This window comes from Artibeus jamaicensis, unplaced genomic scaffold, assembly GCF_021234435.1.
Source record: "Artibeus jamaicensis isolate MK-2021 breed Jamaican fruit bat unplaced genomic scaffold, CSHL_Jam_final contig_908, whole genome shotgun sequence".
In the NCBI taxonomy this organism is placed as follows: Eukaryota; Metazoa; Chordata; class Mammalia; order Chiroptera; family Phyllostomidae; genus Artibeus; species Artibeus jamaicensis.
In genome coordinates, this window is record NW_026522009.1 from 2527488 (window position 1) to 2815845 (window position 288358).

Consider the following 288358-nt stretch of genomic DNA (forward strand, 5'->3'; position numbering starts at 1 on the left):
TTCAGTTGTCACAATAAATTATGTTTTACTATATGCAGTGCATAAATGCTGTTGAAGTATTTATGAGCTTCCATCAAAAAGATATTTATAAATTGTAATTGTGACCTTGAAACAAGGTCACAAAATGTAACCTCACTATGGTTCAACTGTGCAGAGTTTCTTTATGTAGTCTGTAGTCAACCTGGTCTGGTCTTTCATCAAAGCACCTAACTATTGCTAAGGTGGGAAAACTTATATGCCTGTCTAATTTGGTTTAAAGATAAACCAACATGATAATTGTAGGAATCCCTTCAAGTAGTACTCGGTATTTCTTAGAATTCTATTCTTGTGCATGTAAAATCCATTGCTTTTAAATTTCAATATTTTGTGCCATTCTCAATTTTTGGTTTAAAAGTTCATTTAACCACTAATTTTAATAGATTATTTAAAAATATTAACTAATTGTTTTGGTTCTTGATGCATAACTTTGAAATAGAATATCTAATTGCTATTAAACTTTTTAAATTTGTCTAAATATTTTACATTTTAACTTAAATTCCAGATCATTGTACACTGTGTTTTAGGCTTTTATTTATTTAAAATATTTATTTTAATTAAAGTAGTATGCATCTATACTAATGAGTTCTTCTAATAAACTGTCAGACAAGGTCTTCATATACCACATAAATATGTATGATTTTTGCTCTTCAAAATGATAATATAGCAGATGTCACATCCTCATTTAAAAGCTAGCTGAAAAAATTTTTTTAAAAAATGTGATAGTCTCTAATATGTTAGTTATAAACCCAAACTTGATATTCATTTTCAATTTTTGACTCTAATTAATATTGACCTTCTAAATACCATCACTTCGTCACAGTGTATAAGCAATCATGATCAGGCAGATCACCCAGATGAATTATTTGTTAAAGGAGTCTGGAGTTCAAAATTTCCTTTATAGGTTATATTTTTTTTCAACTGGGTTTAAGGTGTGTTTCTTGACTGAATGATATCTTTATAAAAGAATTGAAATAATCTCTTAAATAAAAGGTCAGCACACTGTGGTCTATGGGCCATATGTGGCCCACCACCTTTTTTATTAAGTTTTATTGGAACACAGTCATACCCATTAATGTATGTATTGTCAAAGACTGCTTTGTGCTTTTATGGCAGTATTGAGTGGTTGCAACAGAGACCCCAGGATTTTCAAAGCTGAAAATACCTACCATTTGGCCAAATGGTCCTTGTAAAGTTTTACAAGAAAAAGTTTGCCAACTTATATCAAAAATTAAAGATATATTGATAGTGTTTAAAAGTACATCACAAATGAATCAAGTAAAAAAAGAACCCAAATAAATAAAATCATAAAAAAAGAGAGAAGTTACATCAACACCACAGAAATACAAAGAACCATTAAAAATACTATGAACAATTTTATGTTGACATTTCACAATCTAAAAGAAAGGATAAAGTTTGAGAGGTATAAAAGACTGAACCAGGAAGAAGTACAAAATCTAAACAAATCAATTACTAGTAATGCAATTGAAACAGTAATCAAAACACTTCTTATGGATGAGAATGCAGGACCAAATGGCTTCACGGGTAAATTCTAGCAATATTTGAAGAAGAATTAACATCTATCCTACTTAAACTAATTTAAAAAATTGAGTGGGAAATAATGCTTCCAAATTCATTTTCTGAAGCCAGCATTACTCTGATATAAAAACTAGATATAGACATTAAAAAACACAAGAAAATCACAGGCCTATAACTTTGATGAACATACATAAACACTTTTCAACAAAGTATTACCAAACCAGAAATAACAATACAATGAAAGAATTATACACCATGACCAAGTGGGATTCATTCCAGGGATGCAAGTATAGTTCAATACTCATAAATGAATCATGCAGTATATCACATTAACAAAATAAATGAAAAACAACAAAAAAACCACAACCATCTCAATAGATACAGAAAAAGTATTTGACATAATTAAGTATCCTTTTACAATAGAAATTCTCAACAAAATGTGTACAGAAGAAACATACCTCAAACAAACCCATACAGGACAAACCCACAGCTAATGTCATGCCCAGTGGTGGAAAGCTGAGAGCCTTTCTTGTAAGATAAGGAACAAGAAAAGGATGCTACCTCTTACTACTTCCATTTCATATAGCATTGAATTCTTGCCATAGCAAACAAACAAGACAAAAAAAATGAAAGGCATGCAAATTGAAAAAAAAAAGTAAAACTCTGTTATATGCAGATGATGTGATAATATATAGAGAAAACCCTACAGACTCAAAAACCAAAACTATTCAAACTAATAACTTCAGTGAAGTTTCAGTATACAGAAATCTGTTTTGTTTCTATACACCAATAACAAAGATCAAAAGAAATTAAGAAAACAATCCCATTTACAATTGTATCAAAAATGCAAATACCTAGGAATAAATTTAGTCAAAGAAATGAAAGACTTGTACTCTAAAAACTATAACAAGAAAATAATGTAATAAGATACAAATAAATGGAAAGATACACCTTGCTCATAAATTGGAAGGACTAATATTGTTAAAATGTTCTTCCTACTTAAAATAATACAGTCAAACCTCAGTTTCCAACCATCTTTGTTTTTGAATGACTCTGTTGTCAAACAAGTAGTTCATGCAAAAAAATGTCTCGATCATCAAACTTCAAGTCTTGATTCTCTACCTGACACCCCTCTTATATTGATACCTATATGAGCAGTCACGCATCTCTCAGGCAACAAAAAATGGAGATTGTTTTCAAATAAATTACTTCTTGAACAGTTTTCCAGAACTAATTAAGGTCAGGAACCAAGGTTCCCCTATATACAGATTCAATGTAATCCCTATTAAAGTACCAATGACATTATTTTCAGAATTACAACTATTTTTAAAATTAGTATAGAATCACAAAAGACCCCAGATAGCCAAAGAAATCTTGAGAAATAACAAAAGGGGAGGTATGCTCCCTGATTTCAAACTATACTATAAAACTACAATAATCAAAACAGCATGGTACTGGCATGAAGACAGATATATAGATCCCTGGAATAGATTAGAGAGCCCAGAAATAAATCCTCACTTAAATGGTCAATTAATCTATCACAAAGAAGGGAAGGATATACAATCAGGTAATGACAGTCTCTTCAATAAGAGGTGATAGAAAGACCAGACTGATACATGACAAAAATGAGAACACTATTACATCATGTACAAAAATAAACTCAAAATAATTTAAAGACTTAAATGCTAGACCTGAAATTATAAAACTGTTAGAATAAAACATAGGCAATGAACTATTTGACACCACTCTTAGCAATATTTTTTGTCTTTCATTGAAAAAGGAACAAACCAAAAAAGAAACACATGAGACTATGACTGACTAAAAAGTTCTTGCATGGTGAAGTAAAAAAAAAGATTTTTCTTTTGTTGAAGTAAACCATCAACGAAATTAAAAGATAATGTACTGAATGGGAGAAGATGTTCACAAATGATACATCTGCTAAGGGATTAACATTCAAAAATATATAAAGAACTCATACTACTTAACACCAATATATAATCCAATTTAAAAAATAAGTAGAGGGCCTGTATAGACATTTTTCACAAGATGACATATATAGATGGTCAGCAGACACATGAAAAGAGGCTCAGCATCAGTAATCATCAGGGAGATGCAAATTAAAACCACAAGGAGATGTCACCTCACACTTGTCAGAAAACCTATCATCAATAAATCAACAAACAACAAGTGCTGCTGAGGATGTGGAAAACGGGGATCCTCATGTGCTGTTGGTGGGATTCCACATTACTGCAGCCACTATGGAAAACAGTATGGAGATTCCCCCAAAATTAAAAATAGAGCTTCCATACAATCCAATAATTTCACTTCTCGGTATTGATCTGAAGGGAAAAAAACTGTAATTCAAAAAAAAAAATGAGCACCCCCATGTTCCCTGCAGCATTACTAGTTATAGCCAAGGTATGGAAGCAAACTGGATATTCATCAACAGATGAATGAATGAAGAAAATGTGATACACACAGAATATGGAATATATTATTCAAATTAAAATTAAATTTTGTCATTTATGATAACATTAATGGACATAAAGGGTTTTGTGCTAAATGAAATAAGTCAGAGAAAGACAAATACAGTATGATCTCACTTTTATGTATAATCTAAAAAGTAAATAAATGAATAAACAAGACAAAACAAAAACAGACCCATAGATATGGAAAACAAGTTCATGGTTACCAAAGGAGAGAGGGTGGGAAGGTGGGTATAAAATGGTTTTAAAAGATGTATTCACAGGACCCTGGCTGGTGTAGCTCAGTGGATCGAGCAGGGGCCTGCGAACCAAAGGATTGCTGTTCGATTCCCAGACAGGGCACATACGTGGGTTGCAGGCCAGTTCCCAGGAGGGGACCCACCAGAGGCAACCATACATTGATATTTCTCCTCCTCTCTCCTTCCCTTCCCCTCTAAAGATAAATAAATAAAGTCTTTAAATATATATATTCATAAGAGATAAAAGTTTATGTTAGAAGTAGGGCATTAAATGTTTCTGCATTTTGGGGGGGCAACTGTATTCTAATATTAAATTTACCCCATTTTAAAGTATTTCAATGATCATATAAAAATGAAAAGGTAAAGATTTCAAGCCCAGAAGTCATGTACCAGAAGTATACTATACCATTACTTACATATCAAATATTATGCTCAATATAAATGCTCTATAAAAGGAAAACAAATAGAATTTTTAAAAAGAAAACAAATTTGAAAATTAAATAAGTGACCTTATATTATAATAATAATACTTATATGGCATTTACCACATAACACACCATTCTGAATAATTCGGGTGTATTGACTCTTTAAATAATTACAATAACTCTATGAGTTACAATCAGTGGCAAAATCGAGATTCAACCCCCCAAAAATCTGACTTCAGAATCTTTGCTCTTAACCAGCAATCTGTACCAACTCCTGTATATAATAAGTTTCTCATCACCAGAAGTATCTAATTTTCTTAATAAAAACTTGCCAGAATTCTCAGAAGAATACTCTAAAGTGATTTCCCATAGTAAATTTCCCTGATTTTGTCATATCCAGATCAACAGAGAATAAAAATTGAACTTCTTTAATTTAAAGAAGATCTATTGTTGAATAGTTTTATGACAAAATAAAATTTAGATGCTTCTGAAATTAGAAGATATATTAAGCATCACAAAAGGCACGTATTTGAGCTTTTAACCTCATGAAAAAGAAAAAGGGAAAAATGGTACTAATAAAGAGCTGGAGCATGAAAAGTATTTTTTCACAATTCACTTGGACTGTGATGTATTAAAATATTTACAATGTTAAATGGAATTTTCCAACTTAATAAAAAGTCATTTTCCCATAAAAAATTAATGTATAAACACAAAGCCATTAAAACAATAAAATGAATCACTGGCATCTGCCATTGTTAGGGAAAAACAGGTATCTAAAAGATATTAGCAGTACGCAAGATATTTTATGGTTCACATACATTTAAGATGCATCTGTGTCTATGAAGATCACCTTACTCTGTTTTCCCAATCAAACAGCCAAGTTTCATGAGACAACCATCAGATGACTAGCCAAGCATCATAAAACAATGGTTCACCTCAGTCACCACCCTCCTCAAGTCACTGTCAGAGAAGACATCTCAGAACCTTGTATCCCAAGAGGATTCATTCCCCCTAGCTCCCTGTGTTTCTCAAGACAGGAGACCTGGAATGGAAAGACAGAATTCTTCCCTCTCCCACCATCTCCCAGAATCCTCTCTGTTCATCCCAGTCCTTACCCTTCTGCTCCATCCCTTGATCTCACATGAAGATCTGACTCTCCCTGGAGCTGTTGAAAGAAAATAAGACCTGGAATTAGAAGTCCAGATGCCAGATTATGATTCTGAAGGATCAGTATGTATTTGTTAGTGGCTCACTGCTCTTCACTTACTTTCATGTTCCCCATTAGAAACAGAGCACAATAATAATAAACTTTATAGGACTTGGAAAAGATAAACACAAAAGGATGTTTTTAAACACTCCCTCGAGATAACTATCATGCATTAGTAGGTATTCAGTGTATATCTGTTCAATCTGAAACTGATCAGTGTTTTTCTTCTTACTAAACCTCAGGCACGAAAATATTCTAAGTCATGGTTCTATCCATTATTCTTGTCTTTCTCACTTATTGTATGGTTTAAATTTTCGGTAACAAAATTATGTATCTTCTAGGACAAATTGTGATGAGAATTAGAATGCTAAAAATGTTACACATAAAATCGCTTCATAACTTAAAAAGTTATTCTGATTCTACTGCAGTACATAAATGTAGTTCCTAACATTTAATATTTTTTCAATAGATTTTGGATGACACTAAACTTCTCACTTGTGTGCATATTTGCCTGGACTTATATATGCATGAAATTATTTTCCATTGCATATAACTTTCCCAATGCCATATGATTTTCTCAAATATGTTTAACAACAGCTACTGTAAGTCATGAAGTATAGTTGTGGAATGCTTCAGAAACAAACAGTAAGATCAGAAATATTCAATCCTGTGTGAAAAGCAATGACAGTTTTAAGGGAATGTGTACATTAGCAGAGGCTAGAATCCAAATGTGGCAAAAGCTATAAACAATGTAATCAGAAGACCTTCACAGTGTTGGCTTTTACTCAGAATTTGGCCTTTTTAGACTTATCTTTCTTCAAAGACAAGGATAAACCATTACCATATGCTTTCAAATTTTCAAAAAAATTATTTCCAGTTCACTTCTTCTTCCACCCATGGGCAAGATTTAGCTATCCTGAATTAAACAGTGTTTCAGCTGTATCATCTGCTTTTGATGCTACATAAGTCACTAATGGATTAAAGGGAATGGTAAATATGCCTTATTTTCAACATTACTCTCCTTTTATTCATCATAAGAAATAGTACGGGAATAATCCGAAGTACCTTTGCTTTGAAACAACTCAAAAACTATTATATAATGAGGCCCCTAATGAAATGTAGACTTTGCTGGCAGAGTGGAAGTTATTACTTACAAAAGGAAGTCAAAGACTGGTAGATATGATAGATTCTATACATTTTCAATACTTTATTATTCAAAAATGATAATGTATGAATATGAACTTTTAGCATCAAAGCTGTAATTTCTGAAGAATTCACACAAAAGAAAAATTAACTCCCATGAACATAAGCTTAGACAAACTAAGTAAAAACTATGAAAACTTGGAATGCGTACTCCGCTTTGAAATTATGTTCATCCTAAGAATAAAAAAAATAATATATCTGCCTATTTAAATGGGGTCTGTACAGGAGCAAGAGATTTTTATATCATTGTTAATTCAATTATATACAGTATTTATTAGTGCTTATTATTAATTCTGACACTCCATGCATCAATTCAGCTGTCATAGTATTATCAGAAATTTATCAATTTTTAAAGCATGATGAATTTGCATTCATTTCTGTGATGCATTCATTAAAGCATTAGATTAGCCCATAAATTAAACTATGAAATTATTTGATAAATCCTATGTTCAGAAGTACCCATTCAATATTCCCTTAAAAATTCCTAGAGATGGTTATAGATTGTATTTCTTAGCTCCCTTTTGGATTATATTGATCCACAACCCCAACTTTGAAAAGGGTGTATTGCCTGTAGTCCAAAACAAGGTATAGCTAATGATGAAGATATGTTACTTGGAACGCAGAAAAATTGGAACACAATTTACCATTTGAAGAGTTTCTGTCATTGGGCTATAGTAGAAGCTTCCTGACTAGAAGATGCTATAAACAAGTAGAATCATATGTCAGAGGATTCTATAATGAGGTCTTCTAGTAAGATATAAATAGAAACTAGCCAAATATACTCAAAGAAAGCCCTTCTCCTTTGGTTTCTCCTGGTTATGTTTACTTGGATTTACAGAAATCTTCCAACTGCAAGTTCAGCACTGTTTCTGTTTGAAGAGGGAAATATATCAGCAGCCTCAGTCTCACGATCTTTAAGCCTACAATTTAGTCACATTTCCAGGCCTGGTATTTCATAGGCAATGACTGTCCACTTCTTTATAATTCTCACTGCTACAGCCTGCTATTCCCATGGACTTTATTTAAATTATATTTTATTTATTATGCTATTACAATTGTCCCAATTTTTCCTTCTTTGCCCCATCCACCAAGCACCTGCTACTCCCTCAGACAATCCCCACACTTTTGTTCATGTCCATGGATCTTATATTTAAGTTCTTTGGCTACTCTATTTCCTATACTGTGCTTTACACACCCGTGGCTATTCTGCGTGTAACTACCTATTTGTACTTCTTAATCTCCTCTCCTTTTCACCCATTCCCCCACATGCCCTTCCCATCTGGCAACCATCAAACTGTTCTTCATATCCATGATTCTGTCTCTGTTTTTCTTGTTTGCATAGTTTGATTTTTAGATTCAATGTTGACAGATATGTATATTTGCCTTTTTATTGTTCATAGTTTTGATCTTCTTTTTCTTATATAGGTCCCTTTAACATTTAATATGATAATGGTTTGGTGAGGATGAACTCCTTTAGTTTTTTTCTTGTCTGGGAAGCTCTTTATCTGCCCCTTGATTCTAAATGATAGCTTTGCTGGGTAGAGCAATCTTGGCTGTAAGTCTTCACTTTTCATAACTTTGAATATTTCTTATCATTCCCTTTTTACCTACAAAGTTCCTTTTGAGAAATCAGCTGACAATTGTATAGGAATTCCCTTATAGGTAACTAACTGCTTTGCTCTTGCTGCTTTTAAGATTTTCTTGTTCTATTTAACCTTTGTCATTTTAATTATGTGTCTTGGACTGGACCTCTTTGTATCCGTCTTGTTTGGGACTCTGTGCTTCATGAACTTGCATGTCTCTTTGCTCCTCCAAATTAGGGAAGTTTTCTTTAACTGTTTATTCAAATTAATTTTCAAATTCTTGCTCATTCTCTTCTCCTTCTGGCACCCCTATGATGCTAATGTTGGACCTCTTGAATTTGTCTCAGAGGCTACTTACACTATCCTTATTTTGGGGGATTCTTTTTTCTTCTTCGTGTTCTGATTGGCTGTTTTTTGCTTCCTTATGTTTTCCATTCATTGGTTTGCTTACTGGTTTCATCCACTCTACCGTTCTTTCCCTGTAAATTGTTCTTTATTTCAGTTAGTGCACCCTTCATTTTTAACTGGATGGTTTTTATGTAGTTGAGGTGCTCACAAAATTCTTTGAACATCCTTATAACCAGTGTTTTGAACTTTGCATTTGATAGATTGCTTACCACCATTTAGTTTAGTTTTTTTTTTTTTCCAGAGTTTTGGTTGATTATTTCATTTGGGCCATGTTTCTTTGTCTCCTCACTTTGGCAACCTCCTTTTGTTTGTTTCTATGTATTAAGGAGAACTATTGTGACTCCCTGTCTTGGTAGCATCACCTAATGTAGTAGGTGTCCTGTAGAAGCCAGTGGCATAGTCTTCCCAACCACCCAAATTAGGGTACTTGAGTTGCCCCCTTCATGTGGGATGAGTACACCCTCTGCTGGTAGTTGAGCCTTGGTTGCTGTTGGCAGATCAATGAGAGGGATTTACAGGCCAGTCAGCTGTAAACACTGTCTGTGACTACTGACTATCAAACTCCAAATTCTATGGAGGATCAGCTGTGCAGGGGCAGGGTGGCGGTGCTTAGACATGCTCTGTAACTGTCCACTGGGTATGCAGGGTTTCCTGGGTTGCAGACAAAGATTACCTTACCTGTGTTTTGCCCGGGGCTACCCTGCCTGAACTATAAAGCAATCTGAGATGGCTGCTACTTGGAACATCTGGGCTTGGAGATTTCCAGGCAAAGCCAAGCTGTGAATCTAGGTTGGCTGCTGCCAGTTCCATGCCTGGGGCCACTTAGCAAGAGGTACAGGGGGCTAAGGTCTTGCTGAGGCCAGCTGTTACTTGTTTGAGAGAATTTAGGAAGTTGTGAAACATAATTCAAAAACAGCCATTCATATGAAAAAAAGCCACTGTTAACAGCTTGGGTGAACCTGTAAGTTGCATGAGCTGGAGTTTCAGGTTATCTCCAGGGCAGGGCAAATAGTTTTAGCCAGGTTGATGGAGTCTCGGATATGGTACCTGCCTGCCATATCTGAGAAGGGGTTCTGTGAAGGGGACAGTTCAGAAAAAGGGACAATGGCCTTTGCTTGCCTGTCCTTCTTGGAGAAAGCTGTCCCTCAGCTCTTGCCTTGATTCCAGAGACTTCAGTTCCTCCCTGTGTGGCACTGGTGCCTTTCAAGCTGCTACCCCACTGCTGGGGTTTAGAGGGAGTGAGTCTAAGTGAGTGTGTGGGTTCTTTAAGAGAACTTCTTGAAACTCCATCTGTTTGTTTCTTCCATTGACTCATCCCCACTTGTATTTGCAGCCAGAAGTTATAGGGACTTATCTTCCTGGCACTAGAACCTGGGCTGGGGCACCTGGTATGTGCTGGTACTCCTCATTTTCAAGATATCACTCTCAAATTTTTCTGCCACATGTGGATGTGGGACCAGCCCATTCTATGTCTCCACCTCTCCTACCAGTCTGGATGAATGGTTTTTAGTTTTATAATTGTCAGGCTTCCAATCAAATTGATTATTGATGCCTCTGAGTGATGGCCGTTCTATAGCTTTGTTCTAATTTTTATGTGGTTGTATGAGAGAGTGAGCTATGTTTACCAATACCTCCATCTTGACCAGAAGTTCCCATGGACATTTGTTCCAATAGTAAGGTTGTGGCTGAAACCCAAACATTCCACACCGTGCTTCCTCCATAGTATAACCTAATTGTTCTCAGTGTGAGAGTTTTGACACACATACATCAGAGACATCAATGTTTACTTGGTAAAAATACAGTTCCCTGGATATGGGATATACAAGAACTCTATGTACTACCTTCACAATTTTTCCATAAGTCTAAAACTGCTCTAAAATTAAAATCATATTTTAAGAGATTTTATTTATTTATTTTTGGAGATAGGGGAAAGGAGAGAGAAGGAGAGGGAGAGAAACATTATTTGTCAGAGATACATCAACCAGTTGCCTCTCACACACCCTCAACCAGGGACCTGGCCTGCAACACAAGCATGTGTCCTGACTGGGAATAGAACCAGCAACCTTTTGGGTTCATAGGCTGGTGCTCAATCCACTGAGCCACACCAGCCATGGCTAAAATATTTTTTACATGCAGTTCCCTGGGACCCAAACTATATATACTAAATCATAATTTCTAGAAGGGGTATGAGGGACAGTACACTGAAACAAACTCTTCAGCCGATTCTTACGTACACACTGGAATTTTTCATTTCTAAGAATAGGCTTATGCTCTTTGAACTCTCTTTGGTATTGTCCAATTAGCTAACTAACTTTCCTTCAATGAGAATTTGGGACATTCAATACTATTACCACTCTTTGTCCATGATGATGTTCTTAGATTTATCTATTGAGGATAATAGCTTACTAGGCGAAGAAATTACATCTTCACCTTAAAGCAACCTACCAATGATCTCCTAAAACTTGTAACTACCATAAACATCAAGTATCCCACATGAGGTCCAACCTCAAGTAGTGGGCTAATGGACCCTTCCCTGTTAACCTTTTACCTGGATAATGAAATGCCTCATTCCACCACACCTCTGAGTTAAGATAGAGGCTAAAAACAGGATGGGAAATGCTATTTTGAAAGAAAAAATTGCCCTGTCATCACACACTGTATAAAATAAACAAATGTGTATTAAAAAAGACATGTTTTTTAAGACTTTCTAAAATCATAAATTTAATTATTATTACTTATATTATTTATTTACATTTTTATTTAAAGTAAATTTCTTAGTAAGTAACCACAAAATATAAGTTACTAACTAGTTACTTGACTACAGTGGTTGGAATTATATTATATTGTGCCTAACATGAGAAAAGGCTGAAATATTAAAATAACATGCAGAAACCTGACTCGCATTATCTAGCACTGGGGAGCCTGGGTGGGCATCCGGGACCCCTGTGCTGCCCTTGGTCAGCGGGGACCATGCCAGAAACAACTAGTCATTGTGAAGAATTGTTTAAAAATGAATGTGTTGAAGATTTTCTGATTCACATTCATTATCCACTGACCTGCTCTCAATGGATTTCACAAAAAGATGCAAAACTAATTATTTCAGGTTGGGCTGTCTGGAAATAATGGCCCAGTGATTTAGAGAAAAGCATTCATGCTGTAGCAGCCTTTCCAAATAGGGTGCATTTGTAAAATTAAGTATCACACTTTTTTTCATTGTCATGAAAATTTATTCTTTACAAATTTACACTAAAAAATCTCATATTTACTTAAAAACCAAATTAACTTAATGACTACTTTTTTCTTATTAAATAATTTTTATTGTTATTCTATTCTCATCATCCTAATTTTTCCTGCCTTGCCCTCTTCTGCCCAATCTACCCCACCCCTGCCCCCACAGAGAATTCCCACACTCTTGTCCTTGTTCATGGGTCCTTCATATATATTCTTTGACTAGTCCCTTCCCCTTCTTTCCACCATTTCCCTCCTCTCCCTGCCCTTTTATCACTTTCAGTTTGTTCCATATCTCCATGCTTGTGGTTCTATTTTCTTCGTTAGTTTATTTCATTCATCAGATTCCTCTTATAGGTGAGAGCATATGGTATTTGTGTTTCACTGACTGGGTTATTTCACTTAGCATAATTCTCTCCAGTTCCATCTATGCTCATGCAAAATGTAGGAGTTCCTTCTTTTTATTGCTGTGTAGTATTCCATTCTGTAAATGTTCCATGGTTTTCTGATCTACTCCTTTACTGATGGGCACTTAGGCTGTTTCCAGCATTTGGCCATTGTAAATTGCACCACTATGAACATAGGGGTGTATAAGTCCTTTCAAAATGTTGATTCAGGATTCTTAGGATATATTCCCAGTGGCTGAATCACCAGGTCAAAAGGTAGTTCCATTTTTAGTTTTTTTAAGGAAATTCCATACTGTTTTCCACTTGGCTGTACCATTCTGTGTTCACACCCACCAACAGTACACTAGGGTTCCCTTTTCTCCACATCCTCACCAGCACTTGTTGTTTGTTGATTTATTAATGAGTACCAGTCCAGCTCTTGCAACACCATTTATCGGAAAGACTATCTTTACTCCATTGTATGCTCATGCCCCCTCTGTCAAATATTACTTGACCATAGAGACTTGGGTTTATTTCCAGGCTCTCTATCATGTTCTATTAATCTACTAGTATGTGTTTTTTCTTATGCCAGTACTAGGCTATTTTGATTACAGTGCCCTTGTAGTATAGTTTGATATTGGGTATCATGATCCCTCCTGCTTTGTTCTTCTTTCTCAGGATTGCTGAGGCTATTTGGGGTTGTTTATGGCTCCACATAAATTTTTCAAATATATGTTCCAGATCTGTAGAATATGCCATTGGTATTTTAATAGGCATTGCTTAATGATATATCAGACAAGGGTTTTATCTCCAAAATATACAAAGAATTGAAACAACTTAACACCAGGAAAACTAACAATCCAATTAAAAAATGGGCAAGCGGCCTGAACAGACACTTCTCCAAGGAAGTCATACACAGGGCCCATAGACCTATGAAAAGATACTCAACATCACTATCTATGAGAGAGATGCAAAATAAAACTGCAATGAGATGCCACCTCATACCTGTAAGTATCATACTTTTTTAAGGCTAAAACTTTTGCATTTGAACTAGTGCACCATCATCTTTTTCTTTTAATTAGTACTATACAATGAACACCTTCTGAGCTAAATATAATATCAATAACATCACTTTACTTCATGTTAAGTGATCCTAACATACTTGAATAAAAGCTTGCAAAATATAGCAGATTATATGTGTGGAGAGGGAGCTTTAGAAATGAAAAAAGAAAATATTAGCATAAGTTATTTATTACTTCTATTTATTATCTCTCTGCTTAATTTACCTCAAAAATAATTTCGTTGTTTTTTAAGAAAAGCAGTATGGATAAAGAGAATGTGTTTTAATGAAGTCTGTCTTGTTACAAGGGTTTACTCATCTTATTGATATGCAGGGAAATTCTGCAAATCTATTTACAGCTTAGTGTAGTAAAGCTAGTAGAGACGACATAGCAATGTATTGTTTTGGAGGAGGGCATGCTATCAGTGTTTGGATAGTAGAAATATAATGTGTGAAGTGGGTGTATTCAAATAATGCTAGAGGTCATAAGATCTTAAAGAAACATAGCCAAAGTAAAAAAAAGGGGGAAACTGTAAAATGATTATACTCTAATTGCCAGAGAAGTGAGGCAAATCAAGAATATAGTTGGAGTATAATGAAATACTGGATCAAACACTTACTCCCAGAAGCCCTAATTATGGTGTCTTTTCCTACTATAGAAAAATAATATGCAATTAGTAAAGAAGAGTTATAGGTAAACCAGCTGACTCCACTTTGGATAAAGTCTGGAAGGGTTTGGAAGATAATTATAATGTATTCAAAAGCTGAGGCCAAGAGGCAAACATTGGTTTATATACAAAATGGTAGTGTAAATCCTCTCCCTGGAAGAACTAGGTTAGATCCATGCAATTTGTTTCTCCTACTGAGCAGCTATAAAGTTCCTTCGAGTAGCAAATCACATAATTAATATCTACATTGTTTCACAGTTAGTGCCTGAAGAGAACTTTGGACTGGCAAAGAGCAGAAAACTATTTCCCTCTTTTCTCTATAGAATAAAGGAAAATAGAGGACTGCTACTCCTGTCCACTCTGGCTGGCTCATTTTCACATAGAAGAGGACTATGGGATTATGATTGGAAGTCAACTGGTCCCTTCATCAGTCTATTTCCCTCCCACAATTTTTTATTAAAAAATTTAAATGTTTTTATTTATTTATTTTTAGAGAGAGGAAAGGAGGGAGAAAGAGAGGGAGAGAAACATCAATGTGTGGTTGCCTCTCGAGCACCCACCATTGGAGACCTGGCCTGCAACCCAGACATGTGCCCTGACTGGGAATCTAACTGGTGACCTTTTGGTTTGCAGGCTGGTGCTCAGTCCACTGAGCCATACAAGCTTTCTATAGAAGAAAGCAGATGGAAACTTCTTTAATTAATAAAGAGAAGATATCACAGTACCATTCATCATTTTAATTTGTAGGCAATACCTGTTAATTCCAAGAAGCATAAGAAAAGCAAACTTATTTTTGAGCTCAGAAAGAATAAATGAGAAAATTTTTAAAATAGTATTTTCTGGAATGTGCAAGTAAATGTTTAATCTTTGATTACTCATAATTGGCACAAATAGAACTGTCCTGTTTTCTTTAATGGTAAGAGCAAACACTCATGTAATTAACATTCAGATACAATATATTACATATTTTATATTAAATATGTAAATTTATTTTATAATATATACTTGGTTGTACAGACAACATAGAAGATAATTGATACCTGTTCCAAAAGAATGGAATTTTATTACAGTTGTACTTAAAATTATGTCAACTTCTTTAACATTCTGTCAAATTGGTTATCATAATCTATTTTTGTTTCTTAAAAATGCTCATAAAAATGATTTTATAATTTGACAAACTGTTGCCCACAATACTTGTTTAGAAGTTTTCTTGATGTCGTACTCCAGACTCCAGTTCCTACTATATCTACTACCTTATAACATTGTGTTAATGTCTCTATTACTAAAATCATCACACAACATTATAATTATAGATATGCCCTCAATACACTTTTTGTAGTTGAATTCAGAATAGTTGAATGTTAAAGTCATTATTTGGGGGGAACCAACTAATAGCATTATAGAAAGAACTTACAGGACTTGAGGAAAAATCTGAAACATTTCCCAGAAAGGTAATTATGGTTACAGCTTCACAAAATAAGAATGCTATCAGTTTAACATTCAGTTGGCAAACAATTCTTCCACTCATTTCCAAGTGTGCTTGGTGGGTGGGTATGTAAATGTTTTCAGGTAATTCTGTAAATGTAGGCTACACTGATGGTAACATTGTCACTAAATTTGAAGATTTTTCATCATTAATGTAAAGATTTATCTCTTTTTAATTCCTATAATTGCATCAAACCAATCCCTCAAATTGAAGTTGTTTGCACTGCTTAAAGAAGATTATGTACATTTTTAGATGACTGTAATAATATTTCATCAGGAATATTTTTGTTTAGCTATTTTTTAGTTACCTGGCTCAGATAAAAATTGTTTATTTTAATATCACAATATATTAATATTTGCCCTCAGGTTTTTCATCAGTTTCATCACCTTTGAGCTCTCAGTGTCCTCCTCAGACAATTATTTCAGGTACTTTTTCTCCTCTCCTATAAACCCCTGTACCTCTGTAACACATCAGCAGCACATCTTTCCTATTACAGTTACAAAAAAATCTGCAATAACTAAAAATATATATTTGTAATAATTAGTAAAAGTGTTCTTGGAGGACAATAAAACTATTCTCCTGGGGTGTTTCTTAAAGAGTCACCACAAGTTGTGACTAACCAATTAGATCCCACAGATATAAATATTCACTGTGGCCCTGCTACAAAAGATCTCTCTAGTTCTAGTCTTTTGTCTCAGCACAGGAATAGACAATAGGACTGAGCCATAACTCATAGTTTAGGCAGGAGCACAAAACTGTGAACACACTGCTTCTCCCAGTTCAGTGCTATGTGTACAGCATGCATGTTATCTTTGTGCTCAGTATTATAATCACATATTCAAATTAAAAAAGTATCAATATTGGCTCTAGATATAGCAATGGAGAAGTTTAATTGACTTCAATATAACAAATCTCCAAATTCCCACCTGTATCTCAGCTTCCCGCTGTGCACACTAACTTCAGCAGTATCTATGCAGTGAAACACTGGGGGCCTCCTTTAGCAGACACAACATAAATATTTCAGTGATCAAGTCACATCAATTTGGTTATTTCTTCAAGTGCTTCTAACAGATAAACTATGTTCTCTACAAGCAAGCTGTTCTGAAATCTAGTATTGTTATGGGCAGAGTACAGTGGTAAATCTTTCTTTAATTCAGTCTTCTTACAAATGTAATGGTTTCTCTTCCATCTTGTTTGAACATCTGATATGGAACAGGAACACAGCAGTTCCATCAACTCTTTTTTTGTCACGTAGATTTTTCTTTTGGATTAAGTAATTGATAACATAGCTGACTATTTTCCTGCACTAGGCAGTAATTCTGTTACATCTTCTGTGTTATAATTACTTTTCTAACATAAACTGAAAGGTTAAAAAAATCATCATCTCCTTATTTACATGCCACTCCTAGCCCTTGCCACATTTGTTTCATTGTCAGTTGCAAGTATATGACATTTGCTTCTATGATTTCCCATTTCATAAATAGTTCATCAGTCACGTCCAATCACTTGTTAGCTATGTGAGACCTAGAAACTTCTCAACAAGTAGAATAATTAAATTCTTCATTAACTAATTATAGTAAAACTCGAAATATATATGTGATTATATCTTTATAGCTAAATGTGTGATTATAAAAATAAGATAAATACTGATTCAGTAATATTTTGTTGGCATAGTAAAACTTTAAAAATGATGGTTGTATCTTTATGTCTAAATGTATGATTAAATAATTAAGAAAAACACAGATTTAATAACATTCTAACTTTTTTGTTGGTATGCCTGGCATATTTAAATTGAGAATATTGTTTCAGTAAGATGACTTATGATGAAATTTTGTTACTTAGAATTTATAGCTTCAGTTAAAATAAAAATTACTTAATATTCATCCACAGAAAATGTCTGACACTCTATTGAAATCATTTCAATAAGACTTTCTCAAATGTATTGCCTGTATAAGCTTAAAATCTTCAAGAAGTCTATTCCTAAATCACTTGTGAAAATTCTGTTTTGAAGTTTGATAAATGAAAATATGTTTTTAGTACATCATTTTTCTCTAACTTCTAAAATTGTATGCTTATAAGTTTTATTATAAAAACTTAAGGGAATCTATTATAGATATTCATAGATATTTTGGAGTTTTTTTCCATCATGAAATTTTGTAGTGGCATTTCGCTCTTAATTTATTTTCTCAACTTGTCAGGAATTCCCAAAAAGGGAGTACTAAGGCCAAAGCCAAATTTCCATGCAGCCCAAATAATGTGTTTATGTAAATATTCTCTCCACTAGACAATGAAATCATAAGAAAAGGCACTTCATTTTATTTCTCTCTTTTAGTATCAAGAGTAGATCAAGACAGATTGTAGGCAGTCAATCTTGTTGACTGAAAGAATACATGTTTAAAATGATACAGCATGATGTAATAGAAAAGTGTTGCATTCTTTTTAAAAACAATATATATTTTTTTCATTTGCTAGCATTGCGATATTGAGCAGTTTAACTAACATCTCTGAACATAAATTTTCTCATCCAGAGCATACTCCTGAAACTCTTTGAGTTGTTGTGATATTTATGTGTATTTTTAAAAAGCAGCACAATGCTTGCCATCTAGTAGGTGCTCAATATAGTAAAAAAAAAAAAAAGAAGAAGAAGAAGAAGAAGAAGAATGAGGTACCTAATGTTTGTATTGATTAAAGAACTGTCTGATGCACAATTATAAGTACATGTTTAAAGATCCAAATACTGGATGGAATTTTTTGAACTGAAAAACTAGCATTCCTTCATTAAAATTACAACTTGTGTCCTCATCATAGAGCTCTGGGATAAATCTCGAACGTCGGATATTTTCTGAGTAGTCTGCTGAAGTTTATCCATTTAACTCCTCAGTATCAAAAATGAACAAATCTCATTTGTTTAATGCTTGTGAATGAGTGTTTCTGCATTTGGGTCATGTTTCTACCAAATTATAAAAAAAGACCACAAATTATTCTATTATCTCCTCACAGTCTCCCTTATGCCTGATAATTGGTAAATCTATTTCTTGGCTTGCAACAGCAAAGTCAAAGGAATCTCTCTATTTATGTGAGTTCTTCAAGCTTCCAGATTTATATGAGAAATGACCTCAATTCCTTATATACTTCACTCTTTCCAATTCCTTTAAGTATTGCAAAAGTATATTAACCAGCACGATGTTCCAAATGTTAACATTCCTATCAGTTATTTCAATTTTCTCAGTTTTGCTCACTGAGACCAATCACATATTGTATAAATGCTGTTTAGATTCAGGCACAAAATGAGCAAATATTTTCAAGATAATAAGAACCTGTCATATTGAGGCTCTAGTAAATATTTTCCAATTTATATTTTGGTGGCTGATTTCCCCACCATCTATAGAGCTCATTTCCAGAACATGTTATGTGACTAAAACCTACCAACTACTCTTTAAAATTAGGATCTTTTATTTATTTGTTTGTTTGTTTACTTGTTTTATGTTGCAGGGATGGTGCTGACCAAGCTCTACTGCTATTGTACATCTGTCATTCTGTATTTTAAGTGTTTTAACTTTACATACTTTTATATATCATTTAGCACTTGAACATGTTATATCTTCAATACTGACAGTTCCATTTATTGTTGTCAAATAACTCTCTTTATATTGTGTGTTTCTTTCCTTCTCTAATACTTTGTCAGATAGTAGTGTTGAGCCTGCTGTTTGAGGCACGGATGTCTGCCTTCTTACTGACTGTGATCCCTTCTGTTTTCTTTGTTCATTCGTCTTATGTGTCCCTCATTTCTAACACAACCCACTGTCACGTTAAACATGCATTTACTGTCCTATCCACAGCCTCAGAACAGAACAAAACATTGCCCTGAAGTCAGGCCTCAGAAAGATGCCCGTTTTGCCTATTAGGCCATTTTGTATATTAAGGACGAAATTTCAGAGGATTCTAGGTTTTGTGCATCTCACAAAGCATAAATTGCTTCTTTCATTTTCTTTTGATTGTACTCCGCATTCTTGGTATTGTGAGGAGTTGTAAAACTTTCATTGTATTTTCCAAGTTCTTGTTTAATTTGTTGATACTATTTTCAATCCCAATTTATTTTCAGTGATGTGATGAGATGGCAGTAAAAATGAGAAAACCCAAACAGGGTTTTGGGAGATACACAGAATTTTGTATTCAAGAAGTGTAAGACACAGATTAAAAATTATAAGCAATTTGTTATTTCTGTGTTATAAAGGGTGAGGAACACCACGATGTCTGGCAAGATGGGCTGGGGTTTCCTGGAGAGATTTGTCTACCATATCGAGTAGCATGGACTTGACCCTTGACCCCATTATTCCCTCAAAAACAGAACTTTAAATGATGGATTTTTAGATTAAAAGCCTTGAAATTACTAACCTCTTAACAAACTATAGGAAATCAGAACAAATTAGCTACTTCTTTAAAAGAATATATTTTATACTAAAAATTAGTTTAGAACTGTCCAAAATGAATCATAACTATTGCAAATAGTGTCATTCCATATCCAATTTAATCTTCATTTTTTAAAAAAATGTTGGATTGAAAAAAATCAGGTACTGAATAAAAATCATCTCTAGCTCCTTTGTGAAGTATTTCAACGGTCAATAATTAATTACTGTGGATTAATACATAAAATTAGTTTTAAAGTCCTTAAAATCTTCCAGTTTCATCATTTTAAGTTTAATTAGAAATAATCTGTTTTTACTTTCCGTGAATCTGTCAAAATTTTGGATGTGGTTTAATCAGCATGATAACTGTCAACCAAATCTGCTAATATAAATCAAGAAGTTAAAGTTGGCTGCCTGAAGAAAAGATTCTAGACTTTCTTCTATCTGCCTCTGTATCTCCACGAATTTAAGTTGTTCTGACAAGAAGCACGTAATTTCTTCGGAATGGATAACTCCTCTATAAAGAAATAACAGTAAAGAATATAAAAATAGTTGACCACAATAACCAGATTTTTACACAATCCATTCTGATTTTTCTGCTTTAATATTGCTGCTAAGCCTCAGTACACATGGTTTTCCAGAGTATAAAGCATTTACCTTTCTCATGGTATTGATACATTGGACCACTGCTCACTTACTGTGTGAAGAAACTTAAGTCATTATGTCACAAGGTGAAATAATAGTAAACATCAATTTCCCCTTGTGCAGGTTATACTTAATGAAAATACTTTAGTATTATTTCTTTGGTTTGGTTGGCTGTCATCCACACTTAAAAAAAGAAGAAATTGCAAAATGAATGGCATTATCCAACATTAAAAATTTTTCTTCTGGTATATTTATTAGCATAAATAGTCAATTCTCTAAACAAGAGAAAAAGTTAAAACAATTTGGTTGTTTTTCTGCTGTCCTCAGAAGAGTTTTCCTCCTCATTTTGGACCAGTACTACCTATTGCAGCTGGCTGCAGTTGTCATTGAGTTTGAGTTCTTGGTTCATGTTCAAACATATAGTCCCTTCATATTGTAGGTGTTATTTTCATTTCTGTTGCCATTTGGTAGTTTTAAACATTATGTTAACTTGTATTGTCTCTCTGTACTCCATTAACACCTCATTCCATGAAAGTTTTATTAGCTTTTCTGGACCCAACTGGTAATGTAATATGAAATAGTAGAGTTTTGTTGTTACAAGATGATCTCAGGTTGACCTTACAAAATGCTCCAACCCTTCTCCCAGGCATTCTGGAAATGACCTGAAGTGAAGGGGATGGCAAAAGTTTCACAGTGTGTGTATGTACCAAAAAGAACCTGTGAAGAGAGCTGGGTCTCTTCCCCAGGAATCAGAAGCTCATGAGGCTGAACAAGCATATGACAGAAATCGTTAGAAGATGGAACTGAAGAAATAAGCTTGAACCATGGCTTGCAAGGTCTAATACGGCATATTAAAGACTTTGGTCTTATTCTCAGAAGACCAGAAAGCCACCAAAGAAGATTTTGAGTTGAGGGACACATGATATCATTTAAGCTTTAGGGATGTTTTTTGGCTGGTGTGTAATAAGACAAGCATAGATATAAAACAAGAATAGTCAACATGAATGAATAGTAAATGCGGTCAGAATTGGACCATTTTAGTCACCAAGGTAAACTTGTTCCATGCCCATCGAAATCATCCTACAGAGTGAATCCTGAATCTACAGTTAAGATAGCATTTTTGACCATAAAGTGTTTATCAGAAATTAATTTACAAATATCCTGAGAAAGGATATAAGTTGCTGTTTAGTGGATATAGCTTCAGTTTTGCAAAAGGAACAGTTTTGATTGGCTGCACAACAACGGGACTATAATTAACACCACAAAATGGGTGAAGTCATAAGTTTTGTGCTATGTGTATTTTACCACAATTAAAACATTTATGAAAATTTTATAGATTTTATTTGTTTATTTTTAGAGAGAGGAGAAGGGAAGGAGAAAGAAAGACACAGAAATATCAATGTGTGGTTGCCTCCCATGTGCCCCCAACTAGGGAAAAGGCCTGCAACCCAGGCATGTGCCCTGTCTGGGAATTGAACTGGAAACCTTTTGGTTCATAGCTCGTACTCAATACACTGAGCTACACCAGCCAGGGCACAACTAAAATAGTTTTAAAGTTAAAAAAAAAAGGCAGATGTACTATTTGTGAGTCATATAACTGTATAAAACACTTCTATATTTTATTTTTAAAATTTGATCTATGTCAAGATGGCAATATATGTCTTATTAGCAGATTAAGATACTAAAACTCGGACCAGTTAAATTAATTGCCTGAAGTTAATAGATTTGTAAATGGAAAAGTTTAGTTTGAAGTCAAGACCTTTCACATATACCTCCATATTCTTACTACCACCAAAAAGTTCTGGAAACTAATTTTGGTACTAGACAAAGGTGAGCAAAGTTCCATCATTGCATAAAGGAAGGTATATACTAGATGTTAGGTATGAACAATGTTATAAAGGGTCTCAGAGCCTTAAAAATGAAATCACTTACATCAAGTCATATTTTCACCTGTGCATCTCCCTGTGTAGCATAATATCTCATTTTCCAAAAAATACCCGATACTAAACAAATACATCACTCACCCCATTATAAGCAAGAATTTTGAATACTAATGTTAGGAAAAGAAACCAGTCACAGGAGTACAAGTAAAATAAAATGCAAATAAATGAGAAACACTCAAATGAGAACAAGTAGACACCATCCAGAGCTTACTGTCCAAGGGGTCAGCTGCCAGCAGTCACTTTTGGCAGAGACTCCAAGTGGACAACAGTAGAACTAAGGTGTGCTCTTCCTGGGGATGCTGACATGGAGAAGTTGCATGTAGACTACCCAGAAGGAGGGCATCTTATGTGATGAGTTGGAAAAGTCTATGGGGCATGTTTAGTGACTTGAGATTAGGAATAAAGGAGGGGAAATAAATATGTTGGAAGTTTTTCATGCAGTGACAGAAGTTTCAGTAGACTCAAAGTTCAAGGTGACCTCACAAGCAAAACGGGATGCCTGTAAAACCTAGAATGTTTACAATATTTAAATGGTGTTTATTTAAACCCATGTACATAGTCTGGGTCCAATAAAAAAAAAAGTGCAGAAAAATATGTTTTTTAATAATTTCTCCATAATTTACCATAAACATGAGTTTCAGCTTCTCTGTTAAATATCTGTCAAATTCTCAATCTTGCCTCCTAAAATCCCCATTATTTATTTAAGGGAAAAAGCATTCCACATACACAATTTACAAAAGGGACTAGGCAAATATTTAAGTTGAAATAGATTCGATTTATTTTCAATAGAGCCACTTTTTCAAAATGCAGTTATTCAGTTGTCTTAAATCTACTTAGCTACATTTTTTAATGTAAAACGACTCAATCTAGGTAAAAATAAAGGTAGTTAAGATAACTTTTAAAGTTGTTATAAGGCTGTCATATTAAAAACATCCTAACTTAAGAATTAATCCAAGTGAAATGAGTTTCCTTTATTTTCTTCATCCTTCCTCCTTCCTTGTCCCCTCTGTTCCCTCTCCTGTTCCTTCTTTTTCTTTCTCTATTCATTCATCCCATTTTATTTCCTTCTCCTTTGTTTTCTCTCTTTCTTTCTTTCCTTCTTTCATTCTATCATAGGAGAGACTAACATTCCCAGAGCTAGTCAATCTCTAGAGATATTGACAAGTGTGTGTTTCACGTGCAAATCAATAAATGCAAAGCTTATACCCTACCAGGGGTGACCAACCCACGCCCACCAGCCTCATGCGGCCCAGGATGGGCTGTGGATGCAGCCCAACACAAAATCATAAGTTTACTAAAATCTTCTCTTCTCATCAGTTTTCTTTAGTGTTTGTGTAGCTAATACATGTCCCAAGAAAACTCTTCTTCTTCCAGTGTGGCCCTGAGATGCCAACGGGTTGGACACCCCAAAGCCGTTCATCTGGCTCTCAGGCCACTATTTTATCTTCCTAATCAGTCCGGCCCCAGGGAGCAGACAAGTAGAAACAGCCCCTACCCCAGGACTGCCTGAAATTATTCGAACTTGCCAGTCATAAACCTGGTCCCCTGCCTTGTCCTTCTTGAGAAAACCACAGAGAAGGCTCTTGTCACATCTTCTTGCCATTGCTGCCTCCTGCCTGACCCTGGAGCTTCCCCACGTGGCCCTGCATTGCATGGCACGACGGCACACGTCCCTCCTCTTGGAAACTATGAGTAACAAACCATCTCTCAGATGGCAACTGCCTCTGATCTGTAGGCTGGACCAAACCTGAACAACAGAATCTACATCTTAAAATAACGATATCTGCTGGAGAAGGTGGCGGTGGATTGCTGAGCACAGGGGAAAAAGTCAGCTTACAATTTTTTTTTACAGACTTCGAGTTCAAACAACTGATTGGTTTTCTGATGAATTCTCGAGCTATGCATGTATATAGTCCTTAATGAGTGCTAATGCCCTGACCTTGTATGAGAAAAACATTCTGAATTAAATTTATGGTAGATGGAAAATTATACTTAAAGCATCTGGAGCACTTTTAATTTTCTTATCCTAAGAAAAATAAGAGAATTATCAGGCTTACCCCTACAACTAGCTGTACATTTCTTTAGGGACAAAAAAAAACCCCAAAACAATAGTCTCATTCTTCAAAATAACCAACCCATAGAAGCACCCACATAATTAAATCTCCTTCTTCAAAATGAAGGATTAAAAGATGATATTTTACTAGAGACACACATGCAAGAAAAGCATTTCAATTACCAAGGATAGACTGCATGTTAATAGAGAACATAAAGCTGGTTGGTGTCTAAAACAATTGCTTTCCAAACATTTCTAATGGCCAAATGCTCAGCACAAAATTTTGAGCACATTCCTTAATACAGAAACTTATTTCAAAGTAGAAGTGCCGGTACATCTGTCAACCAACAAATTAAACAATAATGAAGCACAATTTATTTCCTGATTTCTAGACTGATACAAAGAAATATAATTTATTATTTTCATACCTCAAGCATCATTTACGACAGTGCCTCTGATTCAGAGTTCTCTTAAAGAACTTCAGATAAGTTATATTGTAGCTTGTATCTAGTTCAGAGATTGAAACAGCCAGCTCACCTTTGTCCCATATTCCCCAGCCTCCCCCCGCTGCCATTATCATTCTTCACACAGCAGCCACTGTGATATTTTTAAAACATTAGTTAACTTGGTCCTTCTCTTTAGATTTCTCCAAAATCTTCCAACTGTCAGATTTTGAGTTTCCCAGATGTAGACTGAGATTACGTTTGGTATGCAAATGGTTTTATGTGGCAACATTCCCAGGGAACTGGGAGAGCAGACAGACAGGAAGAGATCTGGCCGAGGGTGTGATCCCAGAGTCCCAAAGGGTTCATTTCCACCTTATTCCAAAGAAGAACTCTGGAGAGATGGCTGTTCTTCAGTGTTTTCTCAACTAGAGGCTGCACCCACTAATTACCTAAGGATTGGCTGTGGAGGTCATGGACATAAATTTTCAGATATTTCTCTGCAGTGTGAACCATGAGGGCTCTAGCCACTCAGGAACGTTCCTCTAAACAAGCCCCTGGCACTAGCTCTTCAAAGGAAAGCATGTAGAAGCTGACCTACGCACAGAAAGGGCACAGAGGTCTCAGGGAGTCTGGGCACCAGCATTAGCCATTACACCACTTCACTTTGTAAAGAATCTATATCGCTTACCATGTTTAGCCCTGACTATTTCTTCAAGTTCATCTTGTATCAGTCTCCCACCACAAATCCTCATCATACCCAAACATACATTTTCTTGCTTTAAATAATTTTAATTCACATGGCTTTATTCCCTTTGCCTGAATTATCTGACCCCCTTGTCATGTGATTGATTCCATTGTATAATTCAAATTTTATTTAAAATGGCTTCTTCTCACTGAGTCCTTCCCTCATCATCTGCTCCAAATAAATTTTTCATGCTCCACAGTCTCCAGGTCACACAAATTTAACTTCGTCATAGTACTTATTGCAACCTGAAGTTATTTATTGTTTTATGGTCTCTATTTCCCCTCATGGGCATGTAAGCTTCACGCATCTATTGTTTATCTTTTACCCCCACTACACAGTAGTGTCTGACATATAGTAGACAACAGCAGTTACTTAATAAGTAAATAAATAAAGGGCCAGCATGTCCTACTTATATCTTGTTGTCTATTCCACCTCTTCAGATTCCTGCCCTCTAATAATAGGGCTGTTCCCAGCAAATGGAGGGCATCTCATCAAAAATAAATTAAGGAAAGAATTTAAGAAGAAATTTCCTCTGCATAAAATGAAGCAGCTATAGAAGCTATCAGAGTGTACTGCCATGTTGTTCTAATTGCCTTTTTGTCAATTACTATTAATAAATCTTTGTGTGTGTTTTTAAAGAGCACTTCTTTTTTTAAATATTTTATTTATTTATCTTTAGAGAGGAAGGGAAGGAGAAAGGGAGAGATATATCAATGTATGGTTGTCTCTCATGCGTCCCCTGCTGCGAACTGGCCTGCAACCCTGGCATGTGCCCTGACTGGGAATTGAACCGTGATCTTTTGGTTCACAGTCCAGCACTCAATCCACTGAGCTACACCAGCCAGGGCTATTAATAAATCTTTGACTTATCTCACTGCGGTCCCTTGTCTTGAACTTTGCAGCTTGGACTTTTATAAGAAGCTATTTCTGTTTATAAAAGCTGTATTCTAGAAGGCAGCAATATACCTGAACACAACAGGAAAAGTATACACCCTGAGATAGCTGACTTATAAAATGGCATATGTGGGTGCCGAAATTTAAGCCATAATATTCACATATACTGAGAGAAATATGACTAATTTAGTTTGCCTCTCACCAAGGACTGTTACTCCCCAAGTTTCCATTCATGGGTAGAGAAAAAACTTTCACTTTGGATACTCCTTTAGATGAAAACTAAATCCAATTCAATAATTTAAAGAGTTTATTTAATAGTTTAAATAATTTAAATCCAAACCCAGACTCCATTTAGATAATGATCAGTGGTATTAGGAAATGGCTCAGTCACGTAAACATCCCAGGCATCTGCCTCTTTCCCTAGATCCTCCCTGCGGTCAGATACAAATGTGTGGAGGAAGGATGTACCTGTGTACATGTCTGGCCATCAGAAAGACTCAGGGTCTTCTGCAATCATGTCTTCTGGCTCTACCCCAGGACCGTAACCCTAGTCTGTGCCTTAGCTACTTCCCGATCAGCAAAGCATGCAGCAGGCATAACTCAAAATCTTGTTTTGTTTTATTTTTTTAAAAAAGATCTTTTTGTTTTATTTTTAGAGGGGAAAGGAAGGAGAGAGAGAGAGAAACATCAATGTGTGTTACTGTGTTACCTTTTGTGCACCTGTTACTGGGGACCTGGCCCACAACCCATGCATGTGCTCTGACTGGGAATTGAACCAGCAACTCTTTACTTCTCAGGCCAGCACTCAATCCACTGAGCCACACCAGCCAGGGCAAAATCTGGTTTCTTCAACCTCCCTTTCTGTTCCAAGATGTTCTCTTATTATAGGTAGAAGATATAAGTATAAAAGATAATTTTATATAATTTCACAGTATATCTCAATATTCATGTATGAAAATTGATAATTATTATTAAATTTATGTTCTGTATGTTTCTCAATCTAATGTGCATAATGAATCAAAATTATTTCATTTATAACACTATATAAAATTTTTCTCTTGTACTTTGTCACACTCAGAATTTTAATATTGCACAATTTAAAAGATTCTTTCTTGGAAATCAATAAATTAAATTCTTCATTTAAAAAATGGAAAACCTAAGATACATAATATGGTATGAGACATTTTAGTCAAGTCTCAGAAATATGGAAGTTTTACATGTGGAATCTAACCCCTGATTCCCAATGTATGTATTTTCTTCTATTCTATATAGTGTATCATCAGATTCTATACATTTCTAAAATTGATCTTAAAATATGGAAGACATTTGTAAAGTTATTCTTCTCTGATTTCTCCTTGCTATCTGCCAGCCTTAACAAAGCAGCCCTTGGTTTTAGGCTAAATTTTACTTAATCTACCAGTATTCGATTTTTTTACTGATTTCTGCCTTTCCTCATTCTGAAATTTAAATAGAAGAGCATCTACTTCTTCTCAGAGTTGTTTCCTACTTTCTAATATCTCTTCTTTCTCGGGATTCTGTCATTGGTTCTATCTTCTCAGTAGTTACCACTATGTAGATGATTCACAATTCACCTAAAAAAAAGTCTTTCAACTTCCTTCTGTCATTTTCTACCCACACAAACCGAATTCCTGTCCAGGTAATCACATTCTTGTCAGGAGAGAACAATCTTCTCACTATTTTAGGTTTTTGGTCTACCCTAGTCACTAGCTTAACCATGCATTCAGGATTAAAATTAATATCTCCACATATCACCCATACTTGAATATATGTGTGTGTATATGTATATATATATATATATATATATTTTTTTTTTTTTCCTTTTGGTTCAAAAGAAGAGGACATGTCTGAAGCAGATGGGGTGGGGCATCACAACAGTGAGGCTCCAGTGACTCTTACATGCTAACCGTGCTGAAAGCAGACCACTTTCATTTCTACTGCATCTAAAGAGGCCTCTCTGTATTTAAAGGGACTTTACATTAGAAAACTCCACTCTCCCCTGCCACAGATATATAATTAATAATATGGAGCTCAAAACTCTAAATTATGAATCACCAACTTCTTAGAAAAATTAGCAAATAATTTCTATTTCACCCATGGAGAGGTTGGTCTGGCCTAGTCATTAAGGTTGTCATACTACACAGCCACTTAAATATGTTTCCAGATAATTTTTTAATGTTGGGTAATATTTAATCAACAATATTATGAGAATAACATCTATGAAAATGTCTGAATGGAAAAATATTTCAACATTTATGTAGAGTTTCCTTTCGTAAGCATGTAGAGGAGTAGGTTGGTTACAGTTTTATGTTCTGATTCTCAACACTTTTATTCACTTTCAATTAAAAGCACTTATTACTTTTATAATTAAAAAATAAAATAAAAATTAGACATAAATGGTTACAATATGTTTTATTTACTTAAGACTTTTTAAAGGATATTCCATTAATCTCACACCATTGTTCGTTAACCTCTATTGTGAGTTCAACAATTGTCCTCTGGTTTTACTTATTTATTTATATCATTTTATCATAACGGCTCACAAATATTCTAAAGCATATTTCCTTATTCTAAGTATGATTATTTCATGTGTGTTTGTATTAATGTCTATGCAGAATGCTGAGCTATAGAAGTAAATCAATTTGTACCTGTTTCACTCAGCAATTTGCTTTGAATATCTAGCCAGTTACATTGCACGAACCCCATTCTCCAGTAAGCTGTACAGTTTCCTGGGACCCAGCATCCTACCAGCACTTTTTCAGAGTTCACTCACTCTGTTTTAGACCCTTACTCACTTATAAAAATTTAAAATAAGTTCTTTCAACTTCTCAAATAAAACCAGGATTTTACAATTACATACTTATGAATTAACTTTTGTAAGTAACTAAGATTAATTTGTGATAGTGTTATTTTTTCCTATTAACTTAAATCTTTAGGTCTTTTAGTTGATTTTCAATATTTTTCCATGGATGTTAGATATTATTAGTTAATCTCAACAATACTTTTTATGAGTTTATATTAGTGGTGTCTCATTTATTAAAATGTCTTGTTAGTTATTATCTCTGGATGGAAATGCAGTTGTTTTTTGTAAGTGAACCTTGTACATTGCAACTATGAACTGTTTTTTCTAATTGTCTGACAGAATTAGACATTTTTCTTCCCTTTTGTAAACATTTTCTGCAGTAAATCTATTATTTTGTAATTTGAAATAAAAAGCATATTTTAAAGTATTTGTAAATGTTACCATATTCTACACATACTTGAATTCTGCTGTCCACCCTCCTGACTCACAGCTGCAGGACTGAAGAAAAACTCAGTTAATGAACACTCGTGTGCCATGATTCTTCTTGTCATTAGTTTCTGGTGAAGCAATCGCTCTGCATCGGTTTCAGAATAACACTGAGACATTTAATATTCTGGCACACTGCTTTCTCCCTGCCTTCCATGTCCCCCTTATTCAGAGGACACCACACTGGGCCTAGGACTAAGCCTTAGGAAAGTACACACTAGTTTCTCTCCTAAAGTTTCTTTCACATAAAAGAAGATTTCATTAGAGAAATTCACCTAGTCTCCCTCCACCTGTTTACTCATTTTATCTGCTTATCTGGCTTAGCAGAATGAGATAGACCTATTATGTCTAGTTTCACTGTACCTGGGATGTGCCTGGCAACAGAAGTCCTACCCCTCTGTCCTTGGTCTCATGGTTATTAAGTCAGATTAAATATATAAGCTCTGGCCATGGCTTAAGTTTCCCAGTCGTCAAGTGGAGCTTCATTCACAAATGAGTACAGCTTTTACCTAATAAACAAATAATAAAGGAGACCCATGAGAGTATCCCATCTTTTTGTTTTTAAACAGAGTAGCAGTTCAGTGAAATGGTAGGAAACCCAGAGGTTGAGGAGGTTCTTACAAAACCTGGGCTTGGCAGTTCTGGCTTTAACAATAGTATTTGCTCAGAAAATCAAATAGAAACTAAGATGATTAGAAAGAAGTGGTTCAATTCTTTCAGATAAGGAACAGCAAAATAATGGAAACAGAAGAAATTTGGAATATTCAGGGAAAAGAGAGAAATTTCCTCAAGGGAAAAGTTGAATCTTAGAAGCTAATACATTAAACAGATACAAACTGGAAAAAGATCTACAAGCCCAGGATAAAGAGATACGAAGGGAATGCAGCTGCTCATCAAGGGAGTTTTGGAAAAGATAAGGTTGTTCTAGGTATCACCAATCAGCCAAATTATTTTGGCACCAACATTTCAATATCCAGAAGACCAGAATGCCCTCACAGGGAAGATTCAGGATCCAGGGAAATACTGAGAATTGGTCTCTGGTACACGCAGCTGGAGCGCCTCAGGTTGGAATAATTAAAAATCCGCCCCTAAGGATGGCTCTAGGTACATAAAGTGGTTACAGAAAACTTGGAACAGATTTAGAGAAAATGAGAACGATCTCTGTAAAATACTGAAAGAACGACTGAGTTGATTCCAAAGTGATTTCTTAACTAGTGGTTGGAGTACAGGATTACATGTTTCCTGAACACACATGTCTGAAAAGCATATTGGATTACAATGCCAATAAAACGTAGAGAAAAATAAACAGTACTGTAGCTATCCCACAAAGCTAAATTGCGCAGGTTGAAATATAAGTCGTTCTGTGCTTTGGGTAGACCCGCTGTCACCTAGGAGCACTCAGCGCTGCGATGAGGACGGGGTTAAATACCTCTTTTCTCAGTTCGCGACCTAAAAACCCAATGTAATAGCTCTGAAATTAACCATACCAAAAGGAAATCAGGAGGAACTGCAGTAAATGGAGTAAGTGTGAGTTTGATGGTAAAACGGCTCCTAGGTGGTATTATTCAACTCAGGGTGAGGTATAGGTGCAATGTTTTTTGAACACTGGATATATTTGGCAAGCCTATATTTCTCACTAAGGGGAACCCCTCAGAAAAATATCTAAAACAGCATGTTAAAATAAAACATTGTATAGTGGAGAAAATGCAGAAATTATAGAGCAAAAGTAGGAACTCCATTTCATCAAATACTATCCCAGGATGTGTTAGGAAATGAAAAGGATAAACCAAAGGAGCACGTTAAAATATTAAGAAGGAGTATTTGATCCTCCCTACAGGAATAGGGAAGTGGTTCTCAACACCATCTGCACATACTCATGCATCTGGAGTACTTTAAAAAGTAATTAAAGCCCCATTTTCTAGCTCAAATCTATTTAATAAAATAAAGGGGGGACTTTTTTTAAAGAACTCCCCTAGCGTTTCCCAAATGCAGCCTGAGTTCAGAAGCGCTGCTCCTGAGGCGGACTGGACTGCTGCAGAGTGACGTAGATCTGAATACTGCCACTCAAGTACGCCTTCCCAGACACTAGGAAAGACAGTGGCCTGAGACTGACTCGGTGGTAAAGCTGTTGTTCATGTCTGGGGCCCTAGGAGAACGCCTTTGGATAGAGTAAGAGTTCATTTGAATTAGGACTCTTCTGGGGATAATTCCACAGCTTTAACTATTGTGGAGAGAAGGGGCAAGGTTTCCCTGGGAGGCAAGTTTTACAGGCATAAGCAATTCCATAGCAAGAGGCAACAACAACATTAGCTAATGGGCAGAGGACAGAAAATGCTTTAACAGGAGGCAATGGAAAACCTCTATCACTAGGCAGAGCTCACACAGTGTTGGGCTGGATAGACATAGACATGGAGATTCAGGGGCAAAGGTTTAGGCATATTTTGGATTTAGAACTGAGGACTGGAGGCACCGACCTTGCAAGTTTCTGACTGCCAGAGAGCAAGAATAATTCAAATCCACTCTCTGAGAAAGAATCAAGTAGCGATTAATTTAAATATTTCAAACCAACCGCACTATTCTTGAAACTGAACAACATTGCCTAACACTACAGAACAAAAACGGCAAAAGCTCCCGTTTTTCCTGTTGACGATGCCTCCACATTGCAGTGCTTCTGCATTGCCTATGAAATACACCAGTAGGATGGGTTCCACTCACCCACACGGCCTTTCGTACCCGCTTTCAGTTTCTGCCCGCTCTGTGCATGCCGGCTCCAGAAACTTAAAATGCCTAGGCCAGGATTCCATCCTCCCTTCTGTGAACCCAATCTTCTTCCCTGTTCACCAACCAACCACTTTCCGCGTTGGTGAGTCAGCCGATTCAAATTATCTTCCATATGTCTTCTTTCCCTGGGCTGTAATTTTCTGCTCTTATTTGAAAACGCAATAAAGGCTTAATGTGAGATGTGGGGTTGAAACATTCCATTGCAGAAAATGCTGGGTCATGTTGTTGTGAGGTTAAAGAAATGACTAGCGCAAGCCTGTGCAGCTGGGAGGTCCGGGATCTGAGCCCCTCACATCCAAATCCAGCCAAGCCCTGCCTGCAATTTGGTGCCACCTGGTGGCAGTTGTCCACTCCAACGTCATAAATGGGGATAACTGGGTCCTGTGACAGGATGGAACTTCTGGGACAGAAGCAGCGATTCCAGGCGTCTGACCAGGAATGGACCCATTTGTTGACCCAATCTGGAAGGATTGGGCCAGGAGAATAATAAGAATACGAGGACCCGCTTTCTCAAGATGCAGTTGTTGGCTGTTTTCCTACTCGCCCTGGCTTTCCCTTCAGACGGAAAAGCTGTTAGTCCCATTTGAGAATATAGGTTAGGCACCAGGTGTGGCCTAATCCCATTATTTCCAAACGTGGGTTATCTCAGGGTGAACTATAGCAGAGTTTTGCCGTATTATTTTTCTGACTCATGCCTTTTCTAATTTTACCTTTCAGCTTCTTTTTCAAGACACTGGTCATACATTTCTAAATGATCATAGCAGCCTCTCAGCCTATTTCCTTGAGTCTTCAAGATTTTGCACAATATAATATTTTCCTAAATGCTTCCCAGGCTTTTCTCCCTGTATTGCTCTCATGCCCTTTTTCTTTGCCTCCTTAATATCCTGTGTAAACATTTTTGTAGGGCGCATCTGTCTCTCGTAATTTATTCCTTAGCTACCTTCCCTCTCAAACTCGAGTTGCTTTAGGGTAATGGCCTTTAGTCATTTTATTCCCAGCATTTACCATGGTGCCTGGAAAACTGGAGATGCTTATCTAAGTCTTAATTTACACAGCCCTCTCATTTTACAATTGATAACATTACAGACTGTTTCTTCATTGGCTCTCTAGTCCTTTAAAAAATATTTTACTCAGCAACAGAATCCCAGATTCCTTGAGCTTACATTGAAAGAATCTCTGTCAAAAACTTTAACACTTGTTGATTTAATATGGAAGCTAAATATTGACTGCAAGATATTAATGTTAACATTACCACTGTCCATATAAAGTTATATTATACTTTACCTTTTCTTTTTTTTTTTTCTCCTTATTCTTCACCACTGTCAGGCAGCTATTTTGTGTGTGTGTACCTGCTATGAGCAAGACTTAGTGCTGGGCAATGTAGGGATTAAAAACTACAGCCCTGGCTGGTGTGGCTCAGTGGATAGAGTGACGGCTTGTGATGCAAAGGTCGCTGGTTCAGTACCTGGTCAGGGCACATGCCGGGGTTGCAGGCCAAGTCCCCAGTGGGGGGCGAGTATACAAGAGGCAACTAACTGATCAATGTATCTCTCACACATGGATGTTTCTTTCCCTCTCTTTCTCCCCCCATTCTCCTCTCTCTAAAAATAAATAAAATCTATAAATAAAAACATACCATAAGAGCTTGCCCTTGTTCTCTTGGAATTAAAATGTAGTTAGAGAAATCATTTTGAGAATGATGATTTAAAAACTGTCATCTTTTAAAAAAACAGTTCATGCAGACTGTACTATGCCGATAATTTTACAACAACCTGCAAAGGCAGATAAACATCACATGTCCCATGGGTAATGTGAGGGAGATCTGAGGACAGCAAACGCCTGCCCTGAGGCACAGAGCAAGTAAAAGTACAGCTGGCAGTGGAACCTGGCTCCTCAGGGTGATGGCTCATGATCCTAACCACAAAAAAAGGAAAGAGGGGGACACACCGGGGGCATGGGAAATATCGATGTGGAAGATGAAAAGGACAGCGTTACTCTCAGGTGGACTATTCAGGAAAGGTTGCAAAGGATACTTTGAACAGGACCTTGGGATCTATGGAGAAAAAAATAGTGGTGGAGAAATGCAAGTGAATTTGTCTGAAAAGAGGAAACTGGATATCAAGCTTCAGATTGGAGAATTTTAAATGATTCTTTCCTTTTAAAAAATAAATAAAGCTCTCATATTTCCCTCATAATATGGTATTGAAATTAATGTATTGTAGTGGCAGAGATTTTCAGTTCATAGGGATTCATCTTTTAACTACTTTACCTGGAGCCTTTGAGGAAAAAAATAAGCTACAAAACAATTATTCTAGATTAGGTCTAGTCTAGACCTAATTAAAGGTAATTAAAGGACAGGGCAACGTAACTACAGAGATCAAAAGTAAGCATCATTTTACCTGGCAGGCTTTTACTATTCACTAATAAACAGTACACAAAAATGTCCCTATTTCTGCACATTATTTTACTTTTAAGATCATATAGTTTAAGAGGTAATGTATTTCATATTTTCTGTTAGGAAAATAATAGTAACTTTTCATGATCCTGACTATAATGACTAGAGAAGTGTTATTGCTGCCTCATAATGGTGCTAATAGGTCAATGAGAACAACAGAATGAGCCAAATTTCAGAAGTCCGTGGTAATTGCAAGCTCACTGGAGAAGTAGTACAGGAATGGGTATTAGAGTCATTAAATTTTTTACACATTAGTGAAATAGTTGGTTGCTGATAAAATATGTTTTATTGGGAGGGCATTGAAGGGAATAGATATGTTCCCTTAATAAACACTTTCGCTAAGATATAATGATCAAGATTTTAGTTTTTGAGATTTATTGGAGCAGGGGAGTAGTTCAAAAATGTAATCTCCAATTAGTAGTAATGACAGAAAAAATATTCTGGTAGAAACTATACATTTACTTATTTTCTGCTATAATCTGCTTTGTCAGAGTTAGGTGTTATCTGCCAGCCAATTTTTTTTTTTTACCTCTGGAAGGACAAGGTGACCATGACCTTTGAGCAAAGTGAACAAACCCCTTTCTGCTTCCTTTGTAGTTTGTCTATCCAAAGTCTGCTAGCAGTCTGAAGTATGTGGCTGGATCAAAGGTGCTGTTTCTTTGTCCACAAATCATTTTTCAAATGAGGTAACAAATATGAAAATTCTCAAACTAAACTGTGATTGTGAAGTATATGGTACTGTTGTTCCTTTAACTTTATATTATATTTTTACTATATGTACAAAGGTTTCCCCAGGGTATCCAGTATCAAAAGTGGGTGGGCCTCATCCAGTTAATTGAAGTGGGTGGGCCTCACCCATCCTTTCTCAAAAAAAAAAAAAAAGGATGTAGCTCAGGAGAATTCTCTCATTGGAAGCTCCATTTTGCTTGGTTTGCTTAGAAACTTTTGTATCTAGAAAAATAACATCCTGCCATATCATTTTGACCCCAAATGTGTCTCTCACACATACACAAGACCAAAGTATGTGTGAAACCATTGGTAGGTCAAAGTTTCACCATACCAACAAAAGTTTTAAATTACCGTTTTCCTGGTAATTTCTCTTCTTTCAATATGTTTCTTAAAATGTGTCCACTGGAACACTGATTTCTTGAAATAGCAACAGATACTGCACAACAAAAGTTTTAAAAAGATTCAAGTAGTCATGTAAGTGTAGTAATACTAGTTTAATGTTTATAATTTATTCAGTAGTTTCTAGTAAAAATAGCATATGACTTACTTTAGAGGCATTTTCTCCATCTTCCCATTTATAAGTGAAGAATCAGAAATTTATTTAAAACCTTGAAGTGAATGTTAAGAGTCACACAGTAGTAGTAGAGCCAAGACCTAAATCAAGGCATTTCTACTCATTTTGAAAATTCTTTTACATTAAAAAGATAAACAGTTCTTATTTTATACTCTGGACAATCTTTGAGATGCTGTAGTAGACAGAGTTCTACAGAGAAATAGATTAAATAGGATACCCTTCCTATCTATCTATCTATCATCTATCTATCCATTCCAGATGGATAGGCAGATTTCTTTTCTATAAGGAATTTGTTTGCATGATTATGAAGGCTGAGAAGACCCAAGATCTGCAGTTGGCCATCTGAAGACCCAGGACAGCTGAAGATACAGTTTTAATAATGTCAAAGTCCTGAGAACTAGGTGAGCCAATGTTTTAAGTTCTGGTCCAAAAGCCAGCAGCCTTAAAACCCCTAAAAAGACAATTTTTCAGGTTGAGTCCAAAGGCAGGAAAAAGACCAACATTCTAGCTCAAATAGTCAGGCAGCAGGAGTTTCCTCTTATTTAGGCTTTTTTGTTCTATTCAGGTCTTCAATTAACTGGATGAGGCCCACCCACTATAAGAAAGACAATATGCTTTAAACAGTTTACTAATTCCAATGTTAATCTCACTGCAAAACCCTCACAGACATACCCAGAATAAAAACAAGTAAAAATAAAAATTAACCATCATACACGCTAAGATGGACTTTTAGGACTGAAGTGAGGCAAGAAAAGGAGTATTTTCTAAATATTTTTAATGACAAGTTTTATTCTTTTCAAGAGAAAATTTCAGAACCGTTGTTCCACAGAATAACTTTGGGATTTGTTGCTCAAAAAAATGGAAAAACAAACAATAAATAATTAACTATGAAACTGAAAAAAAATTAAAGACTTTATAGACTATCACTTATCTATATCACATTCTCTCCATAACCTTTTAAAAGGCTTTGCTTTTTCATTTCTTTTTTTAATTAATGTGCCCTCAGAAAGCAATAATCCTAAAAAGACTGTTAAAGTGTAGGGCTTTCTCTTTATAGTAACTGTGGTAGATGCTGCACCCATGGTCTCCAATTTGACATTGCTCTCTGTTCCGATACCCTGGGCACTCCCCGCACACACTGACACTAGACTTGACCACAGCACTTTCTCTAACCAATGAAGCAACAGCAAGGAGACAGAAGCAAAGGCTTCACAAGTAAATGGAACATAGGGATTTTCCTTATTTTACTGATTTCGGAATCTTGTTGGATGAGAAGACTATGGCCCAATCTTTCTCTTCACCTCAGCTGGGAGCCAGCCAGCCCTCAGAGTTGCGGCACTTAAGATGACCAGCAGTTGAATTTGGATCCTTGAGTGAGCCTGGCCATGACCAACAAAATAACCACCAAGCTGAATCCAGACCAAATTGCAGACCTACAGAATCAACCATGATGTTTTACACCAGTAAGTCTCTAGGAGATTCAAAGTTTGGAATTAAAAGACCTGGCTCAAACAAGTTCTGGCTGTGTGACCCACCCCGGAAAAGTTTCAGCTCCTCTTCTTTAAAGTTAGGAAAGTAATATGCTAAATAATATTACTTTAACAGTTAAAACAAATAAGGATTTTGGGAAATATTTGGTAAGTTATAAACATTAGACACATCAGTTACAATTATTTTTTACATAAGATATTATTATTAGTAGTAGTAGTAGTAGTCATAGTAGTAGTTATCCCAAGGCTAGCTATCATTTGTTTTATTTGTATAATGTTATTTCTACTCAGTCAACATAGTCCTCAACAGTTATACAGATTACTTGCTCCCTTGGCCAGACCTATGTGGATCTGGTCCTTGGGCTCAGGCAAAAATAAAGGTTCAGAATGGGCATATAACCAGCATCCGGTTTGCCTTGTTCACACGAGCCATTTATATTATTTGCATCAATCTTTGTTGGACATCTTCGGCAAGTCCAGTACATGCAGAAATTCTTGCACAAAACAAGGAACAGTGAGGTCAGGCCCTGCTAGGCTCTCTGTGCACAGGAGAAAGGAGAGGCCAGTGTGAGCCATCTCGGGTTGCACAGAGTACCAAAGCTTCCTTGCATATGTTACTTGATGTACCTGTTTCAGTTTCTTCATCTACTAAAGTAGAAAAATAGAACATAATATCACTGTAAGAAATAAATGAGTGAATACTTAGAAAGTAATCTGAACCATACCTGGAAAACTGTAAGTACTCAATAATATATATTGTAAATATTTAAGAAAGTGATAGCTATTATTACTCTTACTATTATTGTTAAATAGTAGTACTATTACACTGTGACTAACATTATTTTATCACATTACTTTGATTTAGACTTTTCAATCAACAGGTCTGCTTGTTCTTTTATTCTTTGGGGCACATGCAACAATCATAAATGTACAAATATTCTAAATTGATGATCTGGATGATTTTTGCCAGCGGTTATAACATTTCCGTAAGACGACTCCTTGATGATTAGATTCATTTCATTGATGCTTGAGGTTTAAGGAATCCTTGTATCCTCGTATGTCTTCATGCTATTGTGCTGGCCAAAAAGTCCATTTGTTGTTTTTCCATAAGATGGTTCTAGTAGTGCTTAGTTGTCTTTAACTTCATTCAAAATAATTTTGCTAGATTGTATTTTGACAGCTGTCATATCAGTGTGCATTTTTTTAAAAGTACCAAAACTGGTAAATTGTTCTGTAGATATTTTGGTATTAAAGATGAAAAAGAATACACCATGTTTTGGGCATATCGGGACTTATTGTTTCAAGAAAGGTAAACACACAATTGAAATGCAAAAAAAATGTGTGCAGTTTATGGAGAAAGTTCTGTGAATAACTGAACATGTCAAAAGTGGTTTGGGAAGTTGATGCTAGAGAGTTCTTGCTGGATGATGCTCCATGGTTGGGTAGACCAATTAAAGCTGATAGTGATAAAATCAAAACATTAACTGAGAACAATGAATTTATACTACAAAAACGATAGCCAATATATTTAAAATATCTTATCAGTAAAGTTATTGGTGAAAATGAAAAATGTGTCTTTTATTTTAGGAAATAAAACAGAATAATGCATGCCCTCTACTAATATCACATTGCAATTTAGAGAACATAAATAACCAAGTTAAAAGTGTTATTCAGCCCTGGCTGGTGTGGCTCAGTTCATTGGAGCATCTTCATGTGAACCAAAAGGCCATGGATTCCATTTCTGGTCAGGGCACATGCCTAGGCTGCAGGTTTCATCCAAGGTCAGGGTGTACAGGAGGCAGCCAATTGATGTTTCTCTCTCACATCAATTTTTCTATCCCTCTTCTCCCTCCCTTCTCCTCTTTCTAAAATCAACAAGCATGGCCTTAGCTAAGGATTAAAAAATGTTTTTCAAATAGTATGACTGCTAAATAAATAAAACACAGGTATTCATATTTATTGTAATGATATAAGAAAATGATACAACTGGCATATTTATTCTTTTTTTTAAAAGATTTTATTTATTTATAGAGGGGAAGGAGAGAGGGAGAGAAACATCAGTGTATGGTTGCCTTTCATGTGTCCCCTGCTGGGAACTGGCCTGCAGGGAAGCAGTGTGCAACGCAGGCATGTGCCCTGACTGGGAATCGAACCTCAATCCTTTGATTCGCAGGCCCGTGCTCTATCCACTGAGCTACACCAGCCAGGGCTTGGCATATTTATTCTTTGTCAACATTAAATATGTCTGAGCAAAGTTTTCATATAAAATTAAATATCTGATGAAGATAATAACATCAATAAAATAATGATGCATAAAACTAATTCTTTTCTACGTTCCAACCTCCGATTCCTCCTCAGAATTCTGATTTGAAAAATATTTTTTATTATATTGCACATTGGACATTTTATCTTGGAGAAAAAATAATTAAGTCAATTTAAATGTTACTTTATTGGTTATAATTGTTGGCACATCCATCTCAGAAGTCATCTACTGCCTTAGCTTTTTAAAGGTGCTAAGACTTGCTCTCCAAAACAGATACTTGAACACTAAACTTTGCTGTCAGGATACTTTGTTGAGTAGTAACGGAATGTCAAAGGATGTAAATAGAAGATTCTCAATGTAGGGTTCTTCTACAAACTTATTTTCTTTTATATTACCTGACATCAAATGAAAAACATATATATACTGATTTTCTTGGTCAACAATTAATTCAATTATTTTATTGTCAGTCAATTTGCATATAAAAGAACAAAGGGCTGGAACCTGGAAAAGCAGTTTAAATAAAAGCCATTGTAGTAACAATTTAAATAGAAATTCAAAGCAGAGTTTGGGAAAGAAAATGTACCTATTGTACATTTAAAATGGTTCTTTACAGATGGAAATGAATTTCTCTCTTCCTTTAAAAGGTATATAAGGACTATCAGCATTCTTGCTTATTGGCTTTATTTAAAAATCGGAGGGAGCCCTGGCCAAGCATCTCAGTCGGTTGGAGTGTCGTCCCTACACCAACACGTTGCGGGTTTGATTCCTGGTCAGGGCATGTTTCTAGGTTGCAGGTTTGATCCCAGGTTGGAGCACATACGGGAGGCAACTGACTGAAGTTTCTCTCTCACATCAGTCTTTCTGTTTTATTTCCCCTCTCTCTAAAATTAATAAAAATATACTTGGGTGAGAATTAAAAAATGGTGAGAGTATTTTTAACTAAATTAACTTTTTTTCATGTAAAGAGTCAGGAATTTCTTTTTCTGCTGTTGTTAGTTGAGTTGATGAGTACTGTCTATTGTTTTATTCATATTTCCCTCTAAGTTCACGGCTTTTATTATGTTGAGAAAATGTTATTTATGATAGAGTTATGTGGGAACATAGCAGTCACAAACAGCCACAGAAATCACACAAAGAAACTCAACCTATCATTACAGAAGGTACTGTAACTGCCAATCTTAAACTGTACCCACCAGACCAGAAAAGGGATCAAAGGGAATGGTTCAAAGAGAATGGATAGTGAAACATAAAAACAGCATGAGCAAAAGACTTTTTTATACCAAATATACCTAGTTAATCACAGGATATTCATGTAAGAGAGAAGCAAAAGAAAGAAAGAGGTTAAAGCAAGTGAAACCCAAAGAATTTCCCCCAAAGTCTGAGGGAGGTCATGACACTGGGGATCCCAGAGATAAAGGGTTAGAAAGAGGCAGAAGGTGCAGGAAGAGAGAAAATTCTTTATTTTAAGCAACAAGCTGGTAAGGAAGGATTTAGATTACGCTTTACTGAGGAGTTGGTAGGGTGGCAATTTGCAACAAATGAAGCGATTATAGTCAAGGAATTTGACTTTGAATGGGGAAGGGAAAAGGGATGGTGGCTGAAGGAGACCACAATTCCAAGAGATGCCTTTTGCGGAGTTTGAGGAGGCCTAAGCAAGGAGGGAAATAACCATAAGAAAAATACCTTAAGGAATACATTCAGGAAAAAAAAGAATTTAAAAGTAAGTGATATGCTAATTGTACTAAATGGTAAGGTAGATATTTGGCCCTGTTTCTGTATGTTTAAACATTAAGAACTATTTTGTCAATGTCCAGAAAATGGCTGGACCCTGAGCTGACACCCTGGCACTCCCGCCTCCAGAAATTTGAAAAATTAATTTCTGTTTTTCATCAGCCACCCAGTCTGTAGTATTCTGTTATAGCAGCCTGCAATACACCTAAGCATGTTACCTTTGGATAAATCAAGTCAATATATTTTTATTTTTATGTAAGTTTTATAATTATAGGTATAAAAATAGGACTTATTTTTACTGCTTCTAAATTCCACTAAGGCTAATGTTAAAATTTTTTTCAATACTTTTACATTTTGTTTTATCTGCTTTGGTACTTGTTTTCTCTTGCTGTGTGATAAATTCTCACAAACATAGAGGTATAAAATTAACACACATTCACTACCAATGGCTCAAAGGCAGGTATCAGAGCCTCACTGGGTGATATCAAACTGTCAATGTCATTGCATTTTTGGTAAAACTCAGCATTCTCTCCCAACCTTACTAGTTGGTGGCAGATTTCAGTTTCTTTCAATGATGGCACTGAAATCTCCTTTTTTTTTCTGGAAGTTGTTGATCAGAGGCAACTCTCAGTCTGAAAGACCACCTTCCATCCTTTAACTTACTGCCATGCAGCTCCTATACAGGCAATTCAAATTATGCATTTTACTTCTTTAATGTCAGGGGAAAAAAAACCCTTCTGATTAAAATCTTTCTGACCCTTTTAAAAGGCTAACATAATTAAATTAGGGTACATTAGGATAATTTCTCTTTTGAGTAACTAAAACCACTGATTAGGAACCTTAATTACATCTTCAAAATCCCTCTGCCAGATAATGTAACATAATTGCAGAAGCAATATCGTATTACAAGTGTCTCCCAATGGGAGATGTTATACAGGGTATGTACACCAGCCTGGTGGGACTCATGGGGCATAATTTAAAATTCTGTCTACCATATCTGCATATTTCTGTCATCTGCATGTTTTGAAATATTAACTTGAAAGTTTAGGATAGCTGTTACACCACATAAACTTTCAAAGACTCACAAGCAAAAATTCAGTTTTGAACATGACCTCAGAAGCTGCCATTGATAAGGACCACACACAACTGAACTGATTGTAGCAATCAAAGATGGCTATTTGGTCTCTGAATACATAAATAAAATTATTAGCATTTTGTTGTGTTGTCTAAATAGCTACAGATGTTTTTATATTGAGAGTCTGGGTAAACATCTGGCCACATAAAACTTTTAAAGAAAAATATGAGACTGCAGATTTCAGCTCTGATATATAAATAGATTAGAAGTTGTCACTTTCATTCTTATAAGAAAAATCTGAATACACTAAAAAATCAGTGATTTATTTTACCCATCAGAGAACTGAGGGATCAGGGCAAGTTACTACCCCAAAAGTTGAACCAAAAAATAAAGTCACAGGTAAGACCTGCTTAACCAGGACAGAACTGCTGGAGCCACACACTGCTAGAAGACTTCAGTGATAATTTTGTGAACTTCTGGAGGCTGAGCATAGACTAGCACGAGCCTGAGAAGCTCCTGGAAGCTGAAGACTTAGTGAGCTCCCCACACCTTCGTAGTATTTCTTTACCCTCAGGCTTTATGCCAGGATCTTATGGTGAAGAACTAAGAACACATTTCTTGGGGTGGGGGGGCGGGGAGGAGGAAAAGAGTAATTAGGGAATATGCCTGCAGTATACTCCATAACAAAGACCCACTACTACTGTGCAGGGGACAAAGTTTACCAAAACCTTCCCCCAGCTGGGTGAGAACTCTTCACCCCCACTTCCCAGTTAGCTTGCCTATGTCACCTAAAAGCGGGGTTGGGGCAGGAGAAGGACTCTACCATGGAGAAACTCACAGACACACAGACCCAATCGATAACTGAAGTTTAATCAGAAGACTATAGAACATCTTCCTTCCCCAATACCACCCCACCACACCAACAGGGTTTATTGTAATAGCAGACAATCACCACTGACTTGGCGTGAAGACACAGCCCCCTCTCTGAGGAGAAATACTTAAGGAAACCTAACGTCAAGAGTAGAGACAAAAAGAAGAGATATGAATCCTCTGGCAACTACACCTACAGTAAACATCAAACACAACCCAACTCCTAGTCACATAAACCACATGCTGTAGAGGCCTATTTGCTCAGTTTTATTTACTTAACATGACATGTTTGGCCCTTAAAAAATGTTACACTCACCAAGATAAACTATACTCTGGATCATAAATTTTAAAAATCAGAACAACTGTAATAGAGTAAACAATAAAACAAAAAAGAATAGGAATTGTACAATGTATGTTCTCAGATCATAATGGAATTAAACTAGATATAAAAAAAATACCTGGAAAATGCCAAAACATTTGGAGATCAAAGAAAACATAGATCAAAGAAGTAATCTCAAGGAAAGTTCAAAAAGTATTTTAACTAAATGACAATGAAACTTGTATAATGCAGTGAAAGTCATTCTTGGAGGAAAACATACAACATTAAACACACATATTAAAAAATAAGAAGGATCTAAAATCAGTAACCTAAGATTCTTCTACCTTAGAAAAGGAGAGAAGCTTAAAGCAAGTTGAACAAGAATATTTCAAATGTCAGCAGATAAAAGTGAAATTAAAAATATAAACAATAGAGAAACATCAACAAAACGAAAAGCTTTTTTTTAAATAAATAGATAATCCTCTTACCTGGTTAATCAAAATGGAAGGGAGGGACAAGGGAGACCATGCAACCAGGCAATAAATATTATTCAGCAACAAATATGAATAAGCTATCAAGCCACTAAAAAACAAGGATGAGTTATAAATGCATAATACCAAGTGAAAAAAATCCAGTCTGAAACCCTAACTATTAGATGATGCCAATTACATGAATTCTGGAAATGACAAAACTAAAGAGGTAGCAAACAGATCAGTGGTTGATGCTGTCTGAACAGACCAAAAACATTGGGTTATTTTTTAGAAGAATAAAACTAGTATACTATCTGGTACTGGGATAGATTTGTGACACTATGATTTGCCAAAACTCATCAAATTTTACAGCACAAAGAATAAAACTAAATGTATATATATTTTTTTAAAAGGTCATTTAGGAGACTGGAGGACCTCAGGATAGAATGCAGAATCTGAAAAAACAATTTAATTACATTATAAATGTAGGAAAACCCCACACAGCAAGTGGTGGGAAGAAAAGTTGCTAGCCTAAGTAATTTTGAAAATCAGTAGAATTTGCAAGCAAAGTACTGTGCTGTATTTGATAAAGTTGTTTGCTACAGAGGGTATAGGTTAACAACTGTGATACCTCTATACATGTATACTGGAATGTAATCATTAAGTTTATGGGTAACAGAGAGTCAGAGCGAGGTTTCTCACCATCGGAATGAGAGGTGATAAATAAGCAAGGGGAGGGGACTACAGATATTCGTGTGGCAATTCACTGGAGTGGAGACGGCAATATGAACTTCTTTAACATCTATCAATGTACAACTACAGATACTTGCATATGTGTATTATATACACAAACATGTTGCCTTGTATAACTGGGCAGCATGGGGCCTGGCTTCTGGTCACCTTGTATACACATACCACAGAGATTTGAGAGTAAGGAAATAGGTTTTTATTAAGAGCAGTCCCAATTTGAGAGGTCTGGGAGCACTACTGCTCTGTGCTGACTGAGCTCATCTCTCCCACAAAGCATAGAAAACCAGCCACCGCCAGGAAGACTGAAGTCCAAAGTCAGGTCCATAAGTTCCCCACTACTGCTTATCTCTAGCCTAAGGCTGCTGCTGAAATGGGTCTCTGCCTCTCCAGCTCCAGGCTCTCTCTCTCTGGTGCCTGAGTCACCATCACCTCGCAGCAGCTCTTGTCTCTGAGTGTTGCTCTGTCATTGTGCACTGCTCTCAGCATGAGAGAGTGGAAGCGGTCCAGGACCCATGTGCGGGGCTGCTCTAGGTCATAGTGTCCCAACATCTGGCACCCTGCGAGGCACGCATCCCAGCATAGGACCCTACCTCTCTGAGCTGGCATCCGACCTTGTGGAGGCCAAGGGCTATCTCAGCAATGCCACTTCTGCCCGTGCAGGGCAAAGCAAGACAGCTGCTTCTGCCCATCTTTGGTTTAAAAGTCCTCTTCCAGAATCCCAGGTCCTGGTGTCCTTTTCCACCCTCTTCTGCTCGCCATTTTCCACAAAGGGGCATAAGTCTTGGACCACGATTGCTCTGTACAAGCTCTCTTCTGCTGAGTCACAAGATGCTTGTCTGCCCCGCCCAATGTTCCCCTTCCCAGGCCCCCTCCCTTTACAGGGAGTGTAAGCTGCTTCTAATCTTCAATTCTGTTCTGGGGATTTTTCTCTCCACCCCTGCCTTCTCCAGTGATTTGTCCCGATCTCTCTGTTACACTTGCTCTATAGCTGAAGAGGGCCTAGGAGCAACCACACCAGGGATTAATGAATGTGCCTGACACCCAGATCTTGGTGTCTATTACCTTTCTCAAATAAAAGAAACCGGGGCTGATTCTATGATTCTAGGGCTGGAGCAGGAAATTTACAAGAAAATCCTGAAACATCTTGTAGAGCCAGGAAATTAAAAAAAAAAAAAAAAAAAAAAAACACCTCAAACAAATGAAAAAAAAAAAAAGAATAATTGTGTTAGTGAACAGCAAGGGGAGTACAGCTACCAACCACTACCATCTAGGCAGAATTCCGGAGGCAAGGTTTTGGTGATAAAGGAAAGGAGTCTTTACTCAAAAGCTACACAATTTTGGAATAACAGCTTTCCACATGCATTAGTCACTTAAGGCTGTCAGTTAAAGCTAAACTCTTTTTAACACTTGAGTTCTCCCATCATTCCTCCTGTTAGTTTTTCATTATCTTATTTCCATAGTGTTAGTTTACAAACTAAATCCACATAAAATACAAAATCTACACAATTTTGGAGGAATGGCAGGCTCCTGCCTCAGAGCTCATCCCCTCTAAAATACCCAGAGAAGAATAAACCTGCCACCCTCTGCCAGGCCAGCCCAGTCCTAGGCCACACCTGGATGTAGTTCCAGCTGTAGTTCCTGGGATGAGTTCCTTCCCATCCAAAATACCATCTGCTGGGCAACTCAGGCAGCTGCAGCCCCATCACCCAGGCATCCTCCAGGAAGAGAGCCCAAGAGCCAGCCTCTGCCCACCTTTTTATTTTAAATCTTGTGGCCCATAGTTCCATATGCTCTTGAAGCATTCAGCTTCTCAGCCAGCCCTGTTCTAGACTGTTTAGTATCACCTTAGGTGACCTCTCCATGTCCCCCCTCTATTCCTCCCCAGTGATCTGGTCAGATCTCTCTGTATCAATTGGAGTATATAAAAGAGAAAAAGAGCTGAAGTGAAAGAGCTTCCAATGGCCAAAGCTATGGTAATGTGTGCAAGAAAATAAAGTTGTATTACATTACAACTCAAAGCATAAAATAATTCCCATGAGTATAAACTTTTGTGTACTATAAAACAATGGGGGCAGTTCTATGGAAAGTAATCTCACAGGGTGATCTCACTGATTATAAATTCCTAACTGGGCAGATCCTGGTGGGTTGTCACACCACAGGCATAACTTTTTAGTAAAAAGGTTTATTTTTGCTTAAGTAAGCTCTACACATTGTTTCTGTGCATCCAGGTTAACCCACCTTTGAAATAAGATAACCACCCTCAAGGGAGCACATAATCTTGTTAACTACCCTGTAATTCAATCCCACTTTGCTTTCTTGCATTTCCCTATAATATTCCTTATACCCCCTTCTTAATCTCAAATGCATAAAAGGTACTGCAAAAAACTGTTCTCTGGAGCATCGGAGATCTTGCTCCCCAGCATATGTTAACAGTTTGGCTCAAATAAACTCATAAAAATTCTCTACAGGTCTGAACATTGATTATGTAGACACATGTAGATGATTAAATGCATAAATAGATGTAGAAGAAACAAATTTTCAGTGCAGCAGAATTCTAAGTAATTTACATAGATATTCTTCCCCCAAGAAGGTGCAATGTACCTCCTGACTCCTTACGTGTTGTCAGTAAATAGTTATTCTTCACAGAGAATGCAGTATGAAGAGGCCAACAAAAAGAAGAACTTCAGAGTGGACCCGCATTGAGTCAACAAGCACTCCCTCACCTCAGTGTCAATGTTAATACCAACAGTGATGTAGCATTTAAAACCATTTAAAATTAGAAGTTTATTTTTTAAATATTAAATAATCTATTATGAACTCATTGTATCTCCTCCCTCCCCATCAAATTTGTATGTTGAAGCTCCTAACCCTGGTGGCTGTATTTGGAGATGGAGTCTTTATGGAGGTAATTAAGGTTAAAAGAGACTGTAAGTGTGTAGCCCTAATTCAACAGGACTAGTGAGAGGCCCCAGAGAGCTCTTCGTCTCTGTCTCCTGCTCTCCCTCTCTACAAAGGGTAAAGGCTTTGTGAGGACACGGCAAGAAGGTGGCCATCCACAAACCAGGAAGAGAGGTCTCACCCCAAAATGGACCCACCGGTCCCTTGACCTGGGTCTGTTCACACCTCCAAAATGGTGAGAAAGTAAGTTTCTGTTGTTTAAGCCATCCAGCCTGTGACAGCTTGTTTTGGCAGCCCAAGTAGAGTAATACACAGTCATTAACAGGGATACCGACTTGAGTACAAGGAATATGGAGATGCCAAAGCAAACTTAGAGACCAAATTAAGTGTAAATATGCTCTGAGGATATTAGTGGATATGCTGTTTGATGTACAACTGAAGTAAGAATAGAATGTATCCACATGTTGTTGGGGAGAACTGATTTTGAACAATAAACAATCTTACTATTTAGAGAGAAAAATTGTTCTTAAGCAGCAGTTGAAACTGTAAATCACCCATGGTTTAAAATTTGTTGTGTGATTCATCATTTCCATAGTGCCTCCAACCCTCTAGGTTGCATTTGACATACTGCTTCATTCAAACAAAGTATGTTATTTTTAAAAATATGATTAATGTTAGTAATAGAGTGAGCTAATCTTCATTAACCTCTGTAATATGTTTAATTTGGGAATCAAATAATTACCCCACTTGTGATTTAACTATTTCTACCAAGTACAAAATATTTCCATGTGTCTTATACTTTGGATAAGTTTCCTCTCACTCCTGATAGGAGTGGTTTGGATTAATACAACTTTGAGATAGTATTTAAGTTGTAAATAAAGTAAATATAATGTCAAGACTACCACCATTATACACTTGACTCACATTCATCATTTATGAAAAGTTACACCCTAACCAGAACAATAACTTATAAATTGTAAATTTATATTAAATTAACAAAGTAATAGTTTTTGCATGGGAACAGATTCAAATAACGATGTTTGGAAGCATGGTGCCTGTTTTTATTCTCATCAAAAAAATTAAATGTCTACCTTTCTTTTTTACTTAATTCAGTAAACATTGAAGTAATTTTCCATTTTACTTTAGAGAATCAATTTCAGGAAGCATTTCCACCCACTCCAAAATCAACATTATTTGGAGGGTTTGTAAATTGGAGTTTTAATTACAGCTCTTTGCAAAGAATAATGAAATTACATAAAAATTTATTTTGCTAGGAACAATAGAAAGCTATTAACTCATTGGACTCTGTTCACTGAAGGCATGATTCTCAATAACCTTAGTTAAATATTGGGGCATTATTTCATTAACTATAATAGCCAATAATTGAGGCTTGGAGCACTAAAATTTTTCATTAAAAATGTACATTTCTGAAAAAGTAGAAAAGAGTTCACATTTTAGGTTCTGGCTGATGCTTTCATGAACTAGAACATAGTTCTTTGGTGGCAGAAATCTTTGCTGTATTCATTCTTGTGCACCCACCACTGGAAGAGCATTGACATACAATGCATAACCGAGAAATAGTTATTGAGTGAATGCCTGTGATCATTAAGACTTCCGCAAACATTATGAACTCAAAAATGATCATTGTTTTTATCTCAATAGACATTTTTTCAAGGAAGACATGTAAATGGCCAACAGGTCCCTGAAAAGATGTTCAACATTACTAATTATTAGGGAAATACAAATATAAATCCCAACTAGATCATTAAGATGCACAACTAACATCAGACCTGTTAGAGTGACTATTACCAAAAAGATTAATAAGTGTTGACAAGGCTGTGAAGAAAAGAAAACCCTGTTGCACTGTGAATGGAAAAGTAAATCAGTGCAGGCACTATGGAAAAAAGTATGGAAGTTCCTCAGAGAATTAAATATAGAACTACCATGTGATTCAAAAGCCTCACTTCTGGGTGTTTATACCAAAACAAAGCAAACAACGAACACACACACAAAGACACTAATTCTAAAAGGTATATGCACCCCATGGTCATTGCAGGATTCATAATAGCCAAGAAACTAAAATAACCTAGATTTTGGATCAACATATAAATTCAAGTATATTTATATTTTAATATATTTAATAGTTAACAAAAATAAAATAAGATTCATTCATAATAAGGAAGGAAATTCTGCCATTTGTGACAACATAAATGGACTTGAAGGTGTTAATGCTAACTAAAATAAATCAGGCAAGAGGAGAAAAGACTCATACCATATGATCTCACTTATATGTGGAATCTTAAAATAATAAAACTCATAGAAAAAGAACAGATTGGTGGTTGCCAGAAGCAGAGGGTGGTGGGTGGGAAAAATGGCTGAAGGTGGTATAAAATGTTTTTCTTTTTTTCATTTTTTCCTTTAAGATTACTGTGGAACTTATGACCCTTGAAGAACCTATGTAAAGTGTCTCTTGACAAGGTTTGAAAAAGATGAAATCTATCATGTAGATATTATAGATCCATATTGGTATGTGGCTACTCTAAAAATATTAACAAAATTGTAGGATGAATCACAAACTGAAAACCACTTTTATATAAAATACAAAACCAAAGGTAGACAAACAATACAGTGAGCAATGTAGAAATCCTACCATATGAAGATTTATCTACATTTAAAATATTGAAGGATTGTCATATATAATATGAAATAATATTTGTTTCATATATGAAATGAATATGACTTACTCTTTGTTGCTCCATAGGGTGCTATTTATTTTGGACCCTGGTTTAAAATCAGTATAAGGAATATTTAACCGCTATAGCTATGGGGTTATTACAGAGTACCAACTGGTAAAGGAGACTCCCTAGTACTGGATGTATTGAAGGGATGTTTGACAAAGATGCTTGACAGTTAGAGACTTGAACAAATATTCATGAAGATTATACACAGTCCACAAGACTATATTTCTCCCCCATATATTTACAACAACCATCTATTTTGCTACTTTGGAGTCAGAAAAGCACTAGCCTTGCTAGAGATATTTTTAGTTGGAGTACTGACTTGGCATACTAATTTTGAAAAATTATACTATATTGCAAGTGTTAATACATTCTTTGGGGATAGACAGTGAGGATCAAATAACATTTATTAAGTCTCAAATATGATATAAGTCATGCATCTATTAAACCACTTATTAAGTGCCCATATTCAATTTTTACTTATTTCCCAAATATTAATCAAGTATGTCTACTGTTTTCCACACAATAAACTAGTCTTGAGAAAGGCAGAAATGGACAGCGCAGAGCAACCCTCATCAGTCTAACAGGTGGTTTTATGTCCCTCTTGATTTAGTCATTCTAGATGCCCAAACTTGATCAGTTTACAGAAAATAAAGGTTCAGACAACCTACCCTGGCATGGACGACTCACTGTCTGGTGGCACAGCCAGATTAGAACCAGGTCTGTGTAATTGCTAACCCCTGGGTATACAACCATTCCTCCAAAATATCCAGAGATATCCTTGCACACTTTCATTATTTATTTTCATAGGTAGTTGTTTCAATCACTACCTCTGTTAAAAATATAGTGAATTTTAATTTCTTGGAAGTTACTTTTTCATTATTACTACTAGTGTGTTTGCATGATAAATACATAGAAGAACGTTTTCTTTGAGAGTTCTACAGTCCTATCATCAAGTTTGGGAGCATAATTGTCAACTTTAATGAAACAAAGACTTGTAAGTCTGTCATACGCTCAGCCTGGCTCTTGAATTTTCTCTAATTTTGGGGTGGATTTTGAGGGGAGCAGAGAGGGAATCTCAGTCTTTAATAGCAGCAGGACCTCTCGCCCAGGCCCAGTGCTAGGGCTTAGGTTTTGTTAAAAGCATCAATGTCCCCTTCATTTGCATATATATATATATATATATATATACACACATATATATACATATATACACACACATATACACTATATTATACTATATATAATGAAGGTACACATATGTAATTAGTATCTAACAAAATATATATACAGTTAGGATATATGTGAAGTTAAGTAATCAAATATAACATTTATAAACAATTATGTATATAATTATATTGAACTATAAGAAATGGCCATTGTTACCTTCAAAAATAGCAGTTTTATATAGTTGAACCTAATTTTTCAAATGGGCCAAAGTTATTATACCTGTTTAAAAATAAAGTTTATTTTGTGTCCTCTTTCAAAAAAAAACAAAACCAAACAAACAAAAAAGCAGCAATGTCAATACTCTTCACATTCTTCTTGAACTTGTTCAGTTCTCTTCTAGCAGGTCAGTCTTGAACTTGTCATCCTCCACCAATGGATCTGCAACTCACAGATGCCAAAGCCGATGGGTACCAGCGTGGAGCCACCACAGATCAGCCCGTCCAATTGGATGGAATACACCAGGCCTCTAGCCGGGCCGTTCACATCTCATTATCCCAGGGCTTGACATCCAGGAGGCTGGAGAACTGGGCCACCAGCACAGGCTTCTTGGCCTTCTTCTCTGCATACTCTTGCAGCCACTCCTCCCACAGCCAGACAGCCTCTTTGTCACCCTCCTGTCACTGCCAGACAGGGCAATGCCATAGTCCTCATCATCTTCCATGGCAGTGGCCATCTTCTTGGTGAGGGGCTCCATTCGGTACGTGAAAGACATGTGCTGGGTCTACAGGGCTGTGGCCAGGCGGGCAGGCGAGCTCTTCTCCAGCACAGGCAATTATTGTAAGCAATTAATTTGATGAGTTGAACTCAATAGGACATAGTCATATATATAACTTAATATACAAAATTTATTAAATGTATATGTTTTTATTTTTATGGAAATATAACATGCATATAGAAAAGTAGATGTTTCATATGTGTACAACTCAACCAATTTTCAAATTGTAAGGGCTGTTTACACAGTCCTTACATGGGTAAAGAAAAAACTAACATTACCAGTACTAAAAAGTACACCTCACATTCCCTTCTAGTCACAATACCTCTGCTCCTAAGGGTAACTGCTATTCTCAGAAAACAACAGAGTTGCTTTATTTAGCTTTTTATATTATATAGCTGAAGCCATGTCGTGTGTACTGCTTTGCATTTGGCTTGTTTGGTTCAACGTTGTAAAAAATTCATTCCACTGTGATGCCACAATTTATTTTTTCGATTCTACTATTTGTGAGTATGGATAGTTTGCCAGTTTCTCATTTGTGTTCATAATGGATAGTTCTAATACGAACAGTGTAATGCACGCTTTCTGTTGAAAAGATCTATGCATTTATATTGTGTCTAAGCCTCACAGCAGAATTTCTGATTCTTAGAGTACGCTTATGTTCAATATCGCCAGATAATTTTCTAATGTAGTTATACTGTATCTACTCTGACTAGCAAAACAAGAGTTTAACAACTCTAATTCTCTGCAAACACTTGGTATTTTTCCATCTTTTTCATTTTAGGAAGTCTGATGGGTATGGGTTAGTATCACATTCAATGTGTATATCCATGTTGACTGAGGAAGAAGAACATGTTTTCATATATTTATTGGCCATTTATAAAATGTTCATTGTGAGCCAAATATTCAAGTTTTTGTCTATTTCCCTATTGGATTTTTATCATGTAGAGTCATGTAGAGTATTTTTAATCTTGGAAATCTTAATATATGATACTTGAAATCTCTAAAGTATAAATTCTACAAGACAAGTGATATTAATATTTTCTATTTTCCACAATAGTATATACTCAGCTCCTAGACCAGTACTTTAATTACTTAATTTTTAGTAAATATTAAATTAATATAAAAACCTTAATTAAACCACATGTATTAAATTACTACATAGAACAGAGCTATATAGCAAACTAGGATTTAAATGTAGAAATCTATCTTAAAGTTTTACTTCTTTAAATAGTTGGCTTTTGTTAAAGTCAATTGATCATCCAGAAGATGGAACTGGTTTGTGGTGAGTGTATTATTTAATTGTTTCCTACTCACATAGCAAACCTCTAGGGCTCCATTTTATTTCCCATCATGAAGCCTGAGTCTACATTTCTTTTCCTTTATAGAAAATCTCTTTGTCTTCAACTTGTACATAATTGTCATAATCAATCACAGTATTAATCTCAACAGTATTCTCCCTCTAGCTCTAACTGCCTTTTCAGCACAAGAGGTAGAAAAGAAAACACTGCTTCTTTCAGTTCAACACATTAGAGAAAGCTAGAAATCCAATTTCCTGATTCCCAGGTCAGTTTTCTGTCTGCTGCAAACACAATGTCACTGAGTGAATGAACTTTAGCCACTATACCTATAGAAAGTTCTAACGTTCATAGTCACAAATTGACATGTGTACGGTCTTCTTCCAATTCAGAAGGTATAGACAAAAGGAACTTAGGGAAAAACAAAACAGGTTGAATTACCAACTTTCAGTTCAGCTTACTCTTGAACTACACACACCCTGTTTTTGTGGTATTGACCCTCGAGGTTCCTAGGGTGTTTGAGTCAGACTAGAATAAACAGAACAGAGGACTGCTGGTTAGGAATAAGAGAATAGGCACAGTAATAAATAAAGGCAGTGACTGGGGCAAAGGATTATAATTGTGGATTCCCACACAAAGCCACACGTACAAATATCCAGACACCATGTGAAATAAAGACAATACCTTTTGAAGAACATCATTAATAGATTACAAATGAAGCTGTCCACTGGCAAACTTTTTTATCTGATGTTCACATTAGAAATGCTAAGTCATCCAGCCTCATAAAATATTACTGTATTATAAAGATGTTGCACTGAATAATATCAAAATTATAGAGAATGCTAAACAGTATACAAATATAACTGGCACTACTCACATAAATATTACAACATAAAATGACACGCTAAGAATAGAGAGAGGCATTTTCATAAAAGAAATTTCTTTTAAGTTGCTAGGCAGTGCCATCATTGCTTTTTTTTGTGGACCACAGTATGAACTAAAAGCAGGACTACTAACAGAAAACCGGGGAAGTTCTTGGTAATAGCACATTCTAAATTTTCTCTCCCATCACAACATCAAACACTATAAAGAATGTTCAATAAGCCCTGGCTAGTGTAGCTCAGTGGATTGAGCACAGGCCTGTGAACCAAATAACTGCAGTTTGATTCTCAGTCAGGGTACATGCCTGGGTTGCAGGCCAGTTCTCAGCAGGGGACAAATGAAAGGCAACCATACAATGATATTTCTCTCCCTCTCTCCTTCCCTTCCCCTCTAAAGATAAATAAATAAAATCTTTTAAAAATATTCAGTAATGAATATCAGGATAGAACGCTTCTTTTGTAGTGCCCTTTAAAATAATTACATTTAAAATGTAGAAGTATGAAAGTGATAGGAGCAATGGTCTATGCAATTATTTTTTCTAACTTTTATATTATATGTGAGCTTGGAAAATAAGAACAATCTCAAAAGTAAGGTATGTTAAGACTATTTCTTATTTTTAAATTAACAAAATAATAAGTTTATGACATTTTCACACTTAATTAAATCATCTATAAGCCAATTCACATTCTTTGAAGCAGAATTTATATAACTTGACCACATTTACAGTATTAATTGTATTGATGATAAAAGATCATTTGTTTTCTGGGATGTCAGATCAATACATAGGGAAAATGTTATCAAATTCTGTATTGATGCCTTTCAAGATTCAAAGTAAAAGTAAACCAGATAAAAACACAGCTAATGAAAAAGATAGTCCCTTTCTATAGTAACATTCAAGAAGATAAATAACTGGTTTGTAGATCATAGGAAAATAAAATTTGGAAAGAGTTTATTCTCACTCATAAGTACCAACCACAAGGCCCTTTTTGACTTAACTCTGACATTTTTGGTTGTATAATTTGCCATGCTTTATTAATCTAAATTATACATCTAATTTATATTATTACATGTATATTATACATCTAATCTAAATTATTAATCTAATTTATAATCCAAGGTATAAATTAATCTAAATTAAACAGGTTTCATGTACAAATACTATTTTTTAGAATTCTAAATTATTTTATATATTATATGTATATGTTATTTTTATAACTAAGTTTGCATTGAACAGACTTGAATTAAAAGAGTCAGTATAAAGAATATTCGAGCACAGTTGTACTGTGGATCAACACTAACTTTTCAGTGAGATCATGATAAAGATCATGACAGTCAATTAACTGCATTTCACCAGATTCAGAAGACAGAAATTACACTGAAGTCCTCTTCCCAGTGTTCCTTCTGATTATCAGCAATGTCACAGCCACATGAGGGCTAACAGACAGTTTTGGTGGTCACATTCTGTGTGCTGGCCACTGAAAGCTTCATAGGGATCAGAGACAGTTATGGACGAGGTAGCACCAGTTTCCTGATCTCTGGGTTGTGTTCAAGGGAGTGTTCTTGTAATCGGGTTGCATCCTGAGTCTCCCTCCTCCAGCCCCACAAACCATGTTCGGAGTAAGTAATTTTCTATATAGAATTCATAAGAATTAAAATGTGTAAGGGGGCATATTCTTTCTGCACTGTGTACTAACTGATAGGAAAGAACAATATCTTAAATATTGACCAAAAAACCTAAATACATTATAAATATATACATATACATGTTATATATGTATATATTTATAATGTATACATATTATATATGTATATATTTATAATGTATTTATATATGTAATGCAAAAATGTATTTGCATATGTAATGCAAATATACTACAGAAGACATAAATAAATAGAGATACACATCCTGTTTTAGGAAAGTATAACGTATTTTCTTAATATATAGGGTTAAAGATGTTCCAATCACAGAACTAAGGGAATTTGTATAAAGCTTTTAAAACATGATTCTAAAGTTTATCTGTATACATAAATAGTTAAGGACAAAAAAATTCATAGATGTAGATAAAAAAGATAAAAGATGTAGATATTGTACTAGATATTAAAACATTTCTAGACATTAATACAGCATAGCAGTGAAGAAAAAGCTATAAAAACGATTTAAAAAACAGAAGTAATGGTAGAGACAATTTTTATTATATCTAATCATACATGGAACAAATTATCAAAATCAGTAGGAAAATATAAATTAAACATTAAATGATTTAGGAAGAAAAAATATTTACATTTAAAAAGTTTTGTCTTACACCATAATTCAAAATTAGTTTCAAATTGACTAACAAACTAAACTTAGTTGTTGGTATCATATATATTAAAAGGTTAATTGAAACTGTATTTAAGCCCTGGCTGGTGTAGCTCAGTGGATTGAGCATGCACCTGCGAATAAAAGGATCACTGTTCAATTCCCAGTCAGGGCACATGCCTGGGTTGCAGGCTAGTTCCTGGCGGGGGGCACACCAGAGGCAACCACACATTGATATTTCTCTCTTTCTCCCTCCTTCCCTTCCCCTCTAAAGATAAATAAATAAAATCTTTTAATTTTTTAAAAAAATAAAGTGTATTTAAACAATATGTAAATAATTTAAGAGTGTCCGTGGGCTTTCTTAAACAAAATGGCACTGCAACAAATCACAAAGAAAAAGAATAAAAGTTTGTCGGTATGCAAACCTTTTCATGCCAACAGACTCTTATATCAGTTTGAAAATAAAATGAAATTAGAGAAATATTGGCAATGAATAGGAGAGACAAAGGGTTAATTATACAGACAATACAAAGTGAAAAAGAAAGCATGTTACTGGGAAAAAAATGAGAAAAGAACCTCAAAAGAAAATTTACTTATGTTAAGTAATAAACTAAAAACTGAATTTAGATAAACATATTCTTCCTTACATTTTAAAAATAAGCTTCCAGAAATTTTCATTATTAAATAATTAGAGATGCAGATAAATAGCATGGCATAAGAAAAATATATAGTATTGTTTAAAATGATAAAAAATCAGAAACAACCTAAATTGGCATACTAAGGGAACTTCGAATAAACTATGCTATGTCTATACAATAGAATAACAAGGAGCCATTAAAATCTTATTTTCTTATATTTAAGAGAGAAAACGCACAAAACATAGGAGTAGTTGATGAAAATAAGCATCTATTACTTTAAACAAAAAACTAGTCATCAAAAATATTTTAATTAAAAATATAGCTAGCTAGGTATTTAGTTAAATACATTCTAGAAGAAAATGCACTAGAATATCAGTTGATTGTAGCACAATGGGTGATTTTTATTCACTTTATACTTTGCTGTATTTGCTGCAATTGCATGTACTATAAATTGCATAATCTAACAAAAAACAATAATTTAATCCATAGATTAGATATTATTATTTCCATATTGAAAACAGATATAATATCATACACAAAAACACATAGTTTAAATTATAAGCTCCAAATTGTATTTTTCATTTAAATATACTTCTCTAAGACATCATACTTCCTACTCAAATAATATGACTGCTGTGCAAGAAGAATTATTCAAACATTTAATATCTGAGAGTGCATAGTGCAATTAATAATTAAGACAAAAAACCGTGTTGATGGTAAATTATAAGTTACATCTTTGGTCAATATAAAGCGGATGTATTGCCTATGAAAAGAAACTGCATCAACTCATGTTGTCTTTCCTGATTTGTATTCCAAGACTCAGGCATTAGAAATACAAAATGACATTTATACTTACTTGTACCCAATTCTTAATTTTTTTCAACCATAAAAATGTAGATTATAATGCAATCCCTATATTTTTTCCACAAGGTTTAAAACAGACTTAAATACAAGGCAGGGAAAAATTGAGGAATTTAAAATAAGAAAAATTGTCCAAGTTATACAAAATAGCTCATTTTTATAGTGTAAATTAGTTTAAGTCTGAGGATTTATTGGATGCCTTTGAATACAAGTGACAAATTTAACCTAAACTAAATGAAGAAAGAAATGTACTGGCTTGTGAAATAGAATTTTTCATGCCAGTATGATTTTCTTTAGGCAGCTGGATCCTAGGACACTAATAATGTCAACAAAACCTCAGATTTCTCAGCTCCAATCCATCTGTATTAACTCCATTCTCAGGGAGACTCTTGCATTTCATTGTCCAGAAATTTTGTCAGTTTTGTTCATTTCTGTTCCCCAAGTTCCTGTGTTAGACACATGGTAGGTGCTGCACAAATATTTGATTAAATAGGTTAATGGATTAATGAAAGAGAGATAACCGTAGTAACTCCAACTTCCCACTATCCCAGCTTCAATCAGCAGAAAAGGTTTGTCCATCCATATTAGTAGCCCCAGTTAACATCTCATTTTGGAACCAAATAATATGATCCTCTGTATAGAAATGGGCAAAGGCCAACCTCAAAAAGATAACTGACCTACCTTGTTCAAGGACTGAGGAATAGGTAGTAATCCAAATAAAAATATAAATATTGTTACCATAAGAATGTGGCATAGTTGCTAGAAATTCAAAAGATGGCAGTCACTATTGTATATCTGTGTTAATAGAAACAGCCATACATAAACTCAATCCTAATATTTAAATTATGCCTATGAAGCACTAAGTACACCTCCTTCAATTAATGAGACTTAAGGAACATCCCATAAAATCTTTCAGGGCTAATGCTTTGCAAATGTTTTGGATTTGGTTGAATGAGCCAAGAGATTCCAAGCTTGCAGTTGGTGGCTCAAAGTGAAATCAATAAATGCTTTTCTTCAGGGAGGGATTTTACAGCATAGAGCATAAATCTAAAGTGAAATAAAAAAAATGACGACCTGTTAAGACAGATGGGTTACCTTTGTTATTAAAAAGTAAAAACAAAGTACAAAAATGGATGACCCCACGCACTGAAGGCTTTTCCATTTACCTTCAGTAGTCTTCAATGGATTGGTAAAAGCACTTTTTTGAACTGGTGTCAAGGCACAAATCCATCGATTTACTCAAAGGCTCAGCTATCAATACAGAGTCTCCAGGATGTCTGGCACACCAGGCACCTACAGACAATGTTTTAATGAAGAGTAGAAAAACTACCTTTATATTTATTACAGACTTTCATCTATTGATGAGAAATTATACTAAATAATGAAATATAAAAATTGCCTATTGCCTCCTAATATTTCCATAAGGTAATGATGAAGCTCACTATGATACTAAGAACCATTTCATGATAGCTTTAAAATTGCTTTGTAAACATTTTGCAGGTAGACTGCTAAAACTTATCTCGTGGATAGTGCAAATAAACCATTCCCCATTCTGTATGTATGGAAGTGGGAATGTGAATGAATGCTCATGCTTGATCTTTGAGTCCTAGAGTGGTTTAGTTACTTGAAATGCGTTCGTTGTATTCATTCAATGAACATTTAGTGATTTACACTCCTAAAGGTAGTATGGCATGTGGACTCTGGAATCAAACCCTTGGTATACTACATACTAGCTATATAACCTTGGTAAAATTTTTAGAACTTCCTATTTCAACATCTCCTACTATAAGAGATATGAGATGCTCTATATTTGTGATGCCTTGTAAATAACTTAATACATGATGATAACAAAGGAAAAACTGTCTAACAAATGCTTTATAAATATTGGCTAGTATTATTCTATGTAAGGTGTTGTAATAACCCTACATGGCAGAGATGGGTATATGAACACCTAAATTATCTGGACAAATATATGACTCATTTCTTATTTAGCATAGCCATGTGGGGTGTGCTTGTCCTATAAAATGGTCTTTCCACTTAATGTCCATTATCCTTTCTTGCTTGTTAGATGCTAATGACAGTATAGCCTTGGATGGTACTTGGTAAAAATGACATAGTCTCTGACAGCCTGGGTTCCTGAATGTGTAGATGACATCTGGACAATTAACCTGTCCACTTGTCTAAAATTTTTCTGTATGCAGCCCTGGCTGGTATAGCTCAGTGGATTGAGTGCGGGCCTGGGAACCAGACAATCACAGTTCTATTCCCAGTCAGGGGCACATGCCTGGGTTGCAGGCCAATTCCCAGCAGGGGACACATGAGAGGCAACTACACATTAATATTTCTCTCCTTCTCTCCTTCCCTTCCCCTCTAAAGATAAATAAATAAAATCTTTTAAAAATACTTGAAAAAGAAACTACAAAGTATAAACCAAAATTTTAAAAAAATTTTTTTCTGTACACAGATATAGAAAAAACATTTCAAAAATTTATATGGAACCATAAATGACCCCAATAGCCTCAGCAATTTTAAAAAGAAGAAAAAAGTAGGAGAGATCACAATACCTGGCATCAAACTATATTGCAAGTCCACTGTAATAAAAACAGTCTGGTATTTGCCTAAGAACAGACACATAAATCAATGGAACAAAATAGAGAGCCCAGAAACATACCCAAGTCTCTGTGGTCAATTAATATTTGAAAAAGAACAAGAAAATAAAATGGAGTAAAAAATAGCCTTTTCAACAAATGGTGTTGGGAGATCTGGAAAGCTACATGCAAAAAAAAAAAAAGAAATTCTACTACCAACTTCCACCATACATGAAAATAAACTCAAAATGGATAAGAGACTTAAATATAAGTCACAACACCATAAAAGTCCAGGAGGAGAACATAGGCAGGAAAATTTCAGATATTCCTTTCAGCATTATTTTCACTGATATGTCCCCTAAAGCAGGGGACATTAAAAAAAAATATAAACAATTAGGACTTCATCAAAATAAAGAGTTTCTACATAGTTAAAGAAAACATCATAAAAATGAAAAGGGAACCAACTGTATGGTAAAATGTATTTGCAAAAGATACCTCAGACAAGGGTTAGATCTCCAGAATACATAAAGAACTCACACAACTCCACACCAGAAAGACAAAATATGGGCAAATGACCTGAACAGACACTTCTCCAGGGAGGACATACAAAGGGCTCAGAGACATATGAAAGGATGCTCAGCATCACTAGCCATCAGAGACATGCAAATTAAAACCATATTAAGATACCGCTTTATACCGGTGAAAATGGCTATCACAAACAATCAACAAACAAGGGCTGGCAAGGATGTGGAGAAAAGGGATCCCCAGTACACTGTTGGCGAGAATGCAGACTGAGGCAGCCACTGTGGAAAACAGTATGGATTTCTTCAAAAAACTAAAATTGGAACTGCCTTTTGACTCAGCAATTCCAGTGCTAGAACTATACCCTAAAAATCCTGAGATGCCAGCTCAAAAGAACCTATTCACCCCAATGTTCATAGAAGCACAATTTACAATAACCAAGGTGCTGGAAGTAACATAGGTGCCCATCAGTAAATGAATGGATCAAAAAACTGTGATGTATTTACACAATGGAATGCTATGCAGCAGAAAGAAGGAATCCTACCCTTTGCGACAGCATGGATGGAACAGGAGAGCACTATGCTAAGTGAAATAAGCCAGGAGGTGAAAGACAAACATCATATGATCTCACCTATAAGTGGAACCTAATGAACAAAACAAATAAACAAGCAAAATATAACCAGAGACATGGAAATAAAGGACAAACTGACAGTAACCAGAGGGGAGGGAGGGAATAATGTGGCAAAGAAGGGGAAGGATTATCAAGGAACATGTGTGAAGGATCCATGGACTAAGGCAATGCAGTAGGGAGGACTGAATATGGGAGGTAGGGTTGGGTAGGGTGAGGGGAGAGTAATGGCAGAAAAAGGGGACAACTGTAATTGTACAACAATAAAACAAAAAGAAAGAAATATCTATTGAGCAGAGCCATTACTTTGGGGGATATTTATTTACTATATCCTTTGTTCTATTTAATACAAGTAGCAAGAAATAAAAATCCCTAAGTCACATTTTTGGTTTAAGGAACTTATGAAGATAACTTTATAAATACCCACAAATTAAAAGCTCAATGTTGTGAAGTTTCTAGGGAAAAATTATATTGAAATACAGGAACTCAGGGGTTTTCAGGAAGACCAGAGAGAACACTGGCTTATGAGATCTCTGAATGTTTTATGCAATTGTGCCTTTTGAACTGTGGCTTCAGAGAAGAGTGAAATCATGACAAACATATGTAGCTTCTCAGGCACCAGGAACAGCCTGAATAATGAAGCAAGGTGAGAAAATGCCAAGTACTTTAAGCAGAATGGCAGAGGCTAAATTTGCCTGTAGTGAAAGGATGAGTTGCTAAGGTTGGAAAGGTGGGCTAGTATCAGGATTTTTTAAACTTCATTTTCATCTATAACTATTTAAGATAGATTTGGTACGGAATTGAGAATACCTGAAGATATAGTGGTTATAGTTATAATTAAGGAAAGTTTTAACCTGTTCATGATGTGACTTTTGATTTCTTTTCTGTTATGGACTTCATAAATCAGCAATATCAAACCACTAGAGCATCCCCAACTTTCACTATTTCATATTTCTATACCTGTGCATACACTGCTTTAGTTATAGTACCACCCAGCTTAGATGTCATCTTATTCAAGAAAACTCACCTAACTTTCTCCACTTTAAATATTTTATATTTTAGGGAAACTGCCCTACATATCTAAGTTTGGTACCTAATATGTGCCCAATAACTATATGTTTAATGAACATATTTCTGTAGAGTGCCCCACACTCTGTATCAATATGTATTACAACAAAATTAACTCATGAAATACTCTTACAGTGTATCACTCTGCTTTGTATAACCAGCATTTAGCACATTTTCTGGTACATAGTATACCATTAATAATGTTTATTGAACTACTCAATGTATGGTATGGATAAATGCACTGAGAAAATAGAAGTAGGAAGGCTCTTCAGAAATATATCTAATTCTCATCCTTAAATAAGTACCATAAGGTTTCTTTCAAGTTCATTGTTCATGAAGAGCATCCACGAAAAAAGCAGCACATTACTGAATTAGTAGCTAATACAATATAAATGAGTTTGGGATGCCACAGGCCATTTTTAAAAGCATTGTGTTCTTAGAATTGATGCTTTTAAATAGTAATGAGACTAAAGCTTATGTTCTCTCGGAAAACTAAGTGGCCTCACAGCAACATAGATAGAGATATCCAAAGTTCTATATTGTAGATAATCATACACTAACTCTAAGGTAAATGTAATTTTTAAATATAATATTAATATTGATTAGGACTTCCACCAAGATGGAGGCATATGTGGAGACGCTGTGCTTCCTCACACAACCAAGTTTAGAGACAACTAAATATTAGCAACAGAAAACACAGCCAGAACACATAAAATTGAACTTTTCGGAAGTCTGATACCAACAAATTCTTCAGCCTGACCTGTAAGAGGGGCGAAACCAGCAGCTGGCAGAGCAGGGTAGCACAAGAAAACTCGGTCGGACGGACTCAGGTGCGTGGAATCCAGGTGCAGGGTTGGACCTGGTGGGCAACTCAGCGAGCGACCGCGGGGAAACAGCGAGGGAGCAGGGCTGCGGGTTGACTGTGGTCTCACATTCGTGTGTGGATAGACAAGGGAGGCAGTGGGCAATTGGACGAGAGCCAGCAGCCCCAGCGGCGAGCGGAGGGTGCCGCCATTTCCCCGCTCTAACCCTGCCTCCACATACAGCGTCATAACCCAGCGACCTGGGAGTCCAAGGCTCCGCTCCTCATACTTAACGTGAGTGAACAGACCAAAAACGGCTCAAGAAGATCTCAAATCCCCAGAGCCTATAAATCTAAGCGATGAAGAAATAGCAAAACTCTCAGATGCACAGTTTAAAACACCGGTGATCAGGATCCTCACAGAACTGGTTGATTATAGTCACAAATTAGACAAACATAAGAAGGTGAAACTAATTGAAATGAATAGAATTGCATAGGAAACCAATAGCGATGAAAAGGAAACTGGGACTCAAATCAATGGAGTGGACCAGAAGAAAGCAAATAATGGCCAAACAGAAAAGAGTGAAGAAGCAAGAATTCAAAAAAAATGAGGAAAGTCTTAGGAACCTCCAGGACATCTTTAAACGCTCCAACATCCAACGTATAGAAGTACCAGATGGGGGAAAGGAACAGCCACAAGTGGAAAACTTATTTGAACAAATAATAAAGGAGAATTTCCCCAATCTGGCAAAGGAAATAGACTTCCAGGAAGTCCAGGAAGCTCAGAGAGTCCCAAAGAAGTTGGACTCAAGAAGAAACACACCAAGGCACATCATGATTACATTAGCCAAGATTAAAATGAAGGAGAGAATCCTAGAAGCAGCAAGAGCTAAGGGGACAGTCACCTATAAAGGAGTCCCCATCAGACTGTCAGCGGATTTCTCAAAAGAGACCTTACAGGCAAGAAGGGGCTGGAAAGAGGTATTCCAAGTCATGAAATCTAAAAACCTACAACCAAGATTGCTCTATCCAGCAAAACTTTCATTTAGAATGGAAGGACAGATAAAGTGCTTCTCAGATAAGATCAAATTCAAGGAGTTCATCATCACCAAGCCCTTATTATATGAAATGTTAAAGGGACTTACCTAAGAAAAAGAAGTTAAAAAAAACATGAACAGTGAAAGGACAGCAAACTCACAGTTATTAACAACCACACCTAAAACAAAAGCAAACTAAAAGGACAGCTAGATCAGGAGTGGACACATAGAAATGAAGATCTCAAGGAGGGTTAGCAACAGGGGAGTGGGAGAAGGAGAAGGTACAGAAAATAAGTAGCATAGATGGTAGGTAGAAAATAGATGGGGGGGCAAGAATAGTATGGGAAATACAGAATCTAAAGAATTTGAGACACATGGTCATAAACTAAAGGGGGGGTAATGATAGGGATGGGGGGTAGGGTAGAGGGGAATGAAGGGGGGAATAAAACAACTACAATGGCATAATCAATAAAAAAATAAATTAAAAAAAGAAAAAAATATTGATTAAATATGACTTAAGGTACTCTGCTACTTAATATTTTGAAGACCTACTTGACAGATTTAAAGGACATTTTGTGAGGTCTAGAACCTACTGACCAGCTGCCTCTGGCCACTGGAATTTGAGCTCTATGTGTCAGTTTGGTCAGTTTGTTTTTTCAACAGTATTATGTGTTTTTTAATTGATGAGTTGAAATTAAGATAATCCTTATGATTCAGTTGTATAATAATAAATTTTAATATAAGTTGATGAGTTAGTAGAGACTACAAAATATACATGATATAAAATTCTTTGTTCTTAGGTGTTAGTAAAATGCACATGCATGAGCCATTAAGGCACTGTCAAATTTTTCTCTTGACATTTTGTGTAACTTTTATTGATCATATTTTAATAGAAATTACATGCACATTACAGAGACATCTCAATCTACATAATTACAGAAGACCCAGACCTTAAAGTACTAAAACTTCATTGTGTGCACTTATATAACTCTAACAATTTATGATACTATTGATCCTGCAGAGATTTCCTTAAATACCATGGTTGCATGTGATTGCCTGGGAATGGCTTCTATGATGGGATCAAAGGGAATTTATAGATTTTTCTCAACTCTGTTTTTAAAAGATTTTTCATTTTAATTTTTATTTTTAGAGAGAGGAAAAGGAGAGAAGAAAGAGTGGGAGGGAAACATCAGTGCGTGGTTGCCTCTCACATGCCCCCTACTGGGTGATCTGGCTCACAACCCAGGCATGTGCCCTGACTGGGAATGGAACAGGCGACCCTTGGTTCACAGGCAGGTGCTCAAACCACTGAGCTACACCAGCCAGGATCTGCTCAGCTCTTGGTGAGAGTAAAACTGCTTCCATACAGTGAGCACATCTAGATGTTTCTTCCATTTTTAAAGGTTATGTCATACATGATTATGTCCTGTGTTGAACTATTAATTATTTCCTCACATATCATTAAATAAAACTAAATAAAGGCGTGCACTTACTGTCTTACTTTGTTCTGTTATTACATTTTTTTTGTTTTATATCCTTTTAATTTGGTTCACATAATGAAAAATAGAGTATAGGCAAAAGTAGGTTCACAGTTGTGCATATGGAAAAACACATGCAGGTTACAATTATTGAAATAGCTTTGTTAACTCAAAAGATTGCCACCCATATATGTAAACATACCTTGGCCCACCCCCGTACAATAAAATAAAATAACTGATATTGATGCACACATAGACTCTGTAGCTATTTCATATTGAGGAGCGGGGGAAGAGCACCAGCTCTCAGCCAGCAGAACTGGTTGTAATCTCAGTTGTGTTACATGAACTTGACCCAGTTACTAATCATCTATTACTAAATTTCTTCCAGACAGAGTGAAAAAATAATAGTACTGGCTTTCTATGATTGCCATAAGAATTAAATGAATGAATGACATACAAAACTCTTAGAAGGCAATTACCATAAAAGCAGCTGCTCTTGGAATATGCAGTGGCTTGTGCTTAGTGTGAGACTATATTAGAATGAATGGAAAGTTCAAATTAGAGAATATTTTCAAGTAATATCATACATATCATATATCTTTACTAAAAAAAGGCATGTAATTATTTAAATCATGGAGTCAAAAATCACTTCAAACGTAATTTTATTTGGTTCTTTAATAACTCCCTAAGAAATTTTCCTTCAGGTGTCTCTCTATTTATTGTCCTTAGTAAATATTGCTGAAGTTTCACCTGTCTTCTCAAAACTCCATATTACTTATACCTCAGTCTTAACCTACTTACTGAGCAAATCAAGGACATCAACCAAGAATTATTTCAGTTCTCTTTCAGGCCCAAAACAAAGCTGTAATGACCCACTTTGCCTTTTCTTCTTCATCTTTCAATGAGAGAAGATTCACCAGTTGTCTCCTTGTTTAATCATCACTCACCTTAATGGAAACCCTGATCTAGCAGTCAAACCCTCTGTACTGGAATAAATCTCCTTAGAGGTCTATAAATACCTGAAGCTCAGCATGTCCAAAGTTAAATTTGATTATTAATCCTAGTGATACAGATTAATGATCTGGCCCTCCCAGATTTCAGGGCCAAATGAGGGGGGACCCCAAAGTAGTGAGGGAGAGGCTGCATCCCCTGTACTAAGGGAGGGGTGACAGAAAACACCCGTAGCAGCATGGCAGTGTGGCTTTGCCACTGGCAAAGAAGTCAGCGCAGTGCATGATGATGGATTCCCCGCCCTGGGGGAGACACAGCAGGAGGAAGCCTTGCACAGAGTCTGCGCAAGGGTTGAATATGGTGAACAAAGGGAAAACCCTCCTACCCGCTTCTGGTTCCTGATTTAAAGGGGAAACAAGAGGTCACAGAAGCCCAGGTATCCAAAGGTTAACATGGCAGCAGGGGGAAGTGTTGACCTGCCAGTCTAACCTGGAAAGGGATGGAACTGGCTGGGAAGCCACATGTCCAGAGCTGGACAGAAGGAATTTGGGGCCAGGAGATTTAAATGGAGAGAGAACTGCATTTAAAGGCTGGCTGCACCTCTTCCTCGGGGATCCCCACACAAATTTGTGGGCCAAAGTGCCTGATGGCCCCAGGGGCTGAGGCAGCCTTGAGCCCTGCAGAAATAGTGACTGGCTGCATGACTGGCTGCAGCAGTTGACAGCAGCCCCAGGACCCTAGAGTGGGAAGCTGCAGCATGGCGATGGTGGCTATGGTGGCAATGGTGGCGCCGGTCGCACATGCACAGACTCCAGGGAGAGAGACTGAAGCCAGAGAGCCATCTGCTTAGCAGCCTCGGTCTACAGATAAGGATGGAACAAGATTTCTGGACACCGTTTCTGGTCCCGGGGGTGGGAGGGCAGCTGGGTTTCATCTGTGTGGGATTGGCCTGGAGTCAGGGAGTACTCCCTTCCCCTAAGTTGTGCAGCATCTTGATAAAGAACTTTACCTTCCCCACCAGCATTTCTCTTATGCCTGTGTTTGATGATCAGTAGCTGAACTCCACTTTTGCTCAGTAACAGTAGTAAGCCATTTTTCCCCTCTCTTCCACTCTCAATGAATAGGACTACCATCCATCCAGATACCCAAACTTGACCCTGCAGTCATCCTTGAATCCTAATACTCCCATCACATTTGAAAACATCAAAAACCAAGTTATTTTTTTGCTTTAGATCCATTTCCCCACTCTCCCTAAAATTATATTAGCTTATGTACTATCATCAATATTCTCATGTTTAAATAACTGCAACAGTCTTCTACCAGGATGTCTTACTTCTAGATAATGTATTAAAACAAACAAACAGCCTGGCTGGTGTGGCTTGGTGGATTGAGTGCTGGCCTTCAAACCAAAGTATTGCTGGTTTGATTCTCAGTCAGATCACATGCCTAGGTTGCAGGCCAGGTCCCCAGAAGCTGGAAGGTGATAGGCAACCACAAACTGATGTTTCCCTCTCTTTCTCTGTCCCTTTACTTCTAAATAAATGAAATCTTTAAAAAAATAAAGATAAATTAAACAAACAAACAAAGAACAATGACACAAGTAATAGACCCCTCTCTGGACAAGTGGTATGTTGGAGATGGAACCTCCCAGTTCATGAAAGCCAATGGTTAGATATTCAGGGATTTTTAAAATAAATTATTCAATCATCAGTAGCTTGAAACTGGTCATGGAGCAAGTATTTGTACTATAGAAATTAACAAGCACTTCAGTGGATTTACAAGCACACAACAGGTTTCCACTAGGAAGTAAGACTGACACTTTTAAAGCATAATTCTGATGTCATTATCATGCTTAAAATTGATTAGTGCCCTTGTTCCTCTCCTGATCAACTCTGGTGATTGCAGTGGAGCAACAGGACTTGTCACCCAGTGCATCGTTGCTGTTTCTGTACTTGGCAGACCCTGTATCCCTGTCAGCAGATGTATCACCTTTGTGCTTGTCCAAGCTCAATAGATTTACCAGGTTCAAAATCTTAGGAAGGTCTGTCATCTGTATCTCTCCTGCTTATACACACATACACTCATGCACAAATCCCTCTACTCCAGCTACTTCTCATGCCACATTGTGAGTAATATTGCCTTATGACTTTGATCCCAGACATCCTTTGTAATCTGAGCTATCTTCCATCTCATCCCCAACCCTTCCCTTCCTTCCTGTATGGCTGGGGTCCCACCTGCTCTAGGGTTAGTTCAAAAGCCTGGCATCATATGTCTAGCTTAGCTCAATCACTGGGGACAAAGGAAGCAATGGGTCATCACCTGTCATCAGAAACTAGGAAATAAAAATGCGCCTCACACTGTGATCAAATGCAGTTTTTATTTTGCTTTTCACAGAGCCATAAGACAGCATTGGACTATCTGGAGTGTTTGGGTGTGTAGGGGAAAATAAAGTCACAAAACAAATGGGTCTGGCAGCAGAATTTGGCTCATTTTACCATTCTCACCATTACTACCAATAATAAAAATGATCAACTTATACAAAATTATAGAATTAGATTTTTAAAAAGGGCCTACACAGTATGACCTAAACAAATCTTTAAAAAAATCCTCAGTAGGGTCTTCCCATTTCCCATCAATGTGCTGAATAGAGATCTAATGGTAGAAGTAAGAATCATTGTCCAGAGCCTACCATCGAGTCATCAGTGACCTGGAACCATACATGTCACCAGACAACCTGATAATCACCTTCAGCACTTGACTGTCAATATTAGAATCTTTGTGACAATGACAAATGCTCCCTGACTCTAACCCATTGTTATTGTATACATGGTGACATCAACAAAGAGGATGGTAAGTATGGCCTGTCTTTCCAGATTACTAGTTCCTGTGCACAAGCTAAAATAAAACTCTCATGACACCTGAGGTCAAACAACTTTTGGCCACGTTTGATGTACAGCCCGTAAAGTGAACCGTGACAGTTCGTATTGTCCTTTAAATAATCACAGTTGAATAAATATCATATGCCATGACAAAGAATTGAAACATGGTCTACAACTGTTATTTCTATATAAAACAAAACTCTAAGCTCTGTGAGGACAGAAGCATTGTCTGTTTTGGGTAACTACTGCATCCTCACCACCAAGAACAGTGCTTGGCATGTTCTAGAGGCTCCGTGTCAAAGGACACGCTTCTTGTCTGGATGAGGTCCTAAAACACTAAGTAAGATCTTGGTTCTGTCTTTCTCTGAACATGCAGTGTAGAATTTAAGTGTCTATGTTTATGATCAATGATTTAACTGAAAAAAAGTTCTAATTGTATCCAGAGTCTTTGTTTGAAATAGGAACAGATAGCCCAGGTATTCTAGAATGTATTATAACTGAAAGAAATATATCCTGGCTATTTGAAGGACCCAGGCATTGGGTGACTGTATCTTTAAGCCATAGACCAGGACTCTGAATTTGATGATGAAGTTCAGCATGGGTCTCACTGCAAGAAGGCAGAGAGTGAAACCACACTCTTGTGATATATGATTCAGGGTTGTTTGCTGCCCATGCAAACATAATTAGGAACTTAAAGGCCATATTGCCCTTTACAATTCTAACAGAATAGTGGTTGGAAGGAGGTGAAGAGCAATGTGGAAATAAAACATAATTACCTAAAACTTCATGGGAACCTCACACAGCCTATATAGAACCACCCTATGATCATGCCGAAAAACTAACCCATTTTCCTGGTGATAACCTATTCTTTGAACCTGGGACTGTGAGCTTCAGCTAGGGTTGATGAGGCTTCTGAACACTGACCCCCTTCATTAATTACTATGACTTACAGAGTCTCCCCTTTAAAGTCCCCTGAAATCATTTCACCTCTGCTATTTCTCCTGCCGTTCACTGGGCACTCAACCCTCATTAACTGGATTACAGTCATATCCTTCTAATTCCATGAACTTCCATCTATTGTTACCACAGTGATCCTCCAAAACTGTAAATTTAATTAGTTTTATGCTTTTTATATCCTTTAATATCATTGGGGTATCTTTTAGGATAAATTTTAGACTCTAAGGTAGTCCTTCTAATATGTATTTGTATTATGAATATACAGCTTTACAAAGAATCTACTGCCCCCAAAAGAGTTTAAAAATACTCCAAAAATTTTGTTATATGAGGCATGTACTATATGTAAAATATTAGATATCATGAATTATTTACTAAAAATAAAGTGTTGTGGAATTTTCTCATAATTCTAACATTACCAGCAGTTCATCACCTACTAGAACTATTCATAACATCCATAAAATTTTCATACATATTTTTGTCACTCTTCTTTTTGTTGTGTGCTGAATTTGACATTTCTAGATATCCAGCCTTTTTGGCCAAGATAACTTGGCATTCCATGCAACACTTTAAGTCTTAGATACTGAGAAAGAGTTAATAATTCCTAGTATATTTCCCCCAAGAATATTGTTTCTTTTCTTTTACAAATTTTCAAAGTTTCCCTTCCTCATTAAGTGTTTAAATGGCAGGAACAGTTGGTATTATTGCCTTGTTTGTTCTGTATTTTACCTGCTCATATCTCTTCATTGCATGCTCTCTGGGACAGTAGCCTGTTATTTGTCTAGGATTTGTCCGTCATGTACATTTCCTGTCTGGAACAGTAAATAATAATAACCGCCTGGTAGCTGTAATGTAAAAAAAGCAGCAGGCACAGAGCTACAAGGCAATTATGATTCAGAATGTCACAGTCATCTTGGGCGCTCACATTTGCATTAAAGTGGTAGCAAGTCCACTTGCTCTGTCGCCCCCGTCTACAAGTCACAGCATGTATTTATTTCTTTATGCTGTGCCATTTAGTTTCACTTGTTTATTTTTTCCCTTGTACATACTAAAACCCCATCTTCTGTAGGGTAAAGTTACAGTTTTCTTGGGCCTATTTTATTCCTGCCAGTATATTTTCTGACAGTAATTTTAAGTTTGTTTCTATCAGCTTTCATTTATTGGTTTTATGTGATGAGGCTCTAGTTTGGACATAATATATTTAACTTCTGCCTGTTTGCCTCCATATTCCAGGTGTTTTTTAATGTGATTAAAATTTACTATTGAGTGTTCTTGTTTTCAATTCACTCAAAGACTAAATTTTTCTTTTTATATCATATTTTATTCTTATGCTTTGTCTTGCACAGTAAAGATTAGAACAGAGGGATACTTCCTACAATTATAAACAAATGCCCTGTAAAATAGTGTTATATTTAGATCTCACATGATTATCCATAGAAACAAAATAGTGCTGATTTTTACAAGTAATTTTATAAGTAATTCTATAAAAGAAGAACTTTCCATTGTGTGTAACCATATACTGTGAAATTTTAAAAAGTGGCCACAAATTCCTCCCTTGCCCTGGGCCTGCATCTTCACAATGTGAGTTGCTATCAAGGGGTGAGCTCTTTCTCTTTCACCTGCATGCAGCCATGTGATTTGCTTTAACTAAATTGCACACTAACAAGTGGGTATAGAAGAGGCCTGAAAAATCACATTTACATTGTGGCTTGCTCCCTCCTGCTACTGGGAACATTTCATCACCATCTGAAGAAGCCCAGACGAGCTTAATGGAACACGAGGAACCACACAGAGCAGAAACAAGCTGTATCAGTTTATACTCCCTAGACTTGCCAACTGCCAATGTGAAAGTTAAAAATATACTGGGCTGTCCACCTCCAGCAAAGGCACCACAGGCATCAACTATGATAACCCCAACAAAAGGAATCACCTAGAAGTTGACACAGAGAATTGTGAATAAATGAAGTGGTGGATGTTTTAAGTTTTGGGCTACTTTGTTATGCAACAATACATTGATAAAATACATAAAATTGTGCTCTTTATGTTACAGACAGCTAGAAAATATTATGGTACGATGCATATCTTCAAGTTAACAGATTATTATCTTGTTTCTTGCCACCAAGAGGCACTTCTTCTACCTTACTTTACTCTTCGCTATGCTTTTTGTCTCAACCAACATGGTAAATACTATTCAAAATCCAAAACCACCCAAGAAAGCCCAGTGATGCATGTGAAAACAAAGATCAGACACTGGAAAAGAGGGTTGAAATTTGCACATTTTAATTGCTATCATTGCCATTGATTTACTACTAAATCTGATAATATGCCTATATGTTTCTAGAAACTCAGAAAGCAAACATGGTTTATAGAATCAGTGTAATTAATGAAAGGTGTTTTCTAATATGATTTTCAGAAAGATACAGAATCATCCTTCAAAAGATCATGTCTTTAATAAGCCTTAGTACATGAACCCCAGGGCATGAAACTAAATGGTAGCACAAAAAGACCTTTGTATAAGAAATGAAAATAGTATCATGAACATATTATAATTTATTGTACTCTAAATTAATATAAGCTATGCATATAGATAAATGTTTTCTGAAGAAGAAGGCAGAGTTGACCTGTTCCATAGACTCTCTCTTTCAGATATCACATGTCTGCTCAAAGATTTCGGCAAGTGCTGAGTCACATATAAGTCAAAGTTCAGTTTTCTATTTCTCTATAATTTTACTTTATGAAATGATCATAGTAGCCATATCTTATATCTTATAGTCTAAATATTTCAAAACACTTTATTTTACATCATCTACTATTTTCTGCCTCTTTATTTTTTAATCTATTTTATTTTTTTAAGTTGTACTGTTTCTATTATCATTTATCCATCCTATGCCCTCTTCCACCCTCCACCCTATAATCACCACACTGCAGTCCATGCCCATAAGTTGTTTTTTGGGGGGGCTTGATCCCTTGACCTCCCAACTCTTCCCAGAGCAGTCAACCTGCTCTCCATCTATGAGTCTGTCTCTATGTCACTTGTTATTTCAGTTTGTTCATTTGATTCCACATATGAGTGAATATGTGGTACTTGTCATATGGTACTTGTCTTTTTCTGATTGGCTTATTTCACTTAGCATAATGTTATCCAGGTACACCCGTGGTGTTGCAAAAAGTAAAATTGTCCTTTTTTGTGGCCAAATACTATTCCATTGTATAACTGTACCATTGCTGTTTAATCCATTCATCTACTGATGGACACCTGGGCTGCTTCCAAATCTTGGCTACTGTAAGTAATGCTACAAAGAACATAGGGATGCATAAATTCTCACAAATTAATGTTTCAATTTTCCTTGAATAAATTCCCAGAAATTGAATTACTTAATCCTAAAGCAGCTCAGTTTTTAATTTTTTGAGGTAAGTCCATACTGTTTTCCACAGTGGCTGCACCAATCTGCATTCCCAACAAGACAGAAAATTTCCTCTTTTGTCCACATCCTTGCAGCATTTCTTGTTTGTTGATGTCTTGATGAAAGCCACTCTGACAGGTCGAGGTTCAATTTGCATTCCTCTGATCATTAGTGACATCAAACATCTTTTCACATGCCTATTGGCCATCTCTATGTCCTCTTTGGAGAAGTGCATATTCGAGTCCTTTGGTCATTTTTTTTTAAAGATTTTTATTTATTTATCTTTAGAGGGGAAGGGAAGGAGAGAGGGAGAGAAACATCAATGTATGGTTGCCTTTCATGCATCCCCTGCTGGGAACTGGCCTGCAGGGAACTGGCCTGCAACCCGGGTATGTGCCCTGACTGGGAATCGAACAGCGTTTGTCTGGTTCGCAGGCCCGCGCTCAATCCACTGAGCTACACCAGCCAGGGCTGGTCATTTTTTAATTGGATATTTTTTGGTGCTCAGATTTATACATTATTTAAAATTTTGGATTTGAATTGCTTATCAGATGTATCAGCCAATGTTCTCCCATTTAGTGAGCTGTCTTTATATTCTGTTGTTTCCTTTGCTGTGCAAAAACTTTGTAGTTTGATATAGTTCCATTTGTTTATTGTTTTCTTTCCCATGCCCAAAGAGATATATTAGAAAACAATATTATTACAAGAAGTGTCCAAGATTTTACTGCTTATGTTTTCTTCTAGGACTTTTATAATTTCAAGTCTATCATTTAAGTTTTTAATCCACTTTGAATTTACTCTTTTGTGTAGCATAAGAAAGTGTTCTGGTTTCATTTTTTTGCACCTATCTTCGATTTTTCCAACACTATTTATTGAGTGAACAATTTTTAGTTCATTGTACATTTAAGCCTCGTTTGCCAAATATTAATTGACTATAAAGGTGTGGGTTTACTTCTGGGATCTATGCTGTTTCATAGACCTGTATTTCTGTATGTACAGATGTACATCTGTTTTTATGCCATTATTATGCTCTTTTGATTACTGTGGACTTATAGTTTAGTTTCATATTAGGTACAAGATTCTTCTAGTTTGTTCTTTTCTAGATTACTATTCTTATAAGGGGCCATTTATGGTTCTATATAAATTTTTGGAATATTTGTTCTAGTTCTGGAAAGTATGTCATTGGTATCTTGATAGGAATTGCACTGAATATGTAAAATGCTTTGGTAATATGGATATTTTAATAAAGTTTATTCTTTCTACCCATGAACACAGTATATGCTTCCACTAATTAGTATCTTCTTTAAATTCTTTCTTCAATATCCTATATTTTCTTGGAAAGGTCATTTACATTCTTGGTTAAATTTATTCCTAGGTATTTTATTCTTCTTACAGCAATATTGAATGAGACTGTTTTCTTAGTTTCCCTTCCTGATAAGTTTACTATTGGTATATAAAAGTGCAACTGATTTCTGGATATAAGTTTTTATCCTGCTACTTTCCTGAATTTATCAGTTCTAGTAGGTTTTTCATTTTGGTTTGGTTTTTTGGTGGGCTCTTTAGTATTGTCTATAATACTGAATTATTTCATCTACAAATAATAATGATTTTAATTCTCCCTTTCCAGTTTGGATGCCTTTATTTCTTCTTCTTTTCTGATTGCTGTGGCTAGGACATCCAGTACTATGTTGAATAAGAGCGGTGAAAGTGAACATCCCTATCTTGGTCTTGATCTTAAGGGAAATGCTTTCAGTTTTTGCTCATTGAATATAATGTTAGCTCTGGTTTTGTCATATGTGGCCTTTATTACATTGAGATATGTTTCCTCTAGTCTCACTTTGTGAGTTTTTATCATAAATGGGTGCTTGATTTTTTCAAATGCTTTTTCTGCATCTACTATATGGTCATGTGGTTTTTATTCTTTATATTGTTTGTGTGGTATGTATCACATTTATTAATTGGCAGATATTGTATCAAAGTTGCCCCAGAATTAATCATACTTGATTATGGTGTACAGTCTTTTTAATGTATTGCTGTTCACTTCAGTTCACTAATACTTTGTTGAGGATTTTAGTGTCTATGATTATCAGGAATATTGGACTGTAACTTTTTTCCTTTTGGTGTCTTTATCTGGTTTTGGAATTAAGTTAATGCTCATTTCACAAAATGAGCTTGGGGTTCTTCCTCCTCTTGAATTTTTGGAATAGTTTGAGGAGGAGATGTGTTAGGTCTTCTGTGAATGTTTGAATATTCACCTATAAAGTCCTATGGTACAGGCCCTTTGCTTTGGGGGAGCTTTTTATTAGTTCTTCAGTTTTACTGATTGTAATCTGTCTATTCAAATTCTCTGATTCCTCCTGATTTAGATTTGGAAGATTGTATGTTTCTAAGAATTTATTCATTTTGTCCAGGTTGTCAAATTTATTGTCATATAGTTCTTTCTTACAATGCTTTGTAGATTTTGTTTTACAATCCTTTGTATTCTTTGGTGTCAATTGTTCCTCTTCCTCTTTCATTTATTATTTTATTTGAGTCTTTTCTATTTTTTTCTTGATGAATCAGGTTAAAGGGGTTTGCCAATCTTGTTTACTTTTTCAAAAAGTCATGTCTTACAATCATTGATCTTTTGTATCTTTTTAGACTCTATTTTGTTCATTTCTGCTCTGATCCTTATTATTTTCTTCTTTCTAGCCACTGTTGCATTTTTTGCATTCCTTTTAAAGTTTCTTCAAGTGTAAAGTTACACTATTTATGTGGGATTTTCCTTGTTTATTAAGATATGCCTGTAGTGTTATTAATTTCTCTCTTAGGATTGCATTCCCTGTGTTCCATGGACTGGGTTGTTGTGTTGTCAATTTTATTTGTGTTAAGGTATCTTTTGATTTATTCCTCGATCTTGTTTTGACCCACTCATTGTTAACATGCTATTTACCTTCCATGTCTTTGTGTGTATTTCAGTTTTCTTCTTGTGATTCATTTCTAGTTTCACAGCCTTATGGTCAGATAACATACTCGATATGATTTCAATTTTCTTATATTTACTGAAACTTGTATTGTTTCCTAATGTGTGATCTATCCTAAAAAATGTTCCATGTACAGTTAAAAAGAATGTATATTCTCCTGCTTTGGGTTGAAATGGTCTGAAGATACCAACTTAATCCATTTGATCTAGTGTGCCATTTAAAACCATTTTCTCCTAGTTGATTTTCTTTCTTGAAAATCTATCTGTTGTCAATGGAGTGTCAAAATCCTCTACTGTGATTGTATTTCTCTCAATTTCTCCCCCTATGTCCATCAAAATTTGCTTTCCATATTGTAGAGCTCTTATTTTGTGTGCAGGAATGTTTACTAGGGTAGTATCTTCTTGTTGGATTGTTCCTTTTATCATTGAGTACAGCCCTTCTTTGTGTCTTACTTTAGACTTGGTTTTAAAGTCTATTTTATCAGATATAAGTTTTGCTACCCCATTTTTAAAATTTTCCATTTGAATGAAATATATTTTTCATCCTTTGCTTTTAGCCTATCTGTATCTTTTGTTCTCAAGTGGGTTTCATAGAAACAGCATACCTATGGGTCTTGTTTTCTTATCCATTCAGCTATGCTGTGTCTTTTTATTGGAGCATGTAAGTCATTTACATTCAAAGTGATTATTGATAGTTATATATTCATTGCCATTTTAATTTTTCTAACTATTTTTCTTTCTTGAATCAAGCCCTTTAACATTTGTCATAACACAGTTTGGTGGCAACAAATTTCTTTAGCTTTTTCTTGTCTGGAAGGCTTTATGTTTCTCCTTTAATTTTAAGTGGTAGCCTTCCTGCATAGAGTAACCTTGATTATAGGTCCTTGCTTCTCATCACTTTGAATATGCCAATTCCTTCTGGCTTGAAATGTTTTTGTTGAGATATCAGCTGACAGTCTTATGTAAGCTCCCTTGCAGGTAACTAACTGTCTTTCCCTTGCAGCTTTTAAGATTTTCTCCTATTTAACTTTTGCCATTTTTAATTATGATGTGTCTTGGTGCAGGCCTTTTTGGCCTGCCATCTTGTTTGGTACTCTACTCTTCCTGGACTGTGTGTTTTTTTCCTTAATCAGGTTAGGAAAGTTTCAATAATTATTTCTTCAAATAAATTCTTGTTCTTTTGCTCTCTCCCTTCTCCTCCTAAAACTCCTATGATGCAGATGTTGTTATGCTTCTTATTATCTCAAAGGTCCCTTAAACTATCCTCATTTTTTTCAGTCTTTTTTTTTTTTTGCTGCTATGATTGGGTGCTTTATTGTTTTTTTTTTTACCTTGTCTTCCTAATCACTAATTCAGTCCTCTGCTTCATCTAACTTACTGTTTATTCCTTGTAGTACATTTTTTTATTTCAGATATTGCATTCTTCATTTCTGATTGGTTCTTTTTTGCAGCTTCTATGTTCTTTTTCATGCTGCTGAGCATCCTTATAGTCTTTACTTTCAACTTTATATTTGATAAATTGTTTGCCTCTATTTCATTTAGTTTTTCTTCTGGAGAATCCTCTTGTTCTTTCTATTGAGGCTTGTTTCTTTGTCTTCCTATTTTGGCTGCCTCTTTGTGTTTCTATGTATTAGGTAGATCTGCTATGACTCCTGGTCTTGCCACAGTAGCCATATGTAGTAGGTGTCTTTCCATAATCAATGGCACACTCTCCCGGATCACCTGAGCTGAGTGCTCTAGGAATGTCCCTTGTGCATGTTATGTGGGAAGTGCTATTGTACTTGATTCTTGATTGCCATTGGCTTCTTTGTGCAAGGGATCAACCCTTGGGCTGGCTGACTGTAGGGGTCAACCTCCAATACAGTGTGCAATTGCTCTACAGATTCTTTTTACAAGAAACCAAATTTGCTTCAGCACGGTTTGGTGCCTGCCAAGATCTCCCTGTGGATATACTATTTGTGAAGCTTACTGATCTGCTCTTTTGTTCTCTGAAGCTGGTACTGGGTGTGTTGGTTCTGGGTTTCTTCAGAAAGACTCTGTTGGAGACTTTTGATTGTCCCTGGGAAACCTGTTTGCAGCTATCAACAACCCACTGCTTGTGTCTCCCTCTGCTGGGCCTGGGCATATGTGGAAAGAACCAAGCGATGCACCACAGCTGATTAATATTACCACTGGGACTGAAGTGGGTCAGCAAAAGTATCAAGATACCCAGGGGTCTGCTTCCACCTGCAGGTTGCCTGTTAAGCTTAGTCACTGAATGAGCCTCCAGCTATACTTCTTAGCAGCATTTAATACTCACAAGGTGGGATGAAAAAAACTTCTGTGGGTGGGGATATTGCTTCCCCACAGGTGATGCCACATGGAGGGAACTGTTTTTCCCAAGAAAGATAGGTTTTGCAGTATGGGGAAATGACTCAACATAGGGACCCTGGTGGCTGAAACTTCAGCTCTCTCCTCAAAACCAAGAACCTCTGACATGGCTCATATAGCCCTAGTCTGCTCTGCCTTCCCTACAACAAAGCCCAGAGTGAGTGGCTATGAACAAAATTTTGTGCATTGTCCCTTCAAGAGGGTGCCTGTGTCTATAGCCCTCTCTGGTGGAGAGAAACCCTGCTGCTTTTCACAGCTGGGTGTTATGTGCTCACCCTTCCAGGTTCTGGTGCTCTAGGCTGGGGAGGCAGGCTTGGGGGTTATAGCTGACACTTCTCAGGAGAAAACTTCCCACAGCTGAGATATTCCTCCAGAACGTTAGATACCACCCAGTAGAGCCCAACCAGCACTCTTGCACCTCCATACTTCCTGAGAGTCTCGATCTGGCTTCTTCTCTAAGTCCTTGGTTATAAGGCTCCTCTCCAGCTAGTGTTCAGTTGGTTATTCAGGATGATTTTTCCATAATTTAGTTGTAATTCCTGTTTGGTCCTGAGAGGAGGTTAGTATAGCTTCCACCTAATCTGCCACCATCTTGGATCTCTTTGTCATCTCATCTATCTTACCCACCTTCAGTTAGGCATCTTTATTTTCAACAGAGCTCAAGGTGAGTGGCTATGAACAAATCCACCTTGAACTGGGCATCTTAAATTAGGCATCTTTGTTTTCTATTTCATAGACAAAGAAACAGAGGACCTTAAAAAAAGTAGGTTGCCTAAGACCTATTTATTTGTTCAATTGACATTATATATTCACTGTCCTTTTATTTTTTTTTTCATTCTAGGAACTGCATTGGTAGTAGGGATACACTGATAAGTGATGTTAAGACACATGTTGTCTTTCAGCTGGGCCTTCCACACAAATCTCTCTCCTCAATCAGGGTATGTGAATTCCATCTGCAAAACCCAGCACAACCTTTATCTCTAGGTCACACACAGATTTTTACAGAGACACCTGAAGTATAGCTCCAAGGAACATTTACTAGAAGTTTCTCTCTAATTTTTATCCAATCTAATAAGCTTTTTTTAAACCTAATTTCTTTATATGATTGATAATAAAAAAAGCCAAATCTCTAGAGGTAGATTCCTATGTTGAAGTCTGAAGTCAGCCACATTTACCAGCTTTCCAAAGTATGAGAATATTACTTTAGGTACCCAAAAATCAATATCCTCAACTGGAAAAAGTGAATAGTAATGATCGCCATCTGAAAAGATTTTCATAAGCTTCAGATCTAATACATTTAAGACACTTAAAACCTTAGGCACATAATACATGCTCATTAAAACTAAGTGCTTAGTATCGTATCAGTCTTGACGGCACCACAGCAGCATGTGTGAGACTCATCTCTCATTAGCACTTAATTCCCTCAACTCAGCTTAATTACCTACTCCAAATCTGTCTGCTCAGATGGCTACCCACTTAACCTCAGTTCTCACCCTTGGTCAGGCTGTGCTAGAGGTCTGGAGCCATCTGTAGTCACAAGCTTTTCATTAAGGAGTCTGGGCACCTGATGTCCTCTGTCATCTGGCAGATCTGTTAACTGCTTTTATCTTTTGAGTTACCTGTGCGGCAGCCCCAGACTCTATACTGAGGTATCCCATGTCACCACCCCTCTCTTGGGCTTTTTGCTAATCTGTTTCAGGACCCACATATTTCCATGTGATCTTCCTTCTATTTTCCCACTGTCCACAGTAATTTTTTTCCTGACAAGAAAAATATTATTTTCCTCTCATCACACTAGTTACATTTGCTTTCCATATTGGGGTTTAATTTTTTTAGAGAAAGAGAAAAGCCCCTGAAACTGTCATCTTTCTCTCCCCCATCCATCTCTAAATAAATGAAAGGTGGAAACATATTATAATGCTTCAAAATATTATTTGATCTCAAAATTCTTGTCCTTCAAAGTCTGAGACTTGGTGGCCAAGTGTGCCACAGCCTGTAGAGAGATTTCTGCAATGCCTGTTTATGCTTTCCCTCCATATACAAAGGACATTTATTCCCAATTATCCGCCATATCACTCTTCCCGTCTCTGGCAGAAACATTGTGTGTGCTACTCTTACCTCTGAGAAGGCTGGTTTCAAGGCAAAAGTCTGTGTAGCATTTTTCAGGCCTGAAGACAGACAACACAAAGTCATTGGCTACAGTCCTGTGCAGAAAGCAGCTCTCCACTCAGAGACTGGGGCACAGCCTGCTCACTGCAGTCTCTGGAACTGCAGTCAGGGTCCGAGGTACTCCTCTCTGCCACGCTCTTCCGCATGGCTGTGTTAGCCCATGCGCTTCATTCAGAAGCCTTTTATAGGCCACCTTCAACTGTGGTCTCCCAGGTGTCCCTGCTGAAACCTTCTTAAGGGGAAACCAGCACTACCCCCTCTTGCTTAGATTCTCACAGTAACTGATTAAACGTGTGACTGTTGCATTCATTTTGCCTTAATCAAGGATTCTGACACCTGGCAGCTTAGCTCTCTCCAGTTCAACCATAATCTTGACAAAAATCCCATAATTAGAACAGTCCTGGAATGCTGTCTGTTGCTTAGTCCTTCAAGAACTACATTTTTTCTATCTCATGCAAGTTTTTTACATCTGCTACTGTGTCCATGGCCTCTTCTTTACTCCCTGCATACAAACCTGACTCAGGTTCCAGGCTGGCCTGCCCAGCTCTCCTGCAGGTGACGGGGACCTCACCAGTGCTGCCAGAGACTACATACAGCATGTGATAGGATAACCATTTCTCTCCCAACCCCACCAACTGTCTTCTGTACATATGCTCTAGGTACCATAAAGTTTATTTTATGCTTTAGAAACTTGGAAACCAAAATTTAGGGGCCTATTATCTGCCACTAATAACAGTTGTTTTTTTTCTAAGAAACTTCTCACATAGTTTGTTGTGCTGAATTTGAAGAATAATTATATATTTAGCCCAGGCTATAAAGCTTGACCCAAAGACAGACCCAATACATGGAATTCATAAGATGTCAACAGAAGTTTTAAACAATCTCATCACCGCTATCACTGAGGCCAGGCCAAGGACAGTCATCATCTTTAGACAGAATTCCACCTAAAAATTCACTTGCAATGAATAACAACTTAATAAACTTGTTAAAAATAACCTGTTAAGAAAACTATTTTGATGAATATATCTTAAATTATTCTAGAATTTAATGTTATGCGTCATACCACCTTTTTGTAGTCAACCTCACACCAGGTCGGGCCATCAGCTGTAGGGAGAAAATGGGCTTCCTAAAATTTCCATAATCACTGATCTCTGGATTATTTCTCCTTCTCATCTTATTTTTGCAGCAATAGCCACAGTCGGACCTCCTGTAATTATTGAAACCTACATAAAACTACATTTCTCCGCTTTTGTTTCTCAAACACTTTCAACACTTTTACCAGTGATTTCTTGCAACAAACTATTCTCTGTGTGAAAGGTACAGTAGTTTCTGTCTTTGGACGATGAGGGATGCACTGTGGTCGTCCGTGGGTGAGAGCTACCCTCATGTCTTCTCTGTCTACTGCAAGGCAATTCGACTCCAAGAAGTGAAGAATGCTTGTCAGTGAGAAATTAAATGAACTTAATCTTATTTGTTTACCAGGTAATTTTCCCAACATCATTCTACTTGAATCTTATAATGCTTGAAGGATAGGGTAGTAAGTAATATTTACAAATATGTAAATTTATATGTATGAGCCTAAAGATATTAATTGATCTTCTTAGGGTCATAAAGCTAATTCACTTATGGAATAGCTTATGATATCAAACAAGGTCTTTAGCTGTGATCAAATAAAACTAACTCTGCATATTTTAAGCATAAAAATAGTATATTAAAAAAATAGGAGGTAACTCATAGAATGACTGGAAGGCCCTGGTACCAGGCCTGGAAGATGAGCAGGAGCAAAGGGATGACTGAGCACTCGGGTAGCAGAGCCCTGCCTCCTGGGTTTGAGTCTCAGCTTTGCCTCTTCATATCTGCATGGTTTCAGCTAAATTGCTTGTATTTTCCACTTTCTATTACTTCATCTGTGGAATGGGAATAAAAATGGTGCCTACCTCAGATCATTTATATAAAGAATACATGAGTTTAATCAATAAAAATTGTCTGTAACAGTGTTGGGGCCACAGTGAGATCCAACAAATATTCAGATGAATGAATGAAAATCTTGCCAAATGGCAGGTAACAAGCACGCTCTCTCTTCTGTATTGGTTTCCACACTTCCCATCACCAGACACTGGAGGCTGCCCCTGGCACCACAGCACATGTGCAGCTGGGAACATGTGGCCTTCCCCTCCCATGTCCCCATTACCAAGCCCTGATTGCTGGTCACAAGTCACCTATATATGCTTTAGCTGCCATAAAGCTTAAAAAACCTTGTGCAGGTTCTGCAGTTGCAGGAAGGCCCTTCCCAAACAAGGCCAAGAGAGTAGAAAATTCTCTAAACATAAGAAGAGAGTTTATATGATGGGCAGAACCCCCACCCACCCAATAAAACAGAAACAGGGAGAATGAGGAAGGGAAGGAGGGAGGGAAAACTGTCCTCTGATGTTCTCTATCGATTCTCGGTACCAAAGGCTGTTTTTGTTGTTGTCGTTGTTGTTTATTTTTTGTTTTTAATTTAAGGATGAAAAGATAGGTAATCCATTATTACTACATATTAATAGCAAGCACTGACTCATCTTTTATACTACAGAAAAATGTAATCCTAGGACTAGCCCATAGTTAGGGATTCATATCCAAGTTCTGTTATTCTGCATGTTAGTAAATTTTGGAAAGATTAAACTTCATTTTCCTCTTCCTTTCATCTTAGCATCTCACTACTCAGTTTTCCCCAGGTTTTTGAACAAAAACAAAAGAGCTGACAGTCATAGTGAGTCAAAACAGAGAACTTTATGTTTTTGTTATGTGATAACCAACAAATTCAGTGCACCAGGTATAATTGTTGGGTGACATATTATTCTTGGCTAGAAGATAATTTCTTCACTTCGAAGTTTCCAGCCCAGCTGAGTTTTATTGCACAAAACAGGGCTTAACACCTTTTTCTAACTTCACTCTCACTTTTTACCTGTTCTCTCAATATATGAAATGGATGAGCAATATATTGCATTCATAGCACATGTACGCAAAATGTGACTCTGTAATGATAAGTGTGATTTATTCAGAAACGCAGTGGGATTTAAATACACAGACAAGCACTCTTTAACAGTGTCCCCTTTAAAGTCTGTGTGCTCTTTGAATTCTATCACACCTGGGATGCCTCTTTCAAAAACTGCTGACTCAATCATGTTAGAGCCTACAAAAAATTCTCTTCTCTTTAAATTTTATTTGCATTAATCCTATAATGGTAATCCTAACAATATAACTTTTTATTATGTTATTTATTAGACTTAGTTGTGAATAACTTTAGCAAAAAATGTAATCCATATTTTAAAAGTGATTTTTCTGCTTAAAATGATTTTTCTTTTTTTTCTTCTCTTTTCTTTAAAAAATAATTTTTTATTAGCCTTTCCTTTGTAAATAATTTCTAAGTAGATATTTTGCTGTATGGCTTATTGAAACCAGCTTCATTTGATTATACCACATCTTGTGGTTATATTATTCATAATATATAAAATGAATCTTATTACCTTAACACACAAAAAATCTGCAACAGATTGCATCCTGTCTAATCAATTGATCCTAGTTTCTTGTTATCTAACAATGCATACTTACCAACAAGAGGAAAATATAATATATAGAAAGAGAAAAAAGAAAGTAGAATAGAGAAAACAAATGATATAATTTTACGGCTACGTAGGCAGCTATTTAACCCCAGAACCTTCACGCCTCCTGGCTGGATTTCTCTGAGACAACATCTTGAAAACTAATTCCATTTCCTTTAGAACTCTCTAAAAGCTTCAATTAAATTGTGTACATACACAGAAGCTTGAACCAAAGGTCACCCACACAAGCAAACAGGGAAAACACATAATTGTAAAACATTCAATAAATGTGCTTTAAACAACTGCATGGAATGTGCCAGGTTAACTTCCAAACTATATAGCGGAGTAAGGAGCCAGCCCAAATAACTGGCACATGGTTGTTACTTCTCCTTCAACCTCTCTGTTTCTAATAGAGCCTATAACATTTCTTAATCATTAAGAAAATCCCATTATTATTGAACGTGCTTCTTTAAATTTCAATGTGTCGTGTCCATTAGCTGCATCTATAAGAAACATTAATAAATATATTCTAACTTTAGTTGGCTTTGGACTTCCTAAACAAACAAACAAAACAAAACGTTAAACGAATCTTTAAGTACCTGGTGATGTATATTGTGCTTCAGTCACTGAAATATGTACCATTTTATAATCAAACAAAAACCCACTTCAAAAAATTCAAGGGGGAAAAATAAATGAATAGGTAGAAAAAAGAACAATACTTTTTCACAGCAGTTGTTTCTACAATGCTTGGAAGACCAGTGCTGGCACTTTCTCCAACTTTATTTGCAATATTTCTGTAGCCAAGGCTAATTTGTCTACTTTATTTGTTGGTGAAATATTTGTTTTTGTAAGGAATGACAAAAAAGACAAATAAGGTATAGCTATAATGCATCACTTCATGGGCCTACTAATTTATCATCTCACAAGTGTGACAACAGAAATAGAGCTTATGTTTTAGAAAGTTAATCAATTTTTCAAGGTACATAAGTATGGGCAGTTTTACAAGAAAATATTGCATAGTTATTGTCCCATGATTAGAAAAAAGAGTATGACATAAAATGTTTTGGGAGGATGGTTTATTTAAATTTAAAAAATAAAAACAATGTTTAAAGTTGTGAAAATGAAAGAGCACTTTGTAATGAATTGACATTTTCACTTTCAGGTGTATTCTCTGAAGATTTTTGAAGGCCTGGAGAAATCCTATATGTTGAGTAAAGAATCACACAAAAGAATAAACTTTCATAAACTATCTGTTTTCTTTTATGAAATCCCGAAAAGCCACAGAAGGCAGAAAAAGACTTGAGCTTGAACAAAGGATTAAACTTTACAGCAACAGCGATAGAAACTCAGCACTCACAGAAATGATGAACCAGTGGGGAAACAGGCCACTAGCTTCAAGGATGTGTGCTAGAGGCAAGGAGGATGGGGTCTGTGTGCCACCATGGGTAAGGACACAGACAGATGGCAGGAGGAGGTTGAAAATAATCCGTTCTTCCTTCTTCCCAGCACAGACTTCAGCAAATTACAATAGGCCCTCTAGTGTAGTTGCCTCACTGGAGCAATCAACAACAGCAGTCCATGTGTAAGCTCAGAAGTCCATGGGAAAATTACCAGGAGAGCACAAGCCTTGCCCCCTACTAAGAAGAAGAGCTGTAGGCACAGGAGAGCATAGACCAGAAAACCATGGTAATTCATTTCCCTTCAAATACACACAATGGCTGGATAACAATCTGGAGACAGCGACTCCCACAAAGCTACTTCTTTCTAAGGATTTATAACTATACCAAGGTAATTATTGGCATGTTGTGGTTATGGAGTTATCCATCTTGGCACTCGCTGTTTGCTTCCCCATAAACTCCATGAGACCAATGCAGACTAATGAGACCCATACACAATCTAGCCAATGTAGCTGAGAGTCTACCCTAGAAGGACATAAAGTCACAGGTCTAAGTAAGTGGATACCTGAGGTATACAACTACCTTAAATAAAAATTAACTTACTGGGAAACATTCAAAATAGAGTAACTCAAATGAATACACATAATTTTAAATAATAACAATATATACTTTATACTTAGGTGATAAGATAAACAAAATTAAATCATAAGAAAATTATAATAATGAATCAAAAAAAGAAAATAAGGTAAAACGAAACAGTATATTGGATAGGTAGAAAGGTGGAACCTGCTGAAGGATGAATTTTAGTGAATTAGAAGATCGGATGCATGTACTGTCCCAAAGGTAACAGGAAGAGGTAAAGAGATATAGGATATATAGAGTCATCCTGGTATCAGTAACATAAAATAACAATCATTAAAAAACCAGATAAATGAAAAGTGAAATATCTCAACTTTAAGTGATCTATACATTGACAGAAGAAATAGATAAGATGAAATGTAAAAGCAAAGACAAAAGAAATTTTATAAGCCTACAGAAAGAGATCACCTACAAAAATACAAGGATCAAAGAAAGTCAGATATCAATGGACACAAAAAGAAAGTATAGTATTCCTAAAATACTAAAGAAAAAGAATATTGAGACAATCATTTGATATTCAGCTTAATTATACTTTAAATGATGGAATAATAACAGTAAAAAATCTCAAACAAGACCCTAAAAATGTACCACACAGAGACTGGAATTAGAAATATATTTTAATAGTATAGAGAGCCCAGAAACAAACCCACACCTTTAGAGTCAACTAATATTTAACAGAGTAGGCAAAAACATACAATGGGCTTAAAATAGTTTTTTCAATAAATGGTGTTGGGAAAACAGAACACATACATGCAAAAAAATGAAATTAGACCACTTCATTATTCCACACACAAGAAAAAATTCAAAATGAATTAAAGATTTAAATGTTAGACTCAAAACCATAATCATCCTAGAAAAAAAACATAGTCAATAAAATCTCAGATACTACTAGTAACATTTTTTCAATATTCTCATCAGGCTAGGGAAACAATAGAAAAAAGAAATAAATGGAAATATATCAAACTAAAATGTTTTTTCACAGCAAAGTAAACCATCAACAAAATACAAAGATAACCTACTGAATGAAAGACCATATTCACTGATACCTCTGGTAAGGGTTTAATATCCAAAATTAATAAAGGACTTGTAAAACTCAACACCAAAAAATAAACAATTCAATTAAAAATGGGCAAAAAACGGGAATGGGCAATTCTTCAAAGAGGGCATACAGATGGCCAATAAATGTAAGAAGTGAAGCTCAATGTCACTAATCATTAGAGAAATGCAATCACAATGATGTACCACTTTACACCTGTCAGAGTGGCCGTCATCAGTAAATCAACAAACAAGTGCTGGTGAGGATGTGGACAAAAGGGGACATTCCCTGCCTTGTTGGTGAGAATGCAGTTTAATCAGCCACTGTGGCAAGTTGTACTGATTTGCCTCGAAAAATTAAAAATGGAGCTGCCTTACGACCCAGTGATTCGATTATGCTAAGTGAAATAAGCCAGTAAGAGAAAGACAAGTACCATATCATTTCACTCATATGTGAAATCTAAGGAGAAAACTGAACTTACAAGCAAAGAGGGTAGTTTATTTGGGGGGGGGGAAGAGAAGTAGACGGATTGAAAAAAAGAAAAGAACTCATGGACTTGGACAACAGTGTGGTGATTGCAGAGGTGGGCGTGGGGGGAGGTGGAAGAAGGTATCAGAGTAATAAATGGTAATGGAAAAATACAATAAAAATAAACTATAAAAATGGATTGGAGATCAATGATGTTGTTCACCAATTAAATAATAAACAAAAGAACTACCCAGGGGAGGGAATAGAGAAAGACTTTTGTAATATAGACTCAACTAATAAGGAAACTTGGAAAACTTAAATATTTGAGCTGGTATTTGAACTTCAATCAACCTGCTTATAAAGTCCTGTTCTTTTCACTTTACCATATTGATTGTAAATTAACAGCAATATTATTTATATTTAATGTCTTTATTTTTAAAAATATGGTATAGAAACAAAATTTATGACAGCAGTTTTATGCTCTTAATAGGAGTTACATGGGATTATTTAAAATTCAGTCTAGTAAATTATGTAATTTCTTTACATATTAATCAAAACACCTTTCACTATGTTTATATAATTATAACTTTATGATCCCTGTATAAATAAATATGTCTGCGAATGAGTGTAAATCCCCAAAATAATTAGGTGGAGCTAATTTTCCAATTGACTGTAGCATTTGTGTAGCCCTTATCATGTATAAGACATTGTGGTAGTATATAATGTGAATGAGGAAAGTGATAGTGATAATAGCATACTGATAAAAAAGTTAGTCATTTGAACTATCATCTTCCTGCCCACCTAAGTAAATATATTTGTTCATCATGAAAATATATCCTAAATCTAACTGCTTTTCACAATGCCACTGACCCCATCTTGTTCCCTTATCACTGTTTCTGCAATAGTCTTCTCTCTTTCCTACACCTAGATTTTTCCTCTTTCTATATATTGGGTTGGCCCAAAGCCCATTTAGTTTTTCCACAAAATAAAAGACACATTTTTTATTCTCACCCAAAACTTTATTGATTTGGATATTTTGAGTATGTTGGCATCTCCCACATGGTAGAACATTGATTGTTCTCAATTAATGTCTCGATTTGATCACTGTCAACTTCAACTGATCTACCCAACCATGGAGCATCATCCAATGAGAAATCTCCAGCACAAAGCTTCTCAAACCACTTTTGACACATTTGATCAGTCACAGCATCTTTTCCCTGCACTACATAATTCTTTTTCTTTTATTTGCACTTCAGTTGCATATTATCTTTCTTGAAATGATGAAACATAACATACCAAAAATGCTGTCTATTTTCTTCCATCTTCAATATTAAAATGGTACATAAAATTCCCCAGTTTTGAGAATTATTTTTAAAATGCATGCTGATATGACAGCTGTCACAATGCCATGTAACAAAATTGTTTCCCATGAAGTTAGAGACAAGAACTAAGTGCTACTAGAGCTATCTTGTGAAAAAAAAACAAAACAACCACACTTTTTGGCCAACCCAATATTTTCTCAGCATCAGCTAGAGTGATGGTCTTAACGCTGGTGAGATGACAGTGTTCTTCCCCTCAGACTTCTCCAGTGGCTTCCCAGACATTAAAACGAGCACTTTCCCTCTGCTGCTGCAATAACTTCAGAGCTAGTAAAATGCCTGACAGGAGGCACTGAATAGATGCTTTTAAGTGAACAGTGAAATTAATTGAACCAAGTACACCAATTCCTAATTTCTTAAATACAGCTAAAAGAATAGGCTCCAAAGCCATTTCTATTTCTTACATTAAATCCTTAAATTTTCAACATTTACATTATTTTTTAACTGCAGTAAATTCATTTAACATCAGTGAAATAAACTAACAAGTAACTTATGTAGTACCTTGCCTAACATGATCTAAAATGTATCCTAAATTTCCACTAAAGAATGCAAATATGTATATATTAAGCATTAAAGTCTGATTCAAATTAAAATATGCCACTTGACTGCAAAATAATGTAATGGAAAAATTTGCATACATTTAGTTTGGGTTTTGTGAATTTGAGTGACATGTTGGCTTTGTTCCTCTTCTGAACCTATTTTTTGTTTTGCTTCATACTGAGGCTACCTTATTCACTCCAGCCAAGATCTGAAAGATGCTGGGAGTTTTTGCTCATTGTTGCCCATTTGCTCAGCCGCATACCCACTTGCATGCATACATCCACGGAGACACACAGCTAGAATTTGGGAGATGCCAGTAAATTGCACAGCCCCTGCCTAGTAAATAAGAGGCCACATACCTGCCACTCACTACTTCCCTCTCTGCCTTGGTTCTCAGAGTTGCATATGTGAAAGCAAGGACAACCAGTTTGTGTTGTCAAAAGTCAAATGCCGTCAAGCAGTTGTCCTGGCTCAGTTCCTAGCTCCCAGCAGATGGATGAATATTTTCCCAGCCCTCCTTTACAGATCAGAACCTGCCCAACAGAGCCAACAAATTCTGGACCCAAATTCCAGAAACTGCAGTATGAGAGGCTCATGGAATTGAATGAAACCAAAATAAGGTTCCCAGTGAGATGTTCTAAGCCTTATCAAGCTTAACCGGGCCCATTCCGGATAGAAATATCACTAACAACTGCCAGGGGCCACAGTGGCAAAAGGAGAATAAAAGGGCCTCTCACAGTTCATTCAGAAAACCCTAATAACATCCAGATGACTTCCATTTGCCAAAACACGAGCATGGTGAATAAATGTGATGCATTACACACATTAAGACAAGCAAAATTTCTAAATGTGAGACTAAACAAAACATAGAAAATAGTTTTGCATGGCAAGATTTTAATATTTTTTTCATAATAGGTTGTTTAAAGTTGCGATCCCCTAAGACCCCCAGATGGAAGACATTTGATTTAATTCAGGCCTGCATGTTTTCTTTCTTTCCTCAATTTGGATCTTGAACATGCACACGGCCAGACCTCCACCAGCATCATCATCCACGTACTTCAGATTCCCCGTGGGACCTCTCAGTGAAGTCTTCTGAACGGATCCATACCTAACCTGTAGTAGCAGCCAGGCTTTTAACATTTGCTCTTTCCAACTACTACTGTTTAGATGTGGTACTCACCACAATTCCATAGTTTTCACCAGCTTCTCAAAGACTGCAGCCATGAAGTATAGGGAGTGGGTCCAGACCTCCTCTAGCAAAAACAAAGCAAGTGACCTTTTATGAAGCACTGAGAATGCATCGGCCTCATTCTAAGCAATTTACTGGCATTAAATAATTGATCCTCTGGATGATCACCTAATATAGTTGTCATTATTGGCTTTCTTTTTCAAATGGGAACCTGAGTCCCAGACAGTTTAAACTCACTTCCTAGCATCACAACAGGCAGTGGTGTTTCAGGATTCCAATCCAGGTGGTCTCACTTCAGAGCCTAGTTTCTTAACTACTACTACACTGTGCAACCTCTCACTAACAACGATAGCTAACATTATTTAAGCACTTTCTAAATCTTTTCTAAATGCCTTGTAGAAATGAGGTCATGAGCAGACACTTCTTTTCCAGGTCTCATGAGACTGGGAAAGAACCTTTCTGGAATTCAAGTACACTTAAAATGGTGTAACCTCGTGTAATCATCAGTCCATTTTTCCACACTGGGCTTTAGGAATGAAAAGGCAGAAATATGGCATAGCTGTATAAAAGGAGTGTCTTTGGTTCACATCCCTGAAGCCTTTGGTTAACTATGCTTTTCACAAAGCTAAGGAAACTAGTACAAGGCTGGTATTGCAATTCTTTATGATTTACTAATTTGATAGTTGTTTTACACCAATTGGCAATTCCTTCTTGTATGCCTAGTTTAATATTTAAATATGAGAAGCAATTACTTTGGGCCATCTGAAGGGAAATTCAATCTGAATGCAATGTGGTTTTTATACTGAGATTATTCAATGATGATTTAAATCATTGAGTTCAGAATTTTGATTCAAATTATAATTGAAATGAGGAAACGAATAAGAAATCTGTATAGATAGGAAAAAAGAGGTAAGTATATAGCTAGGGATGTAGCAGGATCAAATAATGCTTTTAAGGAAAGCAAGTGGTTTTCATTGCTTTTAGGATATTAAACACTTTGTAGAAAATTGCTGAGTCCACAACATTGAAAGAGTTGAGAGTCTCGGAGTCTTTTTGAGGGTGAGCAAGAGGTAAGACACAGAAGATGAAATTTCTCTACCTGAGAAATGTGAAGGCTTAAAATTTGGTTGCCCAGTGGAAAGAGAAAAACGTTATCAGGTAGAGAAAGAGGCTCAAGGAGATGGTGATAAGCTGAGGTTTATACGAAGCAGTGTAGCCAGCAAGAAATTCCCTTTGGCATGGAAGAAATAATAAATTTTTAGGACCATGGTTTCTATTTAAACCTATTTTTTTCTTCCTCAGGCTCTAATTACCTTTTGCTACCCTTCAGTAAATGTCCATAATATGCAATAACCTTATGTGAGTGGTGATTTAGGAAATTGAGGAAAGGATCTGCTGCCTGGGTCTGGCTTGATAGCAGTTGCAGGAGTTTAGAGAGATGAAAAAGAGCTTAAAATGGTGAAGGTGGATGCAGCATCTTCTTGCAAGAGGGTTGTAAGCCCCCTGAAAGTGATGTGACCTTAGAAAGTTAGATCATAGGGAGACTTATACCTCTAAAACAAGACAGAAGGAGGGAGAAGGAAGAAGGGAGGGCAAAGGGGAGGGACAGAGAGAGAGAGAGAAAGAAAATTGTTTTATTTAGAGAATTTTAATTATTTTAACTAAGTTGCTACACAGGATGATGCTCACCCTCTCTCCTTGTTCCTACCCCCACAAATAACTATAAAAAGAGCTTGCATTTGCACCTGCAGACCCAGTGATCCCTGTAGTAGTCACTGCACCAAAACAGAGGTCCAGATCCCAAACTAGAAGTATGATTGTCACATTGTCATCATATCTCTAATACACACAATGGCCTCAAACCAGTGGTTTCACTCAAAACAGACTGGGGAAAAATAATGCATTAGGCTTGTAATTGTCTATCTTTGTCTGCCAACAACAAATAGTATCATGTACATGAAAGAAAGTAAACAGATATTAAATAGAGTTGACACTTTTAAAGTCTGGCTATGTGTCAGCTTTCATTTAGTGATCAGGATGCCCCATGAGCACATGCATAAATGGAATAAAAATGCATTTTTTGTATCTATATGAGAAGATGGATATCAACTGAACCTATTGTAGTATCATTTCACAGCATATATAAATCAACCATCTTACTCTACGCCTTAAACTTACACTGTGATATGTCAATTATTTCTCAATAAAACTGGAACAGTATATTTTTTAGCTGATGGTGGGAACTTTTAGGCATATTAAAAAACTAATCATACACAACAGTTTTTATCTAGGAGGTAAGAGGAAGGGAGAAGTACACAGTGCTATTCAGGGTAGGGCTAAAGTATGTCTAGTTATTCAAATGGAAAATAATACAATTCTCAGTACATAAACAAGAATAAACTCTGTGTTTGTAATATTCACAACTTTAAACCTACTTTTGCCCCACCCTGTATTAAAAGGTCATAAAAACTAGGCAATAAAAACTAGGCCCTGTGACCCAAAGGGCCATCAGTTCGAGTCCCAGTCAGGGCACATGCCTGGGTTGCAGGTCAGGTCCCCACAGGGGAACATGCAAGAGGCAACCACACATTGATATTTCTGTCCTTCTTTCTCCCTGCTTTCCCTTCTCTGGAAATAAATAAAATCTTAAAAATAAAAACTAGGAGATATAGATGAAAATCTAACTTAGATATAGATGAACACCTAGCTTTCTGTATTGACTAGTCATAGCAAACTTCCTGAACTCTGTGTTTGTATTAGAATTTATTAGCTTAGACTAAACCCGCACCCTGGATTGAAGGGATCTTTGTCTGGGCTGCTGTAACACAATACCATTGACTTAGCAGAAACGATAGACATTTATCTCACATTTCTTGAGGCGAGGAGGTCCAAGATTAAGGCACCATAGATTATATCTGGAGAGGGACCACTTCCTGTTTCATAGATTGCTGTCTACCGATTGGCAGAAGGTGACAATGAGCTCCCTGGGGCCTTTTCTAAGGGCACTAAACTCATTTGTGGGAACCTCTCCAAAGCCCTGTCTCCTAGCATGGGTGTCAGGAATTCAACACATAAAGTTTGGAAGTGCACAAACATGCAGAGCATAGCAGATAGTGACATATACTGACATGAAATTATCATTCAGTTTCCAGTGAAGGAAAGAGCAGGTGAGTCAAAGGCTGACCCAACAGGCATAGCAGGACGCTGACAGCATGGAGACCAAACAGATTATTGACTGTAATTTAATCAGAAATGAGGCCCTTCTAACTCAGGGAGGTTGCAACTCAGTAACTATAACTTTTCTTGGTATTTTATATAACTTAAAAATGACAAGTTGTCTACAGTCCAGTGTCCTGGCCCTTCCTTTGTTCTAGTGAGTGTTACTGAGCATTTCGGTTTTCGAATCTGAGAGAGTGCTGAGTATTCATTCCATCAGGAAAATATATGCCCACTTTCTCTTCTGGGTGGCAAATATCATGTGCCAGCGATTTTGTATTCATCGACCCTGGAAGGAACTGGTGTAACTTCTCAGTACGTAAGACCTATTCACCCTTGTCTTTCTACACATGGTAACCTAAAAATAAAGACTTAGTTAATAATGATTTCAACTTTATTTTACAAGTTTATAAACCCAAATGCTAAAGCTGCAGACTTTGCTTCTGCCTGTTATATTTAGTACTGGTTATGTACAACCATTTTGAAGGAAGGTTTGGTAGTTTTTTATAAAGTTAAACATACACCTACCCTACAACACAGAAATTCTATTTCTAGGTACTTTTCCAAAAGAGAAAAAAATCCAGTAGTCCCCAAAGACTTGTCACAATGACTATAATAGATTTATCCAAAGTTTCCAGCAAATGTAAACAATTCAATGTCCATGTGATATTTTCATATATTTTATTTTATAAAATACCATGTGGTATTTTAGAGTATTACTAAACAATATAAAGGGTCAATTAAAAAAAACGACATATATAAATCTCACACACATTATGCAGAACCAGAAAAGCCATACCTTAAATGACTACCTATTGCATGGATCCTGGAACCTGGAACTGTTGAACTGACAATCCAGTGGACCAAGCATCTTACAAGAATTATGATACACACTTGGAGCAGAGCTCTCTCTCTTGCTCTTCCATTGGACATGAACAAAGGAACATTACCTTGGGTATTTCTAGCAGCCGTTTGAAAAAAATATGATGGGAAACAGTACCAGAGTGAAGTCTACTGTTAGGATAGTGGAACAGAGAACTAGAAAAAACATGGGTTGTTGGGCACCTTAACTGAGCCAGCTCTGGAGGGAGATCACTCTGCATGAACAACCAAAAACACCCGCCCCCCCCCCCCCCGAGGGGGCCACGCGCCCCCCCAACCCCCCCCCCCCCCCCCCCCCCCCCCCCCCCCCTTTCCCCCCAACACAACCCCCCCCCCTCCCCTCCCCCCCCCCCCCCAAACCCCCCACCACCCCCTCCCCCCCCCCCCCTCTTACCCTAGCCTCCCAACCTTCCTTTTTTTTTTTTTTTTTTTTTTTTTCCCCTACTTACACATGGGAACTTACACATTTTCTTAAATGTATAGCAGTCTTAGATATACTGCTGCAGACAGCCAAAGCATACTAAGTGAAATGGCTCCATTCTCCTTTTAAGATTCCTGTTAAATTATTTCACTAAAAATATTCTGGCATAGGGCTTTGCTCTTTTCTCCTGCCCTGCACAGTATTTCCTGAACTTTAAGAAACTTTATATACCCCACACCTTTAGATTATGTCCTGCCTCAACCAATCTCTAGACAAGAATGGTGGGACATTTAACCTCTGTGACCCCAAACCAGGCTGCCTTGCAATTTTCTTTATCTATGTGAATAGAGTCTCCAGTTATTCTTGCCAAAATCTTTGAGAACATCTTTGACTTCTCCTCTGAAATCTCCCAGACACTCCATCGGGAAATCCTATCAGTTTTGCCTTGAAAATATTTTTGTATTATTGCTAGGTAGGCTCCTAAGGCTCCCCTTAGGAGTTGCACACTGAAGTATTTAGGAATAACATGTCACAATTCTTCCATGAGTTGGGAAAAGACTTGGATGTGTGTCTATGCATACATACATATTTACGTGCATAGTAAGGGAGTGATATAAAGCAAGTATAGCAAAATAATAGTTGATGAACTTAGATGAAAGGTACATGGTTGTTTATTTTGCCATTATTTAAGCATTCTGTAGGTTTAAAATGTTAAAATATCAAGTATGGGGGAAATGCTAATTCTAAAAATATACAGTATATTCCAGAGTCTGACTACTTCTTACCACTTTCAACAAACTCATCCTCTTGTTCTTAGTAACTGTTTCCTCCTGCCTGGTCTACTAAGCCCTTGTAACTCCTCTCCCTGCTTCTGCCCATGTGCCTCCATCATAAATTAGTTGCAGCCAGAGTAACTCACTTCAAAATTATATCACTTTCCTTCTTTGCTTAAAAATGTTCCAATAGCTTCTTACTTCATCCAAACTAAAAACCAAGATTTTGACCATAACTTAAAAAGCTCTAGAATATGCCCAGGTCACCTCTGGCTTTTGCTCCTCCAACTCTCCCTCTGCCTGGTGCATGCCCACTACCCTGATTTTCTTGCTATTGCCCCAAAAGAACACCACCATTTGCCCGCTTCAGATCTTTAGATTTGCTATTCTCTCTGCATAAGAGTGCTTCAAATAAAGAGCTACATGTTTCACTCTATCATTTTCTTCATGTTTTTGCTTAAAGGTAACCTCTCAGTCTGAAATAAACTTGTTCCCATGTAGCGAAGAGAGCTAGCTCTCCACCAAAGGCTGTTTTCCTGTACTGTGATGTAGCTGTTGCTGGCAAGTGGCTGCCCAGATGTGGACTACATTTCCCAAGTCCCCTTGCATCTAAAGAAACCATGGGATTACGTAATACTCATTGGAATGAAGGAAGGGGTAAAGTTCATCATGTCTGTGCCTGCTCCATAAAATTTCCCGTGATATTTCTACATTTTCTTCTCTAAACAGCCATCTGGGTATAAATGTTCAAGGTAACATTAGGAACCATGCTTTAAGATAACAGAGTCCCCATTAGTCTAGGTTTCTGAATAACTTCAAAGAGCATTGTACCTCACTGTCACCAGAAATGCAACCATTTGCACTTATAAATGAACAAGAAATTTCATTATGGAAAAAGCACTGACATTTCAACATTTATCTGTTATGAGAGCTATTGTGTACTACAAATGATATGCCATCCTATGTGCAATAGAAAACCCCTGATTGCCATTTAATAGAGTAAACATTTATTTGTTGTCTATTTTCCTTAGCAAGTCATAAACTGAATGATATTGGACACTTATTTTGCTTTTGTTTGTTCTTACTTGGCGCACTTTTTTGCATCCACCCCACCCTCTACAGTGCAACCCACCTTACTAAATGGCAATTCCTTTCTTTTGGTCACTTGGAGTCATCCTTCTCACATTTTTCTCAAACCCTAATTTCTACTCCACATCAAATCTATTCATTCAATCTTAAAAATATATCGAGAATGTCACTACTTCTCACTGGTCCCACTGCTACCACTACCACCCCCTGCTGGATTACTGCAAGAACTTCCTAACTGAGGGTTATACAATTGCCTTGCCCCATTTCATTCGGTTCTTACCAAGTCACCTGAGAGGTACAATTAAAGGCCAAATTCAATCATATTAATTCTCTATTTTAAACTGTACCGTCTCAGAGGAACATAATTCAGGCTTACAATGATCTCCAAAGCCCTACAAGACTCAAATCCAGTTTTTCTTCCTACCTGACCTTTTAATATGCTTTCCTCAATCACTGCTCTGGCTGCAGTGGCTTGCTCTATGATCCTGCATCAAGTCTCTTAGGCTCCCAGCTGAGAACCTTTTTGTTTACTATTACCTCCTCAAGAGCTCCTCTGTCAGATCACTGCAGTTTGTTCTACCACATTCTTTGAGTCTTAACTCAAATATCATTTTTTAAGAAGGCTGACCTGGCCACTTGACATTTCCTATCCCCCTTCTTTATGTTATTTTTTCCATGGCATTTACCACTAACAAAAACATAATCTACTTTATTTTCAACCTTTTATAGTGTCTATTTCTGATTTAAATTTAAGGCCTACAAGGACAGGGGTTTCTGCATGTTTTTATATGCTCTACCCCTGTGTTTAGATAATTATCTGATACGTATGTGTTCAATAAACATATCGTAAATAAAATAATTATTAAAATCTATGAATAAATACAAATTAGCCAAACCAACAGAATGACAGACAGTGGTATCTTCGATAGGATGGTCAAGGAAGGCCTCTCTAAACAGGTGACAAATACTCGGACTTGAATCAAATAATGGGCTAAGCCATTCAGAAATCTATGGGATGGAAGTTCAGGGAAAGAGAATAAAAATGAAAAATAATGAGGCAGGTGTGTGCTTGGTGTTTCTAGGAATAACAAGGAGGAGAGTATGACTATAGTTTCTAAGTGGAAGGAAATAGTAGGAAACACAGTAAAAATTTTTTGTCAAGTAAGACCATATTAGAAATCGTACAAGGCCATGATAAGAAATTTGTATTTTAATTCTATGAATGGACTATGTAGTTCCAGAAGCTCTGGTAGAAAATGGAAATATGATAGTGGCCAAACTTTCTCAATCCTTATCTGTTGACAATCTGATAAGGGAAACACAGGTTAATGAACAAATTACATGAGTACATGTAAACTTCAGCTGTGTTAAGACTTTCTCATAGTACATCCCATTTTCTCTGATGATTACCACTGCCAATAGAGTATTTCAGAGTGAGGGAGATACAAAGCTCTACTTTAGGTCTTCTAATTAATTGACATCTTGACTGTGAAAGAATTACTTTTTTCTTGTTCCTGTTTCTTTCTAGAAGTTTCAGGATAATATTTTCGGAGTGAGAGAATATGTAATAAAATAATAAAATTATTTCTAGAAATTTAAAAGAAAACCTAAATTAAGGGTTATTTTCATACCATGCCATATATGTGAAATAAAAAGTGCTTTAGCTTTTCTGTGAACTTCTACAAACTCCTTTTTCCTTCCACTGTCTCTCTCCTAATGACCCAATTTCTTTCTTTATTTTTCTCCTTCTTTATTCTCATTGCTTCTTGTAATCCCGATATCTCCTGGAAACAAGCCCTTCCCATTTCAGAAGGACAATATGCTCTACATTATTGTCTTTCCAAAAAGTTGGGAAAGAATGGTTCATTCATTTATACTTTTTAAAAACATTCTAATTATATGTATGTTTTATTTTTATATAAACATATAAGAATACTATGTAAGTTTACTAGTACTAAATATTGAGTGAAAATACTACATTATATGAGGAAAATAAACATACATATATTAGGCATGATTGCTTTAAAATAAACATTAAAAAATCAGTAAATTCAGTTATACAACTTATAGTTGTATAAGCAATTTAATGAGTAAGAAGACCACTTTTACACCTGTGAGCACAAACAAACCATCTATCCTGTTTTTTTCTCCCATTTGGAATATGCTTTTAACATTATGATCTTATTTTTTACTTCTGACTTCACTCTGATTACTTCTTTTTTGGAAAAGAATAAAGAAACTTTATTTTTTTATTAATAGGAGAATGTGAGGTAGAGTATCAATCATCAACATCAGAGTCACTTCTTTATTAGTCATGTCTAACTGTCATAGTTTAAATGGTTGTTAAAACAGGCAATTTTTATTGTGATAGAGATATTATGCAGTGAGAGACATGAACAATAAACAATAATACAGAGAGAGAGACAAATAGAAACTGTGATAAGGAAGAATGAAATATAACTTCATGTGCTAGTGTAGCATTAATAATTCAAATTAATTATCAAATAGTATGTAGGCTTGGGAAACATTTGTCTTAACTGTTATGAACACATCAGGAAATCAGAATGTACACGTAAAGAAACTTAGTCATAGTAACTAATCAATTTTACTGTTAAATATATAAGGTCAAATTTTTTTGTTTCTCCCCAAAATTTTCTTTTTTTATTGTTGTTGCTCAATTATAGTTGTCCCAATCCCCACCACCACCGCTGTTGCTCTCTCACCCTGCCCCTCTCAGTCAGCCCCCGCCCTGTTGTCCATGACCATGGGTCCTTTATACGTGTTCCTTGACTAGACCCTTCCCCTTCTCCCTCTGTTATTCCTCTCTCCCTCCCCTCATAATTATCACTGGAAATTCCCTTCTTAAATAATAACAGTAATAATCACATCACTTTTCACATCAAACCTTTCAAACAAGCCCAAAATCTAGTTACTTCTATTTTTATCTTACAAATGAAGAAACTAGATTAAGAAAATCAAGATTAAGTAGCTGTAATAGGGAGTGTTTGTATCCTTTTTTTTACTATTATTATTCTACCCTCAGTTTTCAACTAAGTGCCAGCTATACAACAGGTCACCAATGAATATTTGTTGACTAAATGGCAATGCTTTGGTTTAAATCCCATGTCTTAGACAACAAAAAATTCCATGATTTCTTGTAGTACATGCTAAGATATATGTGTTTTATTTTGCAAAAATAAGGAATCATCTTAGATAAAGTTGAAGTGGGGTGGGAGTAGTGTTTAGTCATTATATGACTAGATGCAGTATCTAAATAATGTGGTAGGCGGTCAGAAAATGTATTAATAATGATGCTGTCTTAAATAGTAACCATTTGTTCAGCTAATATCTGCATTTTATATTCATACATGCAATGCAATTTTATCCCTTCTCACATTTCTTAGAGATAAGTATTATTTAGTAAATTCTTCAGGATCCAGCAGATGTTAAATACTTGTGCCAAGATTTATGACCTGGTGTGTCTGACTTTGAAGCTATTATGCCAAACACTTGAGAGTGCTTTCCTTAGGCTAGGAAGAGCCTAAGTATTAAAGTAACAGAAATGTGTATGGAAATGAGAGAATTAATTAAACTGGTAAATTGGTGATATCATTGGCAAATGTTGAAGAATAATTAGATATGGAAATAAAAGATACATTAATGTTAAAGATGACCTTGTTTTTAACCAGCACATATATCATATCATCGGTAGAGATTACAAGAGAGGCAGGATTAAGAGGACGGAGGTGAGGTAGACAATGATTTAAAACACGTTTCTCAAAACATTCATTTCTGACCAAGTGGAATGTAAATTATAGTACGGCAGTTGGAGACAAAAGGCAAAATTGAAGAAATGGAAGCTAATAGCTCTAGATACATTAATGGGTTATATAAAGACAAAAGAGATATAAAATGTAAAATTGCTCAGATAATGTGTTTGTGCTTATGTGAAGAGAAAACTCATAAATCCTTCCTCTGAAAGATAGTTTATAAGATGTACTACCTGACAAGCAGCATGAATGGAGTAAATGATCTATATGATATTTGTGGTTGATAATAATAATTTTTTGGAAGAAATATCTATATCCAATATTTTCTTCTAAAAACATCCTGGGAACAAAGCTTTATGTATTTCTCTCCTCCAATAAGCCCTGAATTCTACCCTTAATTTCCTGGGAAAATAACTCATTAATGTTTAGACTCAAGTGTTTTGTATTTACCAAGCTTATTCATTGCTCAGCTAGAGTGGTAGGTCATATCCCCTCAGCCATAGGGAGCAAGATTTTACACCAAATGTTATTTCCACATACTGGTGTCAATGTGCCCTTCTTAGTCAAATACAACATACATTCTGGCTCTTGATCTTGTTGCCCAGGTCCATCTGCTATGATGGCAGTGTGCCATTCACAAGATGCTCTCCCAGGTGTAGCTGGACAAAGGTACAAAGAGAGGCTGGAAAGAGAGGCTGCTAAAATGCAAATGGATGTAATAAGGTAAGTAAGTAATGTACTTGGTCCTTGAAGACGCCACACCTGAACTGTGAACACCAAAAATTTTTAGACCATTTGATCTACTTTGTTCTTCAATGTGACAATTACAGGTCTCTTTCATTAAACCACAGGAACTAACTGATGACTCTTTGGCACATCACTTTAGACTTTTAAAAGCAGTAAGTCCTTGTAAAAATATATAATAAAAGTCAATCTGTAAAAGCAGTAGCATCATTGAAAAAGTACAGAAAAATCAATAATTACAGTCTTTTGACAGGAGCTAAATAATAATGTACAAACACTTGGCCATTCTACATTCTTCAACTTGTTCATTTTGCTCTTTATAATTATATTAGTTCCTCATCTTGTTTTTCTATCATGTGAGATCACAGGAATTCCACACTATTGATGTTACAAAACTTCAATGAAAGTATAACATTCACTTGAGTTATGTTTTACTTGAGACTCTAGTCATCTAAGAAATAATCCATCCCCTTTTTTAAAATAAATTATGTTCTTTACATTTGGATAGAATAATTATGTAGGTAGGCAGTTACCAGAAATGTCATTATTGCTGGTTTTGCTAAGTCATCAGAATTACATTTCATTGACTAAATAGACATCAATTTCTGCCAAACTATACATTTTACTTATTTGACCATGTTTACTTAACTATCTATTATTTTATAAGTGATTATAAAATTCACCAGAATTCTTTGTGTGCAAATGCATTTTCACCTTCAGACCTGCAAACATGCACTTCCCACACTCTTCTGAGCTGCCTCTCTCCATCCTTCTGAGAACTGATTTTGATCTAAATAGGTTTCTTTTCTTATGTCACTATATTTCACTGATTTTATTCATAGCACTTACTATTATTTGAGAAAATATTTAGTTGTTGATTGACTTGTGAATTATGTCCCCTCTAATATATTTTAACTTCCATACTTAGTGTTAAGTCTGTTTTGATACACCAGTTTATGTGTAGTTTCTAACCCAATGTTTTATGCTCAATGATTATTTTGAGTGGATATATATATATATATATATGAATAAAGATTATTGTATTAAGAAACTATAATGAGGCTCCTTTTTTTCATTTTTTAAGACAGCTCTATTACCTCAGGATTCTTAGTTGTAGATAGTAGAGTCCAATCTGGTTGGTTTAAGCAGAAGAGCCCTTAGTAACTAACTGACAGAATTTCTGAGAAGTCCAAGGAACTATACTTGATGTTCAACAGCCCAAGTGCCCCAACCATAAGATACCCCCAATGTCAACACCAGAAATGTTACTGATATTATCACTGCTATTGCACAGTTATGAAAAGCAAAGATTCATACATTCCTATATCTGACACTGTAGGCATAAAAGGCTTCCCAGACTATATTTATGAAAGGGAACATAGTTCCCCAGTGTTGATTTTTGCCTTCCTAGCCTGGTTTATGTGTGTCTATTTGCTGGAAGAGTGTCTCCCTGGAATCCTAATGCACTGAAATCAAAGAAATGCAGTCTTTAGCTTTTTAGTCTCTGGTTTAAAGGAAAGTATATGCTACTAGAGAGATAACTGTGATTGAATGAAGTAATCTACAATACTTTCAACAATCTCTGTGGCTGAAGAGAGTGTAATGCAGCCAAAGAATGGGAAGAAAACCAATGTAGCTGAAGCACAATGAGGGTGGATGTGTACTTGTGTACACCTCCTCATTCGGTTCTGACCACAATCATCTCAGTCAGGCAGGCAACTACTTAAATTTGTTTATCTGTGCACAGAATTGAATACTAATAACTTACCTGTGTTGATTTTACTATTTTTACCAAATATTAAATGGCATAAACATTTAGCAATTATTTTCATATTATACAGGGATGGCAAAAGTAGGTTTATAGTCGTAAGTACACCAAAGACAGATACAGTATTCTTGTATCAATGCTTATACTTGTATTATATATTTTTTCTATATTGCCAACTGTAAACCTACTTTTACCCACCCCTGTATACAATATAGAGGTCTTAATAACTTACAAATTCCCATAATGTTAAGACTCATTTCTTTTCTCCTAGTTGCCCTTTATTTTAGGATCTAAATTTAAAAATCCCCATTATGCTCATTTGTAAAGCCCTAAGTAGTCCCACATGATTTTAGAAAATGAGCTGTCGGGGTTACTTGTCTTGTGGGAACTGGTCCAAAAGTATGCTGTTGGTCTACTTAAACTCAGTCATGCATAATTTACTGGATAATCACTAGTGTCCTAATCAATATCTCTATCTACCTACTTATTAATCCACTTCAAGAAACTGTGTGATTTACATGCAATAGACTCATGACTAGCCCTTGGCAAAATTGAAATCAGTTGCTGGTATCTTCACTTCTGTTTACCAACTAACATTCCACAAAGTCAGACTGTTTTCTCATTAAATTTAAACCAGAAATGACTTTAGAGGGTTTTAGTTTTCCATGTCCCCTCTCTCAATGTGAAGAAATTAAGAGTTATAAACTATAAATGACTGATCAAAAATCATTAAATTAAACAATGACAAGGTCAAAGCTAACAACCTATATCTAGGATACGCTGATTCCACAGCCCATAAAACTGCACATGGTCCTTCTCTAACATGTTTTTTAGGACTTTCTGTCAGTCTTGGTCAATTTTATAACCTAGGTCTCTAGTTTAAAAGAGGAAAATTTTTTTAAAAAGCCTTCCAGAGTGTTTCCATTTGGTTCCAGCTAAAAAAAATACACATTTGCCTCAAAGCAGTACTGAATATTAAAAAAGAAAAGAAAAAACTTACTGGGTGTCTAGTCTAGCTCAAGTACTAACTGGTTCTTTTCGTAGGTCTTGGGCAAATAATTTCATGTCCCTGAGCCTTAAAAATAAATTATTTATAAAACAAAGAATAGAAATTGATGGCCTCTGAATTCCTTTCCAGCTTAAGAAATTCATTAAGCAATAGTACTGCTGTCATACCCATGAAAAGAATGACCTCCGGTCAATGGGCAAAGTCACATTTCATGTATGATAGCCACCTGTCCCAGTGTGACCAGGACAGTGCGAGTTTATGCCTGTTGTACTCATGCAAAGAAACACGTTCACTCTCAAAGACAATTAAGGTTAAATTGTAAAAATCAACTTGTACATGTAGTAGGGGTTAATCCTGGGTTAAGCTGATCTGTTTTTAAGGCAAGTAGAGTACTGATGCTAACAACAATTTTTACACTTACAAGGGCAAATACAATGTGCTTAGACATGTTTTTTTCTATTATGCCTTTCCAGAAATGCTGTGTTGATGCTAAGTGGATGATCTCTTGAGTCAGATTGCTGTATTCAAACTTACCCGTGCATCTCATCAAATTTTCAGAAACAAAATGTGTTTATGGTTCAAGCATTATTATATCAGAACATTACTGCATTCAAGATGTTCTTGTGCCATCTCTGGTCACATGTCCCCCACAATGGCAACCACTATCTTGTCTCCTATTATTTAGTATAGCGTTACCTGGTTTTCAACACTCTATAAATGATCATACTGGATAAATTCTTTTGTGTCTGGTCTTCTTTGTCTAACATTATGTTTGTGAGGTTGATCAGCATTATTTCACTCTTTGGATACGATTTCAAAAATGGATAATCACTAATGCCCACAAGTACAAATAATTCTTGTTATTTGCACTGTTTTTGTTTTATAAAGTTGAGGGAAAAACAGAATTCATAAATATTGAATCATTATCTCTACAGGAAAAACAGAGTTCAGTTCCTGTGTACCTCAAATCACGTGTTCATTACCCAATCAATACATAAGATTGTTGTATTTCTCTTTCAGTTTAAAGAAACCTTATTTAATATATATTGTTGATTTAATAACATTGAACTCAACAGCAGCAGCATTATAATTCATATGTGAATGAATACATATCTAATACATGTATTTTCTCATAAGACACACCATTGCTATCTTCCATTCAGAAACAATAGATGGCATTTCAACACTACAACTAGGAAGTATTTCACAAAACAAAATCACCAAAAAAGCACAAAAATATGGTACTAAAAGACACGTAATAGATATTTTTAACACAAGGAGGACTGAAACAAAAAGACAAAGTGTCTCCTTGTTTGACTTCAGCTTATAATATTCACATTGGGCAACTCACTTTTTTGTTGCTGTGCACATGTACGTGTCCTCAAATGACTGTGAAAGAACCATGAATATTCATTGCTGGGTTACAAATACATTTTAAGGATTGGGCAAATCTACAAACACAAAATCCACAAATGAGGATTCACAGTGCCTCTTTAAAAATCTCTACACCTTCATCACATGAGAAGGCAGTTGTCTATGAACCCAAAAGTAAGCTATTATGAGGCATTGATTCTGCCAGTGCCTGGGTTTTGGACTTCCCAGCCTGCAGAATTGTGAGAAATAAATTGTTGTTTAAGCCACCCATTCTAGAGTCTTTTTGTTATAACAGCCCAAACGAACAAAGACAGCCAACATTCAGGTTTCCCACAGGTACCTCCAGCTCAATGTATCTCCTCCAAACTCATCTCTTCCTTTACATCTAATACTACCCATGACAGAAATTTGGGAGTTTCTGAGTATCTTCCTTTCCTTCAAGTTAGTTTTATCTGTAACCTAGTGCTATTGATATATAAGTGTTTTTATTTTCTAGTCCTCCTTTTCCTCCTCTAAACTTTCACTACTAGCTCAGTTTCCAACATTTCTCACCTGAATTCCTGCCAATGTCTCTTCATTGCTTCCTCATTTCCCAGGAATTGCTATTTATTTTCTATTTTCTGTTCCCCAAGTTTCAGATGTCATACTTAAGACCCTTAAACTCTCTTGCTTGGAAATAAGATTGGCTAGCATCTTTCTTGTGCCAACCTCCCCCCTCAGCATATTCTTTTAGATTCTCATATAATTAACTATGGAAGTTATTGTTCTATGTTTCAGTTTGTCCTTTGAAAATACAATAGAATCTATTGGGGGCCAACCTATTTAATTCAGAACACATTTATCACTGTATTTTCTACATTATATCATGTGTCCTGGAGTATGTTAAATCCTTTTCTTTCTTTTTTTTTTCCTTTTAAGAAAAACCTGTCTGGTTTTTCTATTATTATACAATTTTGTTAAAGATAAAAAAAAGTCTTTTAATTTTTACTTCTGTGACCTAATTGATTATCATTAAAAATACATAAAACAATAAATTGACAATGAAGAAAATTGCCTGTTTTGTGAGTACCATTTTCATTCTTAATTGCTTCCACACACCAAAATATAAACCAAAAGTAAAACTCAACTTCTAGGACATCTTGTACATATATTTTTTCTTTACTCAAAACTCCTAGAATTTTCACATTTATATAATTTTACTTGCCCAGTGTAGTTACATATTAAACAAGACAGATAAAATTTAACAGTTTTAGGGAGATAACTCTGTATTATTAGCTCAATTGCCAATGTACTAATTATTTCTGAGAGACTTTATACAATGTAGTAAACCTTTGTTTTTCAGAAACGTGTTTTAATTCATTAAGTCTAAGTTTCTACTTACCTGCTTTTCTCATTATTTCACATTGTTTTAATCTCTTATTGTCTCTGTTTTTAAATTAAAACTTTATAATGAACCACTAGGTTTAAACTCTCCAGTTAGCATTTTCTTACCTCAGGAAATTGATTTAAATTAGTAGAAATCAGCAATGTTCCAGACAAGGTAAATGATTAGGGACAATTGCCAGTTCTCTCATATAAGGTAAAAAAAAAAAGAGTAAAATTGCAGAGGAAGATACTTAAGTAAAATAACAGGAAGAATTATTACTGACAGTTATATGACAAATAGACTTTATAAGCAATTAATGTAGCCTGGATTCAAAATTCTGGAGATATTTAGAGCATTGGGAGATTGAGCTCTATTCATCCTGGTAATTCATTCCCTGGAAAGTTCCATCTCCTCAAAAGTCTTGGACGATTTTTGTTGCCTCCATTTTCTCACCTCTCCCAAAGGAATTTTAAACTCTTTTCATTTAAATTCTTATGTAATAATCTGGTAATGGTCACCACTGATTTCTCCCTACTTTCATATTACATGAAATTTTTGCTATATCTGGCATTTCTATTCTCCCTTCCTTCAGGAACTCTCCTTTCTTAGTTGCTCGTGACACCAACTTCTGCCCTTTCTGATTATCTTTTTAATTACTTGATTGCGGGTATGTTCATGTTCATACTTATTACTCAGACTTCCTTGCTTTTCTCTCCACGTCCATAAATACTTGCATTCTCTAATGTACTGTCCTCAATTCCTCTTCTTCTTCATTATAAATTTTCTCACTGTGAAATTTCATCTACTTCTGCATATTCAAGCATATCAAGATATGCTTGAGGCTCTTCTTTCACAAAACACACAGCTATATTTAAACCGTCTCCAGATTCTCAGCCGAATGACTCACAGGCATCTCCAGTTCAACATATCCAAAAATGATTGTTCTGTCTTTTCTTTTGGGAGGCATTAGAGTGTGGGGATTGATTAAAAGCAAGTGGTAGGAAGCTACGCTCTGTCCACGCTGCTCCAGCAGCACCGGCTTATTTTCACCTTGAGCAATTTTTTTTTTACCTTTCTAGGCCTCAGTTACCGTATTTGCCAAGTGCAGGAAGAATAGTACTAACATCATAAATTAGATATGATGTTTCATTAGGTTAATACATATAAATTGCTGAGCACAGGGCATATTGAGCAACTGATAAAAAGTGAGCCATTTTCAATTTTACTGTTTATATTGTTAATTCTCCTCCTCAGTGAAGACCATCAATATTGGTGCATATATCCAAGTTGAGACCTTGAAGTAATTCTACCAAATACTTCATTGCCCAGATATTCTGTCACTTACTAAATATTTACGTCCTCTTCTATTTTCAAACATCTCTTGGTGGCTGTTGTCTTCTCTCCATCCTATTGTTAATGGTGTAATTTGATCACTTACTTCCAAAACATTTTTTTTAAACTGAATACTGGCCCAGCCACTGTGGAACATAGCATGGAATTTCTTCAAAAAACTAAAGGTGGAACTGACTTTTGATCCAGTGATCCCACTGCTGGGATTATACCTAAGAATCCTGAAACACTAATTCAAAATAACTTGTGCATCCCAATGTTCATAGTAGCACAATTTATAATAGCCAAGTGCTGGAAGCAGCCTAAGTGCCCATCAATAAATTAAAGGATCAAAACAACCATGGTACATTTACACAGTGAAATATTACTCAGCAGAAACAAAGAAGGAGCTCCTATTTTTCACAACAGCATGGATGGAACTAGAGAACATTATGCTGAGTAAAATAAGCCAGGCAGTGAAAGACAAATGCCATATGATCTCACCTATAAGTAGACCTAGTGAACAAAAGAAACAAATGAGCAAAATAGAACCAGAGACATGGAAATAAAGAACAAACTAACAGTGACCAGAGGGGAGGTGAATAACAGGGTAAAGAAGGGAAAGGGGCAACAGAGGAACATGAATAGAGGGCTCACAGGCACAGACAATGTGGAGGGACTAACTAGGAGTGGGGAGGACGAGGTAAGGGTGAGCAATGGGGAAACCATAAGCTGGGACAACCATAACTAAACAACAATAAAAAAAAACCTGTGCAATCATGGATGTTCTCTGTATCCAGTCTCTCCTTTTCCATAGGAGAGACTCTTGCTTTTTCTCAAAAACAAGTTAATTCTGTTGACTTTTTAAAGCTGTGTCTATTGATTACTATAGAATAAACTCCAAATTTCACAGCATGATATAAAGGTCACAATTTGATTCTTTCCTAGCCATGAGCCCTTACTGCAATCTTCCAATCCTGTTCACTTAAATCCTTGTAAGTCCTTCACGCCTAACAGCTATCTAAAGGGCCTTGTGTGCCTGGCAAAGTCCTACTCATTCCTTAGGCTACATTCCAAAAACACCTGCTCTCCTGTGTAGCTCTCTGCCTCTCTTGACCACCCACCCACTCTCAGAAAAGTTACTCTCCTATCTGCATTTTCACCCTATTATGATGACTTTTGCATTATATCACCACTTTTTCTATTTATTTTACTCTAAGACTTTGGTCTCCTTACAGGACAGAAAGAATGCCTTCTTCAATATAATTTAATAATCAGTAGGTCATTCAATTTTATTATATTAGTAAGTAGTTGGTGATTTGGGTTAATTATAACAAACAGCCCCAAATTTAAATAATGGCTCAAGCACCATAAAAGTTTGTTTCTTGGTCAGGAAAATTTCCATGTCATTAGGGAGTCTCTGCTGCACACATTGATTTAGAAACATGAACTTATATTGTCTGGAATCCTCAAGTTGTGTCTATAACGTTGGTCATGAAAAAAAGCATCCAACCAACAAAAAGGAAAGAGAATGGAAAACCTTAAAAATATATCTTTTTTGTTAAAATCATAGATCACTTTTGCTCATACTATGCTAGATAGAACTCAGCCACATGACTACACCTAATGTAAAGGAGGCTGAGAAGTGCAATAGTCTGTCAAGTACAATAATTCTGATGTGCAGGTACCACGATGTATTGCTACAGACGTATGGTAGGCACAGTCACAAACAAAAAGTGAGTTAATTGAATGGCAAACTAGTGTTTTAAATCAGAATTTCCCTGTGGAGCTGTTTTTAGAATATAAATGCCTAATCTACTGTTTGAAACCTTCTATACCTAAATATCCAGGTATAAAGTTAAGGAATCTGTATTTTATAATTCTTTCCAGTTGTGCAGGTCATTTTGCTGTATAGACAGAGTAATAATTCTATAGGTACTACCTAACTGGTCTATCGAATAGCTATTATAACACACCTAAAGTCATTACAGCACAGACTAAATCAGGTTTTTAAAAATAGGTTAATTTCTAAATAGCACACTTTAGTTGATCTATCTCATTAAAAACTCAATAAAATGAACATTAGATTCAACACAGCAGAAACTCTACATTGTTTTGTACATTTTCTTAAATGTTCTACTAAAATAAGTACATACTACACATAATCAAATAAAGAATAAGCTCTCTAAAGGGGCATTATTTTTTATTTATTTTCTCCTCCAAGAGCACCTCTAACAATAATTGGTAGCTACTTAGGATTAATAAATATCAGAGGATATAGTTCTATCCTTTTCCTCCTTTGCTTTGCAATAGGTTTGACTAACAGAAATTAGTGAATGACTTGGAAAAAAAGATAAGTGGCTTTACTTAACTGATAATAATATCCACTTTGGTTACATTATCCATATGTAAATAAGCCTCCTTATTTGTTTCAGCTTTAATCTGTGTTCCTCAATCACTTAAGGGCCACCTAATTAGTTTATAACCTGTAATCAATTTTGCCTTTCATTACCCAATGTGAAAATGTTTATTCACAAGTGGTAATAATTAGTAAAGTCATACAGAATACCACACCAGTCTATTCTGTGTTCACTAAGTTCTCAGGCCTTCTGTCATTTGGCAGGAATAAACTTCAAATTTATACAAGTATGAGCACATAAGAATGCAATTTTTGAAATAATAACTAATTAAGCATAAGATAAGTTATTATGTACAATTCAAATAATATTGTTTACTATACAGAAAACTATGAATTAGTACCTGGTTTATTTGCAATTGCAAAAGTGAGGTATTCAAATTTCCAAAATGATTGTTTTACTTTTGATTATGAGCTTATTTCAGAGCCTTCAACAGCATTTCCTGAAATGGGAACATTTTACTCACATCTCTACTGGTATTTGGATTGGTCCCAAACTTACACAGAGATAGGATAGACCAGGTCCTTTGTGAAAACATTGTTAAGATGTACTTGTTTCATAGAGATGTGATATCGATTTGCCATTGAAGCTTGGAGCCTTACCTGGCAATGGAATCCTACTTTTTAGTCTAGGTGGTACTAAAAGTGTGACTATAGAGACATTTTTTGTAAGAGTCTAGATGTTAACAATAATGAAAAGGCTAAAGGAAATTGTAAAAAGATTACTGTAAGAGAAGAGAATCACATTTATAGTACATCTATGTAGCAGGCTTTAGGATAGTACTTTGTTTTTTATTGTTTTGTTTTTAAAAAAAACAATTGTAACTATAAGCAAATGAGCAAAAAATAATATCTAGGAAGACTAAATAATGCTCTGTTGAAATCTGAGGAAGTAGAAAGACTTTGGCCAGTTTCCTCATTTAAAGATCCAGTCAATCCTCACTTGGCAGTTCCAGAAATTTGGGACCAAAGAATTGAGCAAGTCCACAGAAACAATTCATGAAATATAAGTGCAGATGGTAGGTAAATGAATAAAAGAATCAAACAGTATTTTTTTCCAGTGGCTACAGGTGCAGGAATATATATAAGACAACAGGGGATTAAAATATTTTCCAGAATATCACATAGAATGTATATACACATAATTCTTTACATATTATTTGTGCAACTACTTATAAAAACTGTCGCTGCATTGTAAAACTGATCATATATATATATATATATATATATATATGTATATATATATATATTTAAGCTATCGGAAGTTTCACCTTTAGCTATATGTACCCAACAATAATGTACAAATGTAAGCAATAACAACAAAATGTATGACAATGCTAGGAGCAGCACTGTATACAAGAGTCAAAAAGTGAAAACAATCCAAATGCCCATCAACTCCAGATTTGATAAGTTGCAATTTATTCATAAGTAGAATATTAAATAGAAACCATACAAGCAAGCAATTTGCTATATGAAACACCATGGATAAGTTCATAAACATTTGGTGAACCAAACTGAGACATGAGAGAGTACATATTGCTCGATTCCATTATGCAAATTTAACCAAAGGCAAAATTTATGCATGATATTAAGAGTAAGGATAGAGATTTCTTTGAGAACATGAGGGGGCTTCTGGGCAGCTGATAATATTTAACTTCTTGACTGGGATTCTTAATATGCATACATACAATGGAACATACAGGGAAAAGTTTTCACTCCATGAAAATGTATTGAGCTACATATTTATGATTTGTAGATTCCTCTGTAAACATAAACAAAATGCTTTAAAATTTTTCACAACTTGGGAATATGCAGATGTAGGAAGGGATACAGATAAAACAAAATCAACCATGAGTCAATTACTATTAATAAGAGTGATGAGTACATGGCAGATCATCATACCCCATTCCTTTCTTTTGTCTATGTTTTAATATTCATAATATTTAAAAAACTTGTAGCCCTGACCTGTGTGGCTGAGCTGACTGAAGTGTTGTCCTGTAAACCAATAGGCTGTGGGCTCAATTCCCAGTCAGGGCACATTCCTGGGTTGCAGGTTCAGTCTCTGGTTGAAGTACATACAAGGGGCAATGTTTTCCCTCACATCAATGTTTCTCTCCCCCTCTCTTTCCATCCCTGATCTTCTTTCTAAAATTAATAAGCATGTCCTTGGGTGAGGATAAAAAAATAATAAGTAAATAAATATCAAGAAAAAAATTGTTAGGCATTTATCTAAGCTATGTACTGTATCAAAATAACAATTTGCTAAAATAATAAATTATACTTTATAAAATTAAACATTTCTGCACTTTGAAAGATTCTATTAGGAAAAAAAAAGAAAAGTCACCATGAGAAGAAAGTGACATATTTCATATAGGACACTTACCCACAATGTATAAATAACTCTCAAAACTGAGTAATAAGACTGTAGACAACCCAACTTAAGAAAGGCAAAAATGTGAATGGATATTTCAGCAAAGATGACAGAAGGATATCAAATAAGCTCAGGAAAAGATGCTCAACACCATTAGATTTTAGGGAAATGCAAATCAAAACCACGAGATGCCACTACACACCTACTGCCGTATAAAATTGAAAATACTGAACATATCAAATGTTGGTGAGTATGTGAACGAATGGAATTCTCCTACACTGTTGTTGAGAATGTAAAATGTTATTACCACTTTGGCAAATATTTGGAAAGTACAGTACAATTATGTATATACATAAGCCTTTTGACTGATTATTTTCACTCCTAGGCATCTTTTTTTAAGTGAAAGCATGTGAATACACATAGGCTTGTATATAAACCTTTATAATGGCTTTATTTGTAACAGTCAAAAGCTGGAAACAGCACAAATATTAATCAACAGACAAATGGATAGAAACATTGTGGTAAATTTGCAGCATAGAATATTACTCCACTGTAAAAAAAAACTAATGAAGCGCCTATATGTGCAACACAGATAATCTCAATTATAAAAGCCAAGAAAAAGTAGTAAATTCTGTATGATTCTCTTCATGTAAAAGTCTATGAAATACAAACTAATTGACAGCAACAGAAAGCGAAGGCGTGTTCGAACACTGGGGAGAGATGGAAGGAGCAGAAGAAAGGAATTGCAAATGAGCCTGGGGAGACCTTAGTGGGGTGACAGAGATATGAATTTTCTTGGTTTTAGTGATGGTTTCATGAGTATACACGTATGTCCAAACTTGCCAAATTATACACTGTAATCAGTTTTTATTATGTCAATTATACTTCACCATGGCTGTTAAGAGAATGAAATACCTGTCCAGTTTGTTTCTTGTAATTCTAATGTGATCTTAATATTCATTTTCTTTATTTATAATAAATTAAAATAATCTTGATCCCTAGCTGGTGTAACTCAGTGGATTGAGCAGGGGCCTGCAAAACAAACAATCGTGGTTCGATTCCCTGTCAGGGCACATGCCTGGGTTGCAGGCCATTTCCCAGCAAGGGACGCACGAGAAGCAACCATACATTGATACTTCTCTCCCTCTCTCCTTCCCTTCCCCTCTGAAGATAAATAAATAAAATTTAAAAACAAAACAAAAAATAATCTTGAAAAACATTTTATTTAGGTTACAATGATGTCTAGATATCTATCTCTCCATCTCAACAATATACACATTCTCAATGGTCAGAATCTTCAAATCCATTTTCATAGACTAAACTGAAAAAAGGAGGCTAAATTCTTATTTTAATAGTTCTAATTAATCATTCTGTGGATGATTTCCCTCATGTCAACTTTTTTTTCCTTTTTAAACAAAAGCTATAATCTAGAGAGTCTACAGCTAGATTTGAATTTGAATCTTCTGGTATGCTTCATAAAATTACTATCATGCAGTCATTTTTTCTCTGATAATCTTATTTCTGAATTGTCTATAATTTTGTTCTCACAACATAGTTTATCCTCACTTTTGAGGAATAGTACATCATGCCTTTATGCTCTTTCAAAATATGTATAAACTTTACAAACTCTCAAGCAGTTGATATAACAAGCTTTTGCTGATGAGATACTCAAATTGAAAGAGTTAAAGTGACTTGCCTAAAATTGAACCCTATTAAGTTAGGACAGAAACCCAGACATGACTTATCATATTACATCACTTTCCAAAGCAATGGCACTTCTTTTTTTTAAATAATTTTATTTAGTTATTTTTCAAGTGCAGTTTTCCATCCATTTCTCCCATCCCAGCCCCCCCCCAATGAAGGAAAAAGTTCCCATAAGACTATCAGCTGATTTCTCAGAAGAAACCATGCAGGCAAGAAGGGGCTGGAAAGAAGTATTCAATGTCAAGGAAAGACCTACATTCAAGATTACTCAATCTAGCAAAGTTACCATTTAGAACAAAAGAGCAGATAAAAGTGCTCCCCAGGTAAGGTAGAATTAAAGGACTTCATCATCACCAAGCCATTTTTATATGAAATGTTAAAGGGACTTATTTAAGAAAAAGAAGATCAAAACTATGAACAGTAAAATGACAACAAACTCACAACTATCAACAATTAAATCTAAAAGCAAAGACAAAAAAATAAACAAATCAAACAACTAGAACAAGACAGAATCACAGAAATGGAGATCACTTGGAGAGTTATCAGTGGGGAGGGGAAAAGGGAGAATGGGGGGAAAAGGTACAGAGAATAAAAAGCATAAATGGTAGATACGAAATAGTCAGGGGGAGGTTAAGTATCATAGAGGAAATGGAGAAGCCAAAGAACTTATGTGTTTGACCCATGGCCATGAGCTAAGTGGAGGATGCTGGAGGGAACAGGGGTACTGGATGGAGGGGGAGAAAGGGGAGAAAAATGGAACAACTTTAATAACGTAATCAATAAAATATACTTTAAGCAGATTCCATAAAAATAAAATAAAAAGTTTATATTTTTAAACTATTCCTTCTTTTCCATAATTTCTCTCAGAATAGAAATGATTTAAAATGATCTAAATCTAAGGACATTTGTATACTACTACATAATCTTCTGCGATGTGAAATTCAGTCATTAATAAAGGTGGTAGCTTATAAAAAGAAAAAATGATATTTTTCACATTAGACATACAGCAGTTCAAATCTAGATTCAGTCAACAACAATATGAGTGAGTTTAGGAAATCTACTTTAACCCCCTGGATTTTTATTTCCACATTCAAAAAAAATGAGAATAATACCTACATTTCTGACTACTTTCAAGTTTCAAGGTATTGTATACACACAGCAGCACGAAAGTGCTCAATAAATGGCTGCTCCAAAAAAATAGAAAACGGAATTGGTGAGTGAAGAGTGTATTTTGGAGAGCAGTCTTTACATATTGCTACCATTTTATGACAATTATCTGCATTTTCAAAAACACATTTCTACATATATATTGCAAAAACATATGAAAAGGATTAAAAATTCTGAGTTCTGTGTGTGACATATATATGTAAATATACATGTAAATATACATGTAAATATATATAATTCTTTACAGTAAACAAAAACATGTTTTGCAAAAAAATTATTTGGAGATTTAGAAGACTCACAGATGTGAATCACCATACCCCATTTATTCTACATGCATACAGTATTAGGTAAGAAGTGAAATAGATTGACTACATGAAAATCATGTTTCCAGAACCTCTCTGCCAGCTACAGTAGCATTATGTGGCTTTGGGCAATTTACAGCCAAGTTTCCACGTATTAAAATCTGAGATGGTAGAACTAGATGTTCCCTAAGTTATATTAAAACTCAAAAAATTCTTTCCTGACTATATTACTTTTTCTAATTAAATAATATAAAATTAGCAAAACTTGAGTACTCATTTTATCCCATGAAATTAGCACTCTGTAGGATGACAAATTAATCTATGCCAACTATATTCACAGTGCCTACTGTTGTACAAATGTAGTGAATCACATTGGCTGGCTTTCTGGGTTAGTTGTTACAGGATTAATACTGTGCTGGGCAATTTTGAGTTTTGTTTTATATTTGCAATGTAGAGGCTCAAAATTATCAGTTCAGCCAAGGGAAAACAAATCCCTGGGATTAGATGTACTCTATAAAATTTAAACTGTAATGATTCTTTCTTTTCTCCAGCAGCAATTCCTCTCATGAGAACATTGCTGATGGCATGCAAAGAACCTTGAATAAAATAAACCCTCCCTGGACCCCATGTCTTCCTATAACCACTGCCCCATTTCCCCTCATTGGTCCTCATGTCACTTCTCTGTCTTTCTATTATTTGACCACTCAGTAATATTTGACACTGCTGGCCATCCTTTCTTTTTTGTAATTTCTTTTTTTTCCATGAGTCCAAAATACCTCTTTCCTAGCTCTCCTCTTCCTTTACCGGTTACTCCTTCTCAATCTGGGCTGGCTTCACTTCTGTTAGGCATCTCACTCTTTATGGATATGGTCCATCTTTTTCTCCATATCTTTCTTGACAACCTCATTTACCTCGTGGCTTTAAACACAATGGTATATCTTTGACTTCCAAATAAACACACTTAGTCTTAAGGACTTACCTGAAACTGCAGGCTTATATACCTCACTGTCTGTTTGATGCATCCATTTGGGTTTCTAAAAGAACTGTTTTCCTCCTCCTCCCACCCCACTCTTCAGCAATTCTGATGAGCTTAACCTGTCATCCTCTTTGTACTTCTCACCCAAGCCATCATTTTTCATCCAGATTATTATGAGAGACTTCTAATCTCTTTGCTTCTACTCTTGTCCCCTCCAATCAATTCTCAGCAGAGTAACCAGACTTTTTAAACTATAAACCAGACCATATGGTTCCTTTGATCAAAACCAACAAAGACCTTTCCTTTACACTTAAAATAGAACATGTGAACATACAGGAGACTTTGAGATTCCATTCCTGGTGAACTTCTGCTCACATCCACTACCACTCTGCTCCTTGCTCAGCAAACCCTAACCATAGTAACATTCTTTCTGTTCTTCAAATATTTCGATATCATTCAAACCTTAAGACCTTGTTCTGGGATAGTTGAATGTCTGATTCCTCAGAATTCTGGAATTAGTTTAAAATGTTATCTCTTCCAGGAGGAAAGACCTTTTGCTCTCTCCTTATCTCTAGCACATTATCCTCTTTTATATTTAATACATTATATTTATTATTTTATATTTATCAATTTGTTATTTTTTTGTTTCCCTTACTAAATATAAAGTTGAGGCAGAACCTTGTCTATCCTAGTCAATCTTTTATACCTAATGCTTAAAACAGTGTTTCTCTCATAAGAGACTTTGAATATATGCTGCAGGAATTAAGCATCAATATATGTAGGGGTAGCTATCCACAATAGGCATGAAAATGTCATCAGATAGTTGAGCAGAGTTTAGATACTCTTTTAGGAAATTAATGAAATAAAAGCTTGTCTTATGCTAAGAGGAGAGATACATAATTTGTTAATAAACAGAACTTGGTTTTTTTTGTAGTGCCTGTAAACAGCATAGGACTTCTTTGGTTTTCACAATTTTTATTGTTGTTTAAATACAATTGCCTCCATTTTCCCCCTAACATCCCCCCACTCCAGCCATCCCTGCTTCCCACCCTTGATCTTACCCCGCTTTGCTTTTGTCCATGTGTCTTTTATACAAGTTCTTGACAATTTATGCCTTTAGGACTTGTATATATTTTTGACCAGTATGTCCTCCCCACACCGAAGTGGCTATAGCAGGAAAGCAGCCACTGAGACAGTAGGCACCAGGGAAAAGCAGTGTCTGGAGGTCAGTACTGTTGGCCTGTTAAATGTAGACACATAACTGTGACTTCTTAGTCAGTTAAGTCTGTGACTCTAATTTAATTTGAACAGGGAGAACTGAATAAGTCGAGCCAGTACTCCCATTTCTACACAGACTGCACTGACAAGCTCAGTTTTGGAAAGCTCCGGGCAGAGGCCTGACAGTTCCATTATTTCAGAGGTCATTGTGTGTGAAACCAACACAAATCTGGAGATTTGGAATTAGGCGATGTTTCCTAGGCCAATAGTTAATTCTTCTATTGTTTTTGAAATATCCAGAAATGACTCAAATGATTTATATCATTGCAGACATATATTTAAGCATTATTGATATTATAAGACACTGTTTCCTTAGAAATATTCTGAAAAGTTACCATGGTTAGCCTTAGGTATTAGAAACCATATGAGATCAACCCAGAGTGTCAATAAGCACAGATAAACTCCTTCCCTTCCGTGTAATTCATAGCCACACTTTGCAAAGGAAAACACAGGCGGAGAATGGTTAATCTTTAATGACCGATATCTTCCAGGTACTTACTTGAATGACAGTCATCAGACAGAAGCTGCAGCCCTGAAGTTTTCAGGACATTTGCCTACTTGTAGATAATCATCCCTGTGGATGGCTCATTGTTAGGCCATCATTTTCACTACGTGTAACAGGGCATGGGCACCCATCTTTTATTTGCACAGAGAAATTCTCTTTCTCTTTATTCTTTTTCTCATCTGCAAAATGAACCTGCTAATGACACAGTTCTTTAATAAGTCTACCCTCATTTATCATTGCATGTGATTTCATTTCATTTCTTTAATTATTCTCCATTTTGCTAATTGCAATTATCCAAACTATCACAATTTATCATATTTCTCTACCTCTTAAAAGACTCATTTACAGTTCTTTTATGGATTATTATTGACATTTTTAATTGCAGCTGCTGTAGAGGAATGCTCATGCTTCCCTCTTCTCAAAGCATATTGGTATTTATCTTTAATATCCCTAATCATTTTTTCTAATGTATGCTATTTTATGTTGCCTTTGTAAGTGTATTTTCTTAATCTAGGCCCTTCTACAAAAGAAATTTAAGTCTGTCATTGATTTTTCTCTTAAGAGAGTAATGGCATGAACATCACCATGTAGGAAAGTTAAAGCAGATAACTTAAATGTTTTATTTAGTAACTAATAAAATGAACTGGACTCAATTCAATGGACTGACTTAAAAATAGGACCCAAATAAATAACTAACAGCTACATTCTGCAAAAGAAACATATTTTGCAGAACTTGGAATGCAATGTTTCTAACTTATCATTTCTTGATTTTCACCCATACCCATATTCAAGAAACATATGTTATTCACTAATGAGATTTAGAATGAGATTTATTTTAAGTGGAGATAAAAGCCAAGGATGAGTTCCTATATTGAACATGTAGCATCTTATAGATAAAATAAAGTATGTAGAGTAATAATTCAATGTGCCTTAAGAACTCAACAGAAGTTTCTTTGAACTAGGAAAATCATGGAATACCTTGGAAAAGAGGTAATATTTGAATTGGACCTTCAATAAGATTTGAAACGTTTGACATATTTGAGAAGAATATGATTGTCTGCATAACAAGAAAACTAATCTTATAGGAAAAACAAGTATAAGCCTATACTGTGTTCTTACTTACAACACTCTTACCACTTTTTCAAGTAGTAGGTTCTTTCTCAGAAACTCAATTTAACTATTATTTATTGATATATCATTGCCTTTTAAAAGCTTCTATTGACACAAAATGTCATCAAAATTTTAAATACAAAAAGACTATAACAGTAGACTAAGTTAAGCTTGAACTAAGGTGGCAGGAGGAAAAGTGGAAGCAAGCTTGATTTAATGTTAACTTTAGGAGAGTAAATACATTGGTAATTATTGAAACAAAAATAAGGCTGAAACCTAATCAAGTTCAAGATTCTGCAGCCAAGTAACTAACAACAATAAAATGATAATTAATAACAAACACTTATGGACAAGTTGCTTAATTTTTAGTGCCCCAAATGTATTGATTTATTTAAATCTCAGACCATTCTTATGCAGATAAGAAAATAGTAGGCCACTAATACAATTTAGAAAGTATGATGGGAGAAATACATTTTGGAGTGAAATATAATGAACTCTGTTTTAATTTTGTGTTTTAGATATAGTTTTAGTCCAAGTAGGGTAAGTCATGTTGCAAAAAGTCATATCTTAAAAATAAAACAAAATAAAGGTTTATTTTTTGTGCTTATTAAGTGTCCCACACAAATTGTGGATTCTGGTTATTTCATCTCAAGCTGATGAAGATTCTGCCCTCTTTTAACCCATATTTGAAACACAGAAGCAGAAAGTAGGAATGGAGTAGGCACATACATTTTACTGCTTCAGCCAAGATGAACTAAAATTTCCACTCACATTCTTTGAACAGAACTAACCTCATGATTTTAACATAATTGCAAAGAAAATGAAGGGGGACATGTGTACTTCTTGGTCAACACTGCCCTCCTGCCCTCACTACTTGGTGAGCCACAAGCACCAACTGTTTCTTTAGGAGCATAGTAGTGTAATAAAAATGGCGTCCAGACAAAATATGGGGTCCAAGCTGATTTTTCCAAGTATGCTAACTTATTTATACCCCTCAGATCTCACTATTTTTCTTAATCATACTTTTCTTCTATCATGTGATTCCATTTGCTGAAAATTCCTTCCCTTCCTTGTCTACACAGTTAATTCCTAATCATGCTTCAAAATACAATTCAGTATATTCAAAAACAGTGCTGTGGTAATTGGTTATCTATATTAAAGGGAAAACACCTATCTGAAATAAAAATATATTCTCAGTAAAATAAGAGTAAACATCAATTCAAAAAGATAGGAAACACTAAGAAAAAACATGATGTTTTGAGTATAGGTATAGAAAAAATCACAAAAAAAGATCAGTTGATCAAACTGGATGTATTTCCAGATATAAAATATATTAAAAGATAAATATGAACAAGAAAACCATTTCCAAAAAAATAAACATTAAAAATATTTCATCACCCTAAAAGAAAAATTATAAAGAACAAGGCAACTCATTAAATAAATATAAAACACACAAGAAATCTTTAAAAATGAAAAGTTGCTGGTTATTAAAGAAATGATAAAATGCACATAACAATAAAATTTACTTTTATTCTTCTAAAATTGGTACTTAGAATTCTGGTGTATGTTCCTAGAAGGTATTTACTAAGTTAATTAATTCTTTCCACAAATATTTACATACTTTACTTTGTACCTAACATGGTTGTACATACATCAATTAAAATAATATTTAATAAGAAAGAAAAACTGTGTGCCTTTATGAAACTTACACTTTCAGTGATATCTTAGTTTGGGTTCCATCAGAAAGATATCCTGAATAAGGTATTCGGACACAAATAATTTATTTAGAAATGGATGGTTTATTTAGTGGACAAAACACATGCATTGGGCAAGTGAAATAGAAAGGCAACCAACCAAAGATGAATTGTTATGTCAGTTATCATGATGAGAGATTGCCACTTAGTCATGTGCAAAAGTTCTGGGAAAGAATGCAAAGCCAGCCTTGTGAATTATCCACAAGAGGACCAAGAAAGCCAGCACATTTATAGACTAACTTGCGTAAGTTATTTGAGATCTGATTTGGGGGGGGGTGTTAATTTTTCTGCACACTCAGTCTGTCACATGCAGCACAGCCATCCACAGATTCAAATGGAAGCCACGAAGCCCAGAGATGCAGTCACTAGCACTTGGGTAGGAGCAGGAATAACTGGTCTACTAAATATAGGTAGGACACTGACAAATAGGCTATACCAAGACAGCCAACAAGCATTATAAAAAAGTAAACTGCACATTTATTTGAAAGTTACAAATGGTGTTGGTATAAAGAGAAGTAGAGTTAGGTAAGGGGGATGGGTGGTTCCAGGCAGGGGAACAGCCTGTTTCTGGTATTAAACAGGGTGATCAGGGTAGACTCCACGGGGAGCATGGGACAAGACTTGAAGAAGAGAAGTCAGCCAGGCAGATATCTCTGTGGGATTACTGTAGGCAGAAAAGACATTTGATAAAAGGCCTGTTGGATTTTGTCTGGAAAATTTGAGGAAGGGCAATGAGGCTATGTAACTAGAATATTGGCAACAGGAGGAGGATGGTAATGAGCTGGCCCAGGGGGGGGACGGTAAGTGAACGTGTAGGACCTACGATGACTTGTAAGACTTTCTTGCTGTACTAGAAATGGTGATCCACAGCAGGGTTTTGAACAGAGGGAGACATAAAAAGTTTTCTCTTACAAAATGATTGTTCAGCACTTTCCTTTCTGATCATGGGAGAGAAACTGGTGTCAGACTTACCCTCCTGGAATAAACAAATACAACATTAGGCAAAACAGATGAGGTCATTGTTTTCCTACTTTGGAGACTAGGCATCTTAAAACCAAGAAACTTAAGAAAAGGAAATTTATAAACAGACATAAACAAAAACCACTTAGGAATAAATTTAATGAATGTCAAGTACACCGAAAACTACAAAACACTGTTATGAGAAATTAAAGAAGACCTAAATAAGTGAAAATATATACCTTGCTCATAGATTGTAAGACTTAGTATCATTAATTTATCAGTTTCCATAAATTAATTTGTATATTTTAATATAGTCCCAATCTGAAGCCAAATAAAATTTTTGCTAGTGATTCAGAAGTGAATTTAAAGTTTATATAGAAGTGCACATGTATGGCATAAAAAAAAAACTATTTGTTCCCATCTTTATTGAGATATAACTAACATATAACGTGTAATTTTAAGGAATATAACATGATTATTTGATATATTTATATATTATCTAGATATTACATTTATCTATATTATATAGAAATATATATAGCAAAACAATTGCCATAATAACATTAATTAACATATCCATTACCTCACATAGTTATAATTTATGTGCTGAGAAATTTTAAATCTTTTACTGATTTTCAAATATACATACAGTATTGTTAACTACAATCATTATGCTGCACATTATATCTCTAGCACTCATTCATGTTAATAGTAGAACATATATGCATTATATATAAATATATAATTATATATAATTATATTATGTATAATTATATATATATATAAAATTTTACTGGCATGAAAGGTATTGCTGAAAGGTATTGTAGTCAACCAATGTAGTATTGGCATAAGGAGAGAAAAATAATTGATTAGACCCAAATAGAGGGTTGAAACTTGCAGAAATGTGGTTTCCATCAAATGCAGTACAATTCAGTGGGGTAAGGGAAATCAACAAATGACACTGGAACAACTGGATAATAAGACAAACTGCAAAAGCTACCTCATACTATGTACAAAAGGTAATCTGAAATTTATCACAGACCCAACCATAAAAGTTAAAAATACAAACTTTGGTAGGAACCCACATGAGAATGTCTTCATAACAGTGGAGTACACAAAGATTTTCTAGAGAGTTCATTGAAAACTATAACCACTTTAAAAAAGGGTAAATTGAGCTCCATCAAAATTAAACACTCAAATTTGTGTTCAGATATAAAGTGGCACTACTTTGGAAAACTATTTTATCACCTACCCTGTGCCTGAAGACATCTATACATAAAAGGAGTTGTGCAAAATAGGTTTATAGATGCTTTATTCATAACAGTCACATACTAGAAACTACTGAAATGTCCAACAAATGAATGAACAATTAGGTGGCACATGCAAACATTATAATACTAGTAAGAAGTTTAAAAATAAGCGTCTGATTCAGTCAACAATATGGAACAATCTCTAAAATATTATGTTCAATTACACACAAGAATGAAATCTAATATCATTTCAACTGAATAATGTATGTAATAAGAAATCACAAATGTCTGTCTGTGGCCCAAGTTCCCTTTAATTATAATTACACCAAGAGGCAAAAGACGGCTATGGAGTATTTTACAATTTTCTTTCAGAGCAGATTATTCCTAGTACAGCATTTCTCATCTCTGCATTTATGATGTCGTAGAAAGTACTGGGACTGCCGAAGAGTGGAGTTATATGTAGTTTAGCTGTCTTCTGTCAGCATGACACTACTGGCAAGCATCTTCAGTTTCTAAAACCATCTTCGACCGGGGGGGAGAGGGGAGGGAATTTCAGGGGAAAAAAGGGAAGGGTTTACAGGAACCAGTATAAAGGACACATGGACAAGAACTAAGGGGGGTGGAAATGGGAGGGAGGTGGGGAGCACTGGGTGGGGGAGCTAGGATGGGAGTAAAAGACAGAAAACTGTACTTAAACAATAATTAAATAAAAAAAAAAGAATTTTAGTAAATCAAGCAAAAATAAATAAATAAATAAAACCATCTTTGCCTTTTAAATATCATTTAGGGGATGACCCAAAGAGTACCTCTGTCATTCTGAAGTTTTGCCATTGTGTGTGTGTGTGTGTGTGTGTTTAGTGGAAGGTAAAAGAAAATATAATCTGCTCATGAGCCTGTAATTCTTTCAAAGTTCTTATCCCAAAGCTGAATTCCAGAAGGACAAGGCAGGATTTTTATTAAAAAGAAATGGTTGTTGCAGTTGAAAATGAAAGTCTCTAGTAAAATCTTATTTATAGTGCTAAGACCTTTGTTAACCATACATTCGTGCTAAAAGGGGAAGATTTGTTAGAAGTTAAAACTTCCTTTATATCCACTTGTTCAACCCCTGACCAGAATTAAGTGGAGTTGTAGCTGAAATGATTCTGAACCCCAGGGACAAATACTAACAACAAGGCTATTTGGACTCTCCTACAGGTCCTGAGTATATGCTTCACTAGAAGCAAAAATTCTCCTTCTATTCTTCCTGGTTTAAATGATTAAGCTTTGGAACGTAAATGGATAATGTTTCCAGTATATTCTGTGGCTCTTCCCTCTGAGGTCAGATGTCTCAAACTGAGGGCCTCAGTTACTTTTAATTACAGAAACTTCAGTCTGTCCACCATCCCCAATATCTCCCAATGAAAAACCTTTATTATGTAAAGTTTCCAGAGGAAGATCATATGACCCTAACATTTAGGCAAATAGGAGTCAGTTCTCTGAAACTTTAAATTCTTAAAGGAAAAAGTAACTTTCATGGAAAGAAATTTGAAAGCAACGCTGCAGCTGTCTCTGAAATATGTTAAGTGGGTGTCCTAACAGAAGTTAGATAGAAGCACAAACTGTGAACACTACAGGATTTGCTTTTGATTTCCACGTAGCTTTGGCTATTGCTATTTTTAGGCCCACCGGTACATACACAGGTGTTTCATCAAGGAGCAGCTGAACCAGAAGGGGTCCAGGGCTTACTGGAGTTTGCCAGTAAGGATCAGAGCTCCATAAACAGAAGGGGACATTTCAAGGGTTTATGACTGTCGTTGCTGAAGATTCCAGAAGCAAGCTGTTGATCCTCTGATGCTTCTCTTCCTGCTGTTCCGTGTTCCTTTTATTTTAGGGTTGCAAGGCCAATGTCCTTGGTGAACAACATTCAAGGTGATTTATTACTTTTCTGTTGATATTTAGACTTGGGTGCTGTGTATTATTGTCAAAAGCACAGATTTCTATATGTTCTGGTGTATTCTGATGCTCAAAATGACCTGAACCAGAAAGAAAGAAGTGGACAAAAATGTCTAGTGGGCTGTAAAAAGCAATTGTAACCCTATGGTAAGGTGCTGCAAGGTTCTTCAAGATGATCCTCTTTTCTTAAAATATAACTTACTCTAAAATTGAATTTCTCACCTCATAGAAGATTCTAAGGACTTTTAATAATCAGAAATGTTATATATAATCTCTTGTCAGTCTCAAAGTGGCCATCCCCGGGAAGCACTAATTAAATTTCTACTTTGCTCTCTCCTCCTGCTGTCCCTCTCTGATAAAAGTGTGTTACAAGTGTTCATTATTATTCTTTCTCTCTGTCTCTGTCTCTCTCACCCTCAAACATACACACATGCACAATTCTACTCAAGAAGCTTATAATATTTTTTTGGTCTTGAATATTGCCACTACAATAGCAGTAGCTCTAAGAACACTGTTCTTTAAAAAGTACATCTGGGAATATATATATACATATACATATATATATATGTATATATATGTAAACATATCTGAATAATTTTCCTTCACTACAAAAACACAGTTTTTCCCCCAGTCCTTGCATGTGCAGCATCAAACTCTCGGTGGCACTGCTCTGGTTTTCTTCAAACGATGGTGGTAAATGCAATACTATCATCCCTTCTATGAACTGCTCGATATTGTGCTAGGCTAAGACATACTACATGAGTGTGGGGATGGGTAATGGTGCCTGATCTTAGCCAGTGTGGATCCCATTACAGGGGATTAGGTTGACACTAACGGGGTTGATTCTGCAGCCTGTTCATCCTCTGTCTGCCAATAGTTAGAGTGAGCAGCCAGAGAATAGAATATCTGGGTGTTCGTGCCAAGACAACTGCAATAACAGGGGCTTGTTGCTGTCGGTGCCTCTTCGGAATGGAGGCAGAAGGTAACACAGCCGGGAGAATGGCAACAGTAGAGTTTTCAGGTTGTCAGGAAGGGGCAGAGAATGTCAGGTGTCTTGTTATGTGGTAAATGCCTCTTGCTCGGAAAATATTAATCCTCACCCAAGCACGCCCATCAGGCTACTAAGGTTGACATGAGGAAAAGCCCAGGATTATCGCAAATTCAATAAATAGTATTTTCTGCTGAGCTTATGAGGACTTTTCCCTGTAGTTGGTGTGCTATAGATAATATTGCAATCAGATTTGGTTTTGTTTAATTTTTCTGGCACAAAATCTGGCAAAGGTACAGAATGTGTGCCCCAAATGGAAAGTTTTTACATATTTCCACTAGAGCCTCCTGCGGCTGCATTCGGTGCAGCCACAGCTGGTTTGCCCTGCAGATACCAAGGGCCACCTCTCAGAAACAGGACGGAGATAAAATAACGTACAAAGGCTCTTCTAAATGCTTAGTCTCTCAAACTCTCAGGATGTCGCAGAAGCATTTGACAGCCTATACTCTTTGATCTTTTCTAAGAGAAAAAGAGGCTTTGTCTCAAGACAAACAAGGTAATTGTGTCTTGATGGGACAATTGACATTTTAGGTTCAGGTCCTTAGATGTTCCTATATTGTCCCACTTGCCCAGACTTGATGAGAGAGTTAAAACCGCCACACCATCACACTAGTATTTCGCCAAAAATGAACAAATGTTAATAGTATTAGAAACTAATATTTTAACATTTTTTAAGATTTTATTTATTTATTTTTAGAGAGAGGGGAAGAGAGAGAAAGAGAGGGAGAGAAACATCAATGTGTGGTTGCCTCTTGCACGCCCCCAACTGAAGAGCCAGCCGGCAACCCAGGCATATGCACTGACTAAGAATTGAACCCGTGACCTTTTGGTTCACAGGCCAAACTCATTCCACCGAGCCACACCAGCCAGAGCTTATTATTTTTAAATGTTTATTAGGCCAATTACCTTACAAAGTACTTCAATTTTATTATTTTTGTATTTGATTTTGGATCTAAACATACACATATCATTTCAGTCTTTTCCTGGAAGTTGCTGTACAATTTCTGACCCCTCCTCAGTTTTTGGTGTGTATCAGTAATCATGACCATGACAAAACAGTTTTTTCCTCTATGATATGGAGTGTATTGTTCAAAGAATTTTAATAAGAAAGTGAGATAAAGTTAGTTACTTCCAGAGACTGCCACTTCAAATAGTAATTCATTCTGTACAAATGCCTTTAGGCATTTTGATAGGAAGAGATGCTAAATAAGACTGCTTTTGTAGTTCTTGAGTTTGAGGTGAGAAGAGATTAAACAGTCAACAAAAGGTCAATACTGTGCATAGACCTGTCCTTATATACAATTTAAATTCTTTTTTTAAAAATTCATTAATTTTTAGTGTAACAATTTGTATTTCTCAAAATGTTTTTAGTTAGATGGTTTCTTATTCTGTAAAAAATGCATCATGTAAGTAGGGCAAAAATACCTATTTTAATGTTTAAAAAGAAGAAGAAACAAATAGAAATTAAACCTACTTGTATGAGTTCGGGAATAGCCCACACAACTGATTCCTTTTTTTTAATGCTATAATCTCTTCATGTTTTCTTCTGTACTGCACCCTATCACAACATATGCCACTCATTAATCTACCTGGTCTTCAACAAAGGAGCTCACCAGACAATTCCAGAATATGTGAATGTGATGCTAGAATGAGATCACTGTAATGAAAAATGATTTTTTTTGCTTATTTATTTGTTTTTACCAAAGAATTGAAATTAAGGCCACTTAACCTTTTCCTGCCATAGCCCTAAGGGTTCCATCAGAAACTGAACTATAGCCTTTTGTGTACCTTGGACATTTTAACTAGCCCATACCAAAGGTTCTGTCCTATTTTTTAAGTCAGAATCCAGTTAGATAGAGACCACACCTATTATGTTAACAGAGAGAATTTAATGTGGATAATTGTTAAGCAGTATGAGAGAACTGAAAGGAAAATACAGACACTGAACTATCATGAACTAGTAACTGCAGAAGCAGATGCTAACCCAGCACTGGGAGAACAAAAGGACAAAGTTGGAAGGATTAAGGTGTAGAATCTTGGAAAAAGGACCCCATGGAACCGGGACTCAGACCCTCTGATACGGGGACAGTGCTTGGATATTATTGGAGCCTCAGGATGTCAGATGATAAACCATAAGGAGTTGGGATTTAGAATTGGAAGAGAATGTCTCTACTGAGTCTGGTTCTCTGATTGCTGGGAACACAATAAGCTGGAATATAAGGTTTCAACTGTGGCAAACTGCTGCCATTAGGTGAAGAAGTGTTGCATAGCAGATGCTAACAGGAATAGAAAAAGGTCTTCTGCCTCCAAGCCTCCCATACTCCTGTGGGACAATCCCTCCCAACCACTGGAAGAACCTGACAGGAACCAGCTGGCAAAGGAGAAAACATGTTTTGTAATATCTCAGTCTTAGCATTGCAAGGCAGAGTATGAAAGAGTAAGTTTGAAGCTGAGAGACAATAGCTTAATAATTGTCACACATAAAAAAATGGAATGAAATTATGAAGATCTTCTGATAAGTTATTTTATCAGTACTTATTCTCCCAATTTCATAGAAGGAGGCTTAGTTCTGAAGCTGCATGTATAAGCAGACAAAATACTTATTAATGAATTTCAGTGGTTTTCAACCCTGACTAGAGATCATTAACCCCTGAAGTTCTCTTTAAAAAATACAAGAGCCCACTTTCAAAAAAATTAAATCGGAATTTTTAGAAATGTGACTAAGATATTATTGTGCTTTTTTAACCTACAAAGTTATTTTCATGTTCAATCAAAATTAAAAACACCTCAAAAATAATATATTATTCAACCTCAATAGTAACAAAAAACCAAAATGTACAAGATATTTTTACCCAATAAGTTGACAGTATTTCTTCTTAATCTAATTCCTTTTATTTGATGTGTGTTTTTAAAAAGATACTCTCATTCATTGAATTAAAAGTTAAAATAGTATTTATGAAGGACATGTAGCCATCATTTTACAAAAGAAAACATAAACTTATACTATCTGAACCAGGAATTTCACTCACAGACATTTATTCTAAGAATATTGATGCATTTTCTTACCAAATATTATTAAAAGCTACCACATGACTGATGGTGTGAGAAGAACTGGGAACATGGCAGGGAAAACAAAGATAATATGACTGGTAATATGGAATTTGCATTTTAGAGGGCAGAAATAGAAAATGCATAAAAAGCATAATCAGATAATAGAGTATTTTAACGAAAATCAATTCAAACAATGGGTACAGAATGAAGTTACTTTAGATAGGATAGTCAGGGATGGTCTCTGAAGAGCTGCTATTTACAGAGTGAAATCCAAAGAAATTTGTTACAGTTGAAGAAAAGGAAGAAGTATAAGGAGGCCAAACTGAACAAAGGGCAAAAGAAGTAGGAAAGGAAGAGAGTTATTCAGGAACCAGCTTAAGTAGAGCCTGAAAAGCCACCATAAGGAGTTTGAACATTATTCTAAATCCAAAGAGAAATAATCTGTAGAGTTTTTAAGAGGAAAATGACAATCTCATTTTGGTTTTTAAATGTCACTCTGGCTGCTGTGGCGGGAAGGAAAGGGGTGGCAAGTGTCGGTCGAGTGAGGGGAACTAATGAGAACAGTTCAGAGCTCTCCTGGTGAGAGATGAGAAGTGGCTGAAACTAAAATAGTAGCTGCAGAAGTGAAAAAAGTCGATACGTACAGAACATGTATTTGAGGAAGTGGATTAGATAATGAATGAATAAAAAAGGAAAAATAGTTATGGTTTAAATAATTACATAGCATTTCTGTTTACTGTGATGGGATTTTAAAGCAAAAAAATATTTGAACGAGAAATTAAGGATTTTTTACTGTAGATTTTATGATTTAGAGCACATGCCAATATGATGGCTAGGTAAGAGTCTGTCAATGCAGAGTGCAGAGTTAAAAGTATTATTTTGGGGTCCTCAGCGAAGATAATCAAAGATTCTGACAAATGTCTTTGCCAAACATTGACTGTAACATTTGCATGTCATGGAAACCTTTGAAAACAATATACAGTAAAGAGTAGTAAAGGATAGATTGTTAGCAGAAGAAGAATCAGGATGACTTCTGTCACCACATTCTACTCAATCAGACAATGTTAGTACATAAGAAGTGTGCAATAATAACCACCGTTACATGGCTCTGGAGCCACAGTTATGATTGTGACTGAGAAAAAATCAATGTGGCTTATAAATGGTTCATTTTTGCTCATATAAAGTCTATTTACAGAATAAATTAGTCCAATAAAATGTAAAATAACTTATAAAATGTAAAATATTAAAAGAAATGTAAGAGTTATCTACAGAAAAAAAATTAGAGGCATCCACAATTCACAGGAAGTTTTCTGTGAATAGAAAACTGTACCCCATATACTGATGGGTCAGGATTAGGAAGACCCAGCACATCTTGATTTTAAGGTTTTGATTCAATGACAGTTGTTGTCATATAATTTTAAGCTGTAAGTATAAAATATGAGCCTTCATTCGTATTTAGATCTAATTATTCAATTCTGTCTTCATCTATTGTCTTGTGCACTTTTATTTGGGATTATTCCCCAACAATGAGTTTCAGAGATGCAAGAAATTAACTGTGTACATACCAGTTTATAGTATTGAACCACCACATTAGGAAATGGAATCCATACAAATGTTTTATTGTTGTCGTGACTATTGCTTTGTTTTTTCAGCAGCTTCAAGTAAGCAAATTTTATTGTGTCACCTCTTTTTAAGTCAGGAGTCTTGGCTGGCTTGACTGGTTTCTCTGCTCCAGGTTTCATGAGAATTAAATTAATGTATTGGGTCAATGGGACTCATTGAAAAGCTCTGGGAAGAATCTCCTGGTCTGAGCTCATTAAGGTTGTTGCTAGATTTTCTTTATGACTATTTCTTCACTGGCTGTTTGCTGAGAGTGACTCTGCTCCTACAGACCCTCATATTTCTTCAGATGCTTTCTACGTGGTCTCCCTCCAACCACGGAATGAGTTCCTCTTCTCCTTCAGATCTCTCTGCCGTCCCTTTCCGAGGGGCAGGACTGACTCTCCTACCTTTCTTTTTCACTTTTTACTGCTTATGTGGTTACATCAGTCCCTCTAAGATAATTCTGCTTAATTTTATTTTATTCAGGTCAGCTTTGTTTGTTTCTCTTAATAATGTATTCACCTCCCCCCCACCCCCAATTCCCATACCTGGCCTCAAAAGTAATTACTTACCAATTTGAAACAAATCTAGTTGAATTAAATTCAGTGACTTCTGTATTACATATTTTTAATGATTTTCTTTCAACACATTTTGATAGAATATGTCAGACATGATTCACTGACATCCTGATACTCATTTCTGCTTTTATTTCATTAAGTCATTCAAATGAAATTATTATCATTTAATTATTTTTTGTATGGATGTGTTGCAACACACATATATTTTTAAAATTCCAACATGGACCTTTCATCAATGAGGACTGTTACAGCTACAAGTCTTTTAGTTTATATTCTGGATATGACTAGAAAAAATGTTCTGCTAATGTTTAGTAGTCACGGAAGTAAAAATGTTTGCATAGCTTTCCAACATTAACTAAAAACCATTTTTTAGTAAAAAAAAACTTTGTATTAGCCTTTTTTTGCAATCTCAAGCAATACTACCTATTCCTTGATTAAAATATTGACATAGACTTCAAGATTCTTTTCCAGTTTTTTCTATCTCTTTTCTCTATACCTGTGATTTTCAACCTTTTTCATACCATGGCACATATGAACTAATCACTAAAATTCTGCAGCACACCAAAAATATGTTGTATTTTTCCAATCTGACAAAAATAGGTATGATTTGATTCATTCATATCAGATAGCCATTGTTGTATTTGCTGTTGCATTTTTTTCTTTGACCATCTAAGGGAAAAGAGGTCAGTACCTCTGGCTAAACAATCAGGTATTGAGTGTTTTAAAACTTCTTGTAGCACACAAATTGAAAATCACTGCTTTAAAGTATAAGACTTCTAAAGGAAACAAGTGAAAGAAATAACCTCTTGTATATAAGGAGCTATCAAAAACCAATGATATATAAATTACCAGTTACTTATAAAAAACTAGTAAATGAATAAACTATGCCCTGGTTGATGTGGTTCAGATGGTTGGAGTGTCATCCTAAAGACTGAAAGGCACAATTCCCAGACAGGGCACATGCCTCGTTGCAGGTTCAGTCCCAGTTGGAGTGTGCGTGAGAGGCAACAGACCAGTGTTTCTCTCTCACATCAATGTTTCTCTCCCTCTCTCTTTCCCTCACTCTAAAATTCATAAGCATGTCCTAGGGTGATAATTACAACATTATCCTAGGGTGATAATTATAAAAATAATAAATTAAAAAATAAATAATCTAAACATGATACACTGGAATAAATTCAGAGTTAACAAGCAAACAATTCATTTTTGATAGTCTTTCATGCCCTATTCTCTATAAGCTGTCTAAATCAATCTTTTCCTCACAGAAGACAAAGAGAAAACAAGAAAACAGAGCAGAAAAGAGATAATGAAGAAGAGAAAGTTTCTTATTTGTTTGTTATATATTAGCACAAAAGCAAGAAAGAGAAAAATTATCCTCTTTAAAAATTATTCTTCCTATTTCTAACATGGGATTTAAAAAACACAACAATAGCTTCATTAATTAATCTCAGGGATCATGAACTTTACTTTAGGTACTGTATGTCCTCTAACTTACAAAGTATCTTTCTAAATAATTAAGGTACTTGTTACTATAAGTAAAAAATAATTAAAGTACATTTACTCATTTTTAATTTTTTGAGGTATCTCCATACTGCTTTCCATAGTGGTTACACCAGTCTGCATTCCCACCAACAGTGCAAAAAGGTTCCTCTTTCTCCTCATCCTCACAAGCACTTGTTGTTTGTTGATTTATTGATGATAGCCACTCAGAGAGGTGTGAGGTGATTATTTCGTTGTGGTTTTAATTTTCATTTCTCTGATGATTAGTGACATTGAGCATCTTTTCATATGTTTATTAGCTATCCGTATGTCCTCTTTGGAGAAGCATCTATCTGAGTCCTTTACCCATGTTTTAATTGGACTGTTTGCTTTTTTGATGTTGAATTTCATAAGTTTTTTATAAATTTTGGTTACTAACCCCTTATCAGATGTATCAGCAAATATGTCCTCCCATTCCATGGGTTTTCTTTTTTGTTGTTGATGCTTTCTTTTGCTGTGCAAAAACACTTTAGTTTGATGTAGTTCCATTGATTTATTATTGATTGATTGATTGATTGATTGACTTCATTTGCCTTGCCTGGGAGATATATCAGATAAAACATTGCTATAAACAATATCTGAGATTTTACTTCTTAAGTTTTCCTCTAGGATTTTTATGGATTCAGGTCTAATATTTAAGTGTTTAATCCATTTTGAATTTATTCTTGCCTGCCTTTTGACCCAACTTCTGGGAATGTATCAGAAGAAACCCAAAACACTAATTTGAAAGAACATAAGCCCCTCTGTGTTCACTTCAGCATTATTTACAATCGCCAAGATATGAAGCAGCCCAAGTGTCCATCAGCAGAGGAGTGGATAAAACAAACAACTATGGGACATTTACACAATGAAATACCACTAGGCCTTAAAAAAGGAAATATTTACCTTTTGTGACAGTTTGCATGGACCTAGAGAATGTTATGTTAAGTGAAATAAGCTAGTCAGAGAAAGACAAGTACCATAAAATTTCACTCATATGTGGAATCAAATAAACAAACTGAACTGACAAGCAAAGTAGAAACAGACTCGTAGAGAGCAGGATGACAGCTATGATGGGGGTGGGTAGGGGGTGGAAGGATTGAGACAAAAGGAAGAAGGACTCATGGGCATGGACAACAGTTGGTGATCTGTGGGCAGAGGAGGGCATAAGGGGCTAAATGGTAATGCAAAAATACAATAAAAGTTAAAAAATAAACTAAATGTATTCATATTCAGTGGCCTCACTTTGTAAATCGAACTAACTCTTTAATTAGCCTTGCTTCTCTTTCACATATCAGGCATATGAATTTTTCTAGAGATTTTTTCATATTGTTCTATATACTGAAATGAAAAGAATACAAATTCTTTATAAATTGGTTCAGAAAGAGAACGTGATAATATCTTCTTTACATCACAAATAATGAGAGTTTATTTTTTATGTATGTGTAAACACTATGCACAATAAATCCCTGAGCAATAACTCAGCCCTACCATTCTGTAATAGTTAGTAATTCTCATCAATTATTACATAGATCCTTAAAAATTTTGAATTCACCCCTGGGTTATGAAAACACTGTCATAGTTCTCTTAATGTAGTGTTAAATGGGGCTCAACACCTAAAAACCTCATGGAGTGTGGAGGAAACTGCTCATGATATTTCAGAGCTAATTTCACCAACTCACCAATGGGATAAAGCAGAATGGGATAAAAGGGAACTGAAAAACAATGGTTCCTTGACTCAAGTCAATCTTTTGAAATTAAAAAAAGACAGAACAATTTAAATAAAACTTCTAATAAAAATTAAATACTCATTTTATTCATTCACTTGTTGAATGAATATATTAGTGACTACTGAGCTTCTTTTCTGTGCACAATGTTGTAAAAAACAGTAAGAAGTCTTAATTCATCTTATTCTTAAGAAGTTTATGGATCAACTGAAAGCAAATAACTGATATGATACAAAAACACATAAATGTGATAAATGTGTATGAATTATAAGGCAAAGGTTGGTTATTGCTGATTGAAATTCAAAATAAGGTGATTTTTGCAGAGACAAATATAAGATTTATTCCTTCATAAAACCTACCTCATTAAGGACATTTTGGTAGGTTGTAGAATTTTCGCTAATCCTAGATAATACTAAAGTGAATAGAAAGCAAAATCTACCCTATACATGTAAGTTCTTTAGCCATTTTTACTATACCCTGTATTTGACTATGATCCAGAAGTTAGAGAAGTTTAGGGGAAAAACTACTCAGTCATGTCAAGAGATAGCAGAGAAGGTATCACATAAAAAGTCAGTTGAGCCACTGTGAATAATAAATATTAGACTCTGAAACAGAAGAATCCCCAAGTCAACAAATAGGCATAAACTATCGGTCATTCCCTATGGTTGTCCCCTGGGAGAAATGTACATATGTATTCCAAATGCTGCAAAGATAAGTAAGACCACCTTGCATTTGATATTAAGAATTTTTAAATGTCTCATATGAGCTTTGTGGAATCACTGAAAAATTTTAACACTGGATTGGTTGGATTTGCAATTTAAAATATCAGGCTGGTGGCTTTGCAGAAAATGTGCTAGATGAGGTTTAAAGGGGATAAGAGAAAGTATTTTAGACATCTAGGACACAACACTTCAGTTCCTGTTAGGCTTGGCTACCTGTCTCTGCATGGCTCTGTCTGACCTCAGTTGTTCATAATCTGGCAGCACTTTCTCACAAAGCCTTGTCTGGTCACATGCCTTGTGCTTCTAGTCCTGAGACTTTCATGTTGACTTTTACAGTCCCACTAGATACCTACTTTTATGTAACCCAAATGTGTGATGCTATAAAGCCCCTGGACCAGTTTTTGACCAACAGAATATGGGATCAAGTTGATAAATTCTTCCATCATTTTCTTAACCTGTCCCTTTCCCAGTCCTTAACTCCGGGGGGGGGGGGGGGCGTTATAGGACTTCTCAGAGAACAGATTCTCAAGGTTTAGCACTCACACTTATCAGCTAGGTACTGTGTCCACTGACTGGTTCTCTTTCCTTCTCTGCTTTACTCCTCCTCAATCCCCCTCCTTATATTCCGTTATTTTTTAACAGAGAGTTTATTTTATCAATAGCAGTGAAGGAAGGAAGATAATGAATTTAAGAATTATTAAAGAAGAGTGACTCAGAAAGGCCTGGTTAGGGACTGGATGTGGAAAATGAATAGTGAACAGTAGGCTAAAGATACATCAAAGATGGCTGATTTGTTGGCGATTAGTGCCATTAAACAAAACAATAAACACAAAAAGAGAGGCAGGTTTGGAATGTAGAAATGTTCAATGTTAGATATAAGATAGCATTTATTATTGAGAAGAAACAATCAAAAAGACTACCGAAAATATGAGCATTGAGCTCAGAAAGAATGTTTAGTCTAAGCACTGCAATTTGGGAGTCACTAACTTTAGACAACCAGGCGAATTTTAAGAAAAAAGAAAATGGAGGATGAAACTTTTCAGTATTCTATGATTAAAGAACATAAGAGAAGAAAAGTCAGAAAGAGTCTTATAAGGAGTTATAAATGAAAAGTAAAGGGACTTAGAAATAATACAGGTTTAAAAGCCAAGGAAGAGCCCTGGCTGGTGTAGCTCAGTGGATTGATCGTGGACCTGCGAACCAGAGTACTGCGGTTCGATTCCCAGTCAGGGCGCATGCCTGGGTTGCAGACCAGTTCCCAGCAGGGGACACACAAGAGACAACCATACATTGATATTTCTCTCCCTCTCTCCTTCCCTTCCCCTCTAAAGATAAATAAATAAAGTCTTTTTAAAAAACCAAGGAAGAAAGGGATTTCAAGAAGAGGGGGATTAACTGTGTTAAAGGTGGTAGAAATTAAATAGAATGGAAGTGTGAACTACATTGAACAATGATGTCATTGTTGACCTAGCAAGAGCATTTTCAGAAGTAGAATACAGTGAGGTGAAAAAAATCCATAGAATAAAAATAATCACTGGAAAAATTAAATTAGGCAGGGAAATTGTACAATAACAAGTAGGCAAATATGTATGTAGCAGGCACTTCCCAGCCCTTCTCTCTCTTGTTCTGTTAGGACTTCTTCCACCAGTAACTCGCAAATACTTTAAAGGAAAGAGAGAGGCCAAGCTAGGAAAACCCCACTTCCCAAAATGGACTTAACCCTTCAATTGTTCTCCCGGAGATTCACTACTGCTATTATTGGCCTTTTTTTTTACCTTCTGGTTTCCACGGGTTTCCTTGTTTTAATCCCTTTATTTGAATGGTGAAATCGGGAAGACTTATCTATTGTTACACTTTGCAGGAGTAAATCATATTTCCATTGAGACATTTTTTCAGGGCATTTATTTATCTATTTATGCATAGGGAACTTTTTTTCAGAACACTGGGAGACTTTTAGCCCACACAGTAGAGCAGAACCATTTCTCACAACTGCACTGGGGATATGTATACTGAGGGTTTGCAAGATACTCATAAAGCAACCAAAACTCTGCCACCAATTCCCATCTTCACCCTCGACCTCTAGTCCCTTGACAAGTGCGGCATATTTCTCTTCTTTCTCTTCTTCTTTTCCATGATATATTTTGCTGTCACAGTTCTAGCTCAAGCACTCCTATCCCATTTGGGATGTTAGTACCTAAGCAAGTAATTAAAGTACAAAATAAAACATAATTATAGATTAACAGACTTGAAATAGGTTTGATTGTTTTTAATTTATTTTAATTGTTCAAGTACAGTTTTCCTTTACTCCCATCCAAGCCACCCCCTCCAGTGCTCCCCACCTCCCTCCCATTTCCACCCCCCTTAGTTTTTGTCCATGTGTCCTTTATACTAGTTCCTACAAACCCTTCCCCTTTCCCCATCAAGTTTCCTCCCCTCTCCCTTTTGGTCACTGTCAGCCTGTTCTCTATTTCAGTGTCTTTGGTTATATTTTGCTTGCTTGTTTGTTTTGTTGTTTAGGTTCCTGTTAAACGTGAGGTCATATGGTATTTGTCTTTTACCTCCTGGCTTATTTCACTCAGCATAATGCTTTCCAGTTCTATCCATGCTGTTGCAAAGGGTAGGAGATCCTTCTTTCTTCCTGCTGCATAGAATTACATTGTGTAAATGTACCACAGTTTTTGGATTCATTCATTTATTGATGGGCATCTAGGTTGCTTCCATGACTTGGCTATTGTAAATTGTGCTGGTATTAACATTGGGGTGCATAGGTTCTTTTGGATTGGTGTTTCAGAGTTCTTAGGATATAATCCTAGCAGCGGAATTACTGGGTCAAAAGGTAGATCCATTTTTAGTTTTCTTAGAAAATTCCATCTGTTTTCCACAGTGGTTGTATCAGTCTGCAATCCCACCAACAGTGAACTAGGGACCCCTTTTCTCCACAGCCTCTTCAACACTTGTTCTTTGTTGCTTTGTTTATGATGGCCATTCTGACCAGTGTGAACTGGTATCTCACTGTGGTTTTAATTTGCATCTCTCTGATAGCTAGCGATATTGAGCATCTTTTCATGTGTCTCTGGATCCTCTATATGTCTTCCTTTGGGAAGTGTCTGTTCAAGTCCTTTGCCCATGTTTTAATTGGGTTGCTTGTCTTCTTAGAGTGGAATCATGTAAATTCTTTGTATATTTTGGAGATTAAACCCTCGTCTGAGGTATCATTGGCAAATATGTTTTTCCATGCAGTTGGTTCTCTTTTTATTTTAATACTGTTTTCTTTAGCCTTGAAGAAGCTTTTTATTTTGATGAGATCCATTTGTTTATTCTCTTCTTTATGTCCCTTGCTCTAGGGGACATATCTATCAGTAAAAATGTTGCTTCATGAAATATCTGAGATTTTGCTGCTTATGTTCTCGTCTAGGACTTTAATAGTTTCACAGCTTATATTTAAATCTTTTATCCACCTTAAATTTATTTTGGTGTATGGTGTAAGCTGGTGCTCGAGTTTCATTTTTTTGCATGTAGCTGTCCAGTTCTCCCAAAACCATTTGTTGAAGAGGCCATTTTTAGTCCATTTTATGTTGCTACCCCCTTTGTCGAATATTAATTGACCATAGAGACTTGGGTTTATTTCTGGGCTCTCTCTTCTGTTCCATTGGTCCATGTGTCTGTTTTTATGCCAGTACCAGGCTGTTTTTATTACAGTGGCCTTGTAACACAGTTTGGCATCAGGTGTTGTGATCCCTCCTACTTTGCTCTTCTTTCTCAAAATTGCAGCAGCTATTTGGGGTGGAGGTTTGTTCTTTAATAAGCAAGGACAAGATTTCTTATTGAAACAGAGGGACTTCTGGTACTGTAACATGATTCAGAAGAATTAAAAAATACCTTTATACAAAGTAAATATAATAAAAAGGATTTTTAATTTTGTATTCTTTCAATGCAATTAAAGAGGGTTTTCTTCTGTCAGTGAACACAGTGGACTAGTTTGGAACATCACTGTAGGTAAATAATGCAGAAGAACATTAAAGAATTCCTGTACAATTTCTTTTCCCTAGAAAAGCAAACATGAACACACCAGTATGTTACAAACTATGTATAGGGCATGCAGGATCAAGTTCAGTGATTTGTAATGAGTGAAATAATATTGCTTGGTTATGCCAGCAAAAATAAGATAGGCTGATCTATAAAAATATATTCTAACATGTTCTGATGCTCTGACAAAAATTAGAAAGAAAATCTAAAGTAAAGATAAAATGGCAAGAGAGAAATACTGGATAAACATGATAACGATGTTTGACCTGCTCAGGAATGAAGAAGAAAACTAAATCCCAATGGTTCTAAACTATGCTAAAATACTAGAAGTCTGTCTGGTTCAATAAGAAATGTAGTTCTTGCTAAATAAAGAATCAGCATGATTCAAATTTGTGATATTTTACATATATATATATCCCAGCCTTGCTCATTAAAATAAGACTAAAAATATTGGAGAGTTCTTTAAAAAATGCCAGTGTTGAGAAGCTACTTATAGAAGGGTTAATTAAGGGCCTCCTAAAATATCTCTTGTGAAAATGGTTGCAAAATATTCAACAAAACACTAGGCAACTTTATTACAGTAACATAAAAAGCATTATCCATCATAGCCAAGTAGGATTTATCCCAGCATTGCAAGGTTTGTTCAAAATACAAAATGAATCATTGTAAGATACTATATAACTATATAACTATATATACATATTTTTTGTGGGTACCATGACTGAACTTATATGGAAAAGGATAAGGATCAAAGTGAATGTTAAAACAAAAATAATTGTGTTGTAGTAGTGGAATGATAAATAAATATTTTTTAGCATTTATATCTTTTTCCCCTTAAGATAATAAATAAACTTGATTTAAGAAGGCAGTATCTCAAAGTAATTATGTAGTAAGAAATACCACATTTGACTGTAAGGAAATGAACTACTTCTACCTTTTTTTAAAAAGTTACTTATGAGCTTCCAAAAAAGTTAACAATTGGCCTATTTTTTTTAAATTTTGATTACAGGAGTCTGGGGTACTAATATTAGTACCAATGCTCATACATATATGCATGCTATTGGTGTTTATGTAAAAAACTTGCCACCCTTCACAGAGATATTATATCATCATGGCAAATTTTTCTTCTATTTTTAATGGTGAAAGTGTTTACATGTCAAAGCTTTATTATCGGTTTTGCTGTGGTTGTTTACACAGGAAAGAACTTGGGCCTCCCAAAGGGCCCTACCTGTCATGCCAGGTGATGGTTTGCAAGAACAGGCTAATTAACCCATCATTGCTCCAGCATGATTCCTAATACCCTCTGTTTTGAGAATCATCATAGCTGAACCTTCCAACCTACATACTGTGGTCACTAAACCTTCTTTAATGGGCCACATTACATTTATCTGACAGCCACCCTGTGGCATTCACAGACTAGTTCTGAGTAAAACTGTGAAAACTGTAAGGATCAATTTCTCCCATAAAGGCGCCTTTCCCACTTAATGACCTTTTTTTACTCCCAATCTCTTTTTTATTTTTATTCTTTATTACATTTTATTACAAAATCAGACACATTTATTATCACAAGTAAAACAATGCAAAATATATAAATTTTAAAATTCACTTATCCATCCCTCTCCACCACCACACCAGGCAAAACAGAACCTCATGAGAAGTGTGTATAGCCCAGAGTGTATCCTTTCATTATTTCCTTAATGTTCGCAAAAGCATGTTTAGCACCTTTGTTTTTCAAAGACTTCTAAGGTTCCCATAATCATTCCATAAGCTCCCTACTAAAAACAAGTCCTCAATTTTATTATTTTACAGTTAAGGTATTGTGTTGGTTAAAATTTTCATTTTTGTTTGTTTGTTTGTTTTGTTTTGTTTCCATAAGATGGCTCTAATAGTGCTTATTTATCTTTAACTTCATTTGAAACAATTTTGTTAGATTGTACTGTGACAGCTGTCATATCAGTGCACATCAAAGAAAATTTTTTAAAATTGGTGAATTTTTGTATAGCCATTTCAAAATTGAAGATGGAAAAATACACAATATTTTTGGCAGATTATGTTTTATTTTTTCAAGAAAAGTTAAGAGCACAACTGGGATGCAAAAAAGATTAGTGCAGGGGGTGGAGTCAGTGGTATGACTGATTAAACATATCAAAAGTGGTTTGTTGAAAGTGATAGCGATCAAATTGAGACATCAATTGAGAACAACCAATGCTGTACCACACAGGAGATAGTGGACATAATCAAAATAACAAAATGTATAAAGTTATTGGTGAAAATGAAAAATATGTCTTCTATTTTATGGAAAACACAAACTTTTTGGCCAACCAAATATTACTCTTCTGATAGTAATGTATTGTTAACAAGCCAAAAAGCTTTAAATTAGAAATTAAATTATAGCAGCAGAATGTCTAGCATTGGATAAAAAAAGCAGACAGTTGGGGCAGGGGGCAGGTCAGTACCATATGGCCTTCCAGAACCTCAGAGATATCTTTGATTTCTTGTCCTTTCTTATACCTAAGGCAGTCTTTGAGCAATTCTGATTCAGTAAGTGTACATGATCTGGAAGATTTCAGCTTATTGAAAGATTTTGGCATAACCTCACACTCACATACATACCTAAGTATGTACTGGGTTGCTCTTTCATCCACTTGCAGGATATACTAGTCCCTGCATGTTACTGAAAAGCTGTACATATTCATCAATAAAAAGTGTCTTTGTTGTTTATGTACTGACCTTTTATATGAGGACAAACTAGGTGGAAAATAACATGTAATGTATTAACAATAAAGATCATTATGAATTAATAGAAAATAATGAGGGAAGAATGAGGTAACACAACAGCAATGTTTAGGCAACTCCTCTGACCCCATCTGCCCCAGGTCATATGTGGGAGAAAGGAATGCCAGGAATATCTAAGGTTTGCTTTTTCTGTATCTTTGAAGTTCGCACCTGTTTATTATACCACTATACACTTAACCGTATAGCTTAGTTGATGCAATTACTTTGGGATTAGAGAAAAATAAACCTTTATAACACTACATACAAAACATTAGTAGTTTTCATTGTAGTAAAATCAAAATTCCAAAATACTATGACTCTGGAAGCAGTAATAGTGACAGTTTAAGCATTGAAATAAAAATATCAACAAATGTCATTGTTTAGAGCCTATCAAGATACGTAATCTTTGAAAAGAAATGCAAACACTTCATACATTCCTCTAGGAATATTTATGCTTATATTCCTCTGGAAAAGGCACTGAAACCACTTCATAAAATAACCAACTAATTCATTGTGCCAACATAAAATCAATATAAATCTTTGACATAGGGAGCTGAGTTCAATTGCTCAAACATGTTTATGTTCTAAATATCACATGTACTACAACAGTGAGAGTCCATGATTTAATTTTCTATATTATTTCTCTAAAAATGTTGCTGATTATTTTGATCTTGCATTTATTTTCCCATCTTTCTTGCCTAACACAGACCTACTTTGGTTCAAATAACTGGTAAAAGTCATAGCCAAGGAGGGAAGCCAAAGATGTAGACAAGAGACACATCATAGACGAAAACCTAAGTTTAGGAAATAAAGTAAGATCCATGACACTAATGATGTTAGTGGCTAGAGATTTTGGAAACAGGTTGAGATATAGAGCACAAGATAGCATAGGGTTATAGTCGATACTTGGGACTGGATAGATTACAAAAGAGGCAGAGGATATGTTTTAATATCTGGCAGCTAACAGCCCTGGTGTACCTTCAAGGTTAGCATAGCTATAAAACTGGATTTCTATGTTAAATTAAGGCACTATTTGTGAATATCCACTATTAAGCTTACTTGACCTAATATTTTAGTCATTAGCATATTAAAAATTGATTTATTAGGCAGTCTTTGGAAATGAGACACAAAATAAGTGGTAGAGGTAAAGGTTAGGGCCAGAAGATAAATCACACTTAGAGTGAGGCATCGACAATATGGTGCCTGGGAAGACCTGGGGCAACACAAGACAATTTGTACCTCAAAAGGCAAAATGTCAGTGTGATTACAATCCTCTTTTCCTGCACAAAAACTAGATACTTCATTCAATGGTCTCATAATAATAAAATGTCTTGAATATTTTTAGAACTAAAATGGGCTTCATAAAAATCTTATTAGATTACAAAAAATCGGAAAATTGTATTTAAAAAAATTAACAAATTTTTAAATATGGGTTTTTTAAAAGATCAAGTGTCAGACTTAAATATACCCTCAAAATTTTGACACGAAACATTGCAAAGGTTTTAAATGCTTTTAAAAATTGTTCTCCAATCAAAACAAACCACAAATATGCACAATATCTAGTATAATTCTAACTGAAATTAGTGAGGCCATGAATGAAAGGAAGTATATAATTTAACTAGAATTTACCTGTTCACAGTCTTCATGCGCAAAGATGTGTTAGTGTTACATTTCACAGAATTTTTCTTTCCTGATGAAATGGATGTAATCATCTACATTTTAATTTACTCCATGAGATCAGAACAAACACCCAGAGGCCACTAAAGAATTGCAGCAATTAGAAACATTTAAGCTTTGGCATAGTTATTAGATTTTTAGACATTAATAAATGGATCACTAGGATAACAAATATGACTTGTTTAATCTCTGAAGCAAAATAGATATTAATTATACAGATCAATTTTTAATTGAAATATTTCCAATTTTGATTAGATAAAAAGGTTAGTCTAAACACTTGAACTTAACGTTTCTTAGGTTTAAAATGCTATTGAAAGAAATTAAGTTGTATAACTTTTAAGAAAAATGAACTTAAAATAAGTTAAGAATTGCAGTTTATTAAGTTTTTTAAAATGTATTTATTATACAAAAGAATGATCCAATCATTCTTAGGATCTGATTGTAATAGAATTACCTAAAGTTCTTAAAAGTAATGGGTGTTTAATGGGAATATAAGCATATTCACTGATATAGCCTCAGGCTATTTGCTTAAGAATAAGCAGGGTACAGAAGGTCACCAGGGCAAAAAAACTACAGGTGCCTAGCAACTGGCAAAATTGGGAATACAAGTATTGTAGGGTGGGACCTCATCCCCAGGGGGACCTCTCCTCCCCTCGCATATGGCTAGTCAAGTGGTTTAGACACTCCCCTCAACTTTCCTACCCTGGCATGTTGCTATTAATATGGTAGATGCCCTTTAGAGAAGGGACAAGAGGGCCAGAAAAATATCCTCCTCATAGGACTCATACAAACACTTGCATGACCATCCTCTTAAGCACTAAGTCCTAGAGATAACACCTCAACTTCAACTGTGTTTCAGCTCCAGACCCAGAAAAGCAGCAAGGCCAGGCAGGGCACTGCTATGGCTGACATCAGGACCAAGTGCATGACTAGTAAACCTGTGACCTGGTGCCAGCCAATCAGTAGAAACCAAAACCCTGAAAGGACACACCTGGAAAGTTGATGAATATTCTATTGAGTTCCTCCCCCTAGACTTCCCTTAAAATCCCCAGCCTTTGGAAAACAGCTAAAAGCCCTGAAGACAAAGGACCCAGCCACTCATAAGCATTTACACATGTTCTCTCTCTCTCTGGCACACCCACAACTTTCTCCACCCCACTTTCTTCCCTCCAGGTGTGTATCTTCCCTTGTTTTCTTCTAAGCTCCAAGGCCGTTCTCTCGCCACCGTAACTCACTTCCTGAGTCCATGCCTAGCATGGATGGCTTACTTCTTCCACAGCTCACTTCTTCTATCTCTGTGACTTTTTAGATAAGCTTCTGCTTGTGTTTTAAAAAAAAAAGAAAGTGAAAAAGAAAACTTGTCCTCACACTTTGTACTAGGTAAACCCTAATTTAACCATTGTTGCATTATTACAAACAGAAAAACTTAATGCAACAATTGAAACTAAGTTATAATATAACCCTTTTCCCATTATTACAATTAAGAAGCTTGATATAGTGAAAAGAAAACAAAGACAGGGGCACTGAAAGAAAATGTGGGAGAAACAATTAGTTTCAAGGCTTTGCTTATTGTTAGTCTGCCCTAATACTTTGGTCTCATCACCTAATCTCTGACTCTGTTTTGATTTATGCAGTGAGTGAGTTCAATAAGAGAATCCATCAGGATTCTTCCAGCTGAACTGATAAAGTACTAATTGATGGAAAATTATTGTAATAAACTACTACTTGTTTTAATGGTCTATTATACATGCATGATTTAATAAACCAACTAAGAAAGTTGGTATTAATACAATGTAGTATGACTATGCTTAAATTTTGATAATTGCTTGGTATATGTTTCTACATACTTCACTGTCAGCTCTTGTTAGTATTATAGAACTGTAAGCTTTTAAAAAATTATTTAAGTTAGAGGTTAAAAACCAGCAGTCTGTAAGTTAAATGTCTTCAACAGTCAATGATTAGTGCTCACTGCGTTTAAAAGAAAAATATATAAACTTTTCAAATTAGGAAACCTAACTTTAAAAACATAAATTTGTAACTTCTCTAGGAATAAAAATGGAAGATTTGAAATACAAGTACACTCATTAATAGAGAGGAACAATTAGCTGGTAATGAGGAGCGAGACCCTTAGACAGAGCAGGAGTTCATACTTGTGTCCACCCAGTCATACTTTCTCAGTTAGTTTGCAGACTTGGGTTTGTAAATCTTCCCTCTCTATTTCAGTGATTCATCAATTACTCTAAGTTGAGAGAATAAAATACCACGAGACTTGGCCCTAGAGCATTTCCTTGGAACGAGCTATGCCTTCAGAAATTGTAGCAGAAGATTTGAAATCAGCAATTTGACTATTACCTTTTTCTATTTGCCACTTAGAAACATATCATCCTAGTAATATGTCATCAACATTTCTTCCCCCAAGTATGTGCAGACAAAAGGGCAATATCATACTTTTATATCTGTTGGATAGAATATACAGAGACTGAGCTGTACGTAGTTTTGAATTGTAGCAGTAAAAAATTAGCTGTGTGAACAGGAACCAAGAGACAGTCTGTGCACTATATTTCCTGCTCATATGTTGTCTCAGCTGTTTTGCACTTTATAGTTTCAGCTGAAGAATGTCCATTTATCACGTAATGCTAATCAGTTATCATTCTACTCTACATTTTGTATAAAACATTGCTGGGAAGTCTGTTCTGGATTTGATGGATAGCCAGAATGGGACGGCACATAACCAAAAAAGACATAAATACTCACAGATGTCTGGTTATACAGATGAGTTAAAATCAAAGAAAATTAGAGCTGAATAAGACAGACGTGATCATAGAACACATCAGGGGAGCGTAAACTTGCTTGTTCTTCACCTTTCTCATCCAAATGGATTTTCCTCTCATTAAAATAAATACTCAAACCAGAGGGTCTTTCATTTGTTTCCTTAAACTAGTAGGGTTTCCCCACCAATGTAAACCCCACATCATGAAGACAAAAAGCAGAAATCCTGTTTATTATAAAGACATCCAAAAAGCTGTCCAAATCCAAATTAGAACATATGGTGCAAATCCCCCCCATACCCCCCAACATTCCCCACATCACCCGAGCATCCCTCTATTGTTCTGGTTTGAGAAATCTGAACATGTCCGTATTGAAGAACCACTGAACAAATCATTTTTGCTTTACCACAAATAATTCTCCAGCAGTAAATAATTGTAAAGCAGTACTTTTGCTATTTTTTATTCCATCAGTGATTGTGTAATTTTGTCAAGCAATTTCTAATTGTTGTAAATGTTTCTCATATATTATTTTTTATTGTTGAATATGATTCTTTTCATATACCATGATCTGTCTATGAGTTCTGTGATTCTTCAATTTATTGGTATCTTTTTCCCATTCCCAAGCAGCCATTATTCTTCTAGCTACCTATTAGACAGTTCATCTGAACTAGACTCAGCCTAAGCTCATTTCCATAGATTTAATATTTTATCTGTAAATTTAATAAATTTTTGATGTTTTCTCTTATAACCCTTTAATTAATGAGAATTTAAAATTAAAGAATACTAGTAGTTTTCTTCCTGGAAATTGTCTTTTCTCATTGCAATACTTTGAAAAACAAAGTAATATATCACAAGGTCTGTCTAGAAAGTATCCATCCATGTAATAAAAACAGACATTTATTGAAAAAGATACAAGATACAAGAAACATTGTATATAGGACAATGATACCTCAGTGCCCTACAAAATAGGCACATTGGACATCACACAATTCTCCCAGTGTCTCTTCCACTGTTCAAAACACTCTGCAGAATCCTTTGTTGGAATTGCCATCAGCAGCCTCATTGTATTTTCCTGAATTTCAGTGACAGTCTGATATTTCTTCCCTTTCAAAGGTGATTTTGCTTTCCAGAGAAGCCAGAAGTCACAGGGCACCAAATCTGGGCTGTAGGGGGACTGAGTCACCTGTGGGATTTGATATTTAGCCAACAAACTCTGCATAAGATGTGATACGTGAGCAGATACATTGCCACGATGAAGTTACCAGTCACCAGTAGCCCGCAGCGGCAGCTGTTTTCATCATATTGCATCTTTCGTCTGATGAAGAACATTGAGGTAGTGCTCCTAATTAATTGTTCAGCCTAGAGGGGTGTACTCATGGTAGACAGTATCTTCCCAATCAAAAAACACATTTAACATGATCTTGATCTTGATGTGATGTTGCTGTGCCACACATGGAGAATCAGGCAACTTCCATGGGAACAACTAGGACTTCCTTTCTGGATCATAATCATAGACCTGAAATTCATCTCCAGTTATCACCTTCTTGAGGAAATCTGGTTTATTGGTAGCAGTTTAAAACAAGTCATTAACAACTGCAACACAATGTTCCCCCTGATGTGATAGCAGAATCTGTGGAATGAATTTTGCCACAGTGCATTTCACGCCAAGATTCTCTGTCAAAATCTCGGATAAAGTAGTTTTAGGAATCCCCAGATCAGCTTCTAGTTCTCACACTGTTAGTCACTGATCATTGTTGATTGAAGCCCATATACTTTCAACATATTCAAATGTTCTGCTTGTTGCAGGCCTTCCAGAATATGGATCACTTTCAATAGATTCTCCACCATCTTTGAAGCATTTGTGCCTCATGTTTATTTGTGCTGCACTTATTGCATTGTCCCTGAAAGCTTTCTGAATCATGTGAATAGTTTTTGTAGGGGAATGCTAATGCATCATGTAAAATTTTATGCAGATTTATTGCTATACCCACTCAGTTATTTTGAATGTGATGGCCACATGGTACATATGTTCACACAATGGCATCTACTGCTACCATTGACAAGTACAGTGAAGTCATCACTGTTCACTCATGCACATTCCAGTCTACTCTCCTTGGCTGCCATGTTACATTTTTTAATGTCACACAAACTGTTCTCATTGTAATAACAATGGCTGAGCTTTTTCCAAACAGGCCTTATATCTTATTTTATATTCAGTCATATGATTAGTTTTCAATTCACCCATAAATTTAAATTCAGCCTTCTCAAAGTTGTATTGATTTTTAAATTTCTTGATGGATATTTGTATAATAATAATAATATTTAACTGTATAAAAGGTAACTTTAAAATATTGGAAATTTGTGCAACAAATGCCAAAAATGCCAAGATTTCAAATCAACAAGTAAGGGCAATCCAAGAGAGTTGAAGATGAGGAAAGTTTTATACATTTGTACTCCCAACACTGGATTTTTAAAGGGCAGTCTAATGAGTTCAGCAGACTTATAAAAACCAAAGTAAGCATTAGGACAGAGAAGATCAGTAATCATGCACTTCAAATTTATGTTTTCTGAAGTCATTTTCAGTATAGATTTTGGGCTATAAATTTCACTGTATTTTATTTTGAGTTGGAATTGATACCAAGAAATTGACTTTAATTTATATATGACTATTCTCCTTTCAAGGAAACACAATGCTGCCCTGACTAGTGTGGCTCAGTGGGTTGAGTGTCATCTTATAAACCAAAGGCTATGGGCTTGATTCGTGATCAAAGCATACGCCTGGGTTGCAGGCCAGGCCCCCAAGCTGGGGATATGTAAGAGACCTTCGATCATTATTTCTCTCTCATATCAATGTTTTCCTCCCTTTCTTCCTCCCTTTGTCTCTCTCTAAAAAATAAATAAATAAAATCTTTTGAAAAAGAAAAATAAAGAAAAAAACCATGCCATCCCATTACTGAAGTGTCCTTTTTCAAATCCTCCAGCCTCTTTCTTACATACATAATCACTACTTCTATTTTCATTCTTTAAAAGAATTGTACAATTCTTGCCTATACTCTTAAATGATTTAGCAACTAAAGACTAGCTCTTAATCAAGTTCAAATAGCTCCAAAAAGATAAAGAAAATTGTCTATCATTAAACATAGATTTTATATTCTATGTGATAGAGAGCAAATAAGAAAAATAGGGAATAAAAAGTGTATATAAACCTAAAATAAGAAAAAATTATGAATTTGAGACTCATCTTTTTAAAATTTAAGATAATCTTTTGATGATCTGTTCATAAAACTAAGACAGGTTCCACTTAATTCATTTATTTATTTTTTTATATTTTTTACTCTATACACAATTAGGAGTAATTTCTATGTGTAAGACACTCCACTAACATGTGAAAACATGTTATTAGAACATTAGGCTTCTAGAGTCAAGGCAAATTAATTTCAGCTTGATTTGAAGGTACAGAGAATATGTTTTATTTCACTTTGTTTGAAAAAGGATAGGTTTGGGGTAACCAACGATATATATTTAAGATTATTGTTAAGTCACTAGTTCTGTGCCATCAATAAAAACTAGCAATACAATTTCCTATTTGCAGAGTAGAGCAATTCATTTCATTTATCACAAAATTGAAGAAAACATAGATGGCCTTGATGTTTCATAATAATCTTTTTTATTATTTTCAAACATCTCGAATTTATTAATTCATCATTAATTTGTTTTATAAATGTTATGGAGCACCTATTATGTGTCATTTTTCTCTCCTGGCTATGTTGCATAAGTATAAAGATCCCAACAGGAGAAGAAAACAGGCAATTTCGACATAAGGGAAAAGGGAGCGGAGAGGCCATGCTTAGGGGTTTCAGAGTTCACCCTGAAAATTACACAAAGACACTGAGTGTGCATAAACCGGAAAGTAACTTTATATGTTTTATACATTAGTAAGATCATTCTGACCGAAAGTTCAAAAAATGCAAACATGTAATAGAAAAATAAGACTAGAATCAGAGAGACAAGAGGATGGTTTTTTTTAGGAAATAAGATGAAAAAGAATAGTGTCTGCAACTAAGGCCATTATTATTCTAAAGACAGAAAAAAGTAAATTGATGTGAAGTGAATCAAAAGAGATAGGAAAAATATATTACGATTGATTTGATGTGGAGTTTGGCTAAAAGAATATTATAGTTGGCTCTGAGAAATCTACATGGCGACTCAAATTCACTATTATCCAGCTCAGTCATTAACATGAATTTATCCTTTCTGTATATAAAATTGCTTTACTAATTTAAAATACATGTTATTCCATCTCCAAAATTTAGATATTGATCCATGCTTCATTCATGCATTCATTTAGTCATGAATTTGTCAAGTACTTGAGAATATTCTAGTGTCACACTCACTGGTACACACAGGATCTTACTAGTGGAAAAAAGATAGATGAAGAGAAGGAATACTATGTGCAAATGTGAGGAGAGGAAGCCAGCACCTACCTAAAAGAAGGTAGAAAACTGGAACTGCAATGCAAAGGAAATGTGATGCAAGAAGGAGCTGCTGGGGAGACTACCCCCAGTCTTATATTCAACACAGTCCTTACCATTAATCTAAGAAAAACTGGCAAACTTCAAACAATTTTAAACAGAAGAGGAAAAGTAGTACCATTAACATATTTGTGTTTCATAAAGCCTATTCTTTTAGAACTGTGAAGAAAAGGGGGTTGTTAAGGAAACGAGTACAAGAGTGATTTACATGAGACATATTTATTGGTAATTAGCAGTAGGAAAGTGAAGCAAATATGGAGACAAATAGATAAAGATATTTAGATGATAAAATCAATAGAGCTTAGGTGGCAAGTATAGAAAGAGGGGAGAAGAAGGGGAATATTGATATTTCTGGTTTATTATATTGTACTATATGAATAGAACCACCACTCACTGAAAAAGGTAACATTGGAAGGAGAAGAGATTCATGTAGGGAAAGATCATATTGTTGAGGCTCTACTGAAATCTACAACAAGAAAGATCTCATAGGAAGTTGGATACAATGTGGTCCAAATAGATTTGTATACCAGATCTGTCTGGGAAAAGTCCAGCCATTGTTTTTTAGGGTGTTTTTTTGTTTGTTTGTTTTTGGTGGTGTTGAAAAGGAAAGGCATTATTTATTCAAAGGTTGTACAGACTTAGAGTAATGACTTAATGTCTTCATTAAAATCCCAAAGTCCCTTAAAACACACACACACACACACACACACACACACAGTCCTTCCTTCTCCTAGCCATTGTTAATATAATGAGAACACTTTGCAAGACATTGATGTAATCTGATAACCAAGAAGAGTGGACTGGAATGCACATACATGAGCAATGATGACTTCACTGTACTAGTCAGTGGGGGCTGTAGATACCATTGAGTGATCATATGTACTGTGTGGCCACCACATTCAAAATTACCGAACAAGTAGAGCAACAAATTTGCATCAAATTTATGTTAAACTTGAACATTCCCCCAGTTGAAAATCTGGATGATTCATAAGGCCACAGCCATGGGCAACTGGTGATTGGCAGCTTCATCACAACAACCCACCCACTCATGCATCACATTGTTACCAAACAAGAGGTCCGAGGGGGAGGCAATATTTGGCCCACCTAGGGATGCCAAAAACTGCTACAGAACAGGGGTCGTTCCCAAGGACAGAATACTAATATCTACTGGGCTCTTCTGTCCGCCGCCAATTGGAAAGACATCTCTCAATGCCAGAGATTTGTGAAAAGGAAACAAAATGTTTATTTAACGCTATTCAGGCCTAACGCCTCCACTAAAATATCAAAGTCCTTTAGGGTATACACCTACACCCACACAGCGCTCCCTTCTCCCACTGTCCCAACTCCGGGTACCGTAAATCAGGAAAGGAGCACACATTTGTGTTTCAGGCCGCTGGTATCATCAGCTGTGTCACCATGCGGGAACTCTCTCTAATCCAAAGTACTGTGGTACCCTCTCATGGTCCACTGGCAAGAGTTCTTTGTACCCAGTTCCAGTCAAAGTCTCTCCTGCTTTCCAGGCCACGCGGCCAAAAGGGGCACCCCAAAGCCATATGGGCCTCTTCTACCAAAGCGGCAGGGGTCCGCACTCCACCAAAAGCATGTAGCTTTCTTCTTCACCTGGCTGCAGGGATCTCCATTCTGGCAAAGCTGAGTGGTTTTCCCTTTCAACTGGGAAAGAAGGGGTCCACACTCTGCCAAAACCACGTGGCTCCCTCTTTCACCTCACCAAGAGGGGGTCCTCACTCTGCTGAAACTGCCTGGCTCTCTCCTACATGACTGCAGGGGTCCTCACTCTGCCCCAAACCAAGTGGCTCTCTCCTCACCTGGGCAGTTCTCCCCTCATGTCCCGGAGCCCATCTTCTCCAAGCTGTACCACAGACTCGCTCACTCAGAGATGCAGCCCCTAGTTACATCCTGGGTCGAAGCCACTCCCTTCTCCCTCACTCAAAGCATGGCCACAGCTATTTAACATATCTATGAAACCAGTTAAGGGTTATAGATATGTTAAATAATCATTCTAGAGGTTAGCTGCAAAACTGTTGCTATGCAAAACAGCTCTCAATGGCCCTGCTCCATTTGTCCCTTCCCCCTGGGGGGCGGTGAGGACATCTTATATGTCTCTCCAATATTCCTATACACTTTGAATTCTGGACACAATTCCAAATCTTTTTTGTGCCTCCCGCCCCTTGGCTACACTCTGTATCAATATCACATGCAGAAATTTTGGGTGAAACATCAAATCATCCAGGTGACTCAGGCCCACTGCAGCCCAGATTTTGTGTCCTGTGACTTCTGGCTTTTCCCAAAACTAAAATCACCTTTGCAAGGAAAGAGACTTCAGACCATTAATGAGATTCAGGAAAATACAACTGGGCAGCTAATGGTGACTGGAAGAACTGTGTGAGGTTCCAAGTTTCCTAAATTAAAAGAGACTGAAGGAACATAGTCTTATGTACAATGTTTCTGTATCTTGTATTTTCTTTAATAAAGGTCTGTATTTATCATATTACGGGGCTGGAGACCTTCTGGACAGACCTCATATTTGGCCTCAAAAAAATGAGTGCTCCTATATTCTCTGTGATGTGGAAGATAAGGTCAGAGATGGAGCAGGAAATAAACTAACTTGAATTATATGAAGAATTGTTTTTTAAGTTTTCTATAGTTGAACACATGAGCTGCCCAGAGATATATAGTAAGGTGGACAAGCAATGAAGATGTAAATATCTTGCATTTACAGTAGAACTTGCACTCACTGAACTTTCTCATGCAGGGCTGAGATATAGAAAAGCTATAACTGAGTTCATCCACGGCTCAGGGTTTGCTGTACAAGTAAGGTGAAAAAAAGAGAGAAATGGGACATTTGATCAATTTCTGTAAAAATACAACTAAAATTATTATCTATGAAATTTATTCTTGATAAGAAGAAAAGTGGATGAAGAAATGTGAAATATTGGTAAAAATTAGAGTTCAAATGTTTTCTCATGATGGTGATGAGGAATTAAAATTACAGTCATAGAATAAGCAAGTGGAATAAAAAACAGGGACATTTAATTTAGAGATTTTTGGATATAGCAGTTATGGGTGATGATAGGATTCAAAGGGTGATTGTGGAAGAGAGGAGTGAAGGAATTTGAAGAACTGCCTAAAACAGATTATTGAAAGTTGGGATATTGATATGGCTCTGAACTTATTCAAGATGAGGGCTAGATTTGTAAATAAGGTGCTTAAATTTTCGATAAGTATATGAGAATAATCAGGTCAGCGATTATCAATAACCAAGAGAGAAATAGGGCAGTAGAAGCTCTTTTTCAAAGGTACAGGAACGAGTAGGAGGGTGTTCTGGGCTGACCGGCTTCCCACCCTGCAATTCATATGTTAAAATTCTCACCCTCAGTATCAAGGTCTTTCAAGAGGCACTTAAGGTTAAATGGAGTCAGCAAGGTAAACCCTAATCTAGTTGACTTATGTGCCTTTGGGCAATAGGTTACAGACAGCCATAGAGGGAAGATGATGTGAAGACCCAGTGAGAAGACAGCCATCCATACACAAAGAAAAACCTCTGCCTACACCTTGATCTGAGACTTCTAGCCTCCAGAATTATGAGAAAATAAATTTCTGTTGTTTACATCACTCAATTTGTGGTACTTTGTTATGGCAGCAAACTAATACAAGGGAATTATCACCTGGAAGCAGCAATAGAGAATTACCACCCCCTTTTCTTGGTCCCGAGGTTCATGGAACATAGTAAGAGAGGCAACACCCATTTAAACTTGCTATAGGGGAAATTAGTACTTGGGGTTTCAATTATGGCAAGGAGGCAGAATAGTACCCAGTAAACTGTTTGAAGTTTTAGAAGGTAATATTGATAAATTTCTATTTTCAATCATTTGAATTCAATTCTAAGGAAGAAAGCAATCAAAATAGATCAAACTCTCCCAGCATCTTAGGTCAAGATATAAGACAATGGGCATTAAAACTTTCAATAGGCATGCCTAAGTACAAACTAAATAGTTTAATTAAGTGCATTTTTAGATCAATCCAATGTTAACTAACCAATTCAGATCGCAGCCGGTCAGGTATAGGACAGAGAAAGCCAGCAATCTCCTGTCTTTCACATTTCTTCTGTTTTCATACTGACTAAAATATGAAACACTTCAGAAAAAAAGATTTATCATACATTTTCAATAAGAAAAATGGGAAAAAGTAAGAAAAGTGAAGGCAGGCACACTAAGTGACCTATGGAAGGACAAAAATTTTCTTAGGTATAAGTTAGAGATCTTAGAGGCCAAGCTAGAGAGATAGGAAAAAGAAACAATGATATATCCACTACAATCATTTCTAAAGAAGAGTATATAAAATAAAGATATCCAAATTTTTTTCTTAAGAAATGTGCCTAAGACTCATTCATGTTGATTTAATAGAATGGTAAGATTTCATAAAGAAAGCTTGAATTGACTTACCAAGAGAGAGACAGATGAAGAAACATTTGAGGCTGTCTCTTTGAAAGCATAGAAAATAGCTTATAATTGGAACAACTGGGAACTTATTTTTTTCATAATGAATCAACTTGGTTAAATGTAAATGCATTTGAAAAGCAAAAGCTAGAAACCATGGGGAAGAATTCTTCTGAAACCACTTGGTAGTTTCAAAAGGATCTAGTGATCGTAGCTGGAGAAACACGTGTGCCCTGTGTCAGGGAAAGTGGAAAGAAGATACAAGAAAGACCAAATCCACTAAAAAAAAGGCCAGATGAATCAATATGTCAAAGCCTGTTGTAAAAGTCTATTTCCTGTGTGAAAAATGCTACAATTGGGAAGAGGATAATGGGGAGGTATTTGTTTAATTTTGTTTTGTTTGCTTTACATAACAGATGCTTTGGAGAGACCTGCTAATCCTTGGCTCTTGTAGAAACTGACAAAGCGGAATATAGAAGAGTGTGTGCAGAGAATACATGTCTAAGCCCAAAACAAAGAAAAAAGAAACATTTTAAATTCTACCAGTAATATGCTATTCTTTCTGTCAAAAAAAAAAAAAGAAAAGAAATACGTGCAATTGAAAAGTAGATTGGACTTTTTCAAACATAAACTTTTGTCAGGATTGGGGTAAATCCTGGAAAAATAGAAGCCTTGAGAAATGGAACCATTGTGTTAGAAGTAAAGAGAGTAGAAAGTATTTTTCTTATGACTCTGAAAAAGCTAATAAAAGATACCATGGTTTGGAAAATTAATGTTCAGAAAGGAAGCACAACTTTGTGGAGCAGCAACAATCTAATTGTTTTCATTGTCTGTGTTGCTGAACATATTGTAAATTTAGAAATGTCAATAAAAACACACTAATTTGTTGATAATGGCCCTCTATTAGCTCAGTGAGGAATACCAGAAGAAACCTTCCTTAGAAGGTAGCAGCGGTAGGTGCTGTAACCCGGGGTAAAAAATGGAGTATACCATTTGTATTGAAAAATATATAAACAAGAGTAAATCATGTGTGGGATCAGGACAATTAATGTCACTCAAAAAATGACTCCTACAACAGCGAAATATGCTACTCGCAAGAGAAGGTAGACATTGGGGAAGAAAGCTTTCCTCCTCACATAGCCTGACAGACAAGCCTGGCAGAATGAATGAAAAATATAGTTAACAATTCCTAATTTCACAAGTTATCAATTTTTTTTACCTTGAGTGTTACTTTAGTCACCTTCTTAGATTTTTCAACTTCAAAATAAGATCAGTAGGTGTCTGCTTCAAATGATTATTATGAGAATTAAATGAAGATATAAACTACGTGATAAGGACTTAATTTTAAATATAGTTAAAATTATTTTCTCCTGTCAAATTAAACATACCTTCTGTCAACCAATACCAAATTCTTTTTCATCTGCTCTATTCTCATATCCTCCTTTAAAGAAAAAGTATAGCAAAATGGTGATAAGCATCAGCTCTGAAACGAGACCATCTAGGTTCAAATGCCAACTCATAGTGTGATTTGGGGGCAGATACCATCACTGGATCTCAGTTTTCTTCTGCACACCTACCTAGCAGAGTTGTTATGACAATTATAAATGAGTTGCTCTATGTGAGGTGCCTAGAAGACTGCATGCATAACAGTATGAATGTTTTAGAGTGCGTAATATATACTACGTCAGCATTACTTTCTTAAAATTTAAATTATTTTATTATTGTTCAATTACAGTTGTCTGTATTTTCATGTGTCTCTGGGCCCTCTGTATGTCCTCCTTGGAGAAGTATCTGTTTAAGTCTTTTGCCAATTTTTAAAAATTTTTTTGTCTTCCTGTAGTGGAGTCACATGAGTTCTTTATATATTTTGGAGCTCAAGCCCTTGTCCGAGGTGTCATTGGCAGATATGTTTTCCCATACAGTTAGCTCTCTTTTCATTTTAATGCTGTTTCCTTTAGCCAGGCAGAAGCTTTTTAATTTGATGAGGTCCCATTTGTTGATTCTTTTTTTATGTCCCTTGCTTAGGGGACATATCTGTGAAGATATCACTGTGTGGAATGTCTGAGATTTTCCTGCCAATGTTTTTCTCTAGAACTTTTTTTTATGGTGTTAGGACTTATAGTTAAGTCTTTTATCCAACTTGAATTTATTTTTGTGTATGGTGTAAGTTAGTGATCGAGTTACATTTTTTTGCATGTAGCTGTCCAGATCTCCCAACACCATTTGTTGAAGAGGTTATTTTTACTCCATTTTATGCTTCTTCCCTCTTTCTGAAATATTAATTGACTGTAGACACTTGAGTTTATTTCTGGGCTCTCTCTCTGTTCTGTTCCATTGGTCTATGTGCCTGTTTTTATGCCAGTACCAGGCTGTTTTGATTACGGTGGGTTTGTAATACAGTTTGATATCAGGTATTGCGATCTCCAGCTTTGTTCTTCTTTCTCAAAATTGCTGCAGATATTCAGGGTTGTTTATGGTTCCACACAAATTTCTGAAAAGTAGTTCAGCATTACTTTTATCAGTATGACTGAAGAGAACCTGGGCATTCTGTGGATCTTATTTTACCATTGTGCCTTACAAAGCAGGGTCCCTGCCTCACCTTCCCTCTCAAACTTTGTACTTGCCCTGGCAGCTGAGGAGGAGTACATGCTTCCCTCCTGGGGCAGCCCTGACCCAGTTGCTCTCTGGGCCTACTGTGCCCTCTGAAATTTTAATAGCAGCAGGAGTATTCAAAGTCAGAGATCCCACTTAGAACCCCAGGCCTATGCCAAAGCTCTGGCTCAGCCTCCCCCCACCAATAATCTGCATTAAAGAATTGGGAAATTACACAGCTATTGACTAGACAATTCCAAAGAAGTAAATTAATTCATTGAACAGCTTCCATGGGAACGTCATGGAGTTGAGGGAGAGGCCTTTGGCAGGATTCATGACTCAGGCATTTGTGAGTTCCTAGGAATAACAATAGCACAACACTAAAATCGCATCCTTAACTTTAACTATCACAGAATCTCTGATATTGAGCATATTTTTAATATTTGTGAAATTACAAAATTCCACAAAGAGAAAAAAATTGTAGAAAATGGCATATAAATTTTAAAACCATTACTAAAACAAACTTTCAGCTTTTATCATTTATTTAAAAAAAAACAGAATATAAGTGTCCTATGTCAGTGGTTCCAACCTTTTGGAGGCCTGGTTCCTAACAGGCAGGTGAAGACCAGACTGTGGCTCCAGGGGCAGGAATCCCTGTCCTTATGTAACAAGATTTCATTAGTTTTCTTGAAGGAAAGGATATAACTTGCTGGTCATAAAATGTTCTTCCATTCTTTTTAATGGAATCACAATATTTAGTACTAATATATTCCTAAGTAATATAGTCCAGTCAAAAGAGCTATTTATTCACCAACTCATAACATTGAAACACATTCTGGATTTCAGCTCTTGGTGTCAACCTAATATACTCTGGGAACAAGATTCCCCCAAATGATGCTGTCTTTCAGTGTACATATTTTACACTTGAGCCAGGAAAATTCATTCAATAGTCAAAGAACATATTAAACACTTGCCATACTGACAAGTTCCACGTTTGGCTTTCTCTGCTGATTTTCACCCTCAAAACCATGGACCTTTTAGTAGTTAGCAATGTGTAAAGCCAAAAAGATCAGTTGACCTCTCAAAGCATTGCTCCTTTGAAGATTCTTGTCTGGGAGACACTGCCTTCTCATGGCAAACCTCCCTGCACATGTACCAAGTAGACCAGAGAAGTTGAAAGGGCACAGATGTTTTGTTCACTGTATAAAATGCTTGTACTAATTGGTCTCAAATATCTAACAGAGTTCTAAAAATGTCTTCTTCCAAATAACCCCTGAAAAATATTTTGCACATAGAAGTGTAAACAAGGAGAAAATTTCTGGAGGGAAAATTGATCATAAGTAAAAAAAATTAACATTATATACTTCCTTGACTCAGTAATTTAAATTGTGTTTAACTAAGTAAGCATTCAGAGACGTTTATGAAGAGATCTATGGTCACAATAGTGGTTTTGTTGGTTTCATGGCTGTTGTTAGCTGACAACATAAGAAGAAACTAAACACTTATTCGTGGAAAATTGGTTCATTAAATATAATGCCTTTATACACCAAAATGTAGCATAATAGTTAAAAAGAACTTAAAGGATGTCTATCTATTAAAGTAATTCAAAATGGATTAATTGAAAAGAGATACAGAGAATATATATAGCTTTATTTCATTTCTATTTCTGCATATAGAAAATTTCTTAAAGGGGAAATATTACATTGTTCACAGATGCTATCACTCAGAAATGGAACAAGGTAAAGACTTCCACTTTGTGCACCTTTCCTCTTCAGCATCTTACAGTTACGTGGCTTTATATACATACATATCCCAACAGAGAAAACAATCAGGGAAAAGGACGGGCCTCTGGGGATGAGCTCCTCCAGTGGTCCCACATTCACTGGCATTCCAACACAGATCATGTAAAATTAACTGGACAACTACTAAAGTACTTTTACAATTGCAGGAAGATGAAGGAATGTATGTAGAACAAGTCAATTTGCAGAAGGTCAGGAAAGCAAACTATTAGGTAGTCGTTGGTGAAGAAAGAAGGAGAGATGTGTGGTGGTGGTAAAAGAAGCTTTGAAAATAGTTTGCCAGCATCCCAATTTTTACTGGTAGCTAGGCCTACTATTTAAATTTTGGGTTGCCATACAACATTTAAAGTAACCTCTGACAAGCCAGAGTTAAGAGGATGGACTCTTGGCCCTGGCTGGTGTGGCTCAGTGGACTGAGCACCAGACTGTGAACCAAAGGGTTGCTGGTTAAATTCCCAGTCAGGACACATGCCTGGGTTGCAGGCCAGGTACCCAGTGTGGGGGTGTGCAAGAGGCAACCACACATTGATGTCTCTCTCCCCCTCTGTCTAAAAATAAATAAAATCTTTAAAAAGAAAAACAGGATGGACTCTTCACATAAAAAATATAAGCTGGTGAAGCTCTCTCCTATTTATCCCCCACTAGTCTTAAAATTATGTATACAAATATCTTGCATTTTACCTGTTAGTAGAAGAAAGCATCCAGTTCTTTGCATTTTTTTCCCAGTCTCCAGAGTTAGGAAATGTCATTTCTGCAGGTTGTTTCAACAATAAAATGACATCAAGCAGTGTAACTGTGGCTTGAAAAAGCCAAAAGATACAAGACAAGAATCTCACATGCAAAAAAGCAAATCAAGGAATGAGAAACAACTCCCCTATCCAACCCCCAGCTTCTTCTCACAAATCATTTATGTTCCCCTTCCCTGCTGTTATCCTGCCATCCAGAGTTCTATATCTGAAACTCAAAGAACCTTAAATTAAACTATATACAGGTGACTAAACGCAAGCCTTTCACTTACCATGACTTCCATAGTTTATGAGTTTTCCTTTTTAACAAATGATTCTTATACACACTATGGAAAATTGAGTTCTCATTAATCACTTCTGGGGTGTGTGTGTGTGTGTGTGTGTGTGTGTGTGTGTGTAATTTATTACATAGAGTAACACTGGGCATGAAAGAAAAAATGTTCTGTTGGTCATTAAAAGCCACTGGTTTTAGAGAAAATAATTAATACTTTTGCTTACATGGCAAATAAACTTTGGCTAGCATTATAGATCTTTTAAAGATCTACTCATGAACCAGTCTTTAAATGTGCTTTCCCATTGCAAACCATACAGATATGCAAAGGGTTTCTTATTTGGAAAAATGGAGTACATTACTGGGTAATATTAAGCTGCCTATGATCTAGCCAAAAAATACAAATAGTTCCATTTACTGAGGCCTCTCCAGAGGATTTTAAAGACCACAATTTGCTGCCTTCTAATTCTGAATTTCTGGCATAAAAGTAAGACATCTTTGGAATGGGGTACGTTTATAATCTACCAATCAGGCTATTGCCAGAAAATAAAGCATATTTCATTTCATTTAACATTCAGAGTGGCAATGCTGTATGAGAAATTGAGTCCTACTGAAATTACATGGCAATATTTTGGTGAGTTTGAATCCTGTAGGAAGAGCTCATTCCACTGTGCATTCATCTAATTGAATATTTTCCACTGACAGTCAAACTAAAACTGTATTATTTGGCCAAGGGCCAGATGTAAACTTTTGAAGTACTGTGTCACGTCAGAGCACTCCAAGACTGCAATAAATTTATGAAGTCTTGCAAGACTAACATGGGTTCAGGAAATCCATTGTTGCCCTTAATGATCTGCTGTAACTTATACTCTGTTCTCAAGATATAAGCTACATGGCTCTAGACAAAGCTTTTTGCTATATCAGGTGATTATCATTAGAGGTACATTCCAATAATTAAAGGCGAGTCTGCATTTTTTTCCCAGAAGCGTATTTCTGAACCACAAAAAAACATACTCATTATACACACACATCACACATCCGTACCCATATACTCATGATTGATGAAGCATTACATGTGATGATGTCAAAATATGTTTATATAGTGTGTGTGTGAGTCATCATATTTTTAAAGATATACATTACATACTCCCTTATATAAGCCTATATATGCATAGGTAATTTTAGAACAACAAACTAGAAATCATTCCATAGAAAATACTCTGGGAAATATGACTAGGCAGTTGGAATTTAGGAGAGAAATTTATTTCACCATATGATTCTTTGAACTGTTCATTTTATTTTTAATAATATTCACAATTTTATAATTAAAAAAATTAGTTATAAATATTCATGTTTGGATTAAAGAACATCATTAATGTTGATTTCACACAGGGTGAGGAAAAAGTAAGTTTATAGCAGTTTATATGCAAAACCAAGTTTATTCTTGCTTATTATTTATTATTATATTATTTTCCCTACAAAAAAACTATAACCCTACTTTTGCCCCACCTTGTATAAAAATGAAATTAATTTTCTATAAAAATAAAAAATTCTTAGAACTTTTTGTCATATCTACAGATCTAAACACACTGAACAAAAAAATTCAGTCTGATTTTCTTATGTTGTAAATACAGCCTTAACACAACCTTAACTTTTATATAAAACATTTAACTTTCATAGGTGTCTTAACCCAGCAGTACTGGCTGACTCACTTTTAGTGAAATCGATGACGGCATTCTCCTATCCTCAGCTCATTTAGCCATATTTTCAAGCAGCAAAATGGATACACTTGATCAACCATGGAAACTTCATCCCCTTGCAGAGGACTCACAAATGAATTAATGAGAACCAGCAATGTCTTCAGGATAAGATATTTGAAGTAATTTGAGGACTGTGACCATAAGAAGGTGGCACAACAAGGGAGTAGACATGGTCCGAATTGGGCCACAGTCACCACATTTAAGGTCTTTCAAATACTTTAATAAAACTTCCTTAAGGGTAGAGTGTACAGGGAGTCAGAGAGGAGTGCCTCAATTTCATGGAATATGCTCTTTGCTTGAAGAGATCAGTGAGGGACATAAAAATGATTTGCCCTCCAATAATCTGTGACGAGAGAATCCAGATTGCAGTAACAAAAAGCTGAAAGAGAGTCATATTCCATAAAGACAAGAAACCGAGCTCTATTATGATCCTTTGCAGCAAGATTATATGCCACTGAAACTCAACCTGGAAACTCTCTCCTTTGGCAGAGTCCAGAATCCCTGTGTCAGTCCAGGGGTCAACTCTGCAATTATGACATCACTTCCAACAAGAGCCACATCTATGCACTTTTTCTTTTTCAGAAAATTCCCATATGTCCCTTTCTCACTATTCACAGACAGTTTTCCCTCTTGTTAACAACATACATTAGGGTAGTACATTTGTTACAACTGATGAACCAGTATGGATCCATTATTATTAGCTAAAGTCCACAGTTTACACTAAAATTCACTCTTGTGTTGTATTATAGTTCTATGAGTTATGACAAATGCATGTTATTTATCCACAATTTCTGTATCATACAGAACAGTTTCACTGCCCTAAAAATCTACCTATCAACTCTTACCTTCTCTCTTCCTTTCCCAAACATCTGGCAATCACTGATCTTTTTACTGTCCCCATAGTTCTGCTTTTTCCAGAATGTCAGATAGTTGGAATAATAGTATGTAGCTTTTTCAGATTAGCTTCTTCCCTTACACATGTATGCATTTAAATACCACCAGCATAAAGAGATGCTTCCTGAATAAAGATATGCCCCCTAGACAAAGAGATGTATCTTCTGAATAAAGAGATGCCCCCTGGGTATACTTGGACCTCTACTTGCTCCTGAGTAAAGAGTTGCCCCCTGGGTATACTTGGACCTCTACTTGCTCCACAGACCCCGTCCCTGCATCCTAACACTTTACAATCTGTGCATGAAATAGACGTACATCTGCTCTTAAAAATACTCATGGAAAGAGATATGAGAACTTCTAATATCTCTTGGGTTTACAGATTAAAATCCATTCATCTATGCTCACTGTAACCATAAAGGTACTTGGCCTGGGACATCTTAAATCAAGAGTGTAGAGTTTGAATCAAAAAAAAAAATTCTAGGAGGGGAAATAAAAATAAATAGCATAAACTTCAAGTCTCTCATAAATGTTTTAAAGGAAAAGAATTTGAGGCTTATAACCCTTGAAAGAAATTGGCCTGATGACAACTTTTATTTACTTAATAAATATGTATGACACAATAACATGTTTTAGCATAAGCCAAGATTTTCAGTAGATGAGATTCCTATTGAAGATACAGATCATGTTAGTATAATTCTTAATAGAATAGTATAAAATTAATAGTACTGTGCAAATAATCTATTAAATTATTCTGTAAATGTTTTCAGTAATCATATATTATATACTATATGTTATATGTTATATAATGCATATTATATTTATTACATATTATATAATGTGTATCATATATTTCAGTATTTATATTTTAATAATAATGTCTTGATTATTATTAACATATTTTTGTATATATTCTCTCTTGAAAATTTTTGTCACACATTGATTTGAGAGAGTTAATTCAATAAATATTGATGACATATTTATTCTTTAGATCCTGCATTTAAAATCTGCTAAACAAGTAATGGCTGCCTATATTTGGGAATCAAAAATGTCCAAACATCAAGAAACAGGAAGAATATTAATCTGTTTTATATCTTATATTCTTATAATATGGCACATTTCAATATAAGCAAATACCAAAATACCCTACAAATTTGGAAAAGGGATATGGTAGGTAAATATGCCCTCCCACCCCCTTCCCTGCCCAAAGTGTTAAAAAGTTATAATTTCTTGAACCTATGAATCTATTAGCTTACATGGCAAAAAAACATTATTGAAGTTAAGCATTTTGGAATGTAGAGAGTATCCTGGATTATCCGGATGGGCCCAGTGAAATCATGTGAGTCCTCATAAAAGGGAGGCAAGAAAGTCCGAGTTCTAAGAGGGACGTTGTGAGGATGAAACCGGAGGTCAGAGTGGTGCAATCACGAGACAAGGAATGTAGATGGCTTCTAGGAGCTGGAAAAGGCAAGGTGCATGTTCTCCTCTTAAACCTCCAGGAGAACTGAGCTCTGTGATCACCTTGAGGTTAGCCCTGTGAGACCCATTTCAGACTCTAACAGCCAGAACTATAAGATAATAAATATATGTGATCTTAAGCCACTAAGTGTATGGTAATTTGTTAGAGAGACAATAAGAAACTAGTCAAGGAATAGCACCATCTATCATTGATATGCCTGTTTCCTCTTAGAGCCATTTTAGGCTCTACTCTCTTTTCAGGTCTTTTTTCCTCAAGTTTCTAGGGAAATGTAGCTAACTCAAGTGTGGACAGGTGACCGCAAGTGGGAGGGAGGGAGGATCCAAAGAACTGCCCTCTCCAGTTCAGGACAGTTTCCTCAGTGTGCCTCTATGATGTCAGCTCCTGCTAGGTATTCTTTCCTGTCTACTCAAAACTGGACACAATCTTTCATATATTCCAGATGTATTAACATTTTGAGAGCATATATTTTAAGACATTCATACAGTTTTTAGTAATAGTTTATCAGCTATAATTGCATGTTGCAATGAAAGCAAATTGTTAAAACCTGCTCACTTTGTTCAAAATGTTCTCTCAAATGTATCCCAGGCTCCAGCAATCTGCTACCCATACTAGATAATCCTCTTTCCAAACTCAAATTCTTGTACTACTTAATGCTGGACGTTTAGAACTTGTTAGTATTTGTCAGCTTGTATTGGTTTGAAATTTCCAACAACTGCCTTTCCTAGTTGGATCTGAGCTTTCATAATCCAGCCATCTGATCTCCTCTGTTGGTTAATGTCATCTTTTAGCAGTCTGGATGTACTAAAGGGTTGCTATGAATCTGACTTGGCAACCCTTTCAGGAAACCAGTCCACCTACCCTTACCTCCACCCTTCATCCTGCGTGCTCCCCCAAGGCACTTGGCCTTACAAGCTACAATACATATTTTTTTAATAGAAAGGTATTTTTATATTATAATATCAGCTGATAATGAAGTCTAGAGCAAAACACCCATTGATCTCATAAAGTTATGATAAAGCGATGAAAATGTAGCATTAAATATTTCTTGAAATTTTGTAGATAGCTATTAAATAGGTATCTTCATAGACATGTTAATAAAAAATTAGAATAACAACAAAAATAAGAGGATAATAAATCTGCAGATGTCAATTATTTGTCCAGGTCCTACATTTTAAAGAACAGTTGATTTGCCTTGTTTTCTTTTCAAATAAATAACTTTAAAATTTTCTTAAAGATATTAATTATTTTTAGGTCACTTTTTCAGAAATCTTTAAAAATGAAATATTTTATCAATATAAATGAAGCATTTCTACCCTATTTTTCTATTATAAGAAAGTGTATAAAAGTAGGTGATTATTTTATTTTTTTACTCACAAATGACTATTAGCTTTCCCAGATCTAAATTAAAATTTTATATCTTTATATCAAAGACTGCGTTACTCAGACCAAGTATATCAACAACACCATCCACTTCCTCTCAACGTGAGCTGGGATTTCACAGTAATAAACTCTCTAAAATTATATTTTTCTTCATAAGTCTATACAAATGTATTAGTTGCAGACAAAAAGAAACATAACATTAAGTTGTATTCAAGTCCAGTTTGAAAAAAACCCAAACAGACACCGTAGCACAATTTCCATAGTACTTTTGGAAAAGCAGTAGGATGTGCAAGTATGATTAAGATTGGTCCCTAAATCACAAAATTACATCAACTCCAGGAGTTATGGTTACTTTCATCAGAAAGGTGAAAGTTGCCTGCTCAGTCAGATTACTTTCAGCAATATGCCAGCACTTGTTGGCCATATGTTTCAAGTTGTAAGATGTCCTGATAGAGTTATGGATGCAGTTCTACAGTCAGGAAAATGACAGATTTCTCTCCCTTGAAGACATTAACTTTATTCCACTTTGTTGTAACACTGTGTGCAGACAATGAGAATGATATAGTAGTCCCCCGTTTTCTCAATGAATATAATTCAAGAAGAGCCTGTTACATCCTCATGTGGTTCCTCTCTGACCCTATGAATTCCAACTTATTCTGAACGTTGTCTTCTACCAATGTTGTCTCACTTGTGACAGTCTCTTATTCATTACTTGTTTATGCAGTAGGAATGAATTATTTATCCAAGAATAAAACATTATTTATTAGTATCAAATGCCAGAGAAAAATGTGAATCAGTTCAACTAGTCATACTAGACTTACTGCAAAAGCTAATATAAAGCATAAAATTAAATAGATGACCCATATTACAATTAATGACCATTTTCATATAGAACACTTCACAGTGATAATGAAATTTCAAAATATACAGGTATTTCAATACCATAACTTGCATTATATATTAATATATGAGAAGACACGTTCTTTCCATTCTAAATGCTGTAGTGCTTTGTTTGACCCACCTGTGATAACAGTTTAGCTTACATTAGATCTTCCTTATTATTCATTTTCAAACAGACATGCATTTAAGTATTTCTTCACCTCAGGATCATGCCAGCTCTCCTATATTTCTATTCTACCCTAACGTACTTTTTGCAATGTGCTGCAAATTTTGCTTCTTCAGTGCATGCCAATTACCACAGAAATTTTTGTTGATTTTTACTATCTTCTAATACAAAGATCTACCTCATTTTTCCCCCACCCCTGCAATCTTTACTGAGGTATAATTGACAAATAAAAATTATATTTTTAAATTGTACAACTTGATGTTTTGTTATGTGAATACTCTATTTCCCTTTTTTAATAATTTCTTTGTATTTGTCAGTACTTGTTTTATCCATTTAAAACCATAAACAGCTAAAGAGCATGCCTATGCATCAATTTTCTCTTTGGAGTCTGTATTTCAGCAGATACTTAATAAATGAGGTGTGATTGTGGTAAAATGCAGCCTTTGGAAGGGATTCTGAATCATCATGAAGTTTCATTTATTCAACAAGTAACGTGCACCTATTATGTGTCAGACACTGTTAGAAGTTTGGCACATATAGCAGAGATGCCCTCCCCAAAGGGAGCTTACATTCTTACATTCGAGTTGTGGAAGACTATGAACAATGAATCACATAGAATTGTGATACAAAAAAATAGTTTGCATAATAATACACTTTGAAAAATATAAAACAAGATTTTGTGATGGAAAGTAAATGGGGGTGGGAAACTACCTTAGTCTGAAGATGAAAGATGTCATTGAACTGAAAATCTGAATGCTAAGAAGATGCTAGCTCTGCAGAGATCTTTCAGATGAGCATTCAGATATCAGGAAAGAACCTAAGGCAGAATTAGTAGTACTTCTTAAAACAGCAACTAGATACAAAATCAACATAAAAAATGGTTCCTGTTTGTGTTTATATATACTAATAAACCATGAGAAAACAATACAATTTACAGTTACATTAAAAAGATTTAAAAAAACAGGAAAGAGCTTAACTAATAAGTGAAAGATCTATAAACTGAAAATTGTAAGATTAATTTTTAAAAAGTTGAAAAATATACAAATAAATGCAAAAAAACATTCTGTGCTCATGAACTGAAAAAATTAACATTGTTAAAATCTTTATACTACCCAAATAAATTTACAAATTCAATGCAATCCCTATCAAAATTCCAATGATATTCTTCACAGAAGAAAAACAATCCTAAATTTTGTGTAGAACCACAAAGAACCCAAACAGCCAAAACAATGTTGATAAAAGGAAAAAACAAAAAAACAGAAAGCAAGAGGCACCATACTCCTTGGTTTCAAATCCTATTACAAAAGCATAGTAATAAAAACAGTATAGCAAAAGTATGAAGAAAGACACATAGATCAGGGTAACGGAATAGAAAACCCAGAAATAAATCCATGCGTACATGGTCAAATAACTTATGACAAAGGAGTCAAGGATATACAATAGGGAAAAGACAGCCTTAATTACTATTATTGGGGAAACTGAACAGTCATTTGCAAAAGAATAAAACTAGATCACTATCTTATACTGTACACAAAAATTAACTTAAAATGTATTAAAGACTTGAACATAAGAACGAAATGATAAAACTCTTAGAAGAAAACTTAGGCAATGAACTTCTTGGTATCAGTCTTCATGCTGATTTTTTGGATTTGACACCAAAGCAAAGGCAACAAAAGCAAAAATCAGTAAGTGGGACTATATCGAACTAAAAACTTCTGTACAGGAAAGGAGACCATCAACAAATTTAAAATGCAGCCTACTTAATGAGAGAAAATATTTGCAAATCATGTATTTGATAAGAGATTAATACCCAAAATATACAAAGAACTTATTCAACTTAATAGCAAAAAATCAATTTAAAAAATAGATGGGGGCTCTGAATCAACATTTTCCCGAGAAGATGGACAGGTAGCCAGCCAACGGGTACATGAAAAGGTGCTCGATATCACTCATCATCAGGGAAATGCAAAGCAAAATCACACCCCGTACCTATTCGAATGGCTATTGTCAAATAAACAAGAAGTAAGTAGTCAGAATGTGGAGAAATGAGAACCCTTGTGCACTCCTGGTGGGAAATGAAATTAGTGCAGCCACTATAAGAGACATTCCCCCAAAAGCTAAAATCAGAACTAACATGTGTTTTAGCAGTTCCATTTCTGAGTATGTATCTAAAGAAAATGAAAACATTTACTTGAGAAAATATATGCAACATCTATCAATGAGTGAATTAAAAAATGTGATATATATGTGTGCATATATATATATGTATATGAGAATTATATGAGAAGAGAACCTGAAGGCATTATAATATGTGAAATAAGTCAACAGACAGAGAACAAATACCATATGATCTCACTTATATGCAGAATTAACAAAAACTAGCTCATAAGCTCATAAATACAAATAACACACCAGATTGATGATTGCCAGGGTTGAGAAAAAGTAAGTGGAGGGGGTCAAAGACACAAGCTTCTAATTATAAAATAAATAATTTATTGGTCTGTATTGAACAATATAACTATAGTTAATAATACTGTATTGTATATTTGAAAGTTGCTAAGAGAATAGACCTAAAACTTCTCAACACAAAGAAAAAAATCTGTAATTATGTATAGTGATGGATGTTAAATGGGCTTATTGTGGTGATTGGCTTCCAATGTATACAAATAATGAATCATAGTTAGTATACTTGAAAATATTATAATGCTATATATCGGTGCACCTCAATGAACTTATCAAGCTACCAGATAGCTATTCCTGCAATATATGAAGCAGGAGAAGAGAGACACAACAATAAGACTGAAAGGATAAGTAGTACAACTCCTTACAGGGTTGCAGCCCACAATAAATGTGTTAAGATTTATTCTACATGTGATAAATGAGATGAGATGATTTAATTGCTCTGGAGAATGAGAGATGTGCTGGCAAGATAGAAACAAGAAGGTCAATGAGGAGGTTACTATAATAACTAAAAACTTCAGCTGCAGCTGAGATTGAGAAAATAAGGGAGTGTGAAATATAGTTCACTGTAACACTTTTGCAAAGTCTTTAAATCCTCAGCACTGGACTAGATGGCTCTCTACCTTGGAAGAGTTTCGTTGATTCACCTACCACTAAATCTTTCAAATCTCAAATGAAAAAATTCCATTGATTTATATATTTATTGCTGTTGTTGTCATTACTGTTTTAATAAAGCATGTCATAAAATAAATGTGTCATATTTATCCCGTTTTAAAACTGAAATGTCCTACTTTCCTCTGATGCAAGTATCTTGCCTTTGTATAGTTATATGGAATCAGTTGAATGACATCAAATCACAAGGTACCACTGAAAAGAGAATATGCTACAAGGTGTCAGCTGCCAATTGTGAAACTTCTACCATATCCATTCACATTTTAGATCTATGTCCAAGACCCAATTTTGTCTATTTTTATCTGTACATTTATGTATTTTATAGACAAACTGTAAGAATACTGACTCTGGACTTCCGCCAAGATGGAGGCATAGGTGGAGACGCTGTGCTTTCTCTCACAACCAAGTTTAGAGACAATTAAATATTAGCAATAGAAAACATAGTCAGAACACAGAAAATTGAACTTTTTGGAAATCTGATAACAACAAATTCTTCAGCCTGACCTGTAAGAGACGCGAAACCAGCAGCTGTCGGAGCAGGGTTGCACAGAAAAACTCGGTCAGATGAAGTCAGGCGCACGGAACCCAGGAGCAGGGTCGGACCTAGTAAGTGACTCAGTGAGCGACCGCAGGGAAACAGCGAAGGAGCAGGGAGGGAGCAGGGCTGTGGGTTGACTGTGGTCACGCATTCATGAGCAGATAGACAAGCGAGGGAGTGGGCGATTGGACGGGACCCAACAGGTCCACGCTGCAAGTGGCAGCGGAGGCCGCCGCCATTTCCGCTGACCCCATCTCCACATACAGCATCATAACCCAGCAACTCTGAGTGGCGCGGCCCAGGTGAACCACCTAAGACTCCGCTCCCCACCCAGCGGCGAGAAACAGCAGAGGGAGTCACCATTTCCCTGCTCTGACTACGCCCCCACATATAGCGTCACATCCAAGCGACCTGAGAGTCCAAGGCTTAAAGGGAGAGAACAGACCAAAAATGGCTCAAGAAGATCTCAAAGCCCCAGAGCCTATAAATCTAAGTGATGAAGAAATAGCAAAACTCTCAGACGCACAGTTTAAAACACTGGTGATCAGGATCCTCACAGAACTGGTTGATTATAGCCACAAATTAGACAAACATATGAAGATGAAACTAATTGAAATGAATGGAATTGCACAGGAAACCAACAGCGATGAAAAGGAAACTGGGACTCAAATCAATGGAGTGGATCAGAAGAAAGCAAATAATGGCCAAAGAGAAAAGAGTGAAGAAGCAAGAATTCAAAAAAATGAGGAGAGTCTTAGGAACCTCCAGGACATCTTTAAACGCTCCAACAGCCGAATTATAGGGGTACCAGAAGGGGGAAAGGCACAGCCACCAGTGGAAAACTTATTTGAACAAATAATAAAGGAGAATCTCCCCAATCTGGCAAAGGAAATAGACTTCCAGGAAATCCAGGAAGCTCAGAGAGTCCCAAAGAAGTTGGACCCAAGAAGAAACACACCAAGGCACATCACAATTACATTAGCCAAGATTAAAATGAAGGAGAGAATCCTAGAAGCAGCAAGAGCTAAGAGGACAGTCACCTACAAAGGAGTCCCCATCAGACTGTCAGCAGATTTCTCAAAAGAGACCTTACAGGCAAGAAGGGGCTGGAAAGAGATATTCCAAGTCATGAAATCCAAAGACCTACAACCAAGATTGCTCTATCCAGCAAAACTTGCATTTAAAATGGAAGGACAGATAAAGTGCTTCTCAGATAAGATCAAATTCAAGAAGTTCATCATCACCAAGCCCTTATTATATGAAATGTTAAAGGGACTTACCTAAGAAAAAGAAGTTAAAAAAACATGAACAGTGAAAGGACAACAAACTCACAGTTATTAAGAACCACACCTAAAACAAAAGCAAACTAAAAGGACAGCTAGATCAGGAGTGGAAACATAGGAATGAAGATCTCAAGGAGGGTTAGCAACAGGGAAGAGGGAGGAGGAGAAGGGGGGAGAAGGTACAGAAAATAAGTAGCATAGACAGTAGGTAGAAAATTGATGGGGGGGGGCAAGAATAGTATGGGAAATATAGAATCTAAAGAACTTGAGACACATGGTCATAAACTAAAGGGGGGGTAATGGTGGGGACGGGGGTAGGGTGGAGGGGAATGAAGGGGGGAATAGAACAACTGTAATGGCATAATCAATAAAAAAATTTTTTATAAAGAATACTGACTCTGCCTGTTAAGCTAAGGTATTTATAATTGAACTTTTTTTTAATACAGAAAATATTTTTCTTACAAATTTGTGTTCTTGGAAAGAAATGGATCTGTAAGCAAGACGGGGAAAAGTTTTTGTTTTGTTTTAAATCTAGTACACAAACTCAAGATAATTGTATGCCTTAATGTGACGATGTTATGTCCTTCAAACATGGAATTATTAATTTATAATGTTGAGGAAAAGTAATAATTCATATATAAACACTACTCATAAACTTGTTCTCAACTAACAATTTAACTTTTTTTGAGGTCAGTTTTTTCTTTTATTTTCTTAAGGCAGTTTGATTAATCAAGTATTTGTTCTTGAAACTCATGTGAAGTTTCCAACTTCCATTCAAATTTCCCAATGTCATCTGACAAGATTTGAGAGTGAGGCAAGCTTTGCACAAGGCATTAAGCCAGACCCTCCCTGACATTTATAGTAATGACTAAAGCAGAGTAAATTCCACATTCCTGTTAGAGGAATGAAACTGAGCAGAGTGGTATATTTGGGAATTAGGGCCAAACTAAGAGGAAGGGCCTTTGTAGTGAAGGAAAATGTAACTGGATTTAGTTACAAAGCTATAAAGAGGGCCAGGAGTCTAGGTGAAGGTCACTTCTAAGGAGCAGTAATAAGTTATAGCACAAGATTTCCATTGCCCTCTCTATGCTGCTGTAAAAAAAAAGAATTTGTTGCAGCTAAAATTCAAACAACATGGAAGTGTATTTTGGCCTTTTTTGAGACCCGTCATCACTCTGTTTTACCTGACAGGTATTCAGAACCCAGGTTCTCCCATCCAGCCCACCTAGAGCATTGACAGATGAGGAGAAGAAACATTCCCCATTCTTAAGTTCAACAGCAGATGCAGATCTGAAGGGGAAAAAAAGAGAGAGAAAGCAGTAACTACCCAGAACTACTTTCCAATGTAACAAACACATCAAGTTAAGAGCTGTCAGGTGCTTTTGTCTCAGCCCAGAATTTTAATGACCACAACTAAGGGGTTTGTTCATCACCATGTTTGATATTTCATGCTAATGCTTTTGAAAGAAAATAAGAAAGAAGAAAACTTACAGGAATAGGTTAGTTTTATTGTCAGCCTGCTTTATTTAGAAGGGATTAAGGGTTATGCCAGTGATTTCATTCTGCCTTTAATTCATTCTTGAGGTAGGAATAGGAGAAACAAATGTTTCAACTATTTTTTTTATTTTTCTCTGGTTGATGTTGATGGGAAAGGAGCCTTATAAGGTCCTACTGAAAATTAGTTGCTTACACAGTGGTGACTAAAGTTAGTCTTGTTTTGTAGTAACAAAAATTCATAAAATTATAAAACCAATGCTCATTCATGGTAAGATACAGTACAAAGATGTATGTAAAGTTATGTAAACATGATCTTCCCTATTCTCTTCATATGATCTGTAGTCATATACCTAAATGTAACCATTAACATTTCCTTGTGTGACCTTACAGAGATTTGTCATGTTCAATACTCAGAGTTATTATTCTTTATTGAAAGAATTAAAAACAATACTATAAACTTGCATTTTTATCAATAACACATACATAAATGCTTCTATGTTTCTATTAAGCTAAATTACAAAATAAAAAGCTGCATTTTTTGTGGCTGGAATCAATTAGAAAGCAATGTTAGAAACTCACAAATTTAATTGAATGAAGGCATTTTTAATATTTAAGACTATCTATGATTTCTTTAAAGCTAGAAAATAAACTTAAAGAAAAATAAAGGGGAAAAATTGAACGTTTGGCCCATAAAATACCAAAGAGGAAAACATAAAAAATCAAATCCCTCACCCATATGTCAAATGTGGAAATAAGTATCAATTGTGGATTTTTTTTAAATAATACTATCTTTACTGGGGTTTACAATAGTTATATAGAGATACTGGGTAAATGAAATAAAGAAAAGCTAATGATTCCATTGGTTAGATTCTCTTAGTCTGTAAGTTACTCCCCAGAAATTTAAGTGTTTTGACAGAAGCATAAACTCAGCATCTTGCAGCTGGAACATGGTCCCGAGAGCAAAATTTACACACAGAATTTCTGGCTCACCATCAAGAAAACTTTTATCCAAATAAATTTTTAAAAATTATAGTGCTAGAGGAACAATAAAATTCCCAAAAGAGATAGAGACATTCCATACCTTCCAAAAGCATTTACCTTCTTTGCTTTCCCAAATCACCAGTGTCAATAATTCTCCAATGTCTTTGTGTGATGATGCAGTTCATAACCTCACACACTTATGACTAAAATCACACAATTTTCTGGAAGTCTAATTGCAAGTTATTTCAGTTATAATTTAGTCGATTCCTCCTCTGTCGTTAATGAAAGAGAATTGAACACAACCTCACAGTTCATTTAGTCTAAGAAGATTATTAGCATGTGTCAGTCTGTAATATTCTCTAGAGAAATATTCTTTCCCAGTTTACCATAATGTAGCTAAAAGTTTTAGCCATAGCATTATAAAAGCATCAGCTTTATTTGCATGCATTGTATGCCCTGGGTAAAGACACGGTTTTGAGCACTGCTCTAATATCTGTTACATGGAAGGAAGTAGGAGAGAGTATATAAAATGTGGGATCTCATCCATGCCTGAGATCTGTTTATTCTGTGTTAAGAAAGAGGTAAAAGTCATTTTGCAATGTTTGCTGCAGCCACAGAAGAAATAGGCTTGAAATACAATAAAACTCCGGAAGAGCTTTCATTCTGGATGGAATCTGAATCTGTTAGTCCCAAACAAAATTTCTGCACAAGGTCCTTTAAGAGGAACCAAACAAACTCCAAGAGGAAAAAGGCACAGTGGGGTAGATACGTGTTCTGCTAAAGGAAATACATTGAAAAACAGAATTGTAAGTGGAGTAGAGCTGAGGAGCAAACATAAAGTATTCACGGGTTGATTTCAGGGAATTCGAAAGAATAAACTTTTATGTGAAGTTGTAAATGAGCCTTATGAAGGACCAGGGAAATGGAGAAAATGATCAAAGACCAAGAAAAAAAAGGTGCATAGGATATTAACCTTGCAGAAACAGCCTGTTTGATTTAAAGAACACACGGAAATGATCCAAAAGTAAAGGTAGAAAATGAAATGGGGAACACAAAGGGCAATGAGATAGAGGATAAAAGGTTTTTCAGATAAATCAAGCAACGATGAACTTATGAGAGCCACTGTTGCCTCTTGGGAAACCAAAAGGCAACTGGGTAATGGAAAAGGAAGAGAGGATGGATGTGCTACCCCATTTTCTCCATTAGAAAGCAGAAGAAAACATGCTGAACACAGATTCATTTCCTCCAAAGGAAACGAGACACTGAGAAAAAATAATGAAAATTGAAAGTAGCTCAAAATATATTTAAAAAACAATTATTAAACCAACTAAAAGTAGAAATCTGAAAGAACTGCTAGTGACAGAAGAAATAAATATTTGCATGCACTGACTAGTACAGGCAAATAAAATGTACAGTTCAAGTACATTTTCATATGGGCTAACAATTCTCCTCTTACCATTAAACAGTAATATTTCGGGTACAGTATGAGATGGTTGCTTAATCAAACAAAATAAAATTTTCTTTTTATTTGAAAGAAATGAATATAAAGAAATGATTGGTGAAATATGTTATAGATGCACCGTTTTTAAGTTTCCTCATATCATTTTACTTCACGTTTACTATACCTCTACATTCTTGTACCTATAGAATGGTATGATCTTGTAACAATTTAAACAATTTTTCAAGGTAAACATTGCAGAGATATGATGCAGACACTCTTAGCAAATATCTTTGTTAACTGCTTGCTAAATATTATTTTTATTACAATAAATTTTCAGAACTTTTCTATAACTTGTTAATATTCTCTGTTCCTTAACATTCCACTTTAAATTCATTACAAATGAAAGTAAGTGTAGTCAACATTGTATATCAGTATGGCGAGGCATAAAGAAACATGCTCACTTTGTTTATTGTGCTCATTTCAGTCAAATTCAGAAAGAAGTTATGCAGTTAAACCTGAGTAGCAATGGAACAAGTCCAAATACGTTGTTTATATGCATGTTCCCTAGTCCACATCTCCATATCCCACGATCTTCTGTTTCTGATAGCATCACATTGCCCTCCCTGTTTGAGAGGAATCCATTGTCTGCATAGCATCCAGTGTCATCCACAACCTTTATTTGGTCCAGGTCACTGAACCCAGGCATGTAAGGTTGTCTTCATGACTCTTTTTCACCACAAACAAGAAAGAGATGGAAGTCTACAAATTTTAAAATCCTCACCACTTTTTCATAGTGAAACTAGTGTATTACCTCATTATTACAAGTCCAAGACGAATTTATTACATGGGATTCTGATACTTTAAATGTGTAACATCAATAGCATTCTCTTCATGACAGCCTGAGAACATTACAGATGCATACTAAAGTTACCAGAAAACATGGGAAAATGACTCTAATGTATTCCTCAGAGAGTCTCTTCAAGTATCTGTAGAACATTATTTATCTGAAGCACTGGCTCTTTTTTAGATGATAAATTTTACAAGCTCTATAGAAAATGCTTTCAATTGCAGCATAATTGTAATAGAAATGCAGGTATCAGGATATCTGTCCTTTCATCTCTCAGCCATGAATAATTTCACTAATGCTTAGAAGTGTTGCGCTCAAAGAGAGGACCTCTGTTGACCATTCAATCTTAAATCATTTCCCATTGGTAAGTGGTCTATTAAGGTAATCTGATTTATGCAATCTACACTGCAGCACAGTGTTGATTTAAAATTGATTCAACTGTAGAATGCATACATTACAATCAAAGCAAATATCCCTGAATGAATAGGATAGACTGATATAATGCACTACTCTGTTGATACAATTAACACTATAAACAATTTACCCTGCATGACTGGCCATGCAGCTGGTGGATTCTAAAGTTATAAACTGATCATCTTCCATAATGAACAATGAACATCTAATTTTGTCAAATATAAGATTAATTACTATACCTAAATGGCACATAGTGACAATTCTTTAGTAAGCTTTATTTATCAATGAGCTGACTATCCGGAATATAAACTGTTAAAAAAAAAGTTGTCTTTCTTGCTGTGGATGGTGTCATTCACATTTCTCTGATTTTACTTTCCTTTTTACCTAACAAGTTTAACTCCAGCTTATAAATCACCAATTCTAGCCTCAATCAATTTAATATGATATCAACTTAATATCAAGTTATAATGAGGATAGCTTTGTTAAATTGCTTAAAATTCAGGGAAACAATTTTTTTAAATGGAGTGTTTCTAATAAAAGTAGATTTTCTTGATAAAGCAAAAATGTTTAATATCATGATAAAAGAGAACACACAATCATGGCTCTTACTAAACTATTAAAAATTAAGCACATCAGAAATAATGCTATTAGCTGGGGAAAGAGGCAATAGAAATTATCTTATTTTGTATCGAATTTTATCCTCTTTCTCTAATATCTAGATTACCCTTAGTTTCTAAAGATAGACATTTAACTAAAAATATTACTAATTTTATATCACTACCTTTGGACTGATACACTCCCAAGTAAGCAAAACAAAAACATTTAATATAGTAATCTTTTAAAACCCAATCATCCTTAACATGTGAAGAAAATCTAGGGTCCAAAATATTACAGAATCTGTCCCCCTGGTGCGTTTGCTCTGTGTGGCATGAGCCAGGTTCCCCATGCACTCCATGAAGAGGCCCAAGCAATATGGGCTGAACAGAAGCATATATTTTAATTCATCAGACCAAATTTTTTTTAAATCCTGCGCTATTTCCAAAATTAAAATTGTTATTGAATGGGAACACCCTCTACTGCCTTTGACATTCAAAAGGTTAAGTTCAATAGTTTGTATACTGTTCTCAGTATATAAAATTGATAAATAGAAAATATCAGATCGATCGGCTCTTAATACCAGAGGGACTGTTATCTGGGAAACTATGGTTAGATACACAGATGAGGATAAGATAAGAGTAGAGACACGCATAAGCAGTTCAAAAAAAAATAAATATTGAACAAATACCTAGCATACACAATTTATTTTAAGCTAAATCCATAGAAAGTATCTGGCAATGCTAATTTTTTCCCCAAGCTTTGTGGTTAAAATTATTCATTTAACATAAGTCTAACTTTCAAATGCAAACACTGAGAGTGACATTGCTTCCAGATGTAGTTTTAGCAGATCACGTCTTGAGTAATTGAAGCAGCATAAAATACAATTTATTGCCAAACAATTCCAGACACTAGGAAGAAAGTAGAATTAAAGTACTCCAAACATCACATTCCATGTTCTTGGAAGCTGCCTTTATGCCTTGAAGTAACAACATTCGTTTTGTTTTAATACCCAGACACACACATACATATACCATAAATAAATAATAGTTGGTTTACTTGAAAAGATAGAGTAAGTTCCTGGGAATATATCATCTCCTCCTGGGCGTCCATTGTTTAGTTCTGCCTCGCTTTGTTTTGCTGTACATGTATACATGATGTTATTTAGTGTAGTAATTGTACATGTAATGAAAACTCTTTAGATGTTCACTTTATCCCACTCAGTACAAAGGACAGACAGTTTGACTCCAAATGTGAACATCAGCTCTTAGCTCTCAGCTCTGATGTGCTTAAAATAGTTTATGCCCACATATAAAATGAACCATCAGAAATGGGACCTCAATCCATTACAATGTCAGAAGATCAAGTTTGCAGTGAGGCAATAGCTACAACTCCAAGCCCAGAGCCTACATCATTGTCAGAGTCTCAGGATTATTTAGGTGAGCTGATTTACTAACATGGCAGCTAACAAAATTTGTGTTCCTGGAGGGTGATTTACAAATTTAATTCATTGTATTCCACAAACTGTAAATAACATCTACTTAGGAACAAAATTTCAAAAATGCTGATTTTAAATATAAAAAAAACTATACAGAAGTCCCCAATTATATTATTTCATTAGAGGGTATATATAAAGGCTATAGGCGAGATCTGGTTAAACACATTCTCACTGGAAAGACTAAAATGATGAAAATAGATTGTTCTGTTTTTTAGAACCTTCACTTCCCATTTTGAAGTGAGAACTGCCCATAATAGAAAACAATCACAAGAAAGATATCTTAAAAATACAACTGACCACAATGGAGGGAAACGATCATAAGAAAGATATTTTTCTTCCACTTTATTGTGCTCTTAATTGTTCCTACAATTTTTAGACTTAAATATTAGCATCTAGAAGCTTCCTGGAAATCTAGCTTATTCAATGTATCATTGCTACTTATATAAGTCTAGAGAAGTCAGAATTTTTATCCCATCATGGAAGTCAAGCAGATCCAACAGGACAGGAGGAAAATAGAACCTTGATAAGGTTGTCTGAGCACCTGGATCCAAACATCTCAAAATCAAACCCCGAGATCGTCTCATTATATTGAACAATAAATTTTCATTTTTTTGCTAATTAAACTTGGTTTGATTTTGTTTGTAACTGAGGGGGTTTTGACTTATACTATTATTAGATTATGTGACAGGTAGATATTACAGCTACAATTTAATTGGACAGTCCAAAAGTCCATTGTACTTACAGCTCTGCTGTTTCATAAATCCATTGGGGGCTTCTTTGGTGAGTTTTTTTGGATAACACACCACAAGACAGAAGGAATTCAGTAATGTATTCATTCCATAACAATTATTAATAACTATAAGACAAAGGAACTACATCAACATGATCTCCACTCTCAAATAGTTTACATAACAGAAAGACAAGAACAAAACAGGTGAGCAAAAAATGATAATTTTGTGTTTTATAAAGGAAACAAGCAAAGTGTGTGTGTGTGCTTAATCAAAAGAAGATCAGCGAAGATTTCTATGATCTCTTAAGACTGAACTGGGGCCCTTAAGATGAAAGAGAAATCATCATTTGAAGACAGAGGAGAAAGAATTTTGTAAGAAGAAGGAATAATGTATGCAAATACACTAAGGCAGAATAAAGCATAGCTTGTTACAGGAACAGAGAGAAGTCACAGCATGACTGGACACGAGCAGCAAGGGATGGTGTTGGAAAAGGAAAGAAGGTTTACAAATCTAACAGAATTTTGTAGACCATTCATCATTACCATTTTGGAGTATTTTTTCTTAGGGTAGTGCATGATCACTGGAGACTTTTAAGCATGGAAAACATGATTATGTTTAGATGTAATAGAATCACCCTTGATATTGTGCAGCTGAATTTTAGTGAGTAAGTGTAGAGGTAAATGAAGCAAGCTGGAAAACTGTTTCATAATCCAGGGGAGAGGTGATAGTTTCCTAGACTGAGTAAATAACAATGCTCTACAGAAACTATCTTCAAGATAAAATTAATGGGGCTTGATAATGGACTGGGAGTAGAAGAGAGATAAATTAAGGACCAAAACTGCTACTAATTTAATGGTGAGGTCTCAGGTACTCAAAAAGGGAATAAATACTCAGAGAGCAAAGGATTTGGTGGACAGGAAAGCATGGGAGGGAAATGCAATCAATGTTGAGCATGTTACCTTCTGAAGTGTCTGTAATGCTTAGTATGAACCATGTAAGCTCAGTGTTTATATTACAGTGAGGAAAACAAAAACAAGCACATGAAAAATTAAATAACCATACTTTGTATGTTTTATGAAGAAAATAAAAATGTATGAGGCTGACAAATAGAGAGATACGGCCTGAAGATGTCAATTTAAGGGTCAATTTGAGAGATTTGTCCTGAAGATATAAATCTGAACATACACACATGATTATGTTTGAAGTGGTGGCACTGGATGAGATCGTGGTATAGGGATGTGGCCGTGGAGCAGAAGAAAAGCATAGAAAGAAATGGAGAGATACTGAAAGAAAAAATTGGTATATCATACTCTGGTTATAGGTTTGCAATCACATATTTTTCCTGCCTGTTATTCTGTTTTGATAATTCAGGAAATGCCAGTCAAAAAGTGAACACTCTTGATAGATATGTAGTCATATTTCATTATATTTATTAGACTCTTTCATCTTTGGCCAATTAAAAGATTTTTCAAGTACATTATTTTATTATTTACATTTCTTTGACAAGCCAGGCCCATATGAATCAGAAAGGAATCATAACTTGTCTAAGGACTCCCAGTTCAAGAACCGAAACTAGAACTCTGACGACTCACTCTGATGTATCCATTGCCTAGGTCACATGTGCTTCTCAGGACCTTGTTTTGCCTCCATTAGAAAGACCCACATTTAATGTATGTAATCAAAGTTGACTAAGCCCTTTGTGAGAGTATGGGTTACTTTGTACATTTACATATAATTATTCTTAATTATAGATGGATAATTTAACAGGTCAATGGATTTGTTTCTAAGTGTATACTAATAATTAGAGCATTTTTGAAAATATGCCTAATTACTAAGAAACAATATATATTTATTGCTAGTGTCAATTCATAATTAAAAAGCTGTGTCCTTCACTTCTAACCAAGAAAACGAAGGCAGTGAGGCTTTGCAGACAGGTTTGATCATAGGGTCACATATGTGGTAAGAAATATATTTAATTTTACAATCTGTCAGTGTTTAAAATATATTTTATTCTAACACCAAGTTTGAGCTTAAGCTATTTTATATATAAAATATATAATAGGTAATGACTAAAGATTATAGCTTGTATTTTTTAAAAGATAAAACATTTTTTCTTCCATGATATTTCTGTATTTAGAAAGTCATTGCCGGATCCACTTTAGAGTCTATAAATAAATAGTAATAAATTGGGGCTAAAATACATTAGTTTGTCTCACTATAGAATTATGCTACAAAAGCTTGATAGTAACATTTAAACTATATCACACATATTATAATTAATTTCATTCTCATTATCGATAAATCTGTAAAACTGAAGCTGAATTAAATTATGTTTTCAGAGAATGCAAAGGATGTTTTTAGGCTCACATGATGTTGGGTGAGACTTTATCATAAGCTGGTCTCCATTTTAAAGTGTTCAAAATAATCAGAATAATATTAAAAAATTTTAATGCACCTTCCACTAAAAATGAAACTAGCTAATGGTAGCTCGTGCTGGGCTACTTTTAAGTGTACCACTCGAAACTGATGAATAAGTAAATAATGATTACTTTTACAGAAAGACCCATAGAGAGCTACGATTCACTTAGGAAAGTATTACATGTCATCGCTAGTTTACTTTTATTGTAGTTTAAATTCTCAGAAAGTCAGCTGAAATATCTCAATCAAGATTTCAGCAATAACTGTTGCATGCCAACGTGTCTATATTTTTGCTCTTTGTAATTAAAATTCATGATTGTTTAATTCCTCTTACACAACACCTGAAAACTACATCATAGTTTAGATCTGATTAAAACATGACAATTGAGGGTACTGAGATGTGACATCTATTCCTGAGCCTCATTCTGATAGACTAGAGGACGAAAAGTTACTTTGACGTGCATCCTGAGTACAAGACAATATCAAAATAAATTTCTATTGCAGATTAGATGTTGCCATGAACACCAATATAAAATCCATAGTGCTTAAAAACATTATAACAGTATACTGTATATTGTTTTTCATTTCATGCTCCTTAAACACTTGGCTCATTTTCTTAGTCAATCTTCTTTACTCCCGTATATGCCTTTGGCAGATAATTGTTTTCCTTCACGCTACTTACAAGTTGAATTTCCTTGCTTTTCTTTGAGATTCTTAGCTTTCTGTTTCATTTTCTTTCTTTTTTTTATTTTTTGCGGGGCAAGGGTTCATTAGTCTTTTTTTATTAAGAAAAAATGTTGACTCCAGGTATATTTAACCTTAGGTAAAGAAATGTCTTATTATCTTGTTTATAAATAAATTGACACCTAAAATAATACATGCATGTATTTTAATTTGTGGGCACATCAATAAGCTACATATTTAGGCATTTATTCTATATAGTGTACAAGGACATACTTCTACACATCTTGCCTAATTCATCTTTTTCATTACACTCACTGTCAATGCTTACTTTTAATCTCTTGTGCAAAATCTATTTTCTCATTTCATTCTCATCAAACTAAGCATTAATTATTTAAGCCATGTTAGTAATTCTAAACCTTACTTATGCTTGTTGTTCCGTAGCAGCATCACCCCTGCAAACCTTGGCTAACAGCACTAGGATCACAGGGAGACGCTGAATGCCGCAATCTGAGAGAAGCTTGTGGTGATTGTCACTTCAAAGACGAGATGAGACGGAGAGATTTACCCAGAGTACAGGCTCAGCAACATATTGTTATTATTTGTTATGTCACCCACATTTTCTGTTTTATAATACCATAACATTTATAGTATGTTCCCCCCAAAAAAGAAATCCTTGTTGTTTTACATATTTGTAGGTAACTTTCTGAAATGTAGATGCATATATATTCTGTCTAGATTTTCTATTTCCCCTATTCATTCCCCCTGAGTGTAGGGTCAATATTATAGCTAAAATCTTACCTATATCACTAACCACATGATCAGTTATGAGGTAGTTGAAAAATCAAGTAAATTAATTGAATTGCGGATACCAACACACAGAAAAATAGAAATTTTGTTCAAGGTCATATTGTTTTTCAAAAAAGTGAGGAAGCCAGAAGTTAATTCCAGAAACGCAGATACCCAGCACTTCTCTCCCCTAGAACACAGAATCCAGCACAAATAATGCCCCTTTTTATTATAAAATCTTTTATTACGGTATCATCAACCATGTAATTCTGTAACATTCAAGCACACCATACGATATTTTAGGTGAAATGTTCAAATTAAAACAAAATTATTACACCTATATAATTACTCTACCAACCACACACAAGCAGAACTTACTTCTGCCAGACCCTGCATATTTACCTCTGGACTGGGAATTGGGGAAGTTGGGAGAGTTCAATGCTTAGCATCTGGAAAAATAAATTATCTCATGTCAAAATCAAAACAAAGTAAAGGACTGTCGTCAAACTATAAAGTCCAAAGTAAAAAGCCTTTTTGCCCATTGTGTATCTCTTGCTGAATTAGGGGTACATTACCAAGAAAACAACTTGCAGCTTTAGGGATTTGTTTTCAGTTGATCAATCAGTCCCCAGATCCTGGTTGACTGTGGATTTGCCTCTAATTGTAAACCATTCCAGCAGTCTTTAACTCTTAAACAGGCTAAATGTCTGTGGCTGTATTTACATTCCCATTACGGTCTGTGCTGACTCCTCTCATTGCCCATCCTGGGATTGTTAAATTGATTAGAAAGTTGATACACTAAAGACTTACTCTTCCCATCACTTTTTAAAGACACAGCTGTCATTGGGACATCAGAGAATATACTACTCTAAAACTTGTTTATTTCTTCCCCATTCTTATTGTGATTCTTATTCACAGAAAATAAAACAGTTTACTCTTTTTTGATAAAATTATACCTTCAACTATTATTGATGAAAAGATAAAATCAAAGTTTTTAAAGATCAAACATATAATCCATCTACTATATTTACCTAATGACCGGTAATTGAATAGTAAGATTCACTTCATAGGCATCACACAGTAATTGTTAGGAGTGTCGAGTCTGAAATTAGACTGTCTGGTTCAAATACTGAGTGTCCTACTTATCTAGCTCCTTAACCACTGTGAATTTCAGTAGATTGCTTAATAGATGTTTTATCGGTTTCTTCTGCTTTAAAATGAATATAAGAATCGTCCTTACTTTGCAGGATTATTTTAGTATCAAATGTGTTAAAATTTATAAAGCACTTAGAAGAATGCCTGGACTAAAGGTATTTCTTAAATTTAAAAATATACATGTAGAGAAGTATATAAAATAATATGTATAATATCATTCATTTCCAGAGGTATTAATCCCATTTTATATATACAGTAATCGATTACTCAACCATGAATTAATCCATTCATTCATCAAATTTATACTGAAATTTTACATTCTGGATACCATGGTTACTTAAAAGTTTTTACAAGCTAGTAGAGCAGTTAGGATCTGTGTTTTTAAAAAATAAATAAACACACAAATTTAGTTTATGAAGAACATGAGAAAGAAGCACACAAAAAAGATACAGTCTGAAGAGCAATTCAGAGGAGGTGTATTTTTCCATGACAAGCACTGTGATCCATGACCTTTCTATTTTTACTCAATTGCCAGAAATCTACTTATCTATATTTAATACCATCTAAGTGGTCATTAAACAATGCCTAAATGTAAAAAAAGAAAAGAAAAGAAAAACATTGCGCCTCCTGGAAAAGGCTGTTTGGTAAACTCCATCAGTGCACTAGGGCAGGACCAATGATTAAGGGAAGGAGGGTGAGGGCCAAAGTGTGCTGCCGCCCTTGTACTTTTCTATCGGTTTTGTTTTCTGCAGAGAAAGTAATGAATTTGAGATCTTCTGGGAAGAAAAAAGATACGAAAGCTAAACCATCAGTGGCACTCTATGACATTGTTTAAAAGCAGCAGTTCTAGGCTTGACTACCTGGGTTCGGGACCTTATTTTGCCATTCTCCTGCTCTGTGGCTTTGAGCAAATACATTTACTTTCCCATGTACTTGCTTCCCCCCAACTGTTAAAGATAATAATAACAGCAATAACAACAGCATTCTTTTCTTTATTCGCAAAATGGTATAATGCTGGATATAAAAGAAGTGTTTGATGAATGATAAACAGCAAGTTTAGTTACTAGAGCACAGCCTCTGAAATGACTGCTTAAATTTGAATCCTGGACTCAGCAGTTGCAAAATGTGAAAAGCTCACAAGTATAAATTAAACACCCTATAACTAACAATCAAAAAGAAATTTAAAAAAACTACACATTTACAAATGTAAGAAATGAGGAGAATTTTTATGTAATTCACATAGAAATAATCAGTCAGTTCTAGTTCACTAAACTATAAGGATGATTCCATATTTAGCAGTTTAAACAACAACAGGCTAGGTTCTGGGAGACCATGTGGGATTGGAAATGTTGCTGAGACCATTTCCGGAAACTATAATCTATCACAGTCTACCTCTGCTCATAGCAGCTTATACCCCTCTTGTGCAAAATACCATCATTCCTTCCCAAAGATCTCTGAGAGTCTTATCTATTATGGCATTAATTTTAGGATGGAGTCCTAAAGTCCCAAAGTACTCTTTTTCATTGCGTACTAACTACCTTTGTCTTTTAGTCTAAGCTGAAGTGTTTCCACCAATATTATTCTCTTAAAGAGTCAATGAATTTCTTATAAATCTTACTGTAGTTTACTCCATTAAATAAAATACATGCTCATTCATCTCCTTGAAAGAAGACTTTCAGTATCATGATTTTCTATAAGAGTATTTTAGGGCAATGTTCCTTCGAGTCTTAGAAGACTTATTTTTCAACAGAGAGAATCTCTGAGATACAAAAAAGGAATTTCTGTCAGGTCAGTACTACCTTAAATCCTTCTGGTTAATGAGGATTACACAGTACGTCTTTATCGATAGATCATGTGTTTTATGACAGCACACTGATACAGTCTTTCTTAATTTCTTGAATTTTGTACTGTTTGCATCTGGAGAGGCTGGAAAAAAGCAAGAAGTTTATTTTCAAACTACCAAATATTTCTCCATTTGTATTTACTAATTCCTTCTCAGCTTATCTTTTTCTGTTAAAATTTTCATTAGGCAGTGAAAAAAAGACAAGAAAAACCTTCATCACTCTGCCAGAAATCTCCTTAGCTACATCGTCAGTTCATAGTTATGTTTTCTGTTTCCGCATTACTGCAGGCAACTGCTGTAAAACTTTCTACAACTACACACACTTTCCCAGGTCTCCAGGTTCCAATAACATGTAAGTTTACCTCTTTAAGCTGTCATCAACAGCCAGCTCAAATGCCATTGGGCCTTTTGCCTTTCGTTCTTCCATTTTTGGCCTGCTCCACAATCCCAGATCAACACAGCTAAATTTGAGGATCCCTTACAGCAACACTTCTGGAAAAATTATACATGTATAAATTAGAACAAATTATACATAAATTATCTATAAAATTATATATATGTATATTTATAATTATGACATGTATTTATTTCTGGTTGTCTAGTGCTACTCTATTAACCATGAGTATTTATTTTTCTGTATTTTTATACTTTGATATCCAGGCCTTGCTTTTCTTTCTTTTTTTTCTCTCTTGTTTTTTACATTTGTTGTCAAGTACAATTGTCTGCATTTCCCCCCACCACTGCCACCCGCTCCAGCCATCCTTCCTCCCCACTCAATCTTCTCTGCCTTTCCTGGAGGATCTGCACTTCCCAGTGCCAGCCAATTCCTAGAGATAGTAAATAACTCCCTTTTGAGTGTTCCTTTCAAAATTAAGCAATCCAATCCAAAGCCCACACTTCCAAACAGAGCCACCGTTCCTCTGCTCTAATCACCCCAGGGCCAGGGCCCAGACAACTAAGGATGACACTCTGCCTCAGAGCCCTCTGCATTTTTCAAGTTAACCAATCTTACACCTGCTCACCTGCCCACTCTTTCCTGAAGAACCACCATCATGTGTCTTGAACACACTTTTCTTCCTTCTGCCTCCTCTCAGACCCTGGTGCTTTTCCTTGTGTCCTTCTGTGGCAGGGAAGGTCCCTCCGCTTTCCAGTGTCAGTCCTTTCCTGATTTTTTGCCTCACCAAAATAGTAATAAAAGCTATATTTTTAAAACTGTAATATAAAAAGCCATACCAAGGTGGTAACTTGAAATAACACATAAATGAGCTTGCTGAGTTTGGCAGAACCCACTAAATTGGGTAATAAATTAGTAGAAGCAGCATGGTTCTAGAAGAGTATATGGTGCTAGAATAGTGAGGAAGGCATTTCTTAGAAGTAATATCACCCACAAGGGTCACAGTTTCATTTTTTAAAGAGATAAACTAAAAGCTATACTAAATTTGCCTCCTTATTCTGGTAACTTGATAAATTCAATGTTTGATATTCACTATCCAGAGCAATAACATTCCTGAAAGTCAGATACCTATAAAATCATTCCATTTAAGTTAGGATAATTATGGTTCTTGAGACTCTCCTCCTGCAACCATCACATATAATTAATGTTTCAATTCTGGGAGTTTTAATCCATTACTTTCCTCCTGGACAAATACATTACATCCTTTGTATGGACTGAGAAAACTGTCCCATAGCAGCTCCCCATAACAAGAGCTAGAAGTGACGTTGCACATTTCTTATTTAATCCTTCTAACTACCAAGTTATTTTTGCCCTTTATAGTGTATACCATCCTTATGAATTAACAAATACCATTACCCAATTTTGTTCAAAAATTGGATTCAGTACAATAGCATCTTCCTCATATATATTTAAAATTCTCATCTCAAGTGCCTTACACTTATTTATTCAACAGTAGAGATTAAACAGTATGTAAATAATTTTTTCTTACAATTTGGTATTATACAAATTATAATGATAATTTGTAAATTATTTTAAATTCTGAATTTACATTTATCTTTTAAAAGTGTGAGATTTACAGATGTTTGATTTTTGAAAGCAATACTATATATTTTAATTCATTATTCCTAAAAAAATTGTGGGAATTTTATCCCAACTTTTGAAATAATCAAACATCTCCTGAGGTTAACATAATAATAATCAACCATTTATGGAACTAGTGTTGCTATAAAATTTTAATTTCTGTCACTTCCTCTCTTTAGAAGTTGCTGGTATGCTCATCAGAATTACCCAGAAGATTCCAAGATTTTTATTTTTTCATATTTTCAAAAAGAAATATCAGGGATAAAGCAGTGCTCTGATTAGGCCAAAGACACAAACTTTTTCTGAGAATTTTACAGTTATAAATTGTTTACTTTTAATAATGAATGTTAGAATATTTCTTCAATTCAAAAGTTTAGCTTGTACTTTAGTAAAAATGAAATAAAATCAAAAAGAAGTCTTTTGTAGTTTCCCTGCTCATCTGAAAAGATAGCAATGCAAAACAAATGTTGAATTCTTATTTTGACTGAATAAAAACACTTAAAATGTCTTGAAATCATTATGAGAACTCCTATTTAAGGCTATATTCATACAATTTCTTTAATATGATAAAATCAGTTGTTGTTGACTTGTTACTAGGATTTCCTAGTGGTAGATGGAGGGTCGAATTGCTATTATTTTGAAGTACATAATACAGGGGTGAAAATGGTTTTATAAAAAATTGAAATCATTTATTTAAAGGGAAGAAGAAGAATATAAGCAGAACAGAGAATACTTAACTTTTACCTGTGAAGAGTAAACTGAAGCAGAACAAATGGAAAACTATCAGTAACATTCAGAAAATCAACACCATGTGAGCTCATGTAGGATAATGAGCGTAAACCATGATGATGGCTGTGCAAGAATGTCAGCATCCATGTCAACAAAAGAATATTTGTTTCTTTTATGCTGGTTCAGTTGTTGGTGGTGGTAGTGGCGGTCAATTCAGGGCAGATCAATTGATAAGTCAGTTTGTATTCAGGCGCTGCTCTGAGACAAGTATTTACATTTTTATTTCAGATATTTCTCCAATATAGCTCAGATAGTTTCAAAGAAAAATCTAATTTCTGGGAACTGAGGGAATAACAGTTTCCTGATTATTTAGAAATGTCTAGAACAATAACAATATTTTGAAATACAAAATAAACATAATAAAAACTGTTTTGTCTTAAAACCTTCCTTTTTCTTGGCTTTCTTGGAACTACACTCCCCTCTTAGGGGATCTGTGGTAGCAAAGTCCTATTCTCACTTTGCTGCCTTGTTTTTCTAGGCTGACTCTCCAAGTTCACTTATTTTCAAACCCTCAAATGGAGAATATTCTTGTTTTATGTTGACATGAATGAGAAGGAGAGTAGTCAGGGAGTTACAAAGAAGCTATATATAATCAGAAATTGCATTTGAAGCAAGCTACAGAGAAAATCAAATGATATTAAATTTAGCAAAACAGTCACAAAATGAAACTACCTTACTGAATCTCATGATTATGCCAAACCACTCTTCAGACCCCAAATTAACATCAATCTGGAACTTAACTCACTTTATATCATAGACCCATAGAATAAATACTGTTCAGAATAAAGGAGAAACTCTTTCCTTAATTATTTGTGAGGTCTACAAAAAACAAAAACACAGATATCACACTGAGGATATTCAACTCAAATGTAATCTTGTTACTAACCTACAGCTGCAAGAACTGGAAAGAAACCAAAATCTTACACAAGAGGTTGAATGGCTTTAAAAGAATGTGAAATGAAAGATATTCTACTGGAATAAACCAATTTATTCCAACAGATAATCTAAGAAAATAACCATTGAGAATGATGTCTCTACCAGAACTAGCAACAAGCACCAACTTATTTAAGCCAACTAGTCCAGATGTCCACCCATGGGCACAGAGCCACAAAATCAGATGGTATGACCTGGGTGCCAAAGAAAAACCTTAAAAAGCACCATGCACAGAAAAATAGGGCAGTTGATCTTAATGCCATACAACAGATGGCAATAGAATGTAGAAACATTATTTTTTACACCTTGTGCCAAGGTTGGAGGAAAAAGGAATCAATAAACATTCCCATTTGTGGTAAGAATATATACTGTTGTATCAAATCTAGAATATTCTGCCATCCTTTTCAAAATCAAGTAAAACATTGAGAAGCAAATCTTTATTTTAAACCAATTATACACTTTAATTAAAGAGAGTTACATCTATTGAGGCCATATTTCTTTACCTACAACCAATGCATGTACAGGGTTTGATGCTGCTTAGAAAATCATCCCTTAAATGTAACAAGTAACCTGTGAGAGGAAAAATGAATGGGACTTATTCTGATGATAAGACAAATTTTGATTTAAGAATTAACTTCTTTACTTCATATTTTTTATAATTTATTTAGTACCCATTGTGTCCAGAGCTGAGCACAAAACTTATGTTTGTTTTTTTTAAACCACTCACTGAAGGAAGGCAATACCTTACTTACCACAGATGCAGATGATGCAAGATGACAGTGGACCAGTTTCACACCATCTTTGCAGCACTTGGTAATATGCATTGACAGGAATGTATAATTTATTCTTAACAACCCAGATATGAAGTGCCCTTGGAATCATTTAATAATGGCCACTAATACTTTGGCACTCAGGACACAACCTTCTCTCATCTGTTGGCACGTAGTCAAGGAAAGCAAATTAATGGTGATATTACTCAAAGTAAAATGCTGATAGAAAAATATATATGTAGAACACCTAGACAAACACATAATATACCAACACTGAAGCGCACAGCCTTTTGATTTTTCTGCTGCTTTGATTATGTGCCCTTGTTTTCCAGTGTGTTTTCTAATTAGTGTAAAGTAATAACAGACAGTACAGGAAACACTCCCTAAGTGTCACACACATCTCACATATCGTCTTTATGCTCATAACCATTTCCTTCAGGAAGAGTAAATGAATGCTTATTGAGGGCACATAAAATGACCAAGTCAACACAACCAATAAGCTACATGCCAGATATCCAAAATTATGCATATACCTTATTAATCTAAGGAAATCTCAAGAACCGTCTACATATTCAACTCTGAAATAATGAGTAAAAGCTGTTGTGTTTATTTTATCTGTGGCAGCATGCTGTTGGAAATCATTAAGACATCCAGTGGGGATCATTAAAATTCTCCCCAAATATCTTATCAGGTAATAATATCAATGATTTCTCAGGATATGCATGGGTTTGAAATTGAGTTTTATCCTTGAAGACCTAAATAGGCCAGATGGTTGGTTCAAGTAGACTGAATTTCTAAGCTGTAAAGCAACTAATATTTGTATTATCAAATGTATCTCCAGGGAAAGGTAAACTAATATTGATGCTCCATAAGTTATAGGCTATAGGAACCTTTGTATGTAAACAAATTGCTTATGAGGGATTTCATGCTGAAATATTTTGATTTTTAAATATCTTTTTTTTATATTTTAACATCTTAGATAGCTTTGTAGGTTTGGAAAATTAAAATGCTTTTTATTTCTAGGCAGGAAATATTAATACACAAATAGGCCAATATTTTTAAATAATGTGTGATGAATATGTGTATCAAGCCTAAATAATAATATTTGAGGTATTTTTACCATTATTCTTAACTAACAATGCCCAGGTAATAATATAATATATTTATATACAACACAAATTATACATCCCCTAGGTATTAAACTCATTTTGTAGATACAATAATAAAAAGTTGACCATAAATTAATCTACTCATTCCAAATACCATTGTTCTTGAACACCAGAAAGATACAGAAAGGTACAGAAAGATAACACTGAGTGAAGCAAAGATCCCACAAATAATTTAAAGGTATGGATATTTTATGTAAATGTCATTGATTATCACATGAGATTTAAGACATTATGCTTTTCTTGTATCCCCATATATGGTATAATGCCTTGAGCATCTTTAGTCCCCAATATGCCTAATAATATATTTAAACATATAATTGGTCAGCTACCATGGTTCTATGTGGAGGGTCAATATCAAGCTCAGGTGGGTCTTTATAATTTACTACTAATAAAGTGATATCAGTAGGATATATTCTCTAAAATATAATTTGTTCAAATACTTCAATGGCAATAATTCTGTTATAGCATTGGCCAGAATATATCATAAGATAGTGAATAAAAAAATTCTGAAAGCTAAGGAGGGAGAGAATATGACAAATGGGCTTTGTCCCACTAGGTGCTATTTAACTGAGTGTCCTAACACGTGAAGAATTCAATGCCGAATAGGCAATGTAAAGCTGGAAGACGATGCTCTCCCTGCTGACAGCTCTAACCAGTCATTGAAGCCTGCTGCATTCTGTACCATCTGCAGACTCCATGTGGTCCTAGAACATAGAAAGCAGAATTGGACCCTTAAGCATGGATTAATCAATCCTCCTCCATGGTCTGTCATAATTTACTGCAGGCACACATGTGATGGAGAAAAACTGGTACTAAAATTTATTTTTTAAATTAAACACTATGAAAAGCAGTAATTTAAAAGCAGGCCTGCAACTTCTAAGCATATCTAATCTCTAAATTACTGGAGTATTTTTTCTGATGTGTTGATTTTCTGTGTCTCTACCGTAACATTTATTTTTGGTTTTTTCCCCATTCCTCTTGTGTTTTACCTCAGCTCAGATGCCAGTCAATGCAATCAAGTTTGTTTATTTTACTATTTTTTTTCTAATTGCTGATACCAAAACAAGCTGTGTTACAAAGGGAACTAGAAAAGGTGACTGAGGAGTTTGGTTGTTAATCCCCTCTTTGGGAAAGTTCTCAACCACACCTTCATCTTTTCTTATAAGAACAATCAAATTCTCTGCTAAAGCCCAGCATTTGTAACTCGGTGTGTACCCAGAATGGAGCAGCTCATAACTACAGAATTTTACTTGGGAATTTGTGAGAAACAACTTCTCCCACTTGAGCTATTCAGAGAGACTGCAATTGTTAGTCAGCTTATTGGACTCCAGAAGTTGCAATACTAAAGAACATTCCACAACAACTTGGAAAGGAAAAATATCCTGGGGACTGATTTGCTCCCTCTCCTTTTGAGCCCCTTGGGGATTTTTGGTCAAACACCCATTCCCACCTACAAACAATCACTGGATAATTGCATTTCCACTCTGAAACATGCAAAGGGAAAACAACCAAAAATAACACAGAGCAACTCACAGTCAGTAAAAGAAACATTCTGGTTTTCAGTTTTATATTTACCCTCATAATTCTAAAGAACTTGGATCTTGAGATAAACTACACCAACAAATCATGTTTTGCCTTTATTGTCACTAGTGGGTATATGTTTCTGTCGGCCAGGTATTGAGTATGATACATTCCAGTAGGTAGACTAAAAGAGAAAAAATGAAACTTTTTTACCCTTGAAGTCTTGGCTGGATAATCATGAAGCAAGAACATTAACCCCTTCTCCAAAGACGCATAAGTAACCACAGACCTGATGAGGACGAAGTATACAAGCCTCCCCTTCACAGGCTGCATTCCTCTCCAGCAAGGTCTAGTGATTTTTTTTTAATTCCAGGTGCAAGCTATTACCCTGTTTGTGACAACAAAACATGTGATCTTAGCCTGAATATTTACAAATGAGTACAGGTGGCATTACAAAATAGGCTTTGGAATACATATTAGCAAGCAGAAAAACAGCAGTTTTGCTGTCAAAGAGTTTTGCTTCAAAATTGTTTTATTACAACCTTTTGTTATTTAAACACCAGACTTGCTGCCTGAAACCATTATCATTATTGTCCACATAATCATTACATATTATTATTTATCTTATCATTATGAAAGTATTCACCAAAGCCATCATCAATTGTTTTCGCTCTCTTTATAGGACCAAGAAAAAGTGGCAATGTAATAAAATTTGAAATTTAGGCAGATTTTAATGATTAGCTCTTTTTCAAGGTTCTTAACCATGGATAGAGCTTTGTTTCTACAGAAATGTTTTGGGGATAGTAACATAAAAATGAGAAAATAATTATCAGAAAAATTATTTTTAAATGGAGATCAATCAATGACCCCCAACCCCTATGTATATCGTTTTCCTTCTCATTCCTCATCCATCAAACCACATCATAAATGTCTCATATAAAAAACTGCCTGTCACAGTCTCTGGCAAATAGTTGTTACACTACAGATATTAGTTCTTTGACTTCATGTCATTTTGCCCCAGGAAGAGTATTATTCACACATATATACTTTTAGTTTGTTCCTTAAAAAAATCAAATGTTCCTCTTTAAAAAAAATTATGAAAGATGATTGAAAAAAAAGACAAAACATATGTCTTCGTGTTTCAGAGAATTGAGTGAAGAGTGTCTGGACTGAAGGTGTGTTGTCCAACTCTGACCTATAAGTAAGTATTCTTAATGTACTGTATAAAATGGCTGTTGGTTTTTTAAAGTCACAGTCATTTATAGTTATTTACAGATACAGCTTTTAAGTAAACATGCTAGAATGCTTTGTCCTTGAGCATCTAAATCCGCAGATTATCCTACTCAAATTTTTTCATATCTAATAGTTTATAAAACTATGTATAAAATAAATAAAAATACAAGTTACTCCCAGGTTTATAAACTTAGTTTTAAATTATGTTAAATTTCTAAGATACCACATTATTTTAAGACCACCACACAACCTTGCTTTTCAAAATACTTTGCCTTAAAAAAGTTGCATTTGAGCAACCTTTGGAAAAATTATGATTTTCTTCAAACATTAAAAAAATGGACAAAATTCTGTTTTATAAAATATTAAATTAGTGCTTAGAGCCTCATAACAAGAATCATTAAACATAAATTTCCAAATAAAATTACATCAAATACCGACTTTATCTGAGGTTGAACTCCTAAATAAATAAATGTTTTAAAAGATTGACAGTGTCATTTAACCTTTAAATTGCTAGAAAGACATATTCAATTTTTCACTAATTATAGTATTTCTGTTTTCATAAAAAATATCATTTAGAATCTTAATATTTCTCCAAATGGTATGGAAAAAAACCTTTCAAGATGCAAAGCCACTCAAAGTTTTGAAGACCTGCTAAATAACTTAAAGTAATAATGTGTTAACATGTCTCCCTTATGATTTTAAAACATAAATATGAAATATACGACTTGCTAAATAAATTAAAATTGAACCCAAATCAGAAGGTAAGGCGTTTTAGTCAACTTGACTAATCAGAATGACGTTTTTCTTTATGTTGCCTCTTTTATATATATACATGGAACATATGTAACATTAGAAATTATCTGAAATGACTATGATAACAAAGACATTGCATAAAAAACTAAAATCAGAGACTATCTCAGTTATTTTATATCAAACTATAATTAGTTCACCTATCAATAAAGCAAATAGATCTTACTGGTATTTTCTATGATGAGGAAGGACAAGACTTCTACTTGGATTTGTTCTTTCTTTATTACCTGATGCACATGCACATCCACACTTATAGACAAATCACCAACACCGTTCAACATCCTCAGTTCTTTCACACCACTATTATTTTCAAGGTATTTTAGGAGGGTGTAATCTTACTAAAATTTCAACAAAAATAACATCAATTGAAAATATCCACATTGTCCATCATTATTCTAGGATAATGCAAACAAGAGCTTGCTTATATTACATTTGCATTCATAACAGAAACAAAGAAGGAATACAACCCAGCGATTTCACCCCTGCATACTTATCCGAAGAAAACAAAAATGCTAATTTGAAAAGAATATATGCACCCGTGTGTTCATTGCTGCGTTATTTACAATAGCCAAGACATGGAAGCAGCACACACACACACACACACACACACACACACACACACACAATGAACATTACTCAGCAATGCAAAACAAATGAAAATTTGCCACTTGTAAGGACAGGAATCGACAGAGAGGGTTTTATGCTAACTGACGTAAGTCAGGGGAAGACAAATATCATGTGATATCATTTACCTGTAGAATCTAAAAAAATAACAATGAAACTGAAACAGTCTCATATATACAGAAAACAAACTAATGGTTGCCAGAGGGGAGAAGGAAAATGACGAGTAAAAAAAGTGAAGGGAACAAGAGGTACAAACTTTTGGTTGCAAAACAAGCCACTAGAATGTAATGTGCATCACAGGGAATATCATCAATATCATAATCATTTTGTGCAGTGACAGATGTTCACTGGACTTACCAAGATGATCACATTATAAGGTGTATAAATGTTAAATCATTATGCTGTACACCTGAAACTCTTATGACATTGTTTGCCAACTATATAGTAATAGAAAAAAATTTAATTCTATTAACTGCAGCACATTTAACAAGAAAATTAACATTACTAACTAAATGTATATAGCTATATTATAAAGATCAATGAGCAAATACACAAATTATAACAAACACTGGTTAAAATAAAACAAAATCAACTACCCACATATAATTTTAGATTACTTATCTCCAATAGATATTTTTTATGAAGCTATAACCTTCAAATATTTGGTAAGGTCACATATTTCTCTGTTTCAAATTTTATACCTTCTGCTGTAAGCTACTATTGTAATAATATTGATGAATTTAAAACAGGTTTCATAAAAATTAATGGCTGATTGTGAGAATTTATTATGTTACGTATTTAACATATTATAATTCATCTTTCAATATTTTGGCTCTTTTCAGATTTTGTTTTCTCAAAAATAAATATTTTTTCTAATATACAAAATTTTGGAATGGAATTAAATAAATTTTAAAATAAACCACAGTAATAATTTGGCATATGCTTGCATTTTTTTAAAAAATGCTCACACAAAATTTTTAATTTTACTTTTAAATTAATGACTACAAGTAAGAGAGTATATAAACAGGTAAACTATTCCTTGATCTCATAAACTAGAAATATAAACCAATGGCTGTGTTTTTTCCAGAATTATTGAATAGCACATAATATGTGCTCAGCTACAGTTTTGAGTATATTTTGTCCCTGTTATATGAGGAAAACTCCTCCCTGAAGGGAGAAAATAGTGGCAATTCCAGAAAGAAGCAATGTTTTCTCCACATTAACTTTAATTCAAAGGGAAAGAAAAGAGCTCAAATACCTATTTGCTAAATTCTAAAATTATAATCCTCACTACAAAAAGTAAAAGTATTTCAATAAGGATGATGTACAAAACCTAGCTACAAAAGTAAAATTATCTAGTGATTCATATATGTATTACCTTCTACAGGAGTAGAGTAATTATCAGTTAGCTTTTGACACAAAACAACCCTTCCAGGAACTTGGTGGCTCATAACATCTATTGTTAGTTCACTTACCTGTGGGTCAGCTAGGTCTGAACAGAACCGGGCTGTTCTCCAGATTTCAGCTGGGCTCATTCACATGCCTGCAGACAATGAGAATGCTGTACTCTGCAGGGTTGCACACTGTCACATGTGTGGGGTTGGACAAGGTGTAGGCTGAGCCATGTCATTCTCATCCTCTAGTAGAATTTTCCTCAGCTCTGTGTTTCGTGGTAGCCGGACAGGCTTTCCAGAGAGGCTCTTGGGTGTAAGTCCTTTGGAGTCCTATGCTAGGAGTTGGCATAATATTTCTCCTGTCACATTATCTTATTCAAGGCAAGTTACAATGGCAACTCAGATTTAAGGAATGGAGAATAGACTCCAACATATGGTAGAGCTACAAAGTCATATTGCAACAGGAGTGGATACAACTACAGAAAATTGGCCAATTCTTTTTCAAATTACTATGGTACAGTACATACATTAACCATCACATAAATACTTGTTGATTGAATGAATGAATGTATGAATAGATAAATGTGCAGTGGTGAAAAGAAGAAGTAATACAGTTCTCCTCAGTAATTCACTGGAAATGTAATAGATGTCAAAGTCATTGACGATATTTTGTAGTCACTATGCACATAGACTGAGGTAACTAAATTGGGCATTTGGGGTTTTAAATATTATTTAAATACCATTCTCTGAGTTCAATACACTGTTAATTCAGTTATTACTAAAGAATATAGTTGTTCAGAATAAAATTTTCAAACTTTTGTTTTATAGTTTAATTTACCTCACTGAATTAATTCTGGCTTTTAAGTTAAACTTTAGTCTAATATTATCAAGTCGAAAATTATAAGGAATTAGAACCATTATGTATGTATTAATCCAAACTAATTGCTATCAACTGTAAGAAACCTTATGTTCAAAACCTTATTTTCCAACAAGTTTTCTCTGTATTTTTAATATCTAGTCTTCCTTCTACCACAAAACAAAAAGAATTATTTGAATAGATTTTTTTGATCCAATGGCATCCTTGTTTCTACTGGTATAGTTTTACAAAATGAAGAGCACAGTCATAAAGAGCTTATTATAAAACCAACTGGAAACTATCCCAAATTAAACATCTGCCCACATGCAACACATTTCAAAGAAAAGGCACAGCTCTGTGAGGGCAGAAAAAAGTACAAAGATAATTCAATACGTAAGCAATTCTCATATGAGTCTCTGAAATTTTGCTATACTAGAATAACACAATGTAGACCTCAAAAGTATGATGGTAAATACTTATTCAAATGCAAATGTGAAATGCATTAGTTTAGAATGCATCCAGACATGAACTTCATTTTGGCTGGCATTCTACTTGGGTAGGTCTGCATGCTAAATTACGTTCAATCTCATAATTGCACGTGCAGTTAGCATAGCAGTGCAGAAAGATCAATGCTAGGTTATGGTTCCAGCACAGACAAGGTACAGGGTTTATTTCCCTTAGCTTGCTTCACTGTGTGACACTATTAAAATTTCCATGGAGCACAGCATTATACAGAGCTCAGTCAGACAAAGGGTAATATCCCTTTGAGGGAGTTAGTTCATTTTCTTTTTATTGGTTGTAATGTGTGTGGTGCCAAGCCAGTGGTTTTGTCTCCATTGCTTTAAAGAGAGAAGCTTGTATAAATTAACAGATAAACCAAAAATCAACTACATCTTCTAAGTTCTTTTTCTTTTCACCTACAAAAACATTAGTTTTGTGGGAAAATAATCTTCTATTTGTTTTATTCTTTGTAATGGTGTCTCACAGCTGCCTCCAATGCCCTAGAAAACAAAATTTGAGATCAGAATATTAAAATTCTCTGTCAATGAATCTATTTGAATTTAATAAAAAATAGGAATAAAAATTATTTATAAGAAATTTTAAGGGCAACTATATACTAATTTGTTTAACAATAACATCAGTTTATTAATATCACTCTGAAGTCTTCTCTAGGTAGTATAGGCAATTGTGTGTGTGTATACAGATGATACTAACTGTACATGCAAATTGGTGTTTATACACAGCATGTGATCATTGCTTTGTTCTTCTACTATTGTTACAGACCTATGTCTTCATTATTGAAAATGAAACTCCTCCTTCCAATTAAAGCTATAATATACGTTATTATATATATGCAAATTATTATATTTCTACTTGATAATCCCATTGGGGGAATTAATGAGTTTAAATGAGTGAAGGAAAATAGTTTTGCTATTCAATGGGACTATCTGAAAATACACAGAAAAGTCAATATGTGAGAAATAATGGTGTATAGAATTGTTATTTTTTTAAGAACTTGGGAAAATAGGCATTTAATAGTCTTTATGTACATTGTTTTTATACTCAGACACGTGATTCTTCAAACCATTCAAGAATAAAGAATCAAAATTTCCTCTCTCTGATGCAAATTAAAACCACAATGAGATACCACTTTACGCCGATCAGAATGACCATCATAAACAAATCAACAAACAAGTGTTGGAGAGGATGTGGAGAAAAGGGAACCCTACTGCACTGTTGGTGGAATTGCAGAGTGGTGCAGACACTGTGGAAAACATTATGGAATTTCATCAGAAAACTAAAAATAGAACTGCCTTTTGACCCAGTGATTCCACTGCTAAGATTATATCCTAAGAACCCTGAAACACCAATCCAAAAGAACCTGTGCACCTCAATGTTCATAGCATCACAATTTACAACAGCCAAGTGCTGGAAGCAACCTAACTGCCTACCAGTAAATGAGTGGATCAAACAACCATGGTACATTTACACAATGGAATTCTATGCAGCAGAAAGAAAGAAGGAGTTCCTATCCTTTGTGACAGCATGGATGGATCTGGAGAGTATTATGCTAAGTGAAATAAGCCAGGTGGTGAGGGACAAATACCATATGATGTCATCTTCAACTGGAACATAAACAACAAAAGACAAAAGCAAGCAAAATATAACCAGAGACATTGAAATTAAGAACAATCTAGCAATAGCCAGAGGAGAGTGAGGAGGGGACAGTTGGAAGAAGGGCTCTCAGGAACTACTACAAAGGACACATGGACAAAACCAAGGTGGGAAGTGGAAGCAAGAGAGGCAGGTGGGTTTGACTGGGGTGTGGGGAGTGGTGAGGCCTAAATGCAGACAAGTGTAATTGAACAGCATAAAGTAATTTTTAGAAAAATTTTCCACTCTCTTTGTGAACTAAACTCTTCACTCAGCCTCATTGCAACCATCTGAAGCGTTACTTTACCAACGTCATCTACGCTTTACTGTGACCTAGGCTACAAATTCTTCATAACAACGTGACTTAACCTAAAATATCAACTTAATGGCTTTTTAATGACAAAAAGAGTATATTTTGTCACAATATGTATTATTTTGGTTTCTATAAATTATGAAACTATAGATTTTATTGTATTTATTTCCCCAGCTTTACTGATGTATAACTGAAACATAGAATATAACTTACATTATAAATATATATTGTCCCAAGCCAAAAATCTTTTTCTGGAACATTGGGAAACACAGAATCTTCAACATTGAAATTGACTACATAAATTATCTTCTTGACTGTCCCATTCATCTTAGGATTTCCTTATATATAATTCCTAATTTCTGCTTTTAAAAATCATCTGGGAACAGGAGTCCATTATTTCTTTAGGAAGACCATGATTCTTTGTTTTAAAGGTCTTACATAGAATTAATCTTAATCACTTTATAGCCATTAAGTTCTGCCCTATGAAATTAGTAGAATTGTTGATTTATTTCCATATGAACTTCTGTCCTAATATTTAATAACAATTGTGCTAACAATAATAATAACTGAAATTTACTGAATATTTTATTCCAGGAAAAATCTCATGTGCTTTTGCACATATCTTTTAATGCTTACAATAATCCTACAAAGGAGATTCAGTTATTAATGCTGTTTTGCAGATGTGGGATAATGAAGGAAGGATATTGTATTAATTTACCAAAGGTTAAACAACTTCCTCAGTGTCACTGGCTCATACCCAAATCCTAGTTCTATAGCTCTTAAAGCTAACTACTGAATATTTGGTTGTAGTAATACAGCTCATATATAATCTTTAAATCTTCCCTTCTCAACTAAGGGCATTTTATTCAACTACATTTCATGTAACAATAATTGGAGTGTATCACAAGAAAAAATTATAGCTATGTGTGGTGAAAGATAACCAGATTTACTGTGGTATTCATTTCAGAATATATACAAATATTGAACATTATCTCATATGCCTGAAACTAATATAATGGTGTATGTCAGTTATACTGCAAAAAAAATTGCAGTGTTTTCAATATTCTTTGCATTTTCCTATATAAACTCTAACTTTTACAGTTAAATGCAATAGATCAGATATGATTTACCTGTGGCACAGATCCTTGAGTACTGATTTTCCCACTCCATGTAAAAACCATACTAGTACTAATGTAGTTTAAGCTGGCATGTGCCTAGGTTGCTAATATTAGTAATATTGTTGCTGTAACAGAATCAAAGAACAATGGAAAAATTCAACTTATTCAAACAAACTTTTGTCAATCAGATCTCCTTAAATCTTTATAATGTTAGACCTATGTACAATGCTATATGAAGTTGGTCCAGATGTCTCTCTACTTTTGCATGTAATATGCAAAGTAGAGACATTTATTGTAGATGATACAAGATACAAGAAACATTGTATGTAGGACAATGATGCCTCAGTCCCCTTCAAAATAGGCACTGACAAGTTTCCCACTTGTCATCTGCTGCTTTATCATATTTTCCTGAATCTCATCAATGGTCCAAAATCTCTCCCCTTTCAAAGGTGATTTTAGTTTAAGGAAAAGCCAGAAGGCTCAAGGCACCAAAACTGGGCTGTTAGGGGGACTGAGTCACCTGGGTAATTTGACACTTTGGCAAAAACTCCACAAGAGACATGATGTGTGAGCAAGTGTATTGTGATGAAGCTGCAAATCACCAGTTTCCCATAGTTGCAGTCTTCTGAATCATCTGGTTAGTTTCCATGGAGCTTAACATACAATTTGATGCATATCCATTGCTCTACTCAGCCATTTTGAATTCGATGGCCACACAGTATACACACTCACTGAACAGTGACTACCGCCCCCACTGACTAGTATCTTGAAGTCACCAGCGTTCACACATGCACATTCCAGTCCATTCTCCTTGGCTGCCAGGTTATATCAGTGTTACACAAGCTGTATTCATCATATTAACAATAGCTGGACATTTTCTGGACAGACCTTGCATATATTATATATGTTTAATTTTATCCCATTCACTTTCATCTGTCAAAAGCCTTTGAATTTTATTCTTTCATCCTACATATTAGTTATCTATTTTAGCATTGTATGGCTCACTGTATTGTCATTATCATCAAATAATTTTTGCTCATAAATATTTTATTCTTGAGCCAAAACAATATTTTCAATCTAATGGTCAGCCTACAGTTACCCAAATATCTTATGTTTTATTCTCCCAAAAGTAGTCAGACAAAGCTTATTAAAATTTTTTTGAAAAATAATTTGCCTCTCATTCACTTTCCATTAAAGCTGCAAGGAAATAGCTTACTTGGTAAGAACCCACTTTCTGACTTATTTATATATTCTCTTCCAATTCATTAGATTCCTAGATGAAGAGCATACTTCTAGCAGGGAATAATGTGGTTTCACCTAGAAGTAGGAAACTCTTCTCACATGTGCTGTAACAGAAACCAACATTAAAGAGAATAAAGTCACCGCAATTGAGACATTTGCTGGCTTTGTTGTTACAAACTCTGCATAACCCCCATTGCTGTGTTTCTTTAAGTCACTTGGTACTTCAATCATCTCTATGGGTGCCTTCTGAGGTTATTTTAAAATTCATATGAGAAACTAAAAAAAAGTATGAAAAAAACAATTTGAAGTAATTTAGTATCTTTATTCAGTTAACATTCCATTTCTGAAGTCTTTTGACGATACTTTGAGAAAACACATGATCTTGTTCCAATGCTAATTCTTGGTATTCACCAATGAGAGAAAGACAGTAGTCATATATACAACCAGAAAATACAGAATGGTGCCGGAGGACCATATTTTCATTTTTTGTGATCCTGGCACATAATTTCTCATCTGATATAAGGTCTGAAAATATAAGTTTTCAAGTAATGTATACCAAGAGCAATCTTATTTTTTTTGGTAGAAACTAACCTTGTGTAAACCCTTTAATAATATGATTAAGAATTCGACAATGCCTCTGTATGTAATTCACAGTTCCAAATGTCTACAGCTCTGATTCTGACCTTTCAAAACCCCATTAAGCTATGTAAATACAGTACAAAGAAATGTGTACTGTGCATAAACAGTATTCTAATGTCAACTAGACAAGGACACATCGCCTCACTCTGGTTTGCAATACTTATTAGGGCACTATAGAGGCATTAATACATTTTTGCTATTGATTTGTATGTGACAGATCTACAATGGGACTCATGCTGCAGCCTTTCTGTTCAATATGTGGTTACGGGTAAACCCTACTCATACTACCCTGATATATTAGCCAGAATGTTCTGATTAATTTTGTGTGTCAACATGACTGGGCTAAGGAATGCCCAGATATCTGGTAAAATATTATTTCTGGGTATGTCTGTAAAGATGTTTCCAGAAAAGGTTAGCATTTGATTCTAGTAGACTAAGTAAAAAGATCACCTCTCACAGACATGGGTGGACATCATTCAGTCCATTGAGGGTCAAATACAATGAAAAAGATGAAGAAAGGGCAACTTTTCTTTCTGTTTTCTTAACTGTCAGGTATATATTTTCTTGTCCTAGAACACTGAAACTCTTGGATATAGATGCTTCTGAATGCAGAACCCATGGCTTCCACCTCGTAATTCTCAGACCATTGGACTCAGATAAAATTGCACGAGTAGCTTTCCTGGTTCTCCAGCTGTCAGACAGAGAAGTGTGGGGATTCTGGCCTCTATAACTGTGTGGTCTGATTCCTAGAATAGATCTTCATATATATCCTGTTTCTCTAGAGAATTCTAATACACAGGTATTACAAATATATAGTAGTTCAATGAAAACAAAAACAGTGAAATGTTTGGGAAAGAAAAAGAGGTCCAGGACCTCACATTATATTTCATACAATTCTGGAAGGACGGTGTTTGGGACTTTCAATGGTTGGTGGAATCTAGGTGATTTATATTTTTGAATTTTCTACAGTAAATATTATTTGTGTAATTGTCACTAACCTTTGGGTATTTAACTTGTGAAGTGTTATCTGTGCATGTAGTATTCATACACATATATGCCCATGATCATATAAACACATATGTAGAATAAAAATAAATCAACTATTAGGTATGTTTAGAACTTTCTTTTAAATTAATAATGTACTGGGAACATATTTTATGTCAAAAATATACTTCCAAAATACCATTTTGATGAATAATCAATATTACATTTTGTGTGTATCCCAGAAAAAAACTTCCTTCTTCTCCTAATTCAGGCTTACCACATTATGTGATGAATTCAAAAGAAGCAAAGTGAGAATTTGGCGGAGAATGTAAAAAATATACCATTTATTCAACTGCATTAGTTTTTCTATCTCTGTGTAATAGATTACTATATATGTAACAACTTAAAACAACACTAAACCTATCTCATGGTTTCTATAAGTCAGGACGTATAAGTCAGGACTATGAGTTAGCTGGGTCCTTTACTCAGGGTCTCAAAACTGAAATCCAGTTGTCAGCCATGTTACAGTCTCATCTAGAAAGCTTGTCTCAGAAAGATTCTGCTTCCAAGTTCACTGGGGTTTTGGCAGAATTGTCTACATGATCCAGAGAATGGAAGTCCTTGCTTTCTTATTGGCTGTCCTGTGGGTTGTTCTGCAGTCCTAGAGGCCATACATGGCTCCTTGATACATGATCCTCAAAGACCGTTCAAAACCAGGCAACTTGTGTTCTCAAGGTCAGGAGGAATTTACCTTCTGACTTCCTTGTCTGCCAACTGCCAGAGAAAGTCCTCTGATTTAAACACAAGAAAAAAAGACCAAAATAACCCCTTACTTGGTTAGGTAAGGCTTAATCTGCACTATTTTCTTTTTGCTCTACAACATGAATAATCATGAAAGTGATATCTCATTAAATTCAAAGATTTTACCCACATTCACGGTCAAGATATTGTACAGGGATGAGGGTTATTGGGGACAATCTTAGAATTATTCTTACTACAGTATTTGCTAAATTACTTACAAATAAAATCATATACATATATAATAAACAAGTGAATATATAATGTAATTTTAACTAAAACAAAAAAATTATATATTTTTATATGATTTTGATATGGAATCACATTATGTTTCTTCACAAATTATGCACATATCAAGTTTTGAATGCTTTACAATGAAGGAAAGATTAGCCCACAACTTAGTAAATTTGTAATTTCTTTTATAAATTTATTTATTTAATTGTTGTTTAAGTACAGTTTTCTGTATTTTACTCCCATCCCAGCCCAGCCCCTCCAGTGCCCCCCACCTCCCTCCCTTTTCCACACCACTTAGCTGTTGTCCCTGTGTCCATTATAGTTGTTCCTGTAAATCCTTCCCCTTTTCCCCTGAAATTCCCTCCCCTCTCCCCTCTGGTCACTGCCCCCCTGTTCTCTATTTCTTTTTAACCCAGTAGATCTTTATTTGTCTTTTATTTCAAAATTAACTCATATATAACTGTATGATATAAAACATGACCTGTACAATTTGAATTTTTATAATTTATTGGGACATTCTTTGAGGCCTGAGTAGAAAAAATCTTCATAAATATTGTACAGATGTTTGGAAAGAAAATATAATTTAGGAGTTACAATAAATAAAACTGAGTTAATTTCTAAAATAGTGATTTCAATTACATGTTTTTTGTACATATCATAGCATTATATCCACTGTCATAAATTAAAATAAATATCTCTCCCATCTGGCCAAGCACCTTCAACAGTCTTCATCGCATTTACTTGTCCTTTGTTCTTCATTTTCTACTGTCTTTTCTCCTCTATCCCTTCTCCTCTGGGACAGCAGGTGAATGATTTTTAGGTGTGTAATCTCTTTGTTATCTTTTCATAGTTTGATCAGTTGTAAAACAAACAAACAAACAAACAAACAAACAAAGAGCTTTCCTCCTGTTTGATATTCTAGCAGTACCTGATCCTCCTAGGAAACTACCACTAAGTCTGACGTGGCTACAAATATTTGAGCTTAGTCAATATCAAATGACTAATTTCTTTTTTTCTCTTTATTTTTTGGAGAACCATCTCCCCAGCCATATACTATGTACAAAATTCTCTAAAGTAAAAAATATATATATATTTTTGAAAATTTTCTCAGAGACCCATCTAGCTATATTAATGCTAATAGGACTGGCATTGTATTGCAACAGTTTGGGAATTCTGAAAATGAATGGCAATGAAGTCTGAAAGAATTTCACATTTTTACATAGCATTCAAAGAGAATGGGTGACCGCATGTTCTGCAGTGTACAATAGTGCATTCACAGGACTCAAGTCCTGTGTATTATAATGTTATAGGTAAAATGAGACTTTGAAATGCTATGGCTTTTGAATCCTCTGAATGTAAGGGATATTACTTAATAAATTTTGAATGAAATACAAAGCATAAAAGTGTGTTAGTCTTTGAATTGCAATAATGAAATTTCAGCCTTAGTTGCTGTGGCTCAGTTAGTCAGAATACCATCCCACAGACTGAAAGACCCTGGGTTTGATTCCCAGTCAGGGCATATGCCTAGGTCGTGGTTTGCCCCGGGTCAGTGTGCATGAAGGAGGTAGCCACTCAGTGTTTCTCTCTCACGTTGATGTGTCTCTTCCTCTCTGTCTTTCCTGTCCCCTCTTTCTGAAGTCAGTGAACATGTACCTGAGTGAGAATTTTAATAAAGAAATTTTGGAAAACGGGGAAGGGTTTACAGCAACAAGTATAAAGAACATGTGGACAAAAACTAACAGGGGTGGAAATGGAAGGGAGGTGGGGAGCACTGGGGTGGGCTGGGGTGGGAGTAAAAGACAGAAAACTGTACTTGAACGACAGTTAAAATAAATAAATTTAAATTAAAGAAAAACTAAATTAAAAAAAAGAAATTTTGAAACTATTATATTTTCCATCAAACTAAAATTGAAGCAAGAGACATACTTTACCTGTGATTTTAAGGCTAAATATCTTTATGCTAAGTACTCCAAAACAGCCTTTGATTTGAGAATTTACGTGCAAGTCATTTATAAGAAAAATCTTTTGGGGAAACCATGGAAGCAGTAGAGGAAGCTGGCCACTCAAGCCCATGTCCCAGAATGGAAGTTTCAGTCTTACCCCACAGAAATATTCTGGAGTATAAATTATGCTTTTGAGTTGACCTGAGTTAAGGCAAGGGGCTTGGGACTGGCTAGTCCAGCCCCCACGAATCATTAGTTCAGGAGCATCATTCAGATAGGCAGAGGCCTCAAAATGCAAAGACGGTCCTCCTTAAATGCCTCAAACAATTGAAAGCACGAGCAAAATAAAAAGTGTCTTCCATAAAGACAAACATGATAAAGAGGAATTTGAGGAGATATGAGTGAAGTATGCAAAATTACTCTTATTTGCATTCTGAGATCTAAATTTGGCCAATTATGACATTTTACATGACTAAAATTAGGCAGATAGAATATAAAAACATTGCTGAAAACCCTCCCCCCCTCCCCCCATCCCCCCTAAAATAAATAAAGAAAATCTTTAAAAAAAAAAATAAAAATAAAAAAAAATAAATAATTTTCCAGTAGCTATTTGTCAGAGTTGAAATATACATGTATATAGGGAGTTTTATTCTTTCACTCTTTTTTTAAACAACTAGCAAGCTTGTATATCTACCAGAGACTCCAAAAGAAAACATACGATCAAAGTGTGATTAAGCTGTATCAGAAACACTAATCAGTAATGCTCTCATGAAAAGAACTATTAAATCATGGAATTGTTCGCTGTAGCCTAGGGTTAAAACATTCCAATGATGATTTTTATTTTGAAACTGGAGTTGCCAGTTAAGGCACAGCAAGACAAGAGCAGAAGTTTTAGTCTCAATATTGGCCAGCGCATCATGAGTTTGACTTGCGTGCTTATGTTTCAATTTTAAAATTAGCATGATTCATGTTATTGGTGACAACAGGGTCCTTATATCAGGCTGCTCACAGGCACTTTCCCAGTAATTTATGTTACACTCTCAGCCCTACATGAACCAGATGGAGACAGGAACACTCTGGCTCATCTTGATTTCCACAGAAAATGTGAAAGGGATGTGTGTTTGTGAAGGCATATTTACAATAAGAAGGAATCTACTGAGCATAGGAATGGCCAATTTACTTCCGTTGTGTGAAAAGTCCTATCCAATTAAGTAATTTTTAGAAGCTATTTTAGGATTTATTTTTCACTTTCTTTCCTCTCTCCCTTTGGTTACTCCAGCTTGCCATTCTGTCACATTGGCCATTCTGTATTCTTTGCCTCAGAGAATAGCTATAATTGCAGATAGCAGAGACTAAGTGTGTCTCTTTCCCTCTTTTATGTTTCCAAAGTGTATGTTTTAAGAAACCAGAAAACAACACTTGACTGCAAAAAAAAATAATGACCATGCAGGTAATATCATATATAAAATGTTGAATAAATGAATAGAAGATATATATTTAATTGCTTTCAAATATAAAACTTCATTAATTAAAGTATAGTACCTAATTAAGCCCAGGAATCTAATACCATTTTTGTTGGTTTGAATTCTGAAGCTCTTAACCACTATAAATTCTATATAAAAATGACTCAAAGATATTTATTTGCTAAAATGACTACCTCGCTTTAAACTCATATGTTCATATACATAAACACACATACACACATCCATGTATATTTAAACTTTGTACCCAACATTTGGAGAATACATGTTATTTTCAAACCCACATGAGATATTATAAATTGGCCAAAAATATATTCTTGACAAATTTCAAAGACTTGTCATAAAGATCACATTCTATTGAATAACTGTTATGAAATAAGGGTAGTTTAATGATTAATTTTATATAGTGTCACCTTTATATAGTGTCACCTTGATTGGACCATAGGGTACCCAACCAACTGGTCAAACACTATTCTGGGTATGTCTGAGAGGATATTTTTGAAAAGATTAAAATTTGAATGGGTAGACTCTGTAAAACACAATGCCCACCTGAATGTGGGTGGGTTCATCCAATAGAAGGAAAGGGCTGAAATTCCCCTTAGTAAAGTTGGAGTCTGCCCTCCTGATTGCTTTCAAGCTGGGACATGGACTTTTCCTGCCTTCCAGCTCAACTGAGATATGGGCTCTCTTGAGTCTCTGGCTTGCTGACTCACCCTGCAGATCTTGGAACTTGTTAGCCTCCCAAATCACGTGAGCTTTAAATACATCCTTCTGGTTCTGTTTATGTGGAGAACCCTAACACAATTAGATATTAATAAGAATAAAATAAATTTTTAAATCCTTATACATTTACAAATAAGAAATACATGAAAAAATAATTCTTAAGTCAGAGAACAAATCATAGTGGAAATTAAAATACAAAATACTTAGCTCTAATGATACAGTTGATATCCTATAGCAAAACTTATGAGTTACCTGTGAAAGATTTCTCATTTCCCCTGGCCATCAAAATGCATCAAGGTGCAAAAGCAGCAATTTTGGTTTCCATTTTAGTGACCACATTTGAGGCATTTCAAAATATCTCCTCAATAATTACATATTTGGTTCTATTTCCATTTTTTTGCTTTAAATAGTCAAAAGAACATAAGCACCCCTATGTTTGTTGCAGCATTATTTACAATCACCAAAATATGGAAACAGCCCAAATGTCCATCAGTAGATGAGTGGATAAAACAACTATGAGACATTTACACAATGGAATTCTACCAGGCCATAAAAAAGAAGAAAATTTCACCTCTTGCAATAGTATGGATGGACCTGGAGGACATTATGTTGAGGGAAATAAGCCAGTCAGAGAAAAACGAATATATGATTTCACTCATATGTGGAATCTATCAAACAAACTGAACTAACAAGCTAAATAGAGACAGACTCACAGATGGAGAGCAGATGACAGCTAGTGGGGGTGAGGTTAGGGGTCCGAGGGTTGAGCAAAAAGAAAGAAGGACTCATGGACATGGACAACGGGGTGGTGATTGCTGGGGTAAAGGTGGTATAAGGTGACTAAATGGTGATGGAAAAAATATAATAGAGATTATATATTTTTAAAAGATATTTAACTGTGTTCCCATGCTACATTTTATTTCTTGTGTTGTAGTGCATATGCTACCAGACTTTAAACTATCTGGTTAATGCATTTGTTTCTCACCAGAATATGAGTTTGATTGGCTTGGAATTAGGATTATGAATTATTCAACTTCTTTATCATAGAACCTAACACAAAGCAGAAACTAAAATTAACTTACTTAACTGGTTATAACTATTTTTAAATAGTTAAAACATTATTCAGTATTTTTGGAGAGTTGAGGGCAGAGTAGACTTGTGAGATGATAAAATCAGTAGCAATGTACATTCTTACATTGCTGTGTTCCAAAACAAAATTATAGAAAATAAATGAAATATATCTAATAGAAGACATCTAAAAAAGAAAAGATTTTTTTTTATTGGAATGAAGAAATTGTTTTTTTAATATGACGTCTCCCCCCCCCAAAAAGCTATAAACTTGACTACTTATATGAAATTCAGTTTTTGAAAAATAAGCTATAAAGTGGATGATACTTGTAATACACATCACTGACAAAGATTTTACTATCCAGAATAAAGAACACTTACATATCAAAAGAACAAGACAAACAGATTCCATTTTATATCTATTCGCTTTGCAAAATTTAAGAAGTCTATATTTGGAAAGTAAGTGGTTGAGTGGAAACACTTGTATGTTGCTCATGAAATGCAGTGTGTGGCATTTTCTGAAAAAAACATGCATTCACATATCCTACTGCCCAACAATTTGACTCCAAGGTGCCTTCCAAGAAACTCATATACAATAAGGATTACAAACATGTACGAAATATGGGTACAGTGTAAATATCTATAAACAAAAGAGTAGATTAAAAATTATAACATGGTCATGTGGCAGATTATAGAACACTGAAAAGAAAAATACTACAGCTATATTCAACAGCATAGATGAATAATTTAGATTTTAAAAATACATTTTAGAAAACTAAAACTACATACAAGTATTATAAATTTCTATGAAGTTAAAAAAATAGCAAAACAAAATAGTACCTTAATCAAAGACTACTGATTTAAATGTTTGTTCCATCCAACAAATTGCCTTCATCAAAATATCTAGAATGAAATAGCCTATGTACCATGGCCTGGTCAAGTTGACCACAAATTAACCACCACTGTTAGCATTACCAATATTGGTTTGTATATGTCACAAATTATATGCAAAAGCAAATACTAAGGGAAAACGTGTTGGAGATTCGGGTGACAGAATGGGCTCTGGTTAAAAGGAAAGTGGGAAGGGAGAAAGGGGTGCTTCCTACTGGGCAGAGAACTTAGAATGAGATACATCTCTCTCAGCTACAAAATCTATGTTGTTTTGGGGGAATATTGAGTTTAACTCATGAATGTTAAAAGGCTGATATTTCCAACCAGCCACTCAAACTGAGTTACTGTGCACAAATTACTTCAGCTCACAGTGCCTTCTTTTCCCAGGCAACAAATGAGACTAATAACAGTATTTATCAATTAAGATTATTTTCATAATTAAACAAGGTAATATATGTAAAGCCCAAAGAACAGTGCCTGGAATATAGTAAACGTGAAGTTAGCGTTCTCATTGGTAAGGTTAGTATTTATAATTGTACCTATACTTATTGAATATTCTTATTGTTTTTGTTATTATTAAATAGATATATTATGATAGTCATACTTTCTTCATGAGTGCTACTTTAAATCTGAGACTGAAAGAGAAGATACAAAGCTCCTTTTGCCTTCCTTCCCAATCCGGTAGAACCCCTCCACCCTGAGAGCATCCATATAGTACAGCAGGTGCTAAAGGGCAAGGGGAGTGTCATACCAACATCCTTCATCTTTGTCTGCTCTGTGTGAGCATCTCACCTCTGTTCATTTTCATATTATTTGCTACATAATTCAAGAGGTTATAGCTGGTGTGTGGGTGGTCCCTTTCTATCATTTCATAGCCCATCAGAAATATACTACATATGTAAAACATTGATTTTTAAAATAGTTGATGTAGTTCCAGACTTTGTAAAGAAGAAGCACATTTTAAATTCATGGCAAAATAACCTAAGCAAATATCTCTGTATTACTTGAAATCCTGCATTCACTAGGTGGAGATAGTTTCTCCATAGGTTGGTTCACTAGATGGAGATAGTTGCAAATATGTATTTATATAAAACTTCACAGACAAAGAACTCATGTTTATGATCTCCATGGCCCTTGAAAAGAATATTTATCATTTACAGTAAAATTACTCATAAAGTAGAATATATTTTGCCAAATCACAACTTCTTGTGAGAAACTACCAGCCTCAGAAGGAGTAACTTATCTATTATAAGAATGTTTTAAAAAGCTGTTCCCTCTTTCCCCAATACACTGATATAAAAATAACTTTGCTACATTAAGAGTAAGCCAGTCCAGTTGTCTATATTAGTAAATACTGCTGCCTGTGTGATCCTCTGGCTTTTAGAAATTGTTCTGAAACTCCCAATGTCCCTTCAGTGGCCCACTTGATATTTTCTCTCTTACAATAACACTGGGAATAATTAAACTGTTAAGAAGAGAAGATTCATAATGAAGCAACAAAATGCAAAACAATTAAGGCAAATATTTTATGCTCATTTTATTTGCCTTCATTAGTATTTAAAGGTCAGAAAAACATTTATAATTTGAAAAAAAGAATAAAACAGATGCTAATTTCCTCATTTCCACTTTAAAATATATTAACATTGTTCTTTTTTAATTTTATTTAGCTATTTTTCCAGTACAGTTTTCTATTTCTCCCATCCCAGCCCACCCCGCCCCCTGCTCCCCACCTCCCTCCCATTTCCACCCCCCTTAGTTCTCGTCCTTGTGTCCTTCATACTTGTTCCTCCAAATCCCTCCCCTTTTTTCCCCTTAAATTCCCGCCCCTCTCCCCTCTGGCCACTTTAAAATATATTAACATTGTTCTGAAACATAAACCCAAAAGCAGTTAAAAAGAAATAATAATCTTTAGGGTTAATGTATGATGTATCATTCATGATACATGTGCAATTTTTGAAATCATAGAACAGAGTAGCTAAATTCTAAATTAAGAGAAGGTAGATTTTAACCCTTATTTTTAAATAATCAAACAACTTTTAAGTATTATTTAGAAGTGAAGTATACAACTTGTTACATGGCTGATAGAATTTATATTAATATGCTAACCTTTTATTACCTTCCTCAGATAAAGTATGTACAATGTAGGATGAAGAACTAAAAAGCTCTCGTCAAGGTGGGAGTTCTTGGTTTAGTCAGGAAACCCAAAATTCTATTACTGACTTTGAAGTTTATTTTATGAAATCCATTTCATGATGGATTTATCATCTGCCATAAATAATTCATTTCACTTGGGGGAAATTTATCAAAGATCTATTTCAATTAATACAGCTCAACATTAAATAAGGTCAATTTAAAAAGGCTAGTTCACTTTCATTTTCAAGTTAAAATGTATTTCTATATGTAAGAATAAAATTCTCAACAAATTTTCAAAAATCACATTACATGCTGCTATTTTCTAATTTATTTTTCAACAGCAAAGACTATTTGTGCTATCTAATATAAATATCTCATATCCAAAAGAAAATTATTTGATGAAAAGCAAGCCACACAATTCTGCTGTGAGAAAAAATATGCATTACAAAGATTAACATAAACACGATAAATTTTATTAATGTACAGCCCTCCAAATTTTTAATAATTCAGAAGGAATTTGAAATGAATCCTACCTTAGTTTATCTATCCAAACCTTTTCAGATTTTGTAAATGTGTGGTATAGAAATAGCTAAGAGTTTGCTTTACAAAGGCAATAAGTCAAAGACTGATTTTTGAGAGTTTCTCAAGCAATTCATGTATAGAAATATATTATTACAATATTTTCTAGTTATTCATTTAAAAAGTTCTGACATAGTCTGCACTCAGAAAAAACATTCTAGGCTAGTCAATTTTTTCAGCTACTCCTCTTTGGGTAAGTGCATGCCTCTAAAATTAAAACATTGTTTTTTGTTTCAATTTTGTCTGATTCAATTCAAAATTTATTCAAACGACTTTTACTATGAAAGTCCCTACTGGATAAAATTTTTTTTAACAAAGTAGTAAATAATACTTAATATTCCTACAGAACAGCTAACAGCAGAAAATGTTTTTGTCCATGAAGGACACTTGCATGTCCTATTTATTATTACTAACTCTATACTGATACTAAATTGTGCCTTCTGTTGCTCAGACTTTTTCTCATCTCTCGTCATTGTGTGTCTTAGAAAGGAGATCGAAAGTCTGCTCAACTCTGGAACACAGAAAACCTACACACAAACCTCAAGCAGCCATGTCCATTGCCAGTGGCAGCTCATAATTAGACTCTGTGAAGTTTAGTTTCATTTATCAATTTGGCTAGGCCACAGTAACCACATATTTCATTCTACATATTTCTGTAAAGGCATTTTTGGATAGGATTGACATTTAAATCAGTAGACTTCAAGTGAGACTCCCCTGCACAGTGTGGGGTAAGCCTCATCCAATCAGTTGAAGGTCTTAAGAAAAAGACTGAGCTATGCCTCCCACTAGTGACTCCCCTCCCTCATCCCAGAGAGGGAATTGTTCTGCCAACAGAATGCCTTCAGACTAGAACTGCAACTCATTCTTGAGTTTTCAGCCTGCAGATCTTCCTTGAAGATTTTGAACTTGCCAGCCTCCACCACAATCACTTAAACCAATTCCACAAAATCTCTCTCTCTCTCTCTCTCTCTCACACACACACACACACACACACACACACACGAAGCTATGAGATGTATGTGTAATCATCCTACTAGTTGTTCTTCTGGAGAATCCTGATTAACACAGTCTAGGCAAGTGAGAAAAACAAATGACTTGGGGAAAGTTTTTTTTACTATATCCGATATAATTGTTTCAGTTAAAAAGTTATTTGACTATACTAAATTATATAGTCCTTTATATGTAAAATTAATTGTACTGATTTTTACCAATAGTCTGTGATTCTTTGTAATCATTTTCAACAAATGTAAACTGGATTTTCCTGTTACAATATGACCATGATGTGAAAAAAACAGTAGACTTCAAGTTTTTACAATTATAAAATATCAGAAACAACTAAAATATCCAACAAGTGTAATGAAAATTTGGTCCTTCCACATGATTAAATGTTACTGAATTAAAATTTATAAAGTTCTCCATATACAAAAATGTTAATGCATTATATATAAAAGGGGCATTCTAAAGTGTGATGTCCCAATCTTAACTTTGTAAAGAAAATACATGCATAAACCAGACACGAAGGAAAATATGTCAACATGTAAATAAAGCTTATTTTTAGATGGTGGTATTATATGTGATTATTATTTCATTCCCCTTTATATTTTCCAGATGATTTTCTTAATGAATTCTCCAATAATTTCACATGATACTGTCTTTCCCTAGCATTTGTCATATGCCTGTATATGATCATTTTTTTCAATGTGTTGTAATCATCTATCTATAGTTTGGTCTGCCCTTGTGGGCTGTGAGCTTTCTAGAAAAAGGCATTGTGTCCAGTCTGTCTAGGCATACCCTCAGCGCATAGTAGGTTTGTAATACTTTTTCATGATAGGCAATACATAATGTCTACAGATCTCTAATAATATTGACTATTAATAATTAGCGATTGAATCCTGGCTGTCATAAATACACATTATTTATTTTCCTAACCAATAGTACATTTTTATTAGGGTTTGTTGTTTTATTAAAAAGTATACAAAAAATTGATAGTGGTAGAATTAATCCTTAAATGATCCTCCGCTTCTCACCTCATACACCATGGTTCCCACTCTAATCCCCAGGACTGGGAATAAGAATTCAATGAGATATAATGCCTGTGATTATGTTAGCTTACATGACAAAAGCAATTTTGCAAATTTAATTAAAATCACTAATCAATTGACTTTTAGTTAACTCAAATGGAGATTATTCCAGTGAGTGGACCAAATCTAATCACATGAACCCTTTAAAAGCAAGGAGTGTTTTTTAACTGGTAGCTGTGGAGGATATAGAGAGATTCAACACTTGGAACAACTTGATTTGCCCTGGCTGCCATGACGATAAAGGAGGTCACAGGAGAAAGAATGCAGGTAGCTTCCAGGAATATAGAGTAGTCCTTGGATGACAGCCAGTGAGAAAACAAGCGCTTCCAACCTACCACCCCAAGGCATTGGATTCTGCCTTCATTCTTAATGAGCTTGAGGTGGACCATCTAGACCATCTAGATGAGATTCCGGGCTACCTGGTGCTTTCATTTCACCTTTGGGATACTTTGGGATAGCAAAGAACCCATTGGAGCTTGCCCAGGCTTCTGACCTACAGAATTATGAGCTAATAAATTTAGGTTGCTTTAAGCTCCTGAATTTGTAATAATTTGTTTTAAAGCAATAGAACCTTAATACATGAATACTAGTGCCCTTATCTGAATGCAGAGATTCCCAATTATGCAAATGTTTGTTTTATACTATGAGTAATATTTTGCTGTGGTTTGAAGACCCATATGAGTACAGAACATGACGTAAATGTGGAGGATTCTTGAATTTTCTCACAATGCACTCAAAGTTACATAGAAAAATTTAGCTCCTATATTCTCCAAACCTGGTCTAATCTTCTACCAAAGTCTATCCTGCATAGAAGCAAATTTACTTCTGCCAAATAATAGTCTGTCAGTCTCTTCTGATTTTTATACTCCCAGTTGTATACATTAAAGCCCAAATCCCTCACAGAACTGTTTTAAAGAGTCTTTTTTTTTTTTACTATTCAAACTTCCTAGACCCATATTACATCTTTACATTCTTGCCCCTTTACTCTTACCTGCCTCAAGGTGAGGCAGGACTGTACTAGGAGGCTTGCATTGCTTTGGGACCCCAGAGGGAGGCAGTGCCTCAACACCCTGGGCCCTTCAGCTTCTCTGGGCTGTAAGGAGGTTTCTCATCTTGTAGCTGCTGCTCTCCCCAATGGAGTCCCCTGCTCTAATTTAGCATCTGAGCTTTTCAACACTTGCAAGACAAAATGGTGAGCTCTGACTCATAAGGCCTCACCTCAGCCTTGCTAGTACCATGAATCTCTTTGAATCTCTTCTACATCTTCCATCCAGACCCTGGAGTAGGCAACCAACCTCTAACCTATCTATAACCACTGCAGTGAGGTCCTATCTCTTTAATATTTCCCACTGTGAGTAAGCTCATGCAGGAATAGTGCATTCTATTCATATTCATAAGTCGTGCAAACGACTCAGGGGATCCAAACCATATCTGTTCTTCAGCCCAACCACCCTGAGTTCCAAAGGTTACTTTTTCATGGCCACCTGAGAAGGAGTCTCCTTTCGCAGTTCCGGAAATCTAGGCAAGAGTTCTTAGCTTTGGCAATATTTTCAACTTGCATAACAATGCCTCTTTCTGTCCAAGACAAAGTCTGAAAACAAGAGATTGGGGCCCAGGTTCTTCACTTCGTCCCCAATTTGCCTTTCTCTCTCTTTATTCCTCAAAATGTCTTGGGGTCAGAAAGGACAGTCTCTGAGATATCTGTTTATTGATGTTACATCATGTCTTCCTACCATGGGTATCAAACCACATAGATGACCCGTGAAAGTGGAATTTGTGCCCTCTCTACATTTAGGAAAAAAATGTAAAAGTCTGTGCCATCGATGTTTGAGCATAGGTAAATTAGAAACTTTACAAAGTATTCATTCCAAAGTCTTCCTTCAAATCTTTTTGTGGAAAATTCTTTTTTTTGGTTTTGAGAAATTAAACACTAATTCTATCTTAATCTTTCATATCTGCATAAAATTTCTAATAGCACTTACCCACCCTCTAAAACCAACAGAAGCTTCAGTTTAGCTATATTGAAGGGCTTACAAACAGAAGGCAGCACCATAATAATACAATCAAAATATCAGCCCAGATATTTGAAACACCACAAAGTTGAGAAAAGAAGTCTCAATATAGACGATTTTTTAAAATTTTATTATCCTCGATAGACATTAACCACTTCATAAATTTGTAGAAATACATTTTGCCTAATTCTAGCCATGTCAATGTAGGAAAAACAAATGTTATTTTACTTAATAATTACACTAAAAACTGTAATGAGACATCTAGACTTTCCAAGGCATTAATGATATTATTTATTGTAAAATGTAAAGAAAATTTCCACAGGATGACTTCTAATTTGTTCACAATGTATCATCATAATATATAAATGGTCAGGCTGGAAACGGCTTTCTTTCTTAATTTATATCAATGGCAATATTTCCACATACCTGAAAGCCTTTAAAATATCCAAGACTACCATAGTAGACAGAAACAAATATACCATCATGTGGGGCACTTCCCTGCTGATATAATCTTGGATTATAACTAAATCTGAGCTTTGTGTGACATTGAAATGCTTATAAACTAAAATATGTTGCTTTTAAAGATTTTTCTCATACATATAGTGCTCATCTAGCTTTTTAAATAGAGACTTGGCTGAAAATACAGTGTTAAGAAATAACCTTTTCTCTACATTTCCAAAGCTCTCATTGTAAGAATAAAATAGAAGTAATGCATTGTCCTAATTTATTTTTAATCCTTTCATGTAACTTATTTTGTAGGACACTGGACACTCCGTGGAGAGCTAGGATGCTGCACCACAGCATATTCAAAACTGTCATTTATTCATTTAAGTCTGTATTTCTGAAGCTGCAGTATCTGATATTACCAGAAAGTTCTTGCACTCTTAGAGAGTTTACTAAATGAAAACTCCTCCAGTCTTTCAGCTGGCGAGAATTTCACTTTCTATGTAGAAATGTCACTAACAACTTAATTTCCTCCTGTTGTGTGAATATCTTTCATCAACAGAGTGTTGATAAAAGATACATTTTAGAATGCTACCTTTGGTTTATGCAGATGGAGAAGTTAAATGGGAGAAAGAGCAAAGGCAATTGGAAAAAATTAATTGTGTGATAAAGAGAGATCAGCGACTACTAGCTGTGTATGAAAATGAAAAGTGTTCAGATTAACCGATCTGATACCATGTCCATTAGTCTCATTCATTAAAGCTATAACATACTGCTTTACCCTGCTGGTTAGCTCTTGCAAGACTGACTCTGATCTTGTGAATGTCAACACTTGCCCTCCAGGTTTACTCAGCTTTCAGCATGGATACCTTTCCTGTCCAGCTCTTCAAAGGAAAGAAAAGAAGAAAGAACAGGGGAAAAAACTCTCCAGTGAGAGATTACAACACCCTCCGCAGGGAATCCCTTCTGAGATCTGCTGACTATAAGTTTGTTGAGAAGAAGCTCATTGTGCCACAGTCTATTCTCAATGTGCCTCGAAGCTTCTGTGCAAGGTGAGCCAAAGGTCACTCTGATGTGGACAGAGTCAAAAGAGAACCCATATTTTATATTTATAATTTCTTATTGTCAGAGGCAAAGTCACTCTTTCCTAAGGTTTTTCTAATTTTACCAAACGAATTACAACAGGGCAAAATATTTAGCTAAAATACTTAAGCAATTAATTTTTTTATTTCAATACTTGTAAACTCCAACTGCATAAATTGTTACTAGACTTTGGAGTAATGTTCCAGGTAACCTCAGGTCTAGAGAAATCTCTAGAAAACTTGAGCAGCTTATTAGTTTCCCTGAGGCAGAACTGATGGTACTATATTCTTGTGTCATTCAGTATGGTTGTCCTAAGTCTTCTTCATCTGAGCCCATTTAGAGACAGCACATTTTATTACTGAAGGTTAGCAACTCTTAGAACAACAAAATCATTTTTAAACAAATGTATATGTGCAAGACAAATATGATTGATTGGCAAACTCAAGGTAAGATATTTATCCAACAGATCAAAATACTAAAAACTGGGCCCTGGCTGGTGTAGCTCAGTGGAATGAGCACGGGCCTGGGATATAGACAATCACGGTTCGATTCCCAGTCAGGGCACATGCCTGGGCTGCAGTCCAGTTCCCTTCAGGCCGGTTCCCAGCAGGGGACGCACGAAAGGCAACCATACATTGATGTTTCTCTCCCTCTCTCCTTCCCTTCCCCTCTAAAGATAAATAAATAAAAATATTTTAAAAAAATACTAAAAACTTTTTTCTGTTCCATGTCACCTCCATGTGTTCATTTCTCTTCTGTTCTTTCTACAACATCCTCATTTGAAAACTGTGTCACCGCTCACAGTATTTCAAAAGCCTACTGTCAAAACTAACTTCCTCCTCTCTTCTGTGTTCTCTATTCACTCCCCCCTCCCCACTCTGACACCACATTTAGCTCTCTAGAATGTTGTTGAGATGTTACTTTTCTATTGAAACTTTTATGAGTTTTTATTTCATACTACACAAAGTCTAAACAACTCACCATTCAAATATTTTTGCAATGTCTTTGAACTATCTTTTCAGACTCATCTGTTCCTTCAATGCCACTCTGCCAGAAGGGTACCTTTCACCTCTGTGCCTTTCTTTGCATGCATCCTATGTACCTAAAATACCAGCTGCCTTCTCATGCTCTTCATTGTTACCTTTAGCATAAATGTTTTTACATCCTTCCTTGACCACTTCATATGGGATTTCGTCCACTACTGTGCCTACTCAAAAGATAATTCTTGGTTAGAGACGATTGTCCCCATAGACTCTGACCTCCTTAAATCTAGGGGCTTGTTTTATTCAATTTTTTCAATGGGAATTATAAAATTTTTCAAAATTTTCATTGAATATAAGCATAAAAGAATCTAGTAAATTAATACCTGATATTAGTCCCTATGAATCTATCCATCTCAAAGAATCCATACTATTAACTTAGTTCTAAGGCAATATTACATTTCATTAATACCTGTGATATAATTGCTGAGTACATTGCTGTAGTTCCTGAAAATAAGTAAATTACAACCATACCAGCTGTGGTAAACTTTACTGAGATCTTATTATCTGAGTGTAAATTAATCAGGCTGAGATGATCCAATACATTATTTCCAGTTAGCAGCATTTTAGACTTACTTGTGGCAATATCATATGGCTTTTCCTGAACAACAGTTTTCACAAATCTTGAGGTATTATGAAGAACACTCACATGGAACAATGAGGATATACTGTATGGTTTCAAATCCAATTCTTTACAGATATAAACCAAATCTCCTTGAGAATAGGCTTTGACAATCTCTAGTAAATTTATGAAAAACACATTTTTTCCTCCTATAATTGTACAGGTAAATGTTTTCAGTTTAATTTCATTTCAAACATGGAATTTATTTTATTAATGTACAACAAAGATAAGGGAGACAGGAATAATTATGTTGTTTGTTAAATAATTTTAGTACATTATTTGAAAGGAAATATTTTCTTGAATTATCTTTTCTAAATTACGCAAATTATTCTAGATTTATAACTAAGGATAAAACACACAATCTTTCTCTGCTACTTCCTCATACTTAAAAAACCAGTATCCTTTGATATACCTTTAAATATATTTCAACATCTAAGAAGTGTTTGAGACTTTTATGAAGATGTTTTAGAAAGCAATGTTATTGATTTTTTTTAAGTGGCAAAACTTTGAAATGCTTTTGAATGATAAAGGATTTATATACTAGGAAAGACAATCAATATTAAGAGAATTAAACATGGATTTTTAAAAGGCATTGAATCCTCTTGATTCAACCCGAAACTAAAACCAGTGACAGTGAAAAGTAGCGAACAAAATTACTGTTCTATTTGCTATGTGATTTTGTTAGCATATCTCAACCAAGTTTGCAAAACAAATTTTGTGTCACCTGTCAAGTAGAACATATTTAAATGATCATTCATTTGTAACAAATCCATGGCTTCTTGTACAGTTATCACATTTTAGTTTTATCCCCTTTTGAATGCATTTCGTAATTTAAGAAAAAGAAATTGCCCTGGCTGGTGTGGCTCAGTGGATTGATTGCCAGCCTGTGAACCACAGGGTCACTGGTTCAATTCCCAGTCTGGTCATGTGCCTGGACTGCATGCCTGGTCTCCAGTACAGGACACATGAAGGGCAATCACACATTGATGTTCCTCCCTCCCCCTCTAAAAATAAATAAATAAAATCTTTTAAAAAAGAAAAACATGAAAAAATTTAAATAAATATGTATATTAGTATAAAAATGGAAGAACTCTAAAATTATTATAAAGCATTTAAAAAGAAATTTATTACCAGATCATCATCTTTATAAATTATTTTCAAAGTTATATAAATGTAAGGAAGAGACCGTAAGGTAAAAATCAAGATCCTCTTTTATTTATTTTATTTTTCTTAACATTTTATTTATTTGTCTTTAGAGGGGAAGGGAAGAAGAGAGAGAGAGAAATATCAGTGTATGTATGGTTGCTTCTTGTGTGTCCCCCACTGGGAACCGGCCTGCAACCCAGGCATGTGCCCTGACTGGGAATCAAACCACGATCCCCCAGTTCACAGGCCCACTCTCAATCCACTGAGCTACAACGGCCAGGGCAAGATTCTCTTTTAAATCTGATTTGAAATAACACTGAAGGTTGGATGAAGTCTACTTTGCAATACTATAGTTGAACAAAACCTACCAAAAATTTATCATCACCTTTATGAAGTATAGAGTTGTACCATATAGGTCTACATTTGTGAGTACACTGAACACAGAATTTATTCTTGTATTATTATTTATTAAGTACTGTATTATTTTCCATACAAACAATGATAAACTTACTTTTCCCAAGTCTGCGTTTTTTAACTACTTAGTAGTCCATAAAACTTTCCCTTTTATTTCACTGGAATTCTTCAAAAGAATTAATCTATCTTTATAATTATTTACCAAAATATTCTATTAATATAGAAAATGCAAGTAAATTAATAAGTAATCCATGGATTAAAAAAAGTAATAAATGACTGAATTAAATCTAAGCAATAATTTCTAGTAAATAAATTTAATAATTTATTAAATAAATTATTAAATAGCAATAATTTCTAGTAATAGCAATAATTTCTAGTAAATAAAATCTTTAAGCTTGAAAAAATAGGTATGAGATATTTCAAAACATGATTAGCATCTATGCATTTGAGAGACAGGGTATTTGGTGCACCTGTGTTCAAGCACAAAATATAACTCTCCGTTTATTCTCTGTAAAGTAAACAAAATCAAATTTCTCTATAATTTGCATAAACAAGATAATTTTTCCCTCTTAATAATTTCAGTAGCATGAGCATGCCAGCAAAGACCCTTTGAGTCTGACCAAGTCAAGTGACAGAATAGATTGACCTGGTTATCATAATTGAGCACTTCCTACAATACAATATATCCTTTAACCAATTTCACATAAATTGTATAATTCTGCATTGCAAACTACAAATATTCTGGTATGTCTCATATACTAACATTTCTTGATTATTTCCTTTACAATTTTGACTTAAACTTAGACTAATTTTTAAAATTTATTTGGTATTATAACTCAGTAAGCAACCCATTTTATAGATGGATAAAATGAAGGTCACGAATATTGAGTCACTTATATATAAATTTAGTTAACTGGTCCAAAACTTGGAATTAGAATTCTAGGTTAAAGATAGAAAGAGAAACAATTAGCCCCAAGGTCAGCATAACAAATGAAATGAATAGGCAGCCATTATACATAACATGACATATTAATAATTTATAGATTTTTAGAATAATTTAATTCAATTAATAGCTAAAAATGTACTTGGTAAGAAACTAAGAAGAAAGGGGATGAGTGAGGGTATTGAGCTACTCCATTTTTTTGGTATAAACGTAGGTGAAAAAAGTGAGAATCAGTTGGGACTACTTCAGAGTTGTTTCAAGTCTGGTCTTTTATAGCCTTATAATAGCTAATGATCCTCTCTAATGCTCTGTAATTATTTTCTGTATACTTATCAGTATGGATCGTAAACATATTTAGACACTGCTCATGTTTTCATCTAATAGGTACATCATCATCATTTGTAGCACCTGTCTGGTCTCTTCCATCATTACCTTGTGCTAAATCATTTCCTCTGCTACTCTTTCTTCCAAGGTCACCTTCCTTTGCCTCCCTCTTCTTTCTGCAGGTAAGACAGCTTTAAATGAACTCTGTCCCTGGAGGGGGTCATCCTCACTTTCCGTGGGATATTAAAAGTCTCTAGTTTCACTCATAATTTTCAGCCACCCTGCTTTTAAACAAGTTTTTAAACTCTAGTCCTGACTTATTTCTGAGGAAATTTTTAAAAATAACAATAGATGACTACTCACATAGATACCATATCTAAGTTTTTTATATCATCATATAATTATTTATATACTGTAAGTTAAGACTATATAATCATATATCATGGTTTCATATAATAAAACTGTCAATTAATTAGTATATTAGTTATTTTGAAAGTACATGTTTTATTATAATAATATAAAAAGCATTATTCTTAGCTAAGGATTTGACAAATATTCCTCTATATGATTAGAAGGATGTTGTGGAATTTATCTCTTTATTTGTACACATTTATTATGCGTTTTCCTTCATGGATGCATATAATTTTTTGTTTGTTTATTTTAAATGTTTTTTTAAGATTTTATTTATTTATCTTTAGAGGGGAAGGTAAGGAGAAAGGGAGAGAAATATCAATGTGTGGTTGCCTCTCATGTGTCCCCTACTGGGAACGGGCCTGCAACCCAGGCATGTGCCCTGACTGGGAATTGAACTGCGATCATGTGGTCCGCAGGCCCTCGCTCAATCCACTAAGCTACAATAGCCAGGGCGAATGCATATAATATTTTTGAACAAATCTCAAATCCTTTTAAATTTTATAGTGCTAATAATTACAGCAGTGTCAGATACAACAGCTAATTCTCAAATACAAATTATCAATAACTGAAAAATGAATTATATATACTTTGTTACCAAAATCTTCCTCTTTTATGTTAACTTAATATAAAGAATGTTACAAAATTAATCTTGAACTGTAGGAATAGAAAATAAAGAATAATTGTCATATCTCATTATACAAAGTTCTGATAATTATTTATTAAAACAGTAAAAGGAAATTCCACTTTTAAATATAGCTATATGCAATCAAAATTTGTGCATTTCAATTAAGTTCTTGTAAGTCTCTGCTACATTTGAAATATATGAAATACAGATTAATATTAAATAAGAATAAATGCATAGATTCTTACTTGATTTAAATTTTTTTTAAGCATGAGGAGGGAAATTGTATTCTCGCATTTTGAACTGTTAATACTTTAAAGAGCCTGGTGTGACATTGGTCATATACACACACTGATAGGAGTCTCCACTCTTTCTAGACATTTCTGTAAAAGCCAGAGAACATACTTTATGACAATAATAAGGGTGGGAAGAATGGGAAAGTACTTTTTATGATTTTTACATTAACAACTCTTTTGCTTGAATTACACTTTTCAGGAATCAAAAAACATTACGTCATATATAGCATATAATTGTATACAAATAAGGTGTTTTTCAGCCATAATTTTAGATAAAATCTGCCTAATATCTGCCTGTTTTTATCATCAAAAGTTTTGAGCATTGCTTATTATCAGATACTTAGATGGGAGTATCCTAAAGTTTTAGGAGAAAAATGAGTTTCAGAATAAGGTCATTTATAATCTAAGCCAAGTAAAAACAGAAGTAATATCATGAAGAAATTGGACTCTCTGTACTTACCACTACATCATTCAGAGCGTTTTACATATATATCTATTTTATTTTAGCTCATAAGCAACTGATGGTCTGAACTATGCAGTCTGGCCTTAGACATCATGAGCCTAGCCAGTACACACTCTGTGTCTTGACACAAAAAACTGCAGACATCTAAAAAAAATAAAAACTTCAGTTTGTGTATGAGTATGGACATCAAGCCACATATATTTTACCATGCATCATAAAGTCCACGGAGCACCTTATCTCTCTCCCTTGCTTAAGGCATTTATTTCACTCTATCTAGTACTATAAATATTTTTTACATATTTCTACTCACATAACTTTACATCAAGACGATAAGTTCCTCCACATAAAAACTGAGTGTCTTTTTAGATCCTGCAAAATTCCTAGTAAATTCTGACATATTCTTTAAGCATTTATTTGACATTTTTAAATGATACAAATAAATCTGTCTCTTTCATTAAGAAACAGGAGAAAAGAAAATATGGTTAACACAATGTACTGCAGATCAGGATTAAATATGGATTCTTCATATAATTACTTCCCTCTTCCCCCAAAAATAGAAATCCATTATCAACTCTCCAAGACTAGATTCATCTCATGAAATCTGAGCAAAACTGAATATAAACCTTCAACCTATGGTGCTTTTATTTTATTTTTTATAATTAAAAAAACTTATAACTTACTATATTTAAAATGCAGTATACTATTATTTAGTAGCTAACTTCTGGTCTTTTCAATTTCATTGATAAAAATGTTAGAAATCATAAAATGTTTGCAACAGTTGAATTTTCATTATTTTGGCATGCAAAGATAGGACAATGGCTAAGGTCAAAGCAGAAAATAACACAGATAATAGAGATTAGAAATACCAGGAAAGCATATTGATAGTATGGTAGTAAATTCATAATTTGATTGGAATATTGATATATAATAGGAAGTAATAATGAAGTAGAGATTAGGCATAGAGACAGAATTGGCACTTAACTTCTTCTAAGGTAAAGATAGACTTTGATTATTAATTATATTTCAGGGGCAAGGGAATGGTTATGCAAAAGAAAAAAAGAAGTGGAAAAAGAATTCGTTGGCATACCAGCTTCGATCATTTTTTTAAAATATATTTTATTGATTATGCCATTACAGTTCTATCTCCCCCCTTCATTCCCCTCCACCCTGCACACCCCTCCAATTATTCCCCCCTTTAGTTTATGACCACATGTCTCAAGTTATTTAGATTCTATATTTCCCATACTATTCTTGCCCTCCCCCCATCTATTTTCTACCTACTGTCTATGCTACTTATTTTCTGTACCTTCTCCCCCCTTCTCCTTCCCCCACTCCCTTGTTGCTAACCCTCCCTGTGATCTTCATTTCTATGGTTCTGCTCCTGATCTAGCTGTCCTGATCTAGCTGTTCGTTTTTGTTTTAGGTGTGGTTCTTAGTAACTGTGAGTTTGCTGTCCTTTCACTGTTCATCTTTTTTATCTTCTTTTTCTTAGGTAAGTCCCTTTAACATTTCATATAATAAGGGCTTGGTGATGATGAACTCCTTGAATTTGATCAAAGGAAACAAGCAAATGTAATCTTCAGGAAATAGAGAACTTGGAAAGATCAAGTTTCAAATACTCTAGACAATGTAATTAGAAAAAAGCAGTGAAAAGAATTGTTTAATTTTAGTAACTAAACACTTTTAGTGGCCATAAAATGGCTTTATTTGAAATTGGGAGACTATATCATGGCAGGTAAAAAATGCAGATTATGCCCTGACTGGTGTGGCTCAGTGGACTGAGTGTCAGTCTGTGAACCAAATGGTTGCAGGTTCAATTTCGAGTCAGGGCACATGCCTGGGTTGTGGGCCAGATCTCCAGTAGGGGGTGTGTGAGAGGCAACCACACATTGATATTTGTTTCTTTCTCCTTCCCTTCCCCTCACTCTAAAAATAAATAAAATATTTTTTAAAAAAGAATGAGGAGTGTATGAGTACTGAAAAATAAAAAAAATATGTACATATACACACATACAGTACTATTTTAAGGAAAGATAGGGGTTGGGTGGTTGGACCTTGAAGTACACAAAATCATGGTCTAAACATTAATAAGCACTGTTAGGACTTCTGGCAGAAGAAAATGATTTTAAGTCTAAAACTTATACATATGAATATTCTTGAAGTGAAAATCATTGCAGTTCTCTGAATATCACCCTGTGATAAGTTTGATTCTGAAAAAACTTAAAAAGTTAAAAACTTAAAGTTAAAAAGTTAAAAACTTAAAAAGTTACTACCTTTAGAAATAGCATCTTACATTTATATAACACTTCACATTTTCCTAACAACTTCCCTAGCCTTCAAAGCACTGTGGGTCGGAGGAAAATCTCCCTGTCTTTTCAAGTGAAGAAATATGTTTAGAAGTATCATTTGACCCTGCAGAATTAGCAGCATTGCATGGGCTAGAACTCAGTACATCAAATCTGAGGGCTAATGCTGTTTCTGCTAAAACCAATAGAGTTCAGGAACAGTTGCCTTCAAAGTTTATAATGAAGACTTGATGTAAAAATACCCCAATAATTCAAATATGTGTAAGAGCAAAAAGTTAGAGACCTTTCATTTCTGCCTACTCACTTCTTATTATTTTTTCATTGTTCTCTCTCACAAAATGAGGACTTGAGTTGATGCAGCAATCTCTATTTTATGGCAGAAATAAACCAAATGAGTTATTTGTGAAAGTTCACACAATAGGTCAGTGGCAGAACTGGCATTAGAATTTTTAAAGCTCAATTCCTTAGCCAGCTGTTTTTATCGAATAAGGCTGTTCTTTGAAAATCTTACTTTATTCAATGTAACAGGTTTATTGTCTTACAGCAAATATATAATTATGCATACCTGCATATGCACACATTTATCAAATATTTCATTAGATATATTTGAATTACATCAAATTGGATTTGGAAGCAATAAGAAAAATCAAAAATTTCTTTTCCCTCCTAACCACACAAAACTAAAACCGGAGACAAATTTTCCTTCATTTTGTTGCTTCTGTTAATTCACCCTGTTCTGAACTTGACTTTGCTGACTATGATGCCACACAAGTTGTTAGAATAGCCAGTGGTATACTTTCTTCAGTGTAAGTGGAAGAGAAAAGTACATAAATACGATAGATATATAGAAATTAAAGATAATTAAAGCTTATATATGAACCATGATTTCAAAATATGAACAACATGGGTTTGGGTTGTCTGAGGGAATAATGATGACTCACTGCAGGCATCCAATACCATGAAGCTATAACAAAATACTGTTCACAGAGATACTTGCTGACTGTAAAATTCACTTCATGGGGAAAGAATTGAATGTATATTGCACCAAAAATAGAGAAAGCATTAAATATATCATATTGTATTTACAGAGTACATGAAATCTTATTGGATCAGAATAAATATTTGTGCTTCAGAAATTTTACTATTTTACAGACTCTCTTCCTTGAAAATACTTACAAAATATATGGACACCTTATTCATCAATATTAAAACACAATTTTAAATTCTATAGCATGAAATGTGTGCAAAGCAGAAAATGAAAAATATTTAATTAATCAGATAAAATTCCATTCAAAAATTATTTTCTTGGAATAAAATTCTCTTCACACAGAGAACATTTATGAGACACATGCAGACCAGAAGGCTGTTGTTCACAAAAGAATGTTAAACAAATAAGTGTTTTGCTTTTGATACTGATCACATTTTAAAATACATTGATGTAGACATTAAATATTGAATACAAACTTTTATTATATATGACAGCTGCATTTATTTCCTCTGATTCATGAAAATTTAAGTAAATTTTTATTATTCTTAGTTTTTATAATGTCTGCCAATCATATTCTACTCTGGTGCTACTGGTTCATAAAAATGTCAAGGAAATATTTAACTTTTCATTTAATACTCATGTGGCTAATTTAGAATAATGAGGATATGCTTATTTTATAAATGAATTATTCATTACTAAAGACAACACACCCATTAATATAAGCAAGTAGTATTAATCAAGACAGAATTTAAGTCATAAAAATGTTGTAGTAAAAACCTAAAACAAAAATAAGAAAATAATGCAAAACTTTAAATGCAATTAGCTGAAAAATGGACAAAAAACTCATATCTCAAATTCTTCAAAATTCATGTCTTTATATTTCATAAATCTCATATTTTAAGAATTTCAGTTCCCTTATACCATTAAAACTATGTTGTAATTGTAGTAACAATCACCTTGGCCCACTCCAACATTCAAAACTAAATCAGTTTTTTCACATCTAGTTTAGACTTAATAAAATTGTGATACATGTTCTCTGCAAAGCAAATTCTTTCTAAGAAGCAGAACAACAGCTTAAAACGTATTGGTACCTTGGTTATTTTAATACTCTTATTCAAATTGAATAATATTACATTATTAAATAGCTGAAAAAATTCAAACACTGATCAAAGACATTTTGAGACATATTGCTTTTATTTGAAGCCAGGATACAATGATGATGATGATGATGATGATGATAACAGCCACAAAGAAGCAAACCAGGAAAACACTGCTTATATCTTTTTTCATGGAAGACCTGTGAGATAGGCATTACTATGCTTATTTTCCTATTGAGAAAATAGTGACTCAAAGAAAATATGTAAACTGTTTATTATTAGTGTGAGATTGATTCAGTACTTCAACCAAGATCCGTTTAACTGGAAGTTGTACAGAAGTTGTTTTTATTTTAATGATATATTTAAGGAGTTGTCATGTAAGATCAAAAATGGTAGATTAAATAAATATTTATCTTTGTTCCCTCCAAAATCCCATAAATTACAGCAAAGAAAACAAAAACACAAACTCTAGAAGACCAAGAGCAAAGATGAAAGAGGGAGATAATATATAGAAGAAGTAAATATTTGTAAAATGTAAAACAGAGAGTGGTTAATTGACATGGCACCTAGGCAAAAGAAAATTTTTGTTGGAGGGCCCAGAAAAGATTAAGGCTGAAATGTATGAGAGTTTTTAAAAAGAAAATTTATTAAAATCTTTAAAAGGTTGAAAACTTTAAAATGTTCACCTAAATCCCTGTGACTACATTCCCTATTTAGGAAATTAGCTATCTCAACCTAGCAGAGATGCTGGTGACAGAGAAATTAAATGTGAAAAAACTCTAGTCTTGAGAATGTAGGGCAGAAGAAAATTTTTATCTTGAAAAGGGGAGGTAGAGAATTCACATCCAAAATGATGAAGTCCATCTCTGGGGAACCTACCCCCAAGCTTTCTGAATGTTACCTAGGAAGTTATGACCACACCATCATGACAAACCTCTCCCCACACTGCTCCAGACAGAACTGGAGGATTCCTCTCTTGAACAGCTGACCCACACCAGGAAAAAACCCTTCAGTAACTGCAATTAGTTTCCTCAGATAAACCATATTCAGTACTCAATCACTCTGTGGACTTTCATCTCATGATTCATTTGTTCAAGTCTTTTTCTCTGTAAAAGAGAACGTTTACAGAGTTTAATAAGTTTAACTCTCTTGTGTTTGCTACTTGCATGGTACATGATTTCTATCTTTTTATTTATAACCTATTTGCATCATTAAGTCTAAAGCATATCTCATATAGACAGCATATAGTTGGGTCTTCTTTTACATTTAGTTTGACAATATCTGACCTTTTAAATTAAATTATTTTATTATTGTTATTGTATTACAGTTGTCCCAATTTTCCCCCCTTTTCCCTCCTCCGCCCATCCCACCTCGCACTCCCACAGTTAGTTCCCACACTGTTTTCTGTTTCCATGGGTCATTTATACATATTCTTCATCTAGTCCCTTCTCCTTCTTTCTACCATTATCTCCCCCTCCCTCCCATCTGGTAATGTTCCGTCTGTTCTAGGTTTCCATGCCTGTGGTTCTACTTAGTTCCTTGGATTATTTTGTTCATTAGATTCCTCTTATAGATGAGACCATATGGTATTTGTTTTTCATGGCCTGGCTTACTTCAGTTAGCATAATATTCTCCAGTTCCATCCATGCTCTCACAAAAGGTAGAAGTTTCTTCTTTCTTTCTGCTGCACAATGTTCTGTTATGTAAATGTACTGCAGTTTTTTGATCCACTCATTTACTAATGGGCATTTAGACTATTTCTGGCACTGAGCTATTATAAATAGTACCATTTTGAACACAGAGGTGCATAAGTCTTTTTGAGTTGGTGATTTGGAATTCTTAGAATATATTTTCAGCAGTTGAATCACTGGGCAAAATGGTAGTTCCATTTTGGGGTTTTTTTTAGAAAATTCTATATTGTTTTTCACACTGGCTGTACCAGTCTTCATTCCCACAAAGAGTGCACTAGGGTTCCCCTTTTTCTGCATCCTTGCTAGCACCTGTTGTTTGTTAATATATTAATGATGGCCATTGTGACAGATGTAAGTGGTATCTCATTGTGGCTTTAATTTGCATCTCTCTGATGACTACTGATGTTGAGCATCTTTTCATATGACTATGGACCATCTGTGTGTCCTCCTTGGAGAACTGTTCATGCAGATCCTTTGCCCATTTTTTAAATTGGATTGTTTATCTTCCTGGTGTTGAGTCGTAAGAGTTCTTCATATGTTTTAGCAAATATGTTCTCCCACACAATCAGTTCCCTCTTCATTTTGATGATGGTTTCTTTAGCTATGCAACAGCTTTTTAGTTCGATGTAGACCTATTTATTTATTTATTTATTTATTTATTTATTTATTTATTTCCCTTTTCCTAGGTGATATATTGGCAAAAATATTGCTACCTTGGGTATCTAAAATTTTACTGCCTATGTTTTCACCACTCTTATTTAAGATAGTACTGGAAGTTCTAGCCACAGTGATCAGAAAAGCAGAAGAAATAAACGGCATCCAAATTGAAAAGGAGGAAGTAAAACTCATTATTTGCAGAAAATGTGATAGTGTACATAGAAAACCCTATAGTCTCCACCAAAAAACGACTTGACTTAATAAGTGAATTTGGCAAAATAACAGTATAAAAATCAATATTCAGAAATTAATGGCATTTTTGTAACCAACAATGAAATATCAAAAAGTGAAACTAGGGGCAAAAGAAAACTACAAAAGGAGTAGCTATGGTTAATATTCTAAGAGAAATTCTTACCTCAAGAAACAAGAATAGGAAATGATAAATAGTAGGTAATAATGAGAATAAAGAAATCTTAAAAACTAAAATTATGATCAAATAAATTTTTAATTACTAGAACGTTTGAAAAGTAAGGCTAAAATATCCCAGAAAATATAAAAATTTTTTTTAAAATGGGAAAAAATAAGAAAATTAAAGGCACAATCCAGAAGCTCTAACATCTAAATATCATGAATTATATGAATACATTTTAAAATGAGATAAATTTAGAAAAGAAATAATACAAAAATATTTTCTAGAATGAAGAAAAATGTTTTTAGATTGAAAATACCCATCCAAAGTCCAGTTGAGTAATTTAAACTACATTCTGAACATTTCATAGGATTATATAAATTTTGGGACTACATAGAACATCCAAATAAAAAGTGTTAAAATATCAAGTAAAATATCTGGTTTTCTTTAAGTTTTTCTTTAAAAACTTCTCATCAAGTCAGAAAGGCATAGAACATATCAACAGCTACTCTAGAGTTAGAAGAATAATGGATCAGTTATCTCCAACTTTCTTGGGAAAAATATTTGCAATATAATATTCTATATTCACCTGAAATTTTAGTCAGGAAAAAAAAAGAATAAAAACATTTAGACATTCAATAACTAACAAGTTATATCTCTCATTTACCACTATCAAGAACTTACTAAGAGGTGTGCTTTACTAAAATGTAGGAGTGAACCAAAAGAGGAAGAGATGGTACCTAGGAATCAGGAAATTCAACTGGAGAAAGAGAATTCCCAAAGTTAAGACAGTGGGAGGTATCAAACAGCTTCTGTATTCCAGCCTTGAGAGAAATCTGTATTTTCTTGAATAGGTAAACACATCCAAGAGAGAGTTCTCCAAGAAAAGCTGGGTGACCTAATGTGAGTAAATTTATTGAGAGGAGCATGATAGATTTTTCAGAAATTTTGAAGTATATTAATGACAGCTACATAAAAGACTTGCCACCCTAAAAATTAACTCAGTGGAGGTGTGCAGAGTGGCCAGAAGTCACTGTATTAAAATATAATTAGAGCCTTGGCTGGTTTGAGTAGTGGATTGAGTGCTGGCCTGTGAACCAAAGGGTCATGGGTTCAATTCCCAGTCTAAGGCACATGCCTGGGTTGCAAGCCAGGTCCCCAGTAGGGGGTGTGCAAGAGGCAACCACACACTGATGTTTCTTTACCTCTCTCCCTCCTTCACTTCTCTAAAAATAAATAAATAAAGTCTTTTAAAAATTAAAAGATAATATAATTATAGTTAACTATAGAGCTGGGCCTGAAAATGAATACTAACCCATGGTGCACTTCTTAAAGAAAAACTTCCCTGTGCCCTAAGAATAAAGTTACAGCAATTAAGCATTAGCATTTTAGAAGCCCAATACTATTTGTCTTCCATGGTAAAATAAAATAATGAATAAAACCCTTTTACATAAAATGCAATGATGAAACAATGGTACCCATCCTCTCTTCCTTAATTCTGTATTAGATAGTGTTATTCCTATGTTTACATTCCTAAATGTCTTCTCTTAATTTTTTAAAAAATTTTTGAACATCTTTGTTTAGCATTCAAAAAACTATGAGATTCTTACTTCTACCTACTTTTCAAAACTCACTTTACTCTCTGCTTCATTCCCCATGCATGCCCATCACCAGTCATACAGTGAGCTCCTCATTTCATAATCCTACACCTTTGCACATGCCATTCATTCTGCTGAAAGCATCATCACCAACTCTGCTTCTCTTTCTTTATAATTTCCACCCTTCCTTCAAGTCCCCACCCCATATCCATTCATTGTAGACATTCCTTGAATATTTAGTACCAAACAGTTCATTCTATGCCTTCATAAATGTTTTCTAGCTTAATAAGCCATAATAAAATACAGTTTCCCAAATTCCAAGGCTGGATATTATTGAAGAGTCCTTTCTCTCCTTTATGACTTTCATGAAATCAGGGATTAAATTCTATCCATTCTACTGACAACATCTTTCCAGATAGATTTTCTCTCTCTCTCTTTTTTTTTTCTATTTCAATGGCCTATCTCAATCTCAATTTAGAATACTATCATTTTTTCTCTAGAATATTACAGCATCTTGTGTCTGTATTTCCTGTCTTGCCTCATGTTCCAATCCATCATCCAAACTGAAGCTAGAGTGTTAAAGGGATCATTATGTTTACCACTACTCCAGCTGAGAGGGAAATTTCAAACTGATTACAGCTAGCCATATATTGAACATTTAAGCAAGATTTTTCTTTCCTTTTACCACCTCCACGAAATTATATAAAGCTCCACTATTTGTTCTAGTAAAGGGCCCAATTAAAGTTATAAGTCCATCTATTCTGGGGGGTTCTTCACAAGTAACAGGTGATGGAACTGAGAAGAAGCAAAGGCTGTGAGGCAAATGTCACTTTAAATGGATTACCAATGGGATGATCACTACAGATTTTAATTCTCCCTGGAGAGTTACAAGAAGAATTGCTGGTCACCAAGTCAACTTCCAAGAAGATACCTATTGCTTTATACCCTTTGCTGTCTCAAAGTGGGGCCCATAGACCGCTAGTAATTTCATCTTCTGGTGCCTTAAAAGAAATGCATATTCTCAGGCTTCATCCAAAGCATATTCAATATGTATTTTTACAGTATATTAGGTGATATTTATATGTACATGAAAGTTTAAGATGTTTCTTTCTAAAAGAAAAGTTTTCTACTACTGGATCTTGCCCTGTGCTGCACCCCCTTCCAGAATGAAGTGGCATTCCTTCTGTTTCAATTGATAGGACTTCTTCCTCTATGCTCAATCTGAATCTTATCTAGTATCTAGATATAGATAAATGTGCTCTGCTAGCATGCACCTAAATCTTCCAGTCTGGAACTTTGGCTGGAATCTTCTTTTAAGTCTTCCTCTCTGTTTATCTTTCCAGTATCTGTGAGTCACACTTATCAGAGTTATCTGGCAAGGGAAAAGGCCCTGGAGCTGCAGGTGAAAGAATTCTGTGATGTTAAGGGACAGATTAGCTAATGGGAAACAATAGTTAGACATTTTGAAATGAATCCTGGCACTTGAATATATTAAAACACAAACTAAAGCTTGCCAGTCCACACCATAAAAAAGCCTTCAGTGACAACCTGATGCTCTCAGGAGAGAGCACGTTTTCTTTAGTGTGGCTTGCAAAGCCTTGTTGGATGTTTACTATTTTATAGCCCCCATTCCTTCTGATTTTTCTCAGAGCAACTCTGCCTCTTCCATTCTCAGTCCAAATGCTTCAATTAAAGTTGGTTTCATTTTAATTCCAGGGAAGGGCATGAAACCTAAACATGAACAATCTGAACACAACCAGTGTGAGTACAGAGTGAAGGACCTATGTCCCAGACCAAGTCAGTCAGGTTCAGAGATAATCACAGGATTTTTCACTTAAGAAAGCGTTTTGGGCCATATGACAAACATTCTAGGCTTTGAGGTCCAGCTATATAGCACCTCAATTACTTTTTTATCTTTGTTTTTGTTTACAACTTTTTCACAGGAATGAAAAGAGCACTCTTAGCTGGCTGGCTTAGTATCCAAGATCAGGGTATAAGCATGGTCAGGTTATGGTGAAGGTTCTCTTCCAGATTGTAGATGGTTGTTTTCTTATTGTAGCCTCACATGGTTGAGAAGGTGAGAGAGGTCTCTAAGGTCCCTTTCATAAACTATAATCCCATTCATGAGAGCTCCATCTTCATGAACTAACTAATCACCTCTTAGATGCCCTATCTCCTAATACCATCACACATTCATGTTAAGATTTTAACATGAATTTGGGGGAGACACAAACATTCAGACCAAATCACTGACCATAGGATAAAATGCTTTGAAACTGATTTGGCCCTCAAACCCTACTTTTCCAACCCCTGGTAAGTGATTAAGATAAAGAATTGTCTTTTCTGGTCTATTAGAAACTATGAGAGGCTAAGTCTTTTTAGCCAGAGAGAGAATACAAGCCTGAAGAAAAAGAGCAGAGGGCAGAGAAAGATGAGACCCAGAGAAACACTCAGCTCCATTAGCTTTATTCTTTGATTTCAGTTGTAGGACCTCAAATTTTCCTTGTTAAGTGGTTCTGGACTAGCTTTCCTTTCACTCGCAACTAGCAAAAGATCCTTCTTGATTGTGTCCACACTTAAATCACCAACATCAGTTCTTATAATAACCCAACCTCACACTCAATGCTCCAGTCATGCATTTTTTTTGTTTCTGATAAATTACAGAATCTTCTCTTTCATCCCATAGTGACCTTTTCTGCCAAGGTGACCACATTGAGCCCAACTTCTCCTGGAAGACTCAATAAGAAGTTGCTGTCTCTAAGGAGCGTTTGTTGATCCTTGCTTCACTTATAACATTATGCACTAAATTGGCCCTATTCATACAACATTTTTATGCAGTTTGAATTCTGTTTTTTAATACTTCTATTCACTTATAGCTGCTGTTGTTGCAGCTCCTACCTCTTCTTCCTCTACCTCCTTCTTTTCTCTTCTTTCTTCCTTGTCATGTTCATAATAATAGAGGGAAATATTATATCATGATCACCATATGCTAGGATCCATTTCAGTGCATTAAGTAATTTAACTTTAAAAATAATCGTATGAAGAATGTATTATTTTTCCACTTTACAGAAAAGAAAACTGAATCACAGAGTTTAAACAATTTACCTCCACTCACAGAAATGATTGGTAAAACACTTAGACTTTATTTAGCTGATGAACATATCCCAGCCACCAAAATGCACTGTTCTTGATTTTCTTATAATTATTTGCCATGGGGCTTGGAACAGAAAGAGAAGGTAAGTACTCAGAGTGTACTTCTGCATTAACCCAGAGCACCCGGTACCTGTTTCTATCAAAGCACCTTCAAACAGTGTTGTAATGAATGATGTATACATTTTCTCCATTTCCAGAGTTGTTAGTTCTATTAGAAGAAGCCACCAGTCACGAGTCTAAGACTTTAGTACTTAATGCAGTTCTTAAAAATTTAGTAGGTGTTTAATAAATGTCTTGCTAAATGGTCTGTTATTTTCCATGTGGTAACTATTTAGTTCTGCTTACACTGAAGAACTTTAATCAAATATGATCAGGATAAAACATTGTTTTCAATCAGTGAAATATATTTGCTAAATACAACATATTATTTTTTTAATAAATTTTATTTAGTTATTTTTATTTTTACTACAATTCTGAAATGTATTCTTTGCCTTGACATTTCAGAGAGAAAACACACATATTTTAAGTGTTCACCAACCTCAAGTCTATGCGTATCTTTATTTTTTGTAATGATCACTCTCAATAGTTATGGCGAGCTGAGGTGACCAAATTAAAGAAGTAGCAGGCAGTTGCCACTCTGTGATACTCACAAACAAAATTACTCAAATCTTGCTTATGAGTATGGTACATAATTGCAAAACAAAATATTAGCAAGCTAAATTTTGTAGTGCAATAAAAGAAAAGGTAATGATTATCTTGTAAATCTTTTCACATTGCAAGGAAAAGAGGCATGATGAGACTACCCCAAAGGATACACATTAATTTAAATAATAAATGAGAATGTAAGAATAAAACAGGAATAACCCCACAGCCAAGATTCCAGGGACCTGGGACACCGTTTCGTTACTCTTGAGATTGCAGCAAGGCAGTCATCATTGGCACCTGGATTCATGTAGATAAACGAAAACATGCCTGAGTTCCCGCTGTGCTATCATCCTCCAGCAATGCAGATCCTATACAATCGTCTTCACTGCCCTTTCACTTAATTGACTCAGGTGCCCTTGGGCCATGCTCCCACTTCCTATGACCTTGACTAGGCCTTCCTTCTTATAGTTTCCACTTAAGTAGTACCTGTTGCTCATAACTTCTAATAACAGTACTTTCTCAAAGAATGATAATTTTGGATAGTTCAGGATAAGAGTTTGAGTTTTTAGGCTCAAACTCTTTTACTAATTTGGGGACATTATACATAGTATTCTTATTTTCTAGATTCAATTTTCCAGTAAGTAAGGCGTGTGGGGGGGACTTAATACTATAGTAGTCTTGAAGATTACATAAAGGGGTTATAGCAGATGTTCAATACAAGTTATCTCTCCTCACACTCTCCTCCTGATGTTTTTTCCCTAGAATTGTATCTAATAAAAATGTGTGCATGAGTGTGTGTTTTCCAGTTGACTTATATTACATTTACCAGGCATCAAATAAGTGTGAATACCCAGTTTTACTTAGGAGATGATTGAGACCAAGAAATAAGGTGATTTTGTGCATGGTCTCACAAAGACAGAGCAGTGGATCTGAGATGAGGATCCAGGTGTCCTGGCTGACAGCTCACTGCTGCAGAGTACACATGAAATATGAATGCTGAGATGGAGGTAACCTGTAAAGACCTGAATGCCTAAAGGACATCCTCCCACGTTTCAATTACCTTCTTGTTTCTGGTATCTATGAGGTGTCCTGACTTGGATGTGCCCAACTTATTGTCTTGGTTCTGTTTTGTTTTTAAGAGGGATTCAAATGCTGGCAATAATAAGGCTTTCAGACATTTGAAATGCCAAGAGTAGACTTTTCTTAACCATCAAGATTAGATACCTTTATAAGGTAATGAAATTGATAGTGAAGAATTTGTGCAAAAAACCCTCTAGCATTTATTCTAAAAAATAGTGGGCGAATTGATCCCTATCAACTAAACTAAATTGGTTTTAGAAACTGAATAACCATAGCAATGTATTTGCTGAATATTTTTAAAAACCTTTTTTTGACCATAAAGATTATTACAGCATCATCATCTTTGTATCTGCCTACTCACCTTTGGAAAACAGGGATATAAAACCAAAATAGATTGTGCTTCATTCCGCCTAGTTGTTTCAAGATATGTGGGAGAGCCATGTGTGTTCTTCCTTGCATATCTTTGTAAAAATATATTACAGTGATCCTGCCGGCCTAAGGAGGGGTGGTGTAGGGCCATGTGGATTTCGTAGTGTGCTGTGGGAAGAAAAGGCGTAGGAGGGCGGTGTGATGTGTCAAGAACATGCAGGCATCAGTTACGAGTTAAGTATGAGTTGAGTGTGGGCCTAACAGGCAGTGAACTCTTTTCCTCTAGTGGGGCAAAATTTATTCTCCATAGACCTTGAGTTAGATTTGAGCCCACCTGTTAAAAATCCAGGGAATAGCTTCCAATATTACTTTCAGAGTTAAACATGAAGCAAAGGTAGCCATGGTAGCACAGGGGGAAGCAATTTTCAAAGATACGGAAACACTGCACTCCCATCACTACCACGGAATGAAAGCAAACTTCCTAATGCACCTCTAATTTAGAAGCAGTGCTGGGTTTTAATGTGCTGGGCACAAAAGAACTTCAGTTTGAAAAGAATAGAGTATATATGTAGATGTCAAATTACAGTGTTGTATTCTTGAAATGTATATATAAAAATACAGTATATAGAATACAGTATATAGAATAAATTCAGAATTTAGCATAAAATTGTGTCCATCATAAATATTTAAAATTGGTTCTTAAAATTATGCCACATGACAATTCGATAAATAAAAAATATACTTTTAATTATTCATTACTACTAATAATGTTGCTCAGAATTTATTAAACAATGCATTAATTGAAAACCTATTAATTGGTACTACGTAAACAAATTGAATAACATATTTTTCAGTCCCACAGCCCAATCTAAACAAATAAAGTTTAATGGTAAATAAACAAATACAGTTTAGTTTATTTTGTTTGTTTTTCACTGTAGCCAGTAGTTATCTCTATTCAAATATTTCATCCAAAATGTAAAATTTCAGTTTGCTATCTGTTTTCACAATTAATGGCAAATTTTTGAGGGGAGAGATGACATTCTATTTTTATTTATATGCTACTCTTGGTATAACATGTCATGAAATGCAGGCACTCAAAAATATGAATAAACCGAGTCAAATAAAGTGAACATGCAATAACTGAAGCAGGAACTATAAGACACTGGGAATGTCAATAAGGAACTGTCTAAACCCTAGAAACCTGAGTCCTGGTGGGTAAAAACCAGTTCATAATGCAAATCTGGCAATTCGTTTGTCTTCCTGAAGCACTATCACATTAATTCCTACACCAATTCCCAAAACATCACACTCCTATCTAGAGAAAGAAGGTCTCTGGTAGTAGGTCTTACTGGGTCCCCAGGGAGACAACTTCCTGGAAGGCAGTGTGTAGCATTGGGTCAACATTGAAGAATAATGTCAAAAGAAGTCACACTGACTTGCTGGCCATCAGCCACATCATATTTTGAAACACTTTATAAGTGTTTCAAAATAAAATAAGGTGGAAACATTCTAAATATTGATACCCTAAAAAAGAATGGGTTACTTTATTCATTCACTCACTTATCTGACAAAATATCGCACCTACTATGTATTGGGCGCTAGTCAAAGTTGGGGAGACAGTTCCTTTCAAACTCCTTTCATTACTTTCTGAGGGCAGAGACTGCTGGCCTGGGCCCCATATGCTTCATTCACAACACAAAAGAAGACATATTTCTCCCAGTTTTGAGTGGAAGCATTCTAAAAATTAAAATCATTTTAAATAACAATAATAATCATGTCAAAACAAAGGCAAGCCTATAAGAGAAAATATGTGGCTGTTACAAATGTTTTCCCCTCTTTTCAGTTACTTAACTGAACTTGGAGAAGAGGGAAGAGATCTTCAGATCCTGTTTAACCAATGGAGATTGGCAGTTAGTCCACTCTGCTTTTTCCAAAAGAAAAAAATGTAACTTTGAATGTCAGAAAATCTCAGTGCCCTGAGTGATCTCCCCAAGGTTTTCCCATAACTAGACTATATTTACAAGAACTCCTCAAAGTGACAATTCAATGAGTATGCTCATAAGAAAAATCCCCAAACAACATATACAAGAATTGCTGTGTATACCAGTGTCATCTCAAATTGTATTGTGAAACATTCAAATGAGATCATTTTGAAATGTGTATGCAATCAATCCTTTACAATTCTAAGGCCTGAACCAGTCATACTGAATTCTATCATTTGACTGACACTGATGCAATCATTTCCACGTACATTTTATGAGTCGTGCCTTGAACTTCTTGTGCTAGATTACCTTCTGATAGTTCAGCAAGTTTCCCACTTCTCTCATCCCTGTATCACAGGGTCTGAAAGTCTAAGTACTACATTTTCCAGAACCTCCAAGTTAACTCCCACAAGTGGTAGGCATTCTTAGATTTGGAAGGAAGAAGAAAAACAAAGTAGAATTTGCAGAAGCTTCCTGGGAATCACTCACCTTAGTTTTGGCCATGATCATCACCAAGTAGCTTACTGCACTTTTTAAAACTTCTGACCCAACCCCAAAACAATGATATAATTATCTTTTAAAAATCCATTGATTAAGAAAGATTTCTTGAGTACCTCCCCTACAAGCCATGTACTAGCAAGGCACTGTTGATACAAAATCAAATAAACTTTTCCCTGCCCCAATTGAGCTTATCATAATCTTTAAAATTTTTCTTCTTTTCTTTTTATTTTCTTATTCTTGTTCATTCCATTATAGTTGTCCCAATTTTCCCCTTGTGTCTTTCTGCCCACAGCCCACCTTCCTCTCCCACAGTCCATCTCCACACTGTTGTCCATTTCTGGGATTGTTCTTTGACTACTCTCTTCCCCTGTTTTCCCACCACTGCCCTTTCCTCTGGCATCTGTCAGTCTGTTCCATTTCCAGGTCTCTGGTTCTGTTTTTCTCGTTAGTTTATTTTGCTCATTAGATTCCTTTCATAAGTGATATTATATGGTATTTGTCTTTCATCAGCTGGCTTATTTCACTTAGCATAATAGTCCCCAGTTCCATCAATGTTGTTGCAATGAGTAGGAATTTCTTCTTCTTTCTTTCTGCTGTGCGGAATTTCATTGTATAAATGAACCACAGTTTTTTAATCCATTTGTTTACTGCTGGCCACTCAGGCTTTTTCAAGCACTTGGCTATTGTAAATAGCACTGCTAAAAACATCAGGATGCTTAAATTATTTTGAATTGGTGTTATGGGATTCTTAGGGTATAATCCCAGCAATGGAATCCCTGGGTCTTAAAGCAGTTCCACTTTTCATTTCTTTAGGGAATTCCATACTCTTTTCCACAGTGTCTGCACCAGTTTGCACTAGGGTACCCTTTTCTCCACATCTTTGCCATCATCAAAATGAAAAGGGAACCTACTGTATGGGAGAACATGTTTGCAAATGATACATTGCACAAGGGTTTAATCTCCAAAATATATGAAGAACTCACACAATTCAACACCAGGAAGATAAACAGTCCAATCAAAAAATGGGCAGAGGGCCTGAATAGACACTTGTCCAAAGAGGACATATAAATGGCCCATAAGCATATAAAAAAAGTTCAACATTACTAATCATCAGAGAGATGGAAATTAAAACCACAATGAGTTATCACCTCACACGAGTCAGTATGTCTATCATTAATAAATCAACAAACAGTGAGGGCTGGCAAGGATGTGGAGAAAAGGGAACCTTGATCTTTATAACTTTATGACTACCACAAATGACTCAAATGCACAGAGAGTGAGTTCTCTCACTTACAGATGGGGAGTGCTGCTTTCTCTTTCCCTGAATACTGAATGCAGAAATTTGATCCTGTAAAGTTGCCAAGACAATGCCAACTGCCTGTAACAGCATATGGGGGTATACAAACACTCACATATACAGACACAGTGATTTTGTAAGTCTTCCTTATAAGATACCAAACTATAAATAAAAGATTTCATCAAGGCTATATTTTATCACATTAAAATAGCCTAATTTGCCAGGCTCTAAAGAAGAGATGCTGAACCCCTTCTGGCAGTGTGAAATGTCATCTAAATGGATTAGAAGATGAAGTTTCTTTTACCTCATGCACCTCAGAGTATCCTCAGTGAATAGTACTACAGGTAGCATAAAGAACAGAATAAGGGTGTTTATCACACTCTTCACTCCTGCATTCCTTAATGGACACCACATCCATATATCAGACTGAAGAAGATTATAACGAGAAAATAATGAATAAATTATGTAACTCAATTATCTTTCTATATATAGTTTAAGACATGATTTTAAAACTAAAGCACTCATAAACCTAAAGTTCTCTGGGCTGCATTCAGGATGTCAATTCCACATTAAATTAAAATAGGAAACAGTTGCTTTTATAAGAGATGAACTGAGATAGCACTAAACTTTTGATGTTGTCTTTTTAGTGAAATCAAAGAAGCCAAAAGGGAACAGAAAAATTTGTTTTATATTTTGTATTTCTATAAATGTACATTCTGTACATTTCTGTTAATAAAATGCCCTTTTCTTTTTATCCTTATGGTACTGCTTAAGCAGAAATATATACAGACTCATTTGGGGGTTAACAAAGAGATTAACACTAATGTATTTAGGAGCACTTAATAATAAAGAAACCAGGGCTCAAAATAATCTTAGCCAATATAAATCATTGACCTTTCCAGCACACAAACTTTCTATTAATGGCTCTGTGGATTCTCCAGAGCCTTATTCTATCAAAAGCCGTGCATTTTCCTTCTTTAACTTGTTGAGAAGGACCAAAATGATCACCTGACATGGGCAGTAAGTCAGTCTCATAGTCTCAAAGTTTTGAGATTTCTGTTAAATTAAAAAGATGAGCATGTTGGTCTTTATCAACAAGTTAAAGGAGGAAAATACAGGGTTTTTGATAGAATAAGGCCATGGAGAATCCACAGAGCCATTAATAGAAAGTTTGTGTTCTGGAAAGGTCAATGATTTATATTGGCTAAGATTATTTTGAGCCCTGGTTTCTTTATTATTAAGTGCTCCTGAATACATTATTGTTAATCTCTTTGTTAACCTAAGAATTAGTCTGTACATAATATTTCTTCTTAAGCAGTACCATAAGGACAAAAAGAAAGGGGCATTTTATTAACAGAAATGTACACACTAAAATACAAAATGTAAAACAAATTATTCTGTTTACTTTTGGCTTTTTCACTGATTTCACTAAAAAGACAACGTCAAAAGTTTAGTGCTGTCTCAGTTCATCTCTTATAAAAGCAATGCTGTGTTTCCTATTTTAATTTAATGTGGAATTGACATCTGAATGCAGCCCAGAGAACTTTAGGTTTATGAGTGCTTTAATTTTAAAATCATGTCTTAAACTATATATAGAAAGATAATTGACAACTGTACTTGAACAACAATAAAAAAGTGAAAAAAAAACAAAAGAAATCTCAAATATGTCAAGGTAAAAATAAGTTATAATGACAAATTATACAATAATGTGTCCAGGATAAATAAGAAAATTTAGTTTTGAGTTATCTTAAAACCTCATGTTTTGTAAAATAATATTGTTAGTTTATGATTGCACTAGAAATAGGATAACCAAAGGCAGGACTAGAAGAACAAATGAAGTACACTACATGGCCATAAGATGGTTAAAAGTAATGCCACCATAGCTAGTGACCCAAAGTGGGTGTTTGGGATATTAATCAATGCAATGGCATAGTGCTTCCACAAGAAGGAATTGCCTTTAGTTTGATCCCCTAATGGAAAGTGACATTGCTTACTACTATGCTGAAAATAGTAATGAATGAATGAATATAATATGGATCAACCCAAGAGCACATGGGATACAGAAAATAACAACCAACACAAATACAGAACAGCATATTCCAACTAAAGAGAAGCCATTCTCAAATAATCATAGGCACTTTACAGGCAATATCTCAGGGAACAAATGCTCATGGAAACCCTTTGATAAAACTTAGTGTTGAAACAAAGTATTATCAGAGACAAAAATATGTTGAAAACTTTGTCTCTTGTGAACATAAGAATCCTAAAATAATAGCATGGCCAGCTCTCAAAGAACCCTCAGCACTGCTGATTAATGTCCTGCTTCTCATTCTCTGTTGTTCATCAAATACCTGGTGATGATCTTTTTGAAAATACAAATTTATTAACCTGACAGATATACTTTGGGAAAAAAAAGAAAAAGAAGTGTGCAGATGATTGATCAGTAATCTCATCACCACAAGTCATTAGTTTGGAAGAATTGGTTGTTCACATCACAACCAACAAACTACCTTTATTGTTGCTAAATATGTGTGTGCTTACGCTAATGCAACATAAATTGTATAATGTTCTCATTCTAAAGAGAAGATTCAGCGATATTTTAAAATTCCATATCATTTTGTTAATGCTTGAGCTAAAAACTATTTTAGTTGTTGTTTTAAGAAGTTCCTGGAAGGATACAACTGTACCTGACAATTTCAGTTAAGATGCTCACATTTAGTGTGGTCAAAATGAGATCAGCATCACCTGTTAAAGAATTTTCCTTTTTTTTAAAGGCCTGTGAGCAAAAGGTTGTTGGTTGTTTTTTTTTTTTTGAGATTTTGTTTATTTATTTTTAGAGAGAGGAAGGGAAGGAGAAAGAAGGAGAGAAACATCAGTGTGTGGTTGTCTTTCTTACCCCCACCGGGGATCTGGCCCGCAACCCAGGCATGTGCCCTAAACTGGGAATTGGACTGGCAACCCTTCCATTTGCAAGCCAATACTCAATCCACTGAGCCACCCCAGCCAGAGCAAGAATTTTTCTATCTAGGTATGATATATATTACTATAGAAAAATGTTTTCCACTATGCTTACAATGTAATTATGCTTTTAGGTACAAACCCATACCTTTATACGCATTTTTATAGACAACATAATAATTACAATATAGTAATTATACAATAATTACAATACAGCAAGATACAAAAATAAGACAGAAGCTTGTTTCTCTTTTATGTAATAGCTTAAAATACAAGCTTGTACACTGGTACAGAGCCTCTGCAATGTCTGGTATCCAGGCTTCTGTTTTCCAAATTTGCAGAGGTGGTAAGCCTTCTTCTGTAGTCAAGATGGCTCACCACCATGTAGTGAAAGAAGAAAGGGGGAAATGACATGATGTCCCTAACTTTTAAAGCACAACCTGGGCCCTGACTGGTGTGGCTCAGTTGGTTGGGCATCATCCACAAAAGTGAGAGGTCACTGGTTTGATTCCCAGTCAGGTCGTATGCCTGGGTTTCAGGATCTGTTCCCAGTCAGGGTGTATATGAGAAGCAACCAACTGCTTCTCTCTCACAGAAATGTTTTCCTCCCTCCCTTCCCCTCTCTAAAAAGAAATAAGTTAATTAATTAAAACACAACTGGGAAAGTGCGACCAAAATTTCTACTCATGTTCTATTTAACAAAGATTTGAGACACAATCATGGAGGGCTGCAAAGAGGGCAGAGAAATCTTGTCTTTCCTGTGAAAAGCTGTGGCCCAGCCAGAACTCAAGATTTCTATTCATGAGAGAGTAGGTAAGAACAGACATGTTTGTTTTAGCTTCCCCCAAAATATGTGCTGATTTTAGATAATGATCTCAGGAAGCAACAATAAGGAAACAGGTAAAAAGAAAACCTCAAAATAATAAAGCACCCATAAGCTGTTTACTCCTATGGGCTGTAGAGTTCTAGACCTCTGGGTACATTCAGAGAACTGACAGGAAACATGCATGCATCGGAGCCATGCATCAAAGACTGAGGCTTTTATTTACAACACCCATTCCCACTGGATGAGGGATGGCTGTGAAGATAGTCACTATCTCATGTGCTCTGGTGCCAGAAAAAAAAAGCTCGCACCACGCCAGGGAACACCCTCAGGCAAAGAGATAAGAATCACCTCCAATTGAGGTAAGAAGCCAGCAACACACCGGAAATTTTACTGCTTTTGCAATAGCAGGTGAGTGAGTCACTGAGGTATGGGACTTCAACAAACATTTACAGCAGGCAGAAACTATCCTTCTTTGGGTTTCATTAATATGACTTTTTTAAGCTAGAAAAGTTTGTCTCTTGTTAGGAAGAAGCCTACAATTATAATATCAAAAGAATACCTCATGCAAAATATACATTTGCATTCATGTTTAAAAACAAATCTCAAATAACTGTCAAAATATTATAAGTTTGAATACGTGTTTACATGATTGGCTTGAGTATCTTTTATATGTGAGGCACATAATCATATGTTGTTCTGCTTAGTCAGAATCAACTGTATCTGGCAGTCATTTTTAAGGGCAGAAATCGCATTTTCTAATAGCATTTTTTAACTTTATTTTTATTTTTGACACTATTACAGTTATCTCCATCTCTCCACCCTTTGCCCACATCTACCCAGCCCCCAGTCCCCAGCCCCTCTCCCCCCTGGCCATCACCACACTGTTGTCTGTGTCTCTGGGGTACACATATAAGTTTTGGGGTAATCCCTTCATCTTTTATCTAGTTCCCCTTCTAACAGCTGTCAGTCTGCCCCATGTATCTGTGCCTCTGTTTTTATTCTATTCATCAGTTTATGTTGTTAGTTTTGAAAATATAAGACTGATATGGCTGTTTTAGAGATAATATTAAATATCATGCTGTTATTACAGGTCTCCTAGAATTCTGAACTGTACCAGAATATATCTCCTATCATTATAAAACATTTGAGTACAATATATTTGTTGTATTACCTTTCTAATCCTCATGGAAGAAAATCTATGCATTGTTCTCAATGGGTATTCAATTAAGACTTACAAAACTGAAAATGATCTCTTACTTTAAACTTTATTCACAAAGAAAAATGAATAAAGTCATAAATCCCCTCTCAGAAAATAGAAGTCACTGGTAGTAAATAATGAAATATTAACATAATGAAAAAAAAGACTATTACTTTTTTCTCTATTCTTGTAGTAATACAATAGAGAAAAAATATTTTTTTAAGAAAGCATCTCCTAGTGATTTCTATCATTCTGATCCCACCTAAAATTAGGTCCCAGATGGGACTTAGCTTACATATGGACAGATAAACCCAACCACTTCTGGAGAATAGTATGCAAGTGATTATCATTATGCAAAGACCAAAGAAGCAAATTAATATTAACATGAAATAAACCAGTTGTGCCAGAAGCATATATATCCTCTACAGAATGTAATAATATATTACATCAGGATAATACACAGAATAATTTTTCCTGAAGAATTTAATCACAGAATGGTCCACCTGGACCTCTATTTAAATTCTATTGGCTAAAATAGCAAAATGACCTTTTAGGCAGGGAAGTAATAGGACCTCATGGACTTGGAACAATATTATATTCAAAGTACAGTACCCATAAATATGAATTTTTTATATTTTTTCAATTCCTAAATTGGCCCTTTTTAATACTATATGTTTTTAAATTCACATCTGATTAAGAAATATTTTGTAATTTATTCACAGTATGATCCTGTGTTAGAAATTATAGAAATCTATGGACTGTTTTCATGAGGAAAAGACAAATAATGATGACAGATTATAGAATCTGTAATATTTCTAGAAGTGGATCCCAGTCACGCACTATATTGGAATTATGTAAGGGACTTTTCAAAAGTACCTTAATATCTGGTCCCCATCTTCCACCAAAGAAATCGGATCTGTGAGGTGGGAATACAGTACTTTCCAAGGACTTCTCCATTTAATGCAGTGTTGCAGGCAAGGTTGAGACCTGTCAAGTTGTATAGAATAAAAACATTGTTTAAGTAACATCATATCTCACTATAACTACATTATAAAATTATAACAATGCTATCCTGTGACAAAATAATATTAAAGATGACAGCTTATAATGCAAAATATCATATGAAAAGATAAAACCTAGAATAAAACAATCTAATAATAGTTTCCTAAAGAATAAATCTTCAATTTTCTGATTATTTTCTTCATGTTATATGTTATCACATAGATTGAATTATAAAAAACTAACTTCTTTAAAGAGCTCTCAACAGGTAACAGGAGCTTCACCATCAAACTAGATGAGGTAACAGTTCTTAATGAGCAGTTTTCAGAAGTAATAAATTCAATTACAACATAAATCCCTCTTTCGTCCTTTCTTTCAAAAGCACTCAAGGTGTTACTTAAACAATCTTAAAATGAGAAATCAAAGTTATAGAAGAAAATCTTAACATTAATCTTGTAGATCTTTTCTTCTTTCAATATCAATAATTATAATGAGTTTTAAATACTAAAAGCTATATATAATTGTCTTTCATTTTTAAAATATTTTTATTGCATATCCATATAAATTGACTAAAATACACATTTTTCACATGATTTTCAATTAATCGTAACTCCTCAGCTTACATATACAGCAATAAATGATCTTGAGACTAAAAGGAACCTTTCCATTCATTCCTTATTTTCTATTAAGGGAACAGTCAAGGGTCACAATAACTTCATCAAGATTATATAGAATAAGAGTTTTCAACAAAGATTCTCAATACACTGTTGTCATTAGTAGTTTTGAATTTTATTGCAAGAAATGTGTTATTAATAATTGGAAAAAATTTTGTTAGTTTCAATGTTCTAGAGCAAAGAATGTATTGGCTTATATCTATACTTATATATTTCTCTCTCATCTGAATGTCAACATGCTATTTTGAGTAGGTGCAAAAGTTTTAGATTTATGACCAGGATGCTGAAAATTGCATGTGAGAATGTCTCACATAAGCTATTTTTATTTACTACATGCATTTTTACATAACAGCAAAAAATTTGAAACCCTCTAATATAAAGTATTGTTGTAGATTTAAGCTCAGAATCTGAAGTTGCTGATTGTCTACTCAGTATCTACTCAGTTCTCTTTCTACTTTGATCAGTGGTAGTCTGTATGTTTTAGTGCAGCATCTTAAATGTACCCCTGGAACAAAATGCTAAATTGGAAGCTTTTGCCAAGACTCTAAGTGTCAAGTATCAAAGTAAGATGCCACTCTAAATTCAGATATCAATGTATTTAGTAAATAACTAGTTTTATGACTCACTGATGTTAAAAATATATAAATGTTTCAATAGATGTATACAAAGAAAGAAGATCTTATTAAAGAGAATTTTTAAAAAGAAATTTTGATTTACTATGAGTCAAAAAAGGCCTGGTAGTTGTTCTTTAGTGTGGAGTTTTGTTTATAAACTCATCACATGTTTATAATCTGCTAATGAAGTGGGAAAGTGTAGTGAACAATCTGCCACCAATGCTCTCCCTTCTCCTTACCTTCCCCAAACAAAGTTTTGAATTTGGATGCTCCGTGTTGGACTAAGGGCCTGAAGAAAATATCCTGCCCCTTAACCAAGGCAAACAAAACTGGAACAATTGGAAATCTCTCTATGAGCAGAGACTGCAGTACACACAGCTGCACAGTACACCCCCACTGAATCCTTCCTGCTTGATTGTGTTATTAGATAATACGGACTATTTTATTGGCAATTCACTCCAGCTTCTTAGAAAATGTAATTTTGATATTCATATCATCTAGAATATCAATGATTATTTTGAACAGGACAGGGCTGAGGGCATGTTAAGCACATTAAAAATTTCTTCCAAGCTGGCCTTGATATATTAATCACATACTCTAGGGACAACTTTTCAGCTACCATATGTCACTAATTCTAAGACCTGTATTTGTTCACATCCTAATATATCCAAAATCGAATAGTGGCTCATAGTCTCTCAACTGGGCAGTGGCCAATTGCCCAGTGAAACCATACGGTTTCATTGCCAGAGCCTGTACTAACATTAGCATGGCCAACATGAAAAGTTATGGTACGGGCAACAACTATTTGTTAGAAAGTTCTGGAGACAATAGTGAAGGGTTATTTGATAATTACTGCATCATCAATTTTCTTAATGCTACAAAGGTCAATACCATATAGAAATTCTAGACCCTGCTTATTGGGCTAAATGCAATTCAAAATAGCTACGTGTAAAGACATTTTAGAAATAACTAAAGAAATAGGCCATTTTAAATGCTTTAATATATTCATTAAAATTATATATGAAAAAGTCTATGTCAAAAGTTAGCCCAAAACAGCTTTTTCAGTAAATATAAAGTAACACTTCTATGGTGTAAGAAAGTACAATGTTATATTAATTAAAAATGCTTTTATTTGCTTTGTGTTATAGGATAAAGAAATATACAACTAATGACATCTTAAATTCACAACAGATTTGTAACCTAAAACATTTTAATTCATATTATTTTATTATTTATATATAATTGTGTAAAATGCAATGTAATAACTATATTAACACAATTAATTGCTATATCATATTATTACCTATATTGTATTTTTATATATTAAGTATTATTATATAGAATATGTAACAAACTGATTTTTACATCTCAACAAACTAGAAAAAAAACAAACTAAGTCCAAAGTTATCCAGAGGTAGTAAATAATAAAGATTAGAGGAGAAATAAACAAAGCAGATAGGAAAACAACAGAAAAAAATCAATGAAACAGATTTTTTTAAAAGATCCACAAAATTGAAAAACCTTTTTCTAGATTAAGAAAAAAGACAGACAACTCAAATAAATAAAATTAAAAATGAAAGACGACATTACAATGGATACTGCAGAAATAAATAGAATTATGAGATTACTATGACACTTACATGCAAACAAGTTTGGTAACCCAGAAGAAATAGAAAATGTTTAGAAACATACTATTTATCAAGACTGAATCATAAAGAAATAGAAGATCTGAGCAGACCAATAACAAGTTAGAAATAGTCATCAAAACCTCCCAACAAAGAAAATCCCAGGATCCAATTGCTTCATCTGAGAATTCTACCAATATTTAAAGAAGAATGAACTGTAATCCTTGGCAATTCTTCCAGAAATTTTAAGAAGAGGAAATACTTCCAAACATAATTTACAAGGTTGGCATTATGCCAATCCATGTCCAAACAAGGGTACTACAAGAGAAGAAAATTATAAGCCAATACACTTGATTAACAAAGATGCAAATATCTTCAAAAAATTATTAGCAAACTGAATTCAGCAACACATTAAATGGATTATACACCATAATCAAGTGGGATTTATCTCTGGGATAAGCAGATGATTCAACATAGAAAACTCAATGTGTGATATACTACATTAATGGAATGAAGGGTAAAAACCATATGGTTACTTCAATAGATGCAGAAAAAGTATTTTATAAAATTTAACAATGCTTTATAATTCAAATTCTCTATAAGTTAGGAATAGGATATTACTTCAACATAGTAAAATCCATATATGGCAAGTGACAACATGATACTCAACACTGAAAAGAAAACTTTTCCTCTAAGATCAGGAATGAGACAAGTATGCCCACTCTAACCAATTCCTTTTAAGATAGTACTGGGAATTGCTAGGTAGAAAAATTATGTAAGAAAAAAATGAAAGACATCTAAATTTGAAAGAAAGAAGTAAAACTTCTGTTTTCAGCGACATGATCTCATATGTAGAAAAACATAAAGATTCCACCAAAAAATTATTAAAACTGGTAACTATATTCCACTAGGTGTCATATAACAAATTAATATACAAAAGACATGTCTGTACATTAATGGATGACCATATAAAGGGGAATTTAAAAAAACAATATTTAAGTATAAAATTAAACAAAAAGACAAAACAACTTGCGCACTAAAAATAATAAAGCGTTGCTGAAAGAAATTAAAGATGTAAAAATGAATACATTTGTGTTCATTTTGGACTGAACACATTTGTGTTCTTTTGGACTGAAAGACTTGATATTGTCAAAATGTTCACACTACCCAAAATGATGTACAAATTTATTGCCATCTTTATCATTGTCCCAATGGCATTTTTTATTTAAAAAAAATCATTTCTAGAAGTTGTATGTCATTACAAAGGACCTGAATAGCCAAAGCCATTTTGAGAAAGAATAAAGCTAGATGCATGACACTGATTTCAAAACATGTTGCAAAGCTATTGTAATGAAAACATTATGATCCTGGAATAAATACAGACCCATGTAACAGAGTAGGGAGCTCAGCAACAAACCCACACATATATGGTCAAATGATCTCAGAAAAGCATGACAAAGATAGTGTGATGGGGAAACAACAGTCTCTTCAACAGATGGTGTTGAAAAAACTGAATATCCGTAAGCAAAGTATTAAAGTTGGGCACTTAACTCATACCGTGCACAAAAATCAACACAGAATTCATTAAAAAGTTAAATGTAACACCTGAAACTCTAAAACTCTAAGAAGGAAGCAGAGGAAAAAATTCATGATATTATTTCGGCAGTGATTTCAGGGATGTGACACCATGAGCACAGGTAACAAAAGGAAAAATAGACAAATGGGACCATTCAAACTAAAAATTTCTGCACAGCAAAAGAAACAAGCAACAAAATGAAAGGCAACCTACAAAACAAGAAAAATATTTGCAAACCTTATATCTGATGAAGGGTTAGTACCCAAAATGTATAAGGAATTCCTACAACTCAATTACCAAAAATCAAATATCCTGATTTTTAAAAAATGGGCAAAGTAATTGAATGGCTATTTCTCCGAAGAAGACATACAAATGGCTAACAAGTACATAAAATGGTGTTCACTTCCGCCAAGATGGAGGCATATGTGGAGACGCTATGCCTTCTCTCACAACCAAGTTTAGAGACAATTAAATATTAGCAACAGAAAACACAGCCAGAACACAGAAAATTGAACTTTTCGGAAGTCTGATAACAACAAATTCTTCAGCCTGACCTGTAAGAGAGGCGTAACCAGCAGCTGGCAGAGCGGGGTTGCACAGAAAAACTCGGTCAGATGGACTCGGGCGCGCGAAACCCAGGCGCAGGGTTGGACCTAGTAAGCGACTCAGCGAGCAACCTCGGGGGAAACAGCGAGGGAGCAGGGATGTGGGTTGACTGTGGTCGAGCTTTCCTGAGCAGATAGACAAGCCAGGGAGTGAGCAGTGAGACTACAGGACTGAGCAGGCCCCACAGCAAGCTGCAGCACAGGGCACCGCCATCGCCCTGCTCTGCCCCCGCCTCCACATATAGCGTCGTAACCCAGCGACCTGAGTAGCCCCACCCTGGTGAACCACCTAAGGCTGGGCTCCTCACCCAGCAGCGAGCAACAGCTGAGGAGGTCGCCATTTCCCGCTCTGACCACGCCCCCACATATAGCGTCACAACCCAGAGACCTGAGAGTCCAAGGCTCTGCTCCTCATACTTAACAGGCGAGGACAGACCAAAAATGGCTCAAGAAGATCTCAAAGCCCCAGAGCCTATAAATCTAAGCAATGAAGAAATAGCAAAACTCTCAGACGCACAGTTTAAAACGCTGGTGATCAGGATCCTCACAGAACTGGTTGATTATAGCCACAAATTAGACAAACATATGAAGGCGAAACTAATTGAAATGAATGGAATTGCATAGGAAACCAATAGCAATGAAAAGGAAACTGGGACTCAAATCAATGGAGTGGACCAGAAGAAAGCAAATAATGGCTAAACAGAAAAGAGTGAAGAAGCAAGAATTCAAAAAAATGAGGAGAGTCTTAGGAACCTCCAGGACATCTTTAAATGCTCCAACATCCGAATTATAGGGGTATCAGAAGGGGGAAAGGCACAGCCACCAGTGGACAGCTTATTTGAACAAATAATAAAGGAGAATCTCTCCAATCTGGCAAAGGAAATAGACTTCCAGGAAATCCAGGAAGCTCACAGAGTCCCAAAGAAGGTGGACCCAAGAAGAAACACACCAAGGCACATCATAATTACATTAGCCAAGATTAAAATGAAGGAGAGAATCCTAGAAGCAGCAAGAGCTAAGAGGACAGTCACCTACAAAGGAGTTCCTATCAGACTGCCAGCTGATTTCTCAAAAGAGACCTTACAGGCAAGAAGGGGCTGGAAAGAGATAAGAGATATTCCAAGTCATGAAATCCAAAGACCTACAACCAAGATTGCTCTATCCAGCAAAGCTTTCATTTAGAATGGAAGGACAGATAAAGTGCTTCTCAGATAAGATCAAATGCAAGGAGTTCATCATCACCAAGCCCTTATTATATGAAATGTTAAAGGGAATTATCTAAGAAAAAGAAGTTAAAAAAACATGAACAGTGAAAGGACAGCAAACTCACAGTTAGTAACAACCACACCTAAAACAAAAGCAAACTAAAAGGACAGCTAGATCAGGAGCAGAAACATAGAAATGAAGATCTCAAGGAGGGTTAACAATAGGGGAGTGGGAGGAGGAGAAGGGGAGAGAAGATACAGAAAATAAGTAGCATAGACAGTAGGTAGAAAATTGATGGGGGTGGGCAAGAATAGTATGGGAAATATAGAATCTAAAGAACTTGAGACACATGGTCATAAACTAAAGGGGGGGTAATGGTGGGGACGGAGGGGTAGGGTGGAGGGGAGTAAAGGGGGGAATAGAACAACTGTAATGGCATAATCAATAAAAAATAAATTAAAAAAAAGAAAAGGTGTTCAATATCATTCATCATCAGGAAAATGGAAATCAAAGTTACAATGATTTCAGCTCATCCTTGTTAGGATGCCTATCATGAAAGGAAGGTAGGAAGAAACAATAAAAAGGAAAATAAAGAGAGAGGAAGGAAGGAAGGAAGGAAGGAAGGAAGGAAGGAAGGAAGGAAGGAAGGAAGGAAGGAAGGAAGGAAGGAAGGAAGGGAAAGAAAGAAAGAAAGAAAGAAAGAAAAAAGAAAAGAAAAAGAAAAGAAAGGAATGCTGCTGCTAGAACCTGAGTATTGACCTTTCACCCTCTTCCCTGAACAATTTGAGCTTCAGCACCCTCTCCAGCTTCTTCACAAACTACCAAACTTTGGGTTCCGTGCAGTTGTCCAATCAACTGGCTGTCCATGTGGCTGGGGTCTATGGAGACACCAAGGACTTGATCTCCCATATTTCTGGGTTCTCCTCTATCAGTATGCAGTCCAGGGGCCTGTCTGTGAGAATGGCAAGGGATCTGATGGGCACGTGGAAGGCATCCAGAGTGAGGAGGAGACTACGTAATGCCTGAATGACTGCCTGACTTCCTACCTGGAGAGGGTGAGAAACCTGGAGGCTGATGATAAGAGACTGGAAAGCAAAATTCAGGAACACCTGGAGAAGAAGAGCTCCCAGGTCAGAGATTGGAGGCATTATTTTAATACCATGGAGGACATGACGGCTCAGATATTACAAATTCTGTGCAGAATGCTCACATTGTTCTGCAGATCGACAATGCCCATCTTGCTGCTGATGACTGCAGAGTCAAGTGTGAAATGGAGCTGACCATGAGCAATTCTGTAGAGTGACATCGGTGGGTTCCCAAAGGTTACTGATGACACCAATGTCACTCAGCTGCAGACAGAGATCAAGTCACTCATAGGGGAGCTGCTCTTCATGAAGAGGAACTACAAAGAGGAAGTAAATAGTCCATAAAACGAAATTGCCAACTCTGGGTTGACCATGGATTCAGATGCTCCCAAATCTCAGGACTTCAGCAAGGTCATGGTGGACAGTATGACAAGCTGCCGGGGAAGAACCAAGAAGAGCTAGACAAGTACTGGTCCCAGAAGATTGAGGAGAGCACCGCAGTGATCACTTCACAGACTGCTAAGTTGTGAGCTGCTAAGATGACACTCACAGAGCTGAGACATATATATATACAGTCCTTGGAAATAGACCTGGATTCTATGAGAAATCTGAAGACCAGTTTGGAGACCAGCCTGAGGGAGATAGAGACACACTATGCAATGCTAATGGAAGAGCTTAACAAGATCCTGCTGCAGCTGGAGTCAGAGCTGGCAAGGGCAAGGGCAAGCCCAGAAGTAGCAGCTCTGTTGAACATCAAGGTCAAGCTGCAGGCTGAGATTACCACCTTCCACTGCTTGCCGGGAGAAGGGGAGAACTTCAATCTTTGATCTTGGTGACACCCTGGACAACAGCAATTCCATACATCTCCATCCAAAAAACCATCCCTGACAGCATGGTGGATGGGCAAAGTGGTATCTGAGATCAATGACACCAAATTTCTGAGGCATTAAGGCAGCAGAAGTAGGGCACTCCATGGATAGCAAGAGATGAATAAAAAGTTCAGAGATTATTGAAAAGGAGGGAAAGAAGGGAGGGAGGGAGGAAAGGAGAGGGGGAAGGAGAGAGGGAAGAGAAAGAGAATAACAAGTGTTGGCAGAGATGTAGATTGTTTCTGGGAATATAAAATGGTGCAGCTATTATGGAAAACTATAAGAAAGTTCCTCAAAAAATTAAAAATACAACTACCACATGATCCAGCAATTCTACTTCTGGGTATTTATTGAAAAGAATTAAAAAATATATTCTCCATGAGACATTTGCATTCAGTCTTCACTGCAGCATTATTCACAACAGCCAAGAGGTGGAAAATACCTAAATGCCCATTAGCAGATGAGTGGATAAAGCAAATGTGGCATATATGTACAATAGAATATTATTCAGGCTTTTTTTTAAAGGAAGAAATCCTGGTGTGTACTACAACATGAATGAATCTTCAGGACAAAATAAGCCAGTTAGAAATAGATAAATACTGCATAATTCCACTTATAGAAAATAACTGAAGTAGTCAAACTCATAGAAACAGAAAGTAAAAGATTGCTAGCCAGGAGCTAGAGGTGAGAGTGTGTGGAAACAGAGAATTGCCATTCAGTAAGCACATCAAGCAAAATGAAAATAGCATATAAATAAATATATAATTAGTGCTAAATAAATATTGATAATTGATTGACAATTATAAAGTGGCAAAGGTATCAGTAAAACGAGTGATTAAGCCAAGTACCAGCAATTAGTTGTTGCTATTAACTAAAGCAACAATTAAATCTCCAGTGGTTTTTTGGAAGTTGTATGATGGTATCTTGGAAGCCTACTATCTTTTGTCATTGTTAACCTGTGCAGAAAGCAACTGGTAGATCTATTACTATTATTTATTATTTCCTCAAACACTTACATTCAATTAAAACTATTTTTCATCAGTTTTATTAATGACATCAATAGTAAACTGAATATATTAATACTATGAATACTATGCAACTGTGTAGCATTAATTAAAATTATACACACCACTAAAACATGGGTAAGAACACCTTGATTGTGTTGATAGATATATAGACTTGTGCAGACACTGTGGAAAACAGTATGAAATTTCCTCAGAAAACTAAAACTAGAACTGCCTTTTGATTCAATAAGTCCATTGTTGGGATTATGCCCTGAGAATCCCGAAACACCAACTCAGCAGAACCTGTTCACCCCTATGTTTACAGCAGCATTAATTACAATAGCCAAGGGCTGAAAACCTAATTGCCTATTAGTAAATGAGTGGATCAAAAAATTGCAGTACATTTACACAATGGAATGCTACACAGCAGAAAGAAGGAATCCTACCCTTTTCAACAGCATGGATGGAACTAGAGAGCATTATGTTAAATGAAATAAGTCAGGCGGTGACAAATACCATATGGTCTCACCTATAAGTGGAACCTAATCAGGAAAACAAACAAACAAGCAAAAAGAACCAGAAACATGAACATAAAGAACACACTGACAGGGGCCAGAGGGGAGGGGAGAGGAAATAATAAGAAAAAAAGGGGACATGTCCGAAGGACTCCTGGACAAGTATGGGGAGGGGATTGTCTTTGGGAGCCGAGGTTGGACGGGGCAAGGGAGAAAAACACAGGAAAAATGGGGACAAGCGTAACTGAACAATAAAAAATTAAAAAATAAAAGACCTTACATTAAAAATGTAAATATATGCCATAGACATATACATAGTGTGACTATTGCCAGAGAGAGTGAGGGGTGGGGGCTGGGTGGAGTGAGACAACATGGGAGGGGGAAATGGGGACATCTGTAATAGTGTCAACAAAGAAATAATAAAGTTAAAAAAAGAAAAAAGATAAAAAACAAATGAGAATACTTTTTACATGCAATAAGGTTTCCTAAGGATAAATTCATATGATTAAAATTTCTTTCAGTTATGCTCCTTTTAACTACAACCAGGTTTTATATTACATCAATTTGTAATAATTTACATTTCTATATATAATAAAATAATTCTTTTTGAAAAAAGGAATGCTTTGATTCTAGTACAGATTTCCCCTCTTAACTGTGTGACCTTGGGCAAAATATTTCACATTCTCTGGGCTTCTCTTCCCGGGTGGATGAGGATGAGGAACTGAGGTGCCTTCCAGGACCAGTGCTTTTTCCTGAGTAACCTGAATACAGCTGGGCCTTCCTGCTTCTGCCTTACGGTATATTTCCTATTAGCATACCATTCAAGTGATAAAAAGCCCTCATTACAAATGCACTGAAATATATTTTTATTCAAGCTTCTTAAAATGGCCATACATTGCGTGACACAGAGCAATGTGCTCTGAGGCTCCTCTTTGCTACTTTTTGTTTCCAAGCATACACAGTGACTTACTTAGAAAATCTCTCTTCTTTCTGACCCTATATTTGATTTCCCCATATCTTTTTTCTCAAACTCCCTTCAGTGCTTCAGCATTGGCTTTTACTGTTACATGCTCTCTCACACCCCTCCATACTCAGCTGCGTGTTATGTAGATCAACTTAAGCCTTTTCAGATTTCAGTGAATGATCTTTACCCATTATCCCAATCAGCCCCACAGAGCAAAGCAGGCAAACACTTATAACTTAATTCTTTTCCTTTTATCTGTATGAAATCTTTAAATCTTGCCAAAAATTCACTGTGTCCCAGTTCTGATCCAATCATGCATAACACTGAACATAATCCCTAGGAATATCCCTGTAAAGAGACTCACAGTGTTGGCAGTACCAACAGCAGCATTACTGCCAGACCCAAGATGTATAATTAAAATGGATGACACAATGCTTTTTCTCTTAGGCAAAAATTTTGGTTGTTGAAAGAGTACATTACAGAGCCCAGACTTGGCCAAGAAATAGAAAATAACAAGTGAGTTAGAGTTATACTTTCTCCTGTTTGCAGGGGATTCTTCAGTTGTGTTTTGTGCTCAACATGTGCGATTTTACAATCTTGTTCATCAAATTGCTTTTAGAAATATGTTGCAAAATTTGTTACTAAATATCACATGAAACAAATCACCAATATTTTTAACACAATCTTCCTCAAAATAGTTATGAGGATATATAGTACAGCATAGGGAATATAGTCAGTAACACTGTAATAACTATGCATGGTGCCAGGTGGGTAGTGAATATTGGGGGAGGAGGCATTTTGTAGCGTCTATGACTGTCCAGTCACTATGCTATACACCTGAAACTAATACAAAATTATATAAAGTATTATATATACTTTTGGTTAAACAACAAATCAATAATTTCAAAATGTAAGAAAAAAATAAAAATCTTCCTTACCCGAGCAAACCAGGGCTCATGAGTGTGAAACCTTGGTTCATGACCCAGCAATTAGTGTTGAGGGAAACAGGTTTTTATTTACAGGTTTCCAACCTCAGGGGTGGCAGGAGCACTCCTGCTCAGAGCTCTATTCTCCCATGAGACCCAGCATTTGCCTTGCTCCCCACTAGGCTATAAACCCAAACCAAACCCAGTAGTTTCCCATCTCCTTATCTGTTCTTAAGCTGGCTGAGTAAACAGTTGTCCATCCCCTCTGGAAGGTACACTCATGGATTTCATAGTTGCCATCCTCTCGCAGCAGCTCTCTCCTTCAGGATTTGGGGTATGCTGTCCTCAGCCTCCATGTAGTAGTCCAGGATATGTGTGCTATGTTGCACTGGATCATGGCAAAGTCCAAGAAAGCACACATCCCAAGAAAGTGGCTTGTCTGTACATCCTTTAGAGAAAAAAAGCCTACAGTCTCAGCATTTTCATCCAGAGTTCAACATTCCAGGCATCTCCCATGAATCTGTGTTCAGTTAGGCAGATGCCCAACATTCCCAGCTCCATTAGTTCTGCTTCTGTGTTCTCCAGGCAGGTTTCCCAGCTGGTCTCTTTCTTGTTCCAGGTCATTCCTCACTACAGACCACATGGCTTTTTCATTACTACACCAGGGCACATGGTGGAGTCCTGACTATAAACTGTACTGCTGCTTGTTGCTTCTTCCCTCAGACCTCATTGCTCCTCCTTCATGGCTGCTACCTCTTTCTCAGAAGCCCAGGTCATATGATCAAATCCTCAGAAGAACAAATGTAGCTTCTCCCTCACTATAGGCAGCATGGCAGAATCCCTCTCACATGGCTGCCCTCTTCACTACAGACCAGTATGGCTGCTTATTGTTTCCTTACTACCCACTGGTAGACCAGACCTCTCCTTTAGCTCACCCTCATGATGGAATTCTCAGAGAAGCAGAAGTAGCCCCTCTCTTAATACCTGCCCACCCTTGTTTTAAATGCTGACCCAGAGCTTCCTAGGTGAGCTCATATTGGGCCCCTCCTACAATGAGCTACTTTTGCCAGTTCCTTGTATGTTTTACCTTCTTCAAGCTGCCATTTTTAGTCAGGGCAAGAGCACCCCATGACACTAGAGCCTCTGCCCCCTGCTTCCCATGGAGGTGACCTGTAAGATAGCCTGACGCCTCCATCTATGTCACAAGTCCCTAAATGTTCTTAAAGTCAAGTAGTCTTTTTACCCAGCATGGTAACACAACTACTAACTAGCTATCAACCTGCCATAGATATGAAAAGTATCTTCAACCATAGTTTCAGTCCCTTGTTCCATGCCCCAACCATGGGCTGTGGGGAATACTCTATTTCGGGGACCCCTCACACTGCAACCTGTTTCATTTCTACTATTTGGCTTCTTTTATTTTATTTACTTATGTATTTATCAGAAAATAAACTGTTAAGTTATTATTATATGTACTTAGAGATACAGTCTTTAAAAAATAAATCCCAGCCCCCGCTGGTATAGCTCAGTGGATTGAGCACAGGCCTGCAAACCAGAGGATCGCGGTTCAATTCCCAGTCAGGGCACATGTCTGGGTTGCAGGCCAGTTCCCTGCAGGCCCGCTCCCAGCAGGAGATGCATGAAAGGCAACCATACATTGATGTTTCTCTCCCTCTCTCCTTCCCTTCCCCTCTAAAGATAGATAGATAGATAAATAAATAAATAAATAAATAAATAATAAATCCAAGTGATACGGAAAAACTGAACTGACTATAATCATTAATGACATTTCAGTGAGAAAGACAATGAAACAAGCTATCTAAAGTATATGTTGAACGGCTAGTACTTCACATTTCACTCTCACTGGCTAATCTGGTTAGAAAATACTACTAGATTTAACACAAGCTTCAAAGATATTTTTAAGACTTTTCACATACCTCGGCATTATTAATACTAGCTTTTTTAAAATATGCAAATTAACAAAATTACTTCTCAATTATGATAGACTCAAACAGCAAGAACATACTTTTAATTAATTCAGTTGTTCCATAGTTTATCCTTTAGCAAATTGAGGAGGCATTTGCAAACTTTTAGAAATTGAATACTTTTTTATCTTATGCTTAGAATTTCAGACTTCTGAAACAACAACACAAGCTTTTTCTTCTGCAGTATGTTTAATAAGCAGAAATACACAAAGTGTCTATTTCCCCTTATTCCTGGGAAGCATGTATTTTTCCATCTCAATTCTTCTGATATTTTTGGATTTGTTAGTAGAGGTATGCACTAATCAACCAAAAGGAAAATGCTACATAGCTGTACCAGCATGTACCAGTTCTAATGTCTGGTTTTCCCATGGCTCCATTTATGTGAAACCATTTTCCTTATAGCTCCTGATGAAGGGGTAGCCTTAGATGGCCGTAACTTATACACCTTGTCTTAGCTACCTCTTGGCCAACCCAGAAACAGATACTGAATTCAACTTCAACAATAATTAATAGGATGTTCAGCAACAAGAGACTGCTGCTATTCTAGGTAAATTATGTTAAGTTGATTGTCTCTGAGATGTCAGCTTAGAAAGAACTGAGCCATTGATGGCAGCACCTAAAGCTGAATGATTGCCTACAGTTGATCAACGAGGTATAACCACGGCTGAGAGGCAGGAAAGTTGAATCTGGAAATAAGCATCACAGAGAGCCAAATTCTTGAGAACCCAGACGCTATGAGGCACCAAAAAGATGAGTGAGGGGGGAGTAAAAACTGAGTTAAAAATCGAAAAAGAAAATGAAATAAGGAGAATAAATGAGTTAATGATTATACAGAAGATATGTTAAGTAATTAATAACTAGAAAGGAGATATATGCCCTTGCCTATTCAGATTACTGCAACAGCATCCTAATGTAGCCATTGTACTTGCCCACTATGATCCATCCAATCTCTGTACAACAGTCAGTGTTCTTTAAAGCCATGCATTCTATCACTTAACATCCTAGTTCAAAATCCTCCAAAAACTTCCCATTCTATCAGGAATAAAATCTAAGGTTGCGCATGAGCTACCCAGTTCCTACTGCTTCAGCACATCTTGTACCACAGTTCCCTCCTGCTTGCTTAGCAATTGTACTTGAAATATTATGTCTCCAGATCTTTTCTTCATTCAGAGCTCTAATCAAATGTCAGCTCTCCTGAAAGAACCCCCCTAACCACCTACTCTAAGGCACCCCAGTATCCCTCAACTTTTCTCACAGCCACTCACCCATCACCTGGTTTTATTTTCTTTTGAGGACGTGCCACTAACTACAATTCTCTTGTTTGTTTACTGCTTAAGGTCTCTCGTCTTCCCTTTCCGTGAGGATGTTGGCAGAAACCTTGCCTGATCTCCAGTGCTTAAACATGGTAAGAAGTCAATAAGATATTAAGTAATGGAAAATGATAAAAGATGAAAGGATTGGAGGCAGGAAAAAAGAAAGGGAGGGATAAAGGTAGAGAAAGTGCCTATGAGGAAGAAGGAAAGAAGTTCTTCTTGAAGAAATCACGATTGCTGCTTTTATTTGATAAGGAGTCTCTTTTATTTTAGATTCTGCTTTTCCTCCAAGAATCTTTAGATTTTTTATAGTTCTACAATTCCTGCTTTGTCTGTGACCTGATAGTTTATATTTTCCTGATTGTCTAATGAGCACATAAAAACCTAGGTGTGTTTCATGGTGAGAACCCCAGATGCAACTAGGTTTTAGAGGAGGAAAATAGGGGGAAAATTTTTGAAGCAAATAGTGTGGTAAATAGGTGCATCTTATAGTCTGAGAAATGAGATAGATTTGTTTTCAGGTTCTCTTACCCTGTCACACAAATTATTTCACCTAGTTAAGTGTCTCCTTAATGTTCATATTGCAATGTTTAGAAAGTATTGAAAAGCACAAAGAAAAAGTAAAACTCTACATAATCTTACCACTCAGTGGTCACTGGTAATGTTTTTGCATGTATTTTAAATAAAAGTAAAATCATAATCTCCAGAATAACAATATCTGTAACTTGATCTTCCACTCATTAACATATCAATAATATTCCATGTCTTTCACCAATTTGAAAGAATATATGCACCCCTATGTTCATAGCAGTGTTATTTACAAAAGCCAAGATTTGGAAACAACACAAGTGCCCATCAGTAAATGAGTAGATAAAAAAGCCATGGGACATTTACACAATGGAATACTATATGGCCATAAAAAAGAAGGAAATCTTACCTTTTGCAACAGAATGGATGGGCCCGAATACTACTAGGCCAAGTGAAACAAGCCAGTCAGATAAAGACAACTGCCATATAATTTCACTTATACATGGAATGTATCAAACAAAATAAACTGATGAACAAAACACAAAAGAAGCATGGATATATGGAACAGGCTGACAGCTGTCAAAGAGGATGCAGGATGGAGGGACTGAGTGAAAGAAGATAAAGTGTTCAGCCCAAGAAGATACATGTAATAACACACAGACACAGACAACAGTGTGGTGACAGCCAGAGGAAAGAGGGGTGGGGGGCTGGGTGAAGGTGGACAATGGGGGGAAATAGGGACAATTGTAATAGTATCAATAACAAAAATAAAGTTAAAAATTGGAAACATAAAAAATAAATATTTTTATATCTTTTTATGTCTGCAATTTATTTCATACAAAATGAATGATTTTATATAGCCTACCATTATTTTGCATCTAGATTAGATAAAAATTTTACAAATATAAATAATGCTAAAATAAACTTTCATAAAATTATTTTTATATGTATTCACAATTTTTAATGAAAAAATTAAATCATCTGTTTTCTATGTATTAGTTTGTCTTCTGAGTCACTATCATACAACTATAAAATATAAAATTTCAACAATCAAATTAAAATGAATTACACTGATTTTTGAAAACATTAAGGGGGAAGGTATATTTGTAGACTTCATAAAATAACTGGCTTGTTCTAAACAATATCATAGATCAGTACAAATATAATAACCAGTGTAGATAGTAGAAAAGAAAGACATTGCCTCAAAATATGCACACAGGAAAATTCGCCGGAATCAAACAAGCATTTTAAAATTGCTTAAGTTTTTAAAAAAACCTACAGTGAAGAAGGAAATATAAAGTTAAGTTGCCAATCAGATATATTGACAAAATTCTTATTAACAATCATAGATGCACTTAGAGTTTGTCTATCAACATATATTATGAACAGTTAAAGAAAAAGAAATAACATAACAATAAACACCCAACCTTTCCACTGGCCTAAGACTGGTGTATATGTTTCTTTAAGCAAGAAAAACCAGAGGAAAGAAAGAATAGATGGGGAAAGAAAAAGACATTTCCCCAAACATTTTTCAAAGAAGCTCCCGGTTTGAAATCCACTGGATAAAGAACTGCCTCACATGCTGAGAAGAGGATGGGCTCTCCTTAATCAGAGATGACACAAAATCAAGACTTTTCAGGGCAATACCTGCAGTAAAGGGTAAGTATCCTGACAATGTCAGTGTCTGCAAACATCTCCTAATGCCACCAGGTAAAAAATAATCACCATCAGCAGTATCCAGTGCTTATTCAGCTAGTCACGGGCCTAAATGACCCTCACTCAGATTTCCGCTGCATCATTTACAAAAGTGAAGAAGATGAAATTCAGCTGAAAAACAAAAGTCACTAAAAAAAGAAAAGAATCAAAATAGGCTATGTGATCACCAAAATCAACTGCTAAACTGCTAACTAGCAATCAGTAGGTAGTGATCCTCTATATACCATTTTGCATTTTGTTATGTGTTATGTTACACATGTAGATACAGTATGTATATAGTTAAACCCAGTAGTGTGCTGAAGTCAGCGTGAGAACTGATACTATCTTCTCCTATCTCTGCTTCTTTAGCTGGAAATTGTCCATGGCAGGAGTATTTAAATGGATAATTCCCTTTTCCCCACAATGCCAGTTGTTAATTTACCAGTACACTCCTGGAAACCTAATTATATTTTTTTGAATTATGTATTCAGATATACAGCCTCTTCTGATGGATAAAATAAAGTATGCAACAACAAAATAATTAGGGTCAGGTTAAGCTGGCTAATGATGTTAGTATTAGGCCCAGAAAGCAAATTTTCAATATAGACAATTCAATGTGAGCAAAAAGGCACTTAATTTTGGCTTATCTACATTGTCTGCTAAGATACTTTATAAATGCCCTTTTTATAATTGTCTCTTTTTACTGAGATATATATTTACACAGAGTAAAATGCAAAAGTCCTAAAACAGCAGTATGTTTTAATGGATGGATAACCCATGCAACAACAAAATTAAGATATAGAACATTCCCATCACTTCCGCATGCTCTCTCATTTCCTTTCCAGTGAATGATGAAATCTCCCCTGTGCTCCCTGCCCAAGCAATCACAGTTCTGACTTCTAATGTCATGGATGGGCTTTGTCTATTCTAGAACATCATCAAAATGGAGCCATACAGCAAGAACACTTTTGCGCTTGACTTCTCACGTTCAAGATAATCTTTTCAGATTTACTCTTGTGTTTTTTAGCTGTGACTTTTTAAAAAATAATTGTTTAGAAATAATTTCAAATTTATAGAAAATTTGCAAGAATCAGAGTAAGAACACAAAAACCTGTATACCTCTTAGCCAGATTCATTTGTTGGAAATATTTATCTATTCTAACATATGCATGGGCTCTATCTCTTGTTTTAGACAAACACGCACATACATACAAATAAAAACACATATGTATGCATGTATATAATCATTTCTGTATATACATTTGATATATCTCAAAATGTTTTCAAACATTTGAGAACTTACGTGCACCATTGTTCTTTGCCAGTACATACTCAGTAGACTACCTAAAAATAGATGTTCTCTTATAACATGACATTATGTTCAGTAAATTTAACATCAGTAAGATTTTTTAATGAAGTACCCCATATTCTAACTTTCAGACTAATTAAATAGACTTGATTATGTACTCTGCACTATCTTTCTCTCTTATACTTCTCTCAGACTTTTCTGAGAGAAGTATTTTTTTTGCATGGTAGATTGAAGTCGTTCATTCTTTTTTGAAGGATGGGTTATTTTATGTCTAAAGCTGTCATGAATAAAGCTGCCACAAACATTTTGTCTACATTTTTTTCAGGACATATGCTATCATTCTTATAGATTAATAACCAACAGCGAAATTGTTGAGTCAAAAGTTGGGAGATGTTTGACTTCATAAGAAACTACCATGCACTTTTCTAAAGCAGATGAACAATTGTGTAGCCCCCAGAAATATTTGAGCATTGTAGGTGTCCCATCCGCTCCCAAACATTTATTATTCTCAGTCTTTAAGTTTTAACAATCTAGAAAAATGAGAAATATATTATATCTTTGCAGTTTATTTAATAATTCCCTAATGAGAAATCATTTTGAGCATCTTTACATGGTTAATTGGTCATTTATACCTTCTTTTGTAATGATCTGCTCAAGTCTTTTCCCATTCTTTTATTGATGTCTTTTTTCTTTATTAATGACTTGTAGAAATTCTTTATGAATTTTTATAAAAGTCATTTGTCAGATATACAGATTTTGTTTGCTGTTATTGTTGGTAAAGGTGTCTTTTGATTAGGAAAGTTTTAGATTTTAATTAAATACACTTATTTTTATTTAATTTTTCTAAGATGTATTTGTTTAATCAAAGTCCTAAAACGTTTTTAAGTTTGAGATTTAAATGATCAGGTCTATGATCTGTCTTTACTTAAATTTTAAGAATGGTATCCATGAGTCGACATTCTTAGCCATTTCTTTCTCCATAGGTATGCAGTTGTTTCAGAAATATTTGTTTTAAAAGCTTTTCTTTCCCCTTTGGATTTTGCAGGTACTTTCGTTTAAAATACTTTGAACCTATATTGTGGATCTACTTCTGTATGTCCACTACGATCCATTGACCTATTTGTCTGTGCTAATGCCAATATCCTGCTGTCCTCATTATCACAGCTTTAAAGTAAACCCAACAACTGACTAATAAAACAAATCCTCTTGCTTGTTTTTTTAAAAGATTTTTTGTTTGTTTCTTTAGCAGCAGGGGTGTCAAAATAATTTTCACTAGGGGCCACATCAGCCTCATGATTGCCTTCAAAGGGCTGAATGTAATTTCAACTCCTTAACAGTTAAGGAGTAGTTACATTTATACAGTCCTAAAACTCTTTTGGTGCTTTGAAGGCAACCAAGAGGCTGATGTGGCCCTCCGTGAAAAGGATTTTGACTCCCCTGACATAGATCTTTTACATATTCCTATACATATTCAGATCAGCTTATCCTTCTCTAAAGAAAAAAATAAAAACATTTATTGTAGTATGTAGGATTTTCATTGAAAATATAGATAAATTTGAAATAAATTACTCCTAATATACTTAGTCTTCTTAAGGCAAACATAGTATATCACTTCATTTATTTATGTATGCTTTAATATTTCTCAGTAATGTACTATAATGCTATACATTACTATGCAATGCAGCAATATCCTGTTGCTGGTATAGAGAAATGCTGTTTTTTCATATATTGATTTTATATCATGGAAAGATGTTACATCTAATCTTTATGCTTATTTTTTTAATTGTTGAACTAGTAGGACTTTCAGAACAATGTTGAATATTGTAATAAAACAGAAATCCCTCCCTTTTTCTTATCTTAAGGAAATTAATTCAAAACTCTATTAGTAAGAATGATGCAAATTAAAAATTACTATAGATGAGCTTTATCATATTGAGGATATTTCATTATATTCCTTAATTGCTGAGGGTTTCAATTATCAAATATAGTGAATTTCATCAAATTTGGGGTTTGAGGGGGTATAGTTTTGTTTTTTAGAGAGTTTTTTAGAGGGCTTTTTTTTGTATCTACTACAATGTCTGATTTTTCTTTATTCTGTAAACATGGTGAGTTAAATTACATAAATATAGTGCTAATGAGATACAACTTCCTTTCTAAAAATCCAGAAAATTAAGTGTACAGCTAGTTTGGTTAAATATACACAAAAGTCATAGAGTAGCTACAGCAGTCATGAGACAGAACATTTCCATGATCCCCCAGAGTCATCCTGTGCTCCTCCTCCTCCCAGCAGTCAAACCTTGCCCTCACTTCAGGCTCTGATAATCACCGACTGATCTGGAATTTTGTAAATGGAATTTTATAGTATAGAATGTTGAGGTGTTTGGAGACTTTTATTAAAATAATGCTTTTGAGAAAATCCTTATTCAATGGACTTGGCATATTTATCAAAAATCGATTAACTATACATGTGTGGGTGTATCCTTGTCCATTTATGTATAGTATCCATGCAGCAATGCCAAACAGCCTAGATGATTATCCTTTTAGAATTAATCTTAGAATTACATAAAGACCTTTTTGTTCTTCTTTCAAAAATAAGTTCACAGAGTAGAGCTTTTGCTTTTTCATATAAATTTTAGCATGTACTTGTCAACTTTTAGTTAACGAGTAGGACTTCTTTTAATCCATGGATCCATTTGCAGAAAATTGACATGTTAATAATAGCGAGTCTTCCAATTTACGGACCTAGGAAATCTCTTTGTTTAGGTTTTTAAAAATATCGCACAATATACTTCTCGGTGTGCAGATTCTTCTCATATTTTAAAAAATATTTCAAAAACCATATTTCTATGCATATTTAATTGATTGGTTTTTTTTAATTTTATTTATTCATCTTTAGAGGGGAAGGGAAGGAGAGAGGGAGAGAAATATCAATGTATGGTTGCCTCTTGTGAGTCCCCTGATGGAAACTGGCCTGCAACCCAGGCATGTGCCCTGACTGGGAATTGAACGGTGGTTGCTTGGTTCCCAGGCCCGCGCTCAAACCACTGAGCTACACCAGCCAGGGCTTGATTGTTTTCTTGATGAGTTGATTTATCATACTGAAACTTTCCTCTTTGTCCTTGGTAATATTTCTTGTCCTCTACTACATTGTCCAATTTCAGTATAAGCATCGCCAGACTCCTTTTGTATATACTCTCCTACCATTTACTTCCAGTCTGTCTTATCTCTTTCATTCAGTCTGTACCTTTATATGTAAAGTGCATTTATTGTAGACAGTAGTTACATTATGCTTTCTGTATCCAATCTGACAATTTCTGCCTTTTAATTAGATTTATAGATGTTTTACATTAATGTAATTATTGTTATGAATGCATTTCAATTTACCATTTTATTTTGTATTCATCCCAATTGAATTTTTTGTTTGTTTGTTTTAATTTTTTGTATTCTACTTTCCTTTGGATAAAGTGAAGACTTAGGGCTTTTTTCTTTCTCTCTTCTTTTCTTTGTTTTCCTTTCCTTTTATTTTCTTTTTTTTCCTTTTCTTTTCTTTCATTTTCTTTTCCCTTACCTGATGATATATGTTTATTGATGTTTTTCGAGCCAGAGGAAGTGGGAGGGAGAAAAAGAGAGTATTATCAATGAGAAGAAACATCAATGTGAGAGAAACACATGGATCTGATGCCTCCCGTATGTGCCCTGACTGAGGAGAGGAACTAGAACCTAAGTATGTGGCTTGACCCAGATGAACCTGCCACCCTTTGGTGAATGGGACAATGCTTCAACCAACAGAGCCATCTGGTCAGGGCTTCAATTTTATTTTCTCTCCACTATTCGCTTATTAGAGGTACACATGCTTGTCTTGTTTTGCTTTGTTTTTTAGTAAGTGTTCTAGTGTTTGCAATAGGATATAGATAGATACAGATATAGATAAAGATATAGATATAGATAGATGTAGATATATAAAATGTTTGTCCAGAAAGTATCCACCCATCCACTATGGCAAATAGAGACATTTATTGGAAAAGAAACAAGGTACAAGAAATATTGTACACAGGACAGTGACATCTCAGTCCCTTTCACAGTGGGCACTGTGGAACCTCACACAGTTCTCCCAATTGCCAACAGCTGCCCCATCATATTTTCCTGAATCTCACTGACAATCTGAAATCTCTTCCTTTCCAAAGGTGATTGTAATTTTGGGGAGAGCCAGAAGCTGGGCTGAACCACCTAGATGATAAATGTATGATATATACACTTATCATAGTCTACCTTTAAAATATACGTCTTGCATTATAGTGTAAGAACCTTACAACATTGTATTTGCATTTTCTCCTCCCATCCTCTGGCTCCATTTTCATATATTTTACTTCTACATATGTTATAACCCTCACAACACTTTGCTGTTCTTTTAGTTTTAAATACTCTACTGTCTTTTAAAGAGTCTAAAATTATTTTAAAATAATTTTTATATTTAGCTAAATATTTACATTTTTCAACATCATTTAATTATTTTTCTCCAGATTCAACTTTCATTTTTGGCATTTTTTTCAAATTGATAGACATTTTTGGAATATGTTTCTAATTTTCAAATTTCATTTATCTAAAATGTCTTTAATTTTTCTCCACTTGTAGAAGATAAAAGTTCGGTTTACAAAGCTGTCTCTCATTGTAGCACTGTGAAGATGTCATTCCATTGTATTCTGGCGTCCCGGCTGTAAGGCAAGTCAAACATGACTCATCTTGCCCCATGGTAACATGTCCTTTATCCCTCTGCCCACTTTCAAATGTTTCTCTATATCTTTGTCTTCAGCTGTCTGAATATGACATTTCTATATGTACCTTTCTTTACATCTATCTTACTTGAATTTGGCTCAGCTTGAGTCTCTGTGTTGATATTCTTCACATTTGTAAAATGTTTGGCCATTTAAAAATGATTTTCTGTCTCATTCATCTTCCCTCTCTGAAATTCTGATTTTACATATATGTTTGACAATTTGTTATCATCAAACTGGCTACGCATGCACAGTTCGTTATTTTAATATATTTTTATGTGTGTTTGAATTTACATAACTTAATATAACTATGTGTGTATTTATACATGTTTTACTATGTATGTATACCTAATTTATATATAAATATTATATATAATATATTTACAATGAATTGTACTCTACAATTCCATTAGCCAGTGTTCACATTTACTGATTCTTTCTGTGCATAAGTGTTTCCTTCTGTAAATATAATTGAAAGTAATATGAGATCATTAAAAAGAGTTAATACAAAGCTTTGAATTCATACCTTATGAAAAGTGGACTTTCTACTTGATTATTGATACTTTTTTTTTTTTAGCCTGTGAAACTGGGTTCAGATACTTCCTTCAAGGTCCATTAATCTAAGTACTTGTGTTTACCTCACAATCCTTTTCCCAAAACAATTCATGTTTCCTTCCCTCTTAGTGTTACTGCTGCTTTTTCTTTAGTCTTGCTTGTAGCAGTATTTGCTTTTCATTGTCACAGGTGGAGAAAGGAAGCCTGGACAACTGGTAAGTACTGGATTTTGTTTTACCCCCTAGGTATGTGAAGCAACTGATTTCTACCGCTGAGAGTCGCTGAAATGGGGGACCTGCTGTTGTTTGCTCTTCTTGAAGCTATTGACTGTCAGCATCTCTGGGAGTCCCCTGCTGCATCTAGGGAATTCTCAGTTCTTACCAAGAAAATGTTCATTTTCTTAATGTTAAAGTGGTTTCCTCGAAAATATCACTGAAAGATCATTGCTAAGGCTACTGCTCTTCTCAGGAAAGGCAGCTTTCCTTTTAGCAAGTTATTGACAGGTGTAGATGAGTAAGTTTTGCTTTATCACTTAGGGACTTGCAAACTTTTCTTTACCCAGAGTGTTGGAAAGTGTTGAGTTAACACATTATTCTAACTGATGTACATTTAAGTCATTCCATTCAACTCAACCGGTTTTTGTGAAATATCTAGTACTTGTTTAAAATTGTGTTAAAGCAATAATATCCATAATTTTTAAATTGTTAAGGTCCTGGATCAATCTTCCTATATTTGAAATTTAACAATTGTCTTTAGTACATGTATAATATCTGCAGATTTCTAATCCCTAAATTAATCACCTTTAATAGAAATGATGATGTTACCTAATTCATAGGAGTAATATATATTTTACATAGTTATTATAATTATTATCACTGAAATATTTTTAACATTAGGGAATTCTATGAATTTTTTTCTGTGTGAATTAAACAAGAATCACAAAAATATATTGTGTATATTTATTGCATTTATTAAAATGACCAGGCCCCATGAAATTATAGCACTATTAACATGTGTAATGAACATTTTGGAAATCATAATTTCCTCAAGTTTTATGGACAACCCATAAGAAAAAGATGAAAAATATAGATAGGCACAAATTAAGTACATGAATAAGAGCAGGATATAAAAAAGAATGAAGATAATTGAATATTTTTGACATCTAAAAAATTCTGGTTTTTCATAAGAATCTATATGAACTTAAAAAGTAGCCTATAACTACAAACTCACGAGCCCTAAATACCATCACTTTTTGCAACATAACTAAAGAATAAAATGACAAAGTGAGAGAACCTCATTCCCTGCCTCTGTAATGAAGCTGTGCCAACACCTCCAGCAGAACAGTTCCCTGTGTATCTGGACCAAGTACAGCAGATTCTATATGAGCTACACGCCTACAAAGTGCTTTTGACGAACAATTATTATTTATGCTCTAGTGCTCTAAGCAATGTGTTTTGTTTTATTTTGTTTTTATGAACCATCCCAAGAATCTCTTTTATCGAAAGCAATTGCGCTAGAGCTGCCCTTTCTGCATTTCCTTAAATTTTGGAGAACACGAAGCTTCCTAATTGTGCACCATTAGTAAACTAAAGTGAAACTAGAAGAAGATGTGATTCGCTTTCCTCACTAGTGAAATTGCACCTTTCCTGATGACCACTGGTGTTTTAGGTGACCTGGGCAATGATATAACGCATACACTGAATGATGTCAATTCAGAAGCAATTCTGCCACCTGATGCCTTCCTGGGGTATAGTGTCTTTTTTTGGAAACTACCCCACCTTATTTCATGCAATTTAGATGGGACAGTCGAACTCCCTTGGATGAGTGCTGGCATATGATCTAAACCAAACTAATCAGTAATTCTCTCCTATGTGTTTGCATCTTGAGCAAAAGGACGTGAGTTATAAACACAGTTGAAGTTGCCACTTTTTCTGCCACTGACGTGTGGGCAGCAGACTTCATTCTTCATTGTATCTTCCCACAGGACTTTCAGGAACCAGAGATTGCTGGACAACAGATACAAGCGGAATCATCCCATTCCCCAAGGGACTGAGATGAAGATGAGTAATAAAATCATATGCAATTGGCAAGACTTTGGAAAGAACCAAGTTGTGTTCCTAAGGAATTGTACATAAATGGCACATGTTTATGTTTTATTAAAGTCACTAGCATCTTATAATAAACTGAGAAGTTTCCCATTATCCTGGCAGTTGAACATGTTTTACTAGAAAAATAATGGTTTTTCTCTTTGTTTCTAGGCTTCTGTATTAGTAGGTTGGTTCAATAATATGTGAAATCCATCACATATGAGTTTAGGGGTGGAATCGGGGGACAATTGAAGCTGCTGCAAAGAAAGGCACTTAAGGAGATTTTTCTGATACTCAGAGCTGCCTTAGTTTCTCTTCTTCCCGCAGCTTGGTTGTTCAAAGGTTTTTTTTTGTCAATTTTGTGAGTTCCTTTATGTATTTTCAACAAACTAATATTTTATTTAAATTAGATAGTCAATTTCAATTTTTTAACAAAGAAAAGGAAGCATTCATACCTTTTAAAAATAATGTCCAATAAAATGCAAACATGACAGAAAAAATGAGTGAATCTTCTTATGCTTAAAAATAATATTTCATTGTATACACACACCACATTCTGTTCATCTATAAACTAGTTAATAAATATGTGGGTTGTTTCTACTTTTGGACTGTTACGCATAATGCTGCTAGGAATAGGCATATCTAACTTTTTGTGTGGACCTCTCTTCAGTGATCCCGAACACATATCTAGAAATGAAATGGATGTGTCATATAGTAACTGTATGTGCATTTTTTTTGAGGAGCAACTAAACTATCTTCCAGAGCGGCTCTCAGGTTAATTTGAGTGGACAAATCAGTTGCTGAAATGATACTTGCAAATGCTAGCATGTCAAACTGCCTATGATATATCTGACCCTAAAGGACTCCCAGATGACAGCTGTAGTGCTGCTGGAGTAGCTTGTTTCCTTCTCCTGCACCTGCCAGGGGAGGCCTTGCTAATGACTGTTGCACTCTGTAATTGATCAAGTTCTCAAAAACGATTTTCCCTTCTTCCTGTTATCAGTAGTTCTGAGCATTAGATACATTTTCCCCCACGTAATCAAAAGCACCTAAGTAAATATGATTGCAAGTAAAAAAATAGAAGATGGGAATCAGGTTTTGGCTGTTTATTCAAAATATCTTTGTTTGTGAAGTGTTAATATAAATGCATGGACATAGATACTGAGGCAAGTCAAAATGTTTCTGTGAAAAAAGTTCAGCAATTCAAATTTGCAATAATTATAAATAAACCTATTGATTATTCTACACAATTGCAGCATTTGGATTTGTTTTTAAAAAGTAAATTTTATATTAGTGGCAAGCATAAGAGTGTTTTTATCATATACTAGATTCCATCCATTCACTATACTTTTTTAACTGAGTTGTCTTACATGCAAGCAGATGTTTTTTATGTTGTCTGTCTTCTGTGCTATTTTTCTGTAAGTTTGTTATTATTAAATATATTTAACTAAGAAAAGAAAGAAATCAGGCAGTATAATTATACCTTGTGATATTTTCTATGTAACATTATTTATTTAATTTAAGTAAGCAGAAATTAAGATTATAAATTATAATTATATAGTCCATCAACATTTTTTAAATGAACAATTTTACTGAATGGCATTTAATATTCTCCCTAACTTTAAGAGACAACAAATTTTTCTAACTTTTAGTATGACTTCAAGTACAAGGAGGTAACTCTTCCAAACATTTTGCTGCTAGTTATTTTGCATATGTGTCATATCAAATAAACTGTAAACTCATTGGTTGTGGGGGATGTAAAGCTAAGAGGCAATAAAACAAAGGGAGCATAAATCTGAGTAGAGGGACCCAGAACCTGAATCCAGAATCTGAACCAGAGTGTTTCTTTCCAACTCAATAAATATGGTCACACGCTTAAACTCTCTGATCCCCAAATTGCTCAGTGATGTAAGGTATTAATGATACACCCCCACAAAGGATTTTTAGAAAAATAAATAATACAACATATAAAAATAACCATCTTGCATGACACTCAAAAATTATGTTCTTTCCTTTTTTCTTTTTATAAACCTCAGGTCTTAGGGCCGTTCTTTGCATGGTAAGCATTCAACACAAAATATAAGGAAGATGATGTACTATTTCATTATAAATTCTGATCTCACAGGTGTATAATTACTAGTTCTTTAGTAATTATTTTCTAAGACATCTACAAAGGTATGATAAATAGTTATAATATTTAATGTGTCTTTCTGAAACTATTAATGATTAAAGTCAGTGATCCATTGTCAGAAATAAACTATTTTTTGCAGCCACAAGAAGTATTTATTTTCTCATCAAAATGTACAATATAACTTTGGTAGTCATTAGTGTGGGCCCTCATTTGTTTATTCTCCTCTAGAGAAAAATGGTAGAAATATACTTCCTATCTCCAAGAAGTTAAATGTGCCTTGTTTTGCCCAACAAAATGTAAACAAGGGTTACATTTGACTTCCAAGGAGAAGCGTAAAGGGACAATGTGCAGTTGTCCCCCTGCTTGTTCCCTCGGTCCTGACAAACAGCGTCACTTTGGATATGTGGCAATGCCTGAAAATATTTTTCTGGTTGGCATGACTAGGGAACATGTGAGCTGTATCCAGTGAGTAAAAACCAAGTCTTCCCTAAGTATTCTGAAACCATGGCCCCGCCTGAACCTAGGGCAATGAAATAATTACCCAGCCCAGATATGAATAGTGTCACTGCTAAGAAACCCTGGCTTGGTGTAAAGAAAATACCAATAGTGGTTCCTGGTTGTCCCTGAACAGACTGTGTGCAACAACACAGGCTAGCTTTGCCTAACAGACGCAGTTATTTGGTCATTTTAGCAAAATTAGAGCACAGTGTACTTCCCTTAGTAATGCTTAAATAATGTAGCTCTAAACTTTTGGGATTCAATACCCATTGAGTACTTAACTGCTGGACTTAAAATTGAGATTGAAATATGTTTAAAATTGAAAATAAATTGATCAGTTTAGATTTCAAGATAGTTTTAATTGTCTAGATTGTTTTTAGAGGGAAGTGATTGTTTATGAGAAAAATCTGGTTTTAATTCCTAACGTCATTACTGTAAAAAAAACAGCTATTCACTCAAATGCTTTGGGGGAAATAATTATAAAATTTGCTTTTTAAAATTAAAATTCAGGTTACAAGTTCACTGGAGAAAAAAGAACTATATATGAATTTTACTTAAATACTTTAATAATTTCTACTATTTTTCTATGAAATATTTTAATACACATATTGAAGTAATCATCAGAAAGCTGTTTGGATGTATACTTTGTGGGGAAAAATAAATAGAAAAGTAAGAAAAAAGCTATAATGACAAGAGATTATTTTCTATAAAATATAACTTTATTGATAAAAATATCAGTTGTATGTCAGCCAGAAATAAAACACTTATAGAATTTTAATTTGTTTCTAATGTCACATGTTTTCTCTTCTCAAAGTATTCAATTTTCTTTTTATTTATTACTTTAAATAGCTAGAATATTCACATCATTTCAAATAATTAAAAACTATGAAAAGATAAAGAGAAAAAAGCTATTCTCCCAGTCAAAGTCACCACTTATGACCACACAGGTTGTGTAGACTGTGACACTGCTCATTAGTGGCACCTCTGGCAGCTGGACATGCTGTCATACTAAACTCATTCACAACAGCCCTGTTATTTCCATAGGGTTATGCAAATACGCATTCCCTTCTACATTCATATGCATATATAACACATCCATATGCATACACAATATATGCATGTAAATATAGATACATCCATCCATATGTATATAGAAAGTAACATGAATTAAAATTTCCCCTGATTTTACTCTTTCTCTTACAATATCTGTAGGCTAGAACATAATCTCCACATCTATCTACAATAAAAAGTTCTCAGAAAGAATTTCTGATTGTTGTACATGCCTTAGGAAAATAAACTGCAATAACAGAGTTGCAGCTGAGACCTCTGATGACATCTCTGATGACAAAGTTCTTGAACCAGAGCTTAATGGTTTAGCTGGCCCCTCGGTTTCCTAGATTAACTCATAATCCTTCCCGTGGGTTCCTTCTTGGCTCATTGGATTCAGTGTCTCAGTTTCTAAAACAACGAATAATCTTCATTGAATTTTACATCATCAAAATCAAAACACATCTTTGATATCACAACAAGTAATCATGAGGAAAAAAAGCAACATGAGATCTGGGAAATTTAAAGCAACATGAAAATCAGGAGGTCAAAGTTTATGTAAGCTTTGGAAAACAATTCACCAACTGAAAAGCTATTTAATAAAAATAAAAGACTATTAGAATTCACCCACAATTCTGGGACTCATAAATGAATAAAAAATAAGGGATCGCCACAAACTGAATGCTTGTATCTCCTATCTCCCCCAAATGCATGTGTTGAAGCCCTGATGCCCAGTATGAAAGTCTTTGAAGATGGGGCTTCTGAGGAAGTAATTAAAGTTAAATGAGGTCATAAGGTTGGCATCCTGATTCCTTAGGATATTGTCCTTATAAGAAGAGAATGAGAGAGCATTCTTTCTTTGTCTCTGTGCCTGTTATGCACCAAGGGAAGACCACATGAGGACATGGTTAGGAGGCCACCACCAGCAAGCCAGGAAGAGAGCCCTAACCAGAAACCAAATCTCCCAGAGCCTTGATCTTGGACTAGCCTTTAGAACTGCACAGGAAAATAGAATATATGTTTAAGGATGCTTGTTGGACATTATTGGTAATAATTAAAATTTAGAGACAAAACAAATAATCAATTTGGTAATTTGTGATATGACCCTCTCAGCAAATGGTTAAAATATCATCTGTTGAATATTGGTGCTTAGGTTGTGTGCTCAGGAAGGTTAGTTATTTAGAAGACTTGGTAGGAAATATGAGTATCAGAGAAGGTTGACTTTTCTAAAAACCTCAAATCAGTGCTGCAAAAGCACCATGCTTCAGTCTAAGTCAGGAATTTTCCCAAATGTGGTCTGGATGCAGTGGTACCAGCATCATCTGGGAACTTGTTGGAAAAGGAAATTCTCTGTCTTGCCCCAGACCTGTTGAGAAATCTGGGGGTGGGGCCAAGCAGTCAGTGTTTAATAAGCCCTCCTGGTGATGTTGACACATGCTAAAGTTTGAGAACCACTGATCTAAGGCATAGTTCTCAACCCTAGTTGCTTGTTAGAATTACCAAGGGAACTATAAAATGCAGGGTTGCCATGGATCCATCCTCGGAGATTTTTAGTTAATTGTTATGTGGTAGGAGCAAGTATTTTTAAAAGCTCCCCAGGTTATTCAAATGTACAAACAGAACTGAGAACCAAAACTGAGGTGACCCAAACTGTAAGCAGAAATGGAAACAGAATGGAAATTCACTACAAAAGACACTTTTTGTCTGTGGTCCACACCATAAAACTGCTGAAGGTCAATCATGACTTTAGATGATTATAGAAGTTTGATTCTCTGTACTCTCTTAAATTTTACATGAGCAAAGACAAGGAGGCAGGACTTCAAATAGAAGTGGAGACTGAGCTCTTGATGGTGCCAGGAAAAATGAAAACTCCTGAAGCTCCTGGCCCAGACCATGCACAAGCCTCCTGAGAAAGCCTCTCTGGGATTCATCCTGGGATGTTGTTCCCCTGGACTCCCCTCACACTGAGCATTGCCCACTGCTCTCTGCTCCGAGGAAGAAGCCAGGCAAAGTGTCCCGAGAGTGTTATGTGCACAGACTCAGGAACTGCAATGCCTCAAATGAATTCTGACTCACCTTTTATTAGCCATGTAACCTGGGGAAGTAAGTTACGCCTCACTTTTCTATTTGAAAATGGAAATAATACTACTTTACCCACCCCATAGGGATACTGAGAAGGAAGAATGAAGGAATGTAAGACAGTTAAAACAGTGCTTGCCACTCATTTTTAGACTTAGAAATAAGATTAAAAACAGATCCTGTTATAGCTTGTTTCTAAAAAAACCAATGGTAAGTTAACATTAAATGATCACAAGTTAAGCATAGATTACTGGGTATAAAAATAATTATACATACACTATGTGATGTACATAATTACATGTATAATAATGTATTATAATATATATAATTATACATATGCATATGTATGGATGGATGGGTGTATATGTGGATGGGTAGATGGATGGATGGATGGACGGATGGATAAAATGTTTCAGACACCTTTCTAGAAAACAACAATGAACAAAACAGAGAAAAACATTTTGTGAAAGAGATCAGATTCTAGCATTTTGGTGGAGTTACAGAAAATAAGTACACAAAAATATATAGTATCAGGTAAATATAAGCACTAGGAAAAAATAAAACAACATAAGAAATAAACAGTGACATTTGAGGAGCAACTTGAAAGAAATAATGAAAGTTGTGTTCACAGCTGGTGGCAGAGATAGAGACAAGAAAACAGCAACACAATAACCTTGGGGCATTATGACCTTGAAGTAGTCTTTAATGAATGGCAAGCAAACCAGTGTGGGTGGAACGGCCTGAGCAAGGTGAAGCCCGTCAAAGAACGGAGTTTCAGGGATGGTCATGGCCCAGAAATACAGAGCCTTACAGGGTAGGGTCAAGATTTCTAATTTTACTTTAAATAATTAGAAGACAGACTTGTTTGAACAGGGAAGTTTTCTTAATCTGATAGCATATTTTAAAACAAAATCTACATTAGCTGTCATTTAGTAAAATTACAATATGAGGTCAGGAGCAACAGCGGGAGGCTAGTTATGAAACTTTTGCACGTGAAACTTTTACTACAGGCAAGAACCTACACTGGTTTGAACTAAGACAATGGCAGTATGAAGTGGTTAAGAGTAGTCAGTTTCAGAATAAAGTTGGATTTATGGGCAAGATTTATGAGATTTTTTAGCCTGAATCACACAAGTAGATACTAAGATGTGTAAAGATCCACCATTTTGGCTTCATTAAATTTAAACTTCTCCTGGGGGAGGGGGATTCCAAGGACTTTGAAATGTATGTGCTAAAGATATCCATCTGGCCTTACAACTGTATTGAATCAGTGAAAATACATGACGTCACATAGGAAGTAAGTGTAGAGGGAGGGGAAAAATTGATTTGC

General features: G+C 35.2%; 1 pseudogene; it reads right to left on the minus strand.

The window, feature by feature from the left end:
- Window positions 1–32392: 32392 nt before the first annotated feature.
- LOC119036505 (elongation factor 1-delta-like) lies at window positions 32393–175341 on the minus strand (annotated as a pseudogene).
- Between the last annotated feature and the right edge of the window lie 113017 nt (window positions 175342–288358).